The sequence below is a fragment of the Hyaena hyaena genome, unplaced genomic scaffold (assembly GCF_003009895.1).
Source record: "Hyaena hyaena isolate Hyena2069 unplaced genomic scaffold, ASM300989v1 scaffold_801, whole genome shotgun sequence".
Taxonomy (NCBI): Eukaryota; Metazoa; Chordata; class Mammalia; order Carnivora; family Hyaenidae; genus Hyaena; species Hyaena hyaena.
In genome coordinates this window covers 354,140-642,497 of record NW_024081435.1, presented here as the reverse complement: position 1 = coordinate 642,497, position 288,358 = coordinate 354,140, and the positions used below count along the sequence as shown (strand labels likewise).

Genomic DNA, 288,358 nt, shown 5'->3' with positions numbered 1-288,358 from the left:
ATAGAACCTAATGACTGATTAAATCGGGTTTTGGTGAAGAAGACTGAGAAGTCAAATACAATTTGAACAGATTTATAGCTTGAACTGAGTGCATGGCACTGCCGTTGGCTTAGTTATGAGTTATGCCCTTTGTGAAAAGGGAAGAAGACAATGAATTAAATGCTTTCTATCTGGAATTCTAGGTATTTTTGTGATAGTCAAGTATAAGTGTCCAATAGACAACTGGATATACAGGTCTAGACCTCAGGGAAGAGATATATAGAAATTATCTAGATTTGGGAGTTTACAAACCTTTATACAATCTGCACATTGGTAAGAGTTTATACAACTCTATGTCTTTGTTCTTCCCATTCCTATTTGTACTAGATCCCAATGCTTCCCAGTTTCTCAAGGACTTATTAATTATCCATTACTCCATATCTGTATCTTCTTCCCTGCTGACTCCTTTCCATCATCACTTTTATATGCTAAATCTTCTCTTATGTTTATCAACAAGTAAGTAAATAAGCAAATCTTTGTCTCCTAGCCAGCATCCTATATCTCTCCTTCCAAACAGAATTGCCTAGATGTCCTCTTTTTATTTCCTTCTAAAGTCTGGCTCTGTCCTTTGCCCCCATCTCCAATCACCATTAGTACACTAAAATTACTGTCCATTCTTCTGCCCATTTTTCCACCAAAATTATATTGCTTGCTTTATAGTGAAATTCAATAACTATTCTCGATCCTTATCTTTAGGAACTCTGAGCATCATGTGACACTGTTGACCACCCCCTCCTTCTGGAAGCCCTCTCTAGACTTGGTGACTGGTTATTGTCCTGGTTACTCCTCTTACATCTCTTTATGAAGGTCCTCTCCTGTCCATCAAGGGTTGGTACTCTTTTCTTACTCTACACATATCCCCATGTGATTGTCATCTATTCCTGTTTATTATTTTTTTCATATCAATAATTTCCAAATATTTATCTCTTGGACAGAACTTTCTCTGAGGAGCATATATGGCTACAAGGTGAAATTCTCTTTCCTTTACTAGGCATCTTCTTGTCTATCAACACTTGGTAATGCTACCAATCTAACTTGCTCACTGACTATTCCATGACACACCACAAGTGAGGTTCTTTGTTCTTACGTTTTCTCTAATCCAGAATGCCCTGCTCCCTTATTCTATTAATTTCTATCTCACCACTCTTAGGGATAAGCTCAGAGGTGACTTCTCCATGAGACACCTCTTACCATTCCATCTTCTGATTTCCTATCATATCATTGTATCATGGAATACATGGAATACAGGAATAGCAAATAGGTTCCATCTTGAATGAAAATGCTAATTCACAGGTCACAGTAACCTAGAGCTCACTAACAAGGAAGATTCACTCTTCTCCATTTCCATACACTGCATGAAAGTATCATGATTAATCATCAACGCATACTATAAGCCCAAGAGAAAAAGGACAGCCTCAAGACACATAATACCACCCATGTTGTGGTTCTTGATTTTCGCTACCTTGAACTCTTACTTATTTTTACTGTAAATGCCCTGTCCTTACAACCAGATTTGAAATCACAACAAATTAAAGGCTGGATCTTACTCTTCATCATACTCTTATGCAAAAAATTAGTGATCAATATGTGTTTGATGAAGAGTAGGAAGAGATGTCATAGAGTATGTTTTAGAAGTGGCAACAAATGTGGTATACAGAAAAAGTAAGCTTTCTAAAAAAAGAAATTGATGTCTTATTATCTATTCTTTAAAAATACATTCCAAAATTAAATCACCTTGCTGTCTACAGATCCAGATGGGATAATAATATTTTTAGAAAACATATTTTCCTTTTGAATCTCATGCAATTCCTTTTTAAAAATCCATCCAATTTAAAGTATATGCTGTGGTTAAAGTGGCTCCTACAAAATTATGCACAGGACCTCTATCAAATCCAAAGTCAAGCTTTACTTTTAAGTATTCCTATTCACTGTCCATTTCACTAAAACAGTATCTTTTTAAAATTGTTTTTTACTTTTCGTTATTTATTCTGAAAGACAGAGCAGGAGGGGCAGAGAGAGAGGGAGGGAGAAAGAATCCCAAGCAGGCTCCGCACTATCAGCACAGAGCCCAATGTGGGGCATGAGCTCACAAACTGTGAGATCATGACCTGAGCCAAGACCAAGAGTCAGATGTTTAACCAACTGAGCCACCCAAGCACCCGAGTAAAATAATACCTTGAGATTTTTAAACATATTTTGAAAGACATGACATGTAGAGGGTGTTATATACTAAAACAATGCTTCAAAAATGGAAAATGATAGAGGCCAAAAATACCTGAAAAGAAATAATTCTTTCGTACCTCCCGTTTACTGTCACCTCCCAGAACTCATCTCATTGCACGTATTTCTTGGGAAATGCTCTCACAATTACAACATATAAAATATATGCTTAGTTTCTTAGATCAAGAAGAGTTCTAAACACACAGGAAACTAAATTCATGAGTCAAACATTTAAATATTTAATATTTTAAAAGGATTTCTCAGTTTAAATCCATTGTTGTCTGTAACATCTTTTGTACAGTTTTGTCATATTAATGGTTGATGGGCCAAAGTTTATTTCAAGCAACAAATCAGAATAGCTAGTTTCCAAATTTAGGTTTTTAAATTACTCCTCCTTGGGGCGCCTGGGTGGCTTAGTCGGTTAAGCGTCCGACTTTCGCTTAGGTCATGATCTCGCAGTTCGTGGGTTCGAGCCCCACATCGGGCTCTGTGCTGACTGCCAGCTCAGAGCCTGGAGCCTGTTTCAGTCTGTGACTCCCTCTCTCTCTGACCCTCCCCTGCTCACGCTGTCTCTCTCGCTCTCTCCTAGAAATAAATAAAACATTTAAAAAAAATAAATAAATTACTCCTCCTTCATTGCATACTGTATTACTTTTCTTGTAACACTGGAGAAAGAAGTTTTGTCTTACAGAGACATAGTTCTAAAATAATGCTGAGATAAATGTGCATCAAAGTACTGTGCCTGTTTGATTCAATAGTCTCTAGAACACAGTCTTTGGAATCACACAGGCCAGATGTGAATCACTCTCCAACACTTACTCTATTATCTCAGGTAAGTTGTTTAACCTCCTCATGACTTTGGACAAGTGTCTCATTTGCAAAGAGATATACAAATCTCATAAAAGTAGGGATCAAATGAAATTATGAGTATTATTTAAAAAGCACAATGCCAAGAGATATTAGCTCTGATTTGCTAGCTCTGATTGTTTCCTTTCATGATCCAAAATAAAATTCCAAGCTGAAAATATGGCTGTTAACATCTCTTATTTTTTCTGTACATACTCATTAAGGTATTTGCTTGGTTGAAATGGAAAAAGACTGTACTAAATTTTAAATATAAAAAAATTGTAGTAGAAATGGTGATATCGACATAAATGATTCATCATGTTGGCTGGGTTAGGACAGATTTTTTTCTACTCCTTTCTTGCCGCTTAATAGTTAACAAACAGACTAATATAAAAGTTACTCTGAAGCTATTTACAACACACTATTATAAGTAATACATGTTATAATACTTTTATAGCCCAATAGATAGTATATGTAAAGAAACACTTATAAAAGGAACTGTTCCATTTATTCTCAAAGGTGTTCATTAAAAACTAACAATGTTGAAAATGTTATTCAATTTTCACAACTCTTGATAAATTTCCACAGCATCTCTTTTTTCTCTCTTTTTCTCAAAAATAAGTAATGAAGCAGGAAGAATATGATTGGTATTGAGTAGATCCACCTTTCAAATTTTTTTTTACTTAATTTGTATTTTTTTATTTTAGAGAGAGAGTGAGAGAGCATGAGTGGGGGAGGAGAGAGAGAGAGAGAGAGAGAGAAACTCTTAAGCAGGCTCCACACTCAGCAAGGATCCTGACACAGGACTTGATCCCACAAAGCTGGGATCATGACCTAAGCCAAAATCAAGAGCACAATGCTCAACCAACTAAGCCATCCAGGCACTATTCAATTCTTTTTAATGGAAATACTTTTATACTTATCAAATGGAAATGTTAAGTAATGCCAAAAATCTATAAATAGCCTAAGAAATGGTAAAAACAAAAAACAAACAAACAAATAAAAACACTTAGGGCTAAACTGAGGTACCTGGTCATCTGGTATACTGTGGCTGCCCTTCATCACTTCTAGAACATGAAAATATTTTACAGAAAAACTTTTTCCAATTATTGTGATACAAATTTTGACAAAATTCATTATATAATATAGTGATCTCTGGAGATGTGAGGAATCCCTTGATATCATGAAGCCTTAAAAGTGATAAGAGCAGAAGACAGAAGCTATCAGTTCAGAAATTTCAAGAAAACAGAGTACAAGACAGTAACTTGATATTATTAGTAGTTTATAAGAAATAACAATTATAGGCAAATAGTTTTATGTATTTTATTGTGTTCCAGAGTAAGTATACAAAACAGTATCTTGGATATTATTTAACTTTACTTCTAGTTAGCCTATCTGTCTAAAAAAACTACCATGTTCTAGTTGGTAGAATAATAAAATGGTAGAATGTGGGTTTAGCAATAAATAACTGATCATCAGACCCCATAGGATTTCATTATTTACTGAGCATTAATATTCAAGAAAATCATAAGCATTATGTTTTTTCCATTAAGTAATAATAGTGATAGTGATCTCACTCAGACACTATTATAAGAATTAATGTGGCAACACATTGCAAACTCCTAAAAATGAGAGGGTTTTATGTAAGACCCAAAATAGTAATAACATGTTAAAAACCTGAAAACTGCTCTTGAAGGTAAAAGATAGGACTTTCTGTATAAAAATAACACTGCATTATGCTCTTTGAAGCTGCAAACAATTTGAGAGGGTGAAATTTTATTTTCTCAGATGTTCCAGTAACACATAATTCTACAAAAAAAAATTAGATCTAGATATGAAAGAGAGGACACCTGGAGACAGATGAATTGAAAAGCTAAATTTGAAATGAATCATTGAACTAATGCATAAAAGCTATGGATTTAAATGTTTTTACCCATGCTTCCTTTGCTAATTGCATTTGTTTCCTGCTGGTGTCCTTATTGTCATGATGTTTGTTATACTAAATATGTGTGTATAGAGAATGAGGCCTGTTACCTTTCGTGTTTTGAGTTCCTGGAGAACAGGGGTCGTATTTAGTTCAATGGTGAAAAGACATGTGAATGCTGGACAATGCTGATGGCCCACCTGTCACCTGCCAACCCCCTTTTTATCAATCTGAGGAAATGCTGATTGACAATCTTGATCTGAGAATCCATATGTCCTTTCGTCTACCCTCTCTAACCTGTCTTAAAGTAGAGTGGTCATGTGATGATCTGTAATATATCAGTCCTTAAAGTTCATGTGTCCATCAACTCTCTGTTTCAATGTCATTGTATTTCCTAATTCTAAGGTTACATGAAAGAAATAAAAATCTTGCTAGGCCAATAATAACTATTTGCAAAATCTATGACTTCACTCCGTTGTATTTTTGTACTATCCCAAAGTAGAGCTAAATCCTGGGGACAAAATATTTAGGACACTAAAAGTCGAGGGTAAGTTAACTTAATGCCTAACTTGAAACTAATCATGAAGCTATTTTTCTTCTTGTCAGTGAGGATGACAGTCAGACGACTAATACAGTCAGTGAAACTGCTGTTCACTGAAGCCAATGATCCATATTGTTTATATAAAAGACTGAACTGATGTCAGAGATCTATTGGGAGTTTTTAAAAACAGGCATCGGTTGAATCTTCATGTTTACTCTTTTTCCTCAAAAGTTTTCAAAGTAAGAGAGAGAGCAAAATGTCATTTGGAGTAAATGTTTGAAAAAGTTGGATTCTAATTTGCATATTTCTGCAAAAAGAAATTTATAAACAAAAGTCTTTACATTTGTCACTTTCAATTAGAAGAAATATGATGATGATCAAGTGTCCAAGGAGTTAATATACATCTAAATAATTTCTGCAATTTAAATCACTGAAGCTATAATTAACATGCTATTCTAATGTCTGGACAGGTTAAATCTACCAAAGGATCCAAACATCTCTCAAATGTTTGAACAAGGGAAAGCTAATTCCCTGAGCAATCTATAATGTCATAGATCATTTTTATTAATTATTTTTATCTTTGTCTCCTTTTGTATCCTATTCTAGACTATATAAATCAGTATTTCTTCATGCAAGTAACACTATACAACCAAATAGATTGTTAATCTCACATTTTATTAAGTATAATAATCATAAAATGATCTAAGACTATGAACCAGAAGTTTAGTACACTTTCCTTTCAGACATGTAAAAAATTTGAAATGATGTTTTTAGGAACATCAATAGTGGCACATAGTAGATTTTCTATATGTGCCTTTTGTTAATGAAAACATCCAAAGTATTAATTGGTACCTGACTTAGAACAACACAATATTAACATATTAATCACATTAATATTAACATTAATAATATATGTATACTACCATATTCGTATTGGCATTAACAACTTGACATTCTTAACAAGATAATAATAATATGACACATTCTTAATATGTCAAACTCATGTTATTAATGTTAATATAAATATTATTAGCATATATATCATTAATATTAATATTATTAGTATGTTTACATTAATGTTTATTATTAATAATATAATGTTAATATAAATAGGAATCTTGAACTCTTTATATTCTTATCATATAGCATTGCCTGGAACATAGCAGAGCATTCAACTTTCTTAGTAAGTAAGTAATTGGATAAATTGATTCTTAACAAACTATCTATTTTTTAAGTTTGTTTATCCTGAGAGAGAGAGAGCAAGGGGCAGAGGAAGAGACAGAGAGCGTGACAGAATCCCAGGTGGGCTCAGCTCCATCAGCACAGAGCCCGATGCAGGGTTTGAACTCACGATCCGTGAGATCATGACCTGAGCTGAAGCTGGATACTTAATCGACTGAGCCACCAGGTGCCCCAACAAAATATCTTATTACACACATTTGAAATATATTCATATATTTAACAAAATATTATGTTTTGGCCTCCATTTACCATTTTTATTAATTATTAATTTATGAATTATTTGATCAAAAGCTACTTTATTTGTCAGAATCCCAACAGAAAACAATTGGCACATTCCAAAAGGGTCATTGAGGTGTTTTCTGTTTGTTTGTTTGTTTGGTTGGTTGGTTTGGTTTTTAATTCTTTACAGCAGTATAATTATACTGCTTATACCCTTAGAAGCAACCAACAAAACATAGCACAGGACCCTCAACTAGGAATAGCAGAAAGCCATTACTTCCCAGTCCTGAAGACAAGAGGAAGCAAACTCTCCTGGAACCCAGAGAGGGGAAGGACATCCCAGAAGAAGCTGTGGCCTTCAGTGGAGAGGCACAGGTAATGTGTAGCCATGAGATCTGGGGATAAACTTGCCGAACCCAGCCCGTAGCCACCTTTCAGAGTTCCTGTTGGGACTACTGATTGGTTAAGCCTCCCAGAGGGCACGAAGCAGGAGCCCAGCTGCTGCAGGCCCTGACGCCAGCCTCCAGCGGCACAGAGCCGGATGCAGGTCCCTAGCAGATATCTCAGAGAAGCAAACAGAAAAATCCAGTGCAGCCTGGATGAAATTCACTTTAACTCCTCGTAAAATGAAAAAGATTTGCTCAGCCAATTAACAGTAAAGCAAGATGTACACATGATAATTAAAAACACTTAAAAAGAATTGATCGAGTAAAGCACCTTTTCCTTAGGAAAGCATTATTCAGGAAAAGAGAATTCTAAGGATAAATCACTCTTCTTTGAAAGTACAGTAATTGTCTAAAGATACTTAAAACAACATAATCATCGTGTAGTTATTGTCACGATAAGCAGAAAAGAAAAACAGCCAATTTTTTGTAATTGTTTCGCAGTACATAAATCTAATTATACAGACTCCTATCTGCCTCAATTAATGAAGTTTTAACATCTATCGAATATATATAAAAATTACCAATGATATTCCTCTTAAAACTGATGAAACTTACCAAAAGATCCATAAAGTTCAGTGGCTTATTAGAATAATGTGAATATTCTTCAAAATTCTTCACAATTTCTTATCTGACTTCACTGTGCATTATTTGTTATCACTCTTCAGCATGAACCCTTAGAAAACTTTATTTTATCTTTCATTTCTTTCTCTGCTGCCCTCTTCCTTACTGTACATTTGTTAAGTCACCTGCCTGGATTGATATCCTTGGAACTTTCCTCTTTTAAAATTCATCATTCTCATAATTTCTATTCCAACTCCCACAAATTCTTTTCTCACATGTAGTTATAATATTCACATGACTCCTCATTTGCTTTTATTCACTGTTATACTGTTTTCCAACTGTTTTTTGGGGTGTGTGACTATATTATTGAATCTTCAGTCAGACTAGATGTTGCTTTAAATGAAAAGAACAACTCTTGAATTTTTCTCACACATTCTATACCACTTTCAGCTAATGTTCAACTCATAGATGTCCCATTTGAACGTTGCATTAATTAGTAAATCATGTCTATTTCATTTATTCTTAAACATAATAACATATATATATATATTTTGTTTTTATATCCTAACAAAACCATTTCTTAATTACTTAGAAAAACAAAACCCTAAACATTTTAGATTCATCAGATTAATGATTTAAATAGAAATCTCCAGAAGTACTGTGGTACAATGAGGGAGAGTTACAGGATTCCTTGAAAAATGGGATATGTGTATTTTTTTATCCTGATGCGTTTTAGGGATTCATTTTAAGGCCTATGTCTCCAAATCAAGTACCACTTTCCCACTTTATTTGGTCATCAAACTGTTTTCTAAATTACCTGCGGCATTCAGGCCTTAAATATTAATGCGACCTATTTATGTTTTAGAGCAATTGGAATTTAGGCACAAAGGTTATGTTTGAAATGTAGGATGTGCTTTAAGAGATGTTTTCTAAGGTCTGCAGTGTTGTTTTTGCCTTGCCACTGTGGAAGAATCACGGCTGCACCCAGATGACTCTATAAATAGAAAGATTCAAATGGCTACTTCCCTGCCATTGCTATGCCCCATCATAGATCCACTGATCCTCTCAGGACAGAAGACGTAGGTCCTCGGAAACCAGATGGCTGGTAGAAAAGGTCCACCCTACCTCTTTCCCTGCAGTTAAATCACCCCTATCACTTGTTTACTAGAAATTTCACAGAACTTACTTTAAATCAGGTTTTAAATAAATCAATTTGTTGAAATATGTATCTTGAGAAATGTCAATGTCAGTAGATATGAAGGGAAGGCTCTACAGCCTTGTAAGTTTGAGATGGGGTACATTATCTCTCCTGGATGTTCACAGCACACTTAACTTAGTGAAGACTCCAAGAAGATCTGTAGTAAATGAATCTTTTAACTTAAATTAATCTAGTATTTTCAAAAATTAATTTGAGGTTGGAAGTCCTTTCACTGATTTTCTAGAACATCCATAAACATTTCTTTTTTTTTTTTCCACGCATGCAAAGGCAAAGGGCTTTATTACGGGCTCGAGCTCGGGCTCACAGACTTTACCAGCACAGTGGATCCGTGCTGTGAGCCCCGAGCAAAGGCAGAGTAGGGTTTTTATGGGGTTTGTGATGGGGGAGTTACAGAAGTTGTGGCATGGAAACAGTGATCCAATCATAATTATTCAACATTATTGACAGCGGGTTTAACCATACACATTGTCTAGAGTATTCCTTACTTTTGGCGGGATCCAATTACAACCTTTAGAGTACCTTTTTTTTTTTTTTAATTTTTTTTTTAATGTTTTTATTTATTTCTAGGAGAGAGAGAGAGAGACAGCGTGACCAGGGGAGGGTCAAAGAGAGAGGGAGTCACAGACTGAAACAGGCTCCAGGCTCTGAGCTGGCAGTCAGCACAGAGCCTGACGCGGGGCTCGAACCCACGAACCGTGAGATCATGACCTAAGCGAAAGTCGAACGCTAAATCGACTAAGCCACCCAGGCGCCCCTTTAGAGTACCTTTAAATTCAACCAGTCACAGAGCGAGCCTAGGGTCTTGTTCGGCAACTAACAGGTTAACTTTAACATTAGGTAACAGGGTCCTATCTATAGTTTCTATATATAGGCCTCTCCCTCAGTAATATACTCATGTTTCACAGGACACATTGAGGAAACATTGCTTAAAGGATTTGAAGATTTTTTGTTGTCTTCTTTTATTTTCATTTTCTATTAGACACAGAGAGAGAGAGAAAGAGAGAGAGAGAGAGATGTCAGGTCATGAGATCATGACCTGAGCCAAAATCAAGAGTCAGACACTTAACCGACAAAGCCACCCAGGAGCTCCAGGAGCATCTGAAGTTTTAAATAATGTTTTACCTGATTGGAAATACGGTCTGTGTCCAATAATATATATCAAAGCATGCACCTACATTCCTCTTTATAATTAAATATTTTAGTAACTTCTCTTTTTATAACCATATAATTATTCTTCATCAAATTGAAGAGTGATAAGTAAGAATTGCTTTTTACATTATTAAAGGATAATGTTTTTAAAGACAAAATAAAACTTTCACACAAATATAAAATGAATGCATGCTTAAGATCTTATTTAACTCATTAATTAATAAGGGAACCAATAAGATGTTGCAATCAGTTGAAAGAAGAATTCAAAGGATACAAATGTAAAGGCAATTCTGAATGCTGAAATGAATTTATCAGATTGTGTCTTCTCTGGGCACAAGTTATTGGCATTTTTATGAACAAGAATAATTTTGAATTACTAATTTTTCTATGATTAGCACAGCTATAAAATTACTCAAAGACAACTTAGAAGAGTGTGAGTGCCCAGGAGTGAGTGAGTGTGTGTGTGTGTTTGTGTGTGTTGCCCATTTCAAAGTTTTGCACAATATTTCCTGCCATTTTGTAACGCAAAACAATCCCATTTAGTTTAAGTACTATTTTTAAGTATCTATGTCCATCACTCTTTTTAAGACCAACACACTTCCTGCTTTCACTTTAGTTTACTAATATCTCCTCTTTGGAGTGATTACTGTATACCTAAAACAATACTAGATGCTTGTGTGCATTATCCCATTTAAACCTCACAAATATAATATTTTATCATCAGACGAGGATAGACAGACTCAGTGTGATTAAGTTTTGAAGGTTGCAAGGGAAATGAGAAACAAAACTAGGCCTCAAATACTGTCTGACTCTAAGGGTTCATGCTCCAAACCAAAGTATCAACTGCACTGAACATAGTGCTTATCTATGTCCTACAAACAGTGAAACAACCTCACCTTAAGTTTAGCATGAACATTGGTCTTATCAAGTAAAACTGTCTCAACAAAAGCCTAATTACCTAACAATTTCCTGACCTCACCTCTTTATTGAGGCCAAAACTTATTCGACTCCATCCTTAACATTTCACTTGGGTGTCTCATGAACATCTCAAATTAACATTTCCCCAGCCCCACATCTTATCCATAAGTAAACCTCAACATCTTCCAACATTTATTCCAACCTTATCTGCTCTTCTCTGTCTTCACTGCTGCCACTCTACTTCTTTCAAAGATCATTCCTCACCTTAACTGCTTCAATAACTTCTCTTTGTTAGCAGTCAGACCATACCTGAACAGAGGAAAAAGAATGGACCAAAATAAAACTCCTTCATTGTTTTCAACTGTCTTAGATTATTTGTTCACATTGCCAAGGCAACCAGTTAAAAATGAATAATGAAATAGTAAGTCAAATAATACTCTTTTGGAGTTACACAAATCCAAATAATGGCTTTTCCCACTGAATAGCATGATTACTTCTCCAAACAGGTCAAGTGAGCTAGTTATCATCTGGAATGTGAGTTCCCTGAATTTAGAAACAATGTCTTATTCTTAGTGTCTTTTTATTCCCAGTTCCAAGTTCAATGCAGAGCATATACTGGATAGTCATTAAATAGTAATGAATAAATGAAATGCCATATTAGATGCAGGTCATTGATGGTACATCCAATCAACTGTAATATGTATAATAATCAAACACTAGTGCCAATAAAAAAGAAAGCTCAGGGGTTGATTTAGTTGTTTCTCAGGCAGCCACAGATGTTAAGAACTAAATGGTAGGTAATTTTAGATCATTAAAAACATTAATTCACTTTTTCCAAGAATTGCCAGATCTCATTTCTAACCCCCACGATGGAATATTTAAGTATAGCGATTTTATTAAATGATGAATGAAGCTCAAGAAGAGCAGGGGTTGACACACTTTTAATGAGACTGCTTGCTTAAAAATCTGCATAGGTTTTTGCAAGATACTAAATTTCTAGTTTCACCAAAAAAATCAACTCTGTCATGGATATTTACATAGCTCCATTAAGCAGTGTTATATATCTTCTAGAATGTTTTATGCTTTTTTTGTGTTTTTTAATGCTGTTTTTATGTTTTTATGAAGGCGCATAAGGTTTCTCCAGGGTATTTTGGCATATTTTTCAAATATTCGCAGAAAAGACAAAAACTATTCGCAAAACAGGTATTAACTTGCTAATATTGAAGTGATAAATAAACTCCAAAAGCTTTTCCACAAAAGCAAACACTAAGATAAAAAATCAGGTCAAGATTCACAGCAAAGAGTATCAGAGTCAAGCCCTTGAATCCAGGAACAGGTCTTAATGTGAACCAATGAAGAAGCCAAAAATGCTAAGTAATGTCAATATACTGATTTCATGTTCAAAACCAAAAAGTGTAACACAATATAACAAACTCAAGTGTACCTCGGGGAGCACAATGGGAGCAAAACACTGGAAACTAAGATTGTTCTGGAAGATCTAAATATATGGCTATCCTATATATAAAATCAACATGTTAAGATAACAGAAGCTAAGTTTAAAGTCTGCAGTTGGCCTTGGGGGAGCTGACACAGCAGTCTCAGCTTCCAAATGAGGACTGATAGAAAGCAAGAAATTTAGAAAGATTTAGAAAGATTTATCACTCATTATCTATATCTAAAAGAGCTTTGTCAGTCAATCAGTCACTGAAGATAATTTAATTTGTAATAATGAAGACTATTAAGTGGTAAAGACACTAAACAGTTGATCTAAATGGAACATAAGACCCTAATAACCAATTAAATATGCATAAATTACTTATTTACTGAATAAAATGGGGTTCAATTGTACTAAATGGTAACCATCTGATTCAAAGTAGTTAATGATGGTAGGAGTAACATTTTCATGTGGCCTTTGGTATGGGCCAGGCATTATGGTATATCCATTATTTGATGTATTTCTTAGAGTAACCCTGCACATGTGAAGAAACTAAAGTTCAGAGAATTTAAATAATTTTTGTAAGATGACATAACTATTAAATGATTACTAAAAAAAAAGAATGCAGGCCAAACTCAGACAGTCCAGTAGAAACCAGGACATATGCTTACTCTAGAAAAACGGCCTCTGTAAACCTAATTTTCATTCTAATGGATATTATGAGAAATCAAATCATGACTTTTTATAGCCAACAAGACTTTAGGAAGACAGGAAACTACTAAAATGGTTACTTTTTTAATTCAATAAAATCACTGTGCATGATTACTGCAAATGTAACACTGTTTGGTCTGGAATGATGAACTGCATTCTTCATTAAAGGACCACAAAACCTTCCATGACTGCTGTAGGATTGGGGGTCATTCTCTGTTCCAGTATCTGCAGTGTTCACAGCCCATGCAATCCATCCTCCACTCTCCTCCACTAACCTCCACCTTCAGGGATGTGTCATCACCTTTTCTCACTAACTAGAAAATAAATATCTAAAAGTAAGGCTAGAGCTAACAAGCTAACAACTCCGTAGAGTTCTCCTTCAAAACACGGAATCATTAAGTGCTTAATCACTATGGTTCCAAAGAGGAAAGAAAAAGAAAGAGAGAGGGAAGGAAGGAAGGAAGGTAGGAAGGAAGGAAGGAAGGAAGGAAGGAAGGAAGGAAGGAAGGAAGGAAGGAAGGAAGGAAGGAAGGAAGGAAGGAAGGAAGGAAGGAAGGAAGGAAGGAGAAGTATAGCAAAGAGCAAAAAGTGAGGGGTGAGATGGGGTATAAAGGAAGGGGGAAAGGAAGGATGGAAAGAAGGGAGAAATGAAGGAGGGAAGAAAAGGCTATAGTTTACATTACTAAAAATTCTACTGAATTGTTAAACCAGTTTTTCAAAAGATAATTTTTCAACAAATATTTCTAAGAAGAAGAACCAGTAAAAGTAACTCGGATATATAGTAAATAGGTAATATCAAAATAGTTAATTCTATGCCTTGTTAAGTATTATAAAGATTTAATCTAAAATGTAAAGAAATGCAAAGATTTAGTACAGAATGGCATCAAATCTAATGAGAGAATAATATTTGTTACATTTGCATATCCAATAATATTTGTAAAAACAGAACAAAATTAAGCTTTGTTATTTTAAACTGACCTTGGCAGCTTCAAATATACTTTCACTTGAGTTAGCAATTATCTTATAATGATAACATGAACTTTTTTAAGGTTTAAATGACTTTTTAAAACTGAATCCTTGTACACCCACTTTTAGGCAAATATGTTATAAGAAATGCAATGATCAATTGTTATAACAAGGAATGACAAAGGAAAACTGTTAATTACAATTTCGTTAAAATGTAGTACTTAAATTGGCATGCAGTAGTCTTCTGCTTATGTTATAAACCAAAAGAACTCAAGTTTAAAATTTTTATTTCTAATTTTTAAGTTCTACTGAAGTTTTTCTCTCAGTATGAATCCATGAAAACCACCAGCACAATGAAACTAATTAGCCAAAATAATTTTGATAATAATCAAAATAGCATCTACCATACCCCAAAAGTTTTCTCATGCCCCTTGGAATTACTCTCTCCTGCCCAGCCCACCCCTTCTCCACATTCCCTTACTATTGCCAATTTTCTTTCTGTCACCATAGATTTGTTTGCATCTTCTAGAATTTTACAATAATGAAATAACACAGTATTCGCTCCTTTTTGCCACAGTTTCTTTCACTTACCATATCAGTTTGAGAATTATCTACATTTATCCACATTTATTGATAGTTCATTTTCTTCTTCACTAATCTTTTAATTGAAGTATAATTAACATACAGTGTTATATATTAGTTTCAGGTGTACAATATAATGATTCAACAACTCTATACACATTATTTGGTGCTCATCATGATAAGTGTAGTTACCATCTGTCACCAAACAACATTATTACAATCATTTTAACTATATTTGCTATGTTGTACTTTTCATCTCTGTGAGTATTTATTTTATAAGTAGTTGATTTTCTTAAGTGCTGAATAATGTTCCATTGTATTGATATACCACAATTTGTTTATCCATTCCTTCACTGATGGACATTTGCATTGCTTCCCATTTGGGGCTATTTAAAAAAAAGCCGTTATGACCATTCATGTACAAGTCTTTGTGTGGACATATATTTTCATTGATCTCAGGTAAATACCTAAGAGTGGAAAGACTAAGTCATATGATAGGCATATGATTAATTTCATAAGAAAATGCCAAACTGTTTCCCAAAATGACGGTGACATTTTAGGTTCCCTCTAACAGCATCTCAGTTCCAACTGCTCTTACACCCACACCAATGTTTGGTATGATCAGTCTTCTTAACTTTAGTAATTCTAACAGGTATGTAATGATATCTCATTGTAGTTTTCATTTGTGATTGCCTAATGGTTAATGATGTTGACCATCTCTTTATGGCCTCATCTGCCATTTGTGTATCTTCTCTGGTAGTACGAAGTGTCCATGGAATCTTTTACTATCTTTTTATTGGGTTGTTTCTTATTATTGAGTTTAGAAAGTGATTTATATATTCTTGATAGAAATTCTTTATCAGATAAACGCTTTGCAAGTATTATCTCTCAATCAGTGGCTTATCTTTTTATTCTAACAGTGTCTTTCAATGAGCACATGCTCTTGTTTTTAATGAAGTCCAATTTAGCATTTTCTTTCTTTTATAATTTGAGCTTTTGGTGCTGGATCTAAGAAACATATGCTTAACTCAAGGTCACAAAGATTTTCTCCTTTAATTTTAAAAATTTAGTTTTAATTTTTACATTTAGGTTCAGAATCCATTTTTAAATCATTTGTATACATAATGCAAAAAAGTTCATGTCTTTTGCATATATATATCTATACATATATATATCCAAGCGTTTCAGTATCATGTTGATATTCTTAATTTTTTTATATTTTAATTCATTATGAGAGGAATGGTATATATTCTACATATATACATATATACGTATATAGTAATGAAAGCTTTTATTAGGTATTTATATATAAGGCTAGAGAATAAAAATTTACCTTATATTTCCTTCCTTATCATTCCACGGAAATTGATTTGAAAATACACAGTAATGAAGTTAAATTAATATCTCCTATGTAAGTACATCCTAAAACACTCAATTAACTATAGAGCTCACTATCTTAGGGTCTATTCTTTAATTAACAACAGAGGTGTATTAAATTCAGAACATAAAAATTAGAAAAATCAAGAATCAATAGTCAAGTTGTTATAATCTTTATAAAATGATTAGCCATCTGTTCATTCTTTCCCCCTTCTTCCTTTCAGAAATGGACCTTCTCTGTCACAGAAGCACACAGTCCTAGCTCTTCAGCTAAGAGCTACAATTCCTTTGCAGCAGTGATGGGGTCTGGACAACAACCGAGTGTAAATCAACATGAGCAACTCTCAGATCACACTTCTATCACAAAGCTCTTCTATCCTTTCCCCCTTATTCTGGCTGGTGGAGAAATGGATGGAACCCACATGCAGTGACGGCTTCTGGGGTGATATTCAGGAGCTGAGCTGCCTACCTGCCTTCTCACCCTCCTGCCCTTGAACTGTTTACACCAGAGAGAGAGAACATTCCATTACATTTGAGCGACTTGGTCTCTGTTAGAGCATCACAGTCTATGTTCTAACACTGGTGTTGGTGCACAACCTTGGGATTTTTTGTTGGAACTTGCCAGCTGTATCAGCAAGCTCAGTGGGAGTATACTCTCTCAGCATGAATGATTCCTGAATTGGGGGCTGCTCCATTGGCTGGGGTTATGGGTGTTTTTCTTTGTATTAGGGGCCAGACAACATAGGATGCTCCCTCCGCTTCACTGTCAATCACCACCACATCCTTGCCATCATTTTCCTCACATTTCCAGGGATTCCACCTCTTAGCATCCCAGTCAGACTGTGCCACGGTCAAGGCCTCAGTCATATGCGGTCGGACCTTAACCTGTGACATAAACAGCATGCTAAGGTCACCAAATGATTATCCCGCTCTTGCGCCTTGTCTGCCAGCAGGGAAGCTTGCGGAGCAGCGGGCACCCGCATAGCCTCTTCTCTCAATTTTCGAAATCAGGCGTGGTCTCCAGGGGGGTTGGGAAGCCAGCGAAACGCGCACAGGGGAGGCCAGCCCGCCTCGCCCCGACGCTTCCCCTCCGGGCTCCGCGCGCTTCCTCCAACCAGCGCCCTGCGGCAGCCCGCGCTTCCCGGCTCACGCCCCAGCTTCGCGGGGTCCACAGGCGTCCGGCCTACAGGCCCCCTGCCCCGCGCATAGAGGTGTGACGGTCAGCGCGGGCTTTCCCCGCAGACGTCTCCTCCTCGAAGCCCATGTCTAACATCTCCTGACTCCCCAACTGTTGCACTACCTGACCCGGTTCCCGGAGGAAAGTGGGAACCGCCCTGCCCGGAGGGCAAGGGGAGAAGCTAGCAAGAGGCAGTCGCGCCAGGCCGGTAGGGTGGCAGGTTTAATAAGCAAGGGAACCTACCGAGGCTCCTCTGGGGCTGCCGCAAGGGGAATGCGTTTCCGCCGCGTCTGCAAGAGTGTTTATACAGAGTCACCCGCGCGGTTCATTGCGCTGTACAGAGCGCAGACCATTTCCGTCCTGCAGGACTCTCTCAAGATTGCACCCTTGAAGCAGTTCCGGGTACAGGGATGGGGAGCGGAAAACAGGTTCCGAGGCCTGGGGAGGGAAGGGAAAAAGCCTCTCGTTGCCCATTCTCCCGGGGCCAGGTTACAGGTCAACCAGAGGTCATGTTCCCTTGTTGACCTCCTCCAACTGCTGGACATTTGGTGGTGCCCTAACTGAAACTGAAAATAATGTGGCAATGCTGTTTTGGTAAGATCAGAAAGATGGTGACTTTTGGCATGCCGCAATAAAACTTTGGAAAAACTGTTACCCATGATTACTGGGGGACAAACTCTTTACATACTAAGACTATGGCTCTAGGAGACATGTTTGGAAAATGTCAGTTTTTGTGCTGTGGGCTGCCTATGCCATGTAACAAGGTACTAAAAGGAGAGAATTCAAGCAAGAACTAACCATGTCACATTTCACAAGCAGAGAAGGAAAGAAAGTTCTGCCAAGGGGCACCTGGGTGGCCCAGTCAGTTAAGCTTCCGACTCTTGATTTCTGCTCAGGTCAGTATCTTAGGGTGGTGAGGTGGAGCCCTTATGTAGGGCTCCACACTGCCAATGTAGAGCCTGCTTGGGATTCTCTCTTTCTCCCTCTTTCTCTGCCCCTTCTCTCTAATAAATAAATAAATAAATAAACTTAGAAGAAAGGAAGGAAGGAAGGAAGGAAGGAAGGAAGGAAGGAAGGAAGGAAGAAAGAAAGAAAGAAAGAAAGAAAGAAAGAAAGAAAGAAAGAAGAGAGAGAAAGAAAGAAAGAAAAGTTCTGCTAAGGAAAACTCTGTGTCCATTTGCTGAGAGTACAGGATTTGGAGATAGGACAGAATAGGAAAAACCAAGTGCTCTGTTCCCCAAACACATAAGATGGCTCTACAGTACCTTTCTCCAGAGGCTTGGCTTACAAATTCACAAATGTGACTCGGTCAGTGGCAAAAGCAGATGAAGGGTTGCCTCCTCACCAATGCTTATTGTTTCAAATGGCCTCAAGGTCGCAAACAGTAAATTGAGGGGAATAGGGATGGTCAAGAGCAGCAACCAATAAACAAATGACAGTCTATACATCAACAAGATAGGAAAAGATCTTTGACCATGGCGATTCTCAAATGAAACTGACTGGTAGCATTTAACTAAAAGTCTGCCTGTAAGAAACAAGTTGGCATTACAAGTATGCCTTCCTGGGACAACAAAGCTTTTACAGCTTGCTCTGTTAGAGATCCAGCTAGGAGTCCTAGGGACTGTTTTGTGGGTCAGTATGTTAACCCCTAAAGCCTTTTCCACTTGTGGCATCCTTATTTATCAATGCAATTCCCTCAAAACTTTAGTCATAAATAAAAAGGCACATATGGGAACCATAGAAACAATGAGCTACAGAATTCCACCATTGCTGTGGATCAGTGATGTCTATGTTTTTCCCCAACCTCCATTTTCCAAATAGAAAAATTGTATTAGGCTATTTTGATCCTACTCTACCATTCTTTATTGGGTGTGGCATAGGAAGTAGAAAAGTGATCTTTTTCTAGGTCATAGGACATCCAGGAGTCACTTCTGAGCCTCTCAGAACATCAACATATCACTCAGAGATCCTGGACTTCAAGTTGGAGGCAGTTTCCTGGATGCAACGTTGGTCTTTCTTACTTGAAGCAGGATGATGTGATCTCTGGGAAGAAGGGTCCACAAGGCAGGTTGAGTAGCCATAGCAGTAGATTTGGGTAAGTACTATTCTCCTATTTCTTTTTAACAGTAAAAACTTCCCTTGTGTTTTAGCTAGGCATGGGATTGCTTGGCTACAGACTACATTTCCCAGCTTAATTTATATAGATTTCCTTTATTCCTATAAATTTCAAATGTATTTATTGTACTTAAGTATACATTAACGTACTATTCTCAAAGGGCCATCAAAGTAGACTGATTAATATATGAAACTGTCTACAAGGAATGGTGGAATGAAGAGCTTAAAAATTATTTGGATAACTCAGGCTGAATTAGTGTCAAAAGGCAAAAAAAAAAGACAATTGTTTATCTGAAAATATTCAGCAAGTTCTTTAGATAATCCTTCATTTAATTTCTCTGTGAAGCAATGACTTTAGTAATATTGCATTGTCCTTGATAAATGTAAAAGCTAGTCACACTGTAAACAATAGTCACTTAGAGTTCTAAAAATATGTGACTTTCTCAGCATATCTAAACTTTTATTAGATTTGGCTTACTGTGCATGTGTGCATATATGTATTTATTTATTTTAGAGTTATATATGTGTGTATACACACACAATATTAGAGTTGTAAATGTTTTTTAAAAGCGAGCAAAATTTTAGTTTGAAAAGATAAGTTCATATATATAAGATAGTTGATACCTCAGTTAAAATAAGCAGTTATTAGAGAAGAGGGAAAGGCCTTTTGAAATGGATTCATAAGAACTGGCCCAGCAATTAATATCATATGCTTTGCTCATAATTTTCCTTTTTGGAAAACAATGAGTAAATATAATGTCATGTCACAATTAAGTATGGAAATCATGAAAGTAACATTTATTGTTGCCACTGAAACAATATGAGGTAGTTTGCAGGAAGAACAAAGCTGAGGGAATCACAATTGCAGAGTTCAGATGGTAATATTGTTTAGTACATCTAACGTACGGAGACTGGGGAGTCTGAGCCCTCTTGCCCCTGCGATGCTGAAGGAGCTAACCAGTGTTATGTATTCAGTATGAGAGGAGATAGACCATTTACTTAAGAAAAAAAAGAAGAAAGAAAAAAAGAAAACTGGTATGGAGTGTTTTAAAGATGTCTGACATAAGAGTTAAGAATTTTAAAAATCATAAGATTGCAGCTAAATAGAAAGAACAACACTTTTACAAAGACATCATTTTCACGAGGCAAATACATTTATATCATCTTTGATGTATAATGTGTTCTAATGCTTTATAAACCCAGATGGAATGTGGAAGTGTTTGGTGATTCTGATTTTACTAAAGCAATTGTTTCATGAACAAGGAGAAGAACCCAGGATTACAGGATGGTAAACTATTATGGAGATCTGTGGTTAAAAAATCCATTTTATTAAATATCACATCAGATTTATTCATTTGCAGAACTTCTGGATAGAGTATGAAGGACAGTATTTCTAAAACTGATTGAGTATTAAATAATTCAAAACCCAAGAGTTGTAATCAAACAGATCTGTAGGCGAATGTAAGTACCACTGAGGTGAAAGTGCCAACCACAGCAATTAGATTGAAAATTAATGTTTGGAGGTAATCAATGGAACCACTGGCTGTGGGTCTTCACATCTGAATCCTCTTTGTTTATTGACGTTGCTGGGTATCACAGAAAAACCAACTCATTTTTCAAAGGTAGAGAAGAGATGTTTTCCTCAATGTAGGCATTCCTAAATTAAATTGAAATCTATAGGAAGTGATTCTATGTTCAGATCTTAAGCTGATTTTTATTAATGTTGCTGGCCAGTAATGAAGATAAATGGTAGGCATATTCCACTTAAGTCAGAAACTACCAATGCAAGGTTGGGACAGTTGGGAGTGATTAATTATATTCTCTCTGCAAGGATTCATGGGGGACTGGAGTTACCTCTTCCTCTAATGGTGTCTCTTCCCCTGACATTAGCAGCACTGATATAGGAGTTAGATATTTGACATTGTCTTCAGTATCCAAACGTGACTTAGAGGCATCATAATGAATGTGTCAAGATGAGCCCATCTTGGACATGTTCCTAACATTCCTTACTGTGTATTATTCCCACTGGTAATCAAAATCCCAATGGGACCCGTTTTGGGCAGTCATTTGTAGGATATGAGAACCTTTGTTAATTTCTCATGAAGAAAATTTTTCTGGATAAATGAGGGGTTAAATAGAAAAACCTGTTTTGTTTCAACCTAAGTGGCTAAAAACAATCTTTGCAAAATGTATTAGTCTACTTTACAGCCTTGCTAAATAGGTATTGTAAAGATAATTTAATACTTCTTTTATGATTGATGACTTTACAGTGCCTTGGGGTCAGTATGAATTGTTGTTGAGGTAATAAGCTGGAGAATATTGAACTCTGAATCTGAACTGACCAGATATTGGTTTATTTCATTGTGCTCTGCTTCCTTCTTCCTTACCCAGAGTACAGAAAAGAAATTCACCGGTGTTATGATTCCAGTTAAAGCTCTTTATTATATATGTGTGTCACACATTGTGTTTCTTAGGGCAGGTGTGGCATGTAAAATATTGAAAGTTTTCAGTGTTCTTACCATACATCTTTAAATGGACCACCCATGAAGCTGTTCCTGAATACAGGACACTACTCCCAGCCCCACTGAGTTTATAGGTACCTCCGTGCTTTTATATCCTCCAAAATTGCCATGATTCCAATGAGTGACGAAATAAGCACAACTGTAATTAAGCTGTAGGTATTACTAATGCTTCCGTGGTCAGACTGGCAAGCATGACCATTGTGGTCTGAATTCTGGACTTTTAATAAGGAGAAAATAATAACGATTTACTGTCAAATTATGCTATCGGTGTAAAATACCATCCTCTAGAACAGTGGTGTCCCAATCCAAATATGCAGGTCTATACAAGCTTTCTCACCTCATTTGGGAAAGATCTAGAAACACAGCATGTAGGACTTCTCCTAGAAGTTCTTCAATAACATAGGAGGGAGTTCTATTGCAGCTTCTGTTTTTGTTTTAGGATCTTTTCACTTTGTTCACACAAAGGAACCACAACTCTAAAAAATTCTTGGGGCACAAATATAGAAAGTACATAATGAAATAGGACTCCTCAGGAATACTATTTATAAGCTCTAAAGGGCTTATTCTCTTCGCACCATTGGAAATTGAAGACTGGAAACGCCCATGGGAAATAATAGAATGCTGCATGGCATTGGTGATGGGAGATATGTGAAGGTTATTTCAAATGTTTCCATAACTTTTGTAACCTCAAAACAAAGTCTTTAGGCTTTCATTTTTGCTAAAGTTTCCACAACAGCACAATACACTCAAGAGTTAGGGAGCTTTTTTTTTTTTTTTTTTTTTTGAATGTTTATTTATTTTTGAGACAGAGAGAAAGAGAACAAGCAGGGAAGGGGCAGAGAGGGTGATACAGAATCCGAAGTGGACTCCAGGCTTCAAGCTGACAGCACAGAGCCTGATGTGGGCTTTGAACTCACAAAATGCCAGATCATGACCTGAGCTGAAGCCGGATGCTTAACCGACTGAGCCAGCCAGACGCCCCAGAGTTAGGGAAATTTTGAAAATATCTCTTTTGAAAGAAAAAAGAGGGGTACCTGGGTGACTTCCTCAGTGGGTTAAGAGTCCAACTCTTGACTTTGGCGTAGGTCGTGATCTCACAATTTGTGATATCAAGCCCCATGTTGGGCTCTGCCCTGACATCATAGTGCCTGTTTGGGATTCTCTCTCTCCCCTTTCTGCCCCTCCCCTGTGTATTCTCTCTCTCTCTCTCTCTCTCTGCTCTCTCAAAATTAATTAATTAATTAAAAAAAGAAAGAACAAGGAAATTCCTCCTTTGTTATATCAAGGAATAAGATGTGGGAAAGGAAGTGAGGGAATGAAGGATAAAACTCACGTGTGGAGCACCTACTCTGTGAAGACATTTTGATATGAACTGTCTGTATATTACTGAATCCTCTTTTTAATCATGTGAATCATGTAATATTAGCCCTTTATATATGAAGAAATTTATATACAAAGAAATTGAGATTTAATGGTATTAAGTAATCTGTTCAAGGTAATAATTTTTTAAATAGAAACAATAATAACTATCAATAGTTACTATTTATGGAAAGTCTCCTATATGTTAAGCATTGTGCTAGGTCCTTTATATACCTTATATAATTTCATTTCCACCACAACCAGACGGGGTAAATATCACTCACTTTTTACAGAAGCAGACTGAGGTTCAGAGAGTTCTAAGTGACTCCCAATATCAACATAAAAGACAACTGAAATTAAAACTCAGATTTGACTGAGCCTAAAGCCTATTTCATTTCCACTGTACCACATTTAAGTGGGGGCAGATCTATATACCCTGGTTCCTGAAAGTATTAAGTAAGCCTTAGAGATCCAATTCAGGTAGGTGCTAAATGGGAAGTTTTGCCCATCAGTAAGAAATGGGAATTTCAGAATATGTAATGCACAACTTTAGGCATTAAAAGGGATATCAAAGGGTGCCTGGGTGGTTCAGTGGGCTAAGTGTCTGACTTCTGTTCAGGTCATGATCTCACCATCTGTGAGTTCAAGCTCTGCATCAGGCTCTGTGTTGACAGCTTGGAGCCTGGAGCCTGCTTCAGATTCTGTGTCTCACTCTCTCTCTCTGTCCCTCCCCCTTTTGCTCTCTCTCTCTCTCTCTCTCTCTTAAAAATAAGTAAACATTAAAAAAATTCCCAAACCCACCCCAGCTCTAAGCAGAGTATCTTTTCTTCCCAGCCCTGTGGAGAGAATGGCATGGGGTGGAGCTGAACATGAATCAGAATTACTCTGCTTTGCCTAATTTTACTGAGTTTCATTGAAAGCTAAGTAGCATGCATCATCTAATCTAAGAAACTGTCTATTGAACACATACTATTAGCCTAAATGCCACTAAGAAAGAAAAATTAAACTATCCTAATCAAACTATGCTAGATACTTTATTATCATCAATTATAAGGCCATCCTGATTTCAGAGATGTTAGAATGTGAACAAATGAGCATATTCTAATCAATGAAACATTATACAAGCCAACTTTCAACCAGATCTTAAGCTCAGTCTGCAAATCTATTCTGGGTTAACAAAAAGCTCACTATACCTATGACCAGGCATAATTAAGGCTAGAAAAGTCTAATCAATAATCTACTTTAAAAGAATAATATAACTAGAAAGAAATAGCAAACTGTTGTAAAGAACATGAATGTTGTAATTAAACAACAATTAAACAACTAAATTACTTGGCTTTTAACTCTAGTCCCATGCTGTATATATAAGATGAAAAAAAAATACTTAATTGTTTAATCTTCAAACATCTATTCTATAAAATGAGAATAATAGTTGCTGGGTCATCAAGGGTCTTGTAAGGATTGAAAACATTCATTCATGTATAGTCCTTACCACAATTTCTGGCACAGGAAACGATTCGCTCAACAGAACCTCAGTAAAATAAGTGAGAATTTATAGAATATTAAATCACACCATCAGATGAGTTGTCAGTATTAGTATTAGAAGCACAAGGTTCTCTCCAATCCTATGAGTAAATTAATTGTCCATTCCTTCCTCACTGATATCATCATATATTTCTCTGGTGATTGTGCGCCAAGGTAGGGCACCAATGGAAATGAACATTGAACAAAATAATGAGTAACTTCAAAGCTGACTAATTTCTAGATAAACTGGTGAAATAAAAAATGCATTGATTATATCACAAATGAACATAAAAGTGAAGTATAAAATATTACAGTTGATTTAATGAGTCCAAGATTTATGGATAATGTTTCGTGTCACTATTGGTGGCCACAAATTTTAGTATATTAGTTTTGCTAAAGAGTATTCTGCTGTAAAATCAGTTTTGTTTCTTTGCTTGTTTTATTTATTTATTTTGAAATGTTTATTATTTTTTGAGAAACAGAGACAAAGTTTGAGTGGGGGAGGGGCAGAGAGAGAGGGGGACACAGAATCTGAAGCAGACTCTAGGCTTTGAGCTGTCTCCACAGAGGCCAATGTGGGGTTCAAACTCACAGACTGTGAGATCATGAACTGAGCTGAAGTTGGACGCTCAACCGACTGAACTACCCAGGCACCCCTGTTTGCTTGTTTTAATTTGTTCTTGTCTCTTATAATGATCTTTAGACTCAGATTTTGTTTCTCCCTAAAGGTATAACAGATTAAACTTTCTTATACTGTGGCTGATTACATTCGCCTACATTAAATTCTTTCTGATCTCTGTTGTACTGGACTATAATTTAGAAATGCTTTAGTGGACTTGATACTTTTTTTCTGTTTTCATCAGTAATAGGTGCTGTTATAATGTCTTGTAGCCAATATGAATAAGAAAAGTTTAGGAAAATCAGACCAACAAAATGTTGGGATGTCAAAAAAACATTTAACAGGCAAATTTCCCTCTCAAAGAAAATGCTTTTATGAAAACAAGGAGGGTCATTTCTTGGAGAAATCAGCTTTGAAAAATAAGAGCCCTGAAATTTTGAAAGAAATACCTTATTTTCAATTATATCATTGAAGCAAGGTTCACTTATTATATTTCATATCATCAAAATGAGTAGGTCTCTGGAAACTTTAATATATGTTTAAGTTTTTAGTACTCTTTGGATAAATTCGCATTGCCATGTTAGAAATCTTAGTAATTTCATTTATAGAAAGCCAAGTCAATGCTAGGTCTAATGGTTATTTCTGGTAGCTGTTTAAAACAGATAATTAATTAAAATGCAATTAATCCAAGCCAAATGAAGTAGATTACGTGTATTGATAGGGAGTACAGTCTAAGTGAAAATTCCATGTAGCCACATCCTCAGCCTTTGTAGGAAGTGTGGTGAATTAAAATTAAAGTAACTGCCATCAGGGCCACCTGGGTGGCTCAATAGGTTAAGCGTCTGACTCTTGATTTCAGTTCAGAGCATGATCTCATGATTCCTGAGGTGGAGCCCAGCATCAGGCTCCGAGCTGACAGTGCAGAACTTGCTTGGGATTCTCTCTCTCCCTCTCTCTCTCTCCCTCTCCCTCTCCCTCTCTCTCTGTACCCCTCCTCCCACCTCAAAATAAGTAAGTAAACATTTTAAAAATTGTAATAAGTTAACTACCATAAACTAAAAATCATCTAAAGCTCTATTGCTTAGAATTTTGTCATAATTATTAAACATGTAACATATATAAATAAAACTGGTAAAAAATATAGATTAAACTCTGATTCTTGGATCCAATATGACATGATGAAATTGGTGCTTTTGAAAGGATCAAAGAAACAATATAAAACCACAGAGAAAATTATTTCAGTTCAAGCCTTGCTGGGCCAAACTAGAGTTTTTAGGAGCACCATGCCCCCAAGTACATAAAGAAATAAAGATCAGCTATCAGGACATCTTATTTATTTTTTGTAGTGCTTTTTTTTTTAATTTGAGAGAGAGTGAGAGAGAAATCTTAAGCAGGCTTCACACTCAGTGCAGAGCGCGACATGGGGCTTAATCCCATGATCCTGGGATCTTGAGCCAAAATCAAGAGTCAGAAGCTCAACCAACTGAGCCACTGAGGTGTCCCAACTATCAGGACCTTTTAATCAGGAGTAACCTGAGTTCCTGAAAGAGGATTCTCCAAGGCTTTGTAGAAATCTCGGGCATAGTTCCTTACTTTATTTTTTGTTATTTTTATTTTTTGATGTTTTACTTATTTTTGAGAGACTGAGTGCTATCTGGGGAGGGGCAGAAAGTGAGGGAGACACAGAATCCAAAGCAAGCTCCAGGCTCTGAGCTGTCAGCACAGAGCTCAAACTCAAGAGCTGTGAGATCATGACCTGAGCCGAAGTTGGATGCTCAACCAACTGAACCACCCAGGTGCTCCATACCTTGCTTTATTTTTAAAAAGTATGATTGGGAATTATTCAGCAAGGCGATTGCTTCTGTCTTCCCCTGGTTAATAGCTATGACTGGGAGTACCACTTGGAATGGACCTCAGAGTAGTCTTCCAAGAGACTAGTTTAGATTATTCCAATAGAATAATGCATATCTTCAGCAGCCACTATAGACTTACAGGATGGCAGGCATGTGGTCTAAATTATCCAATTGGGCATTTTCTTCTGTGGACATGAATGAGGAAACATGTAGCCCTAAGGTGGTGCCAATTCTTTGCAGAGGGCAGATCCAAAGTGTCAGAGAGATGCAAGACCCTGCCTAAATTCTCCTCAGTCTTTGAACATTTTAGTTGCATGGTACAATAAAGCCCCTTTAGTATTTAAGACAATTAGTTACAACCTAAAACATCCTAACTGAAGCAGAGGGTTGGGCTCATCTGTTCATCCAGAACCTGGCTAAAGTCAGTGGGCATAACTATTTTCCATGACCAAAGATAAGAATTATAGACCCAGAACATGCTGTGCCCTGAGAGCAGGACACCCTCTGATTTATCATCCCACTGAAAATTTGGACATAGTGATCTACCAATGTGTGTCCTTCTAGCTGCTGCCACCTAAGCAATCTGCTTTAAGTTATCACATAAAATTGTTACAATGAAGCAGAGTTCCTTCATATCCAAGCAAATCTCAATATATTCTCTTAAAACAGCCAGAATGTCAATTTGAAAGTCAGATTCCTCACCTCCTTCTCACACTGCTCTCCAGCACTAATGAAAACCATTGTGCCAAAATGTGAGCCTTCCAGAAAATAATGGAGAATGGATAGCTTAATTCTTTTTCCTCCAAACTACTGAGAATAAAAAGGACACCTGGGTTGTTGTTCTTTCAGTTACTCTCTGCATTTTAAGGAGATCTAAGCTTAATCAGTTTTCCAAATAAGAAAGAAAGTAGCCAGGGGTGCCTGGATGGCTCAGTTGGTTAAGTGTCTGACTTCAGCTCAGGTCATGATGTCACGGTTTGCGAGTTTGAGCCACACATTGAGCTCTGTGCTGACACCTCGGAGCCTGGGGCCTGCTTCAGATTCTGTGTCTCCCTCTCTGCCCCTCCCCTGCTCATGCTCTGTCTGTCTCTCTCTAAAATAAATATATATTTAAAAATCATAATTAAAAATAAATAAATAAATAGTAAAAAAAAATTTAAAAATTAAAAATAAATAAATAAAGTAGCCAGGAAGAGAAAAGAGAAGAAGTGCACAGACATCTCCATCCCTTCAGGATCACCTAGATGGCTGATGAAGTCACCAACATTGGAATTCCAAACCAGTGAACATGAGCTTCTTTCCATCCCTCCAAATTCAGTCTCCAGGACAGACTGCAAAACTATAAGAATCTTCTAATAGTCCCTAATAGAGCCACTGATCCCGTAAACACAACCAACAAGAAGGATATGTGCCTTTATTTTCTTGAACAAAAGTATACATGGATATATAAGCAGCCTCTCCATCCTTTAGTCCTCCATGTATCTGAAAACCATCAAGAGAAAGGTATCCCTCTGTGCTAGTACACAGAAATAGAATGTTAAATTGAAATATTCCTGTGGTGCCAGAATTAGCAAATATGAAAATCTCAGTTGAGGTATCAGATGAAGATACACATCTCCATTAACGATTTAAATAAATATTTAAAACTTTTAATATAACTCAAACTGAATCACAGAAAGGGCATAAAAGGAGAGAGTTGTTCAGGTGCTCTGAGCCCCGTTTCTCTCTAGAAAGAGGTTGAGGGAACATCGGCTGTTCATCTCAATCTTAGTAAAAGAGGCTTCAAAAAGATTACTGGTAAAGAAATAAACCAAAGTACAAACTTCAAAAAAATCACTGGGACATCTTGATATATGTTCACTTTCATTGAGAGACACAATTGCCCAGACTTTTGCCTTTATGCAAAAGCTTCTTTCACAATGGGAAAGGACAGTTTGCTGCTGCATTGAGCAAAGGGTACATATTTCCTTTGGACAAAAAGGAGTTCATATGCATAGATGAGAGGTGGAGGTAGACTATACCCAGTCCACCTAAGAGAGGAGCAGTCCTTGACAGAGAGGAGCTGAACCAGATCCCTACCAGCAGCAGAAAGAGAAGTGGTGAGCCAGAGGAGGGAGGACTATGTGTGAATTTCCAGCAACCCTTTGGTCAAAACCCAGACCAATCAGAAATCAAAGTTAATAAGCTAGAGGAGGAGGATCTTGGAAAGACAGAAAATCCTGGCCATGTCCTCCTCCACCAATAGCTTTCCAGCTATAACAGGGCCGAGCTGGAAATGGGGAGTTTGGGAGTTTTGAATTTTATGTGAGATATGACATTCCAATTTCAGACTTTGGTAATTAAGAAGGACTCTGGTATTTTATATTACGTAAGAGAGATTTTGCAGAATTCTCTACTGGTCTTAATTTTCCAGCAGAAGTTCTATAAATAGTATGAATCTTGCTTACTCCCCCAAACCTGTTGAGGCTGGAGCAGCAGAAGTGGAACTCATGTTTCTTCTCCACGTATTGTGTCCTGGGTGCTCTGACAGATGCCTCTGCTTGGGTCACCCCATGCCGCTCTTGAGTCAGCCCTGGACTTTTGTTTTCTTTTTCCTGAGAGTGATTACAAAATTCACAGAAATAACCAAGGTTTCAGTTGGAGGACTGGGGGCTTAAAAGCTTTTATCATTGAACATAGTTGAAAGGGATGTTGGAAGTCAGTATAAAGTTATTTAAGAATTTTTAAACATTATTGAGGATTTTAAAATATATTCATATGATAAGGTCTTTGGGAAGGAGAAAAAGGTCTCTGTTAAGAACATCTCAGCACTACCGTGGGGTGCCTGGGTGGCTTAGTCGGTTGGGCGTCCGACTTTCGCTTAGGTCATGATCTCGCGGTTCGTGGGTTCGGGCCCCGCGTCGGGCTCTGTGCTGACTGCCGGCTCAGAGCCTGGAGCCTGTTTCAGTCTGTGACTCCCTCTCTCTCTGACCCTCCCCTGCTCACGCTCTCTCTCTCCTAGAAATAAATAAAAAACATTAAAAAAAATTTTAAAAAAAGAACATCTCAGCACTACCAAGAGGTCAAAAAGTAATGGAAGTAATGCTTGGGAGCAAAAGGTTGTACTTTATCGGATGGGTAAAAAGCTGCCCACTGTAGAGCAGTGGCAATCTTCTAATAGCTGATGGTAGAATTCAGGTCTGGGAAAAGCACAAAAGACAAAGTGAGGCTTTAAACAGACTTTGTAGAAAGAGGAGTTTTGTTGAATACATGAACAATATTCCATATTTAATACCTAAGCTTTTGAAATTTGTTGTAATCTGTTTCCTCATATTCATATAATCTGATTTAGTTAACAATGAAACCTCACTAATATATAAAGTAGTGCATGCTTGTTTACTACTATAAAAGTCTAGTATTGTTATCAATACACTTTGTAAGACTATAGTTCTTGTTTCCTCCAAAGGACTCAAAGCCAAGTAATTATTTCAAGGTATTTCTGTGAAGTAGGTAAGAGAACTCATTATTATGAAAACAAATAAGGATTTCAACAGATTTGAAATGATTTTCCCAAGTTCACAGAATGAATTGACTCATGGCAGCTAAAATTAACTACTTCTTGCTTGATTTCTAGCCCAGTGCTTAAGAACATTAGTAAGCCCATTTACCATTTTTTGGTACAATCTTTAAAAAATACAGTCTACATTCTTTTTCATTAACTCAACAAATATTTATTTGGTACTTATTCGATCCAGGCACTGTGTTAGATGATGTCATGCAGATTTAAAGGTTATAAACTATCAAAACAGCTATAAATATTAAGGATGCTGGTAATTGTAAGAAATCTCATTAAGTGACTTGATTTTTTACTAACACGATATTTCAATATTATGTTTTCTAAGGATGGAAGAAGGGAATATGGACCTATAAAAGATTTTGATTGATTCATTTTCAGTTTATGTTCAGCCAACATACACTCTATCTCCGTGATTATGAACAACAACAGAAATGTTTCATTTTGGGTACTAAAGCCTTATTCTGCTTTCATCCAAATATTTAATTCCTTATTTATTCTACTGTATGGTTTTTATTTTTAAAAGATGTAACTAAACTTCTGCAAAAATTTTAGTTGCCTTGCATTGCTCTTGCTTTTTGTTATTTTTTTATATATTATTTTTATATCACTGTAATTGGTCAAGATGTGCTCCTTTCTGTGTTTTCTTTTCTAATCACAAAATAACATTAGCAAAAATCAACCTAAATGGATTTATGTAGTCACTGATGCCTCTTGCTCTGTGTTAGTTGAACCATGAACTTTTTACTCAACATCCAGCTTGTAGCATATGGGTAAAGAGGTAAATACATAGATACCTTTCATTGTTCCTTTTTATATAAAGTCATTAAAAATTCAAATTTATAGACTAGGTCAAAAAGGCTTATTATGCTGTCTGTGCTGTTTGTGCAAACCAACGTGGTTTCCCCATGCTGACCGCCACTATTCTCAGCGGCTGAAAGCCTGACCTGTGGAGAATCCCTTGCCAGTCGGATTCCAGATTATATTTTGTCAATGAGAGACATTCATGCAAGATTTGAAAGGTGCAAGAGAGAAAGCATAATTCATATAATTGCTCCTACATCAAGGTGGGTAGAAACATGGTCTTCCACAGATTTGAGCTTTTTCAGGAACCTCCAGATTTTTCTTAGTAAATCATCTACTTTGGTATTATATTTGTATAATTACTAGTAATTTTTCACACCTTTTGAAACTCTTTGCCCCTCTGTAAGGTAGTGGTCAATCTGAGAGTTAACAGAGATGTTCCATGGCCTTTGCTTTTTCAGGCAGTCTAGCAATTAGGAAAGCCTCTAATGCCCTCTAGTAATAGTTCAAGTAGTTGTTCTTATCCAGTAGGAGCCTCTGAAAAAATATTTGGTACTAACGTGGTCCTAAAAACTAGATTCTGAAAATGAGAAGGATCTGGGCTAGTTTGTGCCTAATTAAATTTGAACATAAAATAACCTCAATGTCATGGTCAATGACAATCAAAGACTTCTAAATTCTGATTTACTCATCACTATTGTCTCAAATGAAGTGGCTATTAAAGACAAGGATTTCAGATACAAAGAGGCTGCTATAAGAAAACAATGGGTTGTAAATGATGACTGCAGGGATTGTATGGTAATCTATCTGCATCTGATGTACCACTTCTTTCTACAAAGAGAAGTTGAAAAGCTCAAGATTTTATTTATTTATTTTTTACCTTTTGAGAGAGAGAGCATGATCTGGGGAGTAGGGAAGATGGAAAGAGCATGGAGGGAAGGCTCCACACTCAGTGTGGTGGCCAACACAAGGCTCAATTCCACAACTCTGGGATCATGACCTGAGTCAAAATCAAGAGTCAGACGGTAAACCAACTGAGCCATGCAGGGGTCCCCAAAAAGCTTAGGATTTTAAATGTTCCATTCACAGCATAATCAGAAAACAAAAGAGCATCCTAAAATTCTCCTATTCTTGTAGCCGAATAAATGGCTAATATATTTGAAAACTGAACTCAAAGTCTGATGATGCATATTTCAGAATTACAAAACACATTGGATTCATAGCTTTGCTTGGTATCTTATATGAAAGTTAGGGGACTTAATGGAAAAGAAAGGGGATTTGAGGTGGATTCTGAAAGATTTGAACCTTCAAATTCTACTGAACCTTCTTGAAAGTAGAGTCTGTAGAAACCCTAAGGGCTATGGCTATATGAGATCAATGACCTTGCTTGGGGTTGCTGACCCTGCATAAGATACGTCCCATCAACTTGTACTGCTTCCAGACCCATAAATACACTCAGATCACAGAAGAATGGGTGCAAAGTCTAACTTTAGAGAAGATATCTTATCCATCAAAAGAATTGAAAGATATTGCTTATTTATATCGGTGAAAACCTGGGGACAAATAGTATGAATGGGTCCTGAGGGTCCTAGTACAGGGAGATAGAAATAAGTCACATTTGGACTTATTATTAGAATAAGTCACATTTATCAGCATGATTGCACTTCCCTGGTTATAGTGGATTAAAGATGTTTGATGTTTGAGTATGCAGTTATGGTTCACCAGATTACTTGGTCAATAGACTGAAATTTGGACTCCATGGTAGTCAAGGCTAGAGGAGATTGAAATCCAAGAATTTCTAGGGTATGGGGACGCCTGGATGGCTTAGTCGGTTAAGCGTCCGACTTTCGCTTAGGTCATGATCTCGTGGTTCGTGGGTTCGAGCCCCGCATCAGGCTCTATGCTGACTGCCAGCTCAAAGCCTGGAGCCTGTTTCAGATTCTGTGTCTCTCTCTCTCTCTCTGACCCTCCCCTGCTCACGCTGTCTCTCTCTCTCTTAGAAATAAATAAAACATTAAAAAATAATTAAAAAAAGAATTTCTAGGGTATGATGTAGATGAAGGTATACAAAGAAAGGACAGAAACGCTAGTACTGATTTATCAAGTGTGACCTGCCATTCATCTCCTCATTGTGTTTCCTGGATGGGCTCCAAGGATATTTCCTTTATCAAAGTACTAAGAAACACCCTGTAATGTCAAGCATGATTATAAAAAGTAACTTAATTGAAATGGGCTTCCTAAGTTAGGATGAGAGCAGGAGTCAGCCACAAAGCACAAGGCACAAAGGCTGTCCTCAAAACAACAATGGAGACCATGAAGGGAATCCCTGTGGCTTTGAAATGGTGACACTGGACACTAGTATGCAGGAGTTAGTTGTTACTGCTCCCTGCTACCACCATCATCCATTAACTTCCTACATTTGGGAAAATCTCCATACTTTGTAGGAAATGTACCTATCTGGGTATTTTAGTGGTGCACCCATCACCTGGCACATAGATTTCAGGAAAAAAAAAAAAGATAAATAACCCGATTAATGGAGCTTTTGGGAATGTCTACATGACATTTTGACTGTGCCTGGGATAAATTATGAGGAGTAAAGACTTCGATGTGCAGATAGAACAACTATAGGTTAAAAAAAAGACAGAGCAAAGATTCAGAGTTCAGAGTAGGCAGTGTGTCCAGCACCATGTATTTAGGCATACATACCCTGTGCTATTTGAAGAATCCTTAGAAATATTGGGGAAGGAATTGCATTGAATTTTCATCAATGAGTTGGGACAGAAGCTCATGTGATTGTATGAGAACATCAAAGGAAAGGTTGACTTCCAGAGGCTGAAGGACTTGGGGATGTTAGGCAACATGTAATAGATTCATTTCAGCTAAGTCTCATAAATGTGCATTCAGCTTGGCAAGAGTTATAAATTACTGACGTAGCTTGTGTCTGCAAAGGGAAAATGCAAAACCAAAGGTACACTGTCCAATTTTAGGTCAAACCAGTGTGCAATTGAACAGGGAAGCCCTACCAGCTGCCTATGTATAAATGCCATCTGACAGGCTCTTACATTTTATCTTGGACCCTTGAAAGAAGAGGGTCCCACTCCGCTGGAGACTGAACATTGTTATTTGCCATGGGTGCACAAGGACCCGGAGCAAGTCATGAATGGGGCACTAAGTCTATTCGTGCAGGGGCCCAGATGGAGAACTATGTCTGTGGGAGCAGTGTTCCCAGGCACACAGATGTTCTGCCTTCTCGTAGCTCTCAGAAGGGCTGTCCACTCAGACATAGCCCCTATTTTCTCTGTTCTCTGAGTAGGCCCGGGGGATGAGGAGCAGAATGGTGGTACCAGGGCTATGGAAACATTTTACTCCCATATCAGTTAAGAAGCAAAATGTTGTAAAACAAAGCTTCACTGTAACAAAGGACCAAAACATCCTTTCTGAATGTTTCTTCTCCAAGAGTCCCAAGTTTGTTTTTATATCTCAGTACACAGTTTGTACTAAGTGCTAGTAGACTGGGCTCGAATGTTCACGGTAACAAAACTGAGGTGTGCAAATAGTAAATTTCTTTATTTCTCCATAACCGAAATGAATTTGCCCCCCAAGCCAAATTTTCTGCTGATAGTGGTGAATCTTATGTGGAAATCGAGGCTCAGCCTCCCAAATCAGTGATTACTTAGTACTTTCAGTATAAGTTCACACTCATTTTGGTAACTTCTCAGACTATCACAATGTGTCTTCTTCTTCGCCTTCCAGGGGCCACCTATATTCTGAGTCTGTGTGTTGGGGGAGGAGGATATACCATCTTAAATTTGGAGGAGAGACATTTGATCTAGAATAGTGCTTTGCAAAGTAAGGTCCTCAACGCACAATATCCGTGCCACTCAGGGACTTGTTAGAAATGTCAATACTTAGGCCGTACTCCACACAGACCTACTGAATCAGAAACTCTGGAAACCCGGGAATCTGTGTTCCAACAGGGTATCCAGCTGCTTCTCATGTACACTCACCATTGAGAAGCTTTGGTCCATAGTGATCAGCATCCACCCACCTTGATTTCTGATGAGAGGTATGATCATTGCTGGCCTTTGGTTTTGTGGGACCCAGTTCATTGCATGCATGGCTGAAATGCCCTTCTCTGCTCATGGACCAACTCTGTGCTCATTCTGCTTCCTCCTTAGCCTGACCAGGTGCCAGACTCGCCCATCTCAGAGCTTACAACACTCTTGCATGCTGTTCTCTAGCCATTTCTACTTTCCAACTTGTGTTCCATGCTCAATACAGTTTCTCCAAGAGCTGAGGTCTCCCTACTATATCCGGAATCTGGGAGATGCTTCTCTTTTTCAGTAGAATTTTGATCATCCTTACCCATCAGGAATTCACCTTAGGAGAGAGCAAGATAGCGCCCCCCCCCCAACCCCACCCTGCCGCCCTGGAATCTCAAGCTCCTGAGCTCTAATTTATTCTGCTGTTCTCTTCCTTATGTTTCCTCTCCTCCTTCTCCACAGTCAGGAAGTTGTATTTTAGTTTGTTTTGCTTTGTTTTGGTTTAGTTTTTGTCTGTGCTTCCAGTGGAAAGGAAAAAAAAAATCCTGGTTAGACACATAGACATCTAATCCTACCCTTTTTTATAGGACCTGTGCTATTTATACAAAAAAATTTTTTTCCACTAGTAATGTCGAGTCTTATTATTGAAAAACTTATCTTGCAATTCTGCTGGCCCATAAAAAGTTTCAAAACCTTAACATTAACTGGTTCTTTGATCTTTGTCTTAATAATCCTAATTTTCTTTTAGACAATGATACCTCGTACTGAATAGAGGAAGATGAAGTATAAGGATGTGTAGAAGAGTGAACCCATTAATTAAAATTTTAAGATATTATCACACCACACCTGAATTAGAAACACTGACTGTTTCCTAAATATACTACCTGATTCTAGCCACTGCACACTGAAATCCTTCTATTAACTAATTCTCCTAAAACACTCCTTTAAATGTATCATTTTCCTCCTTGAGTTCTTTCAATAGGTCCCTTTTTGTAGAAGTTATAGACAAATATTTATGCTAGAATTCATTTTTCCATGCACATGTATGATGTTTGAAAATGAATGAATTCCAAACCATGACTGACCTGGCCTTGACTCTTGTACTAAACATTATTTCTAACATACTACTTACTCCCATGATACTCAGCCTAATTTACATCATAAAGAGATTCATATTAAAAATGTAGTCTCCATTTGTGGGCTCAGCCTGACTCCAGGGCCTATCATCAATCTTTAACTTTGGTAAGGATATTTTAAGCAACATCAGACCAAAACTCCAGATTCAGAATCAAGTTACTCCGGTGGCCCATTAGGCCCTGTTACAATAGGGTTCCTGGTTTATTCTCAAGAATCAGTCTGTATCATATTCCCTGTCACTATTTGTTTGGTTTTCTTTCTATTGAAATTCAACAATGCTAGCAACAATAAGTAATGATATTGTTTTAATTCATTAGGGTTGTTTGTTTGTTTGTTTGTTTGTTTAATGTTGATTCATTTTTGAGAGAGAGAGTGTGAATGAGGGATGGGCAGAGAGGTGCAGCGAGGATCTGAAGCAGGTTCTGCCCTGACAGCAGTGAGCCCCAGTGTGGGCTCGAACTCGTGAACCGAACTGCAAGATCATGAACTGAGCTGAAGTCAGACATTCAACCGACTGAGCCACTCAGGTGCCCCTGGGATTGTTCATTTTATTGGTACTATTAAAGTATTTCCAATGACATTTGCAAAATCAAGTTTTCCTCCCTTTACTATAGCACTGGTGCTCTGATATGACCCAAAATATATTTCATTTGCTAGGATTTCACAGGGCTAGAAGACTGAGCCCTCTTTAGTAATTTATTCCAACACTTTGGATTCAATAAAATGGCTATATCTAAATTTAGAATAATCATAATTTATATACTTGTATAATGTAATATTTGGCTTAAAGAGTTTTTTTTTTCATTAAATGTGATACATAAAGGTTACAATGGCAGTTTCTACATTACATTTTTAGTCTTCTGTATTTCATGTTTCACTGCTGTGTGAGATTCTGTTTAATAACAGGGAGAGCTATAATAGCTTTTTAAAAATTCCTCACAACAGACAGAGTCAAACTTTCTACAATTCCGGCTGCTCTGTTTGATGACAAAATCATTTCCAACTGTTGTCCCAAGTATTATAGAGTGTTTCATTGTAATGATGTGTCCTCTTCTGTTCTATATCACCACTTCTCAATGCACTTCTGTAGGGGGATTGTGGCAATACAGTAGTGCTTCGTGATTACTTTGTGGTTCTCTGTGACTCCTTTGAAACCCTCTTTTTCTCACTCACTCTCCCTCCTGGCAGCCTTTCAGGTTGGAGAAAGATCCACTTGTTCAAAATTACCCATATAGCCATGCGTTGAATTAGTTATAGAGAAAGGATCTCTGTTAAAATCGAATGACTCCATGATAGCCACATTCTGGTCTCCCGGAGAGCTGCATGAAAAACTAAAGACATAGATTAGTTAACATTCTCTTATAAATATAATTTATGAAATGCGCATTCAAACATGTGTACCTAATATACTTCTACTATGATTGTGCTAATTTTTACTAAGTTGCTTTAAAAATCTGAAATAAATATATTCTGGTATCTGAAATAATTATAAACAACTCAGATTTTATGTCACAGAGTACGATTTTGAAAATACATATTTTTTAGAGTATTTGTATTCAGTGGAATTTGAAAAGAATCAAGGCTATTTTTTAAAAGTATGTAAAACAGTATACCTCTACAGAAGCTAATGTGAGTCCATTTTTAACCTACAATGACTTCTATAGCCAAATAATAGGGCTTTGAATAACAGAACTACTATAATTAACTCAGTTGTCAATGAGAGCAATGAAAGCAATTTTTCCAGGGCATCCATTCATAGTTTGAAATATTTCTAAATACTCTAGACTTTTGTCATTACTGTAGCACTTTAGAAAATAATACCTATTTGCACCTCTATTTTTTCTTAATCCTTCATTAAGGAAACTATTAAAATTATTTCTCAGATGTAGTATAAGAAAATAGCATCATGTAACTAATATTGTGACAAGAACTTATGGAAAAGTTGGTGCTTTTTATTTGCAAATTCAAAACCACAGTAACACCTGTTCTTATGTCAACAAAATCTATTTTATTGTCTATCTTAAAACGTTATCTGAACTCAGAGCAGCCTACTGATTGAAAAGGTCTTTACATTAATTTAGTATTTCAGCTTTGGAAAAATTTTACTAAAGCAAAAGAATTTACTTAAATTTAAAAGTAGCAATCAGCACATTCAGTAGACTCACCAGCTATAGAAAAAAAAATTTAATGATACAAATTATAAATTACACTCTAGACACAGGTCTGTTTACCAAATCATGGACTAATAAGTTGATTTTTTAAAAGTTTCTCTATAACATAGATAAATATATCTCCCCTTCCCTAGTTATTTTTCTTACATAATGGCTTTAAAAATAAATCAAGATGAAATATTTATAGCAGTAAAACTGAAATATGAAGCACTAAAGTATACTTGAAAGAGATTATGGTATTTTGTATTAAAACATTTCTAGTCTTTAAGTCTTCAATGCAATGGAAAAGACACTAAGCCTTGCTGAGATAAAGTCTTCTTCATACACTGCTGTTAAGAAGGAGCTCCACTTTTCTTCACCCCATGTTGCTTGGGATGTAACTGATTGGGAAGGAGAGACTACAGAGGAAGAGTGTGCAGAGGGATAATAAGGGTTCATGCTCCTGGTGTTTGCACTTTCTGACATGCCGACAATCCCCCACCAGCCTAGCCATACTGCAGATCCTGGGGAAGGTGGCCTGGGCCACACCCAGGAGCAGCTGAAGCCAGCTTATAGGAGAGCATCCAGAGAAGGAATAGAAGAGAATGCTAATGTGGCAATTACATGAGCTTCTAATTGGAAAATTAGCAGGCAATTCAATCTTCAAAAATAAATCTATGTGAACCAACTAAAAGAGCAGTTTTGTTAACTGAATGTAAGAACATTTCCTTTTACTCCAAATGTTTGGCATCATGTGAAAAAATCTGTTGATCAAAGGTCTAGTTTTATTTTTAGAATAGAAAAGAGAATGTAGTTTGGGTACAGTATTTCTGAAAGAGTGAAAAGAGCCTGGCTAAAAGATTTGACCCCAAACTTTTTCCTTTCTTATAGTGCATATGTACAGCATGCAGAACAATGGTGGAAATAATTAAGCTGGTGATAACTTTTCCGTCTTTATACTCTTAAAAGGCACATCAAATTTTTTGATCATGCTGGAGATAAAAAAATTATTATTTTATAGTTGAATTTAAGGCTCATCAATCCCCATTAATCTATAAAGGGCATGCTTATTATCACGAGGCCTTCTTTACTACAAAGAGATGTTATGAAAAAGGACTGCATGGGAAGATGAATATTATTCCCTAAAGACCCCTGACAGTTTTGCTATACTGATTTCTACCACTTTATGAAGCATATGTCCTCCAGGCAACTTAGCTATGCGGCAGAATTTCCCAGATGCCAGACTGCAGGCTAGCACCTTTTGCAGCAAATTTTTACTAATTCACAAATGTTGATTTCTGGAAAGGGATTCAGTTTTCATCACCTGATGCAAACTTGTGGCTCTCTGCTGGTGGCCCGAGAAGTCCTGGTGGTCAAGCAATAAGATCCAGAGTTCAGTCACTCAGGACTCAGGTCCCTGATCCTCCTGGGTACCACTCCTTCACTCCTTGACTCCTCTTCTTCTTCCTGTCTCTCCTAGGGTTTTCAGGTGCCTCATTGAACATGGGTGGTATAGTATCTGTGCTTTAAGTTTATCTATCCAACCTTGATTACAGGCTTACTCTGAGCTAGACACTGCCCAAGACATGAAAATCACAAGGCACGTAAGAAACTAGCCCTGGCCCTGAATAGTTTATGGTAAACTGGGGCTCCTCCGACACTAAAAGACAAGGGAGAACTATATTCAGGGAAGGACCACATAGCACTAGCCACCAGAGTTTCAATTATAACTTCCTGGAGGGGTGACCTTGCACTAATCTTGAAAGATGAAGACAAATTGGTCACTTGATGAAAAACGGAAGGGCTTCCAGGCCCATATTATAGTATAAATGAAGATCTCAAAGGTTATAGTACTGTTATGTGTCTCCCAAATTCATATGTTGAATCTTTAATTCCCAACATGACTATATTTGGAGATAAGACTTACAAAAATAAGGTTAAATGACATTATAAGAGTAGGGTCCTAATCCAACAGCATTGTTGGCCTTATAAAATGAAGATCTCTCTCTCTCTCTCTGTGTGTGTGTCTCAGTCTCTGTCTTTCTCTCTCCAAGCATACACACTGAGGAAAGAACAAGTGAGTACACAGCAAGAAGACCATTTGCAATCCAGGAAGAGAGCTGTTACAAGATCCCAATCATGCTAGTGCTCTGATCTCTTCCAGCCTCTAGAACTGTGAGAAAATAAATCTCTATTGTATAGCCATCCGGTCTATGGTGTTATGGTAGTGAAAGCAGATGAAGACAGATGTTCCCATGCATTTGGGTTACTTTAAAAAGGACATTTATTAGATTGTGAAGTTTGAAGCCAATAATGGGTGAGATGATACTAGAGATGTAAGGAAGTTAGAGAGAGGAGAAAAGAAGGGGAGAGGGAATAGCAACAGATATCACTCCCCACAGAAGCTTTGGATCAGGAGTAAAGGGAACATTTCTAGCGCTCCTAGCAGCACATTATGAATTTCAGCATCCAAAGCATGGAACCCTTAGTGTCCCTCACTTCTCTATCATTCTGCCTGGTGCTTCCAGAAGAGTCAACTTCATTCCCTGGAGCTAGTTTCTCAGACCCACTGGAAGTCTGATTCACTTCCACTTTGACTGCATGGCACAAAGAAACTGGAGAGTTTAGGAATATTTCTCTTGGCCTTCAATCTGTGACCATAGTGTTCCAACAGCTATTGTAAAACATGGCAGCAGAGAATAAAGCTAATACTGAAAAGTCAAAATAATTGGCATTATTAGGATAATAAAAATAGAAAGCTTAAAAACTCTAATTTCCTGGTAAGAGGAACATGTATAAATATAACACTGACAAAGTTTATATAATGATATGAATTATGGGATGGAGAAAGAAATAGATAAAAGAAGCCCAATTAATAAACAAGGGGCTTTGTTACTATTTTGATTAATGATAATTAGTTATAAATATATGTTAATCATGATGAAATATCCACTATCAGAATGAAACACAGGAATCTGCTTTCTAAAGCACTAAGAGGATAAAAGTAAACAAAATAGCCTGTAGAACAGAAGCCAAATGGTAAGCAAACAAAAACCAGGCAACAAAATTATTTAAGAACAAATTAATGAATATAGTTTAAACAGCTCTACTAAAAAGCAAAATGTATTGGACTGGACAAAAAAATAATCCAGTGAGTTAGTACTTGTAAGAAAGAGATCTAAATAACTATACAAATAATTACAGCAGAAGTGGCAACTCACACAAATGGGACTAAAAAGGTTTGTTATAACAGGAAGAGAAATAAAAAACCAAGAACCTAAAGCAGAATAGCTTAAGATATATTTTTAAAAATTATTAAAAATATAGGAAATAACATTTTCAACACACAACTTTCTATTTTGTTAAACATCACAACATTCTAGATAGATATATGTATCAAATATCTCTTTATATCAATGTCTATATTGAGCTGATAAAAATAATTTTAAGTAAGTGAGCAAGGTGAACATCTATCATCTATCTGTATTTATCTGTATCTATCATCTATCTTTATCTATCTATCTATCTATCTATAAAAGAACACTTATCGTCTACACCACTGTTAGGAGATCATTCTCCACTGGTTTCTTGCATTTCTGCACGTGTTGCAAGCAGAGGCACTGAATGCTTCAGGCTAACTTTCCAAGGATGCCTTTATAGAAAATAACCTTGGAAAAAAAGAGATAAGGCCTCCCTCTGGAACCAAGAGTTGGCTTATTTAGAGTCTTGGAAGATGGGGGCAGTGTTTTTCTGGAACAAGGGAGAGGCATGCTTACTGCCATTTCTAAAATGATCAGGTTCCCTAGACTCAGGATTCCTCTCCTGTAAGATACCACTGTGTGTGTGGTTGTCATCTAGCCCTCTTTACCTTGTCTTTTAGAAACTGCAGCATGGAGAACGGACATAAAACATGATACTTTAGCTATTGTTACTGCCATGAGTGACAAAATCCTTTCTGTCTAACCCAAGAATTGCGTATCTTCTCCCAACACTCATCTAATCATGGAAGCTAATTTGTTAGCCATCAAGTGGGGCAAATTCTCAACTTTTCACAGTTCTTGACATTCCCAGGAACTTTCTTTCATGTAAAATATGTAAGAAGCATGTATTAAAAATGATACCAAACTGAAAGCAAAGTCAGTAAATCAAAGAAACCAAAATCATGCACCATATTAAGTGGCCACAGTGGAATGAAAAATATAAATTTTTCTGTACTGAAAACAAGGTTCAACCCCTTAGAAATTAAAACAGACTTCCTTTAAAAATATTGAACCAAAGAAGAGGTAAAAAGTAATAAAAATGTTAACACAAAAGTGGTATTCAAAAGTGAATTCATATGTATCAATATTTTCTCTATGTTGTGAAGGATGCAAATAAACTAAATTTTAGGAAAAAAATTATTTTAAAATAAGGAAAGAGTTAGGTCATAAAATTAATTGAAAGAAAAGAAATAGGGAAAAATAAAACAACAGCAAATGTCTAATAACATTATTAGCAAATATTAAATAAAGTTATGCAACAAACACAATATAACAGTACTTTTAGAATAAATAAAATACCAGATTCTGCCAATGATATCAATAGAAGAAGAAAGTCAACATATCTCCAAATAAATATGACTTTTAAAAATCACAAGTAAAATATAGAACTTGACACTGCATGAAATTAGGATCATCAAGAAGGATTTATTCAGGAATGGAAAAAGAATCAATATTACATAACTTATTGTTATAATACATTAAAGCATTAAGTCAAGAAAAACAAAACTATGGGCACCTGGGCAGCTCAGTCAGTTGAGTGTCTGACTCTTGATTTTGGCTCAGGTCATGACCTCATGATTTTGTGAGTTCGAGCTCTCCCATCTGGCTCTGTGCTGGCAGCTCGGAGCCTGCTTGGGATTCTCTCTCTCCTTCTCTCTGTGCCCTTCCTCTATTCTCTCTGTCTCTTTCAAAATAAATAAATAAACTAAAAATATTTTTAAAAAACAAAAACAAAATCAATTTTTAACAAGGCACTAAACATATTCGACAGTCTCAAAATTCTTGAAAACACCAGTGGTATTATTAAAAAATAGTCACCATGATACACTTCCAATGGTTAAACCCAAGGAATACTGCTATTAAATGTGGGGAAAAAATTAAGATGTCTTTTTAGAAGGCTTTCTTTGTCCTATGCTGGAAGACATGACACAAAACTAAGAGCTCTAAACATAAGACATTAAAGAAAATGCAAAGTGATATATGAAAATTTCATACCATTATTTATTATAAGAGAAAAATACAAAAGCAATAGCATGCCTACTGTAATAGGTAATAGCAAATGTAGAAATAAAATTGTGTAAATAAATTTTATTTATTTGTTGTAACAAAAAATAATATCACAAGGATCTATTTAAAAAAACACATTTAACATATGAATAATATTGCAAATATTTTTGAGAGATATAAAGGGCATATATGGAAGACAAAATATTTTATAATTATTACCAAATTAATGCATAGTTTAATACCATCTAAACAGAAAACAAATGTAATTGGAGGTAATTTAACAAAAATATACTCCCAGGAGAGTAATCAGGTAAGAAAAACACAGAATTTTTTAAAACAATAATTAGAGGAAGAGCTAAGTCTTCACATGTAGTAAACTTATTATAAAACTAACAGTTGGGGCACCTGAGTTTTTCAGCCGGTTAAGTGGTTTCAGCTCGGGTTATGATCTCAGGGTTTTTGAGTTCCAGCCCCATATTGGGCTCTGTGCTGAGGGTACAGAACCTGCTTGGGATTCTCTCTCTTCCTCTCTCTCTGCCTCTCCCCTGCTCACTTGCTCTTGCTCTCTCTCTCTCAAACAAAATAAATAAACTTAAAAAATATTTAAAAAGCTGTAACAATTAAAGTAGCACAAAACTGATGCAAACATGGAAAGACCCTGCTCAACAGACAAAAAAACCCAAAAAACAAAAAACGATAAATCAATGAGTGACTCTCCTGGGGACACTAGGCTGGTAGTAATGGTGCAACTGGAGATGGAATTGACTTTCAACCTTGCAACTTTTTGCACTTTTCATCGCTAATAATTTACAGCAGACATGTTGTATGTGCGAGAATTAAATCTTTGTTCATTTAAGCCACCGAATTTTAAGCAGTGTGTGTTAGCACAGCATAATGTAGCCTATCCAAATCAAAAGTCATACTCCAAGATACAGTTTTTCCAGTAGAATTTATTATTGACTCATAATACAGGCATAGATTTGAACTATCCTTACCTGTCTTAAGAAACAAGGGGCTTCAGTGTCTTATGGAACTAGGGTGCAAAATTCTATGCTGCCAGTAGGTGTCATGATCCACACTATGCAGTGCAGGCTAAAAGCTCAAAACAAGCAAAAAACCAATAAACAAAAAACAAAACAAAAAAATACAGTCACATAAGATTTACTGTCAGTTGGGTGCCAAAGATAGGAAAGTAAAATAAATGTGCCTATGGATCAGGAGTTAACTCCAACTAATAATATTTTGTTAATTGGTTCTCTATTTTAATAGTTGTACAATTTTTTTTAAATTTTCTATATTGGTTTCCTTTAATACAAAAATTTAGAAACCTAATGTTTCAGTGTCAATGTTTGATTGTCACACTGAACTTGGTAAGTGATATGCGATTATTGAAGCCATCTTAAAATCATTTGAGTAGGGGCGCCTGGGTGGCTTAGTCGGTTAAGCGTCCGACTTTCGCTTGGGTCATGATCTCGCGGTTCGTGGGTTCGAGCCCCGCATCGGGCTCTGTGCTGACTGCCAGCTCAGAGCCTGGAGCCTGTTTCAGTCTGTGACTCCCTCTCTCTCTGACCCTCCCCTGCTCATGCTGTCTCTATCTCTCTCCTAGAAATAAATAAAACATTAAAAAAAAAAAAATTAAAAAAAAAAATCATTTGAGTAATGCATGCATACTGTTCTAAAAGCTTTTGTACTTGTACAGATAGCTAGAACCCATTAACAATAACTTTTGTTAGAAATAACCAGCCTGAAATCCTTTTCTCTCTCTTCCAAACAGTGGCTCATGGGCAAAGGAAGCTTACCAAGGATTCCGGGGGCCTTGCTTGTCCCTGAGTCTTTACCGTGCCCTGCATGTTCATATCTTTTCTGAACACTTCTGTAGGAGCCATCAGTGTGGGTCTGATATAGTAAATAAAAAAGCACTAATGGTGGAAACAGGATGGATAGTTCACAGTCTGAATCATGTCCATAATAGACAGTTGTAAACCTGCTTTATGAGAGTAGACTCTACCCTGGAGGCATATTCAGGATACAAACATACCAAAAATTAGATGCTGCCCTTGGGAAAACTTCTGAAGACCACTGCTCTACACCAATTATCATCAGCTTTATCTGTCTGAAGGCAAAGTAGCTAGAAAGTTGTTCCTTCTCAAATACATGTTTTTCTTTTAACCTGATGTGTTTGTCTAAGGGCCTATTGGTGTTCTGTGGTGATAGATGCCATAGAAACATTTTGTGTTTGGGCCTAATTGGATGACTTTGGTTTCCAGACCTGTCAGCTTGACAATTTTTACAAGTGGTAAGTTCGGGTGAAATAAAATTTCTAAAATTAAAGATAAATTCGGCAAAGCATAAAAACAAGATGACAAGTAGCCTTAAAGATTTGAAGAGTTTGTTCTAAACTATGAGCACCTCCTAATGGCTGGCTCAAAGAGCTTGACCACACCAAGCTTCTTTGAGGATCAGACTTTTAAATAAAGCATAAAAAAGTCAGCAGTGTGAATAACTAAGTATCTTTTTGTTCTTTCTGCCCCAACTCCTCCCTCCTTACTGCCTGTTTTATTCCCTGGATTGTTTTTAAGATGTTGTAAGCTGACTCAGATATATACAGATTTTTAAAAATAGCACCAATCACACAGAGCTAAGAAATTATATTTGCTATGAATTTGACTCAAAGGAGGACAAAAGTAGGGAAATGTTTAGGGAAGAAAAGTGTGGTTGAAAGCAAACATTTTTAAATGAAAACAGAAATTGGGAAACTGGTAACTAAGGATACAAAACATTTATTTTTATATTTGAAAAATAGCATAAAGATCTTAAGATTTTGATTTCTGGAAAAACTAGTAATTATGATATTGGTTGTTTAAAATAAATGCAACATTTTGGAGGACCACACATGAGGGTTTTTTTGGTGTTAGTGAAGTTTTTTTTAAGGCAGGGGTTGGTTTGTCTTTTTTCTTTAATGTTAACTTTAGAAAACCATGAATAGCAATTGTTTTTTACTTTAATTTTGGTAATAATCTGATTTTGCCATATTGATTATAGGAGATGCCATCAGCAATTTAAACTTTAGGACTTATAGAGGAATACAAAGTGATTTCTTAATAGTGTACAATGTGTAAGCAACTAGGTTGATTTTGTGATTCTTTTTGTTGTTTTGTGTTGTTTTTGTTTTTCTTTGGTTTATTTATTTATTTTGAGAGAAAGAGAGCATGCACGAGTGGGGAAGGGACAGAGCAAGAGGGAGACAAAGAATTCCAAGCAGGCTCCACATTTTTAGTGCAGAGCCCAGTGTGGGGCTAACTCACAAACCATGAGATCATGACCTGAGCTGGAGTCAGACATTGAACCAACTGAGCCACCCAGGAGCCCCTGATTTTGTGATTCTTAAAAACAAAATAAACAAACCAAAACACATGTACTACAGGGAATGCCTTTAAAGGATTTTAGCCAAAGTCTCAGGGTATCTTTTCTAGGTTCTGCTGAAAAAATTGAAGAATTTGCTGCTTATTCAGATCCAAGCAGGTTGCTTTCCTTGAGGCAAGAGCTATCTCACTTTGTCATCTATTCATTGCTAACTCTTGCCAGGCATGTGGAGTTTGAAACTCTCACTAGAGCCTTCAAGGGTCCATGTTGCTGTTCAGCACGGTTCTCCCCACCGCCAGCCTGTCACCACCCCCTTGTTTCTTTTCCTACAAATTCTGGAGTCTGTGCAGAGCAGCCGCGATGTCTTCCTATCCTCTGTACAGCTAGGAGTAAAAGAAAAAGATTTGCAGTATCGATGTTATATTTGTTTCACTCTCAGATAAGTGATCCAATTTGGACAGAATCTTTTTAAAAGTCCCCTATTTTTTTTTTTTTTTAAAGAGAAAGTATTTTCTAGGGGAGCCTGGGTGGTCAGTCGGTTAAGCATCCGACTTCAGCTCAGGTCATGATCTCACGGTTTGTGGGTTCGAGCCCCGCATTGGGCTCTGTGCTGACAGCTCAGAGCCTGTTTCAGATTCTGTGTCTCCCTCTCTCTCTGCCCCTTCCCCACTCATTCTCTGTCTCTCAAAACTGAATAAATGCTAAAATAAAAAAAAATTTAAAAAAAAGAGAAAGTATTTTCTTAATAATTAAAAATAGGCTTCGTCCTCTTCAACATTGCTACTAGTAAATGGTAAGCTACCTAATTTTACTATAAGATATACTGGATAGTCTAAGTAGAAGAAATATATTTTTTAGAACCGATTCTCTAGAAATATTACTGGTGAAATGGTGAACAATTTCTACACAACTGTTTAATGGATTTAAATATACCCCTTTTAACTTCAAGCTTAAAATCATCATGTGTATAAAATCTTTATAAGTCACTATAAGGTGAAGTGGTGGCACATTGTTGAGTAATAAGATTATGAAATTCAACCTCATTAGACTTCAGATGAATAATAGAAGGTTCATACTAAGTGAAAGAGGAGAGGAATTAAATATTCCAATCAATGATTCTCAACAGTAGGAACATTAGGGAGGAAAGTAGTGATGGGCTTCCCCACTAAGAACTTCTCACAGTATTTGGGGCAAGGTATACCAAGGGCACATATTGATTCATATACATTTATAGGATGCTCTTTTCATTCCAACAAATGATATTTTTTCTAGACCTTTTGGTACACACATACAGTGTGACAACGGTATCAAAAAAAGGTTGATGAGGGGCGCCTGAGTGGCTCAGTCAGTTGAGCGTCCAACTTCGGGTCAGGTTATGATTTCATGGTTCTTGGGTTCGAGCCCCGCGTCAGGCTCTGTGCTGAATGTTTGCTCAGAGCCTGGAGCCTGTTTTCGGATTCTGTGTCTCCTTCTCTTTCTGCCCCTCCCCCACTCATGCTCTGCCTTACTCTGACTCTAAAAAAATAAATTTAAAAAATGTAAAAAAAAGAAAAAACAAAAAAAAAAGGTTGAAGATAATTGTGGTAGATCCCTTAGTTACTGAAGTCTGTCTTTCTCAACTACTCCACATTTGAGATTTGGCTTACCAATATTGTAAATTTATTTTTCATTACTGTCTATTGGAAATATAAATCTATCCATATTATATGCATAAGTACTACATAGTGCAAACGCAAGTGAACACATAAGGGTGAATATACCTCCATGGATTACTTCAATAGGATGTGGGACAACCTTAAAAGTGGTTTTCATAACTATTATTTATGTTATGTTGAGGATAGATGATTTAGAAGGGTTTGTTTGTTTGTTTGTTTTTTTAAGCTGCAAACTATAGGTGTTAAAACAGTGAAGTGGGACTAGGTAATATGTGGAGGAAATACTATTTCTCCCAGAACATGGAGAATGATAAGGCAGTGAGGAGTGGTGGTGGTGGTGGTGGTTCATCATGAGCTTCAGAACAGGCAAGGTCACAATGGTATCCTAAACTGCTCCCATGGATAGGGGTCTTGGTGGGGACTGATGTGTACATATAAGTCAGGGGAAAAGTATCAACAGTCATCCAGCCTCCAGATAATCACCTAGGGCTCCTTCTTACCTCTGTCAAGGAATAAATCACAGATAAATCTAGAAAGAGAAAAATAAGTTCAAGTCACCAGCAGAGTGCAGTGTGGCTTGAGCCTGTCTCAGCTGGGGAGTCCCTTTAAATGCTTCTCCAGGGCAGAAAGTAGTCCTAGGACTCACACAAGCACAGGCATAAACTCTAAGTGGGGGAATAACGATTCCTATCATTGGAGTGTGAGAGGACAGTGGTTAGAAGACTTTGGTTCTAAGAAAGTTCTTGATGTCTTGATGTCTTAGAAACAGTCTCTGAACTCCATAAAGTCATTATGGAAAACTGGGAGGACCCAAGTGAAATTCTGCACCCTGAACATAATCCCCATCCCCAAGAAAGTCTTTGACATGAAAGACAGAGATGAATATAAACACTGCAAGAAAAGCAGCAGAGAGTAAACTGAGGTAATTCATTAAATGGAAGAAAACATTTAAAGCGGCATGTAAAGATAAGAGTAGCTCTTACATTTAGGAAACGAGCAAGATTCTATAAAAGAAACTATCAGAGAACAAAAACTCTTGGAAATCAAAAATATGATCAAATATTCAACAGAAAGGCTGGAAGAGAAAGCTAACGAAATCTCCCAGAAAATGTATTTAAAAGCCAGAGAAAGAAGGGGACAGGGAACAGAGAAAAATGAGAGATAAGAAAATTAAGGATCAATCTATGAGGTTCTACATCCAGTAAATAAAAAAAAAAATAAATAAATAAAGAAGCTAACATATCTTCTTATACTATCTCATTAATACATGGATAGAGTTTATTTAAAAAAAAAAAAAAAGGCTATAGCCTTTTTGGTGATTATAACTACCAAAAGCCATTTTATATCATTTTCAACTTTATAAAAACAGCTCAAGAGGGGGAATTTGTGAAGTATCATAGGTTTTTAATATTTATTTTTTAAAATATTTTTAATGTTTTATTTATTTCTGAGAGAGAGAAAGAGAGACAGTGTGAGCAGGGAAGGGTCAGAGAGAGAGGGAGACACAGAATCTGAAGCAGGCTCCAGGCTCTGAGCTAGCTGTCAGAACAGAGCCTGATACAGGGGTCGAACCCACAAACCATGAGATCATGACCTGAGCCAAAGTTGGACGCTCAACCAACAGAGCCACCCAGGGGGCCCTTAACATTTCTTGATGTAACAATTTGAGAACTGGGAATAGCAGCACACATCCCCACTAGCAAGCATCTCAGACTGAAACTTTCTTTTTTTTTTTTAACACTATTTATTTATTTATGATGTTTTTAAAAATTTATTTCTGAGACACAGAGAGACAGAGAGAGAGAGAACTAGAGAGAGAGAGAGAGAGAGAGACAGAGACAGAGTGTGGGCAGGGGAGGGTCGGAGAGAGAGGGAGACACAGAATCTGAAACAGGCTCCAGGCTCTGAGCTAGCTGTCAGCACAGAGCCCAACGCAGGGCTCTAACCCATGAACCATGAGATCATGACCTGAGTTGAAGTCAGACACTCAACCGACTGAGCCACCCAGGCACCCCAGATTGAAACTTTCTTACTGCTGCTGCTGATGTGCCCTTATCTAGACATTGCAGATTCTGGGAGAGGACAGACTGAACTGCCCTGGATGATTGTTACTTATCAGCTGCTCTGTTATGTGGATCTTCCTGTCAGTTCTGGATGCTATGACGCTATCCCACGCTCTTGTCCAAATTCCATGTTCTCTCCCTCTCTCTCTCTCCTTTATTTTTTGTATGATTCACTTCTAAAACTGAACGAAAGAACATTTATTGATCAATTACTAGGACTGAGACCTTGCCCCCGTCCTGTAGTTTAGCCATAGTTCACATTCTGTCCACATCATGAGCCCCTTCTCTCATTACAGAGCACAAACTTCAGATGCTTTAGTTCTTTTCCTTCTTCTCATGTCCAGCTGCGCTCATCTGTTCATGCCAGCTGCTCACCCCTCCCCTCATAGCCCTGAGGATCAGAATCCTTGAAGAACTCTTCCTTCACCTGAAGACATTTCAGGTTCTAGTAGGCCTCAAAGGGTTTGAAATCTTATATGGCTTGGATAATGCAAATATCCATGTTTATTATTGGCTGTCTAACAACTTTAGAAGTGAGAAAATTCCCATCTTCTACAAATACATTTTTGAAAAAGCTTCTCAAGGATGATTCAAAATAATAGACCTCCCAGAAAGAAAATGCTTATTTATGATAATCACTCAGCTCTTTTGAGCTACAGAGAGAATGAATCACAGTGACATACAGTGTAAATTCTGTAATAAATGGGACTATTGTTGATATTTTACATTCACTATTTTAAAAGGAAAACTTGGACTGTATCTTCCCAGATTGTATTTCAGTATAAGAAATCATCTATGAATGATTATGGTGTGTTTAACTGAATATAATTTTCTCAAGTATCTGTGGATGAGTGTGTGCTGGCTTTGTAATAGGCAGATAAATACATTATTTTTTAAATTTGTGGGTGAGTTGGAGGGGGGGTAAGGAGAATGATTTAATAAGCACAAGGCAGCTTGTTGGTTGTGACACATCATTAAAATGTGACTTAACTTAGGGTAGCTGGCTGGCTTAGTCAGTTAAGCTGACCTGACTTCAGCTCAGGTCATGATTTCACCCATAGCTTATAGTTCGAGCCCCATGTCAGGCTCTGTGCTGACAGCTCAGAGCCTGGAGTCTGCTTCAGATTCTGTGTTTCCCTCTCTCTCTCTCTTTGCCCCTCTGCAACTCATGTGTGCACTCTCTCGCTCGCTCTCTCTCTCTCAAAAATAAATAAACATTTAAAAAAATGTAACTTACTTTAGGTACCAAATAATCATTCCTCTTTTGATAGCTGAATCCACAGCCTTCAAGAGTACCGTATATTTATCTACAACTTCTCTCTAAAGAACTAAATAGGCTTTACTGACATTATTTTCTTAGACCACTCAGCATTTTGTGAGGAAAGTAGAACTATTTAGGTTGTACGGGTAAGAAAATGTGTAATGAAATTAAGTGGCGTGTTTAAGATTATTCAGCCAGCCATAGATCTGGGAAAAGAACAATGGTCTCCTGAGTCCAAAAAGACTTTATCAACTGCCTTGAATTTCACTGGAGGAAAGGGCACAGAGTTAGTATAAGTTCAGATACTAAATATGTTTTAGTGTCCTCTAAATATTGACAGTTATATTTTGGAACCTTCCAGAAGGCAGATCTTTGCTTTTAAAAGGACACAGGGCAAAAGTTTGGCAGAGCCAATGTTACCAAAGTTTTCAGCGTGATTTGTTTTATTTTCTGCAGATACGTTTATCTTGAGAAATAGGTCTTCTGATTCTTAAGTAACCCCAAATGCTGCTGTTACCCCATAAATACCCATGCTTCCCAAGCAGAAGGTAGATTTCTTGAATGTCATCCAAATTATATTTTCTCAAATACAGCCGAAGTTCAAGCAGGGCTCTGAAATCAGCTGGAAGGTTGTTTTTTTGTTTTTGTTTTTTTTTTAATTTTTAATGTTTTTATTTATTTCTGAGATAGAGAGACAGCGTGAGCAGGGGCGGGTCAGAGAGAGAGGGAGACGCAGAATCTGAAACAGGCTCCAGGCTCTGAGCTGTCAGCACAGAGCCCGATGCGGGGCTCGAACCCACGAACCGTGAGATCATGACCTAAGCCGAAGTCGGACGCTTACCCGACTGAGCCACCCAGGTGCCCTGAAATCAGCTGGAAGTTTTGACTCGGGGAACACAGAAAGTGGTTCGGGAAATGACAGAAGTCGGGTTCGCTGGAGAAAGGTTCTAAGCAAAGTAAGTTTTAGTCCTGGTCTTGCTATTATCAATTTATGACATAATTTGAAAATGAGTTTGTCCTATATAAGATCAATACATTAATATTGAAGATAGTTTCATGCTAATACTTTCATATTCTTGATGTTTTTATGCACTTTATAAAGCCACCAAATATTTATTGCTTTTGTCTCTCTGTAGAATATTTATTCAGCCATTACTATCTATGTTAAAGATTTTATGTTTAGAAATGTTGAGAAACTCAACCAAGTTCATAGATCTAGGACTCCTTGAATTCAAATCCATAGTCTGCATTTTACGCCCCTTTTACCTTCCAGAAAGGATTCTTCTAGGGAATTGAGGGGTTGCTCCTTGTAATATAAAGGCTGCTTGTGAATTGCTTCCCTGGTCATGGAAATTTATAACTCCTTGATTCACTAACTTGACCATAAGTACCTCAAGTTACTTACTTGCTTATATTTTCCATGGAAATACTGAGTTTGATTTTCAAACACTAAATACCAAAACTAAAACAAAACTAAAAAAAATTAAAAATTAATTAAAAAAAAAAAGTAAAGAAAGAGGCAAGTAATATCTCCCAAACAGAGTAGATTAAAAAAAAATAAAGCCGGGTTTTTCTTCTAGTATTGGGACAGATCACGACTTCCCTGGTAGAATACCAAATGAACAGCCAGCTTGTACTCAGCAGTCAGGGTGTATGAAAGATATGAATGTTGAAACAGCAGAATCACACTAAATACAGAGATATGATCACACTGAAAAAGGCACCGGAGAACTGAGACCTGCAGAGAGAAAAGCGGGTCTATCCATCTATCTATGTATGAAGACTGGCTATGTATGCAGGACACATGGTTTATTCAGTCTGTCCATGATGCGTGGTGCACACATTTATTTGCAGAACTCTTGTAGTATATCAGCAGCAGCCCACAGACCAGAAATCAAGGGATTAGACTGGTTTTTAATGTATGAACTCAGACTTAATTTTTATTATTTTCTTGTCTTTACCCTATTCCCCCCAACACTTGGCTGTTTCTCTGAGTCACTGCCAGGCTCCCTCCCTGCAGCCCTGGAGCTCTTCAGGCTGATGGAAATTTAAGTCTTCTGACAGACAATGCTATGATCAGAGGCTGGAAATCTTAAGAGTTTGGGCCCCATTTGCCCAGTGAAATGAATGGCCCCATTAGATTACCTTAACTAAGGTGCAATGGAGGCAAGCATGTGTTGCGTGCCAAAGTCAACACCAGATCTAATTTTATGACCATCAGGTGGGTGCACAAAGTCTCCAATAACATGATTTTAGACTAGGCTAGTCCTTCTTGTGATAAAAGGCTGATTAGCAAGATGTGGCTGACCATGTGATCAAGTTAATCTCAGGCAAGATTCCAAAGCAATCCACAACCAATGAAAAATGAGAGGCATGCAAGTTGGACCAAATTTTTAAAAAATGCTGCAAGTTCTTATCTGTATGATCAAAAATCTATTGGAATCAGAGAATTAGTTAGCTGACAGGCATTCCAAAGCAGATTTTGAAGTCATAGTAAGAGTTTAATTTATAAGAGCATGATGTTTAAAGTTTCTGGCAAATAATACTAACAAGCAATAGAGTTATTCAGGCTGAAATCTGTTCTAACTTTAAATTAATCAGAACCACAATAAACATCAATGGCTACTGCTGGGAGTGTGGAGGATGTAAACTAAGTTCTCTTGTCCAGGATCAAAGCTTAATTAAAAAAAAATTTTTTTTAATGTTTAATTTATTTCTGAGAGAGAGACAGACAGACAGACAGACAATGTGAGCAGGGGAGGGCCAGAGAGAGAGGGAGACACAGAATCTGAAACAAGCTCCAGGCTCTGAGCTAGCTGTCAGCAGAGCCCGACACGGGGCTCGAACCCACAAACTGCGAGATCATGACCTGAGCCAAAGTCCGACGCCCACCCGACTGAGCCACCCAGGTGCCCCTCAAAGCTCAATTCTTAAGCATGAAGACAGGTCCTATAAATGCCACTTGGTAATACAACAAACAATATCTCCATATTGCCACTGAATGTTTTACTATTATGCAAGTTACCTTGAAATTGGAACTTATAAATATCCTATTGCAAGGACAACTTTTAGGCTGATTAGCAATAGTGTGACAATAATATTTAGCAAAGAAGAGAATGAGAAAGAACAAGCCTAGACTTTCATCTTTAAATTTAATTAACATGTCCTTCCTTATTCTTTTGAGAGGAAAAATCCAGAAAAATTTTTTGAGATCCATTTTAAAAATAACTTACAATATTATGTTTTTAATTACAATTAAATAAACTTCCTATGAATATTAAATTTTTAAAAGCCTAACTAGCAATTGTACATTATTAAAAGCTGCATCACTCGTGTCAATACTACTTGATTTTTAGAGGTTTATCATCAAGTTCTTAAATGATCAGTATCCTGAAACTTAAATTCAAATAATGTTAATACTTAGTTACCCAAAGCAGACGAATAATGTTCATTAACTGCAACGAAGTTCGACGACCTCCAGAGCGTGGAAACGCTTAGATAAAATCAGTATTTTTATTTATCTGTAAAATTAAAAAAAAAAAAAAAGCTTCCGGAAAAAATGTATTACTTTGCCAAAACCAACTGCTCCTCACATCTCCCTCCATTCCACAAATGCTTGTGACCCAAACTTGTAAAGTCTCTCACTTTTTGTGTCCCACTCCAAGTTCATGCCTTAAAGAGAGGAAGCAAAACTCCTTTACTTGGTGCGAACTCTGCAATGTCATTTTATCTTTTAGATAATCCTATCTTCACAGCAAGTTCTGGCTTTTAGGTTGTTTACCCCTTTCTTTCCCTTCTGGTTTTCTTTGTTGATGATGCTGGAGCTGGTGTAGGAAGGAAGTCAAAGTCCCTCAAACTGTTTGCTAAAAATTGTGAACAGTACCACTAAGTAGAAATATAAAACGGGAGATTTCAAATAAAATAACGCGCACTCTCGAATTCCCAGAGGGAACAAAAGGAAACGAAACGACGCACAAACTTGGGGGTGTTCCAGCACATCTGCAAAGGTGGGGGAAGTAGCGCCCAAGAGAGAAGGCGGCCTCCGCCCTCCCCTGCCCGCAGGTGGCTCAGGCAAGCACCTCAGACAACAATGGCCAGGGTGGGCTCCGCCTGCGTCGCTAGTTTTCAGTGTCTGTCCCTACCCAGAAAAATCCTCTCTCTCGAAAGAATGACAAAACAGAAAAAGAAGCGTGCGTTCGGCTACCTAGAAGGCATCCCCCCCCCCCCCCCCGCTTTCCAAATGTCTAATTCCCCATCGCGGTACAACGATGAACCTGCCAACCATCAAGTTCCTGTGCAAGTTATTTTATTTCCCGCAGCCCCTCCACCTGCCGGGGCGGCGCTCCGAGCACCCCAGACTTCTCTCCGGCGGCCCCCCGCGGGCTGCAGCAAAAACGGGGTGCTTCGGCTGGGCGGGGGCGGACGGCTGCCGCGGATCTGGCCGGCTACAGCCGCAGCTCGGTGGCCTCCGATTGGCCACGACGCGGGCGGGGAAGCTCGGCGGAGGAGGGAGGCGGGGGCGAGGGCGGCGGCGGCGGCGGCGGCGGGCGGGGAGAGGAGAGGCGAGGAGAGAGGCCCGCGCAGCCTGGCAGCGCGTGCGGCGAGCGCGGGGAGAGCGGCGGCGGCGGCGGCGGCTCGCGTTGGTCGCGCTCGCGGAGGCCGAGCCGGGTGCGCGGGCGGCGGCGGCGGCGGGGGGTGGGGCGGCGCGCGCGAGTGAGCGGCGCCGGGCAAGGACCGGCGGAGGGTGCCGGCGCGCAGGCACCAGGGGCGGCCGCGGCGGCAGCTGCGCCGGACACAGCCGGGGCGGGAGGGGCCGCGCCGGCCCCCGGCCTCACCCCCGCGCGGCCAAGGCCCGAGAAGAGTCTCCAACTCTCCGGGGGGCGGGGGGCCGAGAAGCCGCCCTCGGCTCCCACGCAGAAGAGGCGCCGGGCGGCGGGACCGCTGCCCTTTGTGGGCGCAGCGCGCACGGCCCGGAGCGCCCTCCCCACGGCGCTCTCCTCGGCGTCTTCGTCTTGCGGAGCGGCCGTGGAGAGGGGACCCGGAGGAAGCAAAGCCACGAGCTGGAAACCTCGCGCGGCGGAGCTCCGGGCGAGCGCCAGCCGCTCCGCTGCCACCTCCGCATCCTACCCCGGCCAAGGTCCCCGCCGCCTGCATCCCTCCGGCTTCCGCTGCGCTCAGGGCCGGAGCCTAGCCGCCTGCGCTGCCGCCGCGGCCGCCTACACACACACGCACACACTCTTTCTGTCTCTTTCTCCCTCTCTCACACCCTCACCCGCACGCCCGCCTTCTCCCCCGCCCCCTCCCCAGCTTCTTGATCTCTCGGTCTGTTTTATTACTCCTGGTGCGAGTCCCGCGGACTCCGCGGCCCGCTATTTGTCATCAGCTCGCTCTCCATTGGCGGGGAGAGGAGAGCAGCGGTGAAGGGGGTGGGGTGGGGAGGGGAAGGGAAGGGGGTGGAAACTGCCTGGAGCCGTCTCTCCGCGCCGCTGTTGGTGCTGCCGCTGCCGCCGCCGCCGCCTCCGGCTCCTCGCTCGGCCCCTCTCCGCCTCCATGTGCCGGATAGTGGGAGCGCCGCGGACCCTGCTGCCGCTGCTGGCGGCCCTGCTCCAGGTACGCGGCGGTCTCCGCGGGCCGGGCCGCGGGTGGGGTGGGGCGGGCGGCGCCGGGTCCCTTTGTTCCCCGCGCCGCTGCGGGGCCAGGCTGCGCACCCGGGAAGGGAGGTGCCGCACCGCGCGGTCGGGAGCTGCGCGGGCACGCGGCTCGGGCCGGGCTCAGGGGCAGGGCTGGCCGGGCTCCCGCGCCGTGCCCGGCGGGTCCCGAAGGGGCAGATCGCGGGCCCCCTGTGCTCTTCCTTCCGGGCCGGGAGAGCTTGCAGGGGATGTCTCCAGGCAGCAGAAGGGTGAGGCAGGAGAGCTCCCAGCTTTCGCAGTTTTCTACGCTTCTCTCCCCTCGCTTTGCACTTTGCTCCAATTTTTTGTTTATTTTTGCAGGGATGGGTCGCGAGTTTGCAGGAGGAATTCTCACTCTGGTGTCTTAGTTACGGGACGTGCCTCCACCCCACCCCACCCTGGCACCCGCGCGCCTCCCGGTGCCCGAGGGCTCCACTGTCCTATTGTCTTTACCCCAGCCCAGAGTTGCCTTCTGTTCTTGTTGTCTTGCCCTCACTGGGTTCTCTGTCGGTCCCACCTGGAAAGAAAGCCTCGCTGCGTTGCCCGGAAGAGTCTGTATGGGCCGGGGCCTCCGCACCCAGCCCCTGGCCCCGCACGCCCCTTACCCCGGCGGGCGGGGAGAAGTTCCGTTACTCGGCTGCTATTCCTCTTCCTCTGTCCGCTCTCTCTGCCCTGCGTGCGCCCACGGGGACGCCTTAGCGAGGAGCCTCCGCACTTTCCACGCTTTCGGGAGAGCGCCAGACAGCCTCGTCCTGAAATCAGTCCTAGGAGGCTCCTCCGCGGCGGAAAGCACCTGCTTCAGGCGGGTCGCAGGCTCCCTGCCACTCCGCGCCCCCGGTCTCCAGCCCGGCCGACCGCCCAACTTTCCCGCGGCGTCCGGCCGGGGTGTACCCCGAGGCCCCTCCCGTCCGCCGACTGGGTCCCGGGAAGCTACGCCGCACGTCTCAGCTGCGACCCCCGCCGGGGGCGCGGGTACCGAACCTGCCCCCCGCACGCGATGGGGTTCCAAAGCTGCTGCAGGAGAGGGGCGTGTCCACATTGAACGCAGGTCGGGGTCCCCCGGGAAATACACCCGAGGGGCCCCCTGCGCACCCTTGTGGCTGGGGGTGGCCAGCGGGTGGCAGCTCTGGAAAGTGCGGGCGCGGCTCGGAAGTGCCGTTGAGCCGGGGGCGACCCGGGCAGGGACTGATGGTGCCGATCGCCCCCCCCCCCCCCCCCCGCCCTCCGTGGTCTTCACGGGTCAGAGGCTGGCTCGCTCCGACCGCGGTGGGGACTGCGGGCGCCAGGGGCGGGACGGGGTCGGCGCCCGCGGTCTCTTGCGCTTTCTCCCGCCGCCCCCTAGAGGGGTGTGGGCAGAGGACGCCGGAGCCCTGTCCATGGTGCGCCGTGGAGCGGCGCGCCCTGCCTGGCTCTGCGCTTCCTCCCCCAGGTTGTGCTCTCCAGCCTTCTGGCTCGCTCCCTTTCTCTGGCTTCTTGGCCGCCTGGGTCCCGTCTTTCCTTTCTCCTTTCTTGGGTTTCTCCTTTTGTTCTTTCGTCTCCTGCTGGCTTCTCTCCCCTCCCCCCACTCGCCAGTCAGCCCTCCTCGGCTCTTTCCCGACTCTGGGGTTTCAGAACTATTAGACTAGTTGTTTTTGGCCTCTGCAGTTTTGGAAGTGGATGGAATTTCTTCTTACTGGGGGAGGAGACCCGTCAGTCACTTGCTGACAAAAGTATCTCCTGTTATAAAACCGGCCTTTATTCTTGGAGTGCACACTCCTCATTCTTGAACCTCTCGTCGCTTCATTTATTGTTTCTTCTTTTCAAATGGGGTTTGCAGAGGAGGTTAGGCTGAAGGGGAAGAAGGGAAAAAAGTGCCACTTCAGTTGTTTGAAGTCTGGGAGAAGCCAAGATAAACTTAGGAATCCTACGGACAAAAGGCATTTTCCTTGTATTTATTTATATTTTTTGAACAGGAAATGTAGATCAAAAAACTCTTCTTTTTAAAAGTATTAATTTTGAACATCATTGAGTGGTCTTACAAATTTACAAGGAACTTTCAATAAATTTTCAGAGTGTGAGTCCATCAGTAGATGGCATGTTCACTAACTTTTTGATCTGAAAGTAAGTTTTAATTGAATACCGTGCGAGCAAGTTGTTGGTCATTAATACCATGGGACTAAGTGTGGTACCGCGGGAGCAATCCCATTTCCTCTTAGTCATCCGCCTTGAAGTCAGGTGTGAATTTTGGAAGGCGTTTTCTTTTTTGAGCGTTTAAAAACATAGCATTTATAAACGGCAAATAATGTGTTCATCTTTGCATTGTATTTCCTTTCTCAGTTTCTTCTAGGATGTTACCTTGACTTTTGTAAACCCTCAGTAAAGGGGAAATTATAACTCTGTCATCAAGTTTTTTGGCAATCTTCTGATTCATAGGTGCAAGTCAAACAATAACATTGAATGATTTGCAAGGTCATTAGGAGTGGAAGCAGAGCAGTTTATGCAACATGAGTTTTAGGGTTAAGTGCACCATGTGGACTCTACGACTGAGATTAGAAATGACTTTTTGCTAATGGCCTGCTTTCCACACCAGAATAACAAAGATCTATCTGCAAGGTGAAAATGGCCCCTCTGCAGTCATCTGCTATTAAAAGTCTAGTTTTTGTTTTGTTTTGTTTTTTTCCTTTGTTTTTTGGTTTTTGTTTTTTAAGGTCAGATTAAGAAGACAAGAGTTTTAGGAAGGAGAATGAGTAGGTTACTAGTGTAGATACAGAGCAATCTTATTTTTTTTTTCAGACCAGTCAAAAAAGAATGACTAAATAATCAAAAGGACTTCATACCTTTGTGTTTAAACTGAAGTGTTTCCTGTTTTACTTTGAACATTTTTTACTTTGAGAGATTCTTTATTAGTTTAGTTATTCTATTAGATTTACATGATTCTAGGCAATTTTGCACATTGTGTTATTCAGCCTTAAGATTTTTCTCTGTTCTTCATTTTAATTTTACAGCATTAGCATTGTCCTTTACACTAAAAATGGAAAAGCAGAATTTGAGCATTAAATTTCACCGATGAAGGGATATCACAGAGTTATGACAAGCTTTCCTTTTGAGGTATACAAGTGACTTTCAAGTCCTTAAATAAATTTATCATCAGACCAAAAAAAAAAAAAAAATCAATTTTACTTTTACTACCTACCCAGTAATTACTAGGTAAGAAACCTGTTTTGTTTTTCTAGTTCACATTGTTCTAATTTAAATTACACATGTATGGGTTATGAAGTATCAAGGACATCACCTTAATGTTTATAGATCTTCTGGATTCTTGGTTTTATTACATAGGTCCTGCTTTCAATCCTGGGTGAGGGTATATGAAAAAAAGATGCATAAACCACATGTGATTTTTACCTGTTAGGTGTATAGACTTTGAAGAGATTAATATTCAACACATGAAACATATAAAAAGAAGCTTTATTTTAGGATGTAGAAAATCAAGGATGCAGTAATCATTTTAAGTACAAAACAGATTTATTCTCAGTGTTTATTTGATTTTCATGTGCCTTTTTAACAGCTTCTTGCAAAAGAAAGTAAGGAGAATTAACATAGTTGGTGTTCACAGTTTATTCTACTTAGCGGCCACAGTTATGGATATCTCTGCCCTTTTCTTATCTTGTAGCATGTGGTCATAACTCATAGATGGCACATTGCAAACATACTAGGTATGACCTGAAAAATAATAATTTGTGTCCTATGATATTTTATCTTAAAATATTTTATGGATATATTTTAAAAGTATTCTATATATGTAATTTTTTAGGCCCCAGTTGCAAGTTCAGAATTTACGTACAAATGGTACTTTTTGACTTTCATACCTTCATGGAGTCTGGTCTGACCTTCATTAAAAGTTGGGACAGATTTTAAGAGGAAGTTCTTTTTATATTGTATTTTTTACATATAGAGACGAAAGTCTTCTTGGAACAGATTATTTGGGTGACAGTGTTTTGCACCAAATGGTCCTTAATTTCCTTTTTCATTAAAAATTTTCAATTCTTAAATCTGTTATGCCTCATTAAGCTTTAGGGTTATTAATCAGGAAATGTCAAGACTTAAAGCAACAGTAAATCTTGCTTTAAAATGCCTTAAAAAAATCCTGAGTTCACTCAAATCCCCATCCTGTTTTCAAAGGGATATTCTTAAGTTAGAAGAGTGATTTTTAAAGAAAAATCCTAGCTGTTATTTAAGAAATGTAATGTTTGTGTATATACACTACCGTTTTGCCCAAGTTAACATTATTCAAATTTGTTCTTTTGGCCCAAATACAAAAAGTAATCAAGTTTAAGCACTGCACAGACTTGTGGTGAATTTTGTCAACCATTTAAAAATTACATAGAATTGGAATTTGGATTTTGTCATTTGAGTATTTCCTATCTGCCATTAGTATACCTTCTAGAAACCTAAGTAAGCATTTTCAAGTTGGGTTGAGAACTATAAGTTGAAATGTAGTTTGTATCAGCATATCATTATGCCTCACATTTCTGACTTTTTTTTACCAAAAACTTATTTTTGTTTCAATTTTTTAGCAAATTAGATCAGTTAATTTGAGCAGATGCTAGTCTTCCTGTATTTAACTAAATGTAGATAAGTTTTAATTAAACAACCCTATTCATGCCAGGGAAGAGGTATATACAGATAAATGTTTTAGTTAGAGCCATGTCTTCTCCATAGAGAAAGTGGTGTGTTTAAAGTAGTCAGAAGAAGGTGAATTCCTGAACTAAATGGGATCTTTTAGAAGATTTGGATTTAAAGATTACAAACTTGTGTTATCACAGAGTTTTAAAAAGAAAATTTAGGTTATAAATACATGCTTCTCAGTTCTTTTTTCTCTTTACTCTCTTTCATACTCTGTATGCTTCCTTGTCTGAATTTCCACTGTACTCCCAGCACAGCCCCTAAGCCCTTGGATCACATGCATATGTATATGTGTATATATCTATGTATATATACACACATATATATGCTGTATATACACTATATATATGTATACATACCTTTATGTATATATATATACTCTATATGTATGTAGAGGATTGCTATCTACATATGTGTCTACTGCAACATTTATCACAGTTTAGCATGAAGTGTCAGTCAATAGCTAATTGATACCTTTGTGTGTGTGTCATCCAAGCTGATTTGGGCACCAAAAGTATAATAATTTTGTTCTGTGCAAATAAGCTCCTGTTACATAATGTCAAGGGCAAAAGCTAGTGTCAAGGACAGAAAGCCTGGGGTTCTAATCCAGTCCAGATGTAGTTTACTCCCTTAAGCTCTCATGACCTCATTTTCTTCAATAGTAAAATATTGGGCCTGGTTGGAGAAGTTGATCTCTCAGGGACTTTCCAGTTCTATGACTCTTGGAGCTGCTTAACAATATCCCCCCAAATGATTCCTTTACAAAGACTTTGGAATGACTTTAATTTTTAACCTAAACTGGAAAGATCTTCATATTAATCAGAGTGGTAGAATGTCATTTTTGAAGATCATTAACAATAGTTTATTATATATGCCAGGTTAGACATTATCTGTATTTTTTATCTGCTTGACTTTGAAAAATATTTTTCTTTCATTGGATATGTTGTGTCTACCACTAAAAGTAAATTATATTTTTGTGTTAGACTTAAAGGAAGGGAAAGTGTGATACTACTTAGAATAAAAAGTATTCCTTTTATTCCATTTGTACTTTTACGTTTGTTTGAGAGAAGATAGCTTCTATGAGAACCATTGAATTGAGTGATATGGGTCACCACTAAAAATATAGCCCATTGACCTAGCAAGTCCTTCACTAGTTATTTTTCTGCAGATATGTCTGTATTCATGATGTACACCTGAAGTGTTGTTTATAATTACAAAGGATTGGATTTGTTGAACTCTGAATGTCATTAGTAGGAACTGATTTAATAAATTATGTGTAATATGCAGTCAGATTTGAGGACCCTTATTATGTGGAATAAAGCATTTTAGTTCTAGTTCCAAGGCAAAAATAAAGATGGTTAAACCACCCGATATTTTGGGCATAGTCACACACCTAGAAAACCTTCAGAGAAGGGCAGCCAAAATAATCAGTGGGATCTTAAGGGTTCTAAACGAGGAGATACTGGACAAAGACCAGGATAGAAGTTATAACGGAAGAATAGAAAATCAAACTGTGTGAATAAGATGAATATGACCTAAATTAACAGTAGAATTCCTAAAGCTGGGTTGAGAACAACCTGTAGCAGGTAGCAGACTGAGCTATGGGTAAGTCCAAATGAAGATTGGGCAAGTTAACGGTTAGTTAAATAATAGATTAGTTTCCATGTTGGGTCATAAAATGACTACATTGTGCTGAGTTATTTGTGCCTGAGAGACTTGTTGGTTAAACTATTGTAATATTTCTTACATTCCTTTGACCGAATATTTAATATTTTATCTGTTCTGATGGTGAAAGTGTGGTCTAAAGTGTAGTCTAAAGACTTTACTGCCATCTAGAACTTGAAACACATAAGCAATGTAGTAAAGGAATCAGATGTTTTGGTCTGCTGTCTTGATTAAATAAAGTGATTTAACTTTGGTTTTTCCCAGGTAGCACTGGGAGAATTAACTGTGTAATGTCTTCAAAGCAGCTTGAGCTATTTAAAAGGAAGTGCTATTATAAATACAATATGGCAGTCACATACAGAGGTGCTTGGAGAAGTGCTTGATCCATGATTAGTTCTTAAGTTTTCTTTTACAAAATATACCTATGATAACCAAAATAAACCAGTAAATACTGGAGGAATGATATATACTTCTGTGTATTGTAATTTTAATACTCGTTTTTATGTTAATTTATAAAATTTACTTGACTATAGTATACTTAATATATATTGTAGTTTTAATATTTGTTTTTGTGTTAATTAAAGTCCACCTGGATGGCTCAGTCAGTTGAGCCTTTGGCTTCAGCTCGGGTCACGATCTCACGTTTGTGAGTTCGAACCCCGCATCCGGCTCTGTGCTAACAGCTAGGAGCCTGGAGCCTGCTTTGCTTTGGATTCTGTGTCTCCCTCTCTCTCTCTCTGCCCCTCCCCTGTGCGCGCGCTCTCTCTCTCTTTCCCTCTCTCTCTCTTCCTCTCTCTCAAAAATAAATAAACATTAGAAAAATTTTTTAAAAAATTAATTACTTGACCATCATGTTTGAAAATATTTGTACCCAGATTTCCTTCCTCACATTCTGATAAAATGTTTAATGTTTCAGTGTATTAGTAAAATAAATTAGTAGAACAAAAAGGTTAACTAAAGGGGCATGGTTTAGAATCTGTATTATTCCAGAAATTGCTGGAAATAGAAATGTGAAGTGACCATATTTCTCCCTCTTATTAAAGTAAATTTTTAGTTTATTCAACTTTCTTCTGTTGCATTAAATATTGAACTTTTGTATTACTGCAATCAGTAAGGAAGGCCCTTCAGGTTTGTTTTCACATATGTAGTTCTAAGACCTTTCACAATTGTTTTTATGATTGTCAGTATGTCATTCATGTAACTCAGAAGAGCGTATATACCAGAGAAAACCATTGAAACTTTAGGTATTTGCTGCCACATCTTCAGATATTTATTTATTTATTTATTTATTTATTTATTTATTTAACGTCTGGTGGTACTAAAATCCTTAAAGTAAAATATTTTTAATTTCAGTGAAGGAAACTAATATATTATCTCATTAATTATTTCTATATCCCTGGGAGAGAGGTGGTTTTATTCCCATTTTAGAGTCGTTGAAAGTGGAACTCAGACAGTTTGAATAGTTCTGTTGAGAATCCAGAGTAAAGCTATATCTGTCAGAGTAGATAGAGTTTGACTGCGAAGTCATGGTTTTCTCCCTATCTCAGGGGCTGGGACCCTTCTCATATGGTACTCAAGGAATGAACACCATATTAGAGAGGAATTTCGATTTTTCTTTACTGAGTTGATAAGATTTTTTTTAAATTGTCACCTTATGAGTTATATTTTCTGTTAATTTTGACCTTAAATATTTTTATTTATGTTGGCATCTGAAGCCCAAATGTAATGCTTGGTTAGGGTTTTCACTCATTTTTAAAATATGTTGTCTTAGAGAAGAAGAAAATATCAAGGAGAAAAGATTCATAATCAGTTTTACAATATTCTTCAAATTGTCTTTATCAATAAATAATATGCTGATAAGTGCTCAAAATAATTTTTTATGGATGAATCCTGGAACTTAAAATATTTCTAAGAGTCTTCTAGAAGACCTCAGGCTAGCATGTTTTTTCTTCTTTTTTCGTTACTACTTTTTTTTAAGTGTTCTTTTCTGTGCAAAAAAATTCAAGAGACTCCAAGTTCTGAAATATGTTTAAGTGGCACATTTTCCATGTTTGAAGCATCTGAATTACTTTTTCTCCCGCAAATGAAGTTATTTGGGGTCTTTTAAAGTCTACATGTCCACATCCTAAAAGGACCTGCTGTAAGAGATTCATGTGACTGTTTTGTAGAGGGATCTAGTACAGATAGGGATTTGTTTGCTGAAGAGAAAGCCTAGAACTATTTGGTTTGTAACTTGACCTTGTAACTGGGCGGATACAGTTGGCTTGACTATAACCTCCACCAAAATGTTGGTTGGTTGACTGGGAAGCTATTAAGCGAACTTTGAAATAAATGCCTAAAAAGCCATTAATTTATACTAAGTTAAAAGGGGACATAATCCACTCCCTCTGCTTAACATAAATCTTTAATATAAACTAGAGACTGTGACCACTTTAATTTTTTTTTCTTTTGTTGTCTTAATTGGTTAACACAAAAAAGTTCAAAGTCTGAAGTTCATTCTTTATGGCTTTCTGGTCCAGTAAATAAAGAAAAATGTGTTTCATGCAGCCAAAATATTACCTTTTGCAGATCCTTTGGCATCTGCCCCTAGTGGAGTCCCATTTGGTTCTAACGTGTTCAAAATTAGCTTCTCATGTCCTGCTTCCGTTGTACTTCAGGGAATTCAAAATTCAGATTTGACACACGTAAATATACACGCTTAAACTTTATGGAACTATCAGATGCATATAGAAAAGTGCTCGTATTGGGGTGCCTGGGTGGCTCAGTCAGTTAAGCGTCAAACTTCGGCCCAGGTCATGATCTCAAGGTTTGTAAGTTCGAGCCCTGTGTCCGACTCTGTGCTGACAGCTAGCTCAAAGCCTGGAGCCTGCTTCGGATTCTATATCTCCCTCTCTCTGACCCTTCCCTGCTCACGACTGCCTCTCTCTTTCTCTCTCTCTCTCTCTCTCTCTCAGAAATAAATGAAACATTAAAAATTTTTTTTAAAAGTGCTCATATAATATGTAGGTAGCCTGCTGAATGTCCATAAATTGAACATGCTATTGAATCAGCACCCAGTCAAGACACAGCATCCCCAGCACCGCATGAGTACCTTCCTCCAATTTTATCCATCTTCCGATGCTGAGTATTTACTTGACTTCTAGTAACATCTATTCTTTTTGCTTATTCCTCATAGAATCTTTGGACTTTCTAAAATCATATAGTGCATTCCCTTTTGTGTCTGACATCTTCCACCCAATTTGTAGAATTGTCCATATATATTTGTGTCATCGTGTTTTAATAGTCAGAAATTAGGAAAGATTTGTGGATGTTATGGAAATGTCCAGGAAGCTAAGGAAGTTGAACATAGATTAAAAAAAAACCAAACAAACAAAAAACCAGCAATTGTTTCATTGCAACTAAAATTTGCTTGCTTACTTCTGGTTTGTCAAGCCATGAAACACCTTTTGTGGGTTTTCCTACTCAGATTTCTTCTGAAGTTCTTGCAATTTTAGCAGTATTGTCTACTCAAAAGCCAAAAACATTTGGAACTCAGTAAGTTATAGCCTCTATAGGAGGAGGATGGAGGCAAATAACTAAATATCTTTTTGATTTGAAGTCTTCAAGCAGAAGGTTTGGGTGTTAACAGATTCTAATCTTTCAGTGATACTTCTTAATACCTTCTCTGAGCTTACTAGTGACCCACTTCTCAATGAGGTCTTACCCAGATTTATTCTTAATTTAAAAAAGGTTAAATTGATGGGTTATAATGCCACACTCCACTAGTTTTCCAGCTGTTTAGTGCATCTTTGGGTACAGTTGACCCTCTTTTGTGTTTGTATAGGTTTTTAAAGGTCATAGAGGTTGTCACAAAGGAAGCAGAGAGCCATGTTTATCCCAAGATCTTTCTTTCTAGGGACCTTTTCTCTCTGTTTATAATGGTTCCTTAGTAGATCCAGATTCTAGGTGGAGAATTCCATGCATATTGATGAGGACTAAAGAATCAAATTCCAGAGGTAACGGCCCACCAAGGGTTTGTTTGCTTCAAGGCAATTCTAATTTATTTACATGCTTACACATATGGACTTTATTTTACAGGATTTAAAGAGATTGCACTTTTTGCATGGCCTTAGCTTATTGATATATAATTTGCAGTTCACTTGTGTTTTGCCCCTACACATAGTTTTTCTCTCGTTAAAGTAATCGTTTTTGTATAGTATTTTTGTTTTTGGCATTAAATTTTATTTACAGTTCTGTCTTTTCTGTTTGACAAATACTAAGAACATTTGGGGAAAATATCATAATCATTGATTTAATTTACAAATTAATTTATAATTAACTGTTTTGTAAATGAAATAGATATCCATGATTTGGTTTAGAGTCTTCCCTTTATTTGAGGCTGTCTCTATGAAGCTCTGTTTAAAGGGGTATACTCGTATATTTAAACGTAGACAACAATGGACTGTCTGCAGATGGCGTATAAAATTTTATGACCTAAAATAAAGACATCTTGGAAAATAGTGAAGTTATTTTTTTAGTATTTGCATTTGTAATAGATATTGTCCTGATTCTTATTTCTTATTTTCCAAAGTCTTGGTTCTTCATGTATATATATGTATATATATAAATAATATATTTACATTATGTTTATTTATGTGTATATGTACACACATACACCATGCACACACATGTGATGTGTTTCTGGACTTCTATTCTGGTATGTGCCAATATATAAATTGAGACCATCCGCTTCTGAACACAGTCTTCTCAAACCTCATGCTATGTCAAACTGTATTTATCAGTTTATATTTTCACATTTAGGTATTTACTTACTTACCTGAAATTTCTTTTTGTATGTGGTATGAGCAGAGGGAGTCTGGCTTTACTTCCCCCCCCCCACACACATAAAACACATACACCGTAACACATGAGGAGCTGTTATTTGTCAAGTAAAATTTCTCCATCTGAACTGAAATGCTCCCTTTAAGTTTAACATTTCCATAGACTCTTGGTTCTTGTTCTTTTTCTTTCTAATTGTACTGATTTAGTTGCCTAGAGAGGCAGTGAAGCACAGTGGTTAAGAATGAGGTCTCTGGAGCTCATTGACCTGTGTTTGTGCCCCAGTTCTGACACTTGGTTGTTATGTGAACTTAGACAACATGGCATTTTTATGATTGTATCTATCATAAGGTGTTTATGAAAATAAGTGGGCTAATATATATATATGTATATATATATGTATACATATAGATGTATACACATCACTTTAAAAAGTGCTTCCATATGGTAAGCAAGGTATAAGGTCTTCAAAGACTTTGAGGCATAGTCATTACCACTGTTTTATACAAACACAGTCAAGAGATCATTTAATTATTTGAATAAATTTGAGCTCTTGAGATGTTCAAAGCTTTGTTCTGTGTTCACTGTTACAGCCAGATAATTTGTAACTCTGCACCAGTGTCCCTTAGACCCCACTGGAAAGCCACAATTAAAGTGTTTATATTTTAACATTCCTCCTTAAATTCTAACAGATGCTGTCTAGGCTGATAGGATTAGGGAAAGGGGTTAATATATATGGAATGTTACTCTGCCAGCAGTTTGATTTGGGAATTACAAGTAATCGAACAGAAGCCATTCTGGTGTCTTTTAGGTCTGTCTCTTTGCTTCTGTGATTTAATTCTTTAATGTTCTGATATTGATGTGTGTGTGTGTGTGTGTGTGTGTGTGTGTTGAACTAGCCTGGAAGCAACCAGAAGGAGTTACTGATCTCTGAATGCTTTTAACATGATGATGAGGACCTACCTAATAGAGAGGAGGGGGTTGAAGGTACTGTTGCTTGATACTGCAGCACAGAATCTGCAAAAACAGAGTCATTGTTTTTGTGATGCTGATGATTTATTGGTGATTAGATGCAGGAAATGTTACTTTTAACTCAGTTTCATCCTATCCTAATAATAATACATCATTTTTGAGTAATTACTATGTTCCAGGCACTGTTCTAAGTACTTTAAGTGTATTAACTCATTTAACTCACAAAGAATTATACTCATTTTATATATGAAGATACCAAAGCACGGATAGTTTAAAATAAGGTGCCCAAAGTGACTTTGTTAAGGAGAGGAACTAGAATTCAAATGCCAGCAGTCTGATGTCAGAGCCTGTGTTCCTAGTTTTGGTATCTATTTGAGTGCAGGTAAAAAAATTAAATCAGGATTTAATTTAATTTAGTTTTTATTTTTTAAGTTTATTTATTTATTTTGAGAGAGAGACAGAGAGGTGAGGAGGTGGCAGAGAGAGAGAGGGAGAGAGAGAATCCCAAGCAGAGAATCTCAAGCTGTCAGCCTAGAGCCCGATGAGGGGCCTGAACTCATAAACCATGAGATCATGACCTGAGCTGAAACCAAGAGTTGGATACTTAACTGACTAAGCCACCCAGGCACCCCAAGGCAGGATTTTAAAGTTTATTTATTTTGAGAGAGAGAGAGAGAGAGAGAGCGCAAGTGGTGTAAGGGCAGAAAGAGTGAGAAGAGAATCCCAACCAAGTTCCATGCTATCAGAGAGGAGCTTGACTGGGGTTTCGATCTCAAGAACTGTGAGATCATGATCTGAGCCAAAATCAAAAGTTGGATGCTTAACCAACTGAGCCACGCAGACTCCCCTGAAGTTCCATCTTTCAGAAAAACCTTTTTTTGTTTTAAAATGTGTTACATGTAGAGGAGTATATAAAGCATATATGCATAGCATAAAAAGTAATTAAAGTACACAAATATGGTAGTGTAACTCTCAGACTAGTTAAGAAGTGGAATATTGCCAATACCTTGGTCGTCTCCAGAATATGGTTTCCATTCCCTTTTTCCCCCCAAAGGTAACCACTGTCTTCATTTTTCTAATAATTATTCATTGCCTTTCTTTATAGTGTATATTCCATATATATATAAGAAGAGATATGTTTATGTAAATGTATATAATGCATTTATGCATAAATGTACCATGCATATGTGTGTATGTATGTGTATTGTGTGTATATGTATATGTACATTTATCCAAAATGTATTTCTTGTGACTTCTGCACAGCATTCTGTCTGTAAGATTCATCCATTTGAGTTATGCAGCTATAATTTGTTCATTTTCACTGCTCTAGGGCATTGCATGTTAAGAATATGGTAGAATTTACTTATTCAACTCACTGTTGATGGGTTTGTGTGCATGTGTTTGCAGAATTTTGCTACTATGATCATTCTTGCCGCCTGGGCGTTAACTGTCAGGGATACTCCAGGACTGTGTTTCTCAAACTTGAGCTTGTGTAAGAATCACCAAAACTCTATTAAACATAGATTCCTGGCCCCACACCCTCTGAGCTTCTGATTCAATAAACCGATGGTGAAGTCTGAGAATTTGTATGTCTAGCAAGCTCCCAGGTGATATGAATTCTGGACTGTTCTGGGATACGTACCAAGAAGTAGAATTGCTGGGTTGCAAACCAGACTTTTCCAAATTGGTCTACCAGCACCACGTACGCATTTCTGTTTTTCCATAATTCTATTTATGTTATAGTCAGACTTAAAATTTTTTTTTACCAATCTAGTGGACTACATAATCATATCTCATTGGTTTCCATTTGCATTCTCCTGTTTACTAGTGAGTTGAAGATTGTTTTTATATGTGTTTTGGCCTTTTTCTCTTCCTTGAGGTATCTGAATGAATCCTAGCCTGTTAGATGAAGTTTGTCATTTGTCTATAGACTGGCCTTGCTGTTATTGCCTATTCGTTTTGCCTAACATTTTCAGTCATGGCTCATGTGTTGTGTGGTCAAGGATTGTGAGCCTTCTTGAAAGCTGACTAATATAATTAAATCTAATATTTGCTGAGTGCTAGGCCAAGCCCTTTACCTGCATTGTCTTCTGTAATCCTCACATCAGATAGGAAGGCATTACCATCACTATCCATTTTACAAATATCTGAATGAAGCCTGACTTAACCCATTCACTCAAAGGCACACCTCTAGGATGTGGCCAGTGGGGACTTGAACAGTGTTTTGTATTGCTATTTAACGACCAGTTCCTTGGAAGTCTGCAAAGAAGACACAGCAGGAACAAGATAAGTCTATCTATTCTAGATTGTGAAGGTTGCAGCCTGGAATAGGGTTTGGACTTTAGAATCAAGATTAAGGATTTCAGTTCCAGGGAGCAACTTTGACCTTAGGAATGGGAAAATTTAGTAGATTGAGCCAGAATTAGGATAGGCTACCATGGAAGTAGGCAGTTTCTGTTACTGGTCACATGGCCCCATGGTGGTGATTTTAAGACATGCAAGTAACTGATGAGTGGTTGACAATTCTATGATTGCCCGTTTTTCCTGACTTCAAGCCCGCTTGGCCCAGCACCGTAGTCCCCAAGTAATTGAGAGGTACATGTGACTTTCTGTTCCCAGCACCTGGGCTACCCCAAGCACTTGAAGAGACTTGCTTATCTGCTCTCAGACCTTCAGTGTTCAGCCACTCTGGTGGGCTTGTGGCCCTGCTGGTCGTATAAAGATGTTACATAACCTGGCCTCTTTTTGATCTTTCAGCCTCAGCCTTTGAGAATATTCAGTAATCTTGAGATTTTTGTATGCAATTTGGGTGGCTTTGAAGAAACCTAGTAAATAGTGCTTCTTACCCTTCTGAGTTCTGGACAAATAAGACAAAACAGTCAGCAGATAGCCAAAATACAACCTTTAGTACTGATGAAGACAAGGGTGGAGAATGTGGATTAAATGTGTATGATCTCCGAATTAATTCCCTCCTTGTCTCCCATCTTCAACAATCCTGGGTGAGGGCCAGCCAGCCTCCTACCTGGGGTCTCTGTTCTTGTAAGCTCACCTGCAGCATAACGATATCTACACTGTGTAGGCAGACTGGCTCCCAACAGAAAAGAGGTGATGAAGTTACTGGACTCTGTATCCCCAGTTGTTTCACACAAACCTGCCAGAGAGGTCAACATAGGGCAGGAATGCTATTCTAGTGTAGCTTCCTCTACTTCGAAGTAGGGAGCAAGGGTTCCACTAAACCTTCCCCAGATTTTAGATTAACTGTTGAGTTTATGTTCTTAACCACCAAGCATGTGCTCATCTGGAAGTGTGGTGATCGCCCATGGAGAGGGAGATGGGCCTCTGTCAGGTCAGTCTTACTTCCAACCTCACAAGGCCTTAGAAGATCAATAACTTGGCTTTTTTAAGATCCTTTAAACCTAATGAGGCATGCAGGATGATCATAGCGGTAGTTGCACAGCCTGCAAAGTTAGAAGGCAAACCCATCTGGATCCTAGAAGATTTTTCCCAGGCACAGTTATGACCCCACAGCCTGTCCCTAAGTGTCCCAAAGACCATAGTGGAGAACCCAGGATATCTGAGAGAAAGACTCACAGTGGGTGGAGAAAACCTTTGGTTCACAGCCTTACTCAAATGCAAATCAGGCTAAGTCTCTTGTCTATAATCCATGACCTTTTAACAAAACAGAGTTCAAAGGGGGAAATGAAGACTTAAAGCTGTTGAATATGCTGGAGGAGAGTGAAAGGCACCTCAGAGAAGAACAGGGATAGCCACCGCCTTGCACATAGGTGATGTGTCTCAAATGCCACCTTTCTCAAAGATAACCCAGAATGCATGTGGATCCACTCTCTCCAAGCAAGTACAAAGTCCTGAATATAACCTCCAAATGGGAACCTCTCCCTGATGAGTTTTGGTTTGCAACCAGCACAGTCAGCCTCCTGTTTTACCTTTCCCTGTGAGCCCCCTGAGACTGACAGCCTGGTGCTGTCACCAGTGTGGGCTCTGTCGGGTGGGTGGCTATGGGACATAGAGTCTTGGGAGCAGGTGTTTTCAGTCTCTTGCCACTTGCCATGGGGTTGCTTTGGCCAAAAAGGCCATCTGCAAGGCAAGATTTCTCCCTCACTTGTAAAGAGAGTCCAGACCACTTGGTGGAGGCTGATCCTTGAGCCTGTGGACCAATTGTGAGAATCCAATCATTTGCCTCTGACTGCAGAACAGAAGTAGAAGCGGCCAATACAGTGCTTCCTTCTAGACTAATTTCAAGTGAGAACTTTGATAGGGCTCTGGAATTCAGTGTCTCTTAAAAATAGCAAATATTATTGTGCTCAATAGTCTAGACAGTATGTGTTGAAATAATCTCCTTTTTCTGTGCCTCATCTATCTCTGCGTATTTAGCAAGTGGCTCATGGGCACCTCCAGAAGTTCTGAGCTGCATCAAGCCTTTTCCAAGGCCAAGCTGCAGTGGCCCTCACCCTAAAGTGTTCATCATTTGGCTAAGGTCACCACATGTCCCGCCTCTTTTCCAAGATCCTTGGCCAATAGCCTTTACTGAGGTCCACTGTCATCTGCTCTGGGCCCTACCTCTGTAAACAGCTACTTTCCTGGGGAATAACCACCATAAGTTGTGGTCACACAGCAAGATCAAAATACCCTGTGGTTTAGGAATTAAAGCCTCTTGATGTTAAAAGCTACCTGCCCAGCTATAAAAACCAGCCACACTGCACAATCAAGGCTGCAAACCATCAAGTTGAAAAACATGTAGGGCCATAGTAAAGCATCCTTTATCCTCTGCCTGGGACCCGGTACCTCCATGAGTATTTTCTTCCCCAAAGTTAGATTCCTTTCTTATTATTTGCCAACATAGTCAGATAGTACACCAAGTGGAAGTCTCTGAAGGAGTCCAATAAATAAGACCTCTCCTCCTGAACCCATTTCTAAACCAAGTGAAATATAAGCCAGCAGAGTCAACAGTGGGGAAAGGAAAATACCACATGGTTCTGATAAGGGCTGTGCTGAAAGGTGTGGCTTTCGTGGGTTGCTATAGGGGAACCCCAGAATTCCACAAACATGTGCACTGAGATGTAAGCAGTTCTGGATACTCTTCCCTGCCCCCACATGCTGCAGGGGACCTGCGAACTCCCAGCATGGACAATGAGATCACCACACTTGTTTTTTGTGGGCCTGTGACTCCCCAGTGGGAGGAGTAGGGGACAGGGCTGGGCACCAGCTGCCCAGATTGTTCCTTTGAATTCAGCCTTCAGTAAGTTTGGTCTCTCTTTCTCTCTAGGGTAGTAGGTCACAGACTTCTTGGTCTCAGGATCCTTTCACACTTAAAAAAAAAATTATGAGTGCCCCCATGAGCTTTGGCAGTGTGGGTAATATCTGTTGGTGTTTAGCAAATTAGAAATTAAACTGAGAAAATTGTATATTTGATTCATTTAAAAATATTAAACCCATTACATATGTAACATAAATAGCAATTATTATGAAAAATGGCTGTGTTTTCTAAAGCAGAAAAGTGAAATCCGTGGGAAGAATAGCATTGTGCTTTTATATTTTTGTTAATCTCCTTAATGTCTGGCTTAATAGAAGACAGTTGGATTCCTGTATCTGCTTCTGCATTTACTCTGCTAAGGTATCACACATCACCTAGCCTCTGGAATATTTCCACTTTACACTTGTGAGAGATTGAGAGTGAAAAGACAAATAATGTTATTTTATTATGAAAAGAGTTTCTGCCATTTCGGATCTCTCTCCTGGAAGGATCTCGGGGACCCCTAGCGTTCCCTAGATCACACTTTGAGAACTGGCACTCAGGGTAGGACTAACTGATGGAATGAAAAGAGGTGGGAGTGTTAAGAGTTCCTTCCACATGGAAAGAAGTTCTGGAGGGGAAAAAGCATTTCCCATCTGTAGGTTACACAGTGAAACCTTCCAAATGCCAGCCTTGAATCAGTCACCAGAACTATGGGGGCGGGGTGGTGGTGGTGATGTGCTAGTCTTCAGCTCCTGAGTTGAGACCGGAACTGATGATATTAGCTCCGTAACCTCTGAGTTAGCATGCAGGACTCGTGGGTTTACTTCTTTATTGCTTCACCTGTTAGAACACTGCTGGATGGGGTGCTATGGGAGGAACGAGTTCAGGAATGACTTTGAACTCTGATGTTATTGACAGTGCCCTCTTCTCACTGCAGCACATTTCTGGAAGCTGTGCTGTGAATGTTATTTTCTCACAAGAATAATGGTATAATTGGGTTGGGTTTGTCTTATCAAGGACTCAGAGTTAGATAAATCATCACTATGGGCAGCTATTCAAATTAAATCAGAGTTATGGGGACTGGAAACGTCTGTAACCATTTTTAAAAAGTGAAACCATTAAAAAAAAATGAAACCACGCTCTGGGTTTTATGAAACGGGCCTAATTGTAGATGAATACAAGGGAGTCTGGAGCATAGGAAGTGCACAAAGAGTCTGTTACTGGAGACTGTAATTATTTCCTCATCAATATTGCCTACTGAAAATTAATATACTCACCATAATATGTACTTGCTGATAATTTTCCATGTATACTTTTAGAAGAGTTGGAGGGGCTTTGATTTGGTAGCTTAAAAGAACAAGATGTTTATGCAAGTTTCAGCTGATGTCTTTTCCTCTCCTAATTTTTTTCCCTAGTGTACAGAAACATTGGAATTATTTTACTGACAGGTATCATATCCTATCAAAATCATTTGAGAATCATTTTAGGAAAAAATTTATCATGGTAGCAGATCCACTCAGTCTTAATTCATATAGGACAAGTTTCAGTCCTTAGCCAATCAGGTATTCTGTGTCAGTATGTGGTTACTTTCTGATGTTTTTGTCCTTGACCCAGCAGTGGTTAAGGTGGTCCACAAAGCCATTTGGTGCTGGTTTGACTACCATCCCTAAATTTTTAGGCTAGTTAAGTGACCTAGGGCAATTTCCTTTCAGTTTGCTTCCATGCCTGCAACATGGCACTATTCTAGTACCTTCCTCATAGGGTTGTTGTGAAGACTGTTGAGATATAATGCCTGGAAAGACTGAAGTGCAGATCCTGGAACATGGTAAGCACTCAATAAATATTAGTAATCATCAATACTCGGTATATGTAATATACCCAAGTTGATTATAAACACAGTCTGATGCTAAGTAATACACTACTTGATATTTTGAACATCATATATGAGCATATTGCAGTCTCTGGTGAGTATAATGAGTTGATGGGGCAAAATCAATGTAAGCCAGGACTGGTTGTCCCTACTGAATTGCCTTAGGCACTTGTGGAACTGTTAATGACAGTTTAATTGCAGAACCCCCAGAGCCACTATCTCTTGACCGAGTTAAACTTTCACAGGCCAAGTCAATCAGTACATGTAGTGTTGCTACCCATTACAGTAAGTCCCCGACCAAGACAGTTGGTCAACTCATCTGTGTTTTGGGATTCCGCTCCGCAAAGCCTTGATGCCCAGGAAGCCTCTTCTCACGTGGCTGATGAGATAGGAGATGGCACAGGTCTCAGGTGAACTTGGTATATGTTTGTATGTGGTCCTCAGCTTTGATAGGTTCCGTTTCTGAGAAGTTGACCCTCTACGCCACGTTTTGTATGTGGAATGCAGAGTTTTGTCCGTGACGCGGTTGGACTGTGGTGTGTCCGCTGGCTGTGAGTTCAGTGTCAGGAGAGTTGTCAGGTCCCTGGCCAACATTGACGCTGTCATTTGACTATTTGCCATTACAAATGTTCATTACAAAAATGAACATCAGAAAAAATAAAAGTGCCGATGCCTGAGATACTCAAGGACCCATCCTAATAATCTAATTGAGGCCACGATAGAAACCACCAGGTGGGTCACAGGGGGCACTGTGTGGCCTTGATCAGGAGTTCCTTGCATCTAAGCTAGTCTGGATTATATCACGAGTCTAGAAAGAGTTAAAGGACCAGTTCATAATGCTGGGTTCTCCCTCCAGTGTAGTACCTGGCAAATCAAAAATATCAAAGTACAGGGATAAACTTCTGCACACTTCAAGCATGTTTCCAGGGATATGAAATTCAAAGTGTCATCAGTGGCATGGCTGACAGAAAAAAATCTTGAAGGAGTAGCAGCAGCTCTTGAATAATCTTAATGTAGCCTCCAACATCATGGGTGGAATCCTGTGAAATGTAGAGAATCTGGTAAATGTAATTGTCTGGTGATAAATTGGATTAAAAAATAAAAAATTAGTCATGCAGAATTGGTTGTCAACAGTCCATTATTCTATTACCCTATACCCCATTAACCATTTAAAAAAAAGTCTTCACTAGTTGTTCATTTTTGCTTATAGCATTTGGAAGATCTAACCCCATAATAGAAGTATTGTGGTTTCCTCCCTTTTCCTTTCCCAACACTGCCACCCCCACCCCACAAATCACACATCATCAGGAAAAGGGTTCCACTTGTTTTCTTAAAAAAAATTTTTTTTATGTTTTATTATTTATTTTTTGAGAGAGAGACAGAGACAGAGCATGAGCAGGGGAGGGGCAGAGAGAGAGGGAGACACAGAATCCAAAGCAGGCTCCAGGCTCTGAGCTGTCAGCACAGAGCCCAGTGTGGGGCTTGAACTCACAAACCACAAGGTTGTGACCCAAGCCAAACCAAGCCGAAGTCGGATGCCCAGTTGATGGAACCACCCAGGCGCCCCTATTTGTTTTCTTTTGTACACATTTGTGAATGAATTTTGATTTGTCACTTTGTTTTCCTCCAGAATTCCTCCTTCACAAAATGCTTTAAAAATATTTCTTAGGCACTCACATATCAAAGAGATAAAAGTCTCCACTACAGAAAACAACAATATCATAATAATAGCTAACCCTTGTTTTGTGCTGAATCAGGTATTATTTTTTAGATTTTATATGCTTCACAACAATCCCATGAGGCTGATACTCTAGTAGTAGTCGTCGTCGTCATAGTGTAATAATAGTAGTAATAGCAGTAGTAATCGTGGTAGTATAGAGGAAGAAGCCAGGGTACAGGTGAACTTCTGTCACTTGTTAAACTCACACAGGTCACATAGGGAGTGGAGACAGGGTTTAAACCCAAGCAGGTTTACTCCAGAGCCCTAAGTCTTAACCACTACACACATTACTGCCTTTAGTTCCATAAAAAGCAAGGGAGAAAAACAAAGTAAGAGGAGGTTTCAGCCTTTTTGACTGCATGTAATAATCTACTTCACAGAACTTAAATTGTTACCAGATTCTGTCTGTAGAGTATCTGGAATGGAAAAAAATGAAGAGATTGATGCTGTGAGGGAAAACATTCAGTTGATTAAATTTGATAAACCAAGAGAGCCTGGATTTTAGTTAGGCAGTCTTCAGAGCCAGAAGAAAAGATAAGATTCTGTTAGGTTTGGGTTGCTCTCAGATGTAAAATTTTTAGCCAATAATCGTAGATAATCTTGATCGGGAAGAAGATGGAGAGGCGAGGAGACAACATCCACTGTGGCTTCAGTGGAATATTTAAAAGCTCAGATTGAGGAGTGACTTGCCGGAAATTGGAAAGTGCAGCCAGTGACCGAGGGGCCTATAAAAAAGAATCACGATAACAGGGACCTGAAAGACTAGTGGACTTAGTGCTATAAAGCTCACAGTATTGAGACTACTGAAAAATTTTAACGAGAACGAAAGTGACGTCATTGTGAGTTCAGGACCGGAACAGATAGACTAATACTAAGAGGCGAGCAGTACTCCTCAACTCCTATTACACTTCTGTCCTTTCTAGGCAAGGAGGTCGATCTTCATCCTGGGAACAGTAGAGCAAATACTTGTAAGAGGAAATTGAAACTCAAGATAGGTGAACTGATTGTGTGAGAGCACAGGGCGGCTCTGAATGAGTTCAGCTCCTCTGGCCAGCATGAATTTCATCCTAGTGGGCCAAGCGGACTTTTGCTGCCTGCTTGGAATCTTTGACGAATTGTGGAGGAGAGGAGAATCAGTAAAGGATCAGGGATGGGATAATGCCCCAATTAAATGCAAAGGGAAACAAAAAATGAGGGAAGTGTTGTTTTCAGAGAAAAGAATAGAGAGCCCCATGCTGACCTGGGGCAGAACTCTGGAACCAGTTTCAATGTTCACATGTCCACGGTAGCTAGGAGACAGCATGGAATTGTTTAAAGCAGGAAAAATAATTGTTTCTCTATTGCTTTTTGTTGCTAGGTTATTAGACTCGAAGGCTGGGGCAAACAGGTATGCTGTGCCTGGAGTCCAGAAAGGTTTCAAGAGGTAGATGGGGGCCGGATGTGTGACAGCCGCCTGCACCAAGTACTTGTTAAGTGTACCGGTTTACCCGTCACATGTGTTGAAATTCTGGGTTAGTGAGTCGCGGTTTGGACCCAGAAATCTGCATTTTAGAAGAATGTCCCAGGTTACTTGCCGTGCTGGAGAGCAAGTTTGGGAACTACTGAGCTGTAGGAGACGTGCCGTGAGTTGGATTTATGTTGTCATAATAGTGTTAATACTGTGACTGACAGCTAGCGCATCAAATAACCATGTGCCAGACACTATCCCAAGCGCTTTACACATACTATCTCATTTAATCCTTACACCTGCCCGATGAGTCTGTGCTGTCTTTATTGTCCATATTGTCTAGATGGGGAACTGTGTCGTCTCTTGACAGTCTTGGGCAGTCTAGCACTTTGAGAGTCCGTGCTCTACACCACTCTGCTAAGAGTCCCTCTTAAGAGCCTGGCTCAGGGCCCCAGGGTGGTGGGAAGGGTGATGTCTGGGCATGCGTCATACCCTGTCTGTCATATCAGAGTAGTGTCTTTATGAAGACATTAGGGTGCCTCAGACTTTCTAGATGCAGAGAGCTGGAGGAGAGATGACTAAATCTAGGTGGAATTATTAATTTATCACCATCAAATCTGGGAAGATTAAATGTAAATTGCTGCCCCTTGGGGCCCAAAATCAGCAACAAAGATACTGGAAGCCATGACTTAATCGTTTTCCAGTTAAAAAGATCAGGGTTGTCTGGGTTGACTACAAGCTCAATATAAATCAACAAGCCTTTGTCCCTGTGGCACCTTTTGCCTGGAATGCCCTTTCCCACTTCCTCCTCCTTCTCCTGGCAAATTTTTAATCATCTTTAAAGACAGAGCCTAAATGTCACTTCAGCTATGGAGCCTTCTTTGATTTCTACAGGCAGATTTATCATCCCATTCTTTCTGCTTCTTTAGCACTTTGTTCCTGGTGTTATAATTTTGCGATTATCTTTCTTAGTTTGTGCCACCCAAGTTCACAGTCACTCAGCTGGAAACGTGGGGGAGGGTGTCATTTCCTTCTTCCCTCTCCTCCACCATGAATCCCTGCCCTCACTAACCCTATCAGTTTTAACTCACATTGATAGGATCTGCCCCTTCCTCATTCCTGCAGCCCCTGTCCCATTCAAGTCTGTGTCCTGACTTGTACCCCAGCTGTCACTTGTCACCTCACCCCCCACATTTTCCCACAAAGCATCAGAGACTTTTCTATCGAATGCAGTCTGCTTGTGCTTTAAATCTGTGCCTGGTTCTTCATGGCCAAGAGGATAACCCCAAGCCCCCAACCATTTATGATCTAACCCTGTCTAACTCTCCAGCCTCAACTCTTGACTTCCTGCCTTGCTTCTTGGACTCCAGTGACACTGAACTCATTGTAATTCCCTGGGCAGTGTGCTGTTTCTTGCTGCCTTGTTCCAGCTCAACAGTGACCGCCTGGGATGGCTTCCCACCAACCCACACTGCCTGGCTACTCCTGGGTTCTGCTTGGGAGGCCCCCAGACCCCTGCCCTGGGTTCTTTGTATGTCCCTACCTCCTGGCTGCCACTTTCTATTGCAGTCAGTTTTTATTTTGCTCTAATGTTAAGCCTTGAACTTCTTAAAGGCAGTGAGGGTGTCTCATTTCCATTGGCAAATGGACACTCTGTACAAGTTTCTGGAAACAATTGCACTGTATTTGTTCTACTTGGAAAGACTGTAGGGTTCGCATCATACTTCTTCCTCTTCCTGGATGTGAGGTCTTGAGTATCTTAACACCCCTCTGAGTGAGAACCCATTTGCACATTTCTAAAATGAAGATAATTTCACCCCCCACAAGGGACTATTGTGAGAATTAGGTGAGATAGCAATGTTCTATAACACTTAACACACTATTACAGGGATTACGGATGACACCCCTGATGCCCATTTTTTAAAAAAAAATAATTTTTTAATTTTTTAAATTTATTTCTGAGAGAGAGAGACAGCGTGAGCAGGGGAGGGTCAGAGATAGAGGGAGACATAGAATCTGAAACAGGCTCCAGGCTCTGAGCTAGCTGTCAGCACAGAGCCCGACGCAGGGCTCGAACCCACAAACCGTGAGATTATGACCTGAGCCAAAGTTGGACGCTTAACCATCTGAGCCATCCAGGCGCCCCGAATTTTTGTATGGTCAAGAATGTGTTTTATGTTTTTAAATGCTTTTAAAACATCAAAAGAAGAAAAATATTTTTGATACTTGAAACTGAAATGAAAATTAAATTTCAGTGTCCATATGTAAAGTTTTATTTGAATTAATGGAGCTGTGTTCATTCATTTCCCAGTGTCTATTACTGCTTTTGCATTACAGCAGCAGAGTTAAGTTTCAGCAGAGACACTGTGGTTTGTCAAGCCTCAAATGTTTACTGTCTGACCCCTTAGAAAAGAATGTTTGCTGATCCCTACCTTATTCAAATATTTGGGACATGCGCGTGATTCACCACCTCCCCCATGCACCACAGAGAACAGTTTGAGGAGAAAGTTTCTATCTTTGAACTTGACCTTCCTCATGGGTCCAGCGGACTCATCCATTAACAGTGAAGCAAAGCTACAATGGAACTGTTTCAGTTTTCAGAAAAGGTGGATGTTCCGGTAAGAGTTTGGTGGACTGTTTGAAAAGATGGTGAACTTTCCACTGCCAGGGATGTTAAAGGGTAGATGGACCCCCATTTCGTGAGTTGCTAAAGAATAGCGTGTCTCCCTGGTGGCCCTATTGACATTTTGGGCTGGATAATTCTGTGCAGTGGGGGCTGGCCTGTGCATTGTGTGATGACTAGAAGCATCCCTGGTCTTCAGCCCCTAAAGCAAGTAGCACCCTTCTCCCCAGCTGCAGCAACTGAAAATGTATCCTTACATTTCATAATTCTGGAGCCCGTTTTTAAGGAAACACATTATAGAATAACAGGATGTTATGTTATGAATCCATTTTGTCTTAGGGAATTTAGAGAAGCTTGGGCTGTTTAAGATGAATAGGAAGATCTCATAAAGTAACACATGACCCCCGTGGGTATTTAATATTGGTAGGCAGCTGTTAGAGATGTGCTTTAGACACATGGTATCAGAGATTCTCACAGCCGCCTTCTGCAGGTAGGTCCCCTTTCCTAGATGAGGAGACGGAGCAAAGGCGTTGGGCAAAGGATAACATGTTAAGGACAGAAATTCCCTTCTCTGAAATAAGGTGGAGACAGAAACTCAGAAGTGAACATTCCCAGCATTACTGACAGACTTGATTCGGCCTTGAAATTCCATTCCTGTGGGTTTGGATGAGGAACATGTTGCTGCTTATTCTCCTACCTTAGGGCAGATCCACCGGAAAACAAGAGACTAGCTGTGGAGCTGAAAAAAAGTTTACAGTTTCCCTCTAGTCTTTAGACTTTATTGATCTCTGAGTGTTTGTGTACACACCTGCCCACTGCCCTCACCCCATGTTGGAATGTGACCCCTGCTTACTACACGCCGCCCATTGTTGGCCTCTGTTCTGCTGCCCCTGCAGAACTCTGCTCCCACCTACCCTGGGTTGGAGGCCTGCCATGGCCCCCCTCTGCAGAAGTCTGGTCTGGAGATGAACAGGCCAACTTCTAACCCATCGGTGGAGCACAGATTTCTAACACCTTGGGCCATTTTACAAGTGAACCGGGGAGCTCCCTTTCATCCTTTTGGTTAACCAAAAGCAAAAGCTTTCACTTATTGAATGCCTGTCCTTTGCCAGACCTGGTGCAAGTGCCTGGATATTTCCGGAAGGCAAGAATCAAAATTAGCATCCAGTGTCCCTAATTTCATGGGTGTTGGAAGCCTGAATCCTGATATCCACTTAGGCTCTAATGTTTTCTCTTTCTTATTATGAAATACATAGAGCATACAGGATAAGTAGGGAATAATATAATTTGCACCCATGTTCCTGTGCGTATCTTCACATTTTACTCTATTCGATTTAAATTATTTTTGAAAGAAATGAATTATTACAAAGAAAATCAAAGCCACCTGTACGACCCTTCCTGACACCTTTCCTATTTCACCCTCCCCCGGGTGGGGTAGTCACTGTCCTCAGTTTGGTGTTACCACTACCTTGTGCGTTTTTATATTCCTGCTTGATGTATGTCAATAACTTCACATGATATTAAACTTTATGTATAGAAATGGCGTCATCAATCATGGTTTAAAATTTTTTTGCAAGATTCATGCTGCAGAGGGTACCGTCTTCAACCTGAGAGTTTGGAATGTTGCTTAAATAGTTTCTGAACTTGCCTAAAAGTAATGGTCATCCCAGGTTGATTTATAATTAAGTTTCTATTGCAGGCTTACATGGAAGTTAAAGAAACTCTTTGTTTTGAGATGTAACCCTGGGGATAAATGTAGCTGTAATTCTTCATTCTAATGCTGTTGCATGTTCATTTTTTTGGCAGTGGGAGAATTTTGATGGACGTTTAGTTAGTCTTTGGGTCCCACTATTGTCACCGTGCTGCTGTGAACATGCACATTGACTGGAGCACCCATAGGAAAGTTTCCATAGGAGTATACCTACCGTGTAGGCAAGGATGTATCCAGTCATCTGTATTAGAATTTTCCAGATTGCGCTCCGTTGTGCCTGTGCCAGCTTCCACTAACACCTGTGTGAGGGGCATGGCTGCTCTAGATCCTTGACTTGATGTAGTCCTTTCTTGCACACGACAGACTAAAACTGTTTGCTAGTTTGGAGGGTCTGAACTAATATCTCACCGTGGCTCCTAATACTCTTGTGCGATTAAATACTATGCAATATTTAACGACATTCAAATGTACTTTTTCCTTTATTTTCCCAGATCTGAAAAGACTAGTTTAAATGTTAGATTAGTGTGGATTATTATGGCTTTCGTATTTGCAAAACTTCTCATGCATAATCCTGGTAGCCCTTTTCATTATGAGGCTGAGCTGTATCGCTGTGACAGCAGCTTTCATGCCTCTCTCTTTCCAGGGCTTCCCTTCCTCCTTCCTCCCAATTTCTGATTCTCCTCACCAGTGCAGATTGCTTCTAATGCTAGCCCTGCCAATACTGCAGTCCCTCCCTCTGTCAGCTTCTGTATGCTCTTCCTCCTCCTGTATTTGGCTCCCCGTCACTGCAGGGTGAAGTTTCCTATAATTAATGTCAGCACTGCACAAGTCCTGTTGAGTGCTGTGATGATGTCAGTAGGGCTGGAAGACACAGTGAAACTAACTTGGTGGGGTAAGTGGATAGAACTTGGTATGATTGAGTTTTAATCTCACTGGGTGTTTAAAGGGGTATGTGATAACAGAGAGGAAGATGATAAGAGAGACTTTCTAATTTTTTTTCCTTAAATAGTTTATTGTCAAGTTGGTTTACATATAACACTCAGTGGTCATCCCAACAAGTGCCCTCCTCCATGCCCATCACCCCCCTTCCCCCTCTTTTTTTTTTAATTTTTAAAGTTTATATATTTTGAGAGAGAGAGAGAGCACAAGCAGAGGAGGGGCAGTGAGAGAGAGAGGAAGAGAGAGAGAATTCCAAGCAGCCTCTGCTCTGCCAGCACAGAACCTCATGAGGGGGCTCAAATTCATGAACCATGAGATCATGACCTGAGATGAAACCAAGAGTTGGATGCTTAACCGAGTGAGCCACTAAGGTGTCCTGAGACTTTCTAATTTTTAAGTATAAAAAGGAAACATAATTGTATTAATCTTTATTTATATTTTTAATATATCCCTGCTCTTCAAATTAGAGAAATATATGCTTTTGATTAATTTTTTTTCTTGATACAAAATACCCTATATCCTGAAGTATGTTGTAGTTTTGTTTTTAAGTAACAGAGTATATTGAAACAAACTTCACAGAGAATTCTATGAGGATATAAAAATCTGTGTACTTGAACGTATACATGTTTCTTGGAAAGTTAAGATGGCAATGATGATTTGTGGAGCCCGAAAACTACTCGGCTGTCCCCTACCCCTGGTCCACTTGATAATTCTTCAGTCACAATGACCATTTTAATGGAAATGTGCGGTCTTTAGAAGAACCTAAAGTGTATTATTTCGATTTTACTGGACAGGACAAGTGGGATTTGTTTCTTCTACTTCAGTTATCAAAAAGATTAACCCTTTGCCCTCTACATTCTAATTGTAACTGTTCGGATACAAAGGGGTTGTTTGTACAAGATAGCAGAAAAATTGCGGCTTTATGCCAAGTGGTATGTTTCTGAGTTGAAGGAGGTAGCAATCATTGCACACATTTTTTTCTTGTGTTGCAGGCGTCTGTAGAGGCTTCTGGTGAAGTCGCATTATGCAAGACTGGATTTCCTGAAGATGTTTACAGTGCAGTCTTATCGCAGGATGTGCATGAAGGACAGCCTCTTCTCAATGGTACTATCTCAAAAGATATATTTGTACATACAGTGTCTATGCTCTTGAAACAAATTAGCCATTAAAAAGTCTCTAAATCATCTCTACTATATAACAAGTATGAATTTTTCACAATCACTATAATGAGACTGTAGGGACTTTATTTTAGGATTACAGAAGAGCTTATGAATCTCTTATGTACATAATTGGAAGGCGCCTAATCTCTTGAAAACTTCAGAATTCTTCCATTTTTAATTTATAGTAGAAACCATAATGCAATTAATTTTTAGTTTTTCTGCACACATTTTACTTATGTTGACGAATATTGTTTGCCAAACATCTGATTCTAATAGAAATTATTTACAGCAAAAATCCATTCAGTAGTTTGAATTTAAAAATAACTAGGATATTAACTTTGATAAAACACGTCAAACTTTAATATTCAGCCAAATTATAATAAAGGATCTACCAGGATGTCTTGAGGCAGGAGCGTGAGATCCATACTTTTGTTCTGACATTGTTGATAGAAATTAACTAGATGGCAAATTTAGTTGTTAACTTGTGAATTTCACATATAGACCCGTCTCCTATTTAAGTGTCGACGAAATTCATTATAGTTATCATGCCATTAAGTCTAGATAAAATCTGAAATAAAACTTTGAGTATCATAAACAAACTTGAAAGCCCCTTCCTTTATATCTAATTGAAAGCAAATACAATTTTGGTTAGTAGTATTTTCATGGACTTATTTATCATTACACAAAATGTCATTGAAATGTGAATGCAAAAAGAATTGATTAGTAGGTTGTATTTAAATTGTAATTCCCCACAAATCGTGCATATCTCTAAGGCTGTTTTAGAGAGCTCTTTTTAGAAAAGCCATGCAACCTCGGCTAATTAATTTACACAGGACTCTACCACACAGCCTTAATTGAAGTGTCTCTGTAGCAGTGACAAACCTTAGTGGTATAATACTTAAGAATACCATAGACAGAGGACTTTGAAATGTAAATGGCCTCTTAGCTACTAAGGTTCTTTCGTGCAGATTATCATTTTATTTTCATTTCTATTCTAATGTGATTTGCTCACACCTATGTGATCTTTCTGAAGTTGATTTTTTTTAAAAGACGCCTTTCTGTTCTTGCCTTATTACGTGGTATTTTAATGAGTAAATGTTAAATGAGTCTGTCTCAACACGGAATTGCTTATCTAGTGGGTAATGATTGACATGTTAGAGGCTTAATTCAAATCAGAGTTTTACTTACCATGAGCCTTGGAGTTCTTCCATGCATATGTCATTTTCTTAAAATCTGTGAATTATTACGTGGTATCCTAGGGCCTATGGGACCTGTAAATATTATTTGAATTCTGAAAAAATAATCATGTTGATCACGATTCTCTGGAATAACTCAGCCAGAGAAAAAATACCAGTGGAATTTATTGAATTATTGCAGTTTGTTTCTGGGATTCCTTTTTAAATGGATAATCCTTTCTCTTAGTGTCTTTTCCTAAAAGCTTGCTGAAATTTTCTGGTTACAAATCAGCACGTGGTCTGTCGTTAGAAACCACTGATTTAAGATGAAGTACATTGGCATGTTGAATGGTTTTGAAAATGAAAGCCTTTTTTTCTAATTATTAGATAATGATGGTGAGGGTAAAAATTGGGCACAGTTGCTTGCCAGGGTCTTGTTAGTATAACCTAGAAACTGGGATTTTGCTAAGTTGTAAATATGAAAGATTGAAACTGCTTTTGACTTTGTGCTCCAGCCATCGCTGAGACAAGTGTGTATCATGGTCTTTGATAGAACTTCTATGCTTTGGTATGCCCAACTGTTACCGTCATGATCTCTTAGCCTTGTTTAAAAAACTGTTTCTCTCATGCCACACCATTACCTTTTTCCTTGTCACTCATAGTATATGTTAAAGGACACCAGTATCTGAAAGCTTAAAACATAAAGTTCAAAGTATTGATTAGTAGAAAAGACTGTTTTGGAGTGAGGAAGAGAATTGACACATGCTTTTGTGAAATATCCACTTTTTTTTTTTTTTTTTACAAGAGTGTTGTCACCAGTTAAGTTTCTTTGAAGAATTGTTATTTAGAAGAATTCTACATTTTTACTTTTTCTCTTTTTGGAGTCTTTAGTGGGATAATGATCAAAAGGTGCACCTAGACCCTGAACCCGAATACAATGCCATGGCTGTGCTCATGACTTCTGTGCATTGAAGTTTGCTTACCTTACGTATTTTAAATCTGAAAAAGATCTATTGCTAGGCCAACCAGAGTGATCACTTTTGCCAGGTTTTGTGGTTTATGATGTTTAAGGAAAGAAGCAATAGTCCATAAGATGCATGTAAACAGTTTTCTAAGGCTTTTGCCTCCTGGCCAGTTCTGCCATATTAAAATTTGCTTTAGAGTCTGAAGGCTTACTGAAACCATAATTCCTGGCTCTTGATGCCTCCTTTGATTTCTTAATGATGACATTCTGGGAGAAGGGAGTCCCAACAATATGTATAGCATGGTTTCATAGGATACATTCCTGACACAGCGGACCTTGTACAAGAGCTTAACATTGTGGTGTACTAATGTCAAATGGCGATTGTTTTTCCAGCCAATAAAACAACATAATCTTTGTGAAAGTGCTCAGAAAACATCAAGCGTCAGATGAAGATAGAAGGTGGTATTAGTTACGTTAGTGAAGCTAGGTCGAAGACACATGAAACTATAAAAGCTATGCTGTAACGTGGAGAGCATTCTCCTCTCTCCATCTGCCTTTTGAGTTTTTTGCTGTTGTGATGAACTTTATAGAAAGAATGGACCCAGGGAACTAATACTTTCTCTCTAGTTTCTCTTCCAGTTGTCACTGATACATTTTCTATAAAATCATGAAGAAGACAAGTGTATTTTGTGATCAACCTTTCAACTTCATGTTATATACCATGTTGACTATTTCCACTCTTTTGAAGATGGTCCAGTATTTAAAAAATGGCTATATAGGCCTTTGTTCCATTTTGTTAGCAAGACCAGATTTTGCTTAACTGTGCCTCTATTTTTGCACTTACAGGTTGTTTCCAATTTTTCTCTCTTAGATATAGTGCTGCTATGGAGATTCTTTTTTAGAGAACTTTGATTTTTCTTTAGGGATATTTTTTAGTGGGTTTTATGCTCAAAGGTAGAATTACTAGGCCAAAGGGAATGCAGAGTATTGACTTTTTTTTCTTTTTACATTTTTGTAGGACTCTTCCTTCCAAGGCTCAGAGTATGTTAGTTCTTTGCTACATGCTCATGACCATTTAATTTTATAATATTTTTCATATTCCTATTTCCCCTCAAGTGAAAAACATTTCTTTTTTATCCCGTGGTATTCTCTGTGTTTGCCTTTATAAATTAGGATCACTTTTAATATGTCGAGGGACTCATTTTTACCTTTCATTTTCCTGTTCCATTTTAAAAGCATTTATTATCAACCTCCCTCATTTTACAGATAAGCAAATTGGAGCTCAGAGAGATTATATGCTTTTCCTGTGATTATGCAACTCTTTAGATGGTTAGCTGGAAATCTGGAATTAGAACCCAGGTTTCCTCATTCCTAATTTAATTCTGATGATGGCGATGATTAAAAAAACAAAACAAAACATTATGGTTTAACCCAGGAAACAATGAGAGCTAATGAGAACTCACCTAACTGGCCGAGTATCTTGTGACAAGTTTATCTTAAACCTGGTATTCTTTATTTCCACTCCGCTCCATGACTTATGTGTTACTAGCCGTATTTGGGAATTGGTGACTATAAGGCAAACGAAGCCCCCTGTAATTTAAAAATACACTTCAGTTATTGTCACCATTGGTATTTTGCACACACCTGTTTACAAGCAGAAAAATTTAGGGCTTTGGAAAATAATATATAGTCTCTAGTATTTAACTTCTACTCCACTGAACTAGAAAAATCTCTTGTGGTAGCACATTACCTGAAAGTAAAATAACTGCAATCATAAATTTTCATTTTGTCCCCAGCAGTGTATCTGACACTCTGAAATAACCACCCCGTGACATTGCAGAGAGGAACCAGGCTGTTTTTAGTATGGATGTCAAGAGTGATTTTCCTGTGTGTTGTGCATTGGTGGTCTGCAGGCTTAGACATTTCACTAAGTAAACTCCTCCAACTCTGGTCAACATAAATAGCAACCTGCAATTACCAAGAATATTTTCAGTAATCCATTTATACTCACCAACTCTGGGCAGGACATGATGATTATTTTCAAGTGGAGGGAATTTGATTTAGATTAGTTTACTTACTGATTGAGGCTTGTCTGCATTAACATGCTCTGAGGAAGCTATAACAGTACTAAAATATTTTTTTATTAGTTTAGCAGGGCTTTACAACTGCACTACTTTTTTTAATAACATGAGTATTTTTGTATGATATGTGTTGCTGATTGGGGAAGCCATCTTTATTTCAAGTAGTTCTCTGTGTTCGAGGCTTGTGTGGAGTTCTTATGAACAGCTTGGCTCTGTTTTAATTTTTTTAATGTTGATACATATTTTTTGTTATGAATGTGTCAGTGTTTTTAAATATTTGAAAGGTAGGTTTATAAATATCTTGTTTCTTAAGTGGACCACCCCCTTCCTTGAACTTGGATTTCCAATGGTTGTGGGAGAAGGCAGTAAGTACTGAGATTGTTCTCTGGGATGTTATGATAGGCTCTAAGGAGCTACGAATGAAATGCAGCCATGTGGATTGTTAGGGGAGGACACCTTGTTTTAATACTGTGTGGCAGTAATAAGATCAACGTAAGAACTAAGAAACTTCATCCTTGTCTTCATCATATCAGTTAGACTTTATTTAATACTTGGAATTTTTAATACCCCTTTTGATGTATTTTAGGTCCATCTTTCTTAATGTAATGCTGCAAACCAAGATAACCCAGTTTGGGTGGTCGCTTTTTTTTTTTTTTTTTAAATCCTTTTACAGTTATTTATAGCCGTCAGTAATTTGGAGTAGCTGAGGCCTACTCTCTCAAAAACTTGCAACCAGGACTGTGTTAAAGAAAGTAAGTCACAGTTCACATATGCAAAAACACTGGCAAGCAGGCACCCAAATGGTTTAAAATCTGTCGTCCTAAGAACAGAGGGACCCTTTCTCACTGTCCTTCTAGGCTCTCTAGTAAGCATCTAGTGGGGAGTAGAAAATATACATGGGAACTAAGTAAAATTTACTGTATGTTAGATAGTATAAATGCTATGGAAAAATAATGCAGAGAAGGGAACTAGGGAGAATGTGTGGTTTTGCAGTTTAAATAGGATGTTGAGGGGAGGCATCACTGCATAGGAGGTAGTTGAGTAACAACTGCTGTTGGAGATGGTCCAAGAGCTGTACATGTCTGGGGAAGAGCATTCAAATTAGAGCAGACATCAAATGCAAGGGCCCTGAGGCAAGAGTGTTTCTAGAATGTTGGAGGATAAGCAAGGAATCTAGTATGTTCTGTTTGTGGAGAGAGGAAAGGACCAAGCAGTAGAGGGGGAGATATGATGAGGTTAGACCAGTAATGGGTCACATTGGGTAGGACGTTGTAGACCACTATAAGGACTTTGGCCTTGACTAGAAGATAAAAACAACAACAACAACAACAACAACAAAAAAAAAAACTATTGGCTTTTAGTCAAGGAAAGGCATGATCTGACAGACAAATAGCATCATTCTGACTACTGTGTTGAGAAAAAACAAAGGGGATAAGAGGGGACCAGAAGACCACTTAGGAGACTAGTAATAATATCAGTGAGAGAAGATGGTGTCTTGGACCAATGTGGTAACACTAGAGTTAGGAGAAGGAGCTGTTTTCTGAATATTTATTTTATTTTTTTAGTTTTAATCTTTTAAAAAATATTTATTTTTGAGAGAACAGGAGAGGGAAAGAGACCAAGTGCCAGCAAGGGAGGGACAGAGAGAGAGAGAGAGAGAGAGGCACAGAATTTGAAGCAGGCTCCGGGCCCTGAGCTGTCAGCACAGAGCCCAACGCAGGACTTGAACTCATAGACCATAAGATCATGACCCGAGCTGAAGTCAGATGTTTAACCAACTGAGCCACCCAGGTGCCCCCTGAATATTTTTTTAAATGTGTATTTATTTATTATTTTGAGAGTGAGAGTGAGAGTGAGAGTGCAGGTGAGCCGGGGGAAGGGACAGAGAGACCAGAGAGGAGAATCCCAAGTAGGCCCCATGGAGTCCAATGCAGGGCTCAATCCCATGAGCTGAGCTGAAATCAAGAGTCAGACACTTAACCAACTAAGCCACCTAGGCACTCCTCGGATTCTGAATATTTTTAAAAATAATTTCTTGATGTGGAATTCATATTAACTGAAATTAACCATTTTAAAGCAAACCATTTAATGAAACTTAGTACATTGCAATGTTTTGCAGCCACCACCTCTGTCTAGTTCCAAATCATTTTCATCGCTTCAAAGTAAAACCCCTTATCCATTAGGATAAGGCATGTGTCATGTGTCATATATATATATATATATATATATATATATATATATATATGGTTTCCAATCTGTAAACTATTTAACTATTACTTATTCATTAGCTGATGGGTGTTTGGGGTGTTTTCAACTCTTGGCTGTTGTGAATAGTTAGTGTGAACATGTGTATACATACGGTTTTTGTTTTGAGTACCTGTTTTCAGTTCTTTTGAGTATATACCTGGGAGTGGAATTGAAGGGTCATATGGTAAATCTATGTTTAACTTTTTGAGGAACTTCCTAACTGTTTTGCATAGCACCATTTTGCATGCCCACTAGCAGTACACAAGGATTCTGATTTCTGCACATCTTTACCCAAACTTGTTATTTGCCATTTGCTTTGACTGTAGCCATCCTAGTGGGTGCAAAGTGGTACCTATTTGTGGTTTTGATTTGCATTTCCCTAATGACTGCTGATGTTGAGCCTTTTCATGGGTGTCATATGGGTGTGTTCTTTGGAGGAATGTCTATTCAAGTCCTTTGCCCTTTTTTAAATTGGATTGTTCACTGTCTTTGAGTTGTAGGAGTTCTTTATATATTCTGGATACTAGACTCTTGACAGATACATGATTTGCAAATATTTTCTCCTATTCTTTAGGCTGTCTTTTCACCTTCTTGATTATGTCTTTTTATGCACAGAAGTGTTTAACTTTGATGAAGTCCAATTTATCTATTGTTTTTCCTCTTGTTGCTCTTTCCTTTGGTGTCATAGCTTAAGAATCCACTGCAAAATCCAAGGTCATAAAGATTTGCTCATTCTTCTAAGATTTTTATGGTCCTTAGTTCTTATGTTTAGGTCAGTGACCCATTTTGAGTTAAGTTTTGTATGTGGTGTGAGATGGAAGTCCTAGTTTATTCTCTGGATCTGTTTTGACAATAGAGCTGGCAAGAGTTGATGGCTTGGATGAGTCGTGGGGAAACAGAGTCAAGGATGACTCCATGATATTTTGCCTGAATCCTGGGAAGGATGTTAGCCACTGTGATGGGGGAAGATCAGGAATTTGGTTTGAATCTGTGTAGATGAATGTTAGAGATGTCGGCGGGGGGAGGATATTTAGATGTAGGTTTGGGGTTCAGTGGAGTAAGCCAGGCTGTGGAATGGGGAGTCCAGAGTGTATAAATAGTAAGTAGAACCAGGACCCCGGCTGAACTCACTAAGGATCCCCGTGTGAGGAGGAGAAAACCAACGCAAGTAAATAAATGGTTTCATATCAAGAATTTGAGCCCTACAGTGTTAGGAAGTCAGAATGTAGAGGCAGAATAGAGATAGAAAAAGTGACCAGGAAGGTAGGATAAAAATCAGGAAGGTGTGGCGTCTTCAAAGGCATGTGAGGAAATGTTTTAAAGGTAGGGCTTGATCGTCTGTGTCCAATTCTACGCTGAAGGATCAACTTGGATGAGGACTGAGAATTCACCATTGATTCTGCAGCCCGGAGTAACTGGGCTCTTCGATTTGGGTGTGGTCAACAGTCAGGTGGAGGCGGATGCTGGATACAGATTGAGTTTTCCTTTAAAGGGAAGAAGAGAAGTGGGTGATGGTTGGAGAAAGAAGTGGGGTCAACCGAGGATATTTTACAGAAGGGAGTGACAGGTTTGCAAGGGGACGCACAGACTCCAGTAGTGAGGGAAATGGCGATGGTGCAGCAGAGAGGAGGAGGAGCTAATTGCTAAGACAATGTCACGGAGCAGACGAGAGAAATGAGATCAAGTGGGACTTAGAAACCTGTGTTGACGACAAGCTCCACAGATGTTTTTTATGTACCTGCATTTGGGAACCACTCTAACACATTCTGTTGAGTCACTCCTAAAATGGTTTAAAATCCTTCATTTCAGCTTGATGATTTCATGTCAGCAGAAGGCTTGCTCTACAGAAATGGCAGATAGGATAAAAATGAAACCCTTGTGGTGTTCGATGATGTAAACAGTGTTTTCATTGCTGTAGCATCCTTGACAGATGGTTATCCAGTTTCTGCAAGAATACCACTGCTGCTCCCTCCCCCCAAATGAGGAGGAGATCACTCCCTTACAAAGTCTGCTCCGTCTTTGGAGAGCTCTAACTGTTAAAAAGTGGTTTCTTAAAAAGTTTAACTGGAGCATATGTTCCTAAAATCTTTACCCACTGGTGCCTGTCTCGTCTTTTGGCACCATACAGACCAGCAAGTACATTCTCTTATGCTCCCAGGTCATTTATTTCATCACTGTTTCATTCAACACGTATTTTCGCACGTTTGTCATCTGTCAGGACCTTTGCAAGGATCAGGCAGCGGTGGTCAACAAGACAGGCCAAATCCCTGCAATAGGAACTGAACACATAGAGATGCTTCATGTACCTGAACGCACTCACCTTGGTTCCTTAGACCTCTGGCACAGGCTGAACATCAAATGGTTTCCTCAGCAGTGCTCAAGCATTCTGGTCTACTCCTTCTTTTCAATAGAGGAAACTGAGGTTCCCTCCACCACTGAACTCGGATCTTCTGTGTCCTGCCCTGTCTTCCTGCCATTGAGGTGGATGCGGCCCTTTCAGTGCTGGCCCAAGGTGGCCTTGGCAGTGTTTCCTGTTAACTCATTCTGTTGGCCCCTGTTAAGCCTGTGGTTAACTAAAACTCCTGGGTGTTTTTTCAGATGAACTGCTTACCGTCTTGCACTTGTAAAAATTGATTTTTGCACTCACATGTTAGACCTATAAGTTGATTCTTTTTTCAAAAAGGCCTTCGTTTCAACATCATCTGGAGACCCCACTGGCAACCCAAACATCTAGTAGCCTCAGAAATCAATGCCAGTACATACTTTAAATCCTCGTTTGAACAAAGGGTGTACGATAACATCTACAGGTCTTCAGATGACATAAGCTGCCAAATCGATGGAATAAACCATACCCCCCGCCCCCCTCAACTTTAAATTGTTAAATGACCAAAAAGTGGTTGATGAGTTTCAGCCTACAGCATCTTCAAGAGATGTGTTAAGACTATATTTCAGCTCATGGCCTATAATTTTCTTAAATAAGATTTCTTAACATCAGGCGATGGAGAAAAGGCCTATTGCAGATATATGAAGGTATAAATAACAAGGGATCTAGATCATCCCAGTTACTCTTTCAGATTCCTGCAGAAAAATGAATTTCATTAACTTTAACAAAAAGTAAAAAATCATCTATCTTCAATAATGCATATATCTTTTAAAGCACATCTACGTTGTTACAAAGTCTCTATTTCATCTTGAGGATTTTTATGTCAGTAAATGATTGTCCCTTAAACTTCTGAAACAGAGAACAAAGGTGAATCAATCCATCATGATGAATCCATTACATTTTCCAATGGAAGACAATTTTTTTTTCTTTTTTGGTGGGAGGGGCCTTCAATAACTTTGTATTTTGAATCCTGTGTCTGCAGGAGTTTAAAGTTTTCTTTTTTAATTGTTCCTTGTTAAATCTTTCATAGATCACTCTGGTTGGGATTTGCCCACTTGAAGGGGAAAGTCTCTGTCACCTTGACCTATTATTTTTCCTTCTTCAATGTAGATGAGGTTCCTTTCACGGATGCTTTATGTACTATCATTTTGAAAAAAAAAATTCTTTTAGGCTTTGTTTTCCAAGTGGAATCATCTTTGATGCTAATATTTCAATATCTGAATTATATGAAGAATGAAATTGAGGGGCACCTGGGTAGCTCAGTTGGTTGAGTGTCCAACTTCAGCTCAGGTCATGATCTCACAGTTGGTGAGTTCAAGCCCCACATCTAGCTCTCTGCTGTTAGTGCAGAGCCCGTTTTGGATCCTGCCCCCTCTCTGTCTCTCTCTGCCCCTCCCCCGCTCACGCTCTCTCTCTCAAAAATAAATAAACATTAAAAAAAGAATGAAATTGAAAATACCAGCCACTTTTGAAGACGTGTGTCCTTACACCAGGACATGCATCCCCGGCGTCTTCTTGTAAGAGCAGATCATTCTTTAGGACAGGGCATCATTTCATCTCATTTTGAGATTTCTAGTAGTGTAAGGGAGTATCCCTTTAACAACTGAACTCACCAGATTTTAATCGCATTGCCTACTAAATTGATTGTTACATGGTTCTGTACTATTTATATACTTTTATTATTTCCAGTTTAACTTTTGTTCTTAGTGTCTATATTAAAAAGTACAGGAAATAACTCTTCTAGAGTTCTCTTGCTTTAACTCTTTTTAAAGCCAAGATCCTTGGTTTTCAGATTTTGGGGTGATTGAGAGTTGCCCTAAGGGGAGCTTGTTGAAGTAGAGATTCCTGAGGCTGACCGCCAACTTTAAGGTCTTAGTCCTGAGAACATGCATTGCTACCAGTGAACTCCAGGTGATTCTAATAAAGGTGGTTTTTATTTTCCACCAAACTAACACAGTTGGGTTCAGCATGTATTTCCATGACAGAAACACAGATATGATGGATTTTTAGACATCCTGTACTTGGAGGTTGTACATTACCGCTTCTTTCTTGTTTGTTTTATTTTGTTTTGTTTATATAGAAGCCCACTGTTGATCTTTGGACAAATATTACCTGCATTTAGAATAGTCATTGATTGGGGTGCCTGGCTGGCTCGGCCAGTTCAGGATCCAGCTCTTGATTTTGGCTCAGGTCATGATCTCACAGATTCTGAGTTTGAGACCACTGACAGTACAAAACCTGCTGGGGATTCTCTTCTCTCTCTTTCTCCCTCTCTCAGCTTCTCTCCCTATCTCTCTCAAAATAAATAAATAAACTTAAAAAATAATATAGACATTGATAAAACCTTTGTTTATGTTAATGATTGATCAGAATATATCTTTAGGCACCATTATTACATTTTTGTTTGTTTGTTTTTGTTTTTTTTTTTTAATTTTTTTTTTAATGTTTTTTATTTATTTCTAGGAGAGAGAAAGACAGCGTGAACAGGGGAGGGTCAGAGAGAGAGGGAGTGACAGACTCTGAAACAGGCTCCAGGCTCTGAGATGGCAGTCAGCACAGAGCCCAACGCGGGGCTTGAACCCACGAACCGCGAGATCATGACCCAAGCGAAAGTCGGACGCTCAACCGACTAAGCCACCCAGGCGCCCCCATTTTTGTTTGTTTTTAAACATCTTGACATTTATCTCACCAGATGCTCAAGTAAGGATACTAGTAAATTCTAGTGTAAGTGTCATTAAATGGACTAAGATCCTGGACTGACCTGGTTAAAAAAATTATGGCAAAGAAAATGGCTCATAAGTTCTACTTCCAGGTAATTCTCTGTGCTGAAATCTCCTTCTTTCTCACTCCTTCAGTTACAGATATTATGGCTTAACTAAAGGCATTCCTTTCTGAGGAGAAACACCGATAATACTGCATTTGATTTTCCTCTGACATCAACTAGCCTTCCTAAAGTTCTCCTTTCATATTGGCACTTGACTTTGTTTACCAATTTGTTGAATTACATTTTAAAACCCTGCAAATAAGGGCCAGTGAATCATGACTTGGTCTTTTATTTAAGAAATTCACTTTAAATAACTATTCCAGATTAGCAGGTATTAGGAACCTAAGAAAGCATTGATATGGAAGTTTTCAGAGCTTGGGAAGTCTTTGTGTTCTATACATTTATTCAGCAAATATTTGGTGTAAGGAAGTCAGTGTGAATTTCCTTGGAAAATGTCAGTGTGTGGCTAACACTTATTAGTTGTGGTAGTGGGGAAAATAGTCACAATCTGTTGGAATCATTTAAATTGTTAATATTTCTGCATACACTCTCCCTTTGGTTTTAAAGGACAAAAAGAATGGGCCAACTTCATGAAATGATCAGAGAAAAATCTCAACAGAGCTGGATATTTATTCTCCTAATTCCCTTGTGAAATTAAATCCTGCAGATTTTCACATTATGCATCTATATAATTATTCCTTCAGTTTCATCACTTAGATCTGCTATGGCATCTTTTGTTGACTTGTCATCTATTCTGTTGATGCCGAAGACATTTAGAAAAGTATCTTGTTGCATTTATGCATAGGAAAATGGCCCTTTATGAAGTAATTACTCAGACTGATGAAGCTCTAGCATAGTATTGTTGCTCTACTAATGGTTAGCAAATTAGCCACTAGCATGAATCATCCGACCCTACTAGGGCCCCATTGTCAGAGGCTTGATAGTCTTCCATTTCTTTTTCTTTTTCTTTTTTTTAGTGTTTATTTATTTTTTAGAGAGAGAGGCAGAGTGAGTGGAGGAGGGACAGAGAGAGGGGGACACAGAATCTGAAGCAGGCTCCAGGCTCTGAGCTGTCAACACAGAGCTAGATGTGGGGCTTGAACTCGTGAGCAGTGAGATCATTACCTAAGCCAAAGTTGGATGCCTAACCAGCTGAGCTACCCAGGCACCCCCAATAGTCTTCCATTCCAGTGTCCTAATTGTTTAACAGATCTCAAATAATAATTATAATTAATCATTTTCCAGGCAACCAGATAAATAAACGAGGCAGTTTAGAACAGATGCATCCTTTGTTTGGCTGGTCATTCATATGTGATGTCTAGTGATTTCAACATGGATATTTCATCAATGCTACATTGAGATTTGTAAGAATTGCCTTACCTTTGGCATTTACATTTTTTTCATAAATGTGTTACTTTGCATAGCCTTTCATACTTCTTCAGAAATTTAGTAAATTTTATTTAGCTGCTGTAAACTCTGAATCAAGTAGGACAAGGGAGTGCAGCGGGGGTGTGGTGGGGGACATTTCTGTTTTCACATAATGAAACTGAGTTCATGGAGGCAAAGTGATTCACTCAGACTCATAAGATTAAAGAGTGGCTGCATGTGATCTAGATATTTTCTTCTGATTTCTGTCCACTGTGTGGTCCTTTTCTTCTAGCCCTTGAGGTTGGTGCTTCTTATAAATGCTGGTTAGGATGAAGCATTTCATGCACCTTCCAACTTCTCATCCCCCACTTGCCAGTACTCTCTTGCTTGTCTGGGTTTTTAAAATCCATGTTGCCAGTACATGTGCATTTGATCATTCCCTCCCCCCCCCCCAAGAATGATCACAAAACTTTGCTCAGTTTCCTTGAGATATTAGTAACTGCACCTAGAGTTCTACCTTTTCTTCTACCCTTTTGGACTCTGGACATTTTATGCTAAATACTCTTATGTCATGAATGTTTTCTACTCAAGAAATAGCAATTCATTTCTATGGAGGATGATAGAAGATGAAAGTTACCCTTGTGAAATGGCATCTTGGTTTTGCCAGACACAGTGGCTAACAGTTAACTGGACATAGATATAGAGCTGATGCCTCTTATTTGCCCTCAAATACTTGTGAAGACCTGGTCTCTGAGAACACTAGGGAGAACCAGAACCAGAAGGCTGAAAAGAAATAAGTGACTTCACGGTCCTAGGGCTCCTGGGTGGCTCAGTTGGTTGAGTGTCCAACTTTGGCTCCAGTCATGATCTTACAGTTCGGGAGTTCCAAGCCCTGTATGGGGCTCCCTGTTGTCACCACAGAGCCCACTTCGAATCCTCTGTCCCCCTTTCTCTGCCACTCCCTCTCTCGCGCTCTCTCAAACATTTGAAAAAAAGAGAGATTTCATGGCTCAATAATAGTTTTTTTGTTTTTTTTTTTTTTGTTAGTTTTATCAATTGACTATATGCACCAGGTCCTTAATAAAATGGCGGGGCAAAAGTGGTAATATATGTTATAGGTAAGGAAATTCACAGGTAAGCAATTTTAACATGATTTACAAAAGGCATACTTGGCAAGTGGTGGTACCAAGAGTTGAACCCAGGTCTGTGTGATTTCCATTCCTGTGTTCTTCCTGATATACCATGCTGTCTTCATAGGGTGTACCTGAAAATTCAGGTCAGTGAAGGACCAGATCTGACAGAGATGACTTTTTGAGTTAACTTTGAAGAAATTGAGATAGATAAGGAGGAAAAATGGATAAGGGGTGTGTGTGTGTGTGTGTGTGTGTGTGTGTGTGTGTGTGTGTATTGACATGGGAGGAAGATTTTTACTGGAAATTAGTTCCCCAGAACGTAGACTGATGGGACCAAGTCTTGAAGGTCCTGGAGTGAGGGATCGAGTTGGCTGATGAGCTGGGAGTCATCTAGAACTGGGAAGGAGAATTAGGCAATTAGAGATTCTGGAGAGGACATTATGGATGAAGCTGCCTTTAAAGGCTTTAAAACGTGGGTGAATAATGTTTTATGTGAAGTCAGTTATTCATAGACATCATGGTGGCCTCTCCTGAGATTCCTTCCTCAATTGCTCTTTGGGTATCTACTCCTGGAAACCCCACACAATTCATAGCTTTAGAAAAAACTTAATTCACCTCTGGTTCTGGGAAGAGACATCATAGTCCTTGTCCTCTGACCACAATGGAACTCTTTGGAACAGTGAACTCCAGTGTAAAGAAATACTGTTCCTCTCAACCTGTCGATGTTGAGATCTTCTGCCCCCTTCTTCCCCCTGCTCTCTTACCTGTATCCTTTTTTCCTCCATGGCTCTCGCCCTCTCTGGATGGGGAGGAAATAATGCCAATAGTTCTTGTTAGTCATCCATTTCCAGGCAGACTGGAGAGAAGAAAAGAAACATGGATGCAGTTACTGAACAACGGAATTAATATAATCCAGACCTTTTCTTATTCCTGGACTTCTGGTCATGTTAGCTGATAAGCCCCATCGATTGTGTAAGGCAGCATGAGATAAGTTTTCTGTTATGGGCAGTGAGTTGCATCCCAGCTGATAGTGGGTTTTGCTGAAGGTCTCAGTCAGGATGGGAACACAGACTTCATAACTTTGGGGGAATGAGAAGCTGGTTTATGTGGTTATGGCCAGAAAGCAGAAAGATCAAGGTAGAGAAATGAAAGGTATTGCTTTGCTTAGGGGTCTGTGGTCTTCTGCCATGCTAACTGAGATACTGGTCATTTCTGTAAGGTGGGGACTGTGTCACTTATTTATCCAGTACCTCCAGTGCCTTGCGCAATTCCTGACAGATCTTGGCCATAGCACTAGTTGACAGACAGATTAAATGAATGAATGAGTGTGAACGATAGTTTGGAGATTTACTAAGAAAGAGGAAATGAGGTCAAGGAGAGTAACATCTATTGTGGGCATCATCTGGAAATTAAAAGAAAACTGAAGTGCCTAGTAATTTAGAAAGGTAAAAATGAGATGATAGTTTGTGAATTGGTGGAAAGTATTTGGGAAAAAGGAAGTTTTAACGAGTCTGTAGATTCACACTGTGTGGGCTATAACAAACTGCTTTGGGAACAATTTCTTTATCCTTCATTTTTTCTCCCTCTAAATGGACCAATTTTTTTCTAAATGTGTTCCAAAATATTTTCATTTTCTTATAAGAATACATTGTAAGATAGAACAGAAAGAAAAATTAAGGGCTTTTTCTAAGTCAGATCTTAATAGAAAATCACCATGGCAGTGATTGATGTCGCTATGTGCAGATTCTATCAAAGTGTTCCTGTAACTTGCCTAGGTGGGAAGTGAGGTGCTGTCATTAAAAACACACAGTGTGCTTGCATAGGGACCTTGTGATGATTGTCTCACTCCTGTGGCCTCTTTTCTTACAAACTAGGGGTTCAGAAGTCTTTCAAAGTGTTAGATTTTTAAAAATCCACAGAAAATTCACTCTCTGAGAAATTTTTTCTTTAGCTCACTTGGGATGCTGTAACAGAGTACCATAGACTGAATGACTTGTAAACATTAGAAATGTATTTCTCACTGCTCTAGAGGCTGGGAAGTCAGAGATCAAGACTCTGACTGATAGGGTGAGGGCCTCCTTCCTGGTTCATAGAGAGCTGTCTTATCCACTCTGTCCTTACATGGTGTAAAAGACGAAGGAACTCACCATTATTATTATTTAAACATTTTATTTAAAATATTTGTTTTTTGAGAGAGAGAGAGAGAGAGAGAGAGGCAGATAGTGCACGGGGGAGGGCAGAGAGAGAAGGAGACACAGAATCCAAAGCAGGCTCCAGGCTCTGAGCTGTCAGCACAGAGCCCGATATGGGGCTCGAACCGACAAACCGTGAGATTATGACCTGAGCCAAAGCTGGATGCTTAACCAACTGAGCCACCCAGGTGCCCCTATTTTTATTTTTTAAATTTAAGGACACTAATCCCCTCATGGGGGCTCCATCCAACCACCTCCTAAAAGCCCCCCCTCCCAATGTCATGTATCAGGGAATAGGTTTCAAGATAAGAATTTTGGGTGACCACAAGTCCATGGCAAATTCTTAGCAGAAAACATGCATTTCAGTACTTTTGAAAAAAACAATGATTATATAATACTAGATGTGTAAAAAAGGGAAAAGAAACTTAAAAGGAAATTATCACTGTCAAATAGTGTAGAATTTAGAATATTTTATTTGAATTATTTTGTGTAGGTCATTCTGTCACAAATTAGATGGTATTTATTGGTCCAAAATGACATTTGCTTCCTCAGGGGCACCTGGCTGGCTCAACTGGTGAAGCATGTCACTATTGGTCTCGGAGTTATGAGTTGGAGCCCCATGTTGGGTGTAGAGATAGTTTTAAAAAATAAAATCTTTAAAGCAAACAAAACAAAACAAACGCAAAATGACATTTGCTTTCCCAGAATCTTGGACTGGTTTTTGTTTTGTTTTGTTTTGTTTTGTTTTGTTTTGTTTTGTTTTGTTTTTTGTTATCTATCTGGTTAGCTGAGAAAATGGTATGAAGGGCTGTTTTTAAAAATAAAGATTCCAGGAGCACCGGACTTCGGCTCAGGTCATGGTCTCATTTGAGGGTTCGGATCCTGCATCAGGCTCTGTGCTGACAGCTTGGAGCCTGGAGCCTGCTTCAGATTCTGTGTTGCCCTCTCTCTTTGCCTTTCCCCCACTCATGTTCGCTCTCTCTCTCTTTCTGTCTCTCAGAATAAATAAACATTAAAAAAGTAAAGATTCCATTGAATGGATGAGTGTGTATGCTCATATACATGTCTGATTGTAAATTTGTAATTAATTCTTAAAGGAAGCTTATCAAAATTTGGGGATTATTGAAGTCTCAGCTTCCCATGGAAATTTAATTCTTTCACTATTCTGGAGAAGTCATTGCTCTCACAGTCAAATTCCACTTTGGAAAATATTGGCAGCAGTACAGCTCTCTGTGCCCCAGAGGAGGTAACACAATTTTAGACTTCAGTCACTGGGGATGGAGCCCAAATCCTCTCCAAAGTGGCTTCCTGGAAGAGGCCTGCTCAGCTGCTATGCTCATATCTTGAAGCTCTCTGTTGTCTCAGGACTTTTGCCAATTAATTCTGTCTCGTAGACCTTAGCTAGGCTTGGTGTGATTACTTCACAGGTGTCCTACTTGGGGGGTATATACCCCGTCTGTTAGAGAATGGTTTTCAAATTCTTATGAATGGGAAACATTGCCACAAATATGTTTCACACTATGATTCTGTATTTACATATGTGTGTATGTATGTATGTATGTGGGGGTGTATACACACACACACATGTATGTATATGTCACAAGACAATGCATTTACCCTTGACTGTGATCTACTCCATTTTCCATTTCATTTGAGGTGATACTAATAATCTTTTGTTATATCTGCACTTTGAAAAGCATTGCATTTACCCTGCATCCTTGGATAGAGGAAGTACTCAGTCTCTGAGTCTCCAGAAATGTTTCTGTCTCTTTTCCAGCAGAAATTGGTCTGTGATGACTGCCTCTGATGTACCCACCAGTGCCCATGGTCCCTCTGTCAGCGTTAATCCAATCCAAAATGGTCATAATGCTTCTAACTAATTTTATTTATTGGACTAACTAACTTTATATATTGGACATCGTGTACTAGATATGAAAGTGGTTTTGCGTGTGTGTGCATTAGCACCTGTGTGCCACACAGTCATCCGTTAGGTGTGAGCACTATGATTGTAGATCTAATTTACAGATGGAAAGAGAAGTTTACTCTTCTGCCATGGAAGTAGCAGAGTCAGACACTATGCTTCACACCACGTTATTCCAAATATTCTGCCTTCTGACCTAATAACACTTTTCTTATGAAATTCTAAATGTCCTAAAAATGGGTAGTAAGAAAGTTATGTAAATTATGATTACTGACATAATATCATCATCATTCAGTTTTTATAGTTAATACTTTTGTGGCCAGGACTGGAGTCTTAACTGAGGTCCATCTGTTTTACAAATCATTGGCTGGTCTTTGATTAAGAAAAATAAAGTTTTGATATATTATTTTCTGTTTATGCTTATCAAAGACATCAAGGCAACTTCTTTCACATATTCTCTTTTCTTTCACATTTTTTTTGATAATTTTCACAGTGAAAGTATATTTTCTTAAATTTTAGATAGTTTTTTAAATGCAAGTAATGTTTTGTTTATGAGTTTAAAATCTTGGCAGCTGTGATTTAAAAGTATTAAGGTGATGGACGTAAATTCTTTTTAAAAGAAAAATATCTTCACATTAGGAATATGTCAGTTTGTATTTAAGGATGTTTTGAAAGGCAAATTATAATTTTCAGTGGAGTAGCTATTAACCAGATCACACAATGGCAATTCTAAAGTCTGTCTGCAGGTGAAAGGGACAATAATCCCATAATATTGTGATGCCTAGTTGTTTCGAGTGAAGGATACATATGAAACCTGTGTATAAGAGTCTGATGTCATTAGCGATGAGTATGACCTGTCCAGTGTAGGCTGTATGTGAAATTAGTTTACAGATTATAGATTTACTTTCAAATATAAACAGAATGGCATTTCAAGATGGGCTTTGATTTGTACCACTGGTGTGTCTGCCAGAACTGAGCAAATAGTGTTGTGTTGAATGTGTGGCAAAGCTCGATCTATTTATTGTGTGTTTGTGTCCTTCTGTGGGAGGCAGCCTCGTTAATAATGGGGGTAACGCTACACCCAGCTTTCAGTTAGCTCCTTTAATTTATGAATGCTATTGAAACATATTAAAATAACACTATGGATGTTATAGTTTAGCAATCAAGGTTCTTTGAAGGGTACCCAAATATATGAAAAATAAATATATGTACATCTGATATTTTAGCCACACACTTATTACATTGTACACATAGAGATCTTGATGCATAATTTGTGAAATAATAGAAGTGGTTAAGATTATGAGACTTAGTTACAATTTAGAAAGTTTTCTAGAACCTAATTATATATTCTGGTGTGGCCTATTAATTTCCTTTTATTTTAAATCTACTTTAATTTTACATTTGATTGTGGGAAAGAAACAAAAGACTGATGAGTTTCTTGATAATAGTTGTAAAGTATAACAAAAGTATAATGATAAGTTGCATAAACTCCATTTGGTTGTTGATGGTGTACTCACCATATTGTTTCACTGTTTCCTTTAATCACATGTCCTCGGAACAATGGCGGTGTCCCAGGATGGCAGCTAACTAGTCATCAGTCATTTCTTTGTTTTTTCATTTATTATCTAAAATATTTGTCACTGAGCAGTCATTTAGTTTAGCTGTGCAAAATATTTGAGGGCCATCCTTCTGGGCTAGTGTCACTTAATACTTTGATGCCTAAGCACATAGAGCTTTGCACTACATTAACCATACAATTAGCTGAGTTCATGTGTAGACAAGGAAAGAGGAAATGTTACACATTTTTGTTCTCTTATGAAACAATTTCTAATTGCATGTGAACTGAAATAGCCTTGAAGGACTATTTAGTAGGGCAGTGCTATCTCCAACCATAGTAAACCCCAGTTTTTTGCAGATCTAGTTCTATCTATATATTTATAGAAGATTTTCTTTACTTGGCATTATTTAAACTACTGTCTTTTAATCAGTCTCTGTTAATATATTATTTGCCTTATTAAAAAATGGAAGGAGAGTTAGTTTGATAAGGTTATATAACATCTTAAGTGTAGTTTTGAATACATACTGAAAACTTGTTGACTGTTGTTCAGGATAAAGTATTTTTCCTATACCTTAGGGCCCTGCATTGTTGGTTGCTTCCCAAAGTTTAGATAGGGCTATGATAACCTGTCACTATGGCTACCAGAATTTAAATTTGCTGTTATTAAGGGGAAGCTTATAAATTCCCAAGCCACTCAAAAGTTGAATCCATCAACTAAATCCTAACTGCTCCTCTGGGAACTGGAGGAAAGCCCTGTAGATTTTTGTATTATTTCCTCCATACCAATTTGGTGGATTTGGATGACTTGACAGGTTTTTTTTTTTCCTATACAAAAGAAGATGATTAATAAGTAACATAGCACTTGTCTTTTTAAAAAGTTTCTAATAATGTAATTCCTCATTAAGCTATCTCTCTCTCCTACTGCTGCTGGAATTCTTTATGCAAGGCAGGTATTGTGTCTGTCTCCTGCCCAAGGACTCACGATGGGCCTAAATGGGCCCACAGTACCTTGAGGAGATAGTCTAGCCACCTACTGTGGAAGACCCTTTCTTTCAGGATCTGGCTCTGGAGCATACCTCTGCAGTTTCTTTGCCCCTTAGCCTGGACATTCTGGGCTCATTGTGTTGATGGGTTCCGGCTATACCATTTGGTCACATTGCCCTTCTTTGCAGGTGCTGATCTGCGTCTCCAGAACCTACTAGCTCCTTCTGTCCACCTTTCAATTCTAACATCACTTTTCCATACTTATCTTGCAGTTCTGTCAGGATGGCCTCTGTCTTATTCACATTTCTTCTGTCTCCTGTATCCAGCACAGCACACCCAATAATCTTTGAAATCAGTGATGGATATCACTCATTCTCTTTTCAGATATTCAAAAATTGGGTAGATTTACCCAATAGTAAGATATTTTTCAAAGGTAATTATTTGTAGACAAAGAGATTAGAAACCTTCTGACTGCATTTTATATTTATGTCAGTGTACCAAGTTTGCTTGAGTTCCAGATACTGTTAGGGGGCTTTACACATGCTATTTAGCTTAATTATCATAACAACCAGTTGGGGTACATTTTATATATATTTGAAAGTGCTTGAGTAAACAGATTTAGAAAAAGCTAGAGAATTTGCACAAGCACCCGGTTATTAATATGTGGAAGATTCCTTGTTTTTTTCAAAGGCTACATGCCATCATCTTCAGGCTAGTGTGTATACTATACTGAACTTTAAAGAAATGATTCATTTTGATTTTTTAAAATTTACTATGTAGTCATATTACCTCCCCCAGTTACTTTATTTAAATCTTATTTCATATTTCCACTTAAGAACAATATATAATTGAGCAAATAGTTAGGATTTAAATATTATGATTATTATTATTTTAGAGAGAGTGTATGCATGTGTGCATGTACATGAATGAGGGAAGGGTTGGGGGGAAAGAGGGAAAGAATGAAAATCTTAAACTGGCTCCACACTCAGTGTAGAACCTGACATGGGGCTCAGTCCAATGACCCTGGGATCATGACCTGAGCCAGAAGCAAGAGTCAGATGCTCAATAGACTGAGCCACCCAGGCGTCGCTAGTTTTGGATTTCTAAGGTCCATGTTTCTCAAGATGATGACAGTCTTCAAACTAAAAATATTTGACCCGTTTTAGAAGCATAGGCATCTAGGTATTTCCCCTAGGATAACAGAATATGGCCTTTTAACAACCTCTTTTTATTTAATATGTACCTTTGTTCTGTCAGTCTTAGCAGCTCCAAGTGTTAGACAATGCAGTTGGCCATAGATTCTAATTCTTTCCCTATAAAGATACTATACTTAAAGTAAGTTGTCATTTTCCCCTACCATTTTCAGTGCAAACTTAAGGGAAAAGATTAAATTATCTTTCATATTTTCTACATCCCCCAAATATTTCTTAAATGTAAATGTATGTATTTGGTAAGCAGGAGCTGTGAGCTCCAGGTTGTACATGATACCCAAGATTTAGTCCCTTCACTTTCCTTCAGTTTCCTGAGGATAGTAATAGTCCCTATTTTACATGCCTGTTAGGATGAGTAAATAAGTTAGTATCTATAAAGTCCTTAAAATAATGCCCTCCACATAATAAGTGCTAATTAAATATTCACATTGATCATTTAGGACTTTCTTCTTCGACATCTTCCTTTTCAACCTGAAACATTTTCTAAAGTGACTTTAATAGTTACATTTAATGCAGTGATATATCAGGGTAAATACGTACACTTTTATAAAGGAAGCATTTGGGTTCACTTCCTCATTACTGCCCCTTCTCAATGGATTTCTGCTTAATCCCGGCTCCCTTTTGAAGAAGAAAATTAATTTAAATATAGTCTTTGAGCTTTACTGCCTTCCACCTCCTGTCTTCCTTGGAATCATTGCTGGCAGATACTAGTTCTTGTATTCGCTGTATTAATTGAGCAGCAGCAGCTACTTTATTAATTCTAGGTACTTTGTAAATATTGGTTAAGTGAATCAATGGCTGAATAGTAATATTAAAGTAGAAATCTCTCCCCTCCTCTTCTCCAACTAAAATGTCCCTAATATTTGTGTAACAGCTATGGCATTCTCCCGATAAAGTAGACATAAAGATGTTAGAATCTAAACCCTAGGCAGTTTTTGAAGTAACTAATATCTGTATCTAACGGTGTTTTCAAATAATTATCTTAAAATTTTAGAACAAACCCAGTGAGTAGGCAGTGTCTGCTCCTTAATACTGAAACTCAGTGGCATAGCAACTTGGCTAAAATACTGTATTCCACAGCCCTTTGGAGGCTAAACCAAGAGCTGGATTGCATTCAAGTTTGGATTCAGTCCCTGGGCTGTTTCCCCCGCCTTCCCCGCCGAACTACAACCAATTACTTTATTTCGTTAAATGAGTCATACTTGAATCATTATTCGTCAGTGAGGTTGAAAAGACAAGAAATGTCGGAGAGATTAATGTAGCGATTTAATACCGAATCATTGCCATCCTCGCTTTTAAATACCAAAATTTTGGAGTAGCATGGTGGAGTAATAATGAGTAAGTATGGTAGTAGGTCAGAGTACTTAACCCTTTGAATTTGGAAGGAAGGTGGAAAAGCTTTCTGGAAATTTTCCCTTGGCCAATGTTTAGAAAAACAACTAGGTTCTCCTTTTGTTTGCTTTAAAATCAAGAACTTCTTGAAAGTGTAAAGATGAACAGTAACGAAATTTGGAAGCACATGCTTGGCCTGTGTTCCAAAAACTAGAATAAAGGGGGGTGGTTTCTCTTTTTCTGAGAGTAGAGCCTCCTGTAAATTTTGGCAGCATTATTTTATTGTAATAAGATCAGTTTGCAGCACATTCAGGCTTATTTTGAATGAAAATTGAGTTTGAAGAAAATCATGTTCTTCCAAATGAAAATGAGCAGATGTACAAAATGAACCTTAAAATTAATCTTGGATTTGCCCCTCCTTGCATTCGGCTTTTTACAGTAATATTGAAAGTGACAAGGTGGGGGAGCCACTGCGTATTTAGAGTGAAAAAAGTCATCACGGACATATTTTAGGGGTTTCAAGGGAACAACCGTATTAAGGAGACGAAATTGCCTTTCTGTTTAGAAATATGTAAAGAAAATATTCCTCTTAAAAGTCACTTTACCTTAAAGTTACTATCATGTCATTTTTAAATCTGAGAAATCTCTGAATTTAACACAAGTTTTATCTCCCTGCCTGTTCTCTAACTGAATGCTGTCTATTATTTTAATCATGTTAATCTACTACTTAGTGTAAAATGCTGCTCTGTGGCTGGCCAAGAACAAAAGTGCTTTCTGTTCTTCCTTCTTCAGTGAACCGGCTTTCACATCGTACGCGGTCCTGCAAACAGTTAGGGGTTTAATCCAAGCTGATCAATACATTTAGAACCCTTTATTTAGTGAGATCAATACAGTGTAATGAAGTCCGTGTTCCAGTTCCCTTCCACGCGTCACTGCCCGGCTAGGAAGGTGTCTGTTTTCCTGTTCTAAAGCACAATCAAAATTATGGTTGAGGGTTTTTTTTTTTCTCATTACCCAGGACGGAGCAGCACTTTTGAGCCCCCTCCGGGCAAGCTCCACAAAACTCACTCCCCAGTCCTCAAAAATAATGAAGGAGGAGTGAAGAGAAGCCATGTGATCCAGGAAAGAAAAATCAAGTATCAGCAAAATACTGTTTCATTTAATATCTATGATTTAATCACCTAAGATGATTGGTGCTTAATGGTTTTGACTAAAATCTTTCGTTTTACAAAAGTATGCCCACAGGTTAGCAGCGTGGTTGTGGGAAGTGTATGGATTATCAAAGCATTGGAGAAGTAATCTGTCAATTGTCATTTTAACATAGATTCATTTATATGCAGCATGAATAAAACAAATTGGAATCTCTTGTACTTTCTTTTTGTGCCTTTATGCTTTGTTCAGGATTTTCTCTTAATGAGACTTTTTAATACTTTCCATCTTAGCCTTAAAAGCCTCTATGTATTTGGAGTAGTGTTTGGAGTATTTGGGGTATCATTTTCTAACACTTGTATTGAGATAGGCAGCACTGAGACGTGAAAATCGATTCCTTATATAAGGTGCTAAAACACAGCTTGTCACCTTGTTAATCATTATATCTTCGTATGTTTTTTTTTAATGAATTCTCATCATCACCCAGAAATGTCTTAAGATTGTTTTCGCTGAAAAATCTTATCTCATTGCAGGTTGTCCTATTTATAAGAATTACTTATTTTCAGTAGGAGATAGTTAAATCATTAACATAAGGCCTATTGAAGAATTTCTGTTTTTTAGTTTCTAGTTAAGCATTGTAGGACAATGTTTATATTCTTAGGCAAGAATAAAGTACATGACTTCTAGTGTGCTAAGAAGAGTTCTGTTTAAGGAAGTTTGGAGAAAAAAAGGAAGAAAGTTTAGAGAAATCTCCTTATAAAGTGTTGATTTAAAAGTTTACTTCTCAGTATCTTATAATTAGAAATCTTAACAGTAATAATTTGTAGTCAACCATATTTGTAAGATGGAAGACTAGAATTCTAAACTTGGAAGGAATTTGGCAAATGGCCTAGGCCCCCTTTCTTCCATGAAGTCCATTAATTAAAAAAAAATAAAAGAAAACTTAGCTAACTTAATTTATGATGACTTCACTAATAGAGTGGTATGAGATTGTTAAAATACTCTAAGAGAAGAGACAACGTAGAGATGAGTGGGAAACAAAACCATACTTGGAAAAGAGGCAGCACCTTTGAGTAAAAACACTGTGGTGCAAATACAAATGTAAATAGTTATGCCCTCTGTGAGCTGCCTATGAAATCGTGGTGCTGAGTGCAAACACAGAACATGGAAGTATTTAGGGACCCCTGAAGGAGCAATTACTTGTGTCTGTGTGGAGACTCGGGAAAGCTTCCTAGAGGCATGGCAGTTGAGGTTGGCCTTAAAATGTAGGCATGAATTAGATGAAACTAACTGGGATTTTCTTCTTGGCCTTTGTTGGGCATGAGGTACCAGAAAGCCTATGATTTTCAAGTAGAAGTAGAAGATTACTGATCCTGTTACCTAAAATAAGGAAGCATCAAGACCAAAGGTCAAGAGTGATAAAGGAGGACCATTCGGCTCTTCTGGCATTTTTGGTAATAGATCTGCTGAGCAAAATGTGTACAATTCCTGCCCATTCTCCTCTACACACCTCTGTACATATCACTTGCGCCCTTCTTGCCCTCTATCCCACTCTGTCCTGCCGTCTTCTCTGCTTGTGATTTTTATAACCCAGGTCAAATGTTGCAGCTTTGTGTATCACCAAGGGAATAGGTGCTCTCATGCCCCCAGTCCAACCCTTTATGGTTTACCACACTAATGTGAGTGTGGTTTTGTTTTACAGCACCCTAGTGACCTTGTTTTTCTTGGTAACCCTAATCCAGGGCACTGAATCAATACTCAGATTTCTGTTGGATTGATGAAAAAGAAGAAAGAATTCTGACTGTTAGAAAGGTAACTGAGGGGAGAACATCCAATTGCTGTGGCTTGGACTAGAGTTGGAGAAGAGGTTTGAGAATCTAATCTATAGTTAGAGTTGGCACTTTGAGGCTAGAATGTAGAGCAGGGAAAAAAAAAAAAACAAGAATGCACAGGACTGAATCATGAGCCCCAAATATGGAGCTGAAGGAGATTGGAGGGAACAACAGAAGTTAAGGACAAGAAAATCTCAAGAATTAAGGAATGGCCAAAGAGTTGAAACACTGCAGAGGAGCCAAGAAAAACGAGACATAATGAAAAGGTTGTGTTCCATGAAGGCTCAGTCCTTGAGGCCCCTGAGAATAGTGTAAATAGGGTGGTTAAGATGAAAATATGTGTTTCTGTAAGAAAACATTCACGTTTTCACATGTCATTTGTAATGATGTGCTGGACAATGTCGTTTATTTAGGTGTTTTCTATTGACCCTTCACCTCCGAGTAACCAAAAGGCTGAGGATTTTTTGTGGTCGTTTTTAGTTGATTGAAAGCAGGTTGTTGAGTAAAATATATTCTAGGTACTGACTACTTAGGTGAAACTGCACAGGATAACATTAGTGTTTCACTGCGATTTCCATGGATTTCTTTATTTGTTCTTGACTTATAATGAGCCTATTAGCTATCAGCTGACTTGGTGCCTGTGGGTACAGTTGAATTCCTTGAGTGAAAGTTTACACTCGTGGCCAAAGGGGTTTTCTCTTGAGAAGGGCTGAAACCTTTGATAAACAATTTTAATTTTCTAATCAGGAAATGGTTCTCAAAGGAAATAAAAACAATAAGACAACTTCATGATTGTCTGGGTGATATCTGTGTCCAGGGATGACCTGTGTATGTGTCTGAGTATTTCTTCAATACTGTTCTTTCACTTTTAGGTTACAATTTAGGACAGGATAGATGGGGTCGATGAAGTATCATAGGTTTTCTGTCTGACTTGGGCATAAATCATGCCTTCCTTTTATATCTATCTCTTTTATATTACTGCTCATCTGTCTTCTTTATTATGGTCGTGTCTCATCTTGTAAATACACACAGACTGTCTAGCCATGTACTGTTGGATGAAATATCAGTTTTGGTAATAAACAGGTGTATGTTTGTTTTATGTCTATGACTATATAACAGCAAAACTTTGGGAGAAGACTAAGTGATGCATACAACTTACGTATTAAAATCTGTATCTTTTAAATTATTGAATATTCTGTCAGTTCTTCGCTCAAATTCTCAACTAGTCATATTTTAAAGCATCCTGTGCAGACGAATGCATTAGGGAGATCGAGTTTAAGAAATATGTTGGGCCTCTGAAAACAATTGGGACCTATACACACACATAGGACAGATGTGCGTATCTGTGTCTATTGTTCTCATTGTGTACGCGTGCATATGTGTGTGTGTGAGAGAGAAATTATTTAGTCAGAGTACTTAGGGATAATTAAAAAGAGTAGTTTTTCTTCACTTGGTTTATGAATTAGGTAATAACACAAATTTGGCTTTGGGAAACAAGAACTTGAAATAACAATAACTTAGGAAAGAAGCTTATTTCTCTCACATGTAATCACCTGGAAGTCAGCATTCAGGGAAGGTAGGGTGGCTTTCCTCCATGAAGTTGTCCAGAGATCCAGGCTCCTTCTTTGTTACTGTTTTGCCTTCCTAGAGTGATACTCTCATTTGCATTCCAAGATGGCTAACGGTCAAGTTCATAGTCCAAGCAGCTGAAAGGCAGAGAATGCCCTTTTTCTTTATAGGCATGATCTGGAAGTTGCACATATCACTCACCCCGGCATCCCATTAGCCAGAGGTTTCTTAGGAGTCACAACAACCTAGATAAATGCAAGGAAATGAATTCTTTATTCTGAGCTTCAATGTGCCCAGCTAAAAATTCTTTTGCTTTAGAAGATGAGAATGGATATTGAGTTACAGTTCTGTCCTAGGGCACAAAAGAATTGCTGTATATAAATAGCACATGCCATTTTTTATACTTGCATTATTATAGATCACTTATTGAATGTCCATTCAATATTACTCAATACTAAGGCATTATTGAATGGTTTATAAATTATGCATAAGATATCTCCTTTAATTGGAAAACTTGATGACCTCAAATTCCAGAATTTTAATCTCTGAGGAATTTGGTTGTGTGGAAGATGGCACTTAATTACTGATGGAGATCCATTTGTTTCCTAGCAGGTTAAGGGTGGTCTGCGTCTGATTATGCCTTGAATATTGCTTTACTTATTCATTCATTTCAGTTCTTTATTAAGCTCTCTTAAATGGGGTCCTGCAATCATGACATACACAATGAGTTGGGCACAAATTCTAAGCATTAAAACTTTTACAAGTGTTCATACATCCCTGTGAAAAGCTGGCCTTTCAACAATGGTGGTACCTGGTAGAAATCAAGGGAAAATTGTGCCAAAGTCTCTTCTTTATTATTCTGAACATAATCCGCTGTAGACTTCATTTTGTGGTGGGAAACTTAGGATTCGAATTCTTTATGTATGTTCCTTGGATTGTTTTTTGGTTTTGAATTTTCTGTTGATTATGAAGTGGCCCCCAGCGCCATCAGTCGGTCTTGTCAGGGAACAAGGAAAATAACTTTATTTATATTTATTTAAAAAGTGATTTTCAGGATTTGGAAAGTTCCTTTTTTTTTTTTTTTTTTTACATAAAATGTTCTTTTAGCTAGTAATTATGCATACTGTCTTTTCTTAAGCAACTCAGATTTAAAATTTTCCTATTTAATCAGTCTATAACTTGTGTCCTTTTGGAATGGTCTTTAAGAGGTAAAAAGCTCAGGGAAGGGGAACTCCTGGGTGGCTCAGTTGCTTAAGCATCTGACAGTTGATTTCATTATCTTGTACTTTGTGAATTCAAGCCTCACACCAAGCTCTGTGCTGACTGTGTGGAGCCTGTTTGGGATTCTCTCTCTCCCTCTCTCTCTGCCCCTCCCCTGCTTTCACTCTCTCTCTCTCTCTTTCAAAATAAATAAATAAATATTTAAAAATATATTAAGAAGTAAAGGAGCTGTGGTGCCTGGGTAGCTTAGTCAGCTGAGTATTCGAGAACTCTTGATTTCAGCTCAGGTCATAATCCCAGGGTTTTAGGATTAAACCCCACATGGGAGCTCTGTTTTGAGCATGGATCCTACTTAAGATTCTCTCTCTGCCTCTGCTCTTCTCCCTCCATTGCACACCCTCTCTTTCTAAAAAATATTTTTTAAATAGTAAAAAGATTGTTGTAATACATATTAATGGGATACATCAATAACCATTAAGGCGTTAAGCCTTCCTTAGGTATACTCTTTGGGTTTTATTGTTAACTCAAACATAGCAAAACCTGATGTGACCTTTATACTGCTCACAACCAGAAGTTGGTGCACACACACACTACTCATCAAACCTTAAATGCATAAAACAACAGCAAGAGAACACTGGTTCACCTAATTTTTTTGTTTTTTTTGTTTTGTTTTTTTCCTGTCATTCTTTAATGAGAACTTGGAACTCCCTTCCTTCCTTCCTTCCTTCCTTCCTTCCTTCCTTCCTTCCTTCCTTTCTCTTTCTTTCTTTCTGTTTTCTTTAATGTTTATTTACTTTTGAAAGAGCCAGAGCACAAGCAGGGGAGGGGCAGAGAGAGGGGGAGACACAGATGCCAAAGCAAGTCCCAGGCTCTGAGCTGTCAGCATAGAGCCTGTTGTGGGCCTCAAATCCATGAACCACGAGATCATGACCTGAGCCAAAGTCAGATGCTTAACTGACTGAGCTGCCCAGATGCCCTTATTTATTTATTTTTAAAGATTACTTGAGAGAGAGAGAGAGAAAGAGAAAGCATAAGCAAGGGAGAGGCAGAGAGAGAGAGGGAGAGAATCTCAAGCAGGCTCTACCCTTTCAGCTCAGAGCCTAGCAAAAGGCTCAGTCCCATGAACTGTGGAACCATGACCTGAGTCGAAACCATGACTAGAGTTGAAACCAAGAGTCGGGCGCTTACCTGACTGAGCTACCGACGTGCTCTGGAACTTGTTTTATTTTTCAATGGCATTCTTTTGAAATAGGTTGATCATTTTCTTTGATTACATTAGAACAATGAGGCCTAAAATTACTACTATTGAAAATCACGTATAATAATGGTACCTGGCTGACTCAGTCTGAAGAGCATGTGATTCTTGATGTTGGGATCGTGTGTTCAAGCCCCATGTTGAGTGTAGATATTACTGAAAGAATAAATAATCTTTAAAAAATCCTGTATAATAGCAGATGGAATACCTTTCTTGGCTGTAAACATGTGTCAGGGCATGTGGCACAATCAGCATTTCTTCCGAATCACTTTTTCCCTCTCGCACTTCTCTCCTTTTGTTTCTTACCCTTCTTCCAACCTCAGTCTACTCCTATGTCTTTTAACACAGAGGTATGTGAATATTAATTATCATACAGGCAGTCTTGAAAGACTTTGTTTCATGACATGGGTAGAATCATATCATTGAGAAAAAACAAAACTCAACAGACAAAAAACAGGAAAAGAAAATGACTGTGTCGCCCCCAACTTGGCAGGAGGGCAGATGAGGTTTAAATAAGGATGGAGATATCACATCACTATTCTTTGCTTTTTTTTTTTTTTAATATATTAAGTCAAACAAAGTGCTTAGGTTAAGATATATGAAAGCTCTGAAACTCTGTTCACCACCCCCACCCCTCCACCCCAGGATTGCACATATTAATTAGATGACAGACAGGTGACCTAACCTGCTAGAAAGCAGTTATCTCGGAGTCTGGAAACTTGGGTTTCAGGGCCAGCTCAGCTACTCACTTCAGTATAATCTCACCATGGCATGTACTCTCTGTGGGTGCCTCGTTTATAAAGTGTAGGACTTGCACTGTGTGGTCACTTAGATTCCTCTCAGGTCTGTGATTATCATTTTACTGGTCATCTTAATCTTAAAAATAACACAAAATAAAAAATATCTGCCTTTTTTTAAAGCCATGTCCTTCTACAAAAGCAGGATTTGTGCACAAGTCTGTGTGATTCATCTGAAGGCTGCATAACTTCCTTGATAGTTTAAACTCTCCATGAGTGGATTTTGTGACCTAGTGATGTCAAGCCTCTCAGTCCTGGGGTTTCAGTATGGAGCCCTTTGTGTATTCTAGGAGCACTTCCATAGAGTCTCCTCAAACCAGCTCTTAAGTGAAGCTGTTGGATGAGCTTGGTGCATTCAGCCCTGCAGTTGAGAATCCTTCCTGAGTGAGGAACCAGCTGGCCAGCCTGAAAGGGTATCTCTGACTTCCTGACCTGCTGGTTGTGAACCTTTGTCCCAGTTGTGGGCTTTTTTTTTTTTTTTTTTTGGTCCATATTCCCCTCAGATCCGATATCTAGGCATATGGACGTAGTTTACATAATTTGAGGTTGGTATTTCCAGTTTCAGTCAATCTTGTTTAGACCAATTCCGTTTTTACGAAGAGGTAAATGGATTTCTCTTTGTGTGTCATTGCTTCCCCTTTTGTTAGTAACAATTTTAATTTCAGGGGAGTATTAAATATCAGCATGAAATACATGAGTAAGATAAACAAGCCACTTCTCAAACTTCAGAAGTTAGAAGATTAATTTCAAATACATTGTCATTGGTACAGCAGGGAGAGTATGAAAACCAGATTGTGAGAGATGAAGATGCTTAATGAGCCCTACCCCGCCTGTGGAAGAGTGTTGCCTCTCTCATGCAACGCAGGTTAAGGTCTGGTTTGGTTCGTGAAGTCAGGAGTTCAGACTTGGAATCACTTTAACATTGAGTGTCTACTGTCACACGGATCCTGGGCTCAAGATCAAAGACAAATCGGGAAATAGCGTGAAAATCCCTAAGAAGAAAAAGAGTTGTTTGGGAAAAGTGTGTAACATACAGTCTTTGTTATTAATTGGTTTCATAGAAAAACCTTGAATGTTAGTGACCTTTGGTAACATCTTGGTTACCACTCTGACCTTTAGGGAGTTCTTTCCAAAATAGGCCCATGGCGGATCATTCACTCTCCATTTAAAATGGTGTAGTGATAAGGGACTCCCTTCCTACTGATCAGAAAATAAGTTCAGGCCAATAACATAATTTAAAACATAATGCAAATATATCATCTACTATGATTCTTCTAGATACTCAGGTTTCAAAGTCATCTGGTCCAAAAATTATTTGGTGATTAAACTCTCTCAATAGTGATCTCTCCCTAATAACTCATCCTTTGTAGGGTAGCAATCTTGGGTCATTGGGATTTAAAAAGGAGTAAAATTTCAGAAAAGTTTGCCTTGTGGAGACTTTTGCTTGGGTTTCTCAACCTAGGTATTATTGACATTTTGAACAAGGTATTCTTTGATGTGTTGGACTGTCCTGGGCACTGGTGTTTAGCAACATCCCCAGCCTCTACCATTGCTTGAGATACCCCGATTGTGATGCCCCAAGAATATCTCCAAAGATTACCAAAAGTTAGCTGAAGGGCAGAATCACCCACATTTGAGAACCATAGCTTTAAGTAAACAATTGTCATCACCATTTAATACCAGAAATACTATAGTAAAGGACAAGCCTTCTGAAAGAGGAAAGGATGGAAACTAACAAAAATGCACTATTGAAATTTTATGAGATTTCTTGAGTTCACTTGTTTTCGTGATACACGTTTGACAGATCTAGACCACGTTGTATAGGGTGAGGTGGAGTTCAGATGTCCCACTTGCTTTGTCACTTTAAAAAGGTCATCGTAGGAGCTGGCTCAGTTGCTTGAGCATCTAACTATTGGTTTCAGTCAAGTCATGATCTTGTGGTTTCATGGGCTTGAACCCCCGTGTCGGGTTCTGCACTGGCAGCACGAAGACTGCTTGGGATTCCCTCTCTCTCCCTCTCTCTGCCCCTCCTCCGCTCATGCTGTCTATGTCTCTCAGAACAAATAAACTTTAAAAAAAAAGTCATTGTAAAAATTCCTGTTCACTTAGGCTTGCTTGTGTATAATGGAAGTAGACATTTTAACAGCAGTTACTTGACTTTGGAATATCCTGGGCAAACTGGAAAGCTGGCCAGCAATTGGTTGTTGTGGTGCTGGTGTGGTTCTAGTGAGAGCTATAGACTGGCTCCCTGGTGACCATCAGCATTACACAGCCAGAGGCCCTGATATCAGGAGATCCTCTGAGAAAGATACCAGTGACTGGTGAGAAGCTTTGTCACCAACCAGTGGGAAATGCTGACCTGTGTTTGAAAATCCTTAGGTGCTGACTAATTTGATTTCCTCTCCCAAGTCACTGATGGGTGCTGAAGTGGTCAGCCCCAGAAGAGCATGATGATTCATATTAAGGACACTCCTGTGTCTTCCACTTTAGAGGGTGTGAAGAATAGGGCAGGAATTAAAATGATATGACTCATGCCCCCTTCTCCCGTGGCATTTCTTATGGAAGTGACCTGTGGCTCATAGTGTATAGGGAGATCTTTGCCAGGAACTTTCTATAAGATCTTAGAGTCACGATTCCCAGGCTTCAAGTAGAGGCTGAAAACTCCTGACACAAGGTTCTTGACTCAGTGAATTTTAACAAATAAGACACATTCTCCATCAGCGACAGTGTGGGGGGTGGCACTCTCCCCTTAGATCATCACTTTGAATCATCATTTAGGACTCCCTGTTATTCTTGGGGATTTGTAATATCCTCAGCTGGATTAGGCAAGATAATGGTTGAGAACCACTAAGGGCTGAGACGTTTTTGACAAACGGGAGCTAACCTTAACACTGTTCATTGCAAGATATTTTCCAAATATTTGCTTTCCTTTATGAAGGCAGCCTACAATTTAGATGGAAAGTATTCCATTGATATTTTTAGAAGACTGGAAGACAGACAGACTGAGCCAAAGGTTCCAATGTGCCGAAGGTCATGGCATATTAATAACAGATTCAAGGCCTCAAAATTTAGAAGCCACATAACTAAAACCTCTCATGACATAGTAACCTAAGTATTTTACTGATACCAAATCTAGATAATGTCAGCACTGAACTATAGCTTGATAGGTGAGCCATTAGTAAAATCATCCTTGACAGCTACATGGCATAGAAGTTAAAGCAGAAGAACACAGTTTAAATGAAACGAAAGCCCATTTTATTGTTCCTCAGTTATCAACAAGTCATATAAAAGCTTAAATGATCCAGATATGAAATATTTAATCACTTATTTTTTTTCTCATTGAACACAATGTTTCTCTACAAATGTATGTTGGAGAATCAGTGGAAAAAATAAATTAGTGGGTGAATAAACAGGCCTGGAATAAACTGGAAATGCCTTTGGATCTTATCCCACCTAACATCTTAATTGTTGGAGCAGAGGATAACAGTACTAAATGCTATGAAATCTGATTTGTTTCCAAATGACTGCTCTTGTTTTACATACTCTTTTCCCTTTTTCGATATACTGTCATTTTTCCTTTGTTTTTTTAAGAGGAAAATGCTTATCTTCACTATGTTCCTTTGCTATTAGTATAAACAACTCAGTCTTCTAGGGAAGGTAATTTATATACGTTAGAGGTTATCATTAGAAGCTTGGAGGAATATATAGCAGTAGTTTTCCATATTCCCTGTCTTGTTTTTTAGAGCTAATTCAAAGTTAGTTTTAAAAATCATGCTCATTGTATACAGTGTTCCAAGCAAGAGGATTCCATATAAATGCCTACAGTAAAAGTGTTTCAGGCCCAGTAGCTATGAAGTTCTTTCTAAAGTCTAAATTTAAATCATTCACATTTTGTTTATGCCTAATGTCTCTCTCTCTGTGTGTTACCTTCCTTTCCTTCTTAGGCAGCTCAAGCAGCAGAGAATGTTTGTGGCACGTCTTTGGTAAACACATACAAATATTGACACTTCTGCATTCCAGACAATTGTGTATGTATTTCACTGTTCTGTTCAGTGTGATTGCCATCAACCACGTGTGGCTTTGGAGCATTTATAATGTGGCTGCTCCAGATTTTGAAGACTTGAGTACAAAAAATGAATATAAAATGTCTCCTCTTTATCTTAATTATTAATTGGAGTGATAATATTTTAGATACGTTGGGTTAAATATCCTATGCTATTTAAATTTTCTTTTAATGTTTATTTCCTCTTGAGAGAGAGACAGAGCTCAAGCAAGGGAGGAGCAGAGAGAGGGAGACACAATCTGAAGCAGGCTTCAGGCTCTGAGCTGTCAGCACAGAGCCCAATATGAGCCTCGACCCCACGAACTGTGAGATCATGACCCAAGCCAAAGTCAGATGCTTAATCGGCTGAGCCACCCAGGCACCCCAACTATAATACACTATTTAAATTAATTTCACCAACTTCCTTTCACCTTTTTAAACTGGCTGCTGGAAACTTTAAAATTACACATGCAACTCATATAATATTTCCATTGGGCAGCACAGCTTTAGACTGTGTATGCTTAGCACCCAAATTCAGTATTTTACTCAAGGCTTCAAAAATACAGGTGGTGTTGAAAGAATACTTTCTTCACGTTCTATGACTACTTCCCTGTACTTTTACTGACACCTCTAGCAGTCTTAAATTTTAACACAAAAAAGATGTATATATTTACACAATTTTTTGTTGTTCATTCTGCATATTTGGCCTCCTTGATTTTCTTTCCTGTGTTGTCTCTGTGCCATTGGCTTTTCTTCCCTAAGAGAATTAGTGGACACACTTTGAATGTCTGTGTATTGTTTGCTTGCCAGACTGCAGAGATAAGGGGTCTTAAAGTACGGGCTTTGATCTGAGGTTTCTTTTTTTTTTTGATCTACTTGTTTGAGTTTGTAAACCTTCTACTTTGAATGTGGGCAAGGATCCTCAAGAAGTTGTGTTTTTTTTTCTTCTACTTCTTTTAAAATAAATCCTGAAGTACAAATTGGAGAGCATTTAGAAGAGGTCTCATACTTTACTTCATGGAAGTAAAGGTTATTGAATATTAAAAGATGACCAAATGAACATTACAATTTAGTCTTAAGAAACTTTTTTTTTTTTTTTTTTAAACCAGACTGGTAATTTCTTTTAAGAGTGTTTGCAGCTTTAGTGAAGCTCTCCATAAACTTTGCAGCCTTTTGTGGAATCCATCACCTTGGTGCCTCCTTCAAAGGAATTTGGGTCTGGCCTCTCATTGACCATTTGGTGTCCTTACTGCTGAGGGCTCCATGGAAGGCTTTTCTGCTCAGTAAGATCACAGTGTGGAATTCTGCAGGCTGAGGCACCACTGACCCATTTGAGGACAGCGAGTGCAGAAAGTCAGGTTTTATTTTGGATCAGCGCATTTGTCTGTGACCATGGGGCTGAAATATGAAACAAACCAGCTCTGGAGACACGGCGTCTTGCATTCACAGTGGAAGAGATTAGACAAGTGGTCGGCTAGTGACACAGACATGATTCATGCTCTATCTACTGATGACGAAACTTTCCAAATACTTTCAGTGTACTGATAGTACATTTCTTAGATGCTAAATATATCTAACTCTTAACAGCTAATTGTCAGGCTCATTGTCCGTTACCCTTAAATGCTAAGGTCAAACTGTCCTTCTAGTTTTGTGGGTATAAAAATATGTATGTGTGACAGAGGCTGGGAAGGCAAATACGTAAGACATAAGCGTACACTTATAAAACTTGGTTCGCTTAAAATTTTGAAAGCACTCACTGTGAATGCAGTGAAACTATTGACACTATTCGTATTGCTTATTCTTGTTCAGCATGGAACAGAATCACAGAACTTTAGGTCTGAGGGGAAAAACTCTAGAGATCATCTCCTTCAAGCTCTTTGTCTTTCCATGGTGCCTATTAGTAAGCTGGGTTTAAAGAAAGTAAACCCGTACGGGGCACCTGGGTGACTCAGTTGGTTAAGTGACAGACTCTTGATTTCATCTCAGGGCATGATCTCATAGTTGCGGGATTAAGCCTTGTTCTGGGCGCAGAGCCTACTTAAAATTCTCTTTCCCTCTCCCTCTTACCACCCTTCTCCCCTGACCCCACTCACGTGCACACTCTGTCTCCCTGAAAATAAAGAAATAAAAATAAAGAAAGTAAACCCCTTTTTCACATCTCTGTGCTAAGGGACAGCACAGGTTAAGCCAAAATTTGAATCTCTAACACTGAAGTGTAGTGTTCTGCCTGCATTTGACTCTTCTCATTTAAAAAGTTGCAGGCGGACCAAGACATCTAAGAACTCAGTGGTTTTAATTTCAAAGAAACAACACCTGCCCCTCTGACCCTCAGTTACTTCATTTATGAAAAGATAGGTCTTGGTTGGATTATTCCTGAGGTTCTTTTTGCTCGCACAAATTATAGCACAGAGTTGTTTCTTTTTTAAATGTGGACAGTGTTATTACCTCAAACACATATGTTTTTAATCTTCAAAAAAGCGACTTCTATTTCAAGGTTATGTTAAGTAACATCCAAAATCCAGATGAAACCAAAGAGAAAGGAAGGAATGTGAGATTGGGCCGCTGGGGTGGGGATGAGGGGCACACGTACACGTGCGCGTGCGACTCACACGCTCTGACGCGTCTCCATCTAGGTCAGCAGGCAGGCTCCAGGAGGGAGGGTGAGGCTGAGGCCGACCTGCCGAGGCTTTGAGATTTGATAATAGAAGTCCTGCTCTGCTGTTTTCTTCCCAGGCAGTGTTTGTCCTGCCTGTTTCCAAGGCCTGTAAGTAGGCCAGGCGAGCCACTGAAGAACCTTGGGAACTCATAAGAGAGTTGATAGGAACTCTCTTCCCCTTAGAGAACGAAGCAAGAAGGCCCGCCTTCTGTGACTCTGCCCAGACTGTCAAGATGGGCATGTTCTTTCTTTATCATCCTCTTTAATTTCTCTGCCACACTAACCCAGTTCAGCCTGACTTCCTGGAGTCCTTCTGCTTCTACAAAATGGACCTTGGAGATAGTGTGGCCAGGTGAAGAGAAGCCACAGTTTGGAAAATAGCGGTTGGGGTTCTGTAGCCAGCTTTGTCTGATGCAGCTGGATTCCTTTGGCCAAGTCCAGCCACCTCCCTCTGGCCTCAGTTTCCAATGCAACCTGCATAAGCATAGACTCTTTCCCATTGAACTCGTGATATAGTAAATAACAAATTCACCGTAGCACTTACTTTGCACATTTACTTCATGTTTGTCACTGTCCTTTTGACAGCAGAAGGGTATTGTCGGGCTACCATTAAGTACCTCGAGAGCATGTAGGTTCATTATCCCTCTCCTGATAACCTTAGGGAGGTCAGCCCACCAGCTTGTAGAGCAGAGTCATTATTTTAGGATTGGGGGACAAAGGTGAAGAAGGTTTATTCTCAAGAAATAATTGACGCGGTGAAAGAATGTGGCTGGTTGAGAGTCCCATGTACGGAAACATGTTTTTATGTGAGTCTTTGGCTGGAACTAAAACAGAGTAGAATTAAACAGAGGACAATGCTACACAGTGGAGATAATGGCAGAGGTCCCTGTGTGTGATTAGTACAGTGTGTGCGTGGTCTTATTTTATACGTTAACATGGGCAGCATCCAGTCCATAAGTCAGGAAGGGAATAAACTCCTAAGGGCATCAGGCTTATTGCCTTTTGCCTCTTATCTCAAGAAAGGACACCATATGGCCCTGTATTTGTATACTCTTGCCATGACGATTCCTTCTGTCAAAAATGATCTTCTCCAGAATATGGTATGTAAATTCTTGGCCAATCATTCAAAAAAGGAAGGGAATTGCATTTGTTAACCAGCATTTTCCAAAATACTGTTCTGGCCTCTGAAAAGAATTAATGACTCCCTATTAGCGTTGGCACCATTTCTGTGCTTTTAATGATAATACGGCATAAAACATAGTTTTATAAGCATCAGAGGAAGCTTTCCTCCTGATTTTGTGATTATCTAGACATGGAAGGTTTTTCCCCCAGAGTTTCATATTCCAAAGTAGGGAAAAGTGTCCAGGAGATTTTGACACCAGTTATTTGTGAAATCACCTTGAAGCTAAGACTTGGTTCTGTCTAGAATAATATCGAAATCTGTAATAATAAATCCCTTCCCAGTTCTTAAGAATAACAGTCCAAAATGTCTCATTTGTATGTCTAACTCAAATGTTGTTTTCTTCTTTATTATCATCCTTAAAACAGGATGTGGCCTATATATTCCACTTTAACTTTTCCTTATGCTCAGTGAGCCTTTTTTCTTAAATGTTTCATGAACTGTGTAAGGAAGAAGAAAGTATTACTCTTTACTTCTAAATATGTGGGAATATAGGAATTTTCCAACTTAAAACTAGATGGCATTCCATTTTTTATTTATCAGTTCTTTGTAAAAGAAGTTTTACAACTTCTTTTCTGTCGTAACAGTGTTAAGAACTAAAAACAAAAAAAAAGGAAAGGTGACTGAGGGTCACAGGCTAGTCTACCAAAACGCTATGTGTTTGGGGGCATAGTAATTTTGTTTCTATGGAAAATTTTCTTAATTTGTATTGGGCATTTCAAGAATGAAATCTTTTGCTCCTTACTAGCTCCGTTAATAGGCATTTGTAGATACAGTATTTATGTCATTAGTTATCTAATTATTTGCCCATCACATGGTAACCATGGTTCAGATGCTGGTTTAATAAGATTAATCATAATGCTTTTAGTACTGGAGAAGGTGCCGTCATGTTGTCAAAGTATTATTTAATGTTTAATGTTCTGAACAAAGCCTGATGAGGTATGAATGGATTTGGATTTTTTTTTTTAATCTGCCTTTCTTGACTGGTCAGGTAAATCCCCCTTCTTGTTAAGGTGAAGAAAATTTGGGAAAAGTTGTTCTAATCTAACTGTGACCTTGTTTTCTTTGTTTTTTTTTCTTTGTTTTGTTTTTTTGTTTGTTTAGAATTACCTCTGATGTTTTCACAAAGCAGAGTGCGCACCCATAGAATTTAGCTAGTTAAACCTTCTGATAATGTGCGTAATGTGAAATCACCTTGTGATTTCATGTGCCTAATGTACGGTATTATCAGAGAATGAACTAGAGTTTATAATTTTGTAATTGAGGTGTGCATATATCGGGCACGCATAAATGCATTTCGAAGACTTCGAATAAGCTTTATTTCCTGGAATTCCTCATTGGGCAAGAGTCGTGTTTGACCGTTAAAGGGACACAAATGTATCTTTGAGCAGCTGCTTGATTAAAAGCTGAGCCCCAGTCTGTCAGGGTGAGTTAGAATTGGCCAGGGCTCAAGTGTATGTGATTGCATTTCATCTATTTGCTATCTCAACAGATGGATGTGTTTCTTAGAATATTTGCAGTTTGTCCTTCAGCAATGACTAGCTATACCAATGACTATAGATACTATTGACCAGAGTTAATGATGCTTTTCTGTAGATGTTATGTTTCCCATAGTAGTTTTTAAATTTATGGATCAAATAAGCAACTGAGAGTTTTCAGCACTTTTTCAGATCTTTGGAAGTTGTCTCCAAAGCCTGATCCAAGGAAAATGAGGCCATTTATCTTTCCAGGGGTTTCCATGCCCTCTCAACACCTATGTGTTAATGGGATAAGTAAGAGTGGTTTTCACTTCTTGAAACCTAGCAGGCTATCAAATGGAGAGGGGAAAAAATGGAAAGGTTACTGCTTCCTCTGTCTATCAAGTTTTATTATGGAAACTGTTCACCAGATAATTGGGTTTAATTTGTAACAGAAGGGAAGATTTGTATTGTAAACCAGAAAGTTCTTTGAAGATAAATCTTGTCAGTAGCTGTTGGAAGGATGCTGGAGGAAGCCTTGATTTTTTTTTTTTTTTAATGGCCTGGAATGAGTGTTTTTCTTTCTTTCTTGTTTTTTATTTTTTATTTTTAAGGTTTTTTTTCCCCTTTTCTGCATTTTTGCTAGACTCCAACGTGTTAGTGGGGCCGGAAGGTGATAATTAGTAGTCCTCACCTGATCTTTCTTTTGCAAGCTGGCTAATTAAAATCCATAAAAACTTTTACTTTTATTTTTTTTCCAAAAGGAAACATAACTTCTTTTGACATCTGCCTTTCTGAATACCTGTAGCCTTCCTGCCACATTCTTTGTTTTATTGACTCCTTCTTTATATAATTGAGAAGAACTCTAACGTGCTTATTTGTAACTCTTCAATATTAGGGGACATAATCCTACTTGTAAATACCAAGTTTGTACCAATATTAATCATTAATATAGCATAGTGTATGTATGATACTGCTATTAAGTCATTTATTCAGCTCTTCTATTTTTTTTATACATTGGACTTTTCTTATTTAGTCGTGTGTCATTTTAAGTGTCCTAGGGAATAGTATTCCTACAACCTTCCATATTACAGTACACCACGGATTCAGCAGTTTTTATATCCATCCATCTCTCATTCCATACTCTGCTATCACCAAAAATCAACAAATCTGTCAACATTTCAAATTCAGTATCAGTAGGTTTTGGGTATGGTTTGTTGTAGATCTAGGCTCCTTTTTTAGTTTAAGATACTCTGCTTCAGATAATATGTTATTATTGATAAACTTTGATTTTATAATCTAAAATGATGCTAGGTTTTTTATAAGATATTACAACAGCAAATTACTGTAGAGTACATTCTATTGTTGCTCACTTTTAATTGTCAAAGCATATTTTTCAGTTTTATTGTTTCCACGTTTTTCATCATCTAAGACAATATACATCATAGAATTGGTAATGAATGTTTCATTTGTGTGTGTGTGTGTGTGTGCGCATGTGTTTTCTAATCAGCTGGGTTGGCTCTTTGTACATAATTTTGATTTTTGTGATTAGATCCAAAATAATTTTAAGTAAACATGTTTCACTAGATAAACTAAAAAAATAATTATTTCATACGACCTATGGTATAAATAATAGAATTAGAGATGCTAAATCAAATTATAAATTATTTTAAGGACTTGAATTTAATTTTTATTAATACTGATATATAAGATACCATTATATAGGAAAATAGTTTTAAGAATAACAATTTACTTTAGCCAGAAAAAAAGAGTCTATTAAATGAGACAGAGGCTACAAAACTCAGAAACTCAGAGGCTTCATCTTGTGGGCTTCCTCACTGTTTAATAGTTATATGTGACATGATTTTTTAAAAAAGTCTATATATTTATAACTGTCATGAGTAATTCCTTAGATATTTTTCCCCCAAATGGAAAAATAAGTTCAGACCATCTATCTTGGAGGAAAAAGGACCGTGATAAATCGATGCCCATTAGATACATATAACTAACACTTTCCTACCCCACATTTGCTGATGATGACTGATGGCAGGAAATAAAAATTTTCAAGAATCTCATGTTCAAAATCTCAGAGCAGAGAACTTGTGAATAGCCCCGTGAGTGAAGTAATATTATGAATTTTATTCAAGAGCATGTATTCTACTTATTTCCTATCTATTACAATCTGAAGTGATGGCTTTTACAATAAATTCTTAGCATGAATCCACATAGTGGAATTTTTTTTTTCTGGTGGAGTCATGAAGGGGTTAACAAGTAATTCATTTATATCCAAGGTTTGTTTTTAAACATCTTTATAAAATAGGATACTTTGGCTGTAATAACACCATTAATGAATGTGATTGTACTTTTAATTAAGAACTCTTCATTGAGCTGGGTGCATATTTTTCTGAATTTGAATTTTTATTTTAGAGTTCTGTGACATAGGCCATGCCCTAGAGGTTAGAAGAGAGGGAAAAAGGTTTATTGAATGACTGATATAAATTTGTTCTGTGTCAGATTGAACTTATCTTCTAAGATTGGAATAAAAAAATAATTTTTATACTTTAAATGTATATAATTGATGGGTTCTGTTTAAGAGTTTACTGTATTTCTTTTGATGAAAAGCTTATTTTGAAAAGGATACAGTGAATTTGGAACTATTCCAGAACTCTCTCAAATTCATACTTAATAATTTGCTTCATTCAGATTTTTTTTTTGATTGGCATGCTATCCCCATGTTGTGTTCTGAAATATCTGAAATCACAACATCTTGATAGAGTCTACTCTATTTTTGAATTGTTTTAAATAGTAACTTTAACATTTGCATTAATTGAAAAGTACCTTGTCATAACATTTGCTTTGTGTCATGAAAGGTTATCTATATTTGGAAGTAACATTTTGGTAAAAGGAAGATTATGGAATATTTATGAACTTTCTCTCTCACAGATTCATAGGTTATTAGAACAGGATGGAACTTTAGAGCTTTGCAACCACAACCTTCTCAGTTTACAGCAGAAGGAAATGAGGTCCAGAGAAATTAAATGACTTGCCCAAGGACACACAGCTGAAGTGTTGTAGAAGAACGACTATAACCCTGGACACCTGGGTCCGGGTCAAGTATTTTTATCATCAAAATTTTGTTGCAGTAAAGTAATACAACTTTTCAAAAGATCATGGAGTAAGGGACCATGGAAGGGACTCATTATTATTTTAAGTATACTTTATTTTGGTAAATTTATTTTTGCATCTTTGTATATGTTTAGGTGATTAATTTTTCCTATTAATTCATTATGAATTAATTACAAAAATGAGAATAATTATACTTATTCTTATAACCCAATTTTAGGACTGTGGCCCTTAATAACATCTTCATAATGGGACCCTGTGTAAACAGTTTAAATTCTTAGATTACTTCATGGTTTTTCAAAAACAATTATTTGAAGAAGGATGCAAGTTAAATATGGTCTGTTGATGCCCCTTGATTTCAAGATGGCAACAGTTTTAATCAATTTTCATGTAACTATTTTTTCATGTAACCAATTTATGGTATAGAACAAATACCTGTGCACTTTTAATTAACTTTATTTCAGCGAATTTCTTCACAAGGAAATGTTTGGGGAACCTTTTAATGAGTATATATGGTAAATATTTTCATAGTCTTAATATAGAACCAACAGAAACTCTTGATAACATTATTTATAGTCTTCCTTCATTATAAATCTGTTTAAGTAACCAAAATCAATAATATAACCAACTGGAGTTAACACTGATTGTTTTCTTGGAGAGGCAGACAGGAAGAAGTCATAGCCAGTTGGCATTCAGAAGGTACTGCAAGAGCTCAGTGCCACTGGCCACAGCTGGTAGAGTTTGCCAGAAAAAGTGCTGTTCCAGCTTCTCCTGGGCCATCAGTATTCACAGTGTGTGCAGCCTGTTTTCTTATTATAGAACCAAACTTTTTTTTTTGAACTGCATTTTAAAATCCTGTTGATTTTTTGGGGGGGAGGGGTCTATATAACTATGATAATGAGAGTTTATCAGTTGAGCTTAAGATCCTTACTTATATCACTCATTCACTTTTTTAATTGCTATTTACTGCCAGTATCTACTGTTAAGTAACTGGTGAAAACAGTGTTCTTTCTAGGCAGGTAATATTTTGATGATTATAGTCAGTTCTGCTGTGTGTGTGCATGCACGTATTTTACCTGATTCAAATTTCCACTCTGGATTTTTTTTTTTTTTTAATAATCTGCAACGCGTTTCAATTGCACTGTGAAGGATTCTTGGGCATTCAGCATTACTCATTGTATACTAATAGTCTATTTTTATACCCTATGTTTCCCTCTAATTTGCATTTCAGTTTCTCAGATAAGTAGTTTGGGGCTACCGCCCCCACCCCTTGTCACCTAGCCCACAAATAAGGCAAATAAATAAGGCCTATAATGACATTAATTCATTCCAAACCATCGGATAAGTTTTAGGATTTTCTATATTTAATTTACATTAAGTGCCTAAACTCTTGACTTAGAAAGGCAAGGGGATGATTTGCATTTTCATTTAAAAAAAAATAAATACTCTGCAATTGCCCTTCCCCAAGATACGAACTACTGTCATTCTCTCTTGGATACTCAGTGCGGAAATGGGCCACCTCTCCTGCATAGGGGCTGGATGTATAGAACCAGAAAGCAAGAATATTGGTTTTCTGGTTAAAACAAACAAAACAAAACATTTCAGAAAGTGATTCTGCAGAGACGGATCAGAAGACTGTGCTTGACGTGTTCATTTCTTAATTCTTTAATCACTTGGCTGTCAGTCACTTCCAAACACAGGGGATTTCATTTCTTCATTTAATAAAGTAAGAAGAATGATAATAATAACATCTTTTCTAATACAATTAACTCATGATGCTTTGGTTTATGGAAAACATAACCGTTTCTCCCAAAGACAGAGAAGAACCACTTACTTTTACTCTCTCTTCTTACTGGAAAGTAGGCCAGTTTTTTAGTAAAGGTGGTTTCAGCCCCATGATAAAGGTGAGTTGACTTTTGGGCATTTCTATACAGATGGCCTGAGAAAATGGGAACATGCTTTATTTAGCTTCTCACCCTGCACAGCCATTGCCAGTTTCCTCTTGAGCAGTTTGAGAAATAGGAAGATATGTAGGTAAAAATGGAGAGGACAGAGAAAAACTGAAACAGGTGCACAAGTGGCTATTTTTGGCTTTGACAAGATATTCATAATGGCCAAAGTTGGAAGTCTTTTGAGGATGAAGTATTTTTTTTTTTAATTCTACATATGTGGAATCCTTAAGCAATCAAGGAAATTAGAATAGAAAGCCTGTTCCGCCTAGCGCAGATTTTTGTAATCTATTGTGTGCTTCCACATACGCCATTTAGTTTCCTGGATTCCAAAAAAAGATTATTCTTGCACTTTAATCAATTCTTCCTCTTTTTAAAACTCTGCCTCCCCAAGAACTATTTCAGGTAAACATAACATTTTACTGAAATTAAATTGCACATAGGTATTAAATAAACCGGGTGAGATTAAACTCCCAAATGTGTTATGGCATATTTGTTTATAAATCACAGGTGTGGTTCCAGTTAAGTCTCCAGGTGGCTTTTGGAGAAATACAAGTTAATAGGGTGCTGGTGAATAAATGGATACAGGTGCAAATGACTTGGAAGGGCGGGAAAATGTACCACTAACTTCATTATGATAGATGAAAATTAAGCTGCGTATGGTTAAGAGAGTCACACAAATAGCGACAGGGGTCATGTGACATGGCTAGGGAGGTGGAGGTTATGTGTGTGTGCATGGAAAGCCCTGGGATGCCTGGAACAAAAGTTTGGGTATATAAAATATTAAGTGGGAAACAAAGTACTAAGGTATTCTAGATAGAGTGTAACTGGAATTAACAGTTTTGATGAATGAATGTTCATCACAGAAGTTAAAGAAGTGAAAGTTTCCGTTGTATCAATCTGGGAATACTTCTGCTTTTGCTGGTTAAAAAGCCATAACTTCACAGATGTTTGAATTTTAGTATTCTTTGGCCATGGTGTTTAACATGTGAGCTAAGCTGAAGGTCATTCCTACCTTTGAATACTCCAGAATATTCAAAAGGATCTAAACCTGTTTCTTCTCTGAAATTGCACATCTTTTTTCTTACTATTTGTTTCCTTTAATATCACACTGCCTCTCAAATTTTCCTACATTTCCATGGCCTCTTTTTCCTTATCAGGGAGATATTCAATATTTATATTCCATTTCATATCTTTATTTGTATTTATTTATATTTAATATTTATCTTCTTTCCTCCCCAACTCATTTTGGCTGGTTCTGCCTTTATAAACTTCCGTCTAGTGGCTTTTTGCTAATTGCCTTTATTTTTACTGTGTTGATAATAACTTTACAGATTTTATTTTATTTTATTATTTTTTAAGTGCTTATTTTTGAAAGAGAGAGAGAGCACCATGCATGAGAGGGGGAGACAGAGGATCTGTACTGTCAGTGCAGAGCCCTGATAATGGGTCTCGAACTTAGGAATTGTGAGATCATAACCTGAGACAAAGTTGGACTAACTGACTGAGCCACACAGGCTCCCCAACTTTTCAGATTTCAATTGATGTAAAAGTTTTTGCTGAAATCCCATGACTGATGACAACCTCAGTGGTATGAATGCAAACAAAAAAATTGTGGTACATCATCAGTATTTTGAAAATGAATTGTGTAGTCTACTAGTAACAAGTTTATTTTCTTTTAATCTGATATGTGCACCATAGAATTAGGAAGCTTTCTTGATTTGCACTCCTTTTAGTACCTACTGAATAGGTACCACCAGTATTTAGGGGACATGGTTAATGTCAAGTCAGAAAACTCTCAATATTACAAAATGCTTAGCACTGTAAAGTAGTTCCTAAAATATGATGGAAGCATCAAAATTTAAAGGATTTTGTTAACAATAATCTTACTCTTATCGAGAAGTTAGTCGGTTTGGGGTACCTGGGTGGCTCAGATGGTTAAGCATCCGACTTCGGCTCAGGTCATGATCTCACAGTTCGTGGGTTTGAGCCCCGTGTCGGGCTCTGTGCTGACAGCTAGCTCAGAGCTTGGAACCTGTTTCAGATTCTGTATCTCCCTCTCTCTCTGACCCTCCCCTGCTCACGCTGCCTCTCTCTCTCTCTCTCTCTCTCTCTCAGAAATAAAACAGTAAAAAACATTTTTTAAAAAAAGAAGGTAGTAGGTTTGCTGTCGGAAATTTGAATAGATAATCATGTATTTTTTTAACAATTGAAATTTGTTAAGTTTACTTTGAAACAGAACATGAGCAAAAAGAAGAAAATATCTCACGTGGCATACCTATGTAGCTGCCACCTGGAGAGACTTCTGTACCTAGCTGAGTTATACCCATCCATTTCTTCCCTGGGTTTGTGTATACGTATGTACAGTCGATCTTCATTTACTCGTGCATTCCCTATCTGTGAATTCACTTAGTCCCTAAAATGATTTGTAACCTCCAGATCAGTACCTGCAGCCCTATCAAGGTCATTGGCAGACATGTGCAGAGGGGCGGAATTTTGAGTCACTTAACACATACTATCCCAGCAGGTGTCGAACAAAACAACACTGTTTTCTTGTGGTTCTCATACTGTAAATAAGTGCCCTTTTTGCTGTCCATTTCATGCCACGTTTTCACATTTTTTTGCATGCTTGGTTGGTGATTCCATTGTTAAAAATGGCTCACAGGTGTACTGAAAAGCTGCGTAGTGTTCCTAAGTGCAGAAAGGCTGTGATGTGCCTTCTGGAGAAAATACAAGTGTTAGGTAAGCTTCACTCAGGTGTGAGCTGTAGTGCTGTTGGCCATGTGTCCAATGTTAATAAATTAACAATATATCTTAAGGTGTTTTGAAACATAAACACACATAAAATAAGGTTATGTATTGACTGGTGATGAAAATATTGTCACCAGGGGCTCACAGAACCCTAACTCTGTTTTTCTCCTAGGAGCAAGACTTAAATATTTTGAAATCAGCATTTGCCATAACTTTTCAGAACATAACTTCCTTGGACAGTGAAAATCAACTTTAATTTTTTTCTTTTTTCTATTATATGCAATTCTGGAATAAACATTCTTATAGCATAATCTTGATCATCAGATCCATGATTATTTCTTCAGGATAAATTTTCTGCAAGTGAAATTTTAGAACACAGAAGATGCAAATTGGGACTTTTGCTGTTTGCAAGATTCCTTTGTGACCTTTCTAATATATTCCTTTCTAGTTTTCTTTTTTGTCTTCTCTTCTCTTCTCTTCTCTTCTCTTCTCTTCTCTTCTCTTCTCTTCTCTTCTCTTCTCTTCTCTTCTCTTCTCTTCTCTTCTCTTCTCTTCTGGAGAGAGAAAGATAGTGCTACCAGGGAAGGGACAGAGAGAGCAAAGAGCGAGAATCCAAGCAGGCTCTGTACTGCCAGCACAGAGCCTGACGTTGGGCTCAAACTCACAAAGGGAGAGATCATGACCTGAGCCGAAGTTGGATGCTTAACCATCTGAGCTACCCGCGCGCCCCTCTAATATATTCCTTTCTAAATAAAATGAAATTAACAATAAACTATCCATTTTATCAAATTTAAAAAATAGGAATTTGAAAGAAACAAAGTTATTTTAATCTTTTATCCCAGTGCTCATTTATAGCAAATGTGTTTTAATGTATGTAGCTGCAGTGCACTGTTTTTCAGATATTAGAGGGAATTATAGATTAGATAGATAAGAATGCACCTGCAGGAACGGTTAGGTTTCTTTCAGCCCAACTCCTCTTTTTTATTCATAAAGTGGGAAGCAGACTTGAATATTTTCTTGTGAATTCAAGTTTTTAAAAAGCGCCAAACAATACAGCTTTGTTTTTTTATGAATATTTTAACCCATAGGTGTAGAAGATAACTCAGACTGCTCACTTCCATTTCCAACCCCTCTTTGATTTCTTAGTCCCAGCTTTGTTTCAAGTATCTAAATTCACTGTAGGTACAGATATGTAAATGAAGGAGGTGCACCCCACTCTCCTCACTACCAGTTAGAGCAGGTACTTGAAGACCTTCTGCTGAGATCCTCATCCTCCTCAGGAGGAATCACGCCTCAGGAGGAATTGAGCTGAATGCTTGGAAATACAGAGGTTGGCGCCCATATTACTTACTTCCTGCCCTGTTGCGGATTCAAAGAGGTGGCATGTGTGCGAGACGTTGAAAGATGACTTATATTCATGGGGAAAATCATCTAATGCTATAAATTTGCATACATCTACTACATTGGCACGTTTTTAATTTTCCTTATGATTTTTCTTGAGTAGGGAGTGCGTCTAGCTGATCCGTTTATTTTTAGCATTGGTGCTACAAGAAAGCAAATGTTGATTTATGCTATTTAATTCTTATTTACAGAATACATGTGGCATTTCATAGTTTGTACATTTCCTCTTAACAGAGTCTTTGGTTTGTTTTTGCAGAGCCTTTGTGATCATAAATTATCGAACACATAATATTAGATTTTGTCGATATATTTAATTTGTTACCATTCTTCCCTAATGATCATTTTGGATTTCGTTCTACTTTTTAATTGTGACATATAATGCCAAATGAGCAACATATTGTTTATATCTTTTTTTTTTTAAATTTCTTTTGGGGGTATTTTTAGTACATGTATTCCTAAGAGCAGAATTACTTGGAACTACTTTATTGCTTATGTCATGTGTTTTTATATTGCCTTCCAAAAATGTGTTGCTAATTAATAGAAACCCTACAAGATTGTGTGTTATGTGTGGCATATTAAAAAGAAGAAGAAGAAGAAAAGAATCCTGCTTTCTTAGTGGCCAGAAAATGGCATCTCAAGGTTGCTTTAATTTATATATCTTTGATTACTAGCAAGGATCTATCTTTTTCTAATAGTGTTTACTTTGGAATTTTGTCTTGTATAAAATCGTTGTTCATAATTTTTACCCAACTATTTGCCGAAGAGAACCTTTTTTTTTTTTTTTTGGTCACAGCTAAGATCGTTCCATTCTTCGTGGAGTGATTCCAAGTTAAATATGTTCTGTGTATGTAAAATTTAAAGCTTGTAATGTGCAACTTTCATAGGCCCACTAGTAGAGAAGGAATAGCACCTCATGTTATTGGGTTCTCCCTTGGATGTAGACACTTGAAGGAATAAAAATATGTCAGAACCACCCTCGTAATGACCTGTGAAAGAAACAGGACTGGTACAAAGTACAGAATTCCCAAAGAGTTTGTTTTCTGACATGGGAATGCCCCCAGTTATTCACAGTAGTAACCTCCTATGCTTCACACAAATTCATCCCCCCTTCTTCTATGCTGTTACTGTACCTCTCCATTATGGGGCTTACTCCCAGTACATTGTAATTCTTTATGTGCCCATGTTTTCCCTTCTGGATTTCTCTTAAGGAGTGGAAACCCAGTCAGATTCTTTTTTTAATTCTTCATGCCTAACACATAACAATGTATTCCCTCCTAAGTGTGCTTATTCATTCAGGAGGCACTTACTGGATGTCTGAATGTTGTCCTAAGCTTTACTGGGCATCGAGTATATACAGGTGAAAAAACCCTGGGCCCTATAATCTGGCCAGATCATTTGCAGCAGGGGGAAATTTTAAGTCCCTAAGTAATTAACAGAGTGTGAAGTCTGAGTTTAGAGCGTAGGATGGTTGTTAAGCACTAAAATATATGGGTTGAGACACCTTAAGGCTTCAGTGATTGGGAATTATTGGGAAAAAACATGTAATAACATGTTGCAAATTTTTTAAACGTTATTTTCTCTAACTTGAGAAATTTTTAGTTAAATTGGCCTGGCCAATGGTAAATCCCCACCCTCTTTCATTAAAAACTTTGCCATAGGAATGTAGTATTTAAAACTGGCAGAGATCTTAGAAATCATCTATTTAAAACTCCTTTTTACAGTTAAGGAAACAAAACTTTAAAGCAGTTGTGACTTTCCCCAGCCTAGCTGAGGTTCCCCCCCCAAAAAAAGAAAATATTTCAAAAATGTAGAAGGATATATTTCCTCATAAATATGATGAGAACTTTATGCACCTCTTTGTACATTTGAGCCTGTGAGTTTTTAATCAGATCCAAGAAGGGTTTAGATTCACCCGTCTGTGGGCTATAAGCACGTGTCTGGCCGGCCTGCCCCATCTCACTTCATCCTATATGTGACTCTAAAAATGCTTCAGGGATCTGGGAACTGTGGTGTTCCTTACATTTATATGGAACAAATTTTTGGAAAGTGAGATTGAAATTTGCTTTTGGGGTTTATTCTTGATCCTCTTTGTGACAAAGATATCTATCAATTACTACAGGGTTTTGAGCCTTTGTTTTTCAATATAATATATAATATGTAAAGGGATGAAGTAGAAAATGTCAAGGCAATTGTATTAATCATGCAACTGGCTGGCTATGCTAGTGTTGTTCCCAATGTTTTATCTGAACTCGATGGTCAAGTGTTTATTGTTTTTTGAGAACAATCCAGTGCTTTCTTTTCTTTTATTCTTTGCTTAGACTTTAAAAGATAAAAACAAATTTATCTTAATCATACCAGACAAAGCTAACGTGGCCTCCATATGGGATTACAGTGGTGTAAAGGACAGAAAGAAACCTTCAAAACTCTGTATTATCTCTTCACTGCATTATAAGAATTTAAAACTGCCACCTTATTACTTTATTTCATGGAAACTCATTCATTTATTACATGGAAACTTTTTCCACTAAGATGAGGGCTCTGGGTCAAGAAACTCCACGTAGCATCTTCTAACTTGGTCAGTGTCAGACACTTTTATTCTTGAGTACTTCTCAGGGGAATATTTGATTTCCCTGAAATACCAAATTTTGTATATATGTGTATTTTTTTTCTGGAGGATGAGGTTCATAGCATCATCAACTATATTCTCAAAGCTGTCCTTGAACAAAAAGATGATGAGGAGAGCCATTGCCCCAAACTCTGATGCAGTAACGAACAGTACGCCATAACTTAGGAAATGACAGCTTTGTTGTCACTGTCTTTTTAAACAAGTCCTTCAGAATGACAGAAATCACAGTTCAGTGTTACCTACACTTGTCATTTTCCTAATACTATGAAAATTATTCAAATTCATTAATTGTTATTGGAAAGAACATGTAACTTAGATGGCGGGAGCGTGACCTCGGTTTGACTATTGACTGATTCCACGTGATTGCTAAGAAAACTTCTGTTTGTTGGACCTCCTCCTTCACTGTTAAAATGAAGGGACTGAGATGAAGATTTCTATGTTTGTGTCTTTTTCTATAATTTCATTCATTCTATGGAATATAAGTAAAATTAGAAATAAATACTAGAAGTATGATCTTGATACCACTTCAGAATTATGGGTTTTGTCTAGCTTTGGTTTCTCCAATGATAGGGTCTCCAACAAAAGAATATTATACATTAGGATTTTCAATTGATGAGTTTCTGTGAGGTTTTACTATTTTTACATGCTTGTATTTTTGTTTGTTTTTCTCTTCTGATCAATATTTTATTCCCATTTCCTGAACATAGGGCTATTAAAGGAGTTTTGATATGTGGATTGAGTGCTGTTTAATGACACTGAGCTTCTGAGTGGTGATGACTAGAATTCATGTGTCCACCAGTTCCTCTGACTTATTTACATTTCATTTTGTAATAATCATTTCAAATTCAAACACAAACATAATCATTCTCTCAATTTAAAACAGGCTAATAAAAATTTTTAAAAAAGGAGAAGGTTATAACACTACTAGCACCACTGATTGTCAGTTTGGTATCACAGTCAGTAATTTCTTTGACTTTCTCAGTCTTCTTTCTTTCCTTGGCCTCGGAGTTGAAGAAACAACATTGGGCTGAAAACCTTAAACATTGTAGAGCCATTCAGAAGTTAAGGGTTAATTTCTACTTAGTAAGGATATTGTGGGCCGAATTTGCCCCCCACCCCACCCCAAAAGTCATATGTTGAAGTCGTAATCCAAGTACCTGAAAAATAGACTGTATTTGGAGATAGGGCCTTTACAGAGGTAATTAAGTCAAACTGAGGTCATCAGGGTAGGCCTTAATCCAATATGACCTCAGTCCTTATAAAACAAGATTAGGACACAGCCAGACACAGGGAAGACCATCTGAAAATACATGCAAAAGATCATCTATTAGCCAAGGAGAGAAGCCTCACAAGAAACCAATGCCACTGGCACCTTGACCTCAGATTTCCAGCCTCCAGAATTGCGAAAAAGTAAATTTCTGTTGTTCAAGCCACCCAGTCTGTGGTACTTCGTTATGGCGGCCCTAGCAAGCTAATGCAGGGGACCTTGTTTAAAGAGTGATTAAAACAGCTCAGTTAATCAAATGAAAAAATAGATCTATCATTTTCTTTGGAAACAAGTTTTTATTAATGTCGCTTCCTCATAATCCCTTTGAGGGTGTCCTAAAACCATCGGTATTTTGTTAATTAATTTTCCAATGGCAGTTCCTTCAAACAGCAGATCAGTAGGTTGTCTTTAAAGTATCTTTTTCTGTGAAGCTTCAGGAAACCTATACTTTGAAAAATAATTTGAGTTAATCATTAGGATTAATTGCTTCATTCCCATCAAAATACTATATTATCTTCTTTGATGTTAATAAAAATTAATGAGTTTTCCCCCCAACACTTTATAAAAGCATATTGGAGGGGTTGTGAATTGTTTGCCAGACAGACTGAAGGACAAAGTCTAGTGGCTAACTGAACTAGAGGGAATTAAACCCAATTAGTTACAAAGTAGGTGAAAGGTGTCAGAGGGTGTTTTCATTTTCTCCCTGTTTCTCAAAGTAATTTAAGAATAGTGGGGGGAAATGAGGGAAACGGGGAAGAGTGCAGTTTTATCACCTCTGCTCTCTATTTGGTCTCGATGTCAATTTCTGGTAGGACCAAAACAAAACAAAACACAAACAAAAAACACCTCTTAGCAATCATATAGGTATTACAGAAAACAGTACTCTTAAGTTTACTTTCTTCTTTTAGCTTCATATCAGAGTATATCTAGATCCTATCATTTTTACAACTTTGTCCTGGAAAATATGGGAAAGTCAGCCTATGCTGTTAAATGCAAAATCAATGTAAACTGCCCAGAGGACTAACATATTGGGTATTAGCTTGTAGAGACAAATGCTTTTTCAGTCCTCTTGTGATTCTACCGCTATTGGATATAGAAATTTAAGGCTTAATCTCTATTATCTCAGTGTTCTAGTTGTAGGCAGAGTGAAAAGGAATAAAAGAACTGTTTCTTGCCTTCCCCAAACCAGAATGATACATGTTGCATTAGAAATATTATACTAGCTTCTGGGTGTTTTTAGGCCTTGATAGATACAACATTCTGCAGTACAATAAAAGAAAATTTGTCTTTTGCCCTGAAGTTATATTTTTGCTTTCGTTAAATTCTTATCTACCAAAGATTAGAAGGAGAAAAAAAAATTTATACTATTCCAAGAGTTTTCTGGAATGCAGAAGATACTCTAATAAATGTGCACAGGGTTTACTTTTGAGTTTTGTCAGCGCAGGAGAAATGCACACTTTGGCAGGAAGGTTGTGGGTGGTACCTACGCCGATCTTTACAGTTACTATCTAGGTGGAAGCTTGTAGACCTCAGTGTTGCCGAGTCAACCATGTTGCTAGCCAGTGGTGTGACCTTGGGAAGATGGTTCAGTCACCTGTGGCCTTCAGTAGTGACGTGAAGGAAGTGGATGAGATTTTTGGCTCTTTAAGGGACCTAGAATTATTATCCAATTATAAAAATCCATATGTCAGTTAATACCCCACATTTACCTCTGTTCTTCATATTAATTTAGATGTTATTGAGATCAGTGTAATAAGCATGTATGGGAACACATACCGAACTTAAAGTATTTTTTTCATTATACATGACCTTAGTTGACACATGCTCTAAAGAATAATTATTAAGATGTCGGAGGTAGTCCACAGAGTTATGTGTTTTTGTGTAGTTTTGTTTGTAAATTAAAAATTAGTACTTCTATTCAAACAGGAAAGGAAGAGCCAGACTAATTAATCCCTAAGACCCTTAACGGTTATGGCATTTAATAATTTTTTTGAAGCATGCTAACTACAATTTAGTTTGTTATCACTGAAACCTCAAAGATATACTAAAAGGATATAATCAAAGAGTTTGTAAAAGCACAGTTTATGGTATTGAAGATTCTCAATCTACCAGACATGGATCTGAAATGCGGAGAGCTTCATCAGGACAGGAATTGGCTGTCTTGTGTCCTGCTATATTCCTGGCACCTTTTAGGTACTGTGTGCTCAATAAATAAACATGTGTTACTGAATGTATCTCTTAGCATAAGACCTGGTAAGAGTACTAATCATAATTTCAGCTAACCTTACTGTCTCTAATCTTTCTTTAAAAAAAAAAAACAATTATAGATCTAACTGAATAGAAAATCAATAACTTGGATTTAACCATGTGCTTTAGAAAAGATTATTGGCCTTGAACAAAATTGTAGTTGAAATTGTTTTTAATTATTTCAGTAATTTGATGACATTTAAAATATTACTTTATTTACAGACTAACAATTTATATACAAATTTTTGGGGAAAAGAGATTGTGAAAAACTAGATATTCCTAGGTAGAGAGACTTACTAGCCATTTAAAACTTTCCTTACATCTTGGAAATGCTGTTAACTATAATTATAACATGAAGAAATGTATGCGATCGGTTATCCTTTCCAAGTTGAGACTGAATATTATTGCTTGATTTTTCTGTGGTAGTTATTATCTCAAAGGACGTTTATTATATTTTGACTTCTTTATTTGAAGTCCTAAATTTTTTTTCCAGAAAGTTACCAGTTCTTGGTACCCTGATCTGCTTGAAGTCAAAATAAATTAACTTTATTTGGCATTTAGGCTTTTGTACAGTTAGTTTCTTGCAGTTCTTTATTGTAAAGGCTCTTTATTATATATTCTGAAGCGTATAGATGGTTTTGAATGGCAAGTAAAGGGAAAATACTTCAGATCTGTTGTCAGACTCCGTTCTCTTCTCTTTTCTGTGTATATTCAGTTATTAGAAAGAACCACTGAATAAAACTAGGCATGTAGATTTTTATTTGTTGGCAAAGTTGTTTCAGAATAGTATTTTGGAAGTTATAATACTTAAGTATAATAATATATATATATGTGTGTGTGTGTGTGCGTGTGTGTGCGCACGCGCTTGTGTGTGTGTGTGTGTGTGTATGTGTGTGTGTGTGTAAGTCAGCTCTAGTTTTTTTCTCTTTGAATTGACACTTTATTCTTTGCCCAACACTTAGCATAAAATTTGTGCTTTCTCTCATGGTACACAGTGTCTGCTTTCATTCTTTTTTCACTTACACTACTTTGAGTTGTGGTTATCTTTTGATAAGTACAGACAGCCCCCAGTTTAGAAACACTTGACTTGCCATGCGAAGGTGACCACCATGGAACACCCCACCCCCACTCACCCAACCCAGGAGGAATCCTTCCCCACCACTGGGGGTGCTGTGGGTGCTGGAATTCTTTATTCCCCTGTCCACCCACTTTGGGAGGTACCCAGCTCACCAGAGCCCTCTAGACCAGACCTACACCAAGGACATTCATTCGCCATGACTCTGCATGCCTTCGGTGCATGAGATGGAAGGCAATATTGTGAGGTCTCTCGCGCTATAAATTCACCGTGCTGCCCTAGATTAGAAAAGAATCTCTGAGCTTGATTGGAGACATCCCCATGAGTTTTCAGTTTAGTCTGGAAAAACTTGTGATTCAAATGTCAGATTTATAAATTAACTATCTGCACGTTCAGGGCTTCCTATGTATGGCTTATTTCTGATAATAGATTTTCACTCTCATTGTGCAAGGACAGTTGTTTAAAAGTGCCTACAGATATTCTTATTTATATACTCAGAAATGTAGATCGTTTTTTGAGTACCAGTGTACTCAACCTCCCTCCCCCTATAAAAGAAATTCTACTTTAATCTGATGTGAAGGTCTCTTTTTTCTTTAACCTATTTTTGTCAGCTTAGCATTATAAATTAGTTGCTTCTTACCTATTAAGCCTAATTAATCAAGGTAGCATTTAATTTTCTCTGACTTCCTGTCTGGTTTAATATTTTTGCCAAGCAGCCTAGTTACCAAGGAGTCATCTTTCCATTTTGACAAATCGGTTATATCTCCTGAGGAGCTTATGTTTGTAAATTTTATATTCTATCCTCTCTAAGGGGGAGGAAAAAAGATGAGACAAGCCATAAAAATCTTGAGTATTGGTAGCCTGCATTTGCCTGGCCTTCTGTGTAAGGCAGCTATTAATTTCCCTGTCCAGTGCTCTCATAATAAAGGTTTGGTCAGCATTATTTCCTGTTTTCTTTTCTTTTTGATTTTTAGATTGGAAGAGAGTAGAAGATAATGACAGTTATGTGGTTTTGCCACATTAAAAAATATTATATTAAAGGAATTTGTATTTGGGTATGGAAGTATTTGAAGTGTAGAGGGAAGATTCTTTTTTTTCTTTTTTAACCCCATGTAATAGAATGATTGAATGAAGATGGCCCCAGGAGTAAAAACCCAGTGCGTTGAAATGGTGTCATTGCAGGAGGGCATAATACCAGTGGCGTTCAGACCCTGTGGGTTATTTGTGTTGGCATGCCTGGACGTATAGAGGGCATTTTAAGAATACCTTGGCATGTGAGACAGGCAGAAGATGCTTTCAGTACTTTATCCTGGTTACTGTTTCTGTTAGAACATGTGCTTTTGCTTTCTTCAGGCAGGCTTGTTGTGTTTACATCATTCCATCTTTGTCCCTCCTCGTGGCATGGGGAGAACCGCTTTATGCTTTACCACGCTTCTCTTCACACAGATGCACAGCCCTTTGTGTGCTTGGCATCAAACTTGTCTTTCATCCTGTCTTTTGTATCTTCTGCAAGGAAATTGATCTCATAAAGAATGCTATCAAATTCATCAACTGGCAAAAAATATCATTTCAAAGTATAAGGAAGACACATAAAAAGGATGCAATCGTAAACTTGACTGTTTCAACAGATCTGCTTAGCAGAAAGTATTAAATCTGCCTCGCATGCCATTAAATCACTCTGGGCATAACTAGCCAAAGAATTTCACAATGTGGATAACCTCCAGCCCTCTGACTGTATGCAAAGTAGGAGGCCTGAATAAGAGCATTGTGTTATAAAACCTTAAGCTGGAGGGAGACTAAAAAGCCCAATCTTGCTGGTTATTTTGGACATTCAAATGCTGTCTAAGAGAAAAGAACTCATTATGACTCAGTTCCGTTAATTAGACGTAAATTACCATCTTTTGTCCGATACAAAAGAAGGTAAAGGGAACTTTGCAAGACCAGAGGATACAGAAATTCTAATGAGATGAGAGCATAGGCTGGGAAACTGACCGAATACAAGGAGCCATTGAACTTGAGGCAAGCCCCTAGTGTGGCTTGTGTATGAGCAAAAAGCAAAAACATACATTTGTAATTGTCCAGATTCATATACTATTTAGAACTACGGGCAATGTCCCCACATTGCTGTAGAATCCTGATTCTGACAGGATGTGAAGCTGACCCAGGGAATTTGCTCTTCTATTCCTGATTACACTCCGAAGGTTTTTGTTACGTACACAGTCTGTTCTCAGTGGTAGATGAAAGGACTCAAATGCGACTGATAAGTAAATGGACCTTTCACTTAGAGACAATAATGGCTTAATAAATAAAGGAAATTAGCAAAGTTTGACCAGGAGACTTAAGGAATTAAGCAAAAGTAGACGAATTGTTTAAGCATAACAATAGCCAGAGACTTACAGGATTCTGATGTTGGAAAGGACCGTGGGGTAATTCTGGAACTGAAAACGCTACTTCATTAGGCTAAGAAAATAGTAACCCCATTAATCCCTTCTTTGGAAATGTATAAACACAGTTCCTTAATTGAATCAACTTCTCAATTGCAAACCAGGTTGTTCCAGAGTAAATTTAGCTTCACTGTTTCTGCCTGCTAGAAAGTTGAACTTCTTCCTTGTGTTTGGCAGAAATTAACATGGTCTCAAAGGCCTTGTAGTCTGGTCACTAAATATCATTAGTTTCTAAAACAAGTTTATAATACAGTGGTGAACACGTCTCCCTGTAGATGATGCTTGTATTACTCTTTGAGAAGATGGGCACAGTAGGAGTTTATAACCTGTGTCTTATGGCATTGACTGCCATGCTGTTCACATGATCCAAATGCTAATGTCATAGCATTATAATTATGATATTAACAGAAATTAATCAGTTCATTCATTCAGTTCATTGCATATGTATTAAGTCCCAAACGCAGTGTTTTGCAGTAGGGATTGAAGGATTGTGATGACCCCTGTGCTGGGAAAAGGGATAGAGAGTACAGGACCAGATTGAGAAGAAAGTTCCCTCAGAAGTTTGACTTTGAGATGCCTGTGAACATGGCAGCATCAGGCTGTGCCAAGCAGAACACTGGCCATAGTTTTCTGAAGATGGAGGTTAAGTCTGGGCAAATAAGTTGAGATCTAGGAGCTGCTAGGAGGGACTTGTTTGTCTATGCCATGTGGTGGCAGATGAAATCATACAATGTAGGTGAGAAAAACCGGGACATGGGAATGATGCCCCAGGGAATGAAGATATAAAGAGCAGGTGAGAAATTAGGAACCTGAGATGGGAAATGAAGCCTATTCAGAGAAGCAAGGTGGGAATAGGTAGACTAGATTATTGTGATCACTAGGTAGGAGAGTGTCTTTTCTCCGCATGTTTGAGTTGTGGGATTGTGCGTATCTGTCAATATGTGTGAGGTGTATGTGTAGGGATGAGTGCAGAGACTGACCATCAGAACTGCATGAAGATAAGGCCTGGGGAGAAAAATGACCATTTTTGAATAGGTTTATGTCTTAGGTACAAAGGAAGTGTAAAGACAGAAGCTGAAAAAGGAAAGGCTGCCTCTAGCTGAAGTCAAGATCAATGACACGGTTGGAAGGCTAGCCAGGAGCAGGTAGAAGACTTCCAAGTGGAGTCCTAGAATTAGGAATGGATGTGGATATTGATAGGTTTGTAAGATGAAGAGAGGGGAATTGAACTTTGACCATGATTGATATCCTCCATCTTCCCAGGAGACATATGATCTTGACAGATGAAGTTACCTATAGGTTGAGCCAAGCCTAGTGAAGGTTTGGAATGGTCTCTGAGGGAATGGAAGAAAGAGGGATAACAAGGACAAAAACAAAATCATAGATACTGGTTACTTAGTGAAGACTCAAGGGGTGTATTGGAGCAGACGCAAGGTTATAAGATGTTTTTCCAAAAACGCTCAGGATCTTACCTGTGGATAAGAGATTGTGCTTTTGCTCTATAGATTCCAGTTTTTGAGGCTTTGCTAGGGGGATGAAATTTGAAGGATCAGGCCAAAATAGAACAACTGTTTAGCTGGCCAACTAGCTAGCACGGGTGGCGTGGTGTGGGTGTGTGTGTGTGTGTGTGTGTGTGTGTGTGTGTGTAGTCTATGTGCTGCACTGTCCCCTTGCTTTCTCTGTGAAGTAGTATTGTAAGTGGCGTCCTTCCTATGTGGCTTGGAGAAACCAAATAAGCAGAGAGATTCTCTGGCAATTTTTAGATGAAGACACAAAAGCAACTTCTGGAATGTTGGTGTCTCTTACTGTAATTCTTTGGTAGTCCTGACAGACCTTTGGAGGCCCTGCTAGGGGAGAAGGAGTCTGGGAAAAGTGGTGAAAAGTCCTGGGGAAGTGCTGAGTGGTGGGGACCACAGAAGGGTGAAAAGAAAGCTCCAGTTGGATCAACACTGTTGGCAGGTCACGGGTGGGACTCACAGTGACCCTACTGCTAACTCTCGAAAGAGGCCCTATTTGTGTTGTCAAGTGGAGTGAGAGCTACCCTCTGGTTCTTGGAGGGCACCCCCCACCCCCGGGATACTGGACAGGAAGCCCATGCTGGGAAGTGCAACTCGGGATGAAGGCGAAGGAGAAGCAGGTGCTATGCAGTGGCCAGGAAAGGTCCAGACTTGGAAAGCGGAGCTGCATCCTGTTACATGAGTCTTCCTGTGAAAACAAAACAACAAAGAAACTACAATAAATGATGTGAGAAAAATCCCTCCCACTTTGTGGGACTTTGACCTCAGTGACTTTTTGCAAAACTAGCCCGATTGGTGTCCTTAGAATTCAGAGTCGGAGTTTAACTTTTGTCTTTAGTGCTGCTGGCCAGTTTTCAGGTGACATAAAAAATGTTAGGCACTGCCTTGGAGTGGTATTTGTAAAGGCTCAGAGGCTACTAGGTATACAGAGAAGTAAATAAATAGGATTCATTTATGCTAACCGCTAGCACTGACTCGTGTATCGTTGGTGGTTGGTAATTCAGATTTGTCAGACAAAAGTCTTCATGGCTGATTTGCTTACCAGCTACCCAGGACAAGCTTCAGATTATGTGTGAGCCCAGCTGGGGACAGCTCTCTAAGCTCTGCAAGATTGCTCCGCATGACGGATAGACTTAGAGCTAACTAAACCGAAATATATACCATCCCACCCCCCTGTAAAAATGTGATTGTGAGGAGTTGATCATTTATGCCAATATCATATGTCCTTCGAGTACTGAATTTAGCACAGTGATTGCCAACCCTTGACTTTGTGATACCTGTGCCTGCTTTCATTTGCCTCAAAGAAAATCATGGTTTAGTTCATTTGCCTATGCTGTGTGTACGTGTATTTTCAGTCAACTTTAAAATGTATCATGCCTGTTAGGAATGAATGAGAGAGCACATTGAAATAAAAGTTCACTAAGGTGCGCAGACACAGTGAGTAAACTTTGCCCTGAACATAAGGATATCTGGATTCTTGTTTTTGTTTAGCAACTAACCGGCTTTGTGACCTTGGGTGAGTCACTTATATCTGGGGTCTTACTTTCTTCACCCATAAAGTGATCTTTAATTTTTCCCCGGTTTTTAATAAATTATGATCCTTTAAGTTGTGTTTATAAGATTTTGAAAATTATTTCCCTTGCTCTTTTCTACTTAGGCCGAAGTGGTCCTGCTTTTTGTTTTTTCTTTTTTTTTTTTCTCATGGTGCAACAGTACATATGATCAAACTGGATAATCCAGGTTTGTGTTGGGTCAAAGTGATTCCTTTTCAAATTCTTAGTCTTTTCTGTACTGTGTGACTTTTGGCTATTTGTCTCTTCATTAGCACCTCCAGCAGAAGGTGAGCAGGGACAATAAAATATGAAATTTAGGCAAGATCCTGCTGTAGTCTGAGTCCTGATACTGAAAATGAGTTTCTTGGGGGATGTTATCTTTAGTTACTTAATTATCCTATCTGTGTCTCCAGGAGCTAATTGAGGGAATGGCTTTGCAAACCGATCAACAGCATCAGACATGTTTTACCAGACCTTCTCCCGTAGGAAGTCCACAGGCAGGAAATTTAATATCAGCATTCTTTTCTGCTCGGTTGGCATAAATTGTTACTAGCTTTTAGGCTGCTCACGAAGTATTTTTAGACCCCCTTCGTTTAGTCCACTGTGAACAAGAACAAACTTAACCCTGTGGTCATAGACCGAGGTGAGAAAGAACCTTGTAGTTTGTACAGACCAGCCCTCCACCAGTGCTGAGATTCTACCCTTAAGACAGGAAGGTCACTCCTCTTTTTTCCCTGTGTCCTAAATAATGAAAAAAATTTAAAACGTATTTGCATTAGATTCAAGAAACTAAGTACAATTAAGAAAACAACCATTTAAGGAACAGCTGTGTGGTCATAAAACAACATGTGTAACACCCCATTTTATGATCTAATATAAAGTAGAATTAATGAGATGATAAGAATTGCTTTGTGAATCTTTGAACAATTTGTAGGAAAAAAATATAAATTAATTTCTAGATGGCGGTGCCTAATAAAATCCTTAGTATGACAAAAAATACTTAATAGGATTGTGATCCACTTTGGCTAGTCTACTTCAATTTACATGATGAACCCTCCAGAGAAGAGCTATAGCCATGACTGTAAGTATTGGTTGTCATTTTAAGAGGTCTCTTAAAACTCTAAGGTGACTGTGATCTTTATAATAAAGAAGTACAAAATATTTAGATCAGTCATTTGGTTACAGTAAAATTATCAGTAGTTCATAGCAAGATCTTACTAGGCTATCATCCTACTCTTGGACTTGATTATGTTATTCAAGGTGCTGATACGGGAAAACGTACTATTTAAAGAGATGAACATGAAGAAAACTATAAACTCTGCTTATGCTATGTAGGTACTTTGATCAAATGACATACCCCAATTCTAAAATGTTTCACCTTTGGCAAACCTTATTCACATATATTTCAATACCTTAATGCTGAATTATATGTGATGTTCAATAGCCACTAAGCCAACCATTTAACCATGCCGACAGGTGCTGATGCTTGTAGCATAGAAAATAATTAATCTTACAAATGCAGCGTCATCATTCTTCAGGAAAGTCTTATGAGCAGTACTGAAGCCAGATGGTATTTTCCTCATGAAGCGCTATTCTACATGGTAGTGAAATAATACAGTTAATGTTGGACTTGACTCATATAATGGAGAATATTTACTTTTGCAAGATGATCTAAGAATTAAGATTTATACTGTTGGAACTTGTGAAACGTTAGCAGATAAAATACTATAACTAGTTTGTTAAGAAACGTAAAAAATGCCTGTTTGTGAGGAATTCCTTATACGTTTAAAACATTACCTAAAAGTTAACATCTAAGCTCTTTGCTTTTTGAAACAATCACTTTAATTTTTTTTTTTTTTTACAAATAGTTTATTGTCAAATTAGTTTCCACATAACACTCAGTGCTCATCCCCACAAGTGTCCTCCTCCATGCCCATCCCCCCCTCCCCCCCACATCCATCAGTCCTCAGTTTTTGTCAGCATTCAAGAGTCTCTCATGGTTTGCCTCTCTCCCTTTCCCCCACCATTTCCGCCCTTCTTCTCCCCCTTGTTCCTCTGCCAAGTTCCTCCTAATCCTCCTATACGTGCAAACATATGATATTTGTCCTTCTCTGCCTGACTTATTTCGCTCAGCATAACACCCTCAAGGTCCATCCATGTTGCCACACATGGCCAGATTTCATTGTTTCTCATTGCCATGGAGTATTCCATGGTATAGATAAACCACATCTTCTTGATCCATTCATCTGTTGATGGACACTTAGGCTCTTTCCATGTTTTAGCTATTGTGGAGAGTGCTGCTATGAACATTGGGGTACATGTGCTCCTATGCCTCAGCATTTCTGTATCCCTTGGGTAAATTCCTAGCAGTGCTATTGCTGGGTCATAGGGAAGTTCTATTGTTAGTTTCCTGAGGAACCTCCACACTGTTTTCCAGAGGGGCTGTACCAGTTTACATTCCCACCAACAGTGTAGGAGGGTGCCCGTGAAACAATCACTTTAAAGGCTCTTCTCTAGGCTTCAACACTAAATGCATCTGTGAGTATTTCTTTCGACTAGTTCTGTACAAAGTGCTTCCAGATGCAAGATGGGACCTGACCTAGAGGAATAAAATATACCTAAGGAGAATTACCTGCTTAAGTAAACAGCTAAGAAACAATTAAATGCTAAATTGTTAGAGATGAAGGATACCAGAAAAAGAGAGATTATCCTGACCATAAATGGACAAATAGCTTCTTGGGCTGGATCTGGAATGATGAGCATATGCATGAGTGAGTCCTCTGGTGGACAGGAAATCAGGCCGGGCCTCACATTGGCCTTTGCTCAATTTCTCCTTTGCTCGTTTAGTCCTTTACCCTTTATTACAAAGCTGCTTGCTTCTAGAGTAAGAAGACATTCAAAGAGGAAGCAGTGGTTGAGTAGAAGACAACAAGAGTCTTCTAAAAACAGCCTGTGTTTTCCTGGAGTTAGTAGGTGCTAAGCTTATAAGGAGTCTGTGCATTACTGGAAATCTGATTTAGGTATGAAGCATGACCTTTCTGATTACTTTTAAATATTTTTCCTTGTATTACAAGGCATGGAACATCCATGTATTCACTGATATCAAGCCAATTGAGTGACAGAGAATTGAGAAATTTCCTAATTTACTGTATCATACTTGGGTTGGTCATTGGGTTAAAGTTTAGCATGAACGTGATTTCACAAATATGCTATATTAGATGAACAAAGTAACTTTGAACTCATGAAAATTTGTTTCGACATTCTTTAATCAAGGTTTCAGGGTGTGTTTGTTTGTTTGTTTTTAAGTGTTTCCTCTGTTGTCCTGCACTAAGTTCATTTCTGAAAGATCTAATTATTACATTTGTGGAATATAATCTAACAACTTCAAAATTTAGAAAGGGAGGCATTTTACAGCACAAAGCAACTAGTTAGAATTATAAACTTGTGTTTTAACATAACTTCTGTGAAAATTTAATCTCTTTTTGAATAGGAATAGGGGATATTTCAAGTTGTGTTACTAAATGGGAAATAAAAACCAGGATTTCAGTGTTCTGGTATTATTTGTGGTTTTCAGAATATCTCTGAGAGGCCCAAGTGTCTGTGTCAGATTTCAGGTAGTGACCTTCAATATTCATTGCTAATTTCGCTTTTGCCTTAGAGCAAGAGTTGTTTTGGTTTTTGCTTTGCATCAGGGTCTTGTCTTTCCTCCACCCTCTTGTAAATTAATTACCAGAATATTCTTCTGTCTCTTTTGAATATCAGCCCTGCGTCCCCTTTCTGAGGAATCTGTCATTCATCACTGAAAGCTCTCAGGGTCCTTGAATCAGACGCTAGGTAATGTCATTCTGGAGAATTTCACTTTGCATATTAGATGTAAGAAGGTATTTTTCTCACCTCAAATTTCCCTTTGCTAATTTTTTTATTACTCATAAAATAATGGGCCAGTTTTTAAAAATGAGTTAGGTCCCTATGATCATGGGACACATTTTCTCTGGGGAAAAAAAATCACTTTTCAAAAAGACTATCCACTGTATCTGCCTGCATTAAAGTCTCTGTCGTAAGGCATTGCCCTAGCAGTGCAGGCCTGTGGTTTCAGGACAGTGTCCTGTTTGACAGAGCTCTCTCCTTCTCAAGGACGTGTCATTTTGCCTTTGAATTAATAGTCAGGCTGGAATTGGGAATCTTTACCACTTTAAAACATTGACCAGAACATCTTTTCTTTTTCTTCTTCCTTTTTTTCTTCATAAATTGATCCTACAAAGAAAAAATTATCATTCATTGGGATTATGAAACTTAAATCTATGATCTCTGAAGAACTAGAATACTTTGCATCAAAGGAAAATGCACAGCTATAAAAACACAGACAATTGGAGAGACCCAAATAAAGCTGAATATGTATTTTGATTGTATACAGACAGGACTCAGACCTACACAAGAACGCAAAATAAGTAAACCCTCTGCTATGCCTCTGTGGTGTAAAATGTCATTTTCTGGATATATCGCCATGTTTTAAATACTAATGGAGAAATTAAATCATAGAATAGGATGAATGATTAAGGAGCAAGAGTATTTATAATCTAGAGCAAGGATGAAAAACGTTGCTCTTCCCCATCTATGGTTGATGAGGAGGAGAATGACTTTTTGATTGCAGCTTTATTTTGAGAAATTAAGCTAAGCATAGGCGGGAGCCTTAGGTAAGTAAATGTTAGACAGTTTTAATTATTTATTTAGTACATATTTGTAAAGACTTACTAAGTTCCCAGATGCAACGATAACTAAGAAATATTCCTATAAGCTTAAGGAACTGAAAGACCATTAGTAAAACCAGGTAAGCAAATAATTATAGTATAAGGTGGATTCTACCCTCTAATTGGAGTATAGGGAAATGACGTTATTCATGTCCAGAGCAGTATCAGCAGGGATGATATTCAGTCTTTTTTTTAATTTCTGATTTGATAATATATTTCTTTATAAGTTTTCATTTTGTTCAATTTGAAGATTTTTGTAAATCTCTGACGTAATTCATTCATTTAATATTTATTCCACAGATTATGGCTTCTGCCATTATAAATAAGCAGAATTGTATGTTGTTACTCACTGATTGGATTTTACTACCTTTAACATACTTAAAACAGCAAACTATATGGCCCGTGTACCAGAAAATGATAATTAACTAAAATAGGAAAGATAATTAACACGTGTTGCCAGTTTGACTGTTTGATGCAAATAGCACCCAGGTTTCATTCATAAAATGAAAGATGGATAGATGCTTCTGTAGAACGTGATGATGTTGATGATGATGATGATGATGAAGATAACAATGTTGGTAGTGACAATGGTAAACCTTTATGAAAGGCGAGAGACAGCTACTATATGGAGTTCTTCTCGTGCATTAACTCAGTTAACGTTCACAACTCTGCTTTTTCATCTATCAGTGATGGGCAGAAGATGGTTGGTTATAATTTTGTGAGTGATCTGATGAACGAATCAGTGCTTTCCCTAAAAATGGTGTTTCTCGAGCTTGAGAAATAAAAGGGCCCCTTTCAGTGAAAATTTAAATTGTATCCGGCGGTCATACATGTGCAAAATACGAAACTAGTTAAACCTTTCTAATAATATGTCTCATATACTTGTAAAAGCAAAGTAACTCCAAACATATACCAAAAGGGATGCCTGGGTGGCTCAGTCAGTTAAGTGTCTGACTTCAGCTCAGGTCATAAACTCACGGTTCGTGGATTTGAGCCCCTCATCGGGCTCTGTGCTGACAGCTCAGAGCATGGAGCCTGCTTTAGATTCTTTGTCTCCCTCTCTGTCCCCAGTTAGCACTCTCTCTCTCTCTCAAAAATAAATAAAGATTAAAAAAAAGAAAAGTATACCCAAAAAACCCCAAAAGCCATTAGAATTGAAAGAGTATTGATTCATTGTCCTGGATGAAGATGTTTTGTTGAAATTATCATTGCACACAGTATGCCGGTGTTATGGTAGGGAGTTCAATATTCTCATGTATTCATGTGTTCTGTGACGGCAGGCTTTTCTTACTGCTTTCCTTATTCAGACCAGTTCAGAACTTCATACAATGTGGTATGGCATCATTTCACCTTTGCTCAACCAGAGTATCATGCACATATTAAGTTCACTTTTCCATCCCTGCCTTGTATCTTTTTGTGTATGTGGACACGAGTGGGCATCATGTACTCTTGTTAACTTCAAAGATTATCCTATGAATAAAAGCAAAAGTTTAGTTTAAAAATTCCTGTAGAGTGGGAATTTGTGGTTTCCGAGAATCTGTTGGCCACTTGGCCCTGCCCCTCCTCCCTGAAACATGCTAATGAAATTAATGCAATGGAAATAATAAGATAATGAATGCCTAGGCGCTGTGCTTAGCTCTGTATATGCACTGTCTCGTTGAAACTTGCAGCAGCCCCAGGAGCTAGGTAGTCTTGTTATACCAATTTTGTAGGTAAGGACATTGAACCTTGGGCATAATAAATAGATTCCTCCCAAGGTCACATGATAGAAAATCAAACTGATTTTGCACCCAGGTGCTCTCATTCCAGAGTCTCTAATACCTTCACCAGAAGCTTTATATCTTCACTAATTCTATAAATATGCATAGTGTAATTTCTAGTGCACCAGATACGAGCCCAAATGCGTCCCATGTATTATAGTCTTAAGACAGTCTCAGCAGAGTGATACCTTCATCTGGCTTTAGAAAGATAGGAAGGCTCAAGGTCACCCTTTTAGTAACAGTCCTCCCCACCCCACCTTAAAAGATATAAGCATTTCAGAACTCATAAGGGGCAATTTTAAAAGCAGAACTTAAAATAGTGTTTTCATTTTCTAGAGTTTCAGGAGCTTGATTTATATTTTTCAAAGAAAAACAATCAAATAAGAGCTCCTATATTTATATTGATTTTTTAAAAATAAAAACTTTAAAAAATGTCATTCAAAAACAGGCCTGTTAAGCTTTTTAAAGGCCTCCATTGTATGTGAACCTTGACAAAGGATATGAAATAGCCTTGTGAAATGAAGTTCTCTACATTAAAAACATTTTTGGTCAGCAAATTTTGTGGCAAATTTATTGATGCAGTAAATATTTCATTTACTAATAGGCCTATTTGGGAGAAGATTTGTTTACACTGGAGAACTGGAGGAAATGCAATCCAAATTACAGGCATAATGATTCTCATTGATATTCTTGCAGTACCCTCTAGCTTATATGCATCTATAAAATCATTATTTTTTTGAAAAAACAGTCTGTGTCACCATCTATATAATTTATGTAAGATTATTGACAATTAGTGTACTCATAGCTCAGATAGAAATAGGAACTCCAGGTGAGTGTGTCTATGTGAGTATGTGTGTATATAGGTAGACACATACGCACCAAAGTGTGTCACCCACAGATCCAAATAGGGTTCATATGCTTTTGAACATTGATGGATTTTTATTTTGAATTTATGATAACCACTAATGTGGCCAAATACTGTAGTACTTTGCAGAGAGCAGAAATTATTGCCTTGGCACAATTATTGAAGGTCTTTTGATTACTTTTGTTTGGAGAATAATGCGTTGTAATAGTAAATACATCATAAAGCTCAGAAAGTCTCCCTGTGTTACACGTGAACATTTCATGCAAGTCTGTTGGTTTGTCTTATTTTCCATCTATGTCATTTGGATGTGACCTTCTAATCTGTCTCATTACTCAGAACTCTGTATTAGTGACTTGCTGACTCCCAGAGGAATCTGATCCTTAGCTTGAGAGGGACAGAGTCCCGGACCTTGTGTCCTCGTAGAAGTAGTGGGTCAGATGGACATGTGAGAAGTACCTGGTTGCAAATTGTGGTGAGGATGGAGGCCCGTGCCGGGTGGGGTCTTCAGGGTTGAGGAGGCCTTTGTCAGGTGAGGATGAAGATACGGAAAAGGAAGATAGCTGCATAAATCTAGATGCTATTCAGAAGCTGGAAGGCACCAGTGTGGTAGTCACGAAGGCCGCTACGGGGGGAAGGTAGGCCATAGCTGGGGCAGGAAAAGGGCTCTTTAATCAGTTCAAAGACATTCAAATTAGGAAGCCCTGGGACGCACCCACACTCCAGAGACAGGTTGGAGGAGGAGACTGATAAGACACAAAAGTGGGAGAGGAACCTGACAGAGTGATAACCAGAATGATAACTGAGAGCCAGGTTGGTGAGGGGTGGGGTGGATTCCAGACGAAGGCATAGGGGATCCGGGGTGTCAAATGTTGCTGTTTCTTTCAAGAGGTGCACTCTACAGTGTCACTGACTTTAGCAGTTAGGCGGTCATTGGTGGCCTTATCCAGAGCGACTGCGTTATCCCTATTGTCTGCTGAATTCCTGGGATCTCAGAAGAGGAACTGTATGAGAGGAAGTCTCATAAATGTAGTCATTTCTTCTAATGATGGTGGAACTACTATAGGCACAATTATTGCCACTCTCAGGGCTATTAGTGTCATCTCTGAGTGTGAAGTGTAGCCAGATTGTGGACTGGAATGAGGAGAAATGCTGGAAGAAAGCATTTATCCAGCTTCTTCAAGGAAATGGACAGTGTACATGGGCTCATCTAGAATACTTAAGTGACAGGATTTATCTTAAGTAGCTTATAAACTAAATTACTTGGGTGGGTTGCTGATTAAGAAAATGCATGCCAGCTTGTCAGAATGCCAGCGCTTTGTTAATTATTTAGCCATAAAAAGGGTTTAAGTCTTTTCCTTGCTTTCGGGCTAATGGGAAGATAAGAGGTGGCGGAGGGGAGGGTGGGTCAGAGCCCAGCTGTCCAGTCCCAGGAAGGCTGAGGTTGGCCTCCTGTCCTCTGTTTCTGTTGTGGACTCATGGTGATGGAGTGACAGTGGACAGAGGTCCCTCCCGCCTGCCTGCCTGCTCCTTGTGCTCACTCACACTTGGCCCCTGTTACCTTCCTGCTTTGTCCTCCAAGGAGCCGAGAGTGACCTTCCAGCTGGTGCACACCTGCATTTTTGCTCACTAGCATTTTTACTCTGTCCCTTTAGGAAGCAGGAGAAACATGCTTTCCCAATTTCTTCCTCTTACTTAAAAGAAGAAAAGGAGGGAGGGCGAGGAAGGAGGGAGGGGAGAGGGTGAAAATTGGCAGAAAACCTTGCAAGAAAATGAGTTTGACAGATTTGTTCAGTTTTGGATCTCTCTCTTCCTGTTTCCCAAATCTGTCAGAAAAGCTAAGGCCCTGCCCCCACGATGAATAAAATCCCTAAGGCCACTGTCTGAAAAGAGGGGAGATACACATCATTTTCTCTCCAAATTATCAGAGGAAGATCCATGCAGACAGAACCAAGACACAAATCATTATCTTCAAATTATTGGCGGGAAATCAAATTAATGCTTGAGGCTTTAAAATGGGTGGGCTAATGTGGAGGAGAAAAAAAAAATAATTGAAAAACAGAACGTCTCATGAATAATAAATAAGTAAAATCTAGTTGTAATTTAATCCAAATCCTACCACTAATGGATTGCTTGTGATTAGCAGTGTGGTATGCTTTTTACCATTTCCTGATATTTCACCTCTCTACCTCTGCTGTCTCTCCTAAAACATTTATCTTATGACATTTAATTACGTGTTTATGCTTTGTTGTCTCCAGTTAGCCTGTAAGCTCTGTGAGAGCTGGGACCAGGCTTAGCCCGTTCCCCAGTGCTCTGCTCAAAGTAGGTGGTCCAGAAGGTTCTCGGGTGCGCCAGAGAAAGTCACGCAGTTTTATTTTGCAGAGGTTGTCTGATCTAGCGAGGAATGGAGGCTAGACTAGTAGTACTGTCTTCTCAGATGTACTGACTCAACACTTTCTCTCCACGTTCTGTCCCTGGCTGCTTTGTGCCCTGGTTGATTGTAAGGTCCTGCCGCCTGACGGAACAAGCACCTGGCGTGTAGTCAGGGAAACCCCAGTGCAAATCCCACCTCTGCTCCACCCCAAGAAGGCACTTTGCAGGTTTTGCTCACTTTTCCCAGGCTTGGAAATTAAATCCGGTAATTATACCTACCTCTTTCGGTCCTAAGATGACTCAAATAAGATAATAACCATGAAAGCACTTTATAAATGATAAAGGCAGTAGTTGTAGTTGGATTTGTAAGAGGGCAGAACAAGAGCTCCAGATACTAGACTTCCTCTGCAGCTTTACTCCTGGCAAGATGCCTTATAGAGACAGGATTTTATGTATTTGTATGGACGCTTAGCATAAATTTTCTTGGCCTCCAGAACTCCTGCCTGCTTCAAAGCCATGCCCCCAAACCACACCCTGATTTCCCCCCATATCTGATCCTATGCAGACTGGGTCAGCTGTCTGGCTGTTCCTCCTGTCTCTTATTTGCCTGACCCACCCCTGCCTCCTGAGCTTCCTGCGGTTATTGATGCACTGGAGGCCTTGAGGTAGATCTTTACTTCTTTGCATCGTTCTCTGTTGGGAAGCTGATTACGTTACAATTTTTATAGAGTTCTCAGAGAAATGGAACCTTGAGGGCTATGGATTGTTCAAGTGGGGTCGAGGTCTAAGCAACTAGTCCCGGAGATATGTCCAGATGAGTTGAAGGGTCAGGGTCAGCACTGATTACAGCTCAGGCTCATTTTGGTGGTAACTCCACCTGAACATAATCATGGTCAGTGCCTTCCTGTGTCTCATATTCTGTTGGGGCAGCTGATTTCTCCTGTGTGTGCTGTAATAACAGGTATCAAGGAAGCCTGTGAGAGTCCAGAGACTGGGTGCTGATAATCTACAGGTGAGATATCAAAGGTTGTCTTTTATTCTTATGATCTCAGGGAAGAGTGTGTAAGACAATGCACATGAAAGAGGCTGTGGTACCCTGGAAAGTAGCATTGAGGTGATTTGTTGTCACTCACACTCTTGGTTCTGGACACGTGAAACTCAGAATGGAAAAAATGGGGTTACTATTATAGAAAGAAGACAAAACGAGGAGAATAGTTCCTTTGGGAAGAAAGAAATTCAGTATCTATTGCATAGGCGTAATATTGGAGGTTCAGAATACAATTGATTCTTTTTCCCACTTAAAGAGTAATCATATAGGCCTTTTCAGATTCTTGCCTCGAAAAATTTTGAAGATTCTAGATTAACAATACAAGCAAAGGTTAACACCACAGTGTCATCATATTTCCAAAATGGCATATACCATTCTGTACTCTAAAGATAGGTATACAACGGCGTGCATCTGAAGTAATGTGCATTTTCCAAATTAAAAACAAAAATGTGTCAAGATTACTGTAATTTCAAAGTGTTGGAACCGAATGAGTTTTCATAATGGTTCTACTTCATAATGGTAAATAAAAATATCCTCAGTCACTTGTAAGTCTTCATCTTGGAATTAAGGGAGAATCCAGGATAGGCCCCTTGTGTAACTAACATGTGTAACAATACTGTGCCTTTCTATTCTCCAAAAATAGTGAAAGAGAGAAAGAATAAAGATGGTTTATTATATGGTAGGGAGTACACTTGCCCTTTTCTTATTTAATCAAAAAGTTTTTATGTTATTAAATAGATTTCAGACTCAATAGTGTTTTACCAGCATAGCACCTATCAGGTTGTTGGAAATTAGTCTCAAGCTAATGGAATAGCATGGGATCTAGTTCACCTTGATGGGTAAGTTCTTGGTTCTGCAGGTCTTCTTTAGCTAGAGGGCATTTCTTGTCAGCCTTTCTGGGACCAAGTTTAGTCTTAAAGCTGCTCATACTGATTGATAGTAACTAATGTTATTATCTTTATCTGTCAACATTAGGTGTCATAACCTTGCCTCAAGACTCAGTGAAGCTATTTTGGTCATGCTGTTAACACTTCTTCCACTCTTAATATTGGGTTATCTGTATCATCTGCGTATGAGTAAATTCACCTTATCTTTCGTTGATAAGTTTTATACTGGTCAGGAACATTTATCTGTGTGTCTTCTCAGACTGTTCAAAATGTTCTCTGTAGTGACACTATGAGTGTTTGTATGTGTGCATTTGTTAATTTTGCTCCCTTAGAGCTTCAGAAATACATACTGATTACTAGCAGGTTAGAGTCTCTGGAACATTCCTTTATGGATGTTAATAATGTTGAGACCTTATAGCTAGCAACTCTAGTATTTTGATTCCCTCTTTATTTTACTCTTAGCTTCCAAAAATTAAAATGCTCTTTTTTAGTGCTTGGAGACCAGATGGCTTCTCATTGCCCCTCCATATCTACTCTCAGCTCCAGGAGGCTTACCTGTATGACTACATCAGTAGGTTCTTTTGCCCTCTGTATCTAGGTGGATTTAGTCAATGAAATCCTTGGCTGAGGTTGGAGGCAGAGAGCAGATGAATCATGACATGTATTATTCCCCCTTCAGTGGTATAGCTTTAGACCATAGCAGTGCCGTTATACTACATTTTGCGTTTTATTACACTTTATTTGGATAATTCTTTGCAATGCATTTTGAGCATCACTTTCTAGATTCCCAAAACTTGAAATTCAAAAATAACCTTTATTTCACATTAACTAGAGAATCCATCATTTCATAAATGAGGAAAATGATACAAGATGGTGGGTCTTGCTCATGAATACTACCACTGGACTCTCAGGAACATTTAGTGCATCTTTAATGTTGAACAGGATGTAAATTTCTTTACTGTAAGGACAGTATGCTTTCTTGAAAGAGCTTGATAGGATGAATATCTTTAGTCAAAAAAGTAAAACTAGGTAAGAAATACTAATTTTTGAACTAAGTAAAAAACTAGTCAATTTGAAGTAACTCAAATATCCATCAGCTGGATGGATGGATACATAAATTGGGGTATGTCCATCTAATCTAATATTATTCAGCCATAAAAAGAAAGGAAGTACTGACGCATTGCTACAGCATGGATGAACCTTGAAAATCGTATGCTAAAGTGAAAGAAGCCAGTCACAAATGACTACATATCATATGATTCCATTTGTATGTAATGTCCAGAATAGGCCTGTCTATAGACATAGAAAGTAGATCAGTGGATGCCTAGGGTTGGGTGGTAGGGAGTTGTGATGGGGGTGGTAAGACAGTTGGTGACTAAGAGGTATGGGGTTTCTTTCTGGGTAATAAAAATGTTTTAAAATTGATTGTAGTAATGGATATACAAGTCTATAGATATGCTAAAAGCCATTAACTTGTATACTTTAAATGGGTGAATTGTATAATATGAGAATTATATTTCAATAAAGGTATAAAAATGGTGTCACTAAAGATAAACAAAACACACACACACACAAAAACCGAAAACATGTATATTGCATAGTCAATAAAAGTTTGAAAATATTTGCTTTCAGATTCTGTGAATTTTTAAAATGTTTCTGATTATTACTACTTCCAGGAAGTATATAAATCTATGCAATCTGTTGGTTCATTCTTAGAGTTTGTTTTCCTCTCCAGCTTATGAAGTCTTGTTTTCATAGATTTGTTTGTTTACGAGGAGAAAGATCCAAGTAGAAAACTAAATTTATACAGTGTTCTTATTTTAGGGCTTTTATTTAAAGCGTTACTTGAAATTTACTTTAGGTTTTTATATTTTGTGGGGCTTACCAGTTCTTTCTTATTGGAGGAGCATATACATAAATATTGCAAGAATTGAGTCTTCTTCTGAATGCTAAATGTGCTCATATTGTGGATTTCAGATTCTGACAATAAACATTTGTGTAACTTACAGATTAATTTTTTTTTACCATCTGATCCAATAGTAAAACTTACCCTTTGTACAATTCAGATTCAAGCCGACTATAATAGAAATCATTATTCAAAGAGTAGAGTAGTTCCAGCTTTTCAGTGACACCTAACCTAAAAAGAGAATTAGTAAAATGGTTTTAATTACATGCTTGTCTGTTTGATAGGCAGTAAGAAAAAGAGAGTTTTGCCTTTGAAAAGTGAAGGGGTCTATTTGGAGAAGGGGGTTGTCAATACAATTCCATGCCTTGCTATCAAGAATTATTCCAAAAATTGTTGATGCATTAAACATAAGAGCCTTTGTTCGAACTCTTGCTCTCAAGGTGGCAACCTTAAAATCTAAAAATAGTCTGATGAGAAACCTTGGTTTTACTTTAATAATGTAAAACCATGTGTCTCTTTATGAAATATCTGCATTTATGAAGTTCATCTGTAGTTAGTTTTGAGGATAAAATTATTTTCTATTTAGAAGGCATATGCTAATGTTAAGTCTTTTCTTTTTCCTGTGTGCAATTCAAATACGTTGTCCAGTTCAAGCCAGTTGAGTTATAGTTTTTCAGATAAACATTTTGAATTTAAGAATAATTACTATAAAAGCAGTGATTAAGTACTTTTCACATGGTTGTTATCAAAGAGAGTTGTGACATAAATTGACATCCAAATCCTGGAACAGGAGGCTCTCAAATAATTGAATGGACAAATAGTGAGAGTGGGGGGGAGGGGGTTGGTAGCCTGTGTCCTATCACACTCCACCCCTGCTTTTAACTAGAAAGCTCTGGGATACCTTTTTTATTTCTTTTTTTTTTTGTCAGATTGGGTACTTATATGAGTGGGTAATCATCAGAACCTAGAGAGAGTGAAATTTAATCTTTTGATTGTCTTCAAACCCCAAGTCCAATATTGCCTATTAAGAAAGAAATGGTGGGGGGCACCTGGGTGGCTTAGTTGGTTAAGCGTCCGACTTTCGCTTGGGTCATGATCTTGCGGTTCGTGGGTTCGAGCCCCGCGTCGGGCTCTGTGCTGACTGCCAGCTCAGAGCCTGGAGCCTGTTTCAGTCTGTGACTCCCTCTCTCTCTGACCCTCCCCTGCTCACGCTGTCTCTCTCTCTCTCTTAGAAATAAATAAAAAAACATTAAAAAATTTAAAAAAAAAAAAAAAGAAAGAAAGAAATGGTGGTGGGTGTCCTGCTTTTCTGAGTCATTAATCATTTCATCACCGAGGGGACTATTATTGGGGTCTTCCTATACCTCTGAGATCACCTTGCTTATAGTCTTCTACAAAATTTAATATTGGAGAATTATGACAACAATGATAATGAAGACAGTGGTGATGATGATGATGAATTAGGCAGGATGATGATATTGATAAGGACCACAGTGATGGAGGAGTAAGAGGCTGATGTAAGATTTCTCATAATGTCAGCACCCTGGGCAAACAAGGATCCGATTCTACAGCAAGTGACCATGGGTTTCCTTAGAGGTTGACAATGACTGGATTATCCATGTAGCAGCATTCTTAGCCCTTGAGCCAGTGTCTGAGAATGTAGAACAGTAATCCCTTTTCCATATTAGGAGATAGAAGCATTTGTAGTTGAAAATAGCAGTGCTTTCAAAAGATTCCTCTATTGCATTTGCTCTAGAATGGATTCTTCTTACCATATAACTCCAGTACCTTTTTTGATAAGACATCTTCTGTAATCAAAATGTTGTTTTGGGTACTCCTTAAGCAGCCTACTACCTGCACCCTGGTACATGGATGTTATGTTGTATAGGTAATCAGTTGTGAAGCCTAATGAGTTGGGGCCCTTGCTTAAGATCTTGGCTTAGATCTTGTCACCTTTCTGACAATGAAGTGTCAGCAGGTGATAATCCCCTTGGTGATTGAATTTCTGGCTCACCTCCCAAGAGCTCTCTTTATAAAAAGGCTGAAGACTGTTGAAATGAGCTACAAACTGGGGCAGTCACTGCAATTTATAGTTTTTTAGTAACTATTGAGCATAGCACTTGAATTGTAGTGTACCTTCATTTGCAACATTCTTGGGTATGAGAAATCTTATGGTGAGCAGCTGCTGGGAAGGAAGGGGGCTGAACATTCATGGTTCTTGGAGAAGACAAGTTGAGGGGATAGGAGACAGCAAAAGTGGGTTTATCAGGAAGCCGAGGAAGCCAAAAGTTTGTGGCCTTTCACTTTTAGGCCTCAAGTGATGGCTTTGCCAGGAGTTACTTCAGAGCCTCCTAGGAGGGAAAGAGACGCCAAGTTGTAATCTGGAAACACTTCTGGTAAATTGCCCAAAGAGATCTCAGGAGAAAGAAACCCGAATCTCTCAAGGCTCTAGTAATTTGCGAATTTATCTTCTCATTTTAAGTAAATATTCATTTTAATTTATATTTTGCACCTTTGTTAGATAGGGCTCCAGTTTTCTCAATACTCTGGTTTATTTGCTCAGCACATGCATTTATTTGTTCATTTTCTTCAAACCACCTCAGAACTGGGGGAGTTTTTTTTGTTTTGTTTTAATTCCTTCCTCCCTCCCTCCCTTCCTACTTACCTTCTTTCCTCCCTTCCTTCTTTCCTTCCTTTCTTCTTTCCTTCCTCCCTTCTTCCCTCCCTCCCTCCCTCCCTGCCTCCCTTTTCTTGTATTGGCACCCTTCTTGTTTCCCTCTTTACAGGCTCTGATATATCCTCATATGCTGTGATTAGTGCTGCTTAGAAAAATTGCTAGTTTAGGGATGAGGGAAACTGTCCTAATTCCCAGGAATTGCTTCCATACAAGTATCATCTGCAGAGATGGGGTTCCTTTTGACACAAGAGAGAAAAAAATCTCCCTCCACCCCTTTGTTCCCTGACCCCCCTCCACCGCCTTTGAGAAATTCATAGTTTTAAGAAATCTCCAGATGTTTCTCATCCAGACATGTCTGGAGAAATAAATGAAGGACAGCATATATTTTAAGTTGTTTTGGCTGTTAACGCCTCTCAGGCAGGCAATAAATATTATATTACTTTTTCCTTTGCCTAAGTCGATCTTAACGATAGAATAAATTGGGGCTGCTTATATGCAATATACTGTGCTGCCAGTGATTTTTGAAGATTGTAGAATATAGATGGTTACCAATAATAATCTGAAGCTCCTTTAGGAAGAAAACGTAGAAAAGCCAGTTAATGCTTTTTGAAGCATGAAAGAGGGTACTTTTGTCTACAAATCCCAGGGATGTATAGCTTAAACGCTGTGAAGTTTTACATACACACAGTTATGCTGTCAGATGTGTCCTAGCCAAGTAAATTTGTCTCTGTAGACATCCTGCTGCAGATCATTACTGAGTTCAAGCTTCACTTTATGGCTTCCTAAAGCTCTAGGCCTCCTGCTGACATTTAGTTTTGCATGTAGATGAGAAAGGAGCCCCTGTGAAAAGTTTTTATTAGGATACGTTAATGATGCTTTCATGCTCAATACAATGGGTGAGAGAGATGTGCTGTAGTTGTGGGTATGTGCCACCATAAATAACTTGCTAGCTTGCCCCATTTTTCTTTACTCCAGAAGAGAAAGACTACTTCTCCCCCCCCCACCCCCGCCTCACAATAGGGCATTCTTCCACCCTCAGTCAATGGACTTCCTTCGTGGTTGTTGGCTGTGGACTCCCTTGCCCTCTTTCCTTAAACACACATACACACACACACACACCACACCACACCACACCAAATAGTGACTATGCTTTAGCAGTAGCATCTCCAGTAAAATGATTCAGATCCAAAATACAAGACAAGTAATATAAATGCTGCCGTTGTCCCCATAATAATTTGGGGGGGGGGGGTTAAAGTACGTTTTAAAGAAGAAAGAATTTTACAAAGCCGTATGCTTTTATTTTTCCCAAAATCACCATAAAAAGACTTAGGAGGGCTGTGCAGTGCTACTCAAATCTAATAGTTAAGTAGCTACTTTCTAAAGGACTGTTTATTTTTTAATATACTATTATAATATAGTTTTAACAGTCTGGGAGACTGTTAGACTTCAATGAAAGATGCATTTCACAATTTGTGTTGTTTCATTCCATTTTTCTAAATGCTGTACCATTAAAATTTGAAAAGTTTTTATATTCACATCTGCCTGATTTCATGTTAATGTCATGAATATTTGCATTATTAGCACAGTTGCATGACAGGAACTACTTGATGTACAGCATCAGGGGCTGTTGTAGAAATGGTTTTATAATTTTTAAAAAGCCTAGGAATTTTAACAGTTTTCATCTACAGTATGCTTTAAAAATAGTGAAGGCATGCAAAACGGAGACTCGGTTGACTCAAGTTGAATACATTAGGTTAAAAATTGTGGTCAGTTAGTTGAATAAGTTATTTATTTACTGTTGGGAAAGTTTAAATGAAAGTAGATTCTTTCATTTAAAAAATTTTTTCAATGTTTTTATTTATTTTTGAGAGAAAGAGAGAGAGAGAGAGAGAGATTGAGAGAGGTCGAGCATGAGCTCCGGGCAGAGAGAGAGGGAGACACAGGATCTGAAGCAGGCTGGGGCAGAGAGAGAGGGAGACACAGGATCTGAAGCAGGCTCCAGGCTCTGAGCTGACAGCAGAGAGCCCGATGCAAGGTTCGAACTCGTGAATCATGAGATCATGATCTGAGCCAAAGTACTAAGCCACCCAGGTGCCCCATAGATTCTTTCATTTTAGTGGACAAGAGCATGAATAGAGCCAGTAGTCTATCCTATTGCATTATATTACCTTCCTTTTGAAATATTGAAATATTGGTAGCCACATTTTAAATTTTATCTCACTTTATTTTTTAAAATGTTTTACTTATTTTTGAGAGAGAGAGAGGGAAGAGAGAGAGAGTGAACGGGAGAGGGGCAAAGAGAGAGGGGGACAGAGGATCTGAAGAGCAGAGCCCAATGCAATCAGCACAGAGCCCGACATGGGGCTCAAACTCACAAACCATGAGATTATGACTTGAGCCGAAATTGGACACTCAACCAATGGACCCACCCAGGTGCCCCCACATTTTAAATATTAAAAAGAAATAGAAACATGGCTAGAAAAAAATATTAAGTATCACTTGTTTATTGCAAAGAACAAGGCTGTTCGTTGCAGCTGTTTGTAAAATTTAAAGACAGGAACAAACCAAACCAGTTCCCGTGAGTTGGGAACTGGTTGAATAGATTATAGTACAACCATCTGCAGATTAAAAAAGATCGAGAACTATCTATAAACTGCTGTGGAGAGATTCCTCCCATAGCATATTAAGTGACAACAACACAGCCGAGGAAACTGTACTTAAATCAGCAAGACCACCATTTATCTAAGGGAGTGTGTCTTGTGGATTTGACTCTGGAGGTGTGTCCATATTTTACTAAGTGTAAAACAAAACCAACAAAATGAAGACAACCATTAATGATGAAATAAACAAACTTCATTGTATAAAGCAGTTGCTGGCCTAACCAGTTACACAGAGAATCATTTCAAATCAATTTGATTGTCTGTCCTCACTGGGATATACTCTGAGATCTAAAAGAAAGAGGCAAAATATTAAACTGTCTCACTGTTGTATTCGGTAGTCATGTTACTCTTGGAAACTGTTGTCTGTGTGTACTGTGGAGGTAAAGCAAGTGAGTAGCCATGATTTTGATTGGGAGAAAGAGAAAGCAGGTGGATGAGTAAGATCAGTGCCATTGACATCCTGACATCCTGACAACTTGAATTTGAATGACTAGTATCCAAATGATTTTTTTAAGTTTATTTATTTATATACCTCTCCTTTGAAGATGCCTGAAAGCAATGACCGTCTAGTAGCACTGAGGTCCATACCGAGGTTCAGCGGAAGGAACCAGGGCTCTTTGAAGCAATGGCTGATTCCATGTCTGTGACAAGAAGTGTACTAGGTGACCTAGAACATCGTGTTGCTCTACCACACAGCAGCGGAACTGTCCGCAGTTACCTGTTTTATCAAAAGGTCTCTCCAAGTTGGGTCAATGTGGGCATTAACAAGGTTAATAACTGCAATGGAAAAGAAAAACTAATCCTTTTTGGTCACTGTTTTGAAAAGTGTTAAGTAAAAGGGAAATAATGTACTTATATTATTTTTTCCTTAATGAGTATTTCATGGTAGCCCTGGATATGAATAGATGATGAACATGGGCTCTTTTTTATAGAATTATTATTGCAACCAACAAATGAAGAAGGAATTATAGAAATCCATCATCACCATCTTGCATCTCTTGTTGAAGATAACCCTAGATATTGGGTCTAGGCAATGACCACCAATGACTAAAGGAAAGAAAATCTAGCATGTCCTCCTGATAGGAATACACAACATCATCTGTGAAGTACTTTGCACCTTCCCCCAACTCTGCCAAAAAAATAATAATAACCCTGGATCTGATCAAATGGAAATTTGATTATTGACTAAATATTAGGTAATTTTAATGAATTATAGTTTACTTTTAGGTGTGATAGGTATTACTATCTTAAAAATGTTTAATACTTAACAGTAAAAAAAAAATTAAGGTCCTGGGGTACCTGGGTGGCTCAGTTGGTTAAGCATCTGACTTTGGCTCAGGTCTTTATCTCATGGTTCATGGGTTTGAGCCCTCACATTGGGCTCTGTGCTGACATTCAGAGCTTAGGGCCTCCTTCGGATTCTGTGTCTTCCTCTCTCTCAGCCCCGCCCCTGCTCACATTGTGTGTGTGTGTGTCTCTCTCTCAAAAATAAATAAACATTAAAAAAAATAAGGTCCTACTAACTTGCCTGATTATAAATGAAGGCAATGACTAATTTTTAGAGTTTTCTGCATTGCATAGTGTATTAATTTGCTAGGGCTGTCATAACAAAATACCACAGACTGGGTGGCTTAAACACCAGAAAGGTGCTTTCTTATGGTTCTGGAGACTAGACGTCCAAGGTCAAGGTGTTGGCTCGTTTAGTTTCTATTGGGCCCTCTCTAAAGAGAGAGAAGCCTGCAGATGACTACCTTCTTGCTGTGTCCTCACATGGTCTTTCCTCTGTATGCCTGTACATGTATCTCTACATTTTCTCTACTTATAGGGACACTGGTCATACTGGATTAGAGCCCACCCATATGACCTCATTTTACCTTAGTTACCTCTTCTCTCCAACTACAGTCTTTTTCTGAGGTACTGAGGGTTAGAGTTCGAACATATGAATTTGAAGGTAACAAAATGCAGCCGATCACACATGAAATAGTGACCCAAAGGAGAGAGATTAATTTTTTAAACTACAAAAAATAAGTCAGTTAGTTTCAATGAATTATTTCTTGATGCTAAATGAGTAGAAACACCCAGAAAACTTCCGGCCACTTCGTCATGGCATGTATTTTCATTTTCAGTGCTATACCAGTTTCTGCTTTGTTCCCGTGTGCCTCCTTTCTCTCTTCTTTCGATGCATTGGTGTCACTGAAGTTTGAACATTAATTAATCACTTTGAAACACTTCTCTCTGATCTTTGGAATTTCTCTACCTTTCCGTATAAATACAAGTAAGACCTTACAGAGAAGCAATCCATTAAATAAGATGTTAGTTTTTCTTCAAATAAATTTAAAAAGGGGGTCTGTTAGAGTTCATCTGTGTATGCCTTTTGATGACCATGAACCCTGAGAAATTTAAGTTTTTTGCTCTTGTTAGAGCCTAAATATAAACCCAAATTTAAGTAATGATTTCTTTTCCTTTTTCTGCCTAATTACAAGACTGACATACATATTGATACCATGTCTTCTCTTAGTTAGAACTCCCTTACATAAATGGCTTTCCGTGTGTAAGAAATTGAAAATGGAAATTATTATTTTACTAATCACTTTTTCATTTCTTCATTTTTCCTTTTGGAAAACAATTATAGTGTTGGGAAATAGAAATAATTTTCTCTGTAAAATACATTATGATGGAAAAACAGACTTGCTTTAAACTTCATAGATTGGTGATTCTGTGACACCAGGCAGTAATCATGAATTGTATCAGGACTATGATACCATTGTGATTCTCTAAGAAAGTGTTCTCATTTTTTCAGACGCATACCAACACGATGGGGATCTGCTTTAAAGTACTTTACACAGTAACAAAAAAGGGACAGAGAAAGCGTACATGGTAACGTTCTAGTAATTGTCCAATCTGGATGATCCCTAAGAGTCCATGAACACTAATCTTTTTATGTATTTTGTAATTCTTTGCAGAAAAAAGTGCAGAGTTATCATTGTTACACACTGACTTCATAAAAAAGTACATAACAGTATTTACCACATTGCTGTGGTTGAGCCATATGATTTGTTTTCCTGTAGATATAGAGGCCTTCCTAACAGGAATCAGCTAAACGTGTGCTGGGAAACTTAGCTCATGAAGAGTCTTGTGTCAAGGGCAGAGCAATTCTGCCCCTGGTAGGAAGCATTTTTGAGTATGATTCACCTATAGGCGAACATCAAATGATTCTGTGTTTTTTTTTAATGTTTGGTGCTGGATATCTTAATTTTTAAAAGTCAGGTACTCCTGATAGGTAGTGGGATGATTCTGACATTGAATGTATCATCTTACATGCAAGTCCCTCCTTTTACTTTATAGACCACGTTTCTGAGGATGAGCAGACATTTTTAATTGCAAGCCTGATATTACTGTCTGTAGAGATAATATCACCCTATTAATTATGCAGAAGTTATTTTTGTGTATGTGCATTTGGCATCTTCCCAAGGTCATTGATACTCCTCAACATAATATCTAGTTTTACCACATCTTAAAGTTTTGAAAGATCTTTGCCCAGTGACGTGTTTGCGATACTCTGGTTTCCACTACCAAGAAAAGAAGTAGCCTAACTACCCTGACATATTAGGAAATCTATCTGACAAAAGCTTTTATGAGCAACAGAAATATTAACAGAAATAACAGTTGGAAGGACTCTGCCTTAGCATCTTTTAAAAGCAACCTCGGGGCACCTGGTTGGCTCAGTCGTTAAGTTTCCTACTTTGGCTCCAGTCATGATCTCCTAGTTCGTGAGTTCAAGCCCCACATTAGGCTAGCTGCTGTCAGTGCAGAGCCCTCTTTGGATCCTCTATCCTCCCCCATCTACCCCTCTCCCGCTCATGCTCAGTCTCTCTCTCACTCTTTCTCTCTCAAAAATAAAGGCATTAAAAAGATGTTTTAAAGCGACCTCAAGAAGGTGCGCCTGGGTGGCTCAGTTGGTTGAGTGTCCAGCTTTGGCTCAGGTCATGACCTCGTGGTCAGTGACTTTGAGCCCTGCGTTGATCTCTGTGCTGACAACTCAGAGCCTGGAGTCTCCTTTGGATTCTGTCTCCCTCTCTCTCTGCCCTCCCCCTGCTCACGCTCTGTTCTTTGTCTCTCAAAAATGAATAAACATTAAAAAAAAAAAAAAAAAACTTAAAAAGCAACCTCAAGAAAAACATTAGTAGAAAGTGTTCATAGTTATCGATTTTTAAAATATGCCTAGGGTTTAGAATCGGGAAAGGAAAATTATTTGAGAGCATTAAGTGTTTTCAGTTCTTAGCATGACTCAATTAGGAATATACCTAGTTAGAGAGATGTATGTTTAAATAAAAGCAAACCCCAGAAAACAACTCTTGATTTTTCTTTTGCATAGTCCCTATCAAGAGTGAATTACCTAGGGGCGCCTGGGTGGCTCAGTCGGTTAAGTGTCCAACGTCAGCTTGGGTCATGATCCCGCAGTTTGTGGGTTCAAGTCCCACGTCGGGCTCTGTGCTGTCAGCTCAGAGCCTGGAGCCTGTTTCAGTTCCTGTGTCTCCCTCTCTCTCTGACCCCCCTCTGCTCATGCTCTGTCCCTCTGTCTCAAAAGTAAAATTCAAAAAAACATTTTAAAAAAAGACTGAACTACCCTAATGGTCAGAGATGAAAAGAAAGAAACTTTTTTTTTAAAGTACCCTCTTGAGCTAAAACTTATGGCTTTCTTAGGAATTTTCTAGGCTCTCCTCCTCCTCTGCAAGAAGAGAGCTTTCAGGCATCCCTAGAGGCCTCTCTTTGTCAAGTGGACCATCTGGGAGCGGGAATGGGAGAGCTATTTCAGTACCAGATGAGTCCCTACAGAGCAACAAAAGTGAAAAAGACATTATATCTCCTCTATGCAGTTGGCTCGTTCCTCCGTTAAACATTTTTAAATAGAAAAAAAAAAAAACTTTACTGAAATATGGCAAGTATTAGGGAAGCACCTACTTGAAACCTGAGCTGCCACCTATTAACTCTGTGGTCTGAATTACTTAACCTCTGTAAGTCTTGATTCCCTTATCAGTAAGGGGGATAAAGTTACATTATGGGAATTGTTTTAAGAGTCCAGTGAATAGAAAGTGACTGTTTTAGTGCCTGTGACATGAGCCGCAGTATTTAATAAATGGCAGCAGCTAATTTCTGTGGCTGTTGGAAAGGTTGGAGGAGGCAAAACTGAGAAGGTCCACTTTTACTAAGGCTTACAGCTGTACCGAATATTCTGTCAGCAATAATGAAATCCCTGTGCTGTCATTTCCTCCTATATCATTTACTTACTACATAGGCGCAGTATATGATGATATGTTAGCGACATCATTATTGATATTGCCCATCTCAGTTAGCTGTTGCAAGAGGGATACCGCGTAACAAACCAGTCAAAACTCAGTGGCTGAAACAGCAATCGTGATTCTTGCTCATGTATTTGTGGACCAGGTAGGGCTCAGTTCATCCAGGCTGGGCTTGGATACAAGTTGCAGCCTGAGTTTAGATGTGCTTTCCCATTCCCTTCATCCTCCCTAACTAGTGAGTAGCCAGTATACGTTTCTTTGCTGGGTGATGACATCCTCCAAGAAGGCAAGCCTCACCGTACTAGCACATTTCAAGCATTGGTTTGAGAACAAGACACATTGGCAAGCCTGACATCAGTGGAATGGTAAAGTATTTTCCCCCACAGGGGGAGGGGGAAGCTAGTGAATATTTGCCGTACAATAATTCAAATTATTAAAATGATTTCCATCATCATAATTATTAATTGCATCCAGGTTACATTATATTGCATCTCCAAAAGCAGTGAGCGGTCTGTAGGATGCACCTGGGAAGGTTTTTAGTTTTTGCTAATTGTTTACCTTTTGACATTTAATGTGCATGTGGCCTTGTCACGGCTATTATTCAGTGATGAGTTCATCTAGTCACTTAGCTTCTGTGTGGTCAACACACCGGGCCTGATGAACAATGCATATAAAATTTTTAAAGCACATTGGTCCTTCTATGGTACAATTAATAGTCTAGTCAACTGGAGGATGTTTTCTCCCTGTTTTATCAATACGCTTTATCCCATCTAACTTTCCCTTTCGTCCCTACCACAGTGTGTATTTGTACTGTTCATTTCCTCTCTGTGTGAAGAGTTTCCCTTCACACGGAAGGTAGAGTTTCAGGAGCGTGTTTAGCATCGTAACAGGTGAATTGTAAATCACTGTATAGCAATTGGTGACTGCTGTTTTGGTGTGAGCACTACATGCCCACAGCGTGTTTTCCTGTGTTCATCACAGAGGAGGCTTTGGAAAGGCATCCACCTTGCTGCTTGGATTTGCTACTCCACCACTTTTAAGTGCTTCTTTTTTCCGGCTTTTCCTTTTACCTCCCCATGACCCCAAACAAATCAATCTGAAGCCCTCTGGTTGAATACTTTTCCAATGTGTGATGTGACACTGGCAGAATCTTTTAAAGAACTTCAGTGTATTCCTCTGAACATGCAATAACTAGGGGGTCAGGCAATGAAATGGCGCCTAAACAGGCACGTGTGTCTGCTGGCGTGTGGCAAGTGGACAGACAAGATTTGTCCATGTACTTGTATGCAGATGGTATTGTCTGTTTGCTTTTTTTTTTTTTTTTTTTTTCCATACAGAAGTGGGAGGCCAGGGCTGTTTCAGCTACCATTGATGAAACCCCAAGCCTCCCAATGTCTGATGGCAGGCTGCTATTTCACGCTCTGCCGTTTTTGTTTCAGCAGAAAATTTAGATGGTTGTTTTTGCTGGCAGTGTGTGCCTCCTCTGAAGTGCGAAGACTGCTGCATTTAGTTAGGGGCCTGGCGTTCTTTGCTTACATTCACATTCATGTCATGGTTATGATGCTCCAGATTTATTAAACAGAAACACCTTCGTGTGCACTGGGAAATAGCATCATAACATTGCAGTCTTGAAGAAATGCCAAGAAACTTTAATGTCGGTCTCTAGGTACCCACTTGGAAGGCTTTGGGGGCATTTGACCCACATTACGTATCAAACACGGTTATTCTTTATAACAACCAGAATCATTATTTATCACTCTGTGAGGTACATTTGTGCGGGGTTGTGCCTGTGTATACACATTTCACGTAATGAAATCTCTGCTCATAATTTCAAGCGAAAAGCAGGTAAGTGAAGCACAGATGTGATGGAAAATTTTTGCTTCTGCTCCCCTCCTGTTTTAGTTTTTAGTACTATACACTAAATAAAGGTTAAAATATATCACAGTCCAAACTTACCAAAGCCTTATTCTTCACATGGAAACAATCTGTTTATGTCAGTATAAAATCTTTTAAGATAAGAACTTGAATAATCAGGTGAAAACTTTTTCCCCCCTTTCCTGATACCCACTGAAGTCAAGTCTAACTTGGCATCAGAAGGCAAGTTTTTTTGTTTTGTTTTTCCTTTATTTTAAAGAGGTAATCGTTAAGCATTTCAGTCTTTCGCCCGAATGCTTAGCAGGCCGATCTTAACCTCTAGTCTTAAAGCATCTTGAGCTGTAAAATGAAGAGCATTCTTGCTCAGCTATGAATACAGAGGACCAAGGCTTTCTATGATAGATATCTAACTTTTATCAGTATCTCATACCTTCTTCACTCCTAGCAAGCTTCTAGGTATTTAAATCTCAGTGCTTTTTTGTAACCCAGTTGCTCTTCCTAGGGAAGGGATGGTAATTTGTTTGTGAACTGCCTGGAGCAGGGCCAGTCACAAGGCCACAGAAGATCTGAAGTATAAAAGGATCCCTGTAGGAATCACATCAAATACAATCATTTGGTTTCTAACACATCCCGGTAAGGCATGATGCTTGAAATACATAGTCTTCCTTTTACAGCCCTTCCCCTGGATTTCACAAAGAAAATACTGTGTACCTGCCTTAAGGCTGCTTTGAAAGGAGAAATTTACTTCTCCTTAATCAGTCATGGCTCCTGCCGCTTGTATCCATTTCTCGAGTTCAACAAAAGTGAAATTTTAATGCAAAATTACCATTGTAATCTGAGGGGAGTTCGTTGGAAAGTCCAAAGAAGTTTTTAAAAGATTACTGAAGTTAGAGTGTGTAGTATCTAAAAATCTATGAAACCGTCTCTCTTCTTTTCCCTTAGCTTAAATTGATTAGTTGAAAATTAATGGATACATTACATCAATTTTATTCTGGTCGGTGACAATATATCACAGAAGATCTGTTACTTAGGCTACATCCTGCATGTTTGCAGAGCACTTTTCTTAGTACTGAGCCTCACATTACAACTTAATTTGATTCAATAATGTAAGATTTTCTTCAAAATTGTGATTTATATTTATATCCTTTCCCACCTGAATCACTTTATGTCAAAAAAAAAAAATCCTGATATTTTGGTTTCTGACATCTTTACATATACTCTTAACATTTTAGTACGGCCTAACTGTCAACATTTATTTTAAGTTTATTTATTTATTTTGAAAGAGAGAGTGAGTGAGCACTGGGAAGGGGCAAAGAGAAAGAGAGAGAATTCCAAGCAGGCTCAGTACCATCAGCACGGAGCCCAACACAGGGCCTGAACCCATGAACTGTGAGATCATGACCTGAGCTGAAACCAAGAGTCAGAAACTTAACCAACCAAGCCACCCAGACGCCCTTAGCTATCAACATATTTGAAAAAATCATTCTCTATTTTAATCCTCTATTAAACATTCTCCCAGTGCATTTTTGTCTCCCAGGTTTCTTCTAAACATTTCATTACTCACAAAGGAAGTTATGTGCAAATTTATTAAGGTTGCCCAAATTTCCTAATAATACAGAGGATATACTATTGGTCACAAATTATTAGACAGTAAATAGTAAGTTATTTTCTGGTGTTACTCAGTAATGCATCATCCTTAATTATTTAGACTTAAAGCATTTATAACTCAAAGTGTCACTTATCGGCCATACCTATCTTACAAAAATGAACATTTGACTAAGCCCCTTCTGAAACGTGTCAGCTCCATCACATACTTGATTGCCTTAAATAGGGTATTCTTAATAGCTGAGACAGAATGTTTTCATAATGAGTAGAAATCATTATCGCACTTAGCATTTGCTATACTGTTGTGGATCCTATGAGACGCCGAATGTCTACAAATTCTGAAACATGCTCTGAACTTTGCTTCTTATTCTTAGAATTCAACTTGTAAATACCCTCCCCTGTCTCTTTCTGTTTGTTACCTTCATTTATTCAGCAAGCACATATGAAGGGCCTGCTATGTTACCAGGCCTGAGCTGAGTTCCTGAGCCTCTAAAGGAATAAGGCCCAGCTTTGCCCTTCGTCTTGGGAAAATATAGACACAAGCATGTGAAATACAAGTGGGAACGCTATGACGGAAGTATTCAAGGATTCCAGCTGGAGCACAAACATGGGGGCGGGCTATATCAGCCGGGGCCTCGTGAAGAAAGTGATCCTGGAAAGATGCATAGCCACTTGCCAGGTGCTGTAGCATGGGCGTTCCACTCAGATGGATCAGCATGAAGAAGGCAAAGGAAGCCTGACACAGTTTGATGGGTGCAGGTGGATTTGACTGGAGTTCACTAGCAAGGCATGGCCATGGCCACGTTGTCAAGGACATGTGTAACAGTCCAAAGAGTGCATCTTCATTCTCTAATCAATGGAGAGCTATTAATAGATTTAAATTTCATCAGCTTTGAGTTTTAGAAAGACTTACTCATTAGCTGTCAGGAGGGTAAATTTGGTGAGCATAGCAGAGGCAAAGTATATCTGTTAGGAAGTTCTCCTTGTATGCCTGATGAGTGATACAGAGGATCTGTGTGCCAGGGAGAAGCAGAGAGAATGTTATCTAGAGGATGATAAAGGTGAAAGTCCACGGGATGCAGAGACCAGCTGGGTGAGGCAAGATTCTAAAATTATGATACTTGTGGCTCTGTGACCAGCAGATGGGATGACACTTCAAGGTGAGGGATATAGGAGGACCCAGGATGTGAGGAATATGGATGTTAATTTTTCTTTTGTATTCATTTAGGATATGAGGTATGTCCATGTGGTAAGGTCATATAAACACTTAAGTCTGTGTCTCTGGGTGGCTCAGTTGGTTAAACATCTGACTCTTGGTTTCGGCTCCGGTTATAATCTCATGGTTTCATGGGTTTGAGCCCCACATTTGGGCTTTGTGCTTGACAGTGTGGAGCCTGTCTCTGATTCTCTGTCTCCCTCTCTCTCTGCCACTTTTCCCACACACACACACTCTCTCTCTCTCAAATTAAAAAAAAAATCAAAACATAGAAAATAGTTTTCCTGTTAAAAAAATTAATAAATCTGTGTCTCTGAATCTCAAGAAAGAGCTTGGGTTAGAGAGATAGATTTAAGTCATAATGAAATAAAAACGGTTTTTATTTATTGAAAACATTCCATGTTCTAGGTGATTATGTATATATATATGGGTAATATAAATATATATAATAATAAGCACATACATAAATATATAAAATTTACATATAGTTTTTTCAAATCTTTGATGTAACTCTTTAAGAACAAAATATTATTATCTTTATTATATTAAATAGAGTAAGTAAGGCTTAGAGCAATAAACTTGTGCAGGTTTCCATATCTAATAATTTGATGATTTGGTTTGATTTACATTGGATTGCAAACATCTCATTAAAATAATGTTCACTGATATTTTCCAGTATCATTTTTAGTAAGAATGGGAAGCAAGGTATGAACATGGCGGCACACTATATGTACACTAAGACTGGGCTTTGAAAAAAGCCAATAAGAGTATCATACGGAGAATATTGGAATTTCACTTCATCTTATTGGCAGTAGGAAACACTGGAAGTTTTCAGCAGGATGATGAGAAAAAGGGAAGTGAATTAAAATGGGCCAGTGGGAGGGAATGTAATATTAATGTTCTTTTGGTTGCAAGTAGCAGAAACCAACCTAAGCAAACGGGATTGTTTATTGGAAGAATACCAGGAGAGTCTCAGAGAAAAAAAGAGGTTAACAGCCAAGAGTGGAGCAGTTTCTGGAATTTCCCCTTCAGGGTGCAGCCAAAAATTAACGCACTATCAGCGGGTCCCTGTGTTTCTGTATCTCTGTTCAAAATACCAAGAGGCTGAGAAACAGATGAGCAGTGGAGCCGGGTGGGGGCCTTCACTGCTGATCCTGTCAGTTGTGATCATTCACATGTAAACATGGCATCTCCAGGTCCCACTTTTGACCTTAGGGAAATCATTCCTTCTACTCTTGACTTGAATTGTTAAAAAATGATATTTTGCAAAGGTGATGACCTTAAGAATAATGCTCTTGGGATATTTATTTTATGAGGAAAAGCCATGAAATTTGAAGTGAAATGAGATGTAATGAAAACTCAGTGCCATCATCCACTAAGGAACATATTTAAGGGCCCTTAAAAATCGCATATCTCCCTCAGCTTCTCCAGATCAAACCTGTTTTCCAGGTCTGCACATTTTTTCTCTTGAGTGGTAAAGAGCTCTGAGCATCCTTCCATTCCTGTGTCAGGTCTAGTTTCCTGCTAGAAGTTACAAGTTCTAAGTACTAGTTTTTTCTTATCCTTTAATGGAAAATGGTGAAATCCTTTCATTTCATAGACTACAAACAGAAAGAAGGCAAGATTATACGTTAAACCCTTAATTTCCTGTAATAACTTGTCTTTTTTATTAATGCTTATTTGTTTTTGAGAGAGAGAGAGAGAGAGAGAGAGACAGAGAGAAAGGGGTGGAGAGAGAGGGAGACACAGATTCCAAAGCAGGCTCCAGGCTCTGAGCTGTCAGCACAGAGCCTGATGCAGGGCTCAGACTCAAGAACTATGAGATCATGACCTGAGCTGAAGTCTGGTGCTTAACCGACTGTGCCACCCAGGTGCCCCTATTAACTTGTCTTACAGTGTAAATGTTACCTTAATTTTTTTTTCATTGTTGTCTGTGTATATATTTTTGTTTTGTTCACTTTCTGTATCCGTAGGGCTCATAGCAGTGCCTATACATAGTAGGTGCTCAATCATTAATTGCCGAATGAATGAGTGAATTTATAAGACAAGTGAAATGACTTGTCTACTTGTTTCAACACAAAAATTAGAAAAGAGTTTATCAAAGTTTAAGATCTGCAAATGCTTTGGGAGTGTTATGTCAGACTGTCAGTGCAAGGCACCAACTCTAATACTGTCTATAAAGAGTGGGTTTAAGTATCAAAAGTTCATCTTAGATGTCACCTGAGGCAGGGTAACCATGAAATTACCAAAGAACTTTTAACCTAAGATACTCTTAAAGTAAAATAATAAAGCATTATTCCAGTAAGTCCAATGTTAGGTTATTGGGTATTATAAAAGCAGAGTATATTATTTATGAATAAACAGAAAAATATCAGTTGTTAAAAATATAATACCCACAATTTTAAAATTTAACAATAAAATGTATTAGCAAAATTTAAAAAAACATACGTTGTTAATAAAAAGTGCTTATTAATAATTTGGTATGCCAGATTTACCAGTGTTAGCTTTCATGTTCCCAGTTTTTATGGTGATGAATGTCTTCCTAGGACAGAACTATTTCTCAGTTCTGACTACAAAAGGCATAACAAAAGTTAAAGACAAGAATTTAAAGGGAAATTCAGGGGGTGCGTGGGAGGTGCCTGGGTGGCTCAGTAGGTTAAGCGTCTGACTTCAGCTCAGGTCATGATCTCAGTTTGCGAGTTCAAACCCTGCATCTGGCTCTCTGCTGTCAGCACAAAGCCTACTTCAGATCCTCTATACCCTACTCTCTCTGCCCCTCCCCTTCTTGCACTCTCTCTTAAAAACTAAATAAATAAATAAAAACATTTAAAAAAATAAAAATAAAGGGAAAGTCAGGCACCTGGGCGGCTCAAGTCAGTTGAGCATCTGACTCTTGGTTTTAGCTCAGGTCATGATACCATGGCTGTGGGATTGAACCCTGCATTGGGCTCTGCTCTGAACATGGCGCTTGCTTAAGTTTCTCTTTCCCTCTCCCCGATTGTAGTGCACGTGCTCTCTTTAATTAATTAACTAATTGATTAATTAATTCATTCATTCATTTTTACAAAGTCATTTCTTGTTTTAATTCATTGTTTCCATCAACAACTTATATTTAAAAACTTTCAACTATAAGATAAATAAAGTCTGAGGATTTAATGTATAACATGGTGACCATAGTTGATAATATTATATTGTGTAATTGAAAGATATTAGTAGAATAGAACTTATTTTCACCAAAAAAAATGCATGTAAATGTGTGTATATAATATACCTATATGTGGGTCATATCTGTGTTTATTAACTGGATAGGAGGAATATTTTTACAATGTACACATGTATCAAATAATCACGATGAACACTTTAAATACAGTTTAACAGTTTTGTCAGTTATACCTCAGTGAGCTGAAAAAATTATATTTAAATGAAAGAAGCATACAATTCGTAAGGAACTTGGGAATATTTCAATGGAATGTATACTTCCACATATCATTGTTTTAGAAATTAAATGTATATTTTTAATTATTTTATTCATACTTACTGTTAGTGGGAACTTTATAAGTTCTTTATGAACTACAAGAAAATATGTAAAGTGTAGTATTGCTGACAAATGCCAGATGGGCTCCACTTCGCATCCAAGCCTTGTATCAATTCAGGAACAGGTGTCAAAGTGACAGGGAGGCAGGTCACATTGCTTCTGCAATGGCTCCTAATTCTGTTAAGAATGATTCATGTATAAGAAGGAAGGGAAAGAGGTAGATTGATCTTTGGGCTAATTCTATTCCTAATCTCTCTGAGCCTGCTAACAGTGTTGCTTGCACTGCTGTGGCATTTTTTCCTGTTGTCATGGACACTTATCCATTGAAAACACACAGACGCCTGCTGACTGTCCATTTTTTCACATTGCCTGGTGAGTCTTGGGTCTGATTCAGGCTTTGATGAAAGTGGAAAGTACTCAATAGAAATTCATTCTTATTTCATGTAAAACTTGATGTGTGATTCCAGTGAGAAATTAAATGAATTCTGATTTTTTTTCTCAGAAATGTCAAAAACAATTATGGAGCCTGTGGGACCAATGGATACCTTATTTTAAGTAGAATGGGCAGATGCGTACTTCAGGAAACCACTCTTATAAACGTAGGAATTAAAATGATACTGTCTCAAGAATGCACAGAATGATAATGATGTCATTATTTTATTAACGTATAATCTAGTCCAATTCTTAAGGGAAAGACATTTTTATTCATCAAGATATTAACTTATGGCCTCCTCCCCCATAACTGAAAGGCAGTGAAGCATTTTGAAAATGCATACTAGGGGACGCTTGAGTGGCTCAGTGGGTTAAGCATCCAACTTCAGCTCAGGTCATGATCTCACAGTTCGTGGGTTCGAGCCCCGCATCGGGCTCTGTGCAGACAACTCAGAGCCTCGAGCCTTCTTGGGATTCTGTGTCTTCCTCTCTCTCTGTCCCTCCCCTACTCATACTCTCTCTCTCTCTCAAAAATAAGTAAAACATTAACAAAAAATTTTAAAAAGAAGAAGAAAATGCATACTAAGCTTTGGATTCACAAAGCAGTGTTTAAATACTTCCTCTACTCCTGTGTGACCTTGGACCTCTACTCCTGTGTGACCTTGGACCTGGTACTTTATCTCCCTGTGACTTTTTTTTTTTCATCTCTAAAATATCATCTCCCTTTTATAGTTGTTCTTCGGATTAAATGAGATAGTGTATATAGAGGTGTATTTGACATAGCTGCTGAGTCAGTGGACCAAAGATCTTTCTATATGAGAATAATGAGCTAAAATCATTGGTACTTGTTTGTCCTTCACGATACTGTGAGTCTCTGGAGAGCCAGGACTGGAGCCATCTGTCTTGGTATTCTGTGTTTAATATTGCTGCACTTAGTAGGACAGCATTTACTGCAGTGAGGGTTTGCAGAGTTCTGCATCAGAGCTCAGCTAGATTCTGTTGATTCGGCCTCTACTTCTACTGTTTTCTCTGCTTTCTGCATCTGATATTTTCCAAGCAGTCACCAGGTTTACTCCCTAAGGATAATTTTGTTCCTGACACTTTTGTTAACAGATTAAAAACTTAAGAGTTTTTGTGTTGAATGTTGTTGTAGGAGTACAGGTTTTATCAAGGCACTGACCTAAGAAAATGAACGTGATCTGTCCATCACAGAATTTTAGCTGCTTGGAAGAGAGTTAATTATTTTGCTGCTGTGGTGGGCCCTGCCCCCTTGGTACTCAATTTTTGGAATACTGCCATACCAGAATTCATACTTGGCCTTCTGCTTCTGTGAAGGCAGTTTTGAAGCTGTTCAGGTGCTATAAAGCTCTCAGGTAGTAAGTGGTCTTATTGCTTTCCTGGTCAGACAGCTAACATAGTGATGTAGCTCGCTGTGCTAACAAGCAGCATCTTAACTATATAACAAAGCAAGTGGAAAGGACTAGAGTGTGTCACATTCTTGCTTGGACGCTTAACTCCAAACTCTGTGCACAAATGCTCAGTCAACTATCAGCCTCTCTGGCTCCAACTAAGAAAACATTTATTTATTTCTCAGTAATACCATTTTAAGATATTATCATAATAAAAACCACCTACAACTCTTACTTATGTTTAATTGGTCAAAAAGAGATTTACTTGTGTTTTTGGCAATCAGTTGTGGCCAATCTTAAAACATGTGTTGTCATCAGAATATAGTTTAGAAGACGTTGTCTCGTTGTTGCTTGTCTCCACACTCTCCTTTATTTGAACCATACATGTTGACGGACCTTACCTTTGCTTCACAGAGTCACTATAAAATGCCAAGATCCATTTCATAGTCACACAAGGCTCTAAATTTTGCAGAACTGCTTATTCCCACAACTAGTAGAACTGGGAGAAAATTATCTTTACAAATTAGTGGTGAGAACTTGACAAAAAAACACATGTGATACAGACTGTGAAATCCAGACATGGCAGTGATAGAGCAGAAAATAGGTAATTATAACAAGCCAGAGCATAAATGGGAGCTAGAAACCCATCATTATTTGTAGTTCATTTGGTCCCTAATAATGGTAGTTTGTTCTCTTTGACAGTTGTGGGACCTGGGCAGGTTGCTTAATCTCCCTGAGCCATAATTAATCCATTTATAAAATGGAAATATGAGTTGCTGAGTCGCTGCCTACTTGGGTTGATGCGAGGATCAGAAACTATCATGTCCGTGAAATCATGGAAATATCAACACCAGTGTCTTAAATCTAAGAACACATTGGAAGGCACTCTGGACAAATGCAGCTAGCAAAGAGTGCCTATGTGCCAGTATGCCTAGAACTCAAGCAACTGACATCCCCATGCATCATAATGTCCCCATCCTCCACCAGGCCCCAGAATGCTCAGAGGACAGAAATGTGGATTCACGTGAGAAGACAGTTAGTGTAGGTTATGGATCTACCAGAGGCAACAGTCAGTGACCTCACTCCAGTGACTTCAGTGAGATAAATGACGTGTGTGTCTTTGTCATGGGACTAAGTGCTTCTCCAGGGATGGCCAGTGGCGGTCCTGCATGAGTTCTCCACACACCCTGTGTTAGACACTCTGAAGATGCATAATTCATTTATAAGTCATCTTATTTTAATTTTTTAATGTTTATTTTTGAGAGAGAAAGAGAAAGAGACAGAATATGAATGGGAGATGGAAAGAGACAGAGGGAGACACAGAATCCAAAGCAGGCTCCAGGCTCTGAGCTGTCAACACAGAGCCTGATGCAGGGCTCAAACCCACAGACCATGAGATCGTGACCTGAGCTGAATGAAGTCAGACGCCTAACCAATTGAGCCCCCGCAGGTGCCCCTATATCCCCTATATAAGTTTTACTGCTAAATTAAATCAGCAGTTCTGACAAACAATCTTTCACAAAACTATTTCCTCCTTCACGTTTAATGCATTTCCACTCATCTTTCCACTAGTCAGACTCAGACCACTGGAATCCTTTTTTAAATTTCATTTTATTTATTTATTTTGAGATGGAAATAGACAGCTTGAGTGGAGGAGGGGCAGTGAGAGAGGGAGAGAGAGAATCCCAAACAGACTCCAGGCTGTTGGCACAGAGCCCAAGAGATCATGACCTGAGCCAACCAAGAGTCGGACACCTAACTGACTGAGCCACCTAGACACCCCTAGAATCCTTTTGGACTTATTTGTCATTCGTAGGTAGTCCTCATCCTTACGTCAGACTAGTTATCAGTTCCTCCACATTCTGTCCTCACACCCCCTATGGGTATATGTTTCTTTTGAGATTCCTGTTTCCATCACTCTGGCCCAGATCCTCCATTCAGGCTCCAACGCTGACCTCTTCAGTGCTTTGGCAGTCTTTGGGTTTTCATTCGTGTTTCCAGCCTTTATGTTTAAGTTAGGTCACGTGTCCCAAAACACCACGTGCACTTCCCCAGCCCAGAAGCCCTCAGCATCTTTCTCTTAAATGTTTTCAAGTCCTCTCTGGTATGTCCATACTAAATTTAGAAATGTATCTTCCACTTCTTATGTGAACTATATTTTAAGCATTGACTGCTTTTTGCCTTTCCTTGGACATGTCATCCGCCCTCATTATTCGGCTCAATGTCATTCCTCTACTTACTGGAATCCCCTTTGTTCCTCTCCATGCCTCTCAAAACCCTCCATGGTTCAGCATTGTCTCCAGAGTATTTCTGTAGACTTTCTCGCGGGTTCCCACAATATTCTTAGGCTGTCCTAGACTGTTTATTTCGTGGTGTGAACTGGAAAGCTAATAGTTGAAAAGGGGATGCTTAAGGACAACACAATATGTGACAAGCCATTATAAAAAGTAGCTGTACCCTCATGGAGGAAGTCCATCTGAAACCCCATAAAGTTTCATGTGGTGTGTTTAATGTCTATCTGGGAGGGAAAGTATCCTTTAAGAGTCTTATATCTGCCCATTAGCAAAATTTAAGGCACATTTTGCACTTAGAATATCTTTCATTTTACATAGGGTGCATTTCCTTAATTATGAAATTTTGTATTTTAGCAAGTATTCGCAGATATATTCTCTTGACATTTAATCTCAAATCTGTACCCAATTTAAGGTATAAAACCAATGACTCCTCACCAGTCCTAATTATCTTATAAGCACTTTGAGATGCTGCTGGGTACACAAAGCACATTTACTACTGACTTTTTATTTAAGTTGCTTCTTTAGAGAAAGCCAGGAGAACAACAGATTTTTTTTTTTTTTTTGCATAGCAGATTGCCAAATAACAGGTGATGGATAGTTATTAGCCAAAAAAACTAGAAAGAACACGAATCTTAAGGTAATCAAAAGGGAGATAATTGTCCAACTAGAAATGCTGTTTTACCCCCTAAGAGTTTATTCTTATGTTGTATTTTGTTTTGCAAACAGACAAAAGGACCCGCAGAGCTCAGGAAGGTTTTGTGTTGTTCGAGGTTGGGGGCAAGAATTTGAAAGGGATCAGTGAATCAGATATAATATGGGCTCTGTTTGAGCCACCCAATCTCTGTTTTGCTGACGGTCAGTATTCCAGTTATAAAAGGCTGCATAGGCATTTCCGTCAGCTCAAAAGAACTTTATCCCTGTTTTCATTCTGACATACCTATTATGACTTTGTTCACTAAGCAGAAGGAATTATGGGAAATGGAAACTCGATGGCATGTTTTTATTAAAGACCGATGTGTGTATCTTCACTGAGAAAGTAAAGAACCAAGCAGAATCATATGTTTTCCTTTCAGGTAACAAAAATCGCCTTATTTATTCCCTCCAACAGTGATTTAGTGAAATTGGAAAACAAAGTAGCATAAAATGAGGAGGCTTATGTACAAAGCGTATTTTTGTATTTTAAACATTCAGGGATACTATGAATTTCCGGTACTCGAAGTCAAACTAAAACATAATCACAAGAAAACTGTGCACATATATTCTGTGGGGGCAGGAGTGGTGGTTTAAGGAAGAAATGCTTAAAAGCGGTATTTCCACTTTGCCTTCTTTAGAGTGGTAGGATTAAAGAATTGCACATTTACATTTCAAAGTAAGGTACATGTTTTCAAATCCAAGTAGCAACACTTTGCAACACACTGCATTTATCCCTTTCCATATATTCCAGACTAAGTCCTGAACACTGTAGGTCAATTAAAATTTTACAAAGCAAATATTTTTGTGGTTACTTTATACCTCTTGTGATACTCTGTTTAATCATGTCATGAAGTGTCAACTTTAGCTTTTAAATTTCTTGGGCTGATTTCCCTAATCCCCACTCTGTAGCTCTTAGTTGTAATTCACATAATTTGCTAGAGAAATTTTTAGATGAGACTTTCACTTCTTGATGGTAGACCACTTGCTCTGTTCACTTTTATATTTCTGGTTCTTCTCCCAGTACTCGTCTTGTAGTAAGACATATTTTCAGGCAGAATATCATGTAGCTACAGAAAGGAACCTTATAAAGTAAAAAACATTATTACTGTCTCTTTCAATTTCAGTTCAGATGTCTCTCTTTTCATAGATCTAATTTATTTTAAGTGGGATTACTCTGTCTTTAGTTGCTTAAATGTGTTTAAGAAAGTGTCCCATAGTTCTCTTTATCAAGATCTGCTTTGAGCTTAGCAGATTTTCCCAAAAATAAAGTCAAACTTAAAAGTCCTTGACTGTGAGTCATCTTTAAACAAGAGGTCTATGGTAACATAAAGTAACTCTACACGTCTGGAAAATGAAGGTTAACCTCATTAATTTTGTTAAAATTTGCCAAACTTCAAGGGATTTGAAACCGCCTAGAAAAACAATAAGGTATTCAACAAAGTCGCTCGTTTTAAATTCTGAACTATAATCCATTAAAGAATTATCAGAAGGTACTGTGTGCATATAAAATAGGCTGTTTAAAAAAGATGACTTTGAACCTGAGAAACAGAATGCTACTCATTGGAAACCAAAGCTTGCTGTGGAATATTTACATGTGGCTATTATGATACGAACTGAATAGAGGATGCTTCTCTTGTAACAATCAGTGAGTTTATTTTATTAGAAATGTTTATATTTTTTAAAGTTTATTTATTTATTTTGGGGGGTGCAGAGAGAGAGGGAGAGAGAGAGAGAGAGAATCCCAAGCAGGCTTCATGCTGTCAGTACACAGCCAGACACAAGGCTCAATCCCATGACCCTGAGATCATAACCTGAACCGAAATTAAGAGGTGGATGCTTAACCAACTGAGCGATCCAGAGCAACCCAGACACCCTCCGAGTTTATTTTGTTAGAAACTTTAAAAACTAAATATGACGTACAAAAGTTAAAGGAGCACGTTTTCTGTTGTAACTTAAGCCTGGAATATTCATGTTGGCTTTCTGGTCATGTATCACCCAAGGAACTTTGTAGGTCTTCAGTTTGTCTTCCGTGAAAAACATGTACGCCATCAAGCCTGGAAACGTCGGAGATGGTAGCCTTAGTTCTCTCAAGTGCATAATTTTATTTTCCAGAGTTACAACAGTTTTGTGCTCCTTACTAAATAGTTCTAAAGAACTATTCCACAGAAGTTTGAGTTTACCTTTCCTCATTGACATTCAGTATTTAAAGGGGATGAGCTGCAGAATGTGTAGTTTGAAATACTGGTAGTATCTTTTGATCATCAAGATTTGTACCTGTTGTGACACTTAGTGCCGCAGTGACTGAAATCTATTTCGTGCAGAGAAGGTGCCTGGTCTGTTCCAGGAGGAGTTGTGAGCTTCTTTTCTTTTTGTGAGGACATACAAAGTTTAGTGAAAGAAAAGCACCTAGATTATAAATTACAGTTCATTAGCACCGATGTAAATTGTTAACCTATTGAAAAGAAGAGTGACCATTGAATAATCGCAGTGAGTTTTATCCCTGTACCTGTTGCTACCCTTTCAGTTGTAATTACATGGAATGTGATATATGGACTTTAACTTTGCTTTGGGATTTATAGCTTTTTAAAAACCAGAGAAAAATACATGAGAAAAAACGTATTCCTGTGTGAATTTTCTTGTCCTTTTTGTCCAGAGAAGCCATTATATTTTAGTGAAAAGCTGGTCAAACAACAAGAAAAACAAAAACAAACCAAAATAACTTGAGTACCACCTTCAGTGGTGATATTAACTCTGGAACTTGTTATGATACCAAATTTTAGATTATGTGTATGCCATATTTGTATGCTGTAAAAGATGTTAGCAGCCACCCAGTGAAACTCCCTCACATTGCAGCTGAAATGAAAATTGAAAGCTGTTTAGAGAATTATTCAGTATTAGTAGAACCACAACCAGAACTTAGTTTCCTGGCTGTAGTCCACTGCTCTTTTTATTTTTTTTGTACCAAACAAGAACAAAATAATAAAAATCTCATTATTAATACCATTTGTTCCTATTTGAAGAAAAGCACACTATGTCAGACTAGTTGAGGATATAGTTCAATTGAGTATAAAATGATAATGTTTTATTGAAGATTACTTATAATATACATGAGATTAGATTGGCTTTTATACAAGCAGATTTTTTTAGTATCTTTTAGCTTCATTAATAATTCATCTCATTAGATATAGTAAAGTTACTTCTGTATTGTACTCTAAATTAAAGTGCATATTTAGTGCCCCTGTTGGTTGGACTATAATTTATACAAAGCGTGCTTATTATGTAATGAATCTGATTTTTCGCTGTGACTTGTGGAATCAATCCCATTTCTTTATAATCACATCTTGCATATTATATTGTGTGTTTTTGAATAATTCTTGTATCTAAAAAATACCACTAATGGTCTTCTTCATATAAATAAATCTAACCCATGGATCAGGAAAAGCACAAATACTAAGCCTTTGTATAAAAACTACAATGACATTTAAATTTTAATGCTTAATCTTACTATCAGATATGCATGTTACACAATACATAGATACACACACACATATTCAGTCCCTGAATTCTGTGAACCAGTTCATGTGCATCGGTAATTAGATCTTTAGTTTGTGCCTGTGTTGACTTTTCTTCTTCCAGCCTAATGTATTTCAGTCTACCTGGAAACTGCAGTTAGAGACTTTAGTCCATAAAAATTCCTCCCCCACAGAGATAATATATCCTACAAACACTATGCCAAACAAATTTGTCCCAGGAAAAAACCCTTTATACTCCTCTTTAACAAAGGCACTGAGTGAGAGACAGTTGTGATCCAGCTACTGCTCTTACACAAACACCGATGCCTCTGTCAAGGTGCCATCACTGCTGGGTTTCCATGCCCCATTCATGCTGAGACCACCACCATGCACCTTTCTCCGTGCAGCCTATTGGAATCCCACGCTTCCTTCTATGTTCAGATCAAAAGCAGCTGCCATTCCATTATGTCTTCAGTGATCCCCTTCCTCCCCGTTCAAACGTACTTGTCAAGAGCTTTGGCTTGGCGCACCTTATTATATATTGTTTTACTTTACTATTAGTTATTGAAGGCCTTTCCTCCTAAATTTAAACTCCTAGAGATTGGGGACCTTGGCATATCCATCTCTGTATTTACCTTAGACGACAGAGTGGGAACTATTTGGTTATTTTTCATTCAGTAGAGGCACTTCAACAAAAAATGGAAATTTCCCTTGGTCCTGAAATATAGTGGGTGCTTCCTAGGCTGTTGCCAAGAACTTCAGACAGCTGTGTCACCACGTTCAATGTGACCAGGTAACTTAACACTCTGTGGCCTTTTGTTTCCCTCCGTGTAAAGGTCAGAAACTATGGTACAAACAGGAAAAGGGGGGGAGAAAGTACATGAAAGTATTTGTCTCATTGGAAGTGATATCCAAATGAGATACTAGATCTCACACATTCTGAATCCTGAACTCCTGACTTAGCAACAGCGGTAATGAATTATATGGTTGACTGCATACTCTTTTCAGAGTATAGTGCAGAGCACTCTTTTCACGTTTATGTGTAGATCGACAGACGGATTCACACATACATACAAAACAAGTTAATGTGATATTAGTAACTTTTGCCATTGGATCTGAGGAAGTGGGTGCAATGCCCACCTTTGTCCTTGGTTTTCTTATATTGAGAGTGATGCTATACACATTCTCATTGAAGCAGGATTATAACTGATGGTTGAGATGCTGTGGCCACAAGTTTATGTTAATGGTTACGAGGCCCCAATCTTGAGAAGACCTAATATACGTATGAATGAACACTGGCTCAACATTAGACTGTTGTTATCGTTGACGTTGACCTTGTCCTTTACTACTGAAGAGCTGGTTGGAATTTGTTCATTCCTCCTACAAGTTGTCGAAATCCAGTGTTTGAGAGGCTATGTGATACGGCAGAGCACAGACTCTGGGTGAGCCGTAGCATCTCAACCATGACTGGTGGTTAGATCAGTGAGTAGATTACAAATATCAAAACACTTTTGTTTGCTGCCTCTCTATTTGCTTAGCTCTTGCTGAAATGTGTAATATGCCACACCCTGCCCTATGCATTCTGTGATTCATATCACTTATCGCTAGTCAAACCAGCTAATTAATGAAAAAGGGTCTCACATTCCTTTTATTCATTAATTGGTTTGAGTGAAAAAAGTCCGCTCTAATTATCCATTGCTACCAGTGACGTGGAAAGAAACAACAAAGGGAAGAAAGTTGGGAAAAATTAATGAAAGATAACTTTAATAATAAAGACTATAAAAAGACCAATAAACATTTTTAAAAACATAGAGCTGATAGGACCTTTGGGTTGATTCATTTGGAATAACATAGGAGTCAAACTCAACAACTAGACTTGGGGTCTGAGCATTTGGGTGAGGGGTGACACCGTTAACCATGAAGTTAATTATTGGGGGCAGGTGTGTATCAAGAGTTGCTTTTGGCACTTGCTTATTTGAGTTGCCTTTTACATATCCTAGTGGAGATGGCAAGGTGAATGTAGGAGTTTAGATTTCAGAACAAAATTTGTACATACATATTTGATAGTCATCTTTGTGTGGGTGGTTTTTAAAACCTTGGGGCTAGCCGAAATCCTCCAGGGTGAAAGTGTAGAGAAGTAAAGGTCCTGGGCTGAACCCTGAGACATTTTTAGAAAAAGAGAATGGTCCGTAGGATCTAGAAAATCAGAATGGTCCGTGAAGTTAATTTGATGTTAGATTCCTATGTCCCAAGTGCTGTACCAGTCTTCCCCTTACATTCAAGCCCCTTTGCTCCACAGACGCTGAGCTTCCGTGGCTCCTGCTTACTTCCTATCCAGATGACAATTTACATTAAGTTTATTTCTGGTCTACTGGGACATTCATCGGTTTTCGAGCCTGCCTAGGTTTTACATCGTTTTGCTTTGTTTTAATATATTTTATTATTATGGTTGTGTATTTGGAAGTAATACACCAAAAACACGGACCCTGCCGCATCATGCTATCTGGAGCCTCCTTCAATGCCTAAGCATTTCTGTCTGTTCTTGGTTTTTATATCCCTCCTTTTAAAAGAGTAATGTTTTTTTAAAAATGAAAAACAAATATTTAATAAGTCCTTCACTATTACTGCTAGGTGTGTCTGTGTGTGTATGCGTGCGTGCGTGCACTTCTGTCATTGCCCCATTTATTTACATCTATTGTTTTACTTCATTTTCATGCCTCTAGCAGTCAGGTATCTAAGTTAATTTTTTTTAAGTAACATTTTAATATATTATCCTAAACCATTAGTATTGCTGGGGCTTTTAGGCAAAAAAATATCATTCAGACTAGTCTACTTATTGCATCTGCTTATCAGCACAGGTTAAGGATATTGGTTTAGCCTAACTCGATTTATTGTAGCTAATACATACGGATTGGGAAATGGTAAAGTTGGAAGTAAATAATAGGTGCACAGAATATTTGCCTTGACATCATCACAGTTAATGTAATGAAAATCCTTTATACATGCTCATGTGTTTTCATGAGGTAAATTAAATGTGCAAAATCTTTATCTCTATAAAATTTTAAAGATATCCTGACCCTTCATAGGTGTACTTAAGAGCTGTACCATGAGTGCTGTAGTGGCATTTGGGGAGGGGGAGGGATGAGATTATTGCTCCTAGACACAACACTCATGCACCTCCGATGTGTCTAGAGAAGTCACACAGAGTCGAGCATACATGAGATGGCCATAAAGGTACAGCATATGACAATTAATCCCATTCATTTTGATACAATTAATGTGAATGGTAAAATAGAAGTGTAATCATTTCTCCAAAAGAAAATGTCAACCCATTAATGAGGATAAGGCTTATTAGTGGCATTGAAGCAGCAGATTTTTGCCTGGCTATTCAGACTGCCGAACTGGTGTGTTCATAGAAGTAGATGTGTGTTTCAGGCTGTGATAGAGGGAAGAAGACTTTTGAAGAAGATTTTTTTTATTGTTTGTTTGTTTTAAAACAAGCAACATTTTGAAATGATCCCAGTTCTGGACACAATAATAAAAATTTAATAAATGTAACATATAATTTCTAAATATAAGTAATTGGCATTTAAAAAGAGTATTACCCCACTTCAGTTTTTATATGTTTGTGTAAATCATAATCTTTAAATAGCCCTTTATTACTTTTCTGTTAATGTATCAAAAGATCATAGGTCATTTTTTTAGTTGTGTGTCATAGATTACTTACCCTAGTTTTCCTCATGGTTATACGTGACAGTTCAAAGTGAGTGGAGCTGGACCTAAGAAATACTATCTGTGTAGGTTGTTAGAAGAATACTTTGTGCCTCTGGAACAGCTTTCTAGGGTTTATACAATAATTCTCTAAAATGTTGGACAGTGCAGGGGCACCTGGGTGGTTCAGTCTGTTAGGTGTCCAACTCTTGATCTTGACTCAGGTCTTGATCTCACAGTTAATGAGTTTGAGCCCCATATGGGACCGGCTCCATGCTGGGTGTGAAACCTACTTAATAAGTAAATACATGCATACATAAATAAAAAGATAAATAAATAAAGGTGGACAATGAGTTGCTGAGATAATAATAACAGGATGGACTATTTTTGGTTATATGGTGATATTTCCCAAGTAGAAATACATTAATTGAATTCATATTAGAATTGATAATTGCCTTACTACTTAAATTTTATTGTCAACTTAGGGATTTTATATAATTGTTATTAATAACTCATTCGATTTATGAAAAAAGTAGTAACATTGATGAAATTTTTATGGAATCCTGCATATCTTAAATACTTAATACACATCATGTTCCGAAAGTATAGGCAGCCTTCAGAAATAACGTGTTTGTGATATTGTGTGGGTTTTCGTATAATTTTGTTATGTTTGCATAGCTTGTGTTCTGTAGAAAGCCCAACTTCCCTGTTTATACCGTTCTTTATAGTGGCTGGTGACCTGGCATATCTTTTGAGGGGATTGGCAGTAATAATTGGGAAATCAGCTTTTCAGCTATGAGTTATGTATTATTATGGTATCTTTTCAAGAGCTTTTTAAAATACATTGTTATTTCTTCATATATGACCATGATCTTTTTCTCCTAATAGCCAGTAAAGGAATAAATATTTCTTAAATTGTTTTACGTATTTAGGATGAAACCTTATACTCTATTTTACAACTTTACTATCAGCAAATGGTTTTGGATTTAATAGTGTAATAGTTCAATGGATTTTAATTTCAGTTAATGTGGTATCATGTAGTACTGGTAGAGCTAATTTGGTTAATGAACATTATCTTCTATGTGCCTCTTTCTTTTATTCAAGTTTCATGGAACATATAACATCCTTTTGTTCCTTGTCATAGTAAGCTGGGCATTCTGGGGAGACACTGGCTCTTTCTGGTTTCTGTGGAACATTTGGGGACTGCATTTTCGAAACTGGTGTCGACACACAATTAGTTTAGTTCCCCTTTTTCCTTTTTCAGTGGTGTTTTTGAAAACTCCAATTAGCAGGAACCTTTGTTTTCAGTAAATGTTATTGAGAAAACTCTGTTTTCTTTAAAAATTAACAAAAAACCTGTCACAAAAATTAGGAATTAAGATTCCTTCTTTGTTGACACAGTAGCCGATAACTAAATTTAGGGGAACTAAACTGCATTAAATTTCAGAAACTAATAATCATACAGTCGAGAAAAGAAATTTCTACACGACCTGCGCTCTGTCAGAGTAATTTAATTAGAGGTAGTGATATTTTAATGTAATTTGTTAATGGGCACATTCTGCAAAAGAAGAATAATTCTGTTTGAGCACTGATAATTTTATATATTTTAGGTGCAGTCTGCCAAAAAGGGGGGGACGGGGTTCATTGAATTTCATGCATAGAGATGCCTGGAGGAAGAATATCAATGAAGTGAAGAACAGCTTTAAATTTTCTAAGTTATTAGAATGCATACAAGAGAATGCAATAATCTTACTGCTTTTCCAATAGTTTAATACATAAAATTATATACATATCATTATCGGACTACTGAATATCTAAATTTCATATTTTTAATGTCATAATCATTTTCTATATCATTCCTACTGCATGTTTTGATAGTTTTTCAATTTCACATCAAAGAAGAATATCATCATAGCTCTGTTCCTTTCTTTCATTTGCAGCAACTTGTATACAGAAGTTCATTAAATATTACGTGACTTTACCTAGACAGGAAATGAAATAACTCCTTCTCTAAGAGATTTCATTACATTTTAGAGAACATCATAATAAAACTTTTCTCTTTTACTGGGAAAACACCAAGAGTTTTAGGAATAAGAAATATTTGTTTTATTTTGTTTTGTTTTAATTTGAGAGAGAGAGCACGCCTGAGTGGTGGAGAGGGGCAAAGGGAGAGAGAGAAAAAATCGTAAGCAGGCTCCACACTCAACACAGAGCCAGATATGGGGCTTTTTCCCATGACCCTGGCATCATGATTTGAGCCAAAATCAAGAGTCGGACATTTAATCAACTGAGCCACCCAGGCTTCCCAAGAAATATTTTTATTTTATTCTACAGTATGTTTGATTCCAATTTATTTTATTTTATAGACACTTCACCCTAGTTCTACTCTACTGAGAGGGTTTTAGGTCACTGGAGGTGAGGTTACATCAGACCTGATAGACTGGAATGTGCTGCAAGAACAGTCACCTCCAGTCTTCTGTGCCTAACACAAAAAGACAGCAATTTCTGTTTCACGTGAAGTCCATTTTGGAACAGGTGACCCTCCAGAAAAGCTCTCTATAGGGTGGTTCACTCATCCTGGGAGTTTCAGTCTCGTATTAGCCACATTTAACACCTTCTTTCATAATCGCCACTGCTGGGAAATCGCCTTCTTTCATAATCGCCATATCCGCTTTTAGAGGCTTCTGCTGAGAAGGGATGTATGTCACTTCAGTCATCAGATTTATTGGCCAAAGCAAACCATATAGTCATAGCTAAGGTCAAGGGAGATGAGAAATGTCATCTTTCTGGATGTCCAGGAAGGGAAGAAAAACTGAAAATATTGGTGACCATTAGTAATGCCTGTCTCAGCCTTACTATTTCAGAAGTATGGCAAAATAAATCAGTGTTTCCCAACCCAGTGTCAAGAATTGGGTACAGTTGTGCTACAGGTACACATGGTTGAACTTGCTTATAATGTTAACAAATATGAAGGCATTTTTATAATAAAAGAGTTTGCAACACTTAGCATTATATTTGAGTGCTGTTTCATGGCTTTCTCTAAAAACTTACTGACAAGTTTTTATTATTTTTATCATTTTCTATTTGCCTGAGTAAGACTTGTGTAGACCGAAGTCTACACATAGTATTTCCCCAGATCTTCTTATTGATCAAGAATTCACCAACAGAGCTAGCACCACTGTGTCCCCTTTCCCATGGAATCCTCCTAGTTATCTGGTCATACTTCTGAATGTTTCTTTATTTATTTATTTTGAGAGAGAGAGAGAGAGAGAACACACGCACGCCAGTGGGGGAGGAACAGAGAGAGGGAGACGGAGAATCCCGAGCTAACTCCATACCCATCGCAGAGCCCGACACAGAACTTGTGAACTTTGGGACCATGACCTGAACCTAAGTCAAGAGCCAGATGTTCAACCGACTGAGACACCCAGGCACCCCTTCGTAAATGCTTATTTATTTATTTTGAGAGAGAAGGGTCGTTACTTTTCTATCGTTGTGTTTATCCCAAGTGAAGACTTTGTGTGACTATTTTTTTGCAAGTATTAGTTTAGTTATCTTTTCCATTTCATGTGCTTGTATTTTTTGTTCATAACTTTCCCTGTTTAATTCTGAAAATAGAAGGTATGCATAAATTTTAAGGTACCAAAGAATTACTAATTTTATTAATTTTCTAAATTATTATCTCTCCCTCTTTTTTTATTTTCCTCTTTCTACTTTTGCTAATTTTCCTTTCTTTCTATTGGATTTTAAGGTTAACAATTAACCAAGTCTTATTTATGATGGAAATCAATAATTTCTTTGTGATTTTAAGAATTAATGTGTGGGGCACCTGGGTGGCTCAGTCAGTTAAGCATCCGACTTCAGCTCAGGTCATGATCTCACAGTCCGTGGGTTCGAGCCCCACATCAGTTTCTGTGCTGACAGCTAGCTCAGAGCCTGGAGCCTGTTTCAGATTCTGTGTCTCCCTCTCTCTCTGCCCCTTCCCTGCTCACACTGTCTCTCTCTCTCAGAAATACATAAAACATTAAAAAAATTTTTTTAGTTAAAAAGAAGAATTAATGTGTATATATTGTGTTAGAGTTATGTAGGTTTTTGGAAACAAATCCCTTAGAATTAAGTTAGCTTTATTTTCTGGACCTAAAAGTTACTGAATTATTAAAGAGGACTGTTGTTTCCAGAAATTGGTTATTTTCAACATATTTTTTGATTATCTAGAAATATAATGGGCATATTTTTGTACACTTTGTATACCTTTTAAATGAAGTGAAAGTGTATATTCCATATTCTAATTTATAGTATGTTTAATTATTCAGACTTTTCGTACATTTATTTTAAAGTACTTTCAAAATGCAGATCTTTTACTTATGTATATTATATATACTTATTTGTATGTCTTTTATTTCATATAATTACATATTAATATAGTACATTATATATGTATACATTCCGTGTATATTATATGTTATTTTACAAATGAATTTCTAAAACTGAATATGCCACAGTCTGTTTTTAGATGTCATTTTTACATATGTTTACTTTCCCAACCCAATGGATAATTTGGGATGAAAGCTAGAAAGACTTCAGAATCACAAGAACCCCCTCAAATGTGTAAGATATTAATAAGATAATATAATAATGATTTCCTCAGAGGGACAACTGGGTGGCTCAGTAGGTTGAGCATCCGACTCTTGATTTCAGTTACGGTCATGAGCTCTGGGTTGTGAGGTCGAGTCCTCTGTTGGGCTCTGTGCTGGATGTGGAGCCTGTTTGGGATTTTCTCTCTTCCTCTCTGCCCCTTCTCTGCTCTCTCTCTCTTCTTTCTCTCAAAATAAATAAATAAAGATTTTTAAAAACTGAGTCCTTCAGATTGGGATTCATATCTTCTTATAATTATCCTCACACTTGGTCTAAACATTTTACTTAATGCAAAGTGATCAAGTGAAACTACACGCAGGACACATTTTGTAGTCACTGTATCCCCAGCCATTTTAGGCAGATGAGATTTTGAAGTCTCTTAAGCAGAAAGTAGGAACATTTTTTATGAGATTGAGTGCAACGCTATATGATCAAGCTCTTAAAGTTATTTATAACATTTCACATTAAATGCTTTAAGCCAAATGCCTTACACAAATGTAGAATTCCTTGTTTTACCAGTCTATATATCCCTCATCGATGCTAGGAGAAATAGAAAGTGAGCTACTTTTGAATAATACACTTAGGAGGGGTAGTGAGGACATGTCACACATCGTAATGACCGCACTAGTCAAAAAGATTATTGAATCAAAATGGTTATCATTATATGTCGATGACTTTAAGGAATTAATAAATATGTTAGTTAATAGCAGTGGTTAGAATCCTTGAAGAATATTATTTATTATGAAAAAAAGCAAAACAAACTTCTATAAATTATATATTCAAGGAGACAAATATTTTACAGCAAGATGTTAAGCAAATATTATGTGAGGCCAATACTCTGACCCTGATGCTGTGAAGGTTATAAAAGCTATAAATGACACGGAGATAGAAAAACCAAAGAGTTTAATCTGAGAATCTCAAGATTCTGTTAGTTTTACTTACGTAGAAGCTCTTGTACCTAAAAGATTGCTCATAAATCTTCTATCCACATAAATTGGAATTATGAAAATAAATGGCTATAGCTCTGTGCAAAGTTAAGGGAATGCCATATTTGCAGATCTCTACCAAATACACAAGCTATCCAAAAGACCTTTTTTTTTTCCAAGGGTCTGACAGCTAATAGAAAAATGATTGTGTGTTTGAATGTTGTTCACTGCAGATTTGTTGAAGGAGAGTTATTCACTTGAAAAAATAGCTTACTTAACTGACATTTTGGAGCACCCGAATGAACTTAATTGAAAACTGCAAAGGCCGTGTAAAAATATTACACACAGTCACAGAGTTTATGGATTTGAAGCAAAAATTCAACCCTAGAAAAGGATTAAAGTGATTCATTTGTGGTATTTAGTTGGTGTTATATTTTAAAACCTAGAGAAAAATTATTGAGACTATGAGAATATACCATACCTGTGTATTCTTGAAGTAAGCTCTATAATTATTTGAAAATATTAATATGAAAAAATTTTTTGAAAAGGTTTTGCATATCCAAGGAATTTCAGTGTCATATCTGTCAGTGCAAGAAAAGGAAGGACCATGAAATTTAATAAATGTATTCCTCATGGTTCATGACAAGAAAGAACTTTCTGTCAAATGGAGAAAAAGTGATGAATTCGTTGCTATCATTTGCTACCACCAACTTTTGTAAGTAAAAGCCTTCGTTGCTGGTAATTATCAAGAATTTGATATCCAAATCACAAAACTTTTTGTAAAAAAGATCTTCCTTGAAAACAGGCTCAAGTTTGTCATTAAGGATTTTTAAAGTATTTTGGAAGCGTTATGTATATTTAAGTGTCAATATGTGTACTAAAATTTGATATTTCCATTTTCTTATTATAATTATGTGTTAGAAAGAAAATGTAATGACCTTTCCCGCCAAGGTCCATATGGACATTCCTGTGCTACCTCTACTGGATCCCATTGTACAAGTGCGGAGAGCGTTGGTACACTCTGAAATGGCTACTCGAGTGTTTCAGGAAGAATTGTTCCTCAGATTGAAACTCAGTAGGGGTCTGGGGTGACCTAAGTAGATTTTTCAGATTTGTAAGTGAATTTGCCACTGGGTAACCATTCTCCGTTGGAATCTAGAAGTAAAATCACCATGAAAATCCCTACTGTTGAGACAGCTCTCCCTACTTTCCCAGCTCTCATTTATTCATTTAGATGTTAAGGTCATTAATTAAGATTGCTTTTTGCCTGTGGAAGAAGAACTTTTCTTAGCACTGTGAAACTTTCTGTCTTCTTTAGTATGCCTTCAAAAATAGCAGTGATTGTGGAAAAAAACAATATTAAAGGCAAAGGCGTATTTAGGCTCAAAAATATTTCGCAGTGTTCTTTTATAATTGTATTCCAAGTATGGTGTGATGTTTTATGTGAGCAAAAATTATAAGCCATATGTGAGCATTTTGCACATTTTCATTTACATGGTTTATGCAGTGCTATTAAGTGGTAATGCATTTAATATATAAGATCTATGGTTTCCTGTTAATATTTTATAAAGACATTATGGCTTTATGGTTAGCATTAACTTGAGACATTTCTTTAAGAGTCAAAAAGTACTTTAAAATAATTATTTCCCTGATATTTAATTTTGTATTAACCATGTTAACAAAGTTTTATGTAGGCTAGAACACATAACTACGTATTATGTATGTAAACTATGCAATAGCTCTAATAATAAACTTCTTGTTTAATATTGTAATATTTTTAGCCACATTTAATTGTGTATACAGTTGTTTTAAATTTGAATAATCTCGTGGATCAAGCCTGTTTTTTTAGTTGTCTAGGAAGTTTATTTCCTTCTACATTATGAAATTCAGTTGTTTCTACTTGAAGTTTTTTGAGCATTTAAGCAAAATTAATGTGTTAACGTAAGGAAGATTGTTCTGTCAGAAAAATATTTCAAGTTCCTTGATTTTTTTAAATAACAGAATTTCTGCTTTATTACTTGTGCCTACTAAGAAACTATGACTTTTGTGAAACACCACCTCAATATCTCCATACCTAAGGTATTTATGTCATGTATCGATTCAGTTCTATAACTCCAACTAATACCACTTTGAGGCAATTCACTGGAACTCATGCTTACAAGAGACTGAGGATATTGACAGTTTTCCATTTCTTTCAAATATCTAATAATATAGTAGGTTAGATCATCACCTGTAAGGAAGTTTTCTCTATTATTAACATCGTGCATTACTGTGGCACATTTGTTGCAACCAATGATACATTAAGAGTAACTAAAACCCATAGTTTACATTAAGATTCACTCTGTGCTGTGCAGTTCCTTGAGTTTTGACAAATGCATAATGTCATGTATCCACCATTACACGATCATACGGAAAAGTTTAACTGCTAAGGATATGTTTTAATTTAAAATAAGTGTATCATCACCTTTGCTTTAAAATCCTTTATGTTAAAAAAGTGATTAAACTGATTCATGTTTTGGAAGATAAAAGTTGAAGGTTATATTATGTTATTTGAAATTCTTTTACCTACCATTTATCAGAACAGGTTATTTTTTAAAGTTTATGTATTTTGAGAGAGGGAGTGCATGGTAATGGGGAGGGGAGGAGAGAGAGGGAGAGAAGGAGGGAGAGAATCCCACACAGGCTCTGCACTGTTGCAGTGTGAAGTCCTACTCAAGGCCCAAACTCACAAACTGTCAAACTGTGAGATCATGACCTGAGCCAAAACCAAGAGTTGTATGCTTAATCGACTGGGCCTCAGGAGAATTTTTTCATAATAGGAACACTTTGGTTCCAGCGAACTACTTATTTCCTAACGACAGTAACATGCCTATGGTATTATGGTATTTGCCTTATTTTCCTCCTCTTTAAAGTGAAATCTGAAATCTAATTTTAATAATTAAGCCCTACCCTTTGAATATTTCTTTCTTCCTTTCAAATGGCTTCTAACCACTCTCCTTTTTATTTTCAACCAGTTTTTTTGTACGTATATTTCATCATAGTCCTCCTGAAAACTCCTTTGTAATGCTATAAATTATAAGTAAATTTAATTTATAAATGACATGAATGCTGTAATTAAGATTCTATAACATAGCTGTTTTCCACTATTGTTTTTCCATAATCCTCTTGAGTAAGTTTCAGTGCTTCACTCAAGAAGAGAATTTTGTCAAACTTGAGAAAATATGCATAGCTGCATATAAGTTGTAAGTGGAACAAAATAGTAGACAATAAACAGTGACCAGTGGTTAGAAGATGGAATCCATGGAGGGCACCTGGGTGGCTTAGTGGTTGAAAATCTGATTTCAGCTCAAGTCATGATCTCATGGTTCATGAGTTTAAGCCCCATTTTGGGCTCTGTGCTGACAGCTCAGAGCCTGAAGCCTGCTTCAGATTCTGTGTCTCCCTCTCTCTCTGCCCCTCCCCCACTCATGCTCTCTCAAAATTAAATAAAAACATTAAAAATTTTTAAAAAATGAGAAATGGAATCCATCCATTTCCCATTGTATTAGACTACACACTGCATGGTTTAAACAGCAGAAACTTATTTTCTCAGAGTTCTGAAGGCTTAAGTCCAAGATCAAGGTGACAGCAGGTTTGATTTTTCTTGAGACCTTTCTCTGCTTACAGATGGCCACCTTCTTGCTGTATCCTCACAGTTTGTCCTCCCGCAGATCTATACCCAAATTTCCTCTTCTTGTAAGGACATTAGACATATTGAGTGAGCTTTTTAAATCTTTTTTTAATGTTTATTTGTTTTGACAGTGCAAACAGGGAAAGGGAAGAAAAAGAGAGAGAGAGGGAGAGAATCGCAAGCAGGCTCTACACTCGGCATGGAGCCTGATGTGGGAATGGGTCCCAAGACCCTGGGATCATGACTTGAGCCAAAATCAAGAGTAGGACACAACCCAGTGAGCCACCCAGGTGCCCCTTAAATCTTAATTACCACTTTAAAGACCATGTCTCCAGTTACAGTCATATCCTAAGGTACTGGGGGTTAGTGCTTCAACATATGGATTTGGGGGAACATAGTTCAGTTCATAACACCCATTAAAATTGGTAAACCTTTTAATTTGTGTGACTTGAAAACAGCAAAATGTGGTTGTCATTGATTCAGCATGTCACCGTGCACCAGGCACTCCTCATGCGTTAACTCAAAACCACAGGATGAAATCTGGACTAATACTTCACCAAGAATTTTTTCAGTTGGCAATGGACATATTTTCTGTTAAGGTGTTGATTCTAATAGTTGAATGCACAAAGGGGATTATATAATGAAAAACATTTCTTTAAACCTGAACAATCCCCCCCCAAAATGTTACTTAGTTTAGTATTTGAGCCAGTGTAGACTAACACTTATTTTTAAAACCCAGAAGTATTTAATAACAGATTTATTAAACCAATTCACGTTTGTTATAGGCTAGGAGCAGAGGTGATAGAAAACTGACTTTATTTTTTTTTTACATATACATATATATTTGTTGGCTTCTTGACATTAATTCAGCTCTTTTTTAAAGTGTAATTTGCAAAAGCTTTACAGAGGTGGCTGTTGGGAGACATTTCTGTTTGTTTGTTTGTTTATATATTTTTACAAAATAGTTTATTGGAAAACTGACTTTAAATAACTCACCTTTATGCAGTTTCCGTCAAAGTGTGTTCCCCAGTGTCAGACTCTCTGAGGTCAACCCCTTCTCATTCATAGGATGTGCAGTGACCCTTTATAGGAAAAAGAACATTTCCCTTTCTTTGCTAGTGAATTTTTCTTTAAAGGCCTTCTTTCCCTTCCCTGCATCATTGTGACACCTGAAACCAAATAGGTGGCTGAGTACCTATTTAACAGAATACTCAGTCATTGTAGCAGTGAGCGTGAATTTCCATCTTCTGCCTGCTGCACCCCACACCCCACCTCCAGGGGCACCAGCGACCCCCCTCTACAGGCGTGTAGGCTCCACTCCAACTTAAGGACTTCTTTTTAATAATACACATTACGTTGGTACATTTGGAGATCCAGGTGTGACATTGTTCGCTTCACAGGCATTTGTTAAGCCTCTTTGTCACTGCTCCACATTTATTGTTTACTAAAGGTTTAGGTTTCAATAACTTACGCGTCATGAATGTAGTTAGATTCCGTTGTGCTTTTGCAGAAGAATCAGTAGGAGTCAGACAGCCATGGGCACAGATGGCTCTCTGAATTTGCTGTCTCCATTTCTAGAACAGAAAGAACAATTGTCACTTCAAGAGGTTCTTGCTAAGGCTAAAGTAGCTAACCTAATCTTCAGTATCTTGTTCAGTGCCTGGCATGCAACAAATATTAATTCATTTTCATTCACTCCCAGCAACCAAATCCATAGTCCACGTATTTAAAGTTCCTGAGTTTTGTTGCAGAATGCTGTTGCTATAGCAGGGTGGACATATTTCTAAGTTTCCCATCTATTTTCTAGTTTTTTGAAAAGTTGTAAGACGTTCATCTGTACAACTGGCCTGTAAACATTAAATGAGCATTTATACTGTCTCTGTCACTGCTGAGTGTCCTAGGAAACAAAAGAACCGAGACTCACTGCCAGGAAGCCAAAACGAGTTTACAGTCTACTTACAGAGAGAAGATCTAGTCACATGCAACCATTACTATCTAGACATTATTTATTAAAATCATGATTGTAATAAAAATAAAGTGCTAACATGTGCTTCTATGGACAGGGAATGTAAAAACAAATCAAAGTTAAAATAAATTAAAATTCAAAATGTGAAGCCTTCCCAAGTGAGGGCATTGGCTCATCTTCCGAAGGTCTTCTAGGTGGACCCTTTAACCCCAAATGATGACCTGGCTCTGGAGCTGGGGCATAGAGAATGGGCGGGAGGAGCTTTCTAGAAAAGATGGTGAGTGTGGGGTGTGGGCTGCAGTGAGATGGGGGAATGACTGAGAAATCCGACTGGGCAGAATATGTCTTAGAAGGTGATATATGAAAAACTAAAGAGACCAAGTACCCAAGAGTGAGAAGAGCATTGTACGCTAGATGAAAGCGTACATATAATATTACGGATATTAAATGAGGAGGAGACGTGACTAAGCAACAGAGGTTTAGTCTAAGAATAGATGCTCAATGACCTGGAACAGGGAGAAAACCTATTGGAGGCAGATACAAAAATCCAGGTGTGAAGTGATAATGATACACATGCTAGAGTGGTAAAAATGAACACACAGAAAAAAGTGCCAAAGATCTCATCAAGATTCTATGTTTTTAACTTCATAAATGCCTTTTTTTGATATAAAAAGGTACTTTTAGGGTCGCCTGGGTGGCTCAGTTGGTTAAGCGTCCGACTTCTGCCAGGCCATGATCTCGTGGTTCCTGGGTTCAAGCCCGGCATTAGTCAGGCTCTGTGTTGACAGCTCAGAGCCTGGAGCCTGCTTCGGACTCTGTCTCCCTCTCTCTCTGCCCCTCCCCTACTCGTGCTCTGTCTCTCTCTGTCTCAAAAATAAACATTTAAAAATTTTTAAAAAGAGAGTTACTTTTATACAAGAAGATGAGAAAAGTCTTTTGTTTTGCTATCTCAGCAGGCTTCCCCCAAAACAATTTTACTTTTCATTTTGTCTTTAATAAAAAGATTAGAAGTTGATGGCACTGTTCTATAGAAGAAATCTAGTTTTTCACTTTTAAATCACATGGCAAGTAAGATGGGGTAAATGAGTATCTTTTGGGATACTTCTACTCCAAAGACAAATATTTTGGCTTAGCATAATTTAGCAAGAGATAAAACTTTTATTTTGAGATGTTTGAAAAACGAAGGATGATGTATGTGGGACTATGTGGGAAATAATATATTCAGTAGTTAAAGTATTTTATTTCTGTTATCAAGGATTTTATGGTTACTAAGGGAAATAGCATGCATGTTATTTCGCTGTGATCTTGTGCACATCTCAGTGAATTTATATTAATGGAAACAAAAGAACTCCTCAATCTGTATGTGGAGTGGGAGTTTGGAAAAATTTACTTAGATCCTTAAAAATTCAAAAGGTAGTAGGTATACGATTATATTTTTTGATGTGTACCAAGTTTTTTAAAGTTTATTTATTTATTTTGAGAGAAACCGAGAGAGTGCAAGTGGTAGAGGAGCAGAGAGAGGGGAGACAGACGATCCCAAGCAGACAGCCTGTTGCGGGGCTCAAACTCAGAAACCCTAAGATCACGACCTGAGCTGAAGGCACACGCTTACCCAACTGAGCCACCCAGGAACCTGTAACGTGTACCTATTAATTACTTTCCAAAATGTATCCTCTGTAATTGTGTTTAGGACATAACATTACATGTGTACAGAAATTTTAAAATGTTTTTTCTTTGATCCTTTCATGCTATTCCAATAGAAATTTCCCTCATAAAGAATGATTCCAAAAGAACTGATCTTCCTTAGAGAATATTTTTGTTATTTTATAATTTTATTTTGGCTTGAATATGTATGGTTCCATGTTTCTAAGTAGGTAGTATAACTTCTGCGTTGTTATGCAATGAGACATAAGCTGATTGACATTGCTTTTAAGAAAGCATTGATTTTTTTTCAATTTTAAGACATTAAAGATAAAGATAAGTTACTAAAATCTTTTTTGATATTTTTATTCTTAATCCATAGGTATTTTTAGTTAAAATTTATTTTGTGATATATATGTTTATTTTTATTTGCTTGAAAATTTATAAATTGTTACTGCTTCATAGAACTATTCTAAGTGCCAGGAGGACTAGAGATTGCAAATTATTCCCCTTTTAATTACTACTAAGGTCTTGTAATTTTTGAGCAAAGTGGGCAGTCAACATTAATCAAAGTAATTGCTTCCTTCCTTAAAGAATTTATTCAAAAATTATATATGAAGACTATTTGCAAGATATACAAGATAGCAAAGAAAATTTGTCCTGAAGTACCACTCAGAGTGAATGTCAGGCATGGCTATAAAACTGTGATGGTAGAGGGGCGCCTGAGTGGCTCAGTGGGTTAAAAGAGTCTGACTTTGGCTCAGGTCATGATCTCACAGTTCATGGGTTCGAGCCCCACATCGGGCTCTGTGCTGACAGCTCAGAGCCTGGAGCCTGTTTCAGATTCTGTATCTCTCTCTCTCTCTGCCCCTCCCCCCTCAAAAATAAACAACCATTAAAAAAAAAAAAAAAGGCTGATAGTAGAGTTCAGATTACTACGTGAAGACTGAGAACAAGGGTTCTACCTTCAGTGACTGTGGAGCTGGGACCTGAAGAATGAGTAGGAGTTTGTTAGGGAGTAGCAGATGATGGCATTGAGAGGCACGGGGAGAAAAGGCAGCTATAGCCAAGGGCTCAAGATCCAGGGAAATGTGAAGGGAGGGGGAAGGCTTTGGAACAAGGAGATTCTGGGGTACAGCTCGGCCCCACCATCTGTTATTCTCTAGTATGAGAATGCCTTTAATAATGTAAAAATAAAACTTTTGTGTTTCATGCCTGCTAAAACCGAAGCGGGTCATGGACTTAGTTAGATGTTGTGTCTCTACCTTTTATCATCACTAGACTTATATATTTATTATCTTTTACAGTAAAGTTCAGCAACTGCAATGGAAAAAGGAAAGTACAGTATGAAAGCAGTGAGCCAGCAGATTTTAAGGTGGATGAAGACGGAATGGTGTATGCCGTGAGAAGCTTTCCCCTCTCCTCCGAGCATGCAAAGTTCCTGATATATGCCCAAGACAAAGAGACTCAGGAAAAGTGGCAAGTAGCAGTAAAACTGAGCCTCAAGCCTGCCTTACCTGAGGATTCAGTGAAGGTAGAGTATCCAAATAATATCTTCAGAGTCATGTTTAAAAATCTGATTTATACGGTTTGAACGAAATAGATACTTTGCTTTAGATGTCATCTTGGCCAATGTTTGAATATTTATCAATTTCAGTCATTTCAATAGTATTTTGTGGGTTTTTTTAATCTTATAAGATACACTAAATATATATTTAAGCTATCTCAAATTGTGTTTGAAAGGGTTGTTTATACTTTGAGATTTAGAACTTAACTTAAAATTAGAAGTAGTTGTTTGTTTTAAATTTTTCAGGAGCTTTACAAGCTGTTAAATATAGCCAAAAAATAAACAATTCTTTGCAAGATGTCACCAGTCAAGTGTATTAAATGGGATACTCAGTAGCAATAGAAAGCATTTCTAGCTAGAAGTACTGCATTCATGTCTGGCCCCTGAATAATCAAATTGGGGAGTATGAGTTATTTATACTACTGGCACAACTTTTAGGAATGATATGCTCCCTCTGGTGGAAGCTGCTGTAAGCCATGATAAAATAAATAGATACACTTCACCAAAGTACAATTTGATTAAATGTGACAGACATTTATTGAGCACTTACTTTGTATAAGTCACTATATTAGGAATTTTTAATAAGACACAATAACTTCTTCAGTAAAGCTATGATAATGTTATTAGTTTCTGAATTTCTATTTCATGTTAAGTTAATTTGAAACAAATGACGGGGCACCACCATCATCTATTTTGAAGTCCATAATTTCATGAAGTAGAACTATTACATTTTGTGTATTTATTGTAGTTTGGGAAATAGGAATACACACATTCACTTCTGCTGGTTCATTGTAAATATACTATACACATCCATAATCAAATATGAAAAAGTATATCAGTGGAAAAGATAGCATTTTTCTCTTGCACCAATGTTTGACTTTCATTCTATGAGATGTAATTTATTAATCTATTAACTGTTAAGGGGAATCATGTCATTTGGGGAACACAGTGAGAAACTGGTAACTAATTGAATGAAAAAATGCTTTTGTTGTTGATGGTTCGCTGTGGTCCAGCAAACCAGCTTGGATATTTGCACTGAAGCAGCAAGGGCTAATGGCTAAAGTGCCTACAGATATAAGGAAAAACAGAAGAAAATGTTGACATCCAGCAGAGATTAATACCCAGTGTGCAAAGTGGGTCATCTACAGCATCCATCATGGCTGACATAGGTTTAGAATAATTACAGCATTAATTCTGTGGGATTTAATAGGGTCATAAATATTTGAGACATGCCTTAGCAGTATGTATTAAACTTCTCCTGGAATTCAAATTATATTTTAGCACATCAAGATCTAAATTTAATGTACAGTAGCACATTACCTGAACTGTGGTTTAAACTAATGAGAGATATATAAAAGGGTACTATTAAATTGTGCCCAATATTAACTCCTATCTAAGATGGTTTATAGAAACTGCAAACAGTTTACACAGCTGTGCTACATAATAAATTGTTTGGAATTCAGTTCTTTAATCATCATTGTAACCCCTAAATTTTATGGTGTTTTCTATTATTGTAATAGAGGGATGAGGAGAGGGCCTCCAGGCATGTTTTCTTGTTCCTAACCGTGAGCCCTACACTGGCAGGTATCCATTGATTCTCCTGTCCTTTCAGAAAATGCTTTTCCTCGTACTCAGCAATGTCTTGTTGTATTTTAATGCAAAGGAATCACCGGAAATTGAAGAAATAGTATTCCCAAGACAAGCAGCTAAGCACAATGGCCACCTACAAAGACAGAAGAGAGACTGGGTTATCCCTCCAATCAACTTGCCAGAAAATTCCAGAGGACCTTTTCCTCAAGAGCTTGTCAGGGTAGGCTAGCACAATTTTAATTGTCTCCATGGCCTGTATCAAGTGTACGTTAGAAATGCTTTTGTCTATTTTATCACAAGATAGAGTTAACAACGTGCATTAAAAATATACATTTATGTGTGGATGAAATGTCTATAGTGTTGCAGAAAGCCTCTTTTTTTTTTTTTTTTTTTTTTAATGACCTCAGATTATTTATAGTAAGAACTAGCTCTCTCTGGGTCCCCTGCACTGTGGACAATGGAGTTTGTTGAATGTGTGAATCCATAGCCCTAACTCCAACATGTATCCACACCCATACCATACCCTTTCTCACAACACACATACACACCTTCACTTCCCTGTCTGAGAGCCATGCTCTCTGTGATGATCTTTGCCCTCTACAGATAGCTTTTGAGCCAAAGAAGAAATAAAGGGACAATCATTGCTAAAAATGCCAGCACTGAGTGCATTTGAGAGTTCTTTAAAGAAAAAGGAAAATGACCTCTGATACCATTAACAGCATCCCTGGGTCCGTGCAAAAACATAGGCTTTTATAAATCTGAAGAGTAATTTTTTTCCAGTTACTCTAAATGCATGCCATCAGATGTAGCAAAAAAGAAATCACAGATATTCATACATGTTTAGTAAAATTAACAACCCACTATTTATTGCAAAAGGAAAAAGGACAAAGTTATTGTACATCTCTTTATTAGAATGTACATGTTTGTGTGTGATTAATTTGGCATTCCAGTACCTACTTACTGAAAGTTGCATTTTTAATAAGTCATTTATTTGTATTGCATATTTTATTTTAATGCACATTATAATTTGATTTAGCAATGAACAACTTAATCCCCAAATACAGGTTTTTTTGTTTTTTTTTTTAATTTTTCTACTTTAATGGACAATGAGCCGAAAGAGAATTTTGTCTTCAGAAGAAAATGAATAAACTAGATTCTGCTACTGGGTTAAGTATATTTACCTAATACATAAATATCTGTTATTATCACCTGCCAGGATATTGCCGGTGGCCTTTTCTCTGTGCTATTCTTCTTCTTCCCTTTCTACATAGCCTATTCCTACGACCGTTCACCTATAAACTTAGTTTTCCTGAGAATATTTATATTTGGAGGGGAAAGCAGTAAGTCTATCATGGGTATAATTTTTGAGAGTATAAAAATATATTTTAAAATCCTTTCTTGTATGTTTCGGTATTTAACAAAGAATTTTGAGTAATAGGTGCCAACTTAAAATGACATGGAAAGTTTGGGTTGTAGTGAATATTGTCCGTATAATACAAGTGCAAAAACCTGACTTCCTAAACTCACTATAATATCAGAGTTCCCACATAAGGCTATTTCACACTATGACCTGCACAGTTCTTTCTTCTCCTGATACAGAAAGGTAAACAAGTTTTACTTTAATTAAATTGGACACCTGTTCCCATGTTAAGTATTCTAACCCACAAACTCCCTGGATTGAGTATGATTCTGTTTAAACACTGACACTCCTTAATTTCGACTTCTTACACAGTTCCTAGTGAGTGTTCTTTTAGATGTTAATGTTTCCCCCAGTCTTTCTGGTGCTAGGTGACATCTCTTTTTGAAGCCTATCACCAAGAAGCAAGGATGAGAGAAACAGGACTGGTTTTCTGGGAAGAGATGCTAGAAGTTTGTAACTAAAAAAGGGCATGAGGTGTGACATCCCCTGTCTCTGATAATGAGCTCATTTAGTCTCTCATTTAATAATATGATTGTCTTCTTGTTCCTCAGATCAGGTCCGATAGAGATAAAAACCTTTCACTGCGGTATAGCGTGACGGGGCCAGGAGCTGACCAGCCTCCAACTGGTATCTTCATTATCAACCCCATCTCAGGTCAGCTGTCGGTAACCAAGCCTCTGGATCGTGAGCTGATAGCCCGGTTTCATGTAAGATGTCAGCCAGCTGATGATCTGTTGTATTAATACTCTTCGGACTGTGGAGTTCAACATTTGCCTCTACTATTGGTCTTCATGCTTTGATACTGAGAGTTTTCACACCAGAATGCACTTTGTAGCCTTTTCAATTTGTTGTAATAATTTTACTGTTTTTATAGACTTGATGTGTACCTATGATAAAAAAACAGTGCCAAAGCAGAAAGTGAAATGGCCTAAAATCTCATTACCCTTTGCAAGTCTGTGTGGCTAAGGACTTAAAAGAACAAATTTACATGAAGGAAGTCAAAATTGTTGTGTATAAATTATATGGAGATCACTTTTAATGATTGCATAGTATTCCATTAAATGTATAGACTATGAGTGGGGCTTGATGTAATGAACTATGAGATCGTGACCTGATCAGTTATCAAGAGTTGGACGCTTAACCAACTGAGTCACTCAGATGCCCCTATCTTATTATATTTCTTATGTTCGTTTTTATGTTCTTTATTTTTTTGTTTTATTCATTTTCTTACTGGGTTATCACAAGTTTTTATATATATTTATATGGTCATATTTTTAAATATAGTATATGTATATATTTGAAACTGATTTTTAATCATTTTAAATATTAATTGTGAGTATTTTGAAACTCAAGGATTGCCTAATATTAATATAAATTTCAGGAAGTATTTTTCAATTCTCTTTTTTTTTTTTCAGCCATGCTTGCATATTTCCCAGAACAAGATTTCAACCATTTTTTCATGACTTTAATATAGAAAACTAAGTTAGTCTCTATTACTTCTCCAATTTCTGCATGAATAACTAAAACTTTTAATGAAATTATCATTTTTTAGACAGAATGTATGCACATTGCAAAATCTTTTCAAATAATGCAGTATTAATAAGAAAGTAAAAAAGATTTGTAATCTCAGTACATAGAATCAACCTTTTTTTTTTTAACACTGGTGATATGCTGCAAGATGTTTTTCTTTGCATAGATTCATAAATGTATTTCCTTGAAATTCACATCATTCTCTGAAACCAGCTTTTGTCACTCAGCAATCCTAATAAGATTTAGCATCTTTCCAAGTCAGGAAATAATTACCTATTTTTGTCATCATTTTTGATGGCTTCGTATTATTTTGTTGAATGAATGTAACGTAATTTAACTAATTACCTATTGGTAGATATTAGGGTAATTTGGTTTCTTTTCTTTTATTTCGCAACTACAAATAATATGACAATGAACACTTTTCTGTGCATTTTCCCATATATCCTTGGAAAAAATTCCTGAAATTGGAATTATTTTCATAAATATTGTGAAATCGTTCTCTAAAATGGTCATATTTTTTTATACTACTGGCCCATTATATAGGAGATATACTTTCTCCACATAATTATCAATTTCCGGTGTTATTTATTTATTCAGTATTATTTGCAAAATAAAAAGCATTACCTTAATGCTTTAAGTTGCCTAAGTTCTAATCATAGTGAATTCCCTACTCCTGTTCTGTGTTGAATGTTCTTTTGGATTGTTTACCTTTTTTTCTTACTGTTAAGAACTTGTTAACAGTAAGGAATGTTAATATTTAATTTGTCCCATACTTTTCCCCTTTTGTTGTTTGTTTTTAAACTTATTAATAATTTTTACCCCACTATTGTTCATGATTCTTACATTGTAAAATTAATTGTGTTTTTCAATTTTATCATACAGTCTGGTTTTACAGATGGTTATTAAAAACCTTCTCTACTCCAAGATATTAATCCACCCAATTTTTTTGTATTTATTTATTTTTTGCATCTATATTTTTAACCTCTGTGGAGTTTATTTTACTAAAAGGAGAGAGGTATATATAGACCTACTTTGTTCTTCCTTTAAATAAGTTGTCCTATGTATTGAATTCCCAGTATTCCCAGGGACATATCATCTACACTTAGTCATTCAAAACTTTTTATTCCACATATGTATGTGTTTGTTTCTAAATTCGTACTTTTCACAATAACATAATTGTTGAATTTTTGCACTTATAAAACTTTTTTAAATGATTGAAGTTTTGAACATTATTAAAATATTGATATGTAGAGCTTAAAATAAAAAAAATGATATGTAGAGCTTAAAAATAAATGAAGGTTACTCAAAAAGGGGGTTGGGGGTCACCTGGCTGGCCCTGTTGATAGAGCATCCAACTCTTGATCTCCGGGTCGTGAGTTTGAGCCCCACCTTGGATGTAAAAATAAAACAACAGTTTTTTCTGTCTTGAATATTACTTAACACTCCCTTCTTCCAAATGCCTTGATTGTTTCATCAACCAGTTCTTTTAAAATCCTTAAGGAATATATAATGCTAATGCTTTTTATATTGTTCTAAAGGATTAAGAAAGAAATAAAACGTCCAAACCTTCCATAAAAACAAAATCTCATTATTAGGGGAACTTGATAAAGATATCACATGATAGACTAGTCTTTAATTAGACTAGTCTCAATTTATGAATATAAATAATATCAATACAGAAATTCTAAATAATTCTTCCTGAATAAATTCTCATTTTTTGAACTCCTGTCATTGAGACCAAGAAATAAATATTTCAGTTCATTTTTTGGGTAAATTCTTGCTCTGCAGATTCTTACTACCAGCACATAATTAAGTGACACTCATAAAAAAAAATAGAATCAATTATAGAATTGCAAGAATGTTTCATTATTAAGAATCTATTTATGTAATGTAGATTCCTTCACTTAATTAAATAATGAAGGAAAAAAGGATTCTTTTTATTAGTGTTGAAAGGCAATAATAAAACTTGCATTGCTTCATGTCTTAAATAACTTCTAAATTAAGAAAAAGAAGATATGTTGATACTTCTTTAACTTGATGAAGCCTATCCAACAAACAGAAACCAAAAGGCAGCACCACATTTAACAGGAAAACCACAGAAGCATTCCAGTTAAAAAGAAACAATTCAATGGAACACTACACAGCCATTGAAAAGAATGTAATGGATCTTTATGTACTGGATTAAAAGATTTTGAGAATATTCTGCCAAGAGTAACCTAGTGACTATATTTATTTAAAAAGAAAAAGAAATAAAATATTTAGAATACCAGTAAAACTGAAAACTTAGGCTTGAGAGAACAACGTCTTATATACTCAGGCACTTTTAATGTTGATGAGTGACTTTACAATTAAAAAAAAAAACAAAACACCTAGTGTCAAAATTCCCTATGCGTACTTAATTCTTTCTAAGTTCTCTTCTGGTCTCTTAATCTCTATGACTACTCTGTGCCAGTACATTTTTCATTATGCGGACTCATATGTATGGATTTAGCAAAAGGATTTGGGAACTGGACAGGACTGGCTTTGGATATGGGCTCTGTCAAGAGACAGAGCAAAGTTACTTAGCTTTTCTGAATCTCAATGTCTTCACCTTCAAGTGCTTATCGTTTCTGTCTCACTCTTTTGTATGTGGATTAAACGAGTTAAAATCCATAAAACTCTGAGCACAATGCCTCGCAGAGAGTATTTGTTGGCTTTTTACTACTGTATCTATCCTGGTCATATGAAGTTTGGCTAAGTTAAAGTTTGATGGGGAAAGTAGCTTTTTTTTTTTTCTTCAGTTTCTCTGTTCATCCTTGCTATTTTGGTAGCGCAGTGATTATCTATTTTATCTTCTCACTCGAGACATAAATCTGTTAAGTAGTTTTGTCTTCTAATTACTTTTGCAGTTGAGGGCACACGCAGTGGATATTAATGGGAATCAAGTGGAGAACCCCATTGATATTGTCATCAATGTTATTGATATGAACGATAACAGACCAGAGTTCTTACACCAGGTTTGGAATGGGACAGTTCCTGAGGGGTCCAAGCCCGGTAAGTTTGAAAACGGAGATTCAAGAAATGCAGTGTAATACAGAACTGGTATATAAGCAAAAGAAGGAGAAATCATGTGAGCCTTGTTATTAGTGTTATTTTCTTTCATGCAAAACGATTTTAGGGGAAAAAGAAGGCAATGGGAAAAATCCCACTGAAGAGAGAAAACACTTCCCACCTTTGAAAAAGCACACACTACAGTATTTTTTATTCTATTTTATAGGATCCAAGAATTCTTTCATTTGGCTGTGGTTCATAAAGTCAGTGCAGCAAAAAGTGAGCACCAGAATACCAGGGGCTTTCCGTTCATAAAGTACAGATTTTATCATATTAGTCGGAGGAGCACATGAAGCACAGTGGAGAGTCTGAAAGGGAGTTGGCATTCCTGGGGCCAGGCAGTGAGGTGAAGCCAAAAGCAGAGAGGAGGCCTGGAGGCAGCTGCAACGGCTGCTGTGGACACACTGGCTATTTACTTGGGCATGACCCGAATGTCTTCTGCAGCCTGAGCTTTTCAGCTCAGTGTCATAGAAAAGTGTCCTAGCCTAGAAGCAGCAATTGCCAAAGCTACCCACCATTGTGAAGTAGTGTTTGACTAAGATTCTTGATTCCTGTGCCGAGAACACTGTAGATGTCAGAAGAACCAGGCTGGAGAGGGGGAGGGCAATTTAGTTTGAAAAACTAGAAAATCCATTCATAGAGAGATCGGAAAAGGAGAGATTTCTCCAGGCTTCCTGAGATGATTTGGTGTCAGAGGGACTTAATTAGCTATATTATTATTATCCTGACTTTGTATTTAAAAGAGCCTCAATATTTAAAATTGTGCTACATATTACCATTGTATTCTGTACCAATTTATACTGGTGGCTCTCTCATGCATATGCTAATTTATGGGTATAACCGATATGCCTTAAATTGGCATTTTTTTCTTTTTTTTTTTTTGAATTGGCATTTTTTTTCTTAATCAAATGCACTTGTCTGTATCTTCAGGAAGGAAGAAGAGGTGGGGGTGAGGGGAGCTTCAGGAGAGGACAGGGCTGTGTGGGAAGTTCAACCATCTGTGGCTTCTTCTGAGTCACATTCCAGAGTAGCTTTCTTTGGTATTTTAAAATACTATACAATCAAAGAATATTAAACATATCCTTACTAAAACACAAGTCTTTCACACATATCCTAAAGATAAAGCTTTTTTACATGCGGAAATTTGGGGGAGGTTAATCATTTATTTTTTCCCTCTATTATTTCTAACTAGTAGAAAGTACTGCTTCACAAAAATTGTCCAAAATAAACCATTAAAGATATATTTATTATGCATTTGATCATGAATTTCCATTAAAGCCCTCCTCCCTAAATAAAAGACACAATCTTCATGAGAAGTAAAGATGCTTAATGCATATACTTCTTGTGGTTGTTCTGTAAGAATCTTGATTTAGACTGCATTGTAATCAGTATTTTGGTTCAAAATTCTGGAATATATTTTTTTGTTTTAACCATTCATTTGTTCATTCACCAAATGTGTATAGAGTCTGTGCTGTGTGCTGAGCGCTGTTCTAGCACTATGAGTAACAGCTCTGGCCTTACTGGAGCACACATTCTATTAGGGGAGAAGCATAAAAGCCAACCAAGCAAGAAAATACTCAAAGAAGTTTTAAAAAATACTAACAATAAGGGCTTAGAGGTAGCACATAATAAAAGCATCTTGTTTAGAGTGGCAAGGTCTGAAAAGATGAGAATAATGTGATCAAGCCTTTGTGAATTCTGGGGCAAACACGGTGCCATGGAGAGGTTCTAAAGTAGAACTGGGCTTAGAGCACTCATGAAGAAGGTAAATTAGCGATGGAAAAATTTACATCCCAGTTCTTCTAAATTTCCCACAGAACAGACCTTCCTAAGTAGTAACTACTTTGCTCTCTGCTTCTAAATTATACAATTTGTGTAGCTAGTTTGAACTTATTTGGTTCTGATGCTTTGTAGATTTCCTTTCCAAAATATCTAATAAGTTGAAGTCCCTCAGTTTGTTACAGTGCTCTTGTAATCTCCTAGGAAATAATGAACCACAATGCCAAACCCCCATTCAATGTACCAAAACAGTAATGCATGGAATGATTCCTTATGACCTGAATAAATGGAGTGTGCCTCGTTATGCACACAGCTTACTTTCAGAAAGTGACTCAGGCATTGAGGAGAATGATGCTCACCATCTCATTTCTGATGTTACTGTGTAGCAGAAGGAAATATGACAAAGGAAAAGGTTTCAGTGGTCATAAAATATGCTGCTAATAGAATCTATAATATTATTTGCACTTTATATGAATAAAGGTCTGAAGTGATCCTTTGTTTGAGTCATATAGTGAACTTCTAAATTATGGAAAAATTGAATCTTTATAAATGTATACATTTTTAATAATTTTTCTTTCAAGTATGTAAACCATGTTTTATATTTTTTAAAGTGAGTACTGTTCTTATGGGTAGCATTTTTAATCAAGTCTAAATGATTACATGTTTGTTTTGAAGAAGTAAAATGAAGATTGATCGAAAAGGCAAATATACCATTTAGGAGTATCTATTTGGGAGACTGACGTGAGGGGTGACCATTCATTTTCCATGTATACTGTGTCTAGGGACATACGTGATGACGGTCACTGCTATTGATGCTGATGATCCAAACGCCCTAAATGGGATGTTGAGGTACAGAATCCTGTCCCAGGCTCCAAGCACCCCTTCGCCCAACATGTTTACAATCAACAATGAGACTGGTGATATCATCACCGTGGCAGCTGGACTTGATAGAGAAGTAAGCCAACCAAAAACTATTTGAATTTGTTTTTAATCATAAAGGTACACGGTATCACATGCAGTTTATCTCCAGGTAATAATACATCCACAATATAATTCGATGTTAGTTTTTTAAAGAACTCTTGTGCTATTTTCTGCCGAACTTCACATTGGTTAAATGATGTATGCTTACTGGATAAATCATTGCTAGGCCATGTAATAAATAGTGTGCAATTGACTAAGTTAATCAGCTATATCTGGTATCTAATTTTTTTTAATTCTTGGCATTTTCTCAGTTTTCCCTTATATTCAAAGGTATTTGTGAAGACTTAAATTAAAAATCATGCCCAAATGTGTGCGTGAGTTTAGGATAATTTTTAACATTAATATCTTAAGAAGCTACATATAACATGTGTGTACTGGGGTGTTCTTTAGCCTCTGTGGATAGACTGGTTTACCAGAGGAGATTATCCCCTTTATTAAAACTTGCCCCTTAACTCTAAGTTTAACTTACTTAACAGGATTGAAGACTAGCAATGGCATTAATTCCACTGACAAGGCTTTAAAGCTGTAAATGGAGAAAAACAGACTTCTGGCATAATTTTTGTTGAAAAGGCATAAAATGTTGACAGCACTGAAATACCATGTAGTGTCACAGTGTGAGAGGGCATGCGTATTTCGGTTAATTCCAAATGTTCATCTCACTGTGACAGACCTTAACCCACTATCATCTTACACACCTCTGAGTTTTTTTGTTCATGTAATTTCCTTCTACCGGGAATGCCTAGCACCTTTTTCTTGATCTTGAACCTCCCAGTTCTTCGTGTTCAGTGTAAGCCCCACTTATATCCTTTCCTGAAAACTCTGTCCCTAATGAATCTTTTACACTCCTTATTCTGTTCTGCCCATTTTTCTTAAGAGATTCTCAAGGTCATTATGGACCATCAGTAGTCATCATGTGAGTGAATTATCAAAGTGCTAACTCATAGACATTTGTGCTTTGTAGGTTTCTGGCTGAGCCAGCTTTTATAGTAATGTGACCTCCAATTGTCTATGTCAAAAGGAAACATTATACTTACCATAATAAATAATATTGACAAGGATTTTAGGAGTTGGTTTTTATGATGCTTTATTTGCCTTAGCATTCACTTGAATTGGATCGAAGGGAACATTGATACTGCAATTAATTTTATACGCAAGATGGTGCTAGCAGAACCTTACTAAAGTAGTACGAACAATTGAGATTACTTTATTCACAACTGAACTGAGCTGAGAGCCTTACTTTCGAGTTAGATGTATGCCTGTTACATTGCACCTGTTAACTTCCAGGTTTCAACGATTCTTTTTCCAGGAATCTTCTAGGTTGGAGACGGTTGAAATTTAGTTTTTGCAATAGTACTTTTAGTTCAGTGATATGTAGAACATGTATGTCTTTTCACCTCTTCTGTTACCGTAGGAAGTGCAATTCTTAAATGCCAATAAACTTAGCGCATGTGCATAGCTGGTATGAGAACCTGGGGTATTTTTTACTATTTTCTCTGGAAAATAATATTTTCTCTAGAGTGCCAGGTTGTGCACATTCTATGTAGACATAGCTCATCCCCCCCAACACGAATATTTCTCTTTCATTCACATTCTTCATTGTGAGATACAGAAATAGGTCTTCATCTTGTGTGTACCCAGAAGTATTCTTATCTCATTCAGCCTGACTGTTTCATGACAAGAAAGAGGCATCAAGGATTAAAGATAGTTTTACTAAAGCAGACCGACCATATTTAAAAACCAGAGGGACTGCATTTAGTTCAGAGAATGGAGGGAGGCCTGAAGTCCTACCGTCACGTGGTTGAGTTTATGTTGCGGTGGACAGAAGCAGCTAGGCGCCACCCCCTGATGAAATGAATGTGGAAATGGATTCGCAACGATAGAATCATGTGTCAGCAATAGCTTCTTGACAGTGAAATTATTAAACACAACAATGAGTTACTAGGGAAAATTATGGAAAATCTTCCATTTCTGAAAGTCATTTAATAGGAAAAAAAAATGTATCCATCTCAGATGGTTTATGGTAATTCTGCCTGAGGCCAGGGATAAATTACTCTGACTTCTTCAGGCTTCGTGCAGGCCTGAAATTCTTTTCTTTCTATTAGAATTCACAGTTTTCTTTCTGTCAAAAATAATTTCAGTTGTCATTCTCCCAGGATATATGACACTTACAAGCGATTGAACTCCTAATCATTGAAATGCTTTCTGAGATTCAGTTTTTTATTTTACTTTAATCTGTAGGTTTAGAAAAATATCCCTTCTTCAGGTTTCCAGGCCTAACGTGGTACCTAGTACATACATGCCAGTCCTCAGTGTTTTATCTCCACCTCACTTCTTGTTGGGTCACTCGGTGGTGCCTATTCCCGGCATTTTCTTTTCTCCACTCCTTTCTCTTTATGTCCATCTCCTGCCCTTTTCGGGTAGGGCTACTGAGGACTCACACTCTGCTTCAGGAGGTGTGAATCCTGGCATTGCCCATTATGGGCTCTTTGACCTTCAGTGTATTAACCTGAAACCTCAGTTCCTAGATCTGTGAATGGGGCCGATACTATCACCTCCCTCGTGGGATGGTTGCAAGGGTTATGTGACACGAGGTATAAAGCACCCAGCACTGTCCCCCTGTCGCCATCATCAGTCCAGCCTCCGCATCTACCGAGTGAGCGCTATCGCTTTCACTCCTCCTCCTCATTTTCTCTTGGCAAAGAAAGAATTCTACTTCTTGTTTTCTAAGCCTCCCTGTTTTCACGTGTGCTCTCAGCTACATGTTCTCCTGCATTCTGCTGTCTTGGTCTTCCCTTCTCTACAAGTTCCTTTCTACAAACCCCACAAATTTCTCTATCTCTATAAATATGTTGTGTACCCCTGTGGTAAAGCGGTGCTCCCTCACCCATAAGATGATGTCAGAATGTTAAAGGTAACATGGTGCTCCAAGCACTCTATGACATTGGCCCCAAAGCCGCCTTTGGGTCTAACCCCCTGGTCTTCCTTACCTCCTGCTGAGGAACAAATAATGCCCAACACTCCTACAACCACCTCCTTGTACAAATCTGAAGCTCTGTGTTCTTCTGTTTCCATTGTTTCCCCCTCCTGCAGATTTCCTTTCCCATCTCTGTACAGCAGGATGATCCTCACTCTTTGAGAGTCAGTCCTCAACCCCTTCCTGGGCTCCCATCCGTAGTCTCTGCATTCCCTGAGATAGGCAAAGACTATGTTACATAGACAATATATCTGCCTTCTGGCTCCCAGTATTTGGTGAGGCTAGTGTGTTCCTTTTTACCCTAAACAGGAACTCTGAAGGAATCTTCATGTTCCGAGATTTTCTCCTTCATTTCAGCACCACGCTGCTCGAAAGGAGCCCACATTCATGCTCAGCTCCCACTTCTTACTTGTCTTACTTCACACCACTCAGGATGCACCGTGCCATGCACATAGTCACATTTTCTTGGAGGGCCCTACTACAGTGGAGCAATTAATGGTACAGACTCTGGAGTCCAAGGGACCTGGATTCAAATCTTGTCTATGCTGCTTATGGCTGGGTGTCAGTGGGCAAGGTCCCTTACCTCCTTAAGTCTTGGTTCCTTATCTGGAAAATGAGGATTAAAAAATCCACCTGCCTTATGTGATTTTTGTAAGGACTGAAGATAGTGTATGGTGCTGAGCAGTGTGCCTGGCACATAATTAATACTCAACCTCAATAAATGTTATTTTTTTCTCATCAAAGCCCTTAGAACAATGTCAGCATACAATAAGCATTCGAAAAACTTTTTTATACCCCAGGCACACCAGGTTGATGGTGCCATCAGCCCCATTTCACAGATGAAGGAACTGGGGCTTAGCATTTAAGAATTTGAACAGGACCACCAACCTGTACTTATCCTCTAAGTTCTCATAACATTATTACTTCACAGTTCATCCAAACGTAGTGCATCCAAAGCAAGCTATCTTTCCCTCAACCTGTGATTCCTGATCAATATCCTATTTCATGGGACAGTATCACCTCCCCAGTCTCCCAAAAGCATGGTCTACTTGCCTTTACCATACACTGCCATCCATTTACCACCCACTGCCAACCATCCACTGATAGGTTCAGTTATCAGGTTCCTCTCATTTTACCTCCAAAATATCTCTTGTATTCATTCTTCCCTCCATACTTTGAGGACTAGACTGGTTTGGATGCCCCAACTTCACTTCTTCCTACTCTTACTACAGTTGCTTTGTACTGAACCTTTAGCATGACCTATCAATATCAAGGCCATCTCTGGGTTTGTGCATTATCTTATCCAATTAAATACGACATCACCAGGCATCCAGTAGACCTTCGTTAAATGTTTGCCACATCAAATGACTGAATGCTCTTCCTCATTTGCTTATATCACTCAGTTCAGTGTTTCAGAAGTGCACAGGCATAATGATTTCAGTTGATAATGTAAGGGAACCTCTAGAGAAAACTAGAAACCATAGTCTTTAGATATTTCTCCATCAAGTAGAGGAGCCAGAGTGCAAGGATTATATTATGTTTATTTTTAAAGTTATATTTATGGTAGGTGATGCTGGCTTTCCATTTACTGTTCTTTTATAATAATTTTTTCTAAAGGGAGTGAATGTCAAGATAAATGTTAAGTGACTCATGATATAGAACTATGAGGATATGGCAGCGTTGGGAAGATGGTGTATGAATCACTGCAGTTTGGGAAACTGAGCTACTTTATACTCCCAGTATATGATTCAATAAAAATATAATAGCTACCATGTAAATAAGATGCTTTTTTCCCAAACCTGGAATGATTTTTATAATGTAATACAAGGCTGAGGGTTTCTCATTCATTCACCCATCCAACCACCAAGTCAAAAGCATTTATCACTGCTTGCTCTGTGTCAGGCATTAGGCCATGACACAAATGTTGACAAAGCAGGGCCCCTGAGAAGGGGTGTGTATGTGTATACACAGCCAGGAGGACAGACATACGGACCAATAGCAGCCATATAATACTGGAAACAGTGATAGAGGTGTGTCCTGGACAGGCCAATAGCTCTGCCTCCAGAACTTTCAGAAGTCATCTAAGGTGACTTTTCAGCTTCGTGTTTGCCAGGCTCAGGGTGAAGGAAACAGTATTCAAGCCCAGAGTTTCTCACTCAGCATTAGCACCCTTGACATTTTGGATCAGATAAATCTTTTATGTGGGGCCTGTCCTATATATCACAAGATGTTTAGCAGCTTCCCTGGCCTCTCTTCAGCGGATGTCAGTAGCACTCCCCCCCCCCAATTATGACAACCAAAAATGTCCCAGGAATGGCCAAATGTCCCCTTGGGGGACAAAATTACTTCAGTTGAGAACCACCTTTCTCGCCTGAAGGAAATGCCAGATGTAGTGGTGGAGTGTCACAGTAGGCACTTGAAAGTAATTACCAAAAGCTCAAGGTGTAGGGCAAGTGGATGAAAGACGATACAAAGCTTTGGTAAGATTAGGTGAGTCACAGGGAGAGAAGGATGGATAGAAAGCAAGCAGATGAGTCAATATTTTACTCATCTGGAACAGGGAGTAAGGAAACATTTTTAAGTAAAAGCCCCTGGATCAGATGTGAGATTGAGGATGGGAAGTCAAATTCTTATGGAATCTAAATGTCAGTCATTCAGAACCAGATGCCCAGGGACTAAATTAGTCAAGAAGCCCTAAATAGTTTGGTTGTCTAAAACAGGCTGTCATGTCTTCCTTACTAAATGTAAGAACATTTTACCAACAGAGCATATGAAAATGGAGATTCTATTATTTACCAAGTTGGAATTCTTTTATTTGAAGAGACATTGTATTTTAGAAATAACAATGGTCTTTTATAACTTAAGGATTCTAAAAGGAACTTGAAGCAGTAGGAAATTTCATGTTTTAGCTACTGATCCCAATATTTCAGCTCAGTAGAAAATTGTATATATTACTTTTACATAATTTTAAAGTAAACATTATAATTTAAAGAGTAGCCATTACAAAGAGCTGTGCGGGATTACAGTATCTGTGTGGGATTTTTTATCTTCTTTAACCAAAAAAAAAAAAAAACCCAAAAAAACAAAAACAATTTTTTTAAATGCTCATCTGCTTCTGCAAATAGCAGCTAACAGAAATGGCATTTGGAAGTCATAACAAATTTTTATTTTCATGATTTTCAGCTGGGAAGCTGAACTGAATGCCCTACAAAATTCTCTCACTAACCATGAGAGGATTAAACTGAAATGACACTTGATTGGGAAAGTAAATCATTGAGAAATATTTTAGCCTACATAAGCATTATGGTGAGGTGTTATGGGCTAAGAAAATTTTAAATGGTTCAAATAGCACTATGCCTTTGTTTCTTTTTTCTTTTAATAAGTATGGTATTTTCTTTTTTAGGAAGACAAATAAGTAAATAACTGTTAGAATTTGGTATTTGGGTGGACAGAGACTTAAAAACCAAATGTGTGGGCTTTGGCTTTTTCTCCTCCTCACTTCTTCCTTACCCTTCCCACTAATAACTAAATCAAAAGCTACAATTTGCGTCTGCTCTAGCCAAGCTCCAGAAATTCTTTAAGAATGGCCATTCATAATGTTAGCTATATTTAGAATCAGAGAAAACTGTACTTTGCAGTGACAGTTTATTTTTGTATGAAGCAGTGAGTTTTGTTGTTCAGAGTGTTTTAACATTTATGAAAACGATCTATGTTTTTTATCTGTGTTAATTTCCATGGAGATTTCAAATGACTTTAGGAAATCATTTTAGTTAGATTGTCCTAATATAAAGTATATTTGTCAGCTAGTGCTGTAGGCTTCTCAGGCAGTCTCTAGATATTCTCTTAGATACAGTGCAGCTTAACTTGGCTCCCCTTTTAAAAATTCAATTAGCAATTTGACAGCAGTGATACTTATTTGGTAATAATCATGTACATGCAGATGTATCTATATCCATCATAGGTATGTGGACACAATGAGTATTAGGTAGAAATGACATTCTGTTGAGTATGCAACTATTAAGTACCACTGTCTTCCTTAGTTATAACGAAGGACATAAACCCTTTAATTAGGTTTTAACTTCATTTAAAAATATGTCTTTTCTATACAGTTGTGAACAGTATGTACTAATGGGAAGTAGCAGAAAGTATTTTATGAACCCTTTTAGATTTGAGAGAACATATATGAGAATATATTCTTAAAAAGCATATATATGTGTATATATATAACCTGTAAAATAAAATATATGAAAGCATATATGTATATGTGTATACTCACAGCTTTCAAGATTTTTCATTATCCTAAACTGGGTAGAAAGTAACATAGGAGAAAGTAAACACAAACGAAATGACTTGAATGCTTGATCACAGTGTTGCAAAGTTCAGTAGAGAGGGAAAGGTTGAGACCAGATGGAAAGTTTCAGCTTCTCTGTGAATTCACACATCTGCAATGCAGTCTTTTATCTTTTCCACAAATAGAGGCGAATATACAGTCACATCTTTCTAGACAAGAACCAGACCTGTGCTTCTCAAGTTAAAGTCCATTTTTTGGGAAATTTCAAGTAATGCTAATCAGAATGAATGATGCTGTGCTTTCTGTGTGTAATAAAGAGCCATTTACAAAACAGTTGCTATGTCTTCTTGAGGAATTAGTTTCATTTAAGGTGTTATCTTTTTTGTCTTTTTAGAAAGTGCAACAGTATACATTAATAATTCAAGCAACAGACATGGAAGGCAATCCCACATACGGCCTTTCAAACACAGCTACGGCTGTCATCACGGTGACAGATGTCAATGACAATCCTCCAGAGTTTACTGCCATGACAGTAAGTACAGACTGCCATTCACAGAAAGGGCTGTGGTCCATTACTGAAAAGTTTTGTCATTAATAATAAATGCGTTAAATAGAGGTGTGACTTGCTTTACCCAATTATAGACTGGCCACTAGCTCAGACGTTTTCTGTCACCAGGACTTTTAAATGAGGTACCTCAGTAATCTGTTCCCTCCTAGTCTCCACATCCACTGATGAAGTGGTTGAAATATGCTACTCGGAAGAAGTGGCCTAAAAATGTGCTGTTATAACAAAATGTTTATAAGTATTTTGAGGTACATGGAATTGAATAGATATTACATGACTGATTTATGCAACTTTGGCAGCATACAGATATTACCTCTTGAGTAAAATTATTTCCCTCAGACAAATCCTTTTCTCCAACCCTGCATGAATCACCCAGAGACTCACAAATGGACACTAATTTTAATATTAATGAAACTATAACATGATTTGGAAGAAATTTTGTCTGCTGAGAAAATTTATAGTATTTTTAAAGTCAAACATAAATGCTGTGATTACCTGCATTACTGATTTCCTCATTGAGGGTAGGTAATAAAGATTTAATGGGGCAGTAAAATCAGGGCAGTGTGGTCAAGACGCACTGTCCTTCACCGGTCCGCGTCACTCCTCTGACTGAGGTTTGTTTTTCTTGTAGTTCTATGGTGAAGTCCCTGAAAACAGGGTAGATGTCATAGTAGCTAATCTAACAGTGACCGATAAGGATCAGCCCCATACACCCGCCTGGAATGCCATGTACAGAATCAGCGGTGGGGATCCCACAGGGCGATTTGCCATTCAGACGGACCCGAACAGCAATGACGGCTTAGTCACTGTAGCCAAGGTAAGCGCCGCTTGGGTCAGTGATCTCTCTGACAGGCCCATAGTTTATTATTTAGTCGTAGGGTTTTTTCTTTTTTTTTCAAACATCTTCAAATCTGGAATTAATCTATTTTGGGAAATCACATTTGTTATTTAAAAAAATTTTTTTTAATGTTTATCTCTGAGAGAGAGGAAGAGACAGAGCATCAGCAGAGGAGGGGCGGAGAGAGGGGGAAACACAGAATCCAAAGCAGGCTCCAGGCTCCGAGCTGTCAGCACAGAGCCCGATGCAGGGCCTGAACTCAGGAACCGAGCTTGAAGTCGGATACTTAACTGACTGAGCCACCCAGGTGCCCCCATTTGCTATTTTTCAGTTTATGTTGAGGCTAGGTTGAGGCCAACAGAACTGTTCTCACAATATCACTGGAATATGATTGTGTTTAAATCATTCGGGGTCAGTTTTAACATTCTAAAGACAGGACTGCCCTCCACAGTGTTAACTGTGAGTGCGGGTAGTGAGGTAGCACGTCCTGAAGTATTAATGGATCACCAGTTGATAGCTATTAGGAAAGAGGCCCCATGCCTAATTATTCTCAAGTTGCTCTTGGAGCATTGGCTCAGAGAACAAACCAAAAAATACCACAAAAGTAAAATGTGTTGCGTAGGCAGGAAGAGGACCTACATCATGAAAACATTGTGAGTTTGCACTGCTGTTTTCAAATGCTATGTTCAAGACTTTAAGAAATTGGTTCTTCTGATCTTTAATTGTCAAAAACGAAACACACTGAGTGCTGGAAGGAAGGGTTTGTTAACTGCAAGTGTAATAAATACGTAACTGTAACATAAAATGTCTTTAAAGTGAACATCTCTTCGTTCAAGCCCCCCCAGTGAAGGGATGCGTTCCCTTGCCTCTCATCCCAACACTAAGTGAATCCAGATGTGGGTTTTGCATAGAAAGGTGCACCGAGGTGTCAGTTGCCTAGAATGAGTGTGAGTAGAAGGGGAATTTGCCCCAGGAGGTGAGCGTTGGATGTTTCTCTGAACACCCGAGAGCCAGATTGAGTGTTCAAATCCCAGGTCAGCCTTTGATAGTGTTGTGAGCATGGCAAGTTGTTGAACCTCTCTAAGCCTCAGACTCCTCATACAGAAAGTAAGGAAGATAATAGTACCTAAGTCATACTATTCTGAGGCATACATACACTTTAATATGCATTTAAGGACAAAACTCTGCATAAAAATATTAGGTCGTGGACTTCTCATGCAGCAAATGAAACCACTCAAAGGAATTCTGTCTTACTTTTTGGCTTCTCCACTGTCTTGTCTAAAATAATTGACAACGGGGAGTTGAATTGGTGATTTTAGAGCAATAGAAAAAGAAACTATGTATTTGAAGGTTTGAGTGAGTGGTCTAGGTTAGGAAACTGGTGCAGTTTGTGCTAACAATGTGGCTTTCTCATTAGCTTCCTTCTTAGACCATCTATGATATCATGAGAGCTCTCTAAGCTCATTTTCAAATTGTTAAGGCATGGTAATACTTATTTGCACCTCCACTAGAAGATGATCAAGGGAAGTCAAGAGTGAAATGAAAGTCCAGTCTGATCACTTGACTCCTGGTAACTCTTCTATTGACAGTAGGATTCAATGGAACTTTGGAACTTAATGTTTATACTATGGGTTATTTGTGCATCACCTTTATCTAGAGTGTTGTTGTTAGAGCTGAGATTTTTACAAACCAGTAGAACACCTAAAATTCTTTTGGGAGACAGCCAGAGTTTTAGTTTGCTAAGTAAGGAAAAAACAAAAGCAAGACAAAAGCCCTTCTCCTTACAAACACTGTTATTTTTTGTAAGTATGTGTGTGTACATGTCTTTACTTTAAAATGTGTTTCAAATTACAAATGATAGTTTTAAATAGAATTAAGTTTTTGCTTTATGAAAAAATCAAATTCTAATGGTTTCTGATTTTGGTTTTGGTTTTTTGCACTTCATCACAGATAATAAAAGCTTTCTTGGATGAGGTGTGGTTTTGATACCAATGTTTGAGAATATAATCTAGACCCTTGGGTTCTCAATTGACCTCAGATTATTTAGCATTTTTAGTTCACAATGCTGTTCTTAAGGATAATCAAGGTTTTAGATGTAGCTGAATAAATGTAATCAGTGCAATAGTAATATGCATTATTTTGTGAGCATAAATCTTTGAAGTACCCAAGATTAATAAATATCTTATATAAAGAGGCTCAATTGTGATAAATATTTTAATCATTGACCATGCTAATGCATGTTTTCCAGAAATTTGAGAGGAACCTCTGGCGTTATGAATGAAAAATTAATGTTTTGGAAATGAAGTCTTAAAGAAGAATTAACTGCAGAATGCAACTATTCTTATTTCCTGCAAAAATATGGTTTCCTTTTTTTTTTTTTTCCAGCCAATTGACTTTGAAACAAATAGGATGTTTGTCCTTACTGTTGCTGCTGAAAATCAAGTGCCATTAGCCAAGGGTATTCAGCACCCACCTCAGTCAACTGCAACCGTGTCCGTCACAGTTATTGATGTGAATGAAAACCCTTATTTTACCCCAAATCCCAAGGTCATTCGCCAAGAGGAAGGCCTTCATGCTGGTACTATGTTAACAACATTTACTGCTCAGGACCCAGATCGATACATGCAGCAAAATATTAGGTATCAGATGCCATTCATAGCATTTTTAAAAATTTACTTTATGTTCTATGCTGTGCACACAGTGTACTTACATTTGAATGAAAAATTTGAACTGGAACCCAAACCACTTACGACAAAATTATTTTTAATTCCTTGATGAAGCTTCCTCTCAGTAAATAAATCAACGAGAGCATATTAGATAGGAAATAGAAGAATGGATCTACTCATGTAATTATTTGAAGAAAAAAATGTTCTCTGCCTCTTTCCTTCATCCACCCCTTTTATCTTTTTATATTTCATAATAATTTAGCCTGTGCTGTTATACCAAATAGCGCAAAAAAGTTTTCACTGTAAGTAAAGAGGAGACTCTCAGAAGCTGTAACATTTATCCCTTCTGCACACGTCAGGAAAAAAGAAAACTCATGCCAAAAACAAGATATAAGAGCTAATTATTTTTGCCTCTTACCTGTACAGTAGTTCTAGGACTTATAAAACATATCTGTAAAGATTTCCAACCTCAGCACAATTTAATTTATCCTTCCTGATGAGGGAGTAGATTGTTGGCAGAGCACAGCCTACATGACTATTATCCATTGCTGGTGACGATAATTTTTTAAATTAGCTCATATTTTATTTAACTTCTTTAAAAACTGCTGCTAACAGATAATTGCATATCTTTCGTATTTCTCTATACATTGACATCAAGATAGAGAAATAGCTCATTAATAGGCATATTGAACCTCTACCACTTTTTACCTTTCAAAACAGGATATTTTTTCCAATCTGTATATTGGTTATCTGAGCTTGAAAAGCTTATTCTCTACCCAGAATAAAAAAGGAGTTTAAGTTGATAAACCTACAACTACATATAAATCTACTTTATATAGACTCAGATGGTGGGATTTTCTTTGAAGAGTGTAGTTCTGAGGTTTGGCCCTGTGGGGGAAGTCATGATGGGTATAGGAATGTAGGAGTGTCCCCACTGTGACTTCATCTCCCCTATGATGCATTGGTAAATGTTTTGGGTGTGTTCCATGAAAGAAAATTCAACTTCTATTTATAATGTCTCTTAAGTCCTATAGATTAGGGCTACTGTTTAATTAGAAGGTATAGTTGAACTGTTTTATTGGGATCATTGTTATCCATTAAACTAGACAAGAGACAAGAGTTTAACCACTGCAACAGAAAAACTTTTCCATGTTAACACTGTATTTTCAATCAGCACCTACAAAAATGCAAGTTAATGGACTGGTGACACAAAATATGCTTTCTTTTTTTAAGTATATTACAATATTTAAACTTACTAAAGCTTTCCTTTTGTAGATACACAAAATTATCTGATCCTGCCAATTGGCTAAAAATAGATCCTGTGAATGGGCAAATAACAACAATTGCTGTTTTGGACAGAGAATCACCAAATGTGAAAAACAATATATATAATGCCACTTTCCTGGCTTCTGACAATGGTACGTAATTAAATATGGTCATCGTATTACCCAATATGTTGTTAAAGAGAGTAGAGCCTCATCATGAATGCGTTAAGAAAAAAGCTTTCCTATGAAACCTAACTGACTAGAAAACTGACCTTTACCAAGCCAAGGCCCCTACTTCTAGTTTCCATTTCTGCTAGGTTTTCTCACATAGTCCCTGTCTTCTGTAATGAATGTTCCCGACGTCCATACGCCCTTCATGGTGCCTAGTACTATGATGACAAACCTTTGTAGTTCTTCTGCCCTACTACACATTGATGCCTCATTGCTACAAGTTGAGGATAGCCTCAATGCCTCCATGGCCCAGACACTGTTTTTTTGAGGTGATCCTTTTACAGCTCTTATGGTCAGCCTATTTGCTGACATCAGTTGGCCTGTCTCTAGCATTTTTTTCTCTTTGTAATTCTCTGCCTCTCATCTGCCATGGCCTAGGTAACCCTTAATTTCATGCACAAATTGAAGTAAGTGAGTACAACATGTTTTTGTGTGTTCTTTGTACCATATAGTCTAGCACCTATTTTTTCCTTTCTGAGTCTGCTGGATTCTCAATGATTGAGATTAATAGATAGCAGCCTTCTTCTTCTTCTTCTTATTCTTCTTCTTCTTCTTCTTCTTCTTCTTCTTCTCCTCCTCCTCCTCCTCCTCCTCCTCCATCTTCATCGTCTTTGTCTTCCTCTTCATCATCTTCTCCTTTTCCTTCTTCTTTTGGTTATATAAGACAAAAATGACCTACATAAACCTGGTGGTGGATTTGTTTTGCTTTGTTAGCTCTCAATATGACGTGTGTTTAAGAGTGTAAGCTTTGAAAGTCTGCCTGACTGCTTGGATCCAGACTCCAGTTCTACCAGTTTCTAACTGGATTAGCAATAAAATTTTCAATATGTTCAATTTCCTTTTCTATTTTATTTTTTAAGTTTGTTTATTTATTGAGAGAGAGAGAAAAAGCACATGTACTTTATGCAAGGGTGAGGCATCGAGAGAAAGAGAGAGGATCCCAGCTATCAGTGCAGAGCCCAACACAGGGCTTGATCCCACAAACTGTGAGATCATGACATGAGCTGAAATCAAGAGTCAGATCCTTAACTGATTGCACCCAGGTATCCCTTTTTCTCTTAAACAGGGATGGTAGCAACACCTAAGTCATGGTGTATGGAAGAAGATAAAGTGGCTTGTACACATAAAGTTTTTTAAACGGTGCCTGACATAAACACTCCAATAAATATTTCCGTTATATGTTAATAGTTTTAAAACTGGATCATAACCATATTTTAGAGTCATTTAGTGCTACACTGTGAATGCTAGCATCTCATAAAACTAGCAGGCTTCAATTTGGTGGTCAAGAAGTGCGTTTGAAAAATGTTACCCATCAGCACTTTTGATAAGAACAATTTCTGATGGACCTTTCTGAATCTTACATAATAAGATTATATAATAAGATTCAATGAGAATATGATTTATTCTAAATCTACATGGTGTGACAAGCTAAAAGCAATATTTCTTATCCTTTCTAATATCAGACCTACTGTTCAAATATTTAGACTTGAAATGTAGTAGGGACAGCTTCTGCCACTGAACATCAGAGCACGGCATTAGTGTCTGTTTTATGCTCTCACTGAATGTAAGGCATAGCTTTCCTCCATGAAGGAACTTAAAGCAATATATCTTGCACTATTATGTTGAGATGTAAAGGGCTATAAAATTATATGTATGAGTGTTGGTTGTGAGTTACAACCAGATTTGTCATTCACCAAGGTGTATTTTTTTCTAATTGAAAGGGTGTTTAGTATGCGAAAGAAGTAGATGGTTGCATCTGTGTAGCTATGATGCTTTGCAAATGTACTTGACTCTAAACCAAGGCTGGATATGGAGCCCCTTAATGACTGGGCAAGCTCTTATACTTCCTGTGCCTTCATTTCATCACTGAGAATTTGTTTTTGCGGTTGCCTCTTCTATAAAGTTGTTATGAGAGTCAAATAATATTATATGTGATAAAGAGTGTTGGGGCGCCTGGGTGGCTTAGTCGGTTAAGTGTCCGACTTTCACTTAGGTCATGATCTCGCGGTTCGTGGGTTCGAGCCCCGCATCGGGCTCTGTGGTGACTGCCAGCTCAGAGCCTGGAGCTTATATCAGAGTCTGTATCTCCCTCTGTCTCTGACCCTCCCCTGCTCATGCTGTCTCTCTCTCTCTCTCCTAGAAATAAATAAAAATATTAAAAAAAAAAAAAAAGTATGAAAGATCTTCAAACCATGGAGTATCACAGAGCTCCTGGTGCTATGGTCATCATTAGAATATTCTTCACAGCCACCTTGTCCCTACTTCCCCCACCCCCATTCTCCCTGCTCTCAGCACCATCTGTAGCCTCAGACAGGTCCATAGAGATTTCTCCTTGCCTCTTCCTTAGCATATATGTGTGCCCCTTTCTAGTTGCATGTTCTTGGACAGGTCACTTTAACCTCTGGGTCTCAGAATTGTTATTTTAACATATTTTATATTTCTATTCTACTATATTTAATGCCTACTATAAAATTAAATTAAATAATTTTGTCACTATAAATAATAATATTATAAATACGTTTAATCTCACAGAGGCTAAATTATTACAAAAAGTAGTAGAGAAATCTTTAGGGTGGGTTTGGGTCAGGCAGATCTATCTTTAGTAGCAACTGCAGCACTTACAAGAACATGTGACCATGAGCAGTTTACACAGACTTCGGTTCCCAATCCGTTCAAAGGCACTTCATAGGATTACAATGAAATAATGTATATAGAGCAGCCTAACACTTGGTCAAGCAGGTAGTTGGTTGATCAATAAGTGCCATTTCCCTTCTCCATGGCATGTCTTCCCGAGATGAGGTATATGGGTCTGTGTGACCTGTAGATTGAATATTTCATAGCTGTGTTGAAGCTTTACCATTTCTCTTCTCCATGGCATTTCTTCCCAAGGTGAGGTCTCTGGGCCTCTGTTACCCTTAGATTGAATATTTCATGGCTGTGTTGAAGCATTAGAGGCATTCTCATGCTCTTTCATGCATATGTCTTGGTCCTCCATCAAAAGAGTAAGGTCCACAAGATCATGAGCCCTGCGTTCTGCTTCTCTTGTATTCCCCACAGTGCCTAGCAGAGCGTGGTGTGCACAAGGCCCAGAGTAAGGGACAAGGAGGGCAGGGAAGGTGCAGAAGCACACTCTGCAGGGGTAGCACGTATTGTCACAGAGCTCAGTTCTCCACCCCAACAGCGATGGTCGTCCTAGGAAGCAAGAGGTGGCCTTGTTGGAAAAACCGTGTGCCAGATGCTGTGACAACTAGATTTTTTCCAGGGTTATACAACAGTAAAGGCAAGCAGGCTAGAAGTTTGGAGAATTCCACCATAATGGAGACTCATGGGAAAGAATTGTTCAGCATTGATTTGTGATTTTTCTCCTTTTAAGGAATCCCTCCCATGAGCGGAACGGGAACTCTGCAGATCTATTTACTTGATATTAATGACAATGCCCCTCAAGTGTTACCTCAAGAGGCAGAGACTTGTGAAACTCCAGACCCCAATTCAATTAACATCACAGCACTTGATTATGACATCGATCCAAATGCTGGACCATTTGCTTTTGATCTTCCTTTGTCTCCAGTGACTATTAAGAGGAATTGGACTATCACTCGGCTTAATGGTAAGAACAGGTTAATTATTTGACTGTATGTGCAGTTGAGAGGTGTCGAAGCCTGATATGAAAAGTTAATTTTAGGTGCTTTATAATCTTATCATTAAATATATTTTTAAAGCTACTTAAAGTTAAATAAGATACTAAAAGCTTCTACAGCTTTAAAAAAAAAAAAAAAAACCTTTACAAGGCAGCATAGTTGTATTGCTCACTATATACTGTTAGTAGTAAATGCAGTTCTCGAAAATTCTGTGTATTTTTACCGTATTATGTATTAACGGTCAACTGGTGGGTTTTTTTCCCCCTCTTTTATATAGGTGATTTTGCTCAGCTTAATTTGAAGATCAAATTTCTTGAAGCTGGAATATATGAAGTCCCAATCATAATCACAGATTCGGGCAATCCTCCCAAATCAAATATTTCCATCCTTCGCGTGAAGGTCTGCCAGTGTGACTCCAATGGAGACTGCACCGATGTGGACAGGATTGTGGGTGCAGGGCTTGGTACAGGGGCCATAATCGCCATCCTCCTTTGCATCATCATCCTGCTCAGTGAGTATTTGTATTGTCTCTCGGACTTTATTTGTAATGCTTTCTATTTATTTTGAGAGAGAGAAAAAGGGAGAGCACAAGAGAGGGGTAGAGAAAGACGGAGAGGGAGAATCCCAAGCTGACAGTGCAGATCCCGATGCAGAGCTTAAATCCACGAACTGTGAGATCATGAGCTGAGTGGGAATCGAGAGTCCACTGCTAACCAATTGAGCCACTCAGGCGTCCATGTCTCTTGGATTTTAAATTCTTTTCCCACCTAAAATGTTTTGCAAAGTAACATTTTGCTGTTGCCTTTCGAAACAATCTAATCTCTCTCTTCACCTCTGAGCCCATTCTTGCCAAATTGTATGTGGGGAGGCAGGTCCACTTCCGAGTGAGAAAAACCCTGAGCACTATTTGAAGCACTTACATATTTGCAGCAAACCTAGCCGGCGCACCCTGGTTTTCTGGCACCGTGGCTTGGTGAGCTGTAGCAAACTCTTTTCATGGGAAAATGTTAGATGGTCTTACCAAGTTTGAGCACTTACGATTTGAATATGAATTTATGGCACTGAGTTGATGATTTAGGAAAATAAGTATATTGCTTTCCTTAGTTTTCCTTTGTATAAAGCACAGTCAGCAGCTAACTCCAGTCATGCAGGGATCAAGGTATTTGTTTCTGAAGGGCTACATAAAATAGTGAGATATTGTACTTCATACAGCACATTTGATAATAGAAATGATTACACAGCTCAATAAATTATCTGTCTTCAGAGCAAATCTAGATTAAGGAATTGCTCCTTCTTCAGACACTTTGCAATCTTTGGTTCAATGGAATGCAAGAAATTAACCACTGGAAAGTACTTTAGGAGCCCCTTCTAAGCATGCAGGTTAAAAGGATAAATTGCCTGGCCCTGTGTTTTATTGTTAAATAGCAGCAGGACTTAGTTTATTGTGTGATCACGCTACGCACCAATCACTTTCTTGAAAATGTTGGCCATTTCTTTTATGTTTTCTCCATTTACAAGTGTTCTGGTAATTTAGAATTCTGTCCCTTTATTCTAAGCAATTACGATAGAAGCCTGAGCATTTTTTACTTCCTGTGTGGAGACTACTTTAACTATAATTTGAAACCTGCATGCTGTACTAATAATCCACTTGCTAGATTTAGCCCTGGAACAATGGCAAATGAGATCATGTATCTGGCTTTAAAAGGAGGATATTTACTTTTATGGCCAATAATAAAATGTGCTCAAATAGGAGTCATTAAATCTCTTGCTTCAGGATGTAAACTGATATCCTCAGATTTTAGAGAGAATGCACTCCTCAATGTGCACTTAGGGATATGTTTCAATTTGAACCAAAATGTGGCATATATGCTAACCTTATGAGGAAAGACTTCGACATGATGGACTTTGGCATGAAGAAGTGACTATGGCATTTTGAAGGAAAATGAATTGGTGCTGATTTGAACATCAACCCTCTGAAAGATTCATGGTGCCAGACCTGGCACAGAAATGTAAAGCCTGAAAGCCTAATGTTATTTCAGTGCTCCAACATATCTTCCCATCCACTTCTTACTTGAAACATGCAGTTTAAGAGGAGCAGGAATGCAGAATGGTGCAGTAGAAAAGCACAGCCTTTGGGAGCCCGAAGTCCTTGAGATCCAATTGCTGATCCAGTGTCAATTTACTCCCCAAGTCGTCCTGGCAAGCACTTACCTTCTCTGGGAAGTGCTGTTCCCTCTGATTTCCGAGGGTATAGTGATGGCCCACCAGCCTCAGTGAAATAACAGTTACATAACAAGTAGCAATTTAACTTACCATTGTTTGTTGGTTTAGAATTTACAAACCGTTATATTAGGAGTATCCTATCCTCCAGCAAGCAGAAGGGAGAGAAGGAAGTGATTCTCATCCCCATCTGTAAATGATACTGTTGAGGATGGACACTTAGCCAGTGAGTTCACAGGGCACCAGGTTCTGGAACCCAGGATTTCACTCTCAGTACCCAGTGCTTGGGTCCTGCTTTGTCTTCTCTCTGTTCATGGGAGGCCAGAAAGAGAGAACACAGAAGAAGCTGCATGACAAGCTTTTGACCCGTATAAGTATGTTAGTCGTATTAAAGTCTATTATTAGAAAGGTCATGTTTTAAAAGTTATGCCATTATGCTTTTCTTTACTCGTTTTCTCTCTAGTCCTTGTTCTGATGTTTGTGGTATGGATGAAACGTCGGGATAAAGAACGCCAGGCCAAGCAACTTTTAATTGATCCAGAAGATGATGTAAGAGATAATATTTTAAAATATGATGAAGAAGGTGGAGGAGAAGAAGACCAGGTGAGCTATACTTAAACCTTTAAAGTGGAATTTTGTCATCAGTTAGTTTCAGTGGTAGGACAGATGTTAATACGTGCAGTAAGAACATGGTATCAAGGTTCCTTTGCTTATCACATTATCAAATACTTGGTGGGAATTCTTCCCTAGGTGTGCTGCACATTTCTTGAATTTTTTTTTCAAAGTGCGAGATGTCATTATATTTATTTTGTAAGAAAATCACTAACATTATTTCAAGGAGCTAGGATTTAAACCCAGTTTCAATTATACTACTAATAAAAATGTTTCCCTTTAATAGAAGTAAAATTAATTTCTACAATGGGATTTATACAGTAAGAGCACAGAAAATCCATTTTACAAATGGTTACCAAGTAAGTTCCATATTCCAGATACTATTTTGGTCCCTGGGGATAGAGAAGTGGGCAGACCCAGCAAGTACTTGCCCTCAGGAGTCTTATATTCTTAAGAAGTATTTGAAATTAAAGACTATAATTTCTAGTTCATTTTTGTATCCATAGTGTCTTTCATGCTGCCTGACTCATAGTAGCCATTCAACAAATGGTTGAATGTTCCCATCTGGCTGTAAAATAATGTGAACTTCCGTATCACTGTGTACATGAGGCACTGCATACAAGTTCACAGAGATGAGAGTGATCAGTAGGTGAAACACAAAGCTCTTTATGTGTAAATTTTAGGTATTATCCTCGCTAACATTTATAATGTCTGTATCACATGCCAGGCATTCTACTAAGTACATTATATGCTATCATCTCTTAAATCTTTGAAACCTGTGATATTATTCTATGAATATCTCTCTACTTTTGTGACAGAAAACAGAGCTAAAGATGATTGGGCTCTCATAAACAAGTAGGAGGTGATAGATGCAGGATTTGAATCCAGGTTCGTCCGGACTAAACTAACTCCCCTGATATAGTTCCTCTTGCAGTTACCTCGAAGATACTAATGTAATCCATAAGAAATCACCATGACAGGCATTTTTTTAGGTTATTATCAAATAACCTTTGATAATTAGGTTATTTCCATGTACAAATGTAACCTTTAGGGCAGTGGTCAAAAAAGGAACCCAGAGGAGCACCTGGGTGGCTCAGTTGGTTGTGCATCTGACTTCAGCTCAGGTCATGATCTCTCAGTCCATGAGTTTGAGCCCCGCGTCAGGCTCTGTGCTGATAGCTCAGAGCCTGAAGCCTGCTTCGGAATCTGTGTCTCCCTCTCTCTCTTCCCCTCCCCTGCTCACAGTCTATTCTGTCTCAAAAATGAATAAACGTTTTAAAACGTATTAATAAGTAGATAAATAAATAAGAACCCAGAATTCTTGGGTCTTTTATCATTATCAGTAAACTCAAATGTACTTTCTTAAATATATATGTGGACATTTGTGATAAGACTGTTAACTTGAATACTATGTGGACATTTGTGATAAGACTGTTAACTTGAATACAAGCAAATTTCGTGAACATATTTTCTCTTTGCTTCCCTACTCATTTGAGGAAATAATGTATCACTTTTTGTTTTACAAAGCAGTTCACATCCTTGGTGTGTTTAATTTCTATGGCCACCCGTTAGAGTTTTCCATCTTACATTTGCAGCAAGTTGTGTGATTTGCTCTCAGAGTTTGTAACTGGCAGGGCCAGAACTGAAACCCATGTTTTCTGATTCCAGATTCCATGCTTGGTTTATGGAACCTCAACTCTTGCATTTAGAAGAGATGCTTATTAAAATACGTTGAAAACTTGACTCATGTGTAAAGCTGCTTTGAATACTGACTAATTAAAGTGGCCCTATAAATATGCCTCAGGGTTTCTTGCTTATAAATGTCTTCAGATATTAAAATTCATGTTTGGCTTAATACTTAATTAATCTACCTTTCACTTTTCCTGAGCTATATTCTAGATCAGCAAACGTGTATTGATCATGTTATCTCCTAAATCTTCCATTTTCGGTATTTTATTTTTCATGTCATTGTGCATAATTTTCTAGACATAAATCTAAACCCAACTCCATGAAGCTTTGGTAAAAATAGTACTAACTGGAAGGCCACCAGTCATAATGGGATGGTGTGTATAATTGGAGGCCCAGAGGCAAGAGTCATGATCATTCTCAGCATCTGAGTTTGGACCAAGGCCACCTGAGCAGCCTCTCTTTCTCCCTCCTCCCTTCCAGTTCTTTTGAGAAATTGTTTCATGAGGTTTTATTGTTGTAGCTATTTTACGAAAGACTGACTTCCTTTTTGACTTTATCCAGATAGACTGAGTCTTGAGATCAAATAGTCAAAGTTACCTATTGCAAGATTTATTAAAACCATCACCATAAATCTTCAGCTTCTTCTTTTACTGACCTCTGAAGTTTCCTTTGCCCCCAGCCAAGCTCTTAGGCATGAATATTTTGTTTCCTACTCACTGACCCAGTAATCCAAAGATTTTTCCGGAACTTTCTCTATATTGTCTTCTGTGTCTAATATATTTAGTACTGGTCTTCCAATGGTATCTTTTGGTAGCCACTTGGTTCTTTGGTGCCTCACTCATCTAGATCAAAAGCTTCTGTCCATTTGGGATTCTGTGTTATGATTTCCATTTGCAGTCCTCATTATAGGAAGCTGTGAGAAAACTACATAGCAGGCTTTTTTTTTTTATTTATTTATTCATGCTGTGATTTACCTCATAGCAGCAGAATGAAATATGCCTTGTAAGAATGCTACACCAAGGGTACTGTCTCCTCTACCTCTGAAGTAGTTCATGAAGTCCATTTGCCTATCTCCACCACCCAGGCTACTGCCTTGACTTAGATCAGAATCATCACTGTCCTACAGTAGCATCTTAATGAGTTTCCTGTCTCTGGCGTCACACCCCCATCAGCTCTTTGGAAATTATCAAATCTGGACATCCTCCTTAGCCCAACAGGTCTTTGGCCCTTTGGTGCATACCCTTAGGGAGCAGATGGAGGGTTGTGGGGAAGAGTTGATGGTGGGTAGACTCTTTCAAGATGTGAATCCGTCAAGCTTGTCCAGTCGTAGCCACTAAAGTTTTCTTGCAAGTCTGAATGATTTGTCTTCATGTTCCTCACCCTACCTTTTTGTTGTTGTTGTTCAAGACATAGTTTCTAAAAATATTTTATTTATTGTCTTCAGTGCTCCCTTTTTATTGACGTATAGTTGACACACAATGCTATATACTTTCAGGTGTACAACATAATAATTTAACAAGTCTTTGTGTTATACTATGCTCATTACAGAGTAGCTGCCATCTGTCACCATACAACGCTGTTACAGTACTATTGACTATATATATTACCTGCGCTTAACTTTTATCCTTATAACTTATTCATTCCATAATCAGAAGCCTGTACCTCCTTAATGACAGGATCCACTCTCTCCCCCTCCAGAGATAAAAGCAACAATAGGCCTTATTTCTCATAGAAAGAGCTTGTTAGCTTCTTTATTTTTATTCAGTGGACCTCATTATGTTCTCAGTTATCTTACGGTTTCAAAAATCTGTGATCTTGTAACTTACCTGACTTGTTCTTTGCATTAGAATGTGAATAATAGTCTCATGACTTCCTATATCCCAATGAGAAGCAGAAGGCTTCCTATAAGGTTTAAGAGTGTAACCAACCATGCATATCAGCAAGAGCATTTCCAGCACCCTGGGAGCCTGCCAGGAAGCATGCTCTCTGCCAAAAGTAACCGGCATTTTTTATTTCTATCACCATAGAACAGTATAAGTGGGTTTTAGGTTTCATTATGCAAATGGGTATCATATAGTAGGGTACTTTTTGTGTCTGGCTTCCTTTACTCAGACTTCTTTCTGTGAGATTCATCCATGCTATATGCAGAAGTAGTTCATTTTTATCATTGCTGAAAAGTATTCCCTTGTAGGAATTAACCACATTTTATTCATCCATTCTATTGTACTTGGACTGAGTTCATGCAATTGAATTGTTATGAATAAAACTGCCATGAACATTCCTGTGTGTGTGTGTGTGTGTGTGTGTGTGTTGGTGCATTTCTGTTGGTATGTCCTCGGGGACTGGAATTTGTGTATCCTAGAATGTGTCTATGTGCAGCTTTAGCACAATCCCGCCAGTTTTCCGAAGAGACAGTGCCAGTTGACCCCTCCCCTCTCCATGGTGGTGCATGAGCGTCCTGTTGCCCTACATCCTCACTAGCACTTGGCTTTTCTCAGTCTAAATTTCAGCCACTCAAATAGTATGTGTCTCTCTCTGATCTAATCAGAATGTTCTTACTGACTGATTTACCATTTTGATCTCCTTGTGAGGTTTCTGCTTGGCTTTTTTGTCCCTTTTTGTATTAAGTTGTCTGCCCCTGTCTTATTGATCTGTTGGCGGTCCTTATATATTATGGATGTCATTTCTTCATCAGATAGATGTATTGTCAATATCTTCTCCCATTCTGTAGCTTGCTTTTTTATTCTCTTAATGGCGCCTTATGATGAATAAAAGTTTTTAATTTTAATGAAGTCCAATCTATCAATTTTATTCCATTATGGTTAGTCCATTTATGTCCTGTTTAAGAAAACTTTTTCTACAGAGGTAATGCGCTCTCCTTCCCAAGCAAAAATAAATAAATAAATAAATAAATAAATAAATAAATAAATAAAAACAAAGCACAACAACTTTATGTTGTCCTCTTGAAGCCTTATTGTTTTACCCATCGCATTAAGTCTATGATCTGTCCCTTATGGATTATTCATTTGGTATGAGATATTTATCAGAATTCTTTTTTGTTTTTGTTCTTGCTATGCAGCACTGTTTACTACAAAGAGTGCCCTCTCCGCTGGTCTGCAGGGCACCCATCAGAAAGCAGGTTGTTCTATACGTGTGGGTCTGTGTGTTGGCTGCCTGACCCCGCACTGTTCTACTGGTGCTATCTGCCTTTTCGTGGGCCACTACCACCTGTTTTCATTGTGTCACTTCACAGTGTCTTCATATCTTCTTGTATAAATTCTCTAACTGGATTTAACAAGATTTGCCTCAACGTTTTTGGTGGACTTTATCATTTACTTTTTTTTTTTTCCCTAAAGGAAAAGAAACCCTTTGTTTAATACTCTTCTTTATGGGGTGCTTGGGTGGCTCAGTTGGTTAAGCATCTGACTTCAGCTCAGGTCATGATCTCATGGTTCGTGGTTTCGATCTCCGCATCGGGCTCTGAACTGACAGCCTGGAACCTGCTTCAGATTCTGTGTCTCCCTCTCTCTCTGCCCCTCCCCCACTCGTGCTCTGTTTCTCTCCATCTCAAAAATAAATAAACATAAAAAATTTTAATACTCTTTATTATTTTTAGTTTTTTTTTTAAGTTTATTTATTTATCTTGAGAGAGAGCGTGTGTGAGCAGGGAAGGGGCAGAGGGAGAGAGAGACAGAGAAAGACAGAGAGAGAGAAAGGAAATCCCAGGCAGGTTCCACACTGTCTGCACAAAGTCCAAGGCAGGGCTCGAAGTCAAACAATGAGATCACGACCTGAGCCAAAATCAGTGGTAGGGCACTAGCCACCCAGGTGCCCAATACTCTCACTTTCTTTTTCCTTCCTTTTTTAATTTTTTGAATGTTAATTTATTTTTGAGAGAGAGGGAGGGGGCGAGACAGAGGATCTGAGGCACATGTGGGGCTTGAATGCACAAACTTGTGAGATCATGACCTGAGACAAGGTCAGAGGCTCAACCAGCTGAGCCACCAGGTGTCCCTCCCCAGTACTCTTACTTTCTAAGTAAATTTAATCCAAAGACTTCTCCGTTTTCCAACTAAGATATTATTGATTTAATGTTTTTCTTTATTTGAGAGAGAGAGAGAGAGAGCATGAGTAGGCAAGGGGCAGAGAGAGAGGGAGACAGAGGATCTGAAGCAAGCTATGTGCTAAGAGCAGAGACACCCATGCAGGGCTCAAACTCATGAACCACAAGATCATGACGAAGTCAGACGCTTAACTTGAGCCACCCAGGCACCCTGTTATTGCTTTAAATCTTATGCTCAGTTCCTGAGAAGTTCAGTTTTGTGAAATACATTCTATTTCTATTTTTCATAATTCACATGTGACTCCCTGATAGAAAGTGTATTTATTTTTTCTGAGTCTAGTTTATACACAATGTTACACTAGTTTCAGGTGTACAACCTAATGATTCAACAAGTCTGTACATTATCACGTCCAGTGTATCTACCACCTGTCACCATTGGTCACTGTTACATCATTGATTGTATTCCATATGCTGTGCCTTTTATTCCCATGACTTATTTCTTTGTAGTGTGCATTCAGCCTTTTTAGCAACTGAATATGATTCATACATTTTTATTAGTTTTGGGGAGCACATATTATCTCTTTACAGGAGTAGGTCTCAGAAATGGGATTACTGCCATGTTACACTCTCAACAAGTTTTAATCAATTTTTATTACACATAGGTAGTATTTTACAGACAATGTGTGCTGCCTCAAGATGTGCATGGAGACTATGCCATACCAGGCAGACGTGGCTCGTCGTAATCAGGCACTGGCCTGCCCGATGTCTCAGCTGGACAATCCCAAAGAATTACCAGCTTGTTGAAAGGATGGGCAGGTCTCAGAAGTTAGTTGAGGTAGCTGGTGAATGCCAGGTAGCGACTGCGGTCACAGGTGCTGGGGAGCCTGAAGACCTAGCCTCAGGCTGGCTTAGCCAAGATTCCTGTTTTTTCTGCCAAGAGAAAATATCCTTCTTAAAGAGCTAACTGATTAGAAAGAAAACAACATAAAGTAATCCCTTACCAGGGTAGTCCTGACCTTCCCAGCCATTGATTAGCATCTCTAGCTGTCTAAGCTCTGTGCCAGGACACAGGTTGTTAATTTCTTTAACAAAATAGCTAAGAAGCCTAAGAAAAACAACAACACACCTGTGCCTTTTGTCTTGTGTATAGTAGACTTTGGCCAGTGCTTGCAGATCCGCTGCTCTGGTTTAGGTTATCAGCACCCCAGGTTGGTCACATATTGGAACCTAGCACTAGATGCAGAGCAGCTGTTGGCTGCTGGACAGACAGACACTTTTAGTATAATGTCTGCTCTCTTTTTAGAGGATCAGGTTCCTTCTTTATCTGCTTCACCGCTATAATCAGCAGGGCTTTTGGTGGTTATCAAGCCATGTTTAATTACCCTCATTAGTAAATGTTCATCAGTGCACTTTTTAGCCAATGGGACTGGTTGCAGACACTCTGTAGCTTTTGATGTTCTTTTCAATGAGTTCCCTCCACATTAACATCACTAATAAAATCAGGGTGAATGTACATTACAGCCAGTGGTTCACTTTTCAGGGAGCCATCCCTTTCGCCCCAGGATAGGAAACAGTGTTCTGCTCTTTAACCCTTAGACTTAATTACGATTGCTTTTATATTAAACAAACATTGGTGGAGTGCATGTTACGTTTACAATACTCACTGGTGCTCACTTTACACAACTTAACATTATGCAGTTTCATTCTCCATAATAATAGCAAAAGCTATTGTTTGGGGTACCCTATGAGTTAGGCGCTGTACTTACTAAGTTTTATATATATTAGTTTGACACTCTCCCTCCCCTCGCCACAGCACAGCAGAGTAGGCACACACTGTTAGGAAGTGAAGGGGGATTAAGTCCTGTCCATCTGAGTCCCAAGAAAGTGGTATGTTTATCGGATCCTGTACCATCCTTGGCAAAGGTCAGGATCAGCCAGGCAATTAAAACAGTGCCTTTCTGAAAGTCATTTGAATTTATCAGAAGCGCACACTGGGACATCCAGAAGCTTCCTCTGCCCTTAAAATTTGACTTGAAAATTTTTCCATTCTTAGTTTGGGGCCGAGGGACTCTTATGGGGACTCTCGATCTATGAGAAAGGATGCCGCTGTCCATGTTGGGAGGCTTCACAGATGACAGTGAGTGGTCACTGGGATCATTTGAACCACGGCTCCTGGCTTGGGGGCAGCATTAGGAGAGCAGGGCTTGCCCTATCCACAAACAAACTCAGCTGAGATGAAAGCTGACACTGGTCAGAGATGGTCATCACAGCAAGTGATGTGGCTGCTTAAATGTTCCACATCGGATTTCTCATGGTCACACTTGGCCTCTTGGCCTTGACTCTCCCCTGCATACCAGGCCTGTCTGCGCACACAGCTGCTGCTGAGTGTAACACTCCAACCAGTTAGAATCTTGCCTCTCACTTTCTTTAGGCAAGGCCCAGCACCTCGAGCTCAGGAGCTTTATCACATCCCAGGACACTGAGGACTTCATCTAAATTCCCAAATTTGGTTTCTTGAGTTTTAGAGCTTTCCTATAGAGCTAGTTTTTCTTTTGCATCAGAGATGGTTCTGAGCTCTCAGAGAAAGTACCTGACATCAGCCCTGATGATTTGAAGACCATGTCTGAAAGCTGGATTCTGTGTCACTGTAAGAGTCGTGCTTCAGGGGTGCCTGGGTGGCTCAGTCAGTTAAGTGTCCAGCTTTTGATTTCAGCTCAGGTCATGATCTCATGGTTTATGAGTTTGAGCCCTACATCAAGCTCTGCACTGACCGTGCTGAACCTGCTTGGGATTCTCTCTCCCTCTCTCTTCCCCTCTCTCTCTGCCCCTCTCCCACTCTCATGCATGTGCTCTCTCTCTTTCTCTCAAAATAAATAAGTAAACTTTTAAAAAAGTCATACTTCAGGGGTGCCTGGGTGGCTCAGTCAGTTAAGCATCCAACTTCGGCTCAGGCTATGATCTCACAGTTCATGGGTTCGAGCCCCACGTCTGGCTCTGTGCTGACAGCTCAGAGCCTGGAACCTGCTTCCAATTCTGTATCTCCCTCTCTCTCTCACCCTCCCTTGCTCATGCTCGCTCACTCTCTCTCTCTCTCTCAGAAATAAATAAAACATTTAAAAAAAAGTCATACTTCATAAACTAGGGGTGGGGAGAGAATGGTATGTGTTCATAAAAAGTCCATAGCTATGTTTTATTTAGCTTGCAGGGTATAAAAATAATTTTAAAAGTCACATAAATTTTCAATCTCCCAGTCCTCTCCAAAAAATTGAAAGATCTAGAAACATGGCCTGCATTCTGCCTTGACAACAGTTACTGGATACTAAGTACTAAGTAGAAGGCTCTCTCTTTAGGCAGAGCAAACATGTTCTGATCATTGTTTTTGTTTTCTTGTTTTCATCCCAGGCCAGCTTTATTGACTTATATTATAAGCTAATCCTTTATAGAAATCTATTTTTGCTGACTCTGATTAAATTATACAGTAATTATTAGGCTTTGGATTAACAAAAAACAGATTTCTACAAAGAAGAGGTACCGTCATGCTCTGAAACCATGTAACAATTTTGTTATACTATTTTTTTTAAGGAAAAGAAAACGGATTGGCCACAGATATATTTAACCAGATGAATTAGTTAAAATTGGCTAGCTGTTACAGCAAACTAAAATTTCAGGGACCTCAGCCTGGTTGGAATGTATTTCTCACTTACTTAGTTGTAATTGAATTTTAGGTCATGGGAGTGGGAGGTGGGGAGGGAAGGTCCATTCTATTCCACACAGTCATAAAGGACCCAGAGGACCAGAGGCTCCCTGACTCTCCACATGTGGCTTTCAGGGTCTCCCCAGCCATACATGCAATCCCTGAATGACCAAAGAGCAGGGACAATGATTTGTGGAGACTTTTATGGGCTACACCTGGTACACATCACTTCCACTCCCCATTCCCTAGGAAATATCTGTTGGCTGTGTACCTAGTAAGAAGAAGAAATGAGTTCTGTGACCAGCTGGCAGTCTCTGCCCTACCCTGTTAGGTATTTGAGTTTAGAGAATCTTTTCAGAGATTGAGAATAGTTTCCTCATAGAATCCACCCACACTAGATTTCTAGCTCACGTGCATTGTTTTGTGACCCATCAGATATGTTGGAAGGAAGTGGGTCCCTGGACACGGGGGACACACAACAGGTGCAGCAGCTCATGAAAATGAGACAGTGTAGGTAAGGCTCATAAAAACCAGGGAGGGCAGCTTTCCCTTAACTGGTGACTGCTCCTCGTATATCCCAGACAGATAGTAAAGTCTTCTTGAGCAGGGACCAGCACTTGCACGTGTAAGGGATCACATGCAATTTCAGTCATGATAAGAGCTCTTTTTTTTATAGGTTTTTTTAAATGTTTTATTTATTTCTGAGAGAGAGAGAGAGAGTATGAGCAGTAGAGGGTCAGAGAGAGAGGGAGACAGAGAATCTGAAGCAGGCTCCAGGCTCTGAGCTGTCAGCACAGAGTCCGACACGGGGCTTGAACTCAACAAACCATGAGATCATGACCTGAGCCGAAGTCGGACACTTAACTGACTGAGCTGCCCAGGCACCCCAGGAACTCTTTTTTTAATGCCCAGGATTTCAAAACCCAAAATATCCAGATGTAATTGCTGTATGAGTTACCATTGCCTTTTTTCTTTAATGAAATTGATTTCTTATGTGATTTTTGGAAATTAGTGTCAGTGTTTCTGTAACTACAATCCTTGGAGTCTCCATTGACACCAAAAGCACGTTCAGTGGAGCTTAGGTGCCTGAGATGGGGTAAGACCCAATGGTTCCTACGACCCGGGACTTGGCTTTGAGGAATGGGGACTCTGAGGGTTGCTGACAGCTTCTCCTCACATTGCATGTTAAACTGCAGTAGGATTGAACTACCTGTACCTCTATACATATGACATGTGACTTCACACTTTTCGTGGCATTCATCTGTGGTCTTCACCGCCCAACCCTCTTTGGTCACCAAGACTCATCTCAAAACATCTTCCCTTGGAATCCCAGTCTGCATCAGGTATCTCTGCTCTATGACCCGCAGCATCCCGTGTCTGCTTTCTTTTGAACTTTGTGTCTAGTCCTGCTCTTGACCTTAAACTCTGTAAGGGCAGAGATTTGTCCAATTCATTGTTACTCCTGAACCTAGGACATTTCACACCTAACAGGTGCTTACAGAATGTACGTGCATTGGGCCTTCTTAATTAAACTCTTAGGTTTTTCTTTTTTTAATGCTTATTTATTTTTGTGAGAAAGTAAGACAGCATGTGAGCAGAGGAGGGGCAGACAGAAATGAGACACAGAATCCAAAGCAGGATCCAGGCTCTGAGCTGCCAGCACAGAGCCCAATGTGGGGCTTGAACCCATGGACCGTGAGATCATGACCTGAGCCGAAGTCTGATGCTTAACTGACTGAGCCACCCAGGGGCCCCTGAACCTCTCAGTTTATAAATCTATCTACATGGTTGATTGAAGCAAAATACCGATGACGATTTCACTTTTGTTACTTGAAATCTGATGTCTTCAGGAAATGATGATAATATTCGTAAATGCTAGCCCTCATTACATACGCACAGTTCTGTGTCAGGCTCTGTGCTGTGCCCTTAGTTTGCATTTCTCTTATAATCTTTCCAGCAACTCTACGTGGTAGACCTGTTCAAACCCAGGTCCACATGGCCTGAGAGACCAGACTCCTAATGCATTTGCTGGTGGTCATTTGATAGATGTTGTATTTAGTGGTGCTGATTTGTAGCAGACACGTGTTACTGGTAGGACCAGTGAAGCTGGTCACTTAGCCACAGCTTCTTTTTTTTTAATTTTTTATGTTTATTTTTGAGAGAGAGAGAGAAACAGCATGAGTGGCAGAGGGGCAGAGGGAGAGAGAGACACAGAATGTGAAGCAGGCTCCAGGCTCTGAGCTGCCAGCAAAGAGCCCAATGAGGGGCTCGAACTCACAAATTGTAAGCTCATGACCTGAGCCGAAGTCGGATGCTTAACCGACTGAGCCACCCAGGCACCCCAGCCACAGCTTATTAGAAGACCAGTGGTAATCTGGCTTTAGAACAGACAAAGAGTAAGACTCATTTAATTGGTTAAGCATGGCTTGCAATATTGAACACATTTTAGCATTAAGAAAGGTAGAATCTGGAGATGTATTCTGAGCAGCCAAGTTATTACCAAAAAAAAAAAAAAAATACCTCCAAGTAAATAATGAGTGACAAGAGCTAAGATTTTAAATCCAGGCTGGATGCCTAAACAGCAGGATGGAGTACAGGTGTTAGGAAACCCCTTGAGACCAAAAGATCCACTTCTCTGAGTCAAGGGATCTTTGCTTGAGCCAGTGGTCTCCATAGACTTCCTGCCAATCTCAGGAACCAGCCCCAGTGAGAACAACCAGACCCTCTGACTCAAGCAGAGAATGACATTATATAATTTAACTCTGGTATATTTGATTCTTTGAAATAATCGTTTTACAAAATCTTTCTGCTGTATAAGCAAACTGACAGATAGCTGAATCTGGACGTCACAGTGGAGGCCACTTTCCACATTTTTATTGCTGGCTAAAGCACACTGTTATGTTCCCATGTTATCGTCCTCTTAGATCCACCTGCAAATACTAGAATAAGTGAGTTATCCAAAGACTGATACACATTTCATAAGAGGAAAATTTCACCAGGGATTGGATGAGCACATTGTCATTCTCTTTGTACAAGCTGTCCTCACCACCCTTACCCCCCAGGTGACATGCATTGCTAGGCTACAGTCCACATCTTCTGAACTGGTCAGGACCCATTCATTCCTGACCGGGCATTAAGTGTTTTTAATGTGCACGTGATTTGCACATGAGCTTTTATTTGTTATTCCTGTCATTTGGTGTGAATGAACAAAATATTTATGGAATTCACTTCAATACTCATTCTTCCTGACTAATCATAAATTTACTAGATTTAATTTTATTGGAATAGAAAGTTATCAAGATCCCAGTAATAACAGTGATAGAGATATTGAATGCCAGCTATGTGTCAATGCTATGCCAGGAGGAAAAAACTAAGATACTAAGCAGTATTTGCCAAAGTTCTGCCAACTGGCCAAATCCACCAACTTCCCATTTTTGTAAATAAAGTTGTATTAGAACACAACCATACACCGTGTCCATTGTTTATGTGTTATCTGTGCCTACTTTTACACTGCAGCAGCAGCAGAGTGGAGATGGTATAACAGATTATACGGCCCCAAAATACTGAAATAATTTACTATCTGGGCCTTACAAAGAAGGCATTGGCAACCCCTTTCGTGGTTAGGGAAAATGGAGCCCTCATTCGTATTTTGTCCAAAGTTTAAGTACTCTGAAGGTCAGCATAGGAAATTTATGGAACTTGCCCAAGGTCATGCAGTTAGATATGGTGAATTCAGGATTTGAATCAAGGCATTTTGATTTCAGAATCTATCTTTTTCAGTCACCATACTATGCTTCCTTTATATTTACATTTGTCCTAATGATTATGTCTCCTTAGGAAATTCCAAAACAATGTGACTTAAAGTAGTGAAGGATTTTTGATGCTCTGTCACCATATTTCCAACCAAATGTCTTTTTCTCTATTGCCTATTTTTAGGTTTCCTCTAAGATAGACTACAAGGTCAGGCTAACATAGAATGACTTTGATCTTGTCTGAATGGTGACTTTTGTATTTTTTGTAAGAAGTTGGAGCTTGGGGTGAGAAAATGGCCTGAAGATGCATTTAGAAAGTACTCTCTATGTCTCCCCAACAGACGTGCTTGAACTGGTTAAGAAGTATGTTCATCAGGGGCACCTGGGTGCCTCAGTCGGTTAAGCGTCCGACTTCAGCTCAAGTCATGGTCTCACGGTTCATGAGTTTGGACCCCCATGTAGGGCTCTGTGCTGGCAGCTCAGAGCCTGGAGCCTGCTTCAGATTCTGTGTCTCCCTCTCTGTCTGCCCCTCCCTTGCTCTCGCTCTCTCTCTTGTCTCTCAAAAATAAATGAACATTAAAAACATTTTTGTTAAAGTGCATTTATCTTTATAGGGCTGTACCTGAATAGCGTGGAAAGGGTGGGAAATGACAAACATTATTATAAAAAACAAATTTCAGATTTCAGGAGAAACATCTCTGTGAAGCCCTATTACTCTGCTTAATCCTACAGGCCCTTCATGGCCACATGCTCACTTCCTCCAGAAGCCTACACTTTCTTTCACCTTCCATATTTATATAATTATTTATACAGGTATTCTACTAAGTTGCATCATTTTTGAATGCATTCTTATAAAACACTAGACAAAAAGCTCTGTGAATAACTGCATCTGTGACCCGAGACCCTCCAGAAAGTATTTGTTTAATCAAATCCAGTGGAACTGTATTTGCAACCTTTTTCCAAAAGAAGACTCCCTCATTTTACAACTGGAAGTGAGTTGTGATAAAATTTCCACAATGCCGGTTTCTGCAGAACCATAATTTTGCACAAAGAATGCAACTGGCTCATTCAAAATTCTGAAGACAAGTTTTGAAAGAAGCTGTGACAGGGCAGCATGAACAGTAAACCATGGAGACAGAAGCTGCAGATGTGTTCGTTCCCTCTTCATGGGGACTCAGCTCCATGCCTTGTGGGAAGTAGAGACTGGCTCTCTGGTGAAATTACGATGTATGTGAAAGCAGAGAGGTCCTTCATTTGTCCCCAAGTTATTTTATCTCTATTAGGTTCATGATTCCAATAAGAAAAGCTTTTAGCAAATCTTTTATTGGGGGGGGGGGAGGAGGGTTTAATAATCCCCAGACTCTACTTAGTTTTCCACATCATTTCACCTGCGTAGATCGTTACTGTCATAACTGTAACTCCATAACTATCTCGCTGGGGAAGAAAATCAGGTCGTAATGTAATTTACATAAAACTTGTAAGGGTATTTCACTTACTTGTGAGCAGTTGTATGGTAATGTGTTGACACCTTATCACTATTTTATTCAATTATTTTAATGCCAGGAGCTATAGGGGTGAGATAATAAAGTTCTTGTCCACTTTCCATTCCTTTCTGGGTCTGTCTGAAGTTTCTTACCTATGTCATAGTCAGCCTTTTTCCAGATAACTTTTTTTTTCCTTCAGAATTGTGTCCATTTGCTTTCATGTGTATTTTTATTATTGTATTATTGTATTAATGTATTATTTCATTAGTATTTTTATTTCTTACAATCACTTAGTCTTGAAGCATTAAAAATGCCTACCTTATCTATATGGGAATTTTTTAAGTTACTTGCCTTTGCAGCTATAAGGAAGGCTTCCCACTTGTACCAGCGCTTACCTAGGAGATAGTGAAGATGGCTGTCCCTCCACCATCTCCCTCCACTGGTCTCCCCAGCGCAGGCTGATAAAGGACCAGGAACTTTCAGTGCCTCCCTTCGGGCTTCCCTTCCTGCACAGGCCCGCCTGTTGTTGGAGGGAAATGAAGACTCCTAGTTCTGATTAAGTCCGTTGTTGTAACCAGCTGTGCACAGACCAGAGTGCTAGGTCCCAGCGCCTAGTTAGCATAACCACCCTGAGCTCTTCTAGCATGTAAAACCCCTCACGTTTTCCCCCTCAGCAAACTTCTGTGCATTTCTTCACTGGCCCCTTGGCAACACGATGCAGCTTGCTTGTTTTAATTTTGCTTGCTCTGGTGGTCTCTGTTTCATCCTGCCACACTGCTTATGGCCATGACCTTGGGCCAATAATTAACCTCTCTGACCTATGGCAATCCATGGGACAGAACAACACCCACATAGAAGGATCTGTGCTTGGAATATTTGAGGTACCACTGAGAAGGCATCTCGTGTCATTGCTGACAGTGAGGGGCACGAGAGGAGGGCTGGCTTCCTTCCTTCGTACATCCTCTGAGCTGAAAATGGCATCTGGCACTCAGTAGGCTCTCCTTAAATACTTGTGAAACAGTAAATGAATATTTTCATCACTCTCTAAAACAGATTTAATTACACGAATCTACAGATTCTTCCAGCAATATAGCTTTCTAGATTTTTTTTTCTTTTTAGCTTTTTGAAATTTTTACCTAGATACCAGAATTTCTATCTATACCAAGCAGAATTTTAATTTATTGAAACATACAAAATGCCTTAGAGTAGATTCATGGTGCCTTTACTGAACCAATTATAAAGCATTGCAAGTCAGTGGAATTTAACACGAAAAGCCAAAAGCAGAGTGTTAGCTGCTAACTGACTTTTTACTAACTCTCCCATAATTGTATCACCCTTATGACATTTTAAAACATAGATGAGGAAAGAAAGTGTTTTTAGTTGCTTGCAGTGTTAACATTCTAAAAACCATAATTCCATGCCTACCATGAGTGGGTGTTGCCAAGTAACACGTGTTCCAAATATTAGTTAAAATAAGATGTTCCTTGGCCTTCCTTGGCCTTGAAAATTAGGTTTCTTTAGGAAGTTAACTTTGCAAAGAAAGGTTGACAATCGTAAGAGAATTTTCAGATCTACTTTTTCTCTGGAGAGCTTTAGGAACCAAATAAAGATTTCTCCCTGGATTGTTTCTTTATAATCTTCAGAAGTAAGACCATGAACCCAATGACCTTGAGAATGTTTTTGGTCTCTGTAATTCTCTTTATAATTCTCATCCTACATGTTGTAATTTGTGTGTTTAACTAAAGTATTATGGGATTGTAAAGATGTATAATTTAGGAGGTTTGCATAGAATGACCCCTTATCAAAAGGTTTACAATTGGACCCTCAGGTCAGGACCTCTGCCATACAACACCAGAGGATGTGAACAGAAAAACCTGTCCCTGTGACCCAAAGGCACTTCTGCCTACTTCCTACCATTATCAGATTTTTTTATATATCCCATGTTTGTAACAGACGGGGGAAGCCATCTCAGAGAAACATTAAGCCACACGTTTTAACCCAGTTTCTTGGCTTCTTGTAAGTCAGTAGTTTTCTGCCTTTTTTCAAAAGTAGCAAAGCTGAGGAACGTGACACGTTTGCATCATTACAGAGGATTCACCAGGGCAGTGAATCTCATTGATGGAACGGGGGGCTTTCCCCTCCCTCCCCATTGTGAATTCCTGCCATGGAGTGCAATGTGATCCAAGGCACGCTTCTTGAATCAGTTACTCTTTTGAACATCTGGCATGAATATCATCCCTGAGACCTTATTCAACACATTCTTTAATGAGCACTTCCTATGGGTTTGCCATTTTGATAGTGGAAAGGACTGAACAGGACCACAGCCCTTTTAAGACTCTTCCTGCTATCTGGTTCTTAAGATGGTAGAAAAAAAGGCTATCAAAAGAAAAATAAAAACTTATCGATTAATATGCGATTATATGTATCCTTAATACAGGAAGCAGTCCAGGAGAAGGTGCTGTCCTTGTCCAGAGGAGACAGCTGCAATCAGCTGTAACAAATTATATCAGAAGTTAACCTCTATTTTGCCAGATCATTCCATTTTCAGGCGGACTATCCCTGTGTCTGAATGTTGGCAATTTATGAGAAAAATCTTTACAACACTGCTGGCCTGTCAAAATGCATTCGTTTTTGTAACCCTTGGGTATAGTGGGAGCTGTATAAGAAAGCAGGGAGCACAGGTTCTTTCCAGGTAAGAAGTAGCACAAGCAAGGCCAGCATGTCTGCTTTGTCTCCAGTTATGCCAAGGAATTCTCCGTACTCTTGTACAGAACCATCCTATAAAATACTGAGGAGTAAAAAAAAAAAAAAAATACTGAGGAGTATCAGGCAGTTTGTTACCTGGTAAAAGACAGTCCTTAACCATAAGATCCAATTACTTAATTTCATGTAATTCAGACTTCTGATAAAGTATTTTACACCCTTAGCATAAAAATATTTAACTGTGATCAGTGTACTTACAACCTATTTCTTTTTTCTTTTTCTTTTTTTTTTTTAAGTTTACTTATTCATTTTGAGACAGAGGGAGAGTGTGTGTGCGCAAGTGGAGGAAGACCAAAAAGAGAGGGGGAGAGAGATTCCCAAGGCTGTCAAATCCCCCGCTGATGGTGGGGCTTGACACGGGGCTCAATGAGAGATCATGACCTGAACTAAAATCAGTGGCTTGCCCAGTTGAACCACCCAAGTGCCCTTGTTTTTCCCTTTCTATATAAAACTTGGATAATTGTCAGAAGGCAGAGTTATTCACACTCTTATGCTTGATAGTTCTGCAGTTAAACATCGCGCAGAAAAACATGCTTCTTGTTGTGTGAGCATTCAGAAGTCTCTAAATAAATCCCTGTTTTTATTTTGTATGACATTTTAGCATTTCAAAGGCCTTCACATCTGTTTTATCATTGTATGTCTTCAAGATAGTGTATAAATTACTCATAAATTCTATAAAATCTAAAGTGGAGCACATTTGTGCACTCTCGAGATGTTTTCACTGAAGTTTTGTATAGATAATCTGAGGTATTCTATCCTGACAAGAAAAGCAACATCCCCATGCCTTTGCTCACATTGTTAGAAATCCCAGAGGTCCTTTCTCCCTAGCGCATGGATTGTTCAGGGTTCAAATCTAACGCAAGTTTTCTCCTCCGAGCATTTTATTTCTTAGCGGTTTAGCAAGTTTACATGCCATGGTGGCTCGTCTTGCCCTGTGTGCCTGCTTCACCCCCAGTTTCCTCCTGCCCCCTCCCAAGAGGAGGAGCTTTTCCTCAGTGCCTTCAGCAGGTAGGGTAGCTGAACCTCTTGGTAAGGAGATTTTTAGGGGAGGGTGGTCAGGATGAGAGCGTCTCAGGGAGCAGAGAGTTACTTTGTGGATTGACAGTGTGTAGTCTGACACACCTAGTTTTGAATCCCATCCTAATCACAGACTAGATGTGGGACCCAGGGTGAGTTACTCAGGCTCTCTGATCTGTTTCGTCACCTAAAAAGACAATAATTAAACATCCTCCACAGGCTTGTTAGAAAGTATCTGTGAGAAGACATTCTCAAGAGGCTGCTATCATGAGTGCCTGATACATAGCGGGTGTGAATGCCAGTGACCTTCCTCCCCTTGGTCTCCTTTGTTACTTTCATCATCCCTCACGTTCCTGCCCTCCACACTTATCTGTCTCGTTCATCACTGTTTAACTCTGGCCTTGTAGTTTGGACATGACTCACTCTCCTACATGACTGTCAAAGAGCTACACTTTGAAGTCAGTCTAACATGCATCAAGTCAGAGCCTGTCTCTGAGTCTTAGTAGATCTGGGACTGGGGGCTGGTTACTTGGGTTGTTTGAGACTCAATATCTCAACTCTTAAATGGGGATAATAAAACTTAACATCAAACAGTACTGATCAGAGGATTAAATGAGCAAACATATGTAAAGTATCTACAATGCCAGTACATGGTAAGTATTCAAGTGTTGAATAAATAAAAACCACTATAGAGATACTACAAATGGTTTTAAGCTGGTTTTAGACAAAAAGATGAAGCCTAAACGATGAAGAGCCCCAGAAAGTCTGCACTCTCTGTAAATGTCAACATTAAATTGGAGAATTTTCTATCATCAGGATTTAGGGGTTTGAAAACTACAAAGTATCTGCCCAAACCAAATATTCTGATGCATTTCCATTATAGTCCGCTTCTTTATTCCTGTTTAGCTGCCTGATGTTAAAGCCGAAAATAGTTCTGAGGGCCCAACCTATGCCTGGAGCATCCTTCTTCACAAGTTCGACTGTGCCTGTCTGAAAGTGGACGGGCTGATTTTTCCAGGACATTCCCCCAGGGCTGTGTTGGGAGGGAAACCCCTCTCCCTGACCTCGCGCTGCTGGGCCAGAGATTGGCAGACTTTCTGTGAAAGGCCTGATAGTAAGGCTCTGTAGGCCACAGAGCATTTCTGTGGCATATTCTTCTAATTTGTTATTACTGCTTTTTAAATATTCCTTTAAAACTGTAAAAGCCGTTCTTCGAGAAAAATAGGAAATGGGTCTGGCTGGGCCCACAGACGGTAGTTTGCCTACTTTAGACCACTGAAGGGAGGGAGGAATGGAGACTGGTTTTGAAACCCTGATGAACTAATGCCTTACTCTAAGGAAAAGGAAAACACATCTGCATCATTTGTTTTTCATATTAAAGGTATTATAAGAGGAAAATGTCTTCCTCCATCCTCTTAGGGTCCCAGAGTCGGTCTGAAAATTAAACTAACAGAGACAGATTAACAGGAAAAAAGCATATACATCCTATTAAACTTTTACATGTACATGGGAGCTTCCCAAGAGTCTGAAGACCCAAAGAAGTGTCCAGAGTGGGCACCTTATATACTTTTAGACAAAGAAACAGTAACTTTCTAAGGACTGACGAGACCAAGGGTTTGGGCTAGGGCTAGAAAACGGTGAAGAAGTAACTACGGAAACAAAGGTTAGTTTAACAAAGCTTGTTTGTACAGATTTCTTGGTCCCGAAATTCTCTGTCTCTGATGATAAGAATGTCTTCCCTCCTCCCAGTATAGGGAGAGGGCCTTTCACATGGGGGTTTTATGGCCTGTTTCAAGGAAGAAGGGCAAAATGAGGGGGGTTAGAGTGACCTTGTAACTCTGCTGTTGGGTTTTTGAATTCCTTCAAGTTGAGACATGTAATATGCTAAGGTGCTCCGAGTTAGGGGAGTGTGTCCTGAGCCCCCCACTCACCTTAAGTTAGTGCCTTTGCTTCTGTGGTACAACTCCATCTTCTAGACAGTTTTTCATCATTTTATAGTGGAGCCTCATCTCACTGCTGTTTTCCATTGGAAACTGATGAGAAACATAGGAAAGCAGATGGAGCACAGACTGTAGAAATGAAAAGCACAGAAGAAAGAGCTGTGTGAAAGAAATATTTAATCATAACATGAAAAACTCATGGTGGCAACTTTTCCATTATGTTAAATTTCACTCATTTCTATGCATTCTGGGTATGTGTTTAAAAACAAAGGTTGTAATTTTCTATCTTTATGCCCATCTACCATGAGTTTGATTTTGTCTTTTGCAGGATTATGACTTGAGCCAGCTCCAGCAGCCTGATACCGTGGAACCTGATGCCATTAAGCCTGTAGGAATCCGACGATTGGATGAGAGACCCATCCATGCCGAGCCCCAGTACCCAGTCCGATCTGCAGCCCCACATCCTGGGGACATCGGGGACTTCATTAATGAGGTGCAAACACAGGCTCGCTTTCCTTATAAGGGTCTTTATTTTATGCTAATCGTCAGCCATACATAGAGCACAGTGTTTAGAATACAGCTCTGTAGTTCATTAAAACACACTTGATTTTTTTCAAGCTTATCTTTGTGTTGAAGCAAATGTAGCTTCAGTAACAGAACAGATTTAATTGCTTTGGTGGGCCAAAAAACAGGTCTATCAACTAATATACTGTATTTGTAAATGACATTCATATATGTTATCAGCATTGGCCACACTGTCTCCAAAAGTTTTTTTTTCCCCTAGATTATAAGTAATAAGTAGACTAACAACATTTTAGTGTATTCTAATTTCATTTATTAGCACTGATGAATGTAATAATAGTTCACTTTCATTTTCCTGACACCATACCCTTTGAATCCCACAAACATTGAGAATCCAGTGCCTACCCAATGACTAGAGAGTTCCATCAAATGAAATTAGTAGGAAGAGGAGCTAAATTAAATATTATGTAAGTGATTTAAATACTTGTCTAGTTGAGGAGTTTTAAGAGCTTCTGCAAGAGGCAGCTAATTCTCTGTTGAATATAACAGATATGATTTCCGCCGTCAAAATTATTACGGCATTCTTTTATTTCATTACTGACCAAGAGTCCTGTTACATTTAATACTTCAGTTTTGAAGTAAAATGATTTGTGCTGCTGCTTTTGATCATATCGATAGTTTTACTGCAATTCTCCTTTTGAATTTTTAATGTAAGTGTAAGAGAGCAATACATGTTGATTGTGAATAGAGGGCAGACTCAGGTTGTCTCTGGCCATGTCCTGCAGCTCAGTATTTCCAAGATCAGAATAGGTCTCCATGCATTACAAAATGGACCACATCTGTCATCTATCACCTTCAGTCATGTGCTGAAAAGACTCTTATTTCCTGCACTTCCTTGTAGTCATATATAATATATCATCAGTCCACTTTAGTTTTTTTAGATGGAGTTATAGGTTGTAAAAAAAAAAAAAGTTTTGAAGCAAGATTAGAGTATCTTCCCTTTACAACTGTTCATTACTGTCTATTACTGAAATCCATGCTGCTTTCTAGACAAATGCATTTGCTTCTGTTCAGCAGATAATAGATTAATTTGTCTTAGTTGTGATTTAAAAACAGATGGAAGGCCGGGGCACCTGGGTGGCTCAGTCAGTTAAGCGTTCAACTTCGGCTCAGGTCATAGTCTCACAGTTTGTAGGTTCGAGCCCCACATCAGGCTCTGTGCTGACCACTCGGAACCTGGAGCCTGCTTTCGATTCGGTGTCTCCCTCTCTCTGCCTCTCCCCTGTTTTTGCTCTCTCTCTCTGTGTCTTTCTCAAAAATAAACATTTTTTAAAAAAGCAGATAGAAAGCAGAACAACAGAGTGCAGATAACTCCTTTATCTACAAAACTATGCTTTGATTTTTCCAGTTTATTTATGTAGAGACCTGGTCAGGGGATTTACGGGAATTTATATTTATGACTACATCTTTTTGAGCTTTTAAGAGTGCCTGATGATTTTACTTCTGATTTAGCGTTTGTGATCATGAGAAATTTCTTAGTCCTGCAGTTGTCGGGTTTCAAGATACAGCGAATCTTTTGAATGCCGGTGCCAAAGCTGACTTGCTTTTTTAAAGCAAGAACTTTAGCTTCTGTGTACTTCAGCAAGTACTTAACTGTGTCTGCCTGTCCCTGAAGCGTCGGCATTCCGTGGGACTGCGCCATCCATAACACTGTTCCTTTCGCAGTGATTAAGTTCAAGCACGAAGCATCATGTATAAGACTGTTTTCCTAATCTGACTCCTGCCCCCTCCCCCATGACAGATGCTTCCAGTGCTGCAGACCCGCCGACTGCAGTTCCTCAGAAGCATCCCAGCTATGACCATAATGTAACTTCCGCAAACTTCTTAACCATCGGGGAAACACCCACTTAGCCTTCAGAGTCACCTCAAACATCTTCTTCTCTGGGAAGCCTTCTTTGATAACTCTGGGAAGGGTTAACAGGACACTTTCCCCATTATAGCCCTGGCCCCTGAGGTACAGCTGTCAATACTTCTCTCTCCCATGTGAGCACCTGCCTTTTTTCCAGGATAGAGTCTATTTCTTGTTCATCTTTGTGTAACCTAAGCACATGGTGTGTGGCCTACCTCTTAGATGTTGTTGTTTTAAGGAATCCCAGTTCTGTGGCAGGTGGCGTGAGGCTCTGAGCACCGCCTGATTTGCAGTCAATTGGGATTCATTGGGGCCCAGGTCTGGGGCCTTTCATTCCGCTGGAGCTGACCAAATTCAGAAAATGAGGATATTGGTTGTTCTAAGTTGCGTTTTAGTGTATGCTTGGTGTTTGTGTGTATGTGTTTGTGTCTGTGTGTGTTCGTCCATCCTTTTTACAGGAACTGCATTTTCTTCAGGAGGTAGGGAAGTATATCTGGTTTATTAACTAGATTCCATTACCCAGCCCTTCCAGTGCCACAGTAGAAAGAGTTAGAGTCAGAATTTCATTTGGAATTTTCTTTTCCTAGAACAGTGCCTAGCCTAAAAAGTAGCTCAGGACCATAATGAACATGTTTCAGTACTTACACAAAAAACTTTGTGCCAAACTACTGACTTGCAAATTAACTTCTAGAATGCAGTCAGTTCATAATCTGAGGATTGTCTGCATTTGCTAAAAATGCCTCATTTTGAAATGATCATGAGCTTGGTTTAGGATCATTCATTTCAGCAAATAACTATTGAATGTCTACTGTGTGTACATATCTGTGCTAGTCACATGTAGAAAGACAATAAATTAGACCTAGATTCTCTCTTAGTGTTTGCTCCCTACTTGGCTGCAAGCATGATCTTCATACCAGACACACATTTCCATATCCGAAGCCTTCCTTTGCTAGACATGGGAGGCCCGTTGGCTCATGGCCAATTCTTACTTGGCTTTACAGTCTCATCTCAGCCCCTGCCCCTGCATCTTACAGGCCAGGGACAGAGACTCTACTTGTAGCTTCCAGGCTCAGCTTTAATTCCAGGTCAGCATGTGTTCCCATGCTGTGCTTTCTGCCTGGACTGCCCTCCTTTTTTCTAGATATTAGCTCCTTCATTAAGTCTTTACCAAGCCAAGAAGGGGTCAAGCACACAGTTGGGGCAGGGACCATGCAGTGGCATCCCATCGTACCCAGGACTCACCTTCCTTCATAACCCCTCATTCAAGGTTCTGTTCTGCCTCCAGAGGAAGAGGGGCTCAATCCCGGGAGGTGGCGTAAGGCCCACTGCTTTGGCAAGAACATGAATGGACAAAAGAATCACATTTGGAAATGTTTCTCCAAATGACCACAAAATCCATTACATTGAATATGATCATAAAATAGAGAAATGTGCACAAGATGCAGAACCAAACACTTACACCTAGAAAGGCCCTACATAGGAAGGACGTCTGCAGAGGTGAAGGTGTCACAGAAAACAGCTAAAATTGGGGGTCTGGGAATGAGATGATCAGGTCTGTGGGAAAATTCACAGGGATGAAACTGTCAAATGGCTAAGTCAGATTAACATTCAAATACACGGTATAGATTCTTCCATCTAAGACACCCATTAGGACTTATTCAATATCTTTCTATAACTGGGCAAATAAAAATAAATACATGTAAAATTTTAAAACAGTTAAAAGCACCTAGAAAAAAATTCAAGCATATTTTATGAATACATATAAGATGCAAACAGGTTTCTTTATCCTCAGACCTTATTTGATTTAACACAGTACTGAATGTTCCAAAGGAAGAATAGTATAGCGTAATTATAATTGGAGTGTTTTTATAATGTAAGGAATAAATAAGCTCATAAGAACATTTTCTGGTTTGTTTATTTAAATAACCAATGAATGTTGCCTTGAATATAAGAAATACAATGTATTTACAGATGGTAGGTAGAGTAAAACAAATCACAAATTTTTTTTTTAGTGTTTTATTTGTTTCTAGGAGAGAGAGAGAGAGAGAGAGCGTGCGAGCAGGGGAGGGTCAGAGAGAGAGGGAGCCACAGACTGAAACAGGCTCCAGGCTCTGAGCTGGCCGTCAGCACAGAGCCCGACGCGGGGCCCGAACCCACGAACCGCGAGATCATGACCCAAGCGAAAGTCAGACGATCAACTGACTAAGCCACCCAGACGCCCCACAAATCACAAATTTTTGAATTTAAACCACAGAATTTCATTCTCTTTTGAGGTTTTAAGTATGACCTTCAGAGGGTGAAAAGACGAAACAAATTCATTTAATCTTAGCCTGACAGGAGATGTTAGCATACCTCTAATGACTTCACTAATCTTATATATTTCTTTATCTCAGAAATATAGAAACCAAGGGCATATTTCTGTTAAAAGACCAACTTTTGACTAATATTTAAAAACTTAAGAAAAGTGCTTCAAAAATAACTTGCAAGAAACTACTGAAGTTTAGAACTTTTGCTTTTCTTCTCCTGTTAAATTTATTTGTCCTTTTCAAAATATCTTTGTCCCCTCTTTCAGTAGTTGGACGTTTCTTTGCATTCGTATCCAGCTGCCACACCTAACAGCTCTGTTAGCTTGGAAATCCTGATTTCACCTTTTGAATTTGCAGTTTTCATATGTATACATAAAATGAGGATAATAATAAAATCCTCTTTTAAGATTTCTAGAAGGACTAAATGAGATGGTCCACATTATATTAGTTATTATTACAAGTTACTTTTCAGGAAGACCATTTTTCTTCTGTTCTCTAGGAATAAATAAAAATATTCCTTTCCTTCCAAAAAATTTGCTTTAAGTAAAATGAAATTCTCAGAAAGGGACATAGTAATGTTGGCATTAAAGTCACAGAATTCCACTGTACTATAAACCTGGTATACTTTATGTCTTCATATATTTTAAGCCTAAATCCTAGTTTTCTTATTATTTTTTTTCAAGTTTATTTATTTGGGGAGAGAAATTAGATCATGCATGACCAGGGGAGGGCAGAGAGAGAGGGAAAGAGCATCCCAAGCTCAGAGCCTAATGAGGGGCTTGATCTCAGGAACCATGAGAGCATGACCTTATCTGAAATCAAGAGTCGGTCGATTGGGGCGCCTGTGTAGCTCAGTTGGTTAAGCATCTGACTTTGACTCAGGTCATGATCTCAGGGTTTGTGGGTTTAAGCCCTGCGTTGTGCTCTGTGCTGACAGCTCCGAGCCTGGAGCCTGCTTGGGATTCTGTGTCTCCCTCCCTCTCTGCCCTTCTCCACTAGTGTGCGCTCACCCCCCATCTTCAAAAAGAAAAAAAATAAATTAGAAAAAAAAATAGGTTGCTTAACCAACTTATCCACCCAGGCACCCCTCACCCTAAATCCTGGCTTCTTCTAAAAGGAGTATGTATGTATAAAGATGAACAAGGTGATAAGGTGAAAACCCAAGTCCAGAACAGGAGTGCAAAGCTACCTTCTAGTATCCTGCTGGAGGTCAGGCACTGTGTTGGACAGCAGGATACGAAATGAGTATAAACATCCTTAGCAGAAAAGGATGTCATAATCTAGTGTAACCAAACATGGCAATAAAAGTAAAAGGGACCAAAGGAATGACTCCCAGTCATGGGAAAAATCCATGTAGCAGAAGTGACATTTTTAATGGGCTTTAAAGGATGGATGGATGGATGGATGTTAATCAAATGAAAATTTTTGAGTGAGGAAGTTTCAGCCCATGGAAATCACATTTCAGCCAGCAGGAAATGAATATGCATGTAACATAGCGGTATACAAAAACATGACGTTTTTAAGTTTAGGGGGGCTTTTGGTGAATAATTTAGTTGTGGTTGCTGGATCTGGGAATAGCTGAGACATAAAAAGTACATGAACAGTCCAGGTTTACTGACTGTTCTGCTAAAGAGGTTTAACTCTATCCTGTACGTTACCCAAACATCAGGCATTTGAGTAATAATGTCTTGTAGTTTTTCCAGGTCCACACACCTCTTCTATAATTTACTTAAACTTCTAATTAACTTTTAATTTTTTTGTTTCATAAAGGTAATCGTTTTAAAGTACTCATGCACCAATTAAAAATCGTCTTGCATACCTACCCCCACCCACCACCCACCCCTGGGAACGCCTCCCTAATTTGGGAAACACTGCAATAGGTAAGAGAGAGCAATCAGTAGCGACTTCAAGTGCTGTCCGAAAGAGGAACCAGGTGTAGTTTGTAGAAAAGAAGTAGGAATAGTACTGGGGACTGGGAGGCCAGTTAGAGAGGCTTTTGCTATGGTCCAGGCAGCATATAAAGAGGACCTGAACTGAGGCAGGGGCACTGAGAGAACAGAAGATGGGATGTAGGGGAATCAATGGCCCTCTTTCCTCTTACATCCCTTATGTGTTCCCTCACTGAAGAATGTGGATTTTTTATAGCTCCTGTAAAAGCATATCTCCATCCATAAAGCATAGGATCAGAGGCCTATAAATATAGGCTCAGCAAGACTTCAGCCAGAGCCACAGGCTTTTTCATTTTACAGAGACACCTCAAACTATAGAAGATAGTTCAGATTTATCCAGAGTTCAAGATCTGCCTCTCCAGGAAAGGCAAAAAAGGCACATACTCTTCCAGATTTAGTCAAACGGAGGTGGAGAAAGAGAAACACATGCAGTCCATTTGTAGATTTGACAACAGTACATTACACATCATGTGAAACGGTGTCTATACCTAAGAATAAAGGAATCCCATAAGGGAGGGTCCAATGGGTACGTGGCCCACCGGATTTCTTCCATTCATTCACTCTGGTTGCATGTCTGTCATTTTCAGTCTCTCAGAACTTGACTGTGATCTTTTTAGAATTACCAAAATAGTACCCAGAATTTATATAATACCTCATCCACAAGAGTTTTTATTCTCAGATAAAAATCAGTGCTATCTGAGTGGGAGGGACTTAGGATACTTAACCTTCAGACTAGAAAGATGGCTTGCCTAAGAATTCCTGAAAAGTTGAGTGGTTTTTTTGCCCTTTTGCGATTATCAAAACCTGAGACAGTGTGCGATGTTCTGGCATAGCACAATGATTTGCAATGGATTGCATGGCCTTAACACTGAAAGGAAGGAAGGAGGGAGGGAGGGAGGAGAGGAAACAGATTCAGAATGATCTAAAATCCAAAGCAAGAGCTAAAAACAATTTAGAAGAAATGAATATATTTTAGAATCTCAGTAGTGAGTAAATGACTAGATTATCAGCAGTTTTATACTTATTTTAAGGAGCTGAATTAGGTGGCTTAGGCATTCAGTGAAGGGTCTCAGGTCCTTTTTACACACTGGTGAAGACCAGACAACTTCCCATGTTTGTCCATAAGTCTTAGTAAATACAGGCCATTGCTTTCCTCTCCACTGAATCCAGACACACTTGACACCTTGCCATTGACTCTTTAGAACTAATTTTAGTCTTAACCTTTTCATATTTCCAGTTTGGAGCTGACACCATAAAGATTGGGCAGGGCTCCGCATGTATTTCGATTTAAATTAATTGTGATAAAGCAGATGACCTGAACATGGTCATTGTCTCTGTTCTCTGTCTTATAAAGCAGTTTTACTCAAGGTCATAATGAAAACCTAATACAGGTATGCCCTGCTTTTCAAAAGTTCATGTTCTGCCACTTCTGTCGAAGACCTACAGTAGTACTTGTTTTCACTAACCGAAAGAAAGCCAAAGAGGGGTTTTGCTTTTATGAAAAAAGGTGAAAAGCAAAAAGTAGTGTATAGCCTCTGTTGTTGGGTAGCCGTTATAGAGACAGTGTGCCCCCCAGGCAGAGAGAGCAGGCCACCAGGCTCCTTCCCCAGAACTACACTCAGCATCTCAGCATCCAGCCGCATAGCTTTGAACTGTGTCTGTGAACATCTCTGCTTCATCTCCATTTACTTTGTGCATCCTTTAGCGACATGTGTCCTGAGGTATCAGAAAAGACTAGGAGGCATTATTTTTGGAATCTGGGAATGTTCAAAAAATTCCCCATATAAATGAATGTTAATTGCCTCTTTGCTTTCCATCATTCCAGGTTTCAAAAGGTTTCATTGGAACGTTCTTACTTTCGGATAGCGTGGGAGACCTACATTTGTCTTCAGAAACCTATTCTTCTATCAGGATTTTCTTTGTTTTCTTGATTTCCCCCCAGATCTTTCTTGGGTCCAGTTCTTATATGAACCCAACTTAGACTGTGCTGAACTGAAAGAATCACCTCTTGCTTAAATTTGCTGTTGCTAGATTTTGTAGGGAAAAGGAAAAAGGATGCATGCTAATATTTGAATATAAACTCCATGAGGACAGGTGTTGGATCTAGCTTATAAATAGCTGTGTCCCCACCACAAAGCAGAATATGTTTAATACACATACTCAATAAATACATCTTGAATTAAATACATAAATATGAACAAAATGAGCAAAGGTGCATTGTTCGGCTTTTACCAACGAAGGCTGCAGAAATTAACAACTCCAAAGTATCATCAGCTTAAATAGCTAAGGTTTACTTCTTGCCCAAATTCTGGGTTAACTGTGGGCCAGCAATGGCTGGGTCTTCATCTCTTCTGTGTTTCAGGATCCAGGCAGGAGGAAAACTCCCAGCTGGGGCCGACCATTCTCCTGGGAGAGGGGGCAGGAAGGAAGTGATAAAAACACATTAAACAGAGAGGTCTTGAGGTGTCTTCTCTGTACTGCTACTTACGTTGTACAGGCCAAATCCAGCTCATAGCCAAGCCTCACAGTGGGTTTGGGAAGTGAACTCTGACTCCGGAGAGGCACTTGTGGTAGTGGGGGCATGTGATCCACCTACAAAGACAGGATAGTGAATCATTGAGGACAGTAACACGGTCTACCACAGAAAGGAATTTCTGCATTTGAGAAATTGCAGTTTGTATTTTCAGTCTTAGCAAAATTGCCTCGTAGCTTATTCTATAAATATGATAAATAAAATCCTTTCTAAAATTACTTCTGTTTTATACACTGAAGTAGTTTGCTGAAGATGTGCTTTATTTTATTTTACACTGGCTTTTCTGGGTTATATGTAGTATAACCAGACATGGGGGAAAGTAGTGTTTAATTTAAATGGTTACAATGGGTGGTAAAAGAGACTTGGAATGGGAAAGCTGGTAGTATGTACTTTTCTCTCTTGTTTTTTTATGTTTTTAATGTTTATTTATTTTTTGAGAGACAGAGACAGAGTGTGAGTGGGGAGGGGCAGAGAGAGAGGGATACACAGAATCCAAAGCAGGCTCCAGGCTCTGAGCTGTCGGCACAGAGCCCGACGCAGAACTCAAACTCTCAAGCTGTGAGATCATGACCTAGCCAACTGAGCGACCCAGCCACCCCAGTTTCTCTCTTGTTGTTGATGGAAGTCAAGCAGCTGCCATTTTATTTCTTAAAATATTATGTCTTCACATTTATTTTTAATTTTATTTTTATTATTATTTTTCAAATAATAATACTTATTATTATTTTTCAAATAATAATACTTATTATTATTTTTCAAATAATAATACTTATTATTATTTTTCAAATAATAATATTTATTATTTTTTTCAAATAATAATATTTATTATTTTTTTCAAATAATATTTATTATTATTTTTTATTTATTTAATATTTTTATTATTTTATTATATTTTTATTTTATTTATTTCAAGTTCTAAAGCATGACATTTTTCACTAAACTTAAAAATGGATTCTTTTTAGATAATATGCATTAAGTGCCAACAGGCATCAGACACTATGATGAGCCCTTGGGTGTCTTTATTCCAGTAGTCTCCATAATAATCTTACTATTGTTGTTACACCTACAGATGAGGAAGTGAAGCCTGGAGAACTTAGCTGAAATCCTACAGCTAATACCGGGTAGCGCTGAGGTGTCAACCCAGGGTATAGTGGCTAAGAGGTCTGATTTGTTAACCACTAACCACTATACATACTGATTCTTACCTTAATTTTCATGCTCTTTTGTTCTCTTCCTCCTCTATAAACTTGGAAGAATAAATAGATGAACACATACCAATTAAAAAATCCCACATATACATGTGTATAAAATACATGTGGATTGGAAGGATTAAGCGTTCTAAGGATCTTTGCCTGGACTTTATGGTTTTATTACTTATCATTTATTTCACACAATAGCAATGCCTGTTATGCTAGATTACAAGCTCATAGAGGGCAAGGACCACATGGGACTCATGTATAGCCCTCTCTTTACCTTGACTGTATAACCTCTTCAGCCTATTCACTGTCAGAATCCTTTGACTCTCACTCTTAGGGTCCACATATGACACGATGTCATAGCCTCTGTGTTATTTCATATAACTTACTCCAGCAGTAATTACTCAATGCAGTATTATACAGTTGCATTACCAGACTTCATCTGAGATCATTCCTTCTCAGCACCCAGCAGTCGGTCATTCATTTCCGCTACCTGCCAAACACAGCCTCCAATGAACTCCCCTTCCATCTTGGCCTCACTGAGCTAGACGTCCTACGAGTCTTTCCTGCAAAGGAAAGATGTGCTAGTTTTTGCCTAACTTCCAGCATGGCGGCAACCCCAATTCCTGTAGGTAGAAGGTGTTGTGGTCTGCAGGTGGAAACTTACTAACAAGTGTTTGATCCTGTGGACCCCTAGGATCTGCCTGTAGCTCGCACATTGTAACCCCTCTCTGCGTTCTTTCTTTGTCTTTCCAAATTGTAGGGCCTTAAAGCTGCTGACAATGATCCCACAGCTCCGCCATACGACTCCCTCCTAGTCTTTGACTATGAAGGCAGCGGTTCCACCGCTGGGTCCTTGAGCTCCCTCAATTCCTCAAGTAGTGGTGGCGAGCAGGACTATGACTACCTGAACGACTGGGGGCCACGCTTCAAGAAACTTGCTGACATGTACGGTGGCGGTGATGACTGAACTTCAGGGTGAACTTGGTTTTTGGACAAGTACAAACAATTTCAACTGATATTCCCAAAAAGCATTCAGAAGCTAGGCTTTAACTTTGTAGTCTACTAGCACAGTGCTTGCTGGAGGCTTTGGCATAGGCTGCAAACCAATTTGGGCTCAGAGGGAATATCAGTGATCCAATACTGTTTGGAAAAACACTGAGCTCAGTTACACTTGAATTTTACAGTACAGAAGCACTGGGATTTTATGTGCCTTTTTGTACCTTTTTCAGATTGGAATTAGTTTTATGTTTAAGGCTTTAATGGTACTGATTTCTGAAACGATAAGTAAAAGACAAAATATTTTGTGGTGGGAGCAGTAAGTTAAACCATGATATGCTTCAATACGCTTTTGTTACATTGCATTTGCTTTTATTAAAACACAGAATTAAACAAACACAAAACAAAAACTCATGGAGCGATTTTATTATCTTGGGGGATGAGACCATGAGATTGGAAAATGTACATTACTTCTAGTTTTAGACTTTAGATTTTTTTTTTTCACTAAAATCTTAAAACTTACCCAGCTGGTTGCAAATAAAGGGAGTTTTCATATCACCAATTTGTAGCAAAATTGAATTTTTTCATAAACTAGAATGTTAGATACATTTTGGTCTTAATCCATGTACACTTTTTTTATTTACTGTATTTTTTCCACTTCACTGTAAAAATGGTATGTGTACATAATGTTTTATTGGCATAGTCTATGGAGAAGTGCAGACACTTCAGAACATGTGTATGTATTATTTGGACTATGGATTCAGGTTTTTTGCATGTTTATATCTTTCGTTATGGATAAAGTATTTACAAAACAAAGTGACATTTGATTCAATTGTTGAGCTGTAGTTAGAATACTCAATTTTTAATTTTTTAATTTTTTTTTATTTTTTATTTTCCTTTTTGTTTGGGGAGGGAGAAAAGTTCTTAGCACAAATGTTTTACATAATTTGTACCAAAAAAAAAAAAAAGGAAAGAAAAGAAAAGAAAGGGGTGGCCTGACACTGGAGGCACTACTAAGTGTGTGTTTTTAAAAAAAAAATGAAAAAAAAAAAACCAAGCTTTTAAACTGGAGAGACTTATGACAGCAGCTTTGCCTCTGTACTGTGTACCAGAATATAAATGACACACCTCTGACCCCAGCGTTCTGAATAAAATGCTAATTTTGGATCTGGTGACTGGTTTGAACTTTTTCTTTTCTACCTGAGCTGCTTTAAGCGTTGCACAACCCCCAAGTATGGGAGTTTTGTTGAGAGAACAACACTATATGTATTTGTCCTTGCGCTGTTCACCACTGAACCCCCCTTAGCATGGCGGCCATGTGTCCAGTGAGCAACAGAGAGAATCGCCATGGATGCTATCGACATAGGAGAAAAACATCAAGAGATGCAGGAGGAGACACTGCGATGATGGTATACAAATCACTTCAGTGAACTTTGTGTAATTCTTAATATCACTTGTGCTTTAATTCCCTTCTGCTCCAGCTTATGGTTACACTGCCTCTAAGGGCCTTTTTCATTAGAGCACCAGCATGAGGAAAACGTTGGGGAAAAGTTACAGGACTCGCCCTGAAAACTGCTCTGGACACCTGGCATCTCAGGCAATTCATTGAAGCCATTTTGTGTCCTCCATGAAATCTACTCTAGTACTTCCGTTCAATGACTTGACCATTTTTTTCTGGCTTCATTGAGATACAATTGATAAATAAAATTGTATGTATTTAAGATACACAACACGATGATTTGCTATATGTATAGATTATGGAATGATTTCCACAGTCAAGTTAATTAACATATTTATCATCTCACATAGTTAACTATGTGTGTGTATGATGAGAACACATAAGGTCTACTCAGCAAATTTTAAGTATACAGAACAATATTAGCACAGTATAAATGGCCACAAAGAACAAAAAAGGGAAATGGTCCTACTAAATTTTTTAAAGTGATTTCTGTATCTTACTATGGCTCATAAGTGAATTTTAAGAGACATGAAGAAAGTCTTGCTGTATTTTCTATTTTCTTCATGAGGATTATCACACCATATTTTCTTTTTTTTATGTTTTATTTTTGAGAGAGAGAGAGAGCACAATCGGGAGAGGCAGGGCGGGGGACAGAGGATCAGAATCAGGGTCCCACGTACAGCAACACGGTCGATATGGGCCTCAAACTCACAAGCCTCGAGATCATGACCTCAGCTGAAATCCAACAGCTCTACCAAATGAGCCACCCAGGCTCTCCACCCACCATATGTTCTTATCTGTCCAATTCGGAAAACATTTATACAACACACCTCCTCTAATTAACTCTATGTCTTTTTGCTTCACATGAGGATTATTTTATATTAGGGAAATTCACTTTTCTATTGATTCACTCTGTAAGTAATACTTTCTTGTTACTTTTCTAATCACCAAATGCCAGAGATTGCCTCTGGGAATTTCCGTAATGAAACTTACTAAATTTGCTAATTGGAATAGTCTTTTTAAAAATGGATTCTTAGACTGAGCCACTGTGCCGCTGTACATCCAAATGAAAACAACGATTCTTTCTTAATTCAAACACGGAACTTACATTTGCATCATTTAAGTAAACACTTTTCAATTAGTTATGTATTCCTGACGTACAGTCACAGACCATATCTAAAATATATGAACTTTGCGCATTACTAATAAGCATTCTATACTTACACAATCAGTAAATGTAAACAATATTTTTCAAAACTTCCCTTTTTTGCTCTAAGTAATACATGACTATTTCCTTTGTGAGAACACTTCTCAAAGCAGACAAAAAGGAAAAAAGAAACCAATAAAAAGTAGAGGCCCCGTCTCTGCCTTGCTACAGAAATAACTTTTGTTAACTGTTTGTTGTGTAATTTCTGGTCTTGTCCAATAGGTATTTTTACACACACATTTCCATTAAGATTTTATTTTGTTTGTTTTTCATAGAAGTGGGACTGTATGCTACAGGTTTAACTTGCCTTTTTCATTAAGCCGTGTGCCTTGGAAAAGTTTCCATATTAGTATACCTACATACATATGTAGATGTATACCGATATATATCAGTCTTTCTAATTGCTATATGGAATTCATTAATATGGACAAATGTTTATTTAGCCATTTCCTAACTAATTTGTCATTTCCAATTTTTCACTACTAAAAACAGTGCTACAATTAATATTCTTCCACTTTGTGTGGGGTATTTCTCTAAATGACATACTTGGAGATGGAATTGCTGGATTAGAACATGTGGAGAGAAATGAATTAAACATAGCCAAAATTATAAATATTTTAATGTTATTTCAAATGGACACTTAGCTAAAAGTAGATGAAGCTCTCTAGAAGCCAGCCACTTCTTCCTTTGGCAAAAGGACTTCATGCCACCCAAAATAGTAACCACAAAATGTAAGGCAATCTAGTCAAAGCCTTATTCTTTTTCTTTGGAAGGTAGTCTTTGAGTCGGGCCACAGTACTAGTTTCAAGTACTTTGAAATGCCTGTAACGATGTGATGTAATAAAACCTTGAAAACTATATTTGTGAACATGGTTTATGGACCCCAGCCAGAAGCATCTTTCACTAGGTTGCTCCTAGTGATTTGGACCTCTACTGCAACGGATCTCTTCTCACGATGTGTGCACTGTGCTAAAATCTCTGTAGAATGGGTTGTTTTCCATGATAAAACATGTGCATTTCACATTTTAATGAGATCACAGTCAAGTTCCCCTCATAAAGGGTAAGCTAACAGATGCTCCACCAACACAGTATACAAAACTATAGACCTCCATCCTTACCCATCTGGACATGACACATGCTTTACCAATAAGATGAGAAGCAAAGATACCTCGTGCTAACTCTGACTTTCCTGATACTAAGGAGACAGAATGGTGACTCATGTTTTTTAGCCATTTGTGTTTCTTTGAATTGTTTCTGTTTCCCTATTAAATTACTTGGTTTTTCCAATTAATTCCTAAGAACTACTTATATGTATTTTTTCCCCTGGTCTTTTGCTAACCTTGTCAATTTGTCTATGGTGTTTTTACCTACTAGAAGTTTTGTTTTACATGGTTTACTTTCAGTATTTTCAGCTATAGATGTTTGAGGTCTTCCCACCTCTAAATTATAAAGTTCGTTATTCTATATTTTCTGGGTTTTTTGTTGTCTTGCATTTATTTAGCTCTTGAAGTCACCTGGAAATTACTTTATGTGAGGTAGAAACCTAGCTTTTTAGGGGCACCTGGGTGGCTCAGTCGGTTTAGCATCCAACTTCGGCTCAGGCCATGATCTCACAGTTTGTGAGTTCAAGCCCTGCATTGGGCTCTGTGCTGACAGTGCAGAGCCTGGAGCCAGCTTTGAATTCTATGTTTTCCTTTCTCTTTGCCCCTGCTCACTCGCGCTCTCTCTCTCTGTCTCTCTCTGTCTCTCTCTCTCAAAAATAAATAAACATTAAAAAAAATTTTAAAGTCTAGCTTTTAAAAAAATTTCTAGATTCATGATCTATTTTCTAAACCTCACTTGTTAAAATGTCCATCCTTAACTCAGTTATGTGAAATAACACCTTCATATATACAACTCCCATCTAGGTGTATGTTTGTTTCTAGATGATTAATTCTGTTCCATTTGACCTTTTATTTAATTCCTGCATGTACTAAATTGTTACTCCCGACTATCAGCTCAATAAACCACTCTTTACTCCTGTACAGAATTTTCTGTATTCTTTTTCCACATTTTCTTTTGTGCATAAATTTGAGAAACTTCAAGTTCCATAAGAAATGTTGCTGGAAATTTTTATTAAGTTGTGAAAAGTTAGTAGTTTCATCTATTATCCCATTCAATACTATGTAAATCTTTCAATTTTCGGATCACATATATACTTTCAGAGACTTTCATTAAACATTTTATTACACTGTGTTATCATTTTAATTGCTATAATAAGTGGGATCTCCATTTCACAGCATTTTATGGATAATTGTTTTACTGCTGTATTGGAAATGTATCCACTTCTATTTATTTATCTTATTTTTGTCTTATTTTACTCCTATATTAGTTCTAATTGTTTTTTGGTGATTCTCTTGGATTTTCCTGACAGATAATCATGTGCAATTCATGACAGTTTGTTTTCTCCAAGATGAATACTTAGTTCATTTTCTGTACAACTAACAGTAATGATCATGAGCATTTTGTTGTTTTTGACAATTAGGGGATGATTTGTATATTTCATCATTATATATAAGTCCTACTATAGATATAAATATATTTCAAGGTGTAACTGGATTACTTTGAGATTTTATGAATATACATGTTGAAAATTTTCTTCATCTACACAGATGATGATATATTAACCCATCAATAATAGTGAATTATGCTGTTGATTATCTAATATTGAACCAAATTTTTTGTAATAAACCCTATTTGGTCATAATATTATTCTTTGGTTAATTTTTTTAAAAATTGAAATTCTAGTGTAGTTAAAACAGTGTTATTGGCCTCAGGTGTACAATATAGTGATTCAACAATTCTGTACATTACTTAGTGCTCATCATGGTAAGTGTACTCCTAACTCCTAATCCCCATCCCCTGTTTCATCTCTTCTCCCCACCCACCTCTCCTCTGGTAACCATTAGTTTTGTTTTCTATAGTTAAGAATCTGTTTTTTGGTTTGCCTCTTTTTTCTTTGTTCATTAATTTTGCTTCTTAAATCCCACATAGGAGTGAAAACATATTTGTCTTTTTCTGACCTATTTCACTAAGCAATACACTCTTTAGATCCACCTATGTTGTTGCAAATGCAAGGTTTTCTTCTTTTTTTGTGACAGAGTAATATTCCTGTGTGTGTGTGTGTGTGTGTGTGTGTATCACATCTTCTTTAGTCCATCCATCGATGGACACTTGGATTGGGATACACAATTTGGTTATTGTATATAATGCTGCTATAAACATAAGGGTGCATGTTATCTTCTTGAATTAATGTTTTCATATTATTTGGGTACACACCCAATATTAGAGTTACTAGATCATATGGTAGTTCTATTTTTAATTTTTTTATGTTTATTTATGTTTGAGAGAGAAAGAGCATGAGAGAGAGACAGTGCAAGCAGGGGAGAGGCAGGGAGAGAGGGAGATGCAAAATCTGGGCTGTCTGCACAGAGCCTGACATGGGGCCTGAACCATGCAGCAGTGAGACCATGTCCTGAGCTGAAGTTGGGTGCCCAATCGACTGGGCCACCAAGGTGCCCCAATTTTTAATATTTTGAGGAATCTCCCTACTGTTTTCTACAGTGACTGTACCAGTTTGCATTCCCATCTAAATGCACAAGGATTCCTTTTTCTCCATATCCTAACACTTGTTTCTTGTGTTTGATTTTAGCCATTCTGACAGGCATGAGGTGATATTTCATTGTCACTTTGACTTGCATTTCCCTGATGATGAGTGACTTTGAACATCTTTTCATGTGTCTATTGGCCATCTGTATGTATCCTTTTGAGAAATGTCTATTTGTGCTTTCTGCCCATTTTAATTGGATTGTTTTGTGTGTATGGAGTTGTGTAAGTTCTTTATATATTTTGGATACCAACTCATTTTCAGACATGTCATTTGCCAAAAACTTCTCTCATTCAGGAGGTTGCCTTTTAGTTTTGTTGGTTGTTTTCTTTGCTGTGCAGAAGTAGTCCCAATAGTTTATTTTTGCTTTTGTTGCTTTACATCAAGAAACATATCTAGAAAATGTTGCTATGGCCAATGTCAGAGAAATTACTACCTGTGTTTTCTTCTAGGATTTTTATGGTTTTAGTTCTCACATTTAGTCCCTTAATCCATTTTGAGTTTATTTTTTGTGTATAGTGTAAGAATGTGGTCCAGTTTTATTTATTTTTTTTTTGCATGTAGCTATCCATTTTTCCCAACATCTTTAAAAAAAAATTTTAATGTTTATTTTTGAGAGAGAGAGACAGAGACAGAGACAGTGCAAGTATGAAAAGGCCAGAGAGAAAGAATCTGAAGCAGGCTCCAGGCTCTGAGATGTTAGTACAGAGCCTGGACCTGGGGTTTGAACCCACAAACCAGAAGATCATTACCTGAGCCAAAGTGGAGCATTTAACTGAGCCACACAGGCACCCCTTTGGGGTTTTCTATATATAGTATTGTGTCATCTGCAAATAGTGGGAGTTTTACTACTTCCTTACAGAGCTAGATGTCTTTTTTTTTTTTTTCCTTTTCCTTGTCTGACTGCTGTGGTTATAACTTCCAGTACTATGCTGAATAAAATGGTGAGAGTGGACATCCATATCTTAATCCTGATCTTAGGGAGAAAGCTCTCGGTTTTTCACCATTGAGTCTGATCTTGGCTGTGGGTTTTTCATAAATGGCCTTTATTATGTTGAGGTATGTTCCCTCTCAACTTACTTTGTTGAGAGTTTTTATCACAAATGGATGTTTTACTTTTCAAATGCATTTCTGCATCTATTAAAATAATCCTATGGTTTTTATTTTTTCTCCCATTGATGTGATGTAGCACACTGATTGATTTGCAAATATTGAACAACCTTACATCTCAGGAATAAATCCCACTTGATCATAATGTTATTCTTTTAATGGGTCGTTGATTTTGATTTGCTGATATTCTACTCAGAAATGCTAATTTATATATCATTTTCTTGTACTGTTCTATTTTTTCATAGTCTTGCTCAGTTTTAGTCAGATTTATGCTGGCCTCAAATTAAAAATTAGGAAGACTGCCATTTTTCCTATGCTCAGATCGTTTATATAAACTGTGATTATCTATTTGTGAAAATTTATTAGAATTCTTCTACAATTTTACCTTTGTGGGGTTAGGTGTTCCCCAGTAGAAATTGGTATATTCAGGCATTATGCTTCTTTTTAACCAATTTTCGCAATTTACATCTTCCTGAAGAATTGTCTATTTTATCTAGCTTCTAAAAATGTTGATAGAACATTATGTACACTATTTTAAAAATCTGTTGTAAAATATGCTTCCATTTTTCTTTTATTCCCCCCCCCTTTTTTTTTCAGCAAAGCAGTTAAAAGTGACTCTTTATTGTTCTGTTAAAAGAACTAGCTTTTAGAGCACCTGGGTAGGCTCAGTTGGCTAAGTGTCTGACTCTTGATTTGGACTCAGGTCATGATCTCGTGGTTCATGGGTTTGAGCCCTGCATCAGGCTCTGGGCTGACAGCACAGGGCTTGCTTGATATTCTCTCTCCCTCTCTCTCTGCCCTTCCCCTCCTTGCTCACTCTCCCTGACAATAAATAAATATATAAGCAAACAAACAAACTTTTAAAAAAAGAGAGAGAGAGAGAGTACTAGGGCTCCTGGGTGGCTCGGTCAGTTTAGCATCCAACTCCTGATTTCAGCTCAGGTTATGATCCCAGGGTCATGGTATCAAGCCTTGCTTCTTGGGATTCTCTCTCTCTTCTCTCCTGCCCCTCTCCTCTGCTCATGTTCTCTCTCTCCCAAAATAACTAAATAAACATTAAATAAGTTCATAAATAAATAAATAAACCATCCTTTTAATTTATTGATTTAGAATATTTATTCATTTGCTTATAGTACACACATTTGTCTAACCCTATAACTTTTTAAAGTAATTACTGTTTTATTTATTTTTGATTTATCAGTGTCTGAGGGAGATTTACTAACATTTCCCACGAGCATTCTGGATTTGTGTATTTCCAGGCCATATTGATGTGTGCTTAAAACTGTTTTAATCTCAAGTTTTGATTGTAGTTTTTATCAAATGGGAAATATCTTGCTTGGCAACTTCTAGTGCTTCTGACTCTAAAATCTATTTTGTCTGATATTAATATGTGTATAACCATGCCTGTCTTGTTTTTCTTTTCCTTTTTTTTTTTAGCTTTTGCCTGAGGAAGTTTGTCCATCTCTTTATTAAGGACTTCCGAAATAATTTTGCCTTTTATACCTTTGGAAACAACATATAAATTAGAAGTTTTTATTTCACTGCCGTTTTTCAAACAGGTACTATTACAGAAGACTGACCAACACATCAATCTTTATGCTTTGGTTTTTGCAGTTCACCATCTTTGCACCCACTAATCTCCATTCATGCATTTTTAGAGGTGACCTCAGTGAACTGGGCATGTGACAAGTCACTCCCACTGATCTTTCACACTGTCATCGGGAATCTCCCAGCTACCAGCACGTGACTTGATCTCAAGGATGTAAAAAGCAGAAAAGCCACTAAAATGCCAGGTTTATTCCCCCCCTCATTTTACCTCATAGTTTTACAGTTATTTAAAATCGACTGTGTTATTTTTCCTCATTAGGAGGAAAAAAGTACCATTTTCATGTTTAAGGAAAAGCTGAAAGACCTAAGCTAAGAGATTCATTCATACGTCCTGAACTTCAGGGTGATAGTGACATGAAACAAATATAAAATATGGTATTTTACTATGTACTCAACAACAACAAACAGACAAAAACACTTCTTCCTGGAAAAGGATCATTTGGTTGACCCACGTTAAGAACACACTTGAAGGGAAGGCAGCAAGACCATTTTTCTTTTTCTTGATGCAGCAAATTCAGTCTTACTATAGATGCTTCTTTTTAATTGAACATTAGTGCCTCTGCAAGGTTGGTAATAAAATCTCCTATAGGACCATTTTTTTTTCTGTTTATCAGCCAGTCTGATTAAGAGTTCAGTAGTGGGGAACCCTGGTGGCTCAGTAAGTTAAGTGTCTGACTCTTAATCTCAGCTCCAGTCTTGATCTCAGGGTCATGAGTTCAAGCCCCACATTAGGCTCTGCACTGGTCAAGAAGCCTACTTAAAAACAAAAACAACAGCAACAACACCACCACCAAAAGAGTTTGGTGAGTGGAAGAGGTGATGATGGGTGCTACCGCAGCTACTATAAGTTTGGGGGGAGATTATTTATAGACTTAAAGTTATTTATATTCCCTTAATTTCTCTTACAACAAATGATGGTGCTGACCATAAGTCCACCTTAATGTTGGAGAACATATTCACTCTATAGGTTGTTTTAGCAAAACAGGTACACATAAGAAGCATGATGCTGGGGAACCTGGGTGGCTCAGTTGGTTAAGCATCGGACTTTGGCTCAGGTCATGATCTCACTGCTCGCATCAAGATCTGTGTTGACAGCTCAGAACCTGGGGCCTGCTTCGGATTCTGTGGTCTCCTTCTCTTTCTACCCCCTTCCCCACTCATGCTCGTGCTCTCTCGCTCTCTCTCTCTCTCTCTCTCAAATATAAATAAAACATTAAGAAAAAGAAGTATTCTAAGTGCCTGTTCTTAGATGGAGGTCGGATGGGGTGGAACAGGTCTTTCAACTCAAAACAGTTTTGTGAATCCGAAATGTGATGGTGAATGGTATTTTGAGGTAGTCCATTACTCTAGACGAATGTATATTTAAAATATTGGATTCATCTATTCAGTTTTTAAAGTTTGAGCATGTTTGTCTTAAGAATGATTCCTTTTTTAATTTTTTAAAATGCCTTATTTATTTTTTGAGAGAGAGAGAGAGAGTGTGCGCAAGCATGAGCGGGGGAGGGGCAGAGAATGAGGAGGACAAAGGATCCAAAGCAGGCTCCCTGCTGACAGGCTGACAGCATCCAGCCCAATGCAGGGCTTGAACTAATGAACTGGGAGATCACAATGTGAGCCAAAGTCATAGGCGCAACTGACTAAGCCACTCAGATGCCCCTCAATAATGATTCTTAAAAGTATTCACATGTTTAGGATTGCATGATGAACTGAATTACTAAACGGCTGTCATTTCTACAGTAATTTGTTTCTTGGTCTTTCCTTGTAACTAAGATACTTTGAATAAGAAACCTCAAGTTTAAGAATGTTGACCTTTATCGTGTATGTCAGTACATATACATTTATCAGTGATTGTTTATTTTTTTCAGTTTCTACTGTGTGAGAAAGCTAGTTTGCATGATACAATTTCAGAGTTTATTGCCTCTTTCTAATAGGGTATTTGATTGTGTTAAAGAAATTTACTGTAGTAACATGCAGGGTCAGTGAGCAAATATGACTGTATTAGAATAGAATATTTCCCAACTTAGTTTATTTTATAAACTGTATTTTAAAATGTTTTTTCTTGTTTCATAAGATATTGTTCTTATCTTCCTATTTGTTTGATTGTATGTTTGTTTTACAGAGAGAGAGAGAGCAGGGGAGGGGCAGAGAGAGAGGGAGAGAGACAGTCCATTGCAGGCTCTGCACTGTCAGCACAGAATCCAACGTGAGGCTTGAACTCAGGAATCATGAAATCATAACCTGAGCTGAAATCAAAAGCCAGACACTTAACTGATTGAGCCACCAGGTACCCCTCTTATCTTCCTGTTTTAAATCCACTTTGGCCATTAAGTATCTATAAAGGCATCAACAACCACACACTAAAAGAAACTTCCCATTGATCCAGAGTTTTTCACCTTCTGCACTTAGCTCCTATCACTGCACTAAGATCTCTGGGACCTTCAGAGTAATTCCCACTGAATCATTGCCCTATTTTCCAGGCCCCATTATGAACATTATAAATTGAAGTTGACTTCGTTTGTATTTGAAGAGAACATGGCCTCATGGACTATATGAGCTAAAACTGGTGCCAGTCTCCAGTAAACCTATACATGCATACATATTCAGAAACATGGATGGACTTGAGGAACACTGAGTTCTTTTTATGTGTAAAGATTCTATTCTCTTCACTAGGTCTATTAGCTCATTTAATCCTTACAGTAATCACCTTGTTTCATCAACTCTAATGGACTTCACAAACGTGTCCACCCCCCCACCCCCCCCTTTTAATGACTCTAAGCTCAAGGAGCATCATACACATACTGAGTCTCGGCCAGGTGATGCAGAGCTGTTGTAGCTGTGTGAAAATTTCACACCAACGCCTTTCAGTAACAACAATAAAGCTTAGCCTCAGTGCCTTTGAGTTTGAAATATATATTAAGGGCACATAAGATCACTTTCACTTTCCCTAGTTTCTTCAGATGAAGAGGCTACAGCCAAAGTTATGTGACTTGTCCACTGACACGCAGCTGGTAAGTGGCAGAGCCACAGCTTAAGCCCAACTCTCTGGCTCCCGAGCTCACACTTACATGTATCCCCCGGCTGCCACAGGCATGGACTGAAAACGCATAGGACTGGGTGAGAAAAGGCAAAAGGTGCCCTGTTGTACACCATCATTTTTACATTAGGTTGAGCCATATATGATTACCAATTTTTAGATGTCAACACAGTCGAATATATTTTTTTTAACTTTTTGTATGTTTGTTTTTGAGAGAAACAGAGACAGATCATGAGTGAGGGGAGGGGCAGAGAAAGAGGGAGACACAGAATCTGAAGCAGCCTCCAGGCTCCAAGCCATCAGCACAAAGCCCAACACAAAGTCTGAACCCACAAACCATAAGATCATGACCTGAGCTGAAGCCGGATCCTTAACCTACTGAACCACCCAGGTGCCCCAACATAACTGAATATTTTAATTCACATACCTAAGTTGACATTTTTTTTTTAATTTTTTTAATTTTTTTTAATTTATTTCTGAGAGAGAGAGACAGCATGAGCAGGGGAGGGAATCATCTAAATTATCAAATATATGCACATAATTTTATAATAATATTTCCTTCTTATCATCTTAAGTCTGTAAACTCTATAGCAGTCCCAAACTTGTGATGGTTAATATTATGTGTCAGTTTGGCTGGGCCAGAGGTACCCATTTATTTGATTAAATATTCTGGGTGCTTCTGTGAGGACATTTCCTTTTTTTTTAATGTTTTTATTTATTTTGAAGAGAGAGAGAGAGAGACAGCATGAGCAGGGGAAGGTCAGAGAGAGAGGGAGACACAGAATCTAAAACAGGTTCCAGGCTCTGAGCTAGCTGTCAGCACAGAGCCCGACACGGGGCTTGAACTCACAAACTGTGAGATCATGACCTGAGCCAAAGTCGGATACTTAATGGACTGAGCCACCCAGGTGCCCCTAAGTTGAAGTTTTAAATTGGTTCAACCTAAATTTTAAAAACAAACAGAGTGCTTTACAGGGAAACATACGTTTCCTACGAAACACTAAACACCTTACTGAGGATGCATGTGGGATGCAGGAGAATCAGACCCTAGTAGGAGAGGAAATTTTTTTTTAATTTAATAATTCCTTAGACTCACTGAGTCCTTTTCCCTCATTGCTGAAGCCAAGCCTGGTATTCTTATTCATCAGTCTCTCCGCAGTCGCAGGCAGACAGCGCTGTGCTCTATTGACCTGGGGCCTAGAAAGCCACTCAAAGCACCTCGCCGCTACCTGCCACTATCAACAATCTCTCTCATTCATACATGCAAGGGGACCTGCCTGCCATCTTTGGCCCAAACGTTTCATTTTCTAGTTGTAAGCTGAACAATTTCGGAAATCAAAATAACATTTCCAGGCTCTAGGGGAACATTTAGTCCGCTAGCAGAAACTCATTTTCTTCTCCACTAAGAAAGATGAATCTTTTATTCTGTTTCTCTATCCAACACAGCCGGTTTGTTTTTCCAATACGCTAACTTCTGGCCTGCCATCACACCGCAGCAACCCCAAGTGCCTGGAGGAGAAACTAAGGTTTGCCAGAGGCGCAGATTGATTCCCTCTGGATGCAGTTTCCCCTTCTGCCCTTACCTGGTTGCACAAGCCTCCGATGATTTGGATGATCTCTCAGTTTCCTCGACTGTCAATTAGGGGTACATCACGGGACAATTCTGTAAAAGTTAGCCATTTGTATCTATTGTTATTAAAACAGTCATATTTATCTCCGTAACTCATAAGCCTTTTTATACTTTACAAAAGAAGGAAATGTTTTCACTCTCAAAAACCTCTTCCACTTTAAGTTTCGTGTCATGTCTTCCTTTTTCCAAGATGATCATCAAGAGTTCAGCCAGAACTTTCATAAGAACTTTACAGTTCTGTAATACATAAATTTTTTTAATGTTGGTTTTTTGAGGGAGAGATAGAGTGCTAGCAGAGAAGGGGCAGAGAAAGGGAGACACAGAATCTGAAGCAGGCTCCAGGCTCTGAAGTGTCAGAACAGAGCCCGATGTGGGGCTCGAACCCATGAACTGTGAGATTGTGACCTGAGCCGAAGTCGGACGCCCAATCAACTGAGCCCCCCCAGGCGCCCCTGTACTATATATTCTTTTCACGCTTTCAGTGTATACACTTACCTTGATAGGAGACTTTATTTTACTTCTTGAAATTGAAGAAAATCTCTATGTTAGCTTTGTATTTTGTGTTTTAAACTCTTCTACCCTCATTAAAAGCAGTATTAAATGTGTTTCATAGAGTATATTTGGCCCTAATCGGGAAGCTTATTGAAGTAAAATAGTGCATAATTCCAGATCTCAATGACCAGAATGCTTTAACAACCATCAACCTCATTTCCTTAATCACCAGCTCTGAAAGAACATCCAAGTATATCCAGGAAACTTGGAACTACAGGAATTCTAAAAATTGATTAAATTGCCTGGAAGTGATACATCCTAACGAGATCAAACTTTATTACTTTGGAGATTTTCCTTGTGGATCTAGGCATGAAAAATGCAGACTTAATAACTCAGCTATGTGAGCAGAATCGTCCATTTTAGCTGGACTCACCTAATTCTAAATCCATATTCTAATATTTCCCTTCTTAATAGTACCATTCCTCTTAAAGCCTTTGACTGCATATATAAGAATCTTTTAAAAAATTAGGTCATTGGGAAACACTAAACTTTAATAAGTGGATGTACAGGGCATAGAAGCAAATATATCAAATGGTTTTTTGTTCATGATGATTATATTCTTTATAAGAACTTATGCTGATATCCGTTTATTAAATCACTCAGCACAACTGAAGAATGACAAATGAAATAATTGACATGAAGATACTTTATAAATTGTAAGGGGCTGTATAAATGTTAAGTTTTAAAATATTAAATTAAGGGACGCCTGGGTGGCTTAGTCGGTTAAGCGTCCGACTTTCGCTTAGGTCATGATCTCGCAGTTCGTGGGTTCGAGCCCCGCGTCGGGCTCTGTGCTGACTGCCAGCTCAGAGCCTGGAGCCTGTTTCAGAGTCTGTGTCTCCCTCTCTCTCTGACCCTCCCCTGCTCATGCTGTCTCTCTCTCTCTCCTAGAAATAAATAAAAATATTTAAAAAATAAAATAAAATATTAAATTAATAACTTGGGGACGTGAATGGCACATGTGTTAGATAGAAGCCTCACATATTTATCTCTCTTATGGACTGATAGCTAGTACTTAGGTATCCCAAAATGTCTTGATGTCACAACGGATAGAAATGGGACAGATATAGCGTGATTAGTATGCTTTGTTGATTGTATTACTCCCAAATATTTTATTTGGGAAATGACTTCTTTTTATATCAAGATCTAACTGACATATAAGATTATATTAGTTTTAAGTATACAGTCTAGTGATTTGATATAGATATAGATTATGAAATGATTACCAGAATAAGTTTACTTAGTATCTATCACCACACATAGTTACAATTTTCTTTTTGTGATGAGAACTTTTAAGATCTACTCTTCACGACTTTATCTATTTATTTTGAGAGAGAGTGAGTGTGAGTAGGGGAGAGGCAGAGAGAGAGAGAGAGAGAGATCGGATCCCAAGCAGGCTTAGTGCTGTCAGCACAGAGCCAGACTCGGAGCTCAGTCTCACAAACCGTGAGCTCATCAAAATCAAGAGGAGGACACGTAAACAACTGAGCCACCCAGGCGCCCCCACAACTTTCAAATATACAACACAGTACAGTTAACTCTGGTCACCATGTCATACATTAAATCCCCAGAGCTTATTTATAACTGGAAGTTTGTACCTGTTGACCCCCATTCACCCATGACCTATTAATGGTGAGATGAAATGATTAAATGGTACGATAAAACAATTCCTGATCCTATGATGGACATTTTCATTTATTATTTCTGTATGTTAGGGTGATTCTTCTATTGTCAAGCCATAATCTTAGCATGACTACGCCAGACCTCTAGGAAGGATGCAATATGTGAATAAACTGTGGCATTCCTGAAGGAGAGAGGAGCCTGTAACTTCAGCGGAAAAGACTGGAGTCACCCATGAGTCTCAGGATACTAACAACATGGCTCCTCAGACGAGCATTAAATCAAACTATTCCTCAGGCCAAACACAGAAAGACCAAGGAGGTAGCAAGGGTTCTTTTTTTTTTTTTTTTTTTACAAATAGTTTATTGTCAAATTGGTTTCCATATAACACCCAGTGCTCATCCCGTTGCAAGGGTTCTTTTAAGAAGGAAATGCATCGGGGTGCTTGGGTGGCTCAGTCAGTTAAACTCCCAACTCTTAGTTTCAGCTCAGGTCATGATCTCACAATTCATGAGACTGAGCCCTGAGTCGGGCTCTGTGCTGACAATAGGGAGCCTTGGTATTCTCCCTTTCTCTGTCTCTGCCCCTCCCCTGCTCTCTCCTTCTCCCTCTTTCTTTCTCTCTCTTTCAAAATAAATAAATAAACTTTAAAAAAAAATTAAAGGAATGCAGCCAAGGACATAGAGGGATTTGATGAAGAGTCATGAGGTTCCTAAATGTACCTTCACATTAGTATACCTAAGGATCTTTAAAAAATACTGATACTGGGGCGCCTGGGTGGCTTAGTCGGTTAAGTGTCCGACTTTCGCTTGGGTCATGATCTCGCGGTTCATGGGTTCGAGCCCCACGTCAGGCTCTGTGCTGACTGCCAGCTCAGAGCCTGGAGGCTGTTTCAGTCTGTGACTCCCTCTCCCTCTGATCCTCCCCTGCTCATGCTGTCTCTCTCTCTCCTAGAAATAAATAAAACATTTAAAAAATTTAAAAAATTAAAAAAATAAAAAAAATAAAAAATACTGATACCAGATTCCTAACCTAATAAACCCAAGGCCACAGCCTGAGCAAATGAACCTATCATACAAGACAGCAGGGTAGCCCAACAGAAGATCCTGTCCTGCATCACCTAAAAGCACTGTCAGCGTTGTGACTGAGACACTTCATAACCACATGGAGAAACACTAATTAAGAACATGGCCCAGCTCTGTGCTGACGGCTCAGAGCCTGGAGCCTGCTTCAGATTCTGTGTCTCCCTCTCCCTCTCTGCCCCTCCCCCACTCACGCTCTGTCTCTCTCTGTCTCAAAAATAAATAAACATTAAAAATTAAAAAATAAAAAAGAACATGGCCCAGGATGAGTTCCCAGTGAAGGAGATTCTGAGCTAATTGGCACGCAGAAAGTTTATCGGGGATAGGGGAGGTTGGGAATCAATGATTATGGATGGGAAGGGAAAGAAGCTGGAATAGGCAGAAGTTGTGCAGCCATGAAGTCTCAAGGAAGACCTCAGCTGACATCTCAGGCTGCTGTGAAGCTATAGTGGCACTTAGGGTAGTTCCACATTGAAATCAGGGGACCACACCTACCTACCTGAATAGAGTAGTCATTAAATGCATGCCACCCTAGGAGAGTTTTCAACCTGAGTAAATGGGCCATCTTCAGTAGAAGCATCTTGGAAGAGAGGGCTCAGTAGGGCTGTCTGGCAGCAGCAATCTCAGATGCTGTGGAAATACATTCTTTGGTTCTCTGGAAGGTTCTGGAATATTAAATGCGTATTACTTTGTTTTAACTTTGGTAACTTAGCCATTTAATTATGCAGTATAATAGAAACAAATTCAAGCACTGGTATAAGAATTCCCCTTATAGGAAAGGAAATCTCTGTTTGGGTAGATAGCTTCTTGGGATTGAGACTGAAGGCATAAAGAAGTGAATAAGGAGTGTCACATTCGAAATGTACATGAATGAGGTGGGGGTGGGAGGGTGAGGGAGTCGGATAGAGTACAGAGGTAAAGATGAGAGAAGATCTGTGATTAAGTAACATTGGGGACATTTGATATTCAATGAATGTCCTTTTGTTTGCACTGCTGTAAATAAGTCACCCCTTTGTATCCAGCATAGACAATGTGTACAGAGGTTTGAGGATTTAGCTTTGTTTTTTGTCATATTGTGTGTGTCTGGGGTTTTGCGGAAATTAGGCAAAGAGTCAGCAGAAATGGTTGGTGCAGTGGGGATAGAAAACTGAAACAGAAGTCACAGAGCTCTCAAGGATGCTGAGACCCCAGAAGACATCTGC

General features: G+C 38.3%; 1 protein-coding gene across 2 annotated transcripts; it reads left to right on the top strand.

Annotated features, from left to right (window-relative positions):
• The first annotated feature begins 58,363 nt into the window (after positions 1 to 58,363).
• On the top strand, positions 58,364 to 271,261 carry CDH2 (cadherin 2). Of its 2 annotated transcripts, XM_039219201.1 has the most exons (16): positions 58,364 to 58,470; positions 87,203 to 87,314; positions 208,443 to 208,669; positions 210,366 to 210,512; positions 212,264 to 212,419; positions 216,131 to 216,275; positions 218,894 to 219,066; positions 226,752 to 226,889; positions 227,554 to 227,739; positions 230,146 to 230,399; positions 231,702 to 231,844; positions 235,296 to 235,529; positions 235,838 to 236,071; positions 238,244 to 238,383; positions 259,123 to 259,287; positions 269,973 to 271,261. In XM_039219201.1, the coding sequence occupies exons 1-16, from the start codon at positions 58,411 to 58,413 to the stop codon at positions 270,177 to 270,179; spliced, it is 2,721 nt and encodes a 906-aa protein (XP_039075132.1). In that variant the 5' UTR covers positions 58,364 to 58,410; the 3' UTR covers positions 270,180 to 271,261. The 2 variants fall into 2 exon arrangements, with proteins under 2 accessions (XP_039075132.1, XP_039075133.1); XM_039219202.1 differs by lacking the exons at positions 259,123 to 259,287; positions 269,973 to 271,261 and adding an exon at positions 240,061 to 240,186.
• The last annotated feature ends 17,097 nt before the right edge of the window (positions 271,262 to 288,358 follow it).

Excerpts from the sequence above, each read along its gene's own strand:
- CDH2 (XM_039219201.1), top strand. The coding sequence starts at position 58,411 with ATGTGCCGGATAGTGGGAGCGCCGCGGACCCTGCTGCCGCTGCTGGCG. Across the intron at positions 212,420-216,130 it reads AGCTGATAGCCCGGTTTCAT|TTGAGGGCACACGCAGTGGA; the intron begins GTAAGATGTCAG and ends TTACTTTTGCAG. Across the intron at positions 235,530-235,837 it reads GACTATCACTCGGCTTAATG|GTGATTTTGCTCAGCTTAAT; the intron begins GTAAGAACAGGT and ends TCTTTTATATAG.